Genomic DNA, 288,358 nt, shown 5'->3' with positions numbered 1-288,358 from the left:
CCTGTACAGGCTCTTTATGATTTTATTATTGGATGTTTACTTTATGGCTTTCTAGGAAGTTCAAATCTCTTTTGTCTAAACGAAAAGAGGGGGAAGCAAGCTTGGCTGGCAGAGCTTAGGAGAAGGAAACCAGCCATCTCAGCAGCCAGAGGCCTCCAAACTTTTTGGGGTTTTCTCCCCCCCCCCTCTCTCTCTCTCTCTCTCTCTCTCATACACACACACACATACACACACACACACACTGCAACCAAGCATGGGCATAGCCAGGTTTTTTTGGGGAGGGTAGACCTTTGGTTGGGGGGCAGGCCTTTTGTTAGGGGTGGGGTAGAACCTCACTTTGCTATGTATTTTTATTGATTGGGGGGGGCAGCTGCTGTCAGGAGTTCAGCCTACACTCGAATAGGACCCTGGCAGAGACACATGCCCGACTGGCATGTTCTCTCCCTCCTGGTCGATCGTTCAGGAGCTTCATAAGCTTTCTTCTGCCTGAATATCACAGTGACTGATGTCAACCAACACTGGCACACTTAGGAATCCGCAGAGTCTTCGCAGCTCGTGTGTGACAGACCTCAGCAACTCAACATTTTGGCTGATCTACCTTATTTACATATAAACACACACGGAGCACTGCGACATGGCTCCCTCTCTCTCTAACATCAGACAGCAAAAAGAAAGAAGAACAAAGGACAATAGTCCTACTTCATGGAACACAGTAACACAAACATCCTGTCTCCATCACTTCCCACTCTATGGAGTCAAAACATATACCATCATGTGAAAGACAACAATCCCATGACTGCAATCATAGATCAGGAATTCTAACCGCTGCCTCTCCCTGCTCCCCCTTTGGCTACGCCCATGCAACCAAGCACACATCACAAACTATTTTATTCACTTTCAAGCTTAATTTCAGTGGGGAGAGGATCCTGTAGGTGCCAGAACTGATGTGTGTGTCCCAGCGGATGCACCTTGGTGGCGCTTCAGCAATAGGAAGTTTGTAATAACTGATAACCAGGCCAGTTGAAGGAGCAGCAGACTGTCTGCATCACGTAAGTCTTCACTGAGGAAGTGGAAGAATGCCTCGATTGGGAGTGAGAGATGCTGCTTGTATGAGCATATCTACGTTTGTAAATGCCCACTTTTGGCTGATCCCACTTTCAGAAGAGAAAACATGACTACAGGTAGAAAAAAATTAACAACTAAGTGTGCCCTGTGATGTATGCAGGCAGGCCCCCTAAGCAACAAAGCCTGCCAGCTAGTGTTGTAAAACCTTGGGAATGTCTCCTTGGTCTCTTCACATGTGTTCTCTCTGTGCATTTGTTTTCTCTCACATACACACACTGTGACAAAAGGAGGGGGGAAAGAGAGGGGAGTGGGGGAAAGCAAAAGAGAGAAAAGAGAGAAAAGGAGAAAGACAGAAAATCACAAAGAATGTCAGAAAAACACACAGAGAGAACCAAAGGGGGGGGGGACTAGAGAGAAAAAGAGGAAGGAAGGAAGGAAGGAAGGAAGGAAGGAAGGAAGGAAGGAAGGAAAACCAACACAGGAATGGTGTTTAGGGGGATGGGAGAGAGAAACCCAGCCATGGAAGGGAGGAAGGAAAGGGGAAAAAACAAGGCTCAAGGATGGTGGAGGGAAGGAGAGAGAGAGAAGCTAGGGAGACTGTCTTCTTTGCCTTTGCTCTGTTTCTCTGCACTTCTCTACTCAACACAGGAAGCAGAAGCGAAGAAGTCACTTGTCCTATGCTTTTGCTCCTTTTATTACAGAACTTCCATCCAGTGCCAGTGATGCAGTACAAAAGCAAATCAGAAAACTATAAGAAAGGAGGAGGAATAAAAAAAATAAAAGCCGTGCAAACTTAGGGAGAGAGGACAGGTGGAGACTCTCATGCGGGTGCAGTGAAACACTTCCAAGGTGCCATGGCACCCCTAGGACTACAATGAGGAACAGTGCCCTATGCCAGCCACTAAAGTAGTTCTGAACCTCAGCTTGTATGGTTAGAGCTGTATGACACTTTTACATTACCTTCCACTTCTACTCCCTTACAAAAGGGAAATAACAGAAGGGTCCCTCTCATCCACTTCACCTCTGTGTCAATACAGTGATTTCTTATGTACTTATTCCTGATTTACATGGGCATAAATGGAAGGAGAACTCAGCCAAATATTTCTAATCGAGGTCAGCTTGGAGCAATAGCCTACTGTAGATCAATATGCACTGGATATTCTGAAATGTGGCTAGCTTGCTGTGCGGATAGTATGATAGAGTGACCCTCATTTGGGGGGAAGGGATGGAGGTGTTAGAAGGCAGCTCCAAACAAAGTGTATTTTCCAATCTGTTGATATGCAGATTTCCAACCACATTTATGGCCTTGTGGATATCTTTTCTTGGTATGTGCCGCTCGTAATGAGTCAGGTGAAGTGTTATTAATGGCAAAAGATTACTCTGTAAAGTTTATGGTAGCAGTCCTGCTGATACAAGCAAATACCTTCCATTATATTAATGTCCCATTTAAATAACACATTGCCAACATGTATAATTTCACCATATGTGAGTGGAGGAGCGGGTGGGATTTATAGTTCAGCAGTCAACACACTGTTAATAAAAGGTCATCTGGTGTTTAAGGCTCACAACTCAATGCTGGCTCCCTTTATAAGTGATGTTTATCAATTTCCTTTCAGTGCAGTAATGAAGTCAGAAATTACATGGGCTGAGGCTGAATGCTCTGGGGGATAACGGAGAAGGAAAAATTAAAGTGAATTAAAGTGAGGAAACCTTTCTAGACATCGAGCAGAATGCTGTATGCCAGCGTGACATTTCATCCCGCTCGGGCTGCTGAAATTTATCAGCCAAGCAGATGAGCTGAAAAGCACAGGTGCAGAACTAGTCAAATTCCCTTCCAAGCAGGTCACCTCATCACAATCTGTTTGACAAAATACCTAATCAAGGCTGCTGATTTCCCACGATCCCAGAAAAATGGAAAAAACCACACAGAGAGAAATTGGTTGTCAGGACTTTGCATACTGTGTGGAGGCGCAAAGCAGAAATCACCTGTACTGCAGTCTTTGTTCTGAGATTTCTGTTGAGTGCAGATTTCCTTTCCCATCCCAGCCTTTGTGCTGAGGAGTGAGGGAAGAGCATTTGGGGCTGTTGCGTTTAGAGAAAATCGAGTAAGAGGAGACACGTTTGAAGTATATAAACTCATGCATGGAACGGAGAAAATGAACACAGAAAAGTTTTTCTCCATCTTTCATAACACTCTAACTTGTGGACAACCAATGACACTGAATGCTGGAGGATTCAAGACAAACAAAAGCACTTCTTCACAGAGCATGTAAACTATAGGATTTTGTCCCACAGGAGGCAGTGATAGCCACCAATTTGACTGGCTTTAGATGGTGATTAGATAAATTCATGGCATTAAAGGCTATCAATGGCTACTGGTCATGATGGCTATGTTCTGCCTCCATGGTCGGGGCAGTATGCTGCTGAATACCAGTTGCTGGAAACTACAGGAAAGGAAAGGGCTCTTGTCAAATCCTGCTTTCTGGTTTCCCATAGGAAACTGGTTGACCACTGTGAAAAGAGAATACTGGATTAGATGGGTCATTGCCCTGATCCAGCAGGCTCTTCTTATGTTCTCAAGAGGTGACAGGGAGAAATATCAAGCCAGTGTTTAAATTCCCATAACCAGGATGAATATATAGTAGTTTAAAAAACATAGGCCAATCATTTTCCTGATGTTGTGTGAGAACTCCGGCTTTCCTTGTGATGGAGGGCATTTAAAAAATAATCATTCACCCAACAGATTTATGATCTTCTTTTGACCTCACTCAAATCAGCTCTGAGCAGGAGGATATTCTTCTAATCTAAAGGATCTCTCTTCCTTTCAGTTTGATGAAGAAACTAGATGTCAACCCATTGGCTACAGATGTTTTGTTTCTAGACTATCCAACTCCAGTGGCGGCATTTCTCTTAAGTGACACATTGCCCCACCAACCTCAAGCTGCCCACTTGATGGATTCCAACAGGTTTTTATGCCCTCTCCTATGAAGTGAAAGGCAGCATATTCCCAAATTCTGATGAGTGTTTCCCCCACCCCAAGGCTGGAAAGGGATTTCCAACAATCAAAGAGCACTGATGTTGTTTTGCTTTGTTATAGCAATCAAGATGGCCCAACTAACAATGTCAAGTATTCCCCACAATGCTTCATATGTTAGGTAGATGCTCATAACAGGTGCTGGAAACACCGCTGGCTTTCTAAATACAGCCAATGGTGCATTTCCACTTACAGTTAAAATTAGTTAAAGTAATTCTGGGGGTGGGGCACTTGTTGCAATAGATTGATCATCTATAGAAGGAAATGGCCACTGTGGAAAACTGAATGCTGAACTAGATGGTCCTTTGATCTGATCCAGCAGGTCTCATCTTAGGTTCTGTTGGGAAATTTCCAGTACTGTACAGGAAAATGTTCCACATGGACCACAAGGTTTCAAGTACAGACTGACTGGAAAACAAAATGTCAGCAGGAGCTCAGTTTGCCCAAGGAAGTTACCAACTTACTATAAATGTCTCTGCTCTGGAAAAGAAAGTGTTATTAAAAAAAGAAAAAGAAGAAATGAAATTTGTTGCTAAGCTGCAACAAGAGAACGGCACACTGAAACATACATCTGTCTGGGAGTAAGTCCAGTTGAACACAATTGGATTTGTTTCTGAGAAAACATGTATAGGTTTGCACTGAATATAATCCCAAACCAATTCCAGTATTCTCATCAACACTACTCTGGAAACAAAAGAGCTTAAAAGGCTGTATTTGCTCCAAAAAACACAATCAAAATCACAACAAATGAAGACAATAATGTCAATTTTATTTTTCTCATGCTAATATTCTCCATGTGCAGCAGCCTGATACATAGTATTATTCTAGTTTGGATATCTATTGAGCTGGCCACAAACTAACACATTATTGCCTAAATCCTGACTGGATTCAACTTTGGTTTACCTTCCTCTAAATCCCAGGTATTGCCAGATAATGTCAAATAACTAAAATTGAACATTAAATGTGAAACAAAGTGTTATCCGTGCATAGCTGGCACCCTACTTTAAATCCCTATGCATTCATAGCCCCTAGCCTCATGAACTGATTGGCATATGGAAGAAGACATTTTACAATTCCAGAGAAGTGATGGGCAAGAATAACTATCTTCCTTTCAATTCTGCCTTCTAGAATGAGCAGAACAATGCAAGAACAATAATGTCAATGTCTGTGAGGTCCATTTGTCATGTTGCCAACACTATGCAATCAGAGTATTAAAAGTTACTTGACTAATAAAATCAATGAGGGACAATTTCCTCTGTCAGTGACCAGGTACAGACCATCAAGCAAAGAAAAGAGTCACGTCATTGTATCAAATGTAGGATGGAATAATACACTAAGCAAACACAGTTGTTGTTTTAATTCTCATTTATACTGTTGATGTCTTTCTCTGCCACTTCTTGTATTATTGGAAGAAACAAATAAGAAAACTGTGTTTGACTTTGCTATCTAATCCACTCCTCAAGATACCTTTATTATGTCCCTCTTCATCAGCTTGCCTTCAAACTCTCAATCATTTCAATGTGTCTTCTTTGTGAAAGCCTTGTTTTTAATAACTTGTCCTGCCCATCATGAAGTCTCTATTTTCATGCATTCTTCCCTGTTAGCTGAAGTGGGTCAAACAATCAGCCTGTTGATCAGGCATATCTCAATTATTCCTGTACTAGCTTTCCTCCTGAAGGCATTGTTTCAATTTAACTAAACACAGAGATATGCATACTTTTCCAAATAGGAATTTCTCTGACAGCAAACTGAGTGAAGACTGAACAAAAGGATATTGGTTATTATATGAATTCTACAAGAATAGAAATTTCTGTTCCTGTGGTACAGACGTTACCATAGCCAGCTAACTTCTGTGTATAATGTCTCATGAAAGTTGCTTATTCATGTGAACAGTGTAACACCTAAAAGGGGACTGCATGGAATATAACAACTATTTTTGTGCTTAGAAACTACAAAATATGCTCCCCCGCCCCCCCCCCCCAAAAGACATGGAGTTGTTAAATAGTTATGATCTTCTATGTATCCCCAGTTCAGGCATTAATCTAAATGTGAAAAAAAGAAGTGGAAAGTCTTTTGAAAGGTGATGTGAGCATCAACATTTTCAGCACAAACTTGTTGGACGACTCCCAAGTAGCAAGATGAAAATCTGAAGCCACAGCATTGTCCAGTCTCCACACAAGCACACCCAGTAATGTAATTTTGTTGTGTGTATTTCTTTTAAATTCTGTTGATATTATCCATGCTTTTGAAAAACTGTATTATGTACACTTTTTATTATGATTAAGTGATATGTAAATTTTGTTTTTAAAATAATATGTAATATTGTATTTACATGCAGGGGAAGTCCCTAACTCACCAAGTTGGAGACTCATTGGCTACCCTCACCTGGTTTAGCCAGCCAGTCAAAGCCATTTGTGGAGTGTGGCAGCTGTCACATGCTGAGAGCTTCTAGGAGGCGCAGGTGAAAGCTCCAGCAGTTTGAGCGGATGAGACCAATAGTTGGTCCAATGGTCAAGAAGGCAATTTCTGCACAAGCTGTATAGGGAAATGTGGGGTAGATGGGGCTCATCAATCTGGGAAGCAGGTTCCTTCTCCATCTAGGAGAAGGAAAACTCTGGTCCTAAACCTCCACTGCCTTGTGGGATATCTTTCGGAGAAGAAAAGGCTAAGAAGTAAATTCTACACAAATCCAGAGTGGAGTCCCTGAGATGATGCCTTTTACGCCTCTTTCCAGAAACTCCTGCAGCCAAGCTGGTGTGAAGCATTTTGCTCTGCTTTTCTTTGGACCACATCAGGGAGGTCTTGTCATCTGGGCAGCCCAGGATCTCCATACACACTGCCCAGGCTTGCATCCTGAGAAGATCACTTTGGTGTTGCTAACAGAGCGGTTTGACTTCACCCTCAGAGACACACTACATTGCCTCTTGAGACACACAGATGCCAACAACAACATAATGTTAGAACAGGGCTGCTGGGCATCAACCTGTCTGAGATTTCTCCAAAGAACTACTTCCTATGAGACTTTCAGTTTCCATTTTAAAAAAAGAAGTACTGGTAGTTATATACTTCAAGTTTCTAGAAATGTATTTTTAAAGGAGTCTTGTTTTTGGAGAAAAAATGTTTTTATTTACTCAACTTTGACAAAAACTTATTAAAACCTTCCAGCTGCATGACAGGATGTTTATAGTAGAGGCTAGATGAAGAGGTTCTGGAAGAATTAGACGGGACAGATTGGTAATCCCTTTAAAGACACATAAAGGTAAAGGTAAAGGTACCCCTGCCCGTATGGGCCAGTCTTGACAGACTCTGGGGTTGTGCGCCCATCTCACTTAAGAGGCCAGAGGCCAGCGCTGTCCGGAGACACTTCCGGGTCACGTGGCCAGCGTGACATCGCTGCTCTGGCCAGAGCCAGAGCCAGAGCCGCACACGGAAACGCCGTTTACCTTCCCGCTGGTAAGCGGTCCCTATTTATCTACTTGCACCCGGAGGTGCTTTCGAACTGCTAGGTTGGCAGGCGCTGGGACCGAGCAGCGGGAGCGCACCCCGCTGCAGGGATTCGAACCGCCGACCTTTCGATCGGCAAGCCCTAGGCGCTGAGGCATTAACCCACAGCGCCACCTGCGTCCCTTTAAAGACACATAGCCCTTGCTAAAAGCCTCATTTGAAGGGCATAGAAGGCATGATTTCTCCTCAGCAGATCCTTGGAGGCTATGGAAACACTAAAAACCACAAAGCAGTTAACTATCATTCAGGATTCATAGGATCTGCTTGTAGAGGGCTTGGTGGCAATCACAGGAACATTGGAAGATGATATAGATAGATAGATAGATAGATAAACTTTATTTGTGTTAGCCAACGGCCATAGCAACATAAAACAAGCAATATATACAATTAAAAAGACAACAATGGGTAAAAAGGGCAATCAAATGACCAAGATTATCGTTCCGATAGTTTGGAAGATGCTTTATACCCTGAAATGACTGGCCAGGTGGGGTAGAGCCACAACACTAGTTCCACAACAAATGTCACTATTTCTTACTGGGAGGGAGGGAGACAGAGACAAAGCAGAAAGGCAGTGGGAAGGATGATGAGGTCCCAGGGTGCTTTACAAAAATCTAAAAATCCAGTTTAGAACAGTTAAGAAACTTAGAATTAAAAACACAATCACAAAAAATAGTGTGCGACCTAGAAATATACATCTCAACAATGAATCCAGAAGTTGGTTATGGAAGTTTCCTGCTACAGCACCTGAGAAAGGTAAGATAGAATACCCATGCTATACTACAACCATTTGGAGATAGCATTTGGAGTCTGGGGTATAGCATTAGCATCCATTGTTTGTACCAAGTGTGCCAGAGAACTCAAAATTCATTGGTTATAGTTTTGAATGGCTATAGTTGCAAAGCACCCTGGAATAGCTAGGCTATGCTTTCTTCAGATGATAGAACATATATTGTGTGAAAATTGTAGGCAGTTTCCAGCTATGCAGCTATACAGTTATGTTACTGCAAATATTTCTGGCTGCGCAATGGAATTTCCCCTCCTCTCTTCTTCATGCAGGACCCCTAAATCTGTTCAGGGTCCCACCCCCCCCCCAAAAAAATCTTCTGGAGCAGATTTAAGAAGGCTGTTGGTGGGGGGGATTTTGTTGTGCAAATGAAGATCTTTGAGCTCATGGAACTAATTTGTTGGATACCACCCTGCATTTTCTCAGCTTTAATATTTATTACATTTAACATTTATCCTATTTATTCAAATTAGGGCTTTCTTTAGTAATCAGCCCCTTTGGACAAAGGCCCTGAAGATATTAGCTACTGAAAATAATATTTCAGGAATTTCACTGCAACTTACAAGATTCCATACCGTCATGAATTCTTGGAGAAGAATGGAAGCCCTGCTCCAGGTGTATCCCCCCCCCTGACTCTGCACCTTGAAAATTAAATTGTACAAAGGAAAGAGCAAGGCTTTCTCAGCAGTGGCGTAGCGTGGGGGTGCAGGGGGGGCCGGCCGCACCGGGCGCAACATCTGGGGGTTAGGGTTAGGGATAGGGTTAGGGGGCGCAAATCCAGGGTTAGGGGGCGCAAATTACTTGCCTTGCCCCGGGTGCTGACAATCCACGCTACGCCACTGTTTCTCAGTAATTTGCCCAGTTTTGTAGAATTCTATCCAGTGTTCTTCACTTTGAAGGGAACATTACTGAACTTGGTGCCACAATTGGTTCAGGGTTCCTGGAGGTCCCTGGAGCATTGTTGAATGACAGAGTGTGGAATTGGTTTCAGTTGTTGCAGCCTGAGGGTGTAAACAAGATTCTTGCAGTGGTGAGACTAACTACCTACCCTCCTGATCCCTGTGCATAATAGTTGATAAAGCCTAGTGGGAGGGGGGTTTGACTAGATGGGTCGAGGGAGTGGTGAAGGCATCATAGGGAGAGGGAGTTAAGCCCGCCTTTGTTGGACTTGGGGCTGATGAAAGCTGTAGTTCAACAGCATCTGTAGGGCTACAGGTTTCCCACACTTGTTCTGATGTTTACAGTTTACTTACTTCAGTTTGTTACATTGCATGGAGTTCTTTATAAATGGTCCTTGTGGGATGCCTTGAGCAAGTTTGGTGGGGTATAAATGGGTTCTGTTAAATAAACAAACAAATAAACACAGAAGCTTGTAGTCCTAAGGGGAGAGTAATGGAGCCCATTAGCGTACCCGCCTTGCCTCCATATACTACACCACTTCCTCCTCCTCTTTGAAAGATCAATTTATTACCTCTCTGCTTCTCTGATAGCTCCTTCTCACAGATTATTTCTGATTATCTGTGTGTGTTCTTGATTGTCATCTGTAGCTTCCCTCCCGCAAGCTAAGAAAAAAGACAGTTGCTTTATCCTACCAAAGGTTACATATTCCTGCCTTGTCTCAGAGTATAAAACAACTATCTGTTTTTGGAAGCTTCTCCACAGATTCATCTTCTATCACATCCCACACTTTTCTCTAAAGTTTAAGGTCTATGCTGCTCCCATTCATTTGTTGGCAATGGGATGCCCAACGAGACAGTCCATGGCTTTGCTTCCTGTGATTATTCTCTTAGATTTCTCAGTCACAGAAATACCCATGTTGTCTGCATCATAGAGTCCCATGCTAATTAAAGCTGTGACTTTTAAGCTGCAGGAAAAAGATTTTCTTTTCCAAGCTTGTGTTTGGCACTGTCCATTTCACTCTCAATTACTTAGGTCTGCACATTGCATTACTACTCCTGAATGAGAAAATCAGTGGAAAAGAACGATGAACAAATTTAGTAAAGAATTCCCGTTCAGCAGTGTATGTGTATGTTTGCTGCAAACAGAAGAAGAAGAAGCAGAAGAAGAAGAATCCATTTTCATTTCAAATCCCCTTTCCATTTCGAGATCGAAAAGATGAAATATTGAATACGGCATTTGGATAACCCTGACAGTAATCAATACACCCTCCTTTTCTAAGAAGACCTTTTAAAAGCCACCTTCATGGCACGACAATGTTTATTGCCCCCTACAGAATTTTAGTCAAGAATTTATTTAACTTATTGGCCACAAAAGCAGGACAATGGATAATTGCTGCTTTTCTGGCCCTGAACATACTTATTTAATGAGGCACTTAGAGAGATCCATAAACATTAATCATAAGGATGACATATATTTTGCGTCTGCCTATTGAAGCTGCACTCTTATACCTATTTACTTGGGGGTAAGCCATATGAAACTCAATGGGGTGTACCTCTGAGTAGACATGTACTGTATATATGGTAGGGCTGTCTAGGCAGCTACAGCTTTTAGCCCTATTTGCCTAGTTGCTGGCGAAGGGTGGCTTTCAACAAATGACTGTGCAAAATAGCCTGCATAAGGGTTTCTTTCTCATCTGGCCTCCGCCTTGCATGCCCCAGCAGGTGATTCCACATGTTGCCATCATCTCGCCACTTTTCACTTAATGCTGTCATTCTAGGGTTAAGGTTCAGACGCAAGAAGCAAAGATGCCAGTCCCACTCTCTCATGTCTACTGCCATTAGGCTCCTCCGTGTATGGTATTAGGCAAATCCATTATCTCCTTGTGCTTTTATCTATATAACGACACCCTGCCTACTTAGCTAGCCTTCATTAGCCATTCCTCAGAGGAGGAAGAAATATTGTATGGCTGGTGAGAACAACATACAGCCTGGAGGCTGAATAGTGAATACAGTCTCTGGAATGGATTTCTGCAGCCTGTCTCCCCATCTGGCAGAAGCGACGTAATGTGGAGTGATCACAGTCCATCAATACCACTGCCAGATGGGGTAACAAGTCACGGGGAAACCCCCAGAGGCCAGAAAAATCAATGGATGTTTCCACTCTCAAGAGCGCTTTGCCTTAGTTACAGACCCCCTCCCCAAAAGTTTTATTTCTTGATTTCAGGCATTATTTTTCTCTCTAAGATGACCCTTGTGCCATTTAAGTGTTTGGGGGCTTTGCTCCACAGGCTTTTCCGAAGGGCTCAAAAAGAATAATATCATTTTTGGGGTGTGTATTTTATTCATTTAATTAATTTGCAGCTTGTAGGTAATGCCCAATAACTTTACATTCTCTAGGTGGCAAATGATATAGCAAGGGCAGGTATTTGAACGTGGTCATTTTTGCCCTAGCTTAAATGTAAACTGAAGACACCCTTTATCCCAGTTACCAGACACAGGCTGCACTCCAATGCCCAATGCACTCCATTGACTTCTTATCACATTCACTTTTGAGTACACATGAATAGAATTGTACCGTTAGCCTCTATGCTGTATCAGCTCTTTATATACCATATTGTCTAACCCAGGGCAGGGGTGAGAGTCAAACTAAAGTAGACAGAATAAAGGTGATTTTTTGAAAAATGCCCGTCAATACATACACATAAGCACTCTTCACTGAAATGTGTTTATTTATTTGTTTGCTTCAGTTATGAATTGCTTCCCATAATGCATCCCAAAGTGATTTTAACCATAAATCAATCAACAATACAAACAGATATTAAAAACACAATTTCAAGTCAAATAAAGATAAGACAGACTGGGATAAAAATCTCAGTTGAAAAGACTTGTTGGAAAATGAAGGTTTTCTTTTTTAAAAAAATAACATTTATTACTTTTAAACCTTACAAACAAGAAGAAAAAGAAAAGGAGAAAAAAGAACAAAAGAACAAAAGGGGGAAAAAATACAATACAATATATAAACAATACACCACACATTAACGCATTAAACTAAACAAAACAGAACAAAAACAATTTAAAAACATACATCATACCATTTCAATGCCTTATCTTTCATTCCCTTGTTTCATCGACTTTCTCTCACCTCCCTTTTTGTGTTCCACTTCTATTAATTGTTTCAGCAAATCCTTTCCATCTTTCACTATTTTCTGTCATATAAATATCTTAACTTATTTTAACCTTATTTCCATTAATACTATAATACTTATTTATGCTTAACTCCTTATAACACTTCTACTAAGGCCATATAATTTCATTCTAACATTTTTCTAACACTCATTAATTTTACCCTATTTCTATAAATAAACTTTAAACTTTTTCCAATCTTCTTCCACCGTCTCTTCTCCCTGGTCTCGGATTCTGCCAGTCATTTCCGTCAATTCCATATAGTCCATCAACCTGGTGATCTTCTGTCCAAGGCTCTTAACTCTTTTCCAGGTCCCTTCTGCAAGTCTTCTTCGTATTTATACATACACTTTACTTTGTCTTCTGCTGATCTTGTTCTTAATTTCCTTTCTTTGATGCTGAAGAGTAGGTCTCGGGGGAGCTCCAACCTAACAATGATTTTTAAACGTCTTAATTTGGCACCGAAACGGGGAGATTTCAGACAGGAAGTCTGCCTTCCCCTTTTGTAAATAGATTGAAGCAAAGAATTTGGAAGCTAAAGTCTTGGAAAGTCCTATGTAAAGGATTAAACTTCCATCGGCTAAAATCATTAAATCCCCCTTGGAGGCAGGAGAAGGGGGGGGGGATTTGGATCGTGTAAGCCTGCAGGAGAGAGTGAAGAAAGTTGGATCACCACCACTCTGAACCTGGAAATGGACTGCTAGTAAATCTGACATTTTTGGGAAAGTTCTTTGACTGTGACAGTTAGTTAAATAAGAGAAATACATTGTTTTCATTGTCTCCTTCTGCGTTTAAAAAGGAGTAAAAGTAGCTGAAAATTGAAACTAATTTTACTGCTTGAACTGTGCTTAAAAAGATTGATACAAACAGAAATTGTTTCCCTCTAGAGGGAGCCTTTGAAATTGTTACAAGAGTTGGGCTGGTGGAATCTCCAGCTGCAAGAGAAAACCGTGAGATTGACCTTGGATTGCTTGAGAATGTCGACAGAAGAAGCCTTAGTGATTGCACTATGCAAGATAAGTGAGTCATTGGAACAGCTCCACAAGAAGACGGATGTGATGAATATTAAAATTGATATTTTGGGACAAAAAGTGACTAATTTGGGACAAAAAGTGAACATCTACACAGAAACTATTCAGGAACCGATACAGAAATCTACTTTGACATGCCAAATGGTGGAGAAAGCAAGGGAGAAAGTTGTGTTTGTTGAACCTAAAGTAATACAAGTGGAGAGGGAGAGAGCCCCAGCCTTACAGAGGCAATTTGATGATTACAAGTTGTTGCCCTCTATGATTGAATTCAGAGAAAGTCAGATTGGAACCCTGCTTGGACTGGAGAAGGAAAGTTGGATAGATCACCTCATGCAGGGATTTACTGACCTTTTGGATCTGGATCTGGGTCAGGAGGAAATTGGAGTTGTGGGGACCTGCAGATTTGGAGGGACTTTGAAACATGTCCTGAAATATCTTTTGGATTTTAGTTTTAACCACGGAGATGTGGATAACATGTCGAGAAGGAAAATGAAAGTTTTCAATAGGTTTTGAAAAGATAATACAAGATGCTTGGCTGGTGTGTAACTGGAGTGTTGTTCCAAGGTGGTTCTGCTGGCATCAGTTGGAGTCTTAACTGGAGTTGAAAGAATCATACTTGAGAAAGCTGGATGGAGAGCAACACTTTTTCACATGCATGAATCCAATCATTCCATAAGGACCTAATTACTACAGCTGTGCACTGGAGCTATCCAAAGCCCAGAAGCTGAACCAAATCTGTCAGTTTGGGGCCATCAGGGTTTTGGCCAGATGGGGTTGATGCAGCACTGGATTACCTCAGATCAAAAGGATGGGAACAAGGAGAGGCAGGCTGCAATCTCAGCCAAGAGCAGAACAGGGCTGTTTGCAAAATGGCTTTCAAACAACCCTGCACTGTGCTTTGACTGCACATGCCTGTTCCCAGCAGGGGAACACACAGGCACAGCTACACTGAGCAAGATGGAACCCTCAGTGGAAGATTCCATCTTGCTGACTACAGGGAATGCGCTGGCGGAGCAGCACCCAGCAGGGTGGAACTCTCCACTCCCCTGCTGGTGAGCAGGAAGTTCAGTCCTGCTCTCTGTAGCTGCAAGGAGGAAAGGAGATGCAGTGTCTCCTTCTTCCCCTGCCTCCAGTGGTGGCTGGTACCACTGAAACTGGCGGGGCAAAAGGCCAGCAAAAGGTGGAACCAGAGCCAATGAGTGGCAGAGGCACTCCATGACTGGTCGTAAGTAAGACAGAAATAAGGTAAAGGGACCCCTGACCACTAGGTCCAGTCATGGCCGACTCTGGGGTTGCGGCGCTCATCTCGCTTTATTGGCCGAGGGAGCCAGTGTACAGCTTCTGGGTCATGTGGCCAGCATGACTAAGCCGCTTCTGGCAAACCAGAGCAGCGCACGGAAACGCCATTTACCTTCCCTATTTATCTACCTATTTATCTACTTGCACTTTGACGTGCTTTCAAACTGCTAGGTTGGCAGGAGCAGGGACCGAGCAACAGGAGCTCACCCCGTCATGGGGATTCGAACCGCCGACCTTCTGATTGGCAAGCCCTAGGCTCTGTGGTTTAACCCACAGTGCCACCCGCATCCCAAGACAGAAATATACAACCCTAATTAAACATTAGGTTTAGCTCCCAAATCAATTCAGGGCCCAATCCAGGTCGGAGCTGATCCAAACTGACAGATTGTGCCCAGGATTGGATTGGGGTGTGTGTGTGTGTGTTTGTGTGCAGCCCTTCTATTTACATGTGATCCTCTTTGTCTTGCTTGCAATTGCAATGTTGTTTTTTCTTTCCTTCATTAGAACTGCATGGGTTTTTTTATTGGGACTCCAGCATGTAAGGAGAAGCCATTTCCCCCTGCTACAGTCTTAGTGTAAACCACTGCCTCTCCCTGCCCCCTGGTGTTTAGGAGAAAAGAACCTATTGGCATTCCATATATGCAACCTATTGAGCTGGAACCGTTCTAACTATTCTTTCCCAACAGATTATCAATCTATCACCAAGCAAAATGAGCAATTTAATAAAGCACACGAGTTTATGCCCACCGTTGTCAGAGCTTTTGGATTAGTCCAGTTGATTTGAACTTCTCACATTCCTGAATTGTCTACTGCAGCATTAAACACTGACTGCTTAATGAACTCCTATATTTACTTCTCACCCTATTTGAAAACAGTCTTTAACATTCACCTCTCCTTTGGGCGAGAGAAGCTTGCATTTGCAGGTGAAGAACTGAAGCAAAAATATGAAGCACTAGCTGGGGGATTTCATAGAATCATAGAATCATAGAATCATAGAGTTGGAAGAGACCACAAGGGCCATCGAGTCGAACCCCCTGCCAAGCAGGAAACACCATCAGAGCACTCCTGACATATGGTTGTCAAGCAGCTGCTTAAAGACCTCCAAAGAAGGAGACTCCACCACACTCCTTGGCAGCAAATTCCACTGTTGAACAGCTCTTACTGTCAGGAAGTTCTTCCTAATGTTTAGGTGGAATCTTCTTTCTTGTAGCTTGGAGCCATTGCTCCGTGTCCGCTTCTCTGGAGCAGCAGAAAACAACCTTTCTCCCTCCTCTATGTGACATCCTTTTATATATTTGAACATGGCTATCATATCACCCCTTAACCTCCTCTTCTCCAGGCTAAACATGCCCAGCTCCCTTAGCCGTTCCTCATAAGGCATCGTTTCCAGGCCTTTGACCATTTTGGTTGCCCTCCTCCTTTGCCCTTTAAAAGCCTATACTTGCTTTGGCAAGGAAAGCTCAAGGGGAGCGTGGAATGGAATTTCAATCACCCATGTTCCACATCAGATCATCTGATTGTTTTGACCCACACAATGTTGTCTGAAGTAAAACCAAGATGATCTAAAGTCTACACTAAATATTTTGCATTTTACCTGAATACATCATTTCCTAACTTCAGCTAGCTTCCAACCAATGTCCCGGCCAAACTCATCTCTAGATGTGGCTGTTTTTAATCAATTAATAGATGTTGATCATGTTTCAAAGTTTTCTGGCAAGAACAAAAATGGCTACGAAAGCTTGGTTTGTTTTAGCATAATGAAAAGTGAGATCCATAAGTCACCCAACTGTCCCGCAGATCTGTTTATCACCAGCCCTTTCAAAGAGACACAAACCTGCCAACATAGGTTTTCTTATTGTGTAAATGTGACCTTAGGTTTGTAGATTCCTTTGGCAGCTGCCATTCCTCCATAATGGAACAAAGTTGGCCTGCTCCTCTTCCCTGACATTTAGCCACCTAGAAAAAAGACTTAGAGCACCATTGCATGTTAATAAAAACGAGGATGTAGAGCCTGTCTTCTGTATTAAAGCCTGGTATTAATCAGCAAACAACCATTGCAGACTTTTCTTTTCAGCAGAATACTTCCTTTCCCTGCATCTGAAGGGCTTCTGCTGGAAGTGGGCTGTGAAAAATTCTCAAGTGAAGTCAGAACTGCTTTTTCTTTATGGCCTCTACACAAGCTCCCTTTCCAGGCATATGCGTTCTGAGTTTTTGAATTGTGGATGACCTTTTTGTGTAGGGCCCACAAGTACTTTCCCCTGCTTGTCCCCAGTGCAAAACAAGCAGAGACCTGTATTATATCAGCTCAAGAATTCAATTTCTTGCTGTCAAGTGTAATAGATGCACTAAACTCCGAAGTGAGCTATTCTTCGAACATAGGTACTCTGTTCTGTAAACATAAACATATGTGCTTCCCTTGTGCCTAGAGATTCAATCTACGCAAGTATCTCCTTTCAAAGGAAACAGGGTCATGGCTATCAGGTCTAAAGCTCCATTAACCACTGCACTTCCTGGGTGTCTTATTTAAGTTGGCTTTCACCCCCTGATGTCAGTCAAGTGCCATCAATGATACTCACCTTTGGCTTGGGCCTTTGGCGCTTCTTATTGAGGTCAAGTGGCTTTGGTTCGTACATGTTTTGAATGAAATATATAGATAGATAGATCCAGTTTGTTTGTGAGTGAGTCTGCCTTCTGTTTGTGAATGAGTTTGCCTTCTGCTCCTGCACCGCTTCACTGGGTGGAGGAGGGACTATTGGATAGCTGGCAGAAAGGGAGAAAGCTCTCATGTCGAAGAAAGGCCTCCCATCCTGGAACTGCAGGTTTGAACCCTGTCATTACTTTATCAGACCCTTTATACCAATTCTGTCCCTCTGCTCACACCCGTCTGTGTGACTGAACACCTAGGAATGGGTTCTCTCAAAGTATTATGGATGGAAAGAGAGAAGAAAAGCAGGGCAGGAATACAGAAAATACAGCAGATGGGGAAAGCGAGAATGGAGGGAGCATAAGAAATGAGTTGTGGAGGAAGCAAGTGTCAAGTGAAGGTAATCTAGTATAGGAAAGGAAAAAGGGAAAGAAATCTAAGTAAAGGCTTGAAGGAAGGGCCAGATCAGTCCAGGGGCAAGTGACGGAAGGATGGAGGAGGCAGGACTGGAGGATGATAGAATTGCTATAAATATTTTATTGGGCCAACTGGCTATACCTGGTAAGCAGTATTGGGATCTGAAATGGAAGCAAATCACAGATTTAACTTAGCCTCACCCATAATTTCCTGGATTCTGCCAGGATGGTAACCTAACCTGCCAAATGCTGCTTTAGTCCCACCCCGGTTCTAATCAAGAGTGCCCTGACTTTATCTATGAGCCATCAGGTTCTGAGTTAGGTCTACTAGCCTCCATTTTATGCTTTGAGGTTTCTTCCTGAGATGGGGACATATTTTTGAAATACTCCAGTCCAGGCTGGGGCCAATATGAAGCAAAGCTGGGTGGGAACAGGACAGATATGTTGGGCCAACCACAGGCATGGGGAACCTGTGGCCCACACGCTCACCAGGGGATCAAATTTAGCCCATGACGCCAATCAGTCAGCTGGCATCAGTGGGTTTGGCTGCACTTGCATGGAACCAAAGCAGCAGGATTTAATCCCCCATTCACCATTGTTGAGGAAGCATTGATGAGGAAGCAGCATCCTCCAGAGAGCAAGACTTAAGTCTCTGCTCACCAGAGTTTCATTCTGCTGAGTGCTGCTTTGGCATTGCATTCCCTGTGGGGAACTTACTGGCAAAATAGTACCCCTACAGAGAGTAGGAGGGAACCCTCCACTCATATGATGAACAGAGAGTTTAGGGCTGCTGGGTGCTGCTTCAGCAATGCATTTCCTGCAGGGAATGTGTCGAGGAAGCAGACTTCCACCCATCCATATGGGTCATCTTTGAGACTACCCATCATATGAGAGACAGGTGGATGGACCCAGCCACCTGTCAAAATTGGCTCACATGGTGCAGGGAGAAGGTTCCCCACACCTGGCCTACACTACCACATGTCTTCAGCCCTTGCTTCACTTTATGGCCACATTTCCAAGTATATTCTCATAATTTTTCAGGACACCTCAGTAGCAATAAGAAGAAAAAATCTCTGTCTGCTGCAGCAAGAGATAGCAGTATCTCAGGAAATAAGACTTTACACAGATTTATTGGAACCAATATGCTAAAATATACCTTAAATAAGCAGATAATATCAGTTTCATTGACCATGGTGGGTGATTTGTTTCTTTACTTTTATTACTAAGCACAGCCTCTGTCTCAGCAGTAATTTAGTTTCTACAATTAATACTGTCCTTATAGTTAAAGCATTTTATTTCTTTTTTTCTAGACTCTAAACACTTTATAAATAAAAGTGGAGGGGGAGACACCACTGTTTTATGTCCATCTCTGTGGAAACAAAGAGTGCAAGTCAGATGTTGTGAGAAATAAACCACCCCATTTCCTACCAGTGGATAAGGAACAAAACCAGGGCAAATGTGTGGTGAAAGTAAATCTTAAGATAGCTTCATTAATTTTATTATTTATCCATGGCATTTATATGCCACTGGTCAGGCAGACCTTACAAAGTAGTTTACATGATACGATTGGAACAGTATGCACCAGTAACAATAAAACAAAACAAGATAAAACAGGGGAAATAAAACTTTTTTGAAAGACTTTTGAAAAACTTTTTTGAAAGCTAGATAGCGATAGCACAACAAGATGCTTCTCTTTCTTCTCTCCTTGTCTCCAGGCAGGGTGGTTTTTCAGAAGACCCTGTGGTGGCAGTTAGTAAATGGTTTCTTAAGATTACTACCCTTTGAAAAATGCAGACAGGATGTTGTGACCACTGTGGTCACACACACCCCTGACCCCTGCTCTGTTTTTGTCCCTGCAGTGTTGTTAAAACACCCAGACCAGAGACTCTGGCAGGAAATTTCTGAGGCTGGGCTGAGTTAGTTGCTTTAGCAGTCAGAGATTACGTTACATGCTCTGGCAGAGTTGTCAGTGCACTTGATTTCTGGGCTGCCCAAGCCCCTGTGATCCTTGGCTGACGATGACTTCGCTCTGCTAGGAGACAGATATTTCTTTGCAGGGCAAAGTATTTATCAGCTGGCAATTGTTCCTCAGTTCAGATTGCCATTTGAGCCAGAGAAGAAGTCAGGAGCTTTTCAAGCACCCATCTGCTTTGAATCAGGCTTTTGTGAGTCTCAAATGCTCTCCTCAGAACCATCCTGAGAGGTCTCTAATGACAGGGACTAGGTGAGAAAGCACTGGATTGGAGTGGATAGGGTTAAAGGTTTGAATCTCCTATGCAGGGAACTCAAAATGCAGAGTTATCTTCAAGATTTTAGAACCCCTTAGGAACCCCTTAGGCAAGAGACCACATGTGTCCCCCTGTTGAAGGGTGAGATTCCACAAACTCTGAGATTGTCTCAATAATCACTTTACATCAGACAGAAGCTTTCCTCCAGAATTCACCTGGTCATCTGTCTTCATTCCCCTACAGTGCTTTGCATGCCCTTTATTGACTTCTGGCCCGTGGTCTCACCTTGAATATATTTTTTAAAAAAATCTTCACCATTGGTAAATCTTCTTACCATTGGTATTATTATCATGTCAGCATTCTTATGTCCATTTTTCATAGCTTTTCTACAAAAATGGTTTCACACTAGAAATAACTGCTCATCTTCTCTCCAAGTTAACTACCAAAATAGAAACTGCATGCTACTTCTTATCAGTGAGGTATATATATAGTAATATCCCCCTTAAGTGCTCAGCCCCATCTGTTTCCTTTTTAGCTGCCTGGTTAGAGGGAAAGGTATGAGAGTTAAATACGTTTACATTTTATTTTCTAGCATAGCTCTCACAATGGCAACAGTTCATCTCCTAATCCAGATGGCAGATGGGTTCAGATGGTGATAGCAGAACAACTTGGTTTTCTTTTGATTATTGGACTGCAGGGTGTTTGTCCAAACTCCAGGGGTTAATGTAACCTGACCCTGAAAGTCAGTGAAAGGACTTCCATTGACTTTGACAGGATTTGACTCAACAAGGTCTAATATTTCTGCCAGGGAATATGCTGTGCAAGCAATCAGGTAGGCATAAAACTATGGGTTTATACTTATTGATCTTGAGTCCTGAGATACTGGAAGGCCGGTAATCAATACAAGGCTATGCGCCGGTCACATAATATTTTTCCAATATCTTCCAACGTTCATCTGATTAATTTTGTCACAGGTGTAGCCTTGGCTCATTTATTAAAAGTGTTCTCAAAGCTGATGTAAATTAGCATAATAACAAAGAGAGTGGCTGCCTGAGCGAAGGCAAAATTGTACAACAAATGCAGGCAGTTTATAGATGTCTGAAAAAATGTACATGCCTAATGTATGCAGCAGCCCCTAAACTACAAGGGACAAACTACAAGGGACAAACCAATCTGATAAGTAGTTCCACTAAAACCAATAGGACTCATCTATGCATTCTAGGTCGTGTCTTTGCAAATTTGCCAGAAATGATTTCTACTGTATCTGGTGGGAATTAAGTACCATGCAGAGTTAGATGTGTCTAAACACTGCTCAAAGTATAGGGGGCCAAGGGGGGCATATTATTTTATTCATTAGATTTTTATATTGCCATTTATCACAATATCTCAGGGCGGTTCGTAGGCTAAAATACAAGGTAAAAAGACAAGTAAATATTTGAAACGAAAACAACAATAGAATAGATAGTTAGCTAGTTTTTTAGAAAGCTAGAGACCATGATTTGGCTAAAACTAGAGGGAGCCACAAATTGGAATTTATGGATTGCATAAAGGATCACCCTATTCCCACTATCAACAAATACTTCTCTCTCTCTCTCTCTCTCTCTCTCTCTCTCTCTCTCTCTCTCTCTCTCACACACACACACACACACACACACACACACAATTGAAAAATGGTTGGGGAAATATCACAGTGGATACCCTGAAAGCACCTCTCAGCAAATGAAACTGATCTGTAGAAAATGTAACTTGATAAAAGAGACATTGCACATACCTTTGTAAACCAAGAAATTTTAATAAAAAATACATTTTAAAAGGTGTCCTAGGCTTGATGCAGACATTGGATTTTGCAGCATTAAAACATGTCCTTAAAAAAAAAAAGAAACTATCCCTAACTTTAATTAGGATTGACATACTAGCTGAACCTTAGCTTGCTAAGCAAAGTCAAACAGCCACCACTGCATTTTTGGCCAGGAATCAGGTGCTCATTGCCTGCGCCTGATGCCCAGACATAGCTGCTTGGCTACTTACCCTCATGTCCATCTGTTGAAATGGCAAGGCGCCTTCACAGAAGTCACTTGGACTCACGCCTTCAGGGCAGAGAAACCAGTCATTGACAGACAGCCTGTGTTCCAATGCCTACATCATATCTTCTGGAGGTGCCTCTCCTTTGAGCCTTTCCTATAGATCTGTTAATTGCAGACATCCTAAGGCCTTGTTACAGCTGATGGGAATGGCGAGCCAAGGGAGGAAGATACGTGAACTGTGCAGGAGGGTATTTCTGAGTTGCCAGTGAGACAGGTTGCGTTTGCAATAGGTGCAGGAAAACTCAGTTGTACTACCTGGAGTGGCAAAATAAAAATATGCAATGTACAACCATGGCCTTTTGGTTCGTCAGGAAGAAAATGAGACAGAAAGAGCACATTTACAAAACGGGTAGAAGAATAGACCAACACTGTGTACTACATTTCCTTGCCCCTTGATGCATGAAATTTACATGAAAATAGTGAATCTGTGTAGAACAACTAAATGACTCAGGTGGGTTCCAGGTTGACTTCCGGCAAGGCAGCATGGCGGCTGCAACAGCAGAAAAGAGCTCCTGAAGCCAGCCAGAGTAAAAGGCTCTGTCTGGCCGACTCCCGGACTCCCAGGACTGCTGCCGCCAGCACTGCCAGCAGAGAGGAGTTGGGGGTGCCCGGGGGGTCTATCAAAGGAGCCAAAACACCCCCCCCCCAGGACTGAGATTGAGCCAGAAAGGCACCCGGAAAGGCACCCGACCACCCCCCCCAACAGCTAAGAGGAGCTCCAAAACCAGGAGGACAGTGCAGCCAACGCAGAGAGGGAGAAAAAGAAGAGAAAAGGGGGAAAGAAGGAGAAAAGGAAAGAAAGAAAAAGGAGCCCAAACTTTACCGCTGCTGCCCCCATCTCTGCCGACGGGAAAGAAGAGGAGAGGTAGGTGAGCATGGCTCCGAAAAAACAGGCTCCGAAAAAACACGTGGCTGAGCCGACCGGAGCCTACCCCTCCAGAAAACAGAGGAAAACAGAGGAAAACTACATGACAAAGGAGATTGCAGAAAGGAAGAAACTACCCTCTCCCCCCCTTTTTTAAAAAAATATCCTTTTTTAACTCCTTCCTCCCCCTCTCCCTTTTTTTTGTTTTTAAAAAAAGTCATTTTTTTTATTCCCCCCCATATACCTACTTTTATCATTTTTTTTTAAAAAAGAGGGGCCACTGCTGCAGCAGCCACCCTTACTTTTTTCAAACAGAAAATAATAATAATAATAATTAGGGGAAAATAGGTTTTTTGTTTTTGTTTTTTTAATTAAAAAAAACACCACAATCCCCCCTCTCTATTCTATTTCTACTCTATTTGTTAGCTTGTTCTTGAGGGGGGGATCTTTCACCCCCAGCCACGACCACCACTCTCTTTTTAAACAAAAATTTCCTCCATATCACTGCTATTGCTATTGATACTCCCCCCCCGTTTATTTTTCTCTCCCTTTTTTCTCTCCTCTCTCTCTCCCTTCACCCCCTTTATTTTTTCCTTTTATCCCACCTTTCACTTTCCATCCCCAATTTTGTTCTCTATCCCCTTTATCTTTTAAAATCAACTCCCCCTTTTTAGCCTGTTCGCCAGCTTGTTTTTGAGGGGGGAGCCCTTTCCCCCCACCCCCTCTTTTAAAATAAGACTTTCCCCCCATACCATTGCCACAGCTCACCCTCCCTCCCCCTCCCTTCTCTCCCCCTCTCTTCTCTTCTCCCTCCTTTTCCCACCCTTCCCCCTCCTCATCTCCTTTTCTCTTCCTCCTCCCTCTCTCCATCCCCCCCTTTCCCTAAAGGAAACACATACACACATTCATATCACCATATCATACTTTGCCCCCCTCATACTAAAACTACTGCGGCAATCTAATACCGCCGATATTACTGTACTATCTCTCCTCTCTCTTTCAACTCTCTTTTTGTCTCTCTCTCTCTCTTCTCTTTTACTCCAATCTCCCCTCTCCCCCCGTCTCCCCCCTTCTTCTTTCTTTCTTCTTCTTCCTTTTTCTCCCCCCCACCCTTTACATATAGCCTATTTGTCTGTCTCTGTTTCTGAGCGCACCCCCAACCCCAACCTCCACCTTAACCGGACCCCAATACCCTTTTTGGGTATATACAACCCCCTCCTAAACACATATTTTCCCTGGCCCCATCCCTCTAATCTCTTGCATCTCTACCTGCTAACCCCCCCTTTATATGAACTGTCTGTCCGTTAGTCTACCCATCTCTACTTACCTGCCCCCCCCCCCCCGCTTTGGCGGCAACGCTGAGCCAACCACAGAAACTCTAGAGAAGTTCTTAAAACACAGGCTAGAAGTGACACAAATGACCACCTAATCGAAACACTCTGCACAAGCCACCATCCAGCAACGCCTGATCAGCCCAGCAACCCAACAATACCCAGGAATCACCACTGCCACAACTCCTAACCACCACACGCCCTACTCCAAGAGTACGCCAAGCCAACCTCAAACCAAAACCATTAGGGAGACTGAGATGACACCAACCAGGGAGATGGCAAACAATGCTAATACCATAACTCCCCTTCAAGATGATGACCACCCAGTAACGAAACGAGATCTGAGGGAAATGGAAGCAAGATTAGAAGCACGATTAGAAGAAACACTGAAGGCCACAATGGCTCCCATGCAGGCACTAATCAACAATCTAACCTCCAAAGTGGAAGCTCTAGAGAACAAGAACCAAATGCAAGAAAGAATTATAGAGCAATACCAGGAGGAAAACGCACGTGTGAACAAGAAACTGGACGAACTGGTAAACCAAATGGAAGCAGAACACAGAGAGATGAAAATTAAGCAAGCCGACCTTGAAGATCGCAATAGACGCTGTAACATCCGCTTCCGCAACTTTCCTGAAAAAACAGAGGAGAAAAGCCCAGCAGACCTAATTATACGCTGGCTGAAAAACACAATCCCAGGCCTGAAACCTGAGGCAGATGACTTGGAGAGGGCTCACAGAGCCCTAAAACCTATGCCAAAACCCAGCGCCCCCCCAAGAGACATCATTGTATGCTTCACGCGCTACAAAAAGAAGGAAGAGGTATGGAACAACCTCAGAAACTCAACCAACCTTCGATATGGAGAAACCCCCATTCTGGCCCTACAGGACCTATCTCAGGATACCCTAAACCGGAGGAAAAGCCTGCGCCCATGCACCCAGCGTCTCCGACAAGCAGGGATCAAATACCGATGGGGCTTCCCCTTCCGTCTCATTGTAACAACCAATACAACACAACACATGGTTACCAACATACCTGAGGCCCTGCAACTACTAAAGAACCTTGAACTCGACCTCCCACCGGAATGGCAACCGACAAACCCACCAAGTGACAGCCCCAACCACGAGGAAACAACAGCAAACAACTGGACGACGGTAGAGAAGAAGAAAAGGAAACAACAGAAGCGGCACAACAACGCAAACCAATACAGACAAGCATCATGCTCAGAACCACCCCGCCGGCCATACGACACAAGAAACCAGACCAAGATTAACCAAACCAATTCATCGCAGATGGACAACCCTACAACAACAACAACCGCAGCTGAATGAAGCAACCAGGAAAAAACCACAAACTGAAGGACTGGTGATCCCCCCCCCGTTCCCCCTCTCCCCCCCAAAAAAAACATAGATTTAGTTAACACCATCAACATCCCCCAGCCCCCCAGCCCCACAGAAATCCCCACCCCAACACCAGCCCAGACGACCTCAACCACATTCCCCACCACCCACACCTTCAACATTCCCATACTCCATACTAAGGAAAAACAACTCCTCCAACCTCAATAACACAACCCACAATCAGGCTAAAATCTGATACCCAACCAGCACTATGGTGGCACCAGAGCGTACCAGCACCCACACCCACACCCCAACACACCAACAATGTTGCTCATAACATTGGCAACATTGCTCATGAACCTTATACTTGACAGCGACGTTACAAAGTCACTTCACACTGTCTCACTGATCTCCCCCTCTCGCAAACAACAGGGGGGACGGCCTGTCCTTGAACACGGCCTTCCACACCAGCTGAGACCTAGGACCAACCGGCTAAATGCCAGATGGCCCAAAATACCCCAAACAAACACCTATATGACTACATATAGGAAACTCTCTACAACTTACCCCCTACTCTTTAACCCAAATCTTACTCTAATCCCATTAGCCCCCCACCCACCACACCCTAGGTCAGCGCAACCCCACTGGTTCTTTAAACAACACGAAGAGAGAGACACAAGACAACCCGAACAGGTTGGCAGGGAATCGCCCCGCATAATAGATAAGCAAGATGGCTAACCTAAAAGCAATTACACTAAACGTGAGGGGGCTGGGAAACCCCATCAAAAGAAAACGCATCACCTCATACATAAACACCATGAAACCACACATCACCTTCCTACAAGAAATACACAACCCACCCAAAGGCAGCAAACTCCTGAGCGACCCCCGCTTCAGTCAGCAGTGGGTTGCACGAGGCTCAGGGAAAGCTCGCGGTGTAGCCATAATACTCAGTAGAGACCTGAACTTCACTGCCACAACAGTCCTCAGGGACAAAAAAGGCAGATTCATTTTCGCTAAAGGGACACTAGATGGTAAAATCAAACTGACAATTGGCTCCATATATGCCCCAAACGCGAAACAATTAGAATTCTTCCAGAAGACACTAAACAAATTCCTCTCCTTCTCTGAAGGGGAAGCAATCCTAGGAGGGGACCTCAATCTAAATATGAAAGGTATATCCCTGAAAGATATCCACCCTACAACCCCATGGGCAACCTTCCTCCGAAGGAAACCCCCAACAACTAGGAACTTTTACAAGTTACTAAAAATGCTAAAAAACAGGGGTCTCTACGACATTTGGGGTGAGCAAAACCCGGGAGACATCAGCCATACATTCCAATCGGGACGTCATGATACAGTGTCAAGACTGGACAGCATTCTACTCACACAGGGTCTGATCCCCTCAGTGGAATCAACAAACATCGGTAACATTAAAATCACAGATCACGCCCCAGTAGAAGTCATTGTTAAAATAGGAGAAGGAACACAAACCACCCCATCATGGTCCTTCTGTCCCATCCTAACTACAAACAAACAAATTAGAGAGAGTCTCACAAAAACCCTCCAAAACTACTTCAAGGAAAACGATGTAGACAATATAACAACCCCCCTCCTATGGGACACAATGAAAGCGGTCACCAGAGGAGCTTGCATAAAAGAGAAAACATTCCTTAAAAAACAAACCTCCTCAAAAATTAGCAAAATAGAACAAGACATCACAGCCCTCTCAACACGCTACAAACAAACAGGATCTAAAAAACTCCTCAAACTTATAGAACAAAAAAGGAGAGAACTAGACTCCCTAGAAATTAACAAAACAATGATCAGCATTCTATATTCTAAACAACGTTTCTATGAATATGGAGGGAAAAACTCCAGATTACTAGCAAATAGATGCAGGAAAAAAGCACTCAAAACAAGAATACACTGCATCACCAAAAAAGACGGCAACATAACATTCTCCCCTGAAGAAATAACCTCAGAATTTGCAGAATTCTACTCCAACCTATACACCTCCCATAACCTACCAGAGAAGGAAATCAGAACATTTCTATCAGGACTGACCATGCCTACCCTAACTGATGAGGAACAGGAATTCATGGACAGCCCTATCACCCCAGAGGAAATAGATGTGGTCCTCAAAAACCTGAAACCACACAAAGCCCCAGGCCCAGACGGCTTCACAGCAGAATTCTATAGGAAATTCAAAGAACCCTTGATGCCCTACATGACCCGCCTATTCAACGACATCATAAAAGGGGGCCCCATCCCCAAAACCTGGACCCACTCCAAAATAGTCTCCATCCCAAAACCACTAAAAGACAGCCTCAAAGTAGAATCATACCGCCCAATCTCATTAATAAACCAAGACTACAAGATATTCACATCAATCTTGGCCAACCGCCTAAAAATCCTCCTACACAAGTTAATAGCCCCAGACCAGACTGGCTTTGTCCCTGGCCGCAATATAACAGACCCCATCAGGAAACTACTGAACCTGATCGAACACAGCAAGGCAACGAAACTCCCATTGACAATTATGTCCCTAGACATCCTCAAAGCCTTTGATTGCTTAGAGTGGAAATACATATTAGCAGTACTAACTAACATGAAATTTGGCCCCAACTTCCTACAAATCCTCAAACAAATATACTCCCAAGCCTCAGCAAAATGCAGAATTAACAATATGGATTCTAATACTATAGCTATCCAAAGAGGCACGAAACAAGGATGCCCACTATCTCCCTTCTTATTTATCCTGGCTCTGGAACCCTTAGCAATCCGCATCCGAGCAGCTACAGACATCAAGGGAGTGGAAATAAAAGGCAGAACCTATAAATTAGGGCTCTTTGCAGATGACCTAATGGTGACAACACCAGACCCCATAAGCACAGCAACCTCCCTAATCAGAGAACTCAACAAATTTGCAATGGTGTCGGGCCTACAGGTAAATTTTACAAAGTCAGAAGCTATGTGCTTCAACACCCCTCCTCACACCCAAAAAGAGCTCACGAAGGTCACCAAAATAAAACTCTGCCACACCAAGTTCAGATACCTTGGGGTACAAATAACCAGAAACCTCAACAAATTGTACCTCCACAACTACAAGCCCCTGTGGCGACAAATTAACAAAGACCTAAAGAGATGGAATAACACAAATTTCACTCTCTCAGACAAAATAGCCATGATCAAAATGATCACACTCCCAAAACTAACCTACCTATTCCAAACCTTCCCAATCTGGATCCCCTCAACCCAACTCCGCAGTTGGCAGAGAAAACTACACTCTTTCATCTTCTCACATAAAAAACCAAGAATAAGCCCCAAATACCTGCACCTCCCCACCTCAGAAGGAGGATGGGGAATCCCCAACATAGAAGCATATTACATTGCCAACCAAATACGTCATACAATCCCATACATACTAGAAGATGAGACAAAACAATGGGTACACCTAGAGAGGGACACAATTGAAAATACCTGCACCACAACATACCCACTCCTCCCAAACAAACTAAAGAAAATTCCCACAACACTTAACAGGTACACACAGACCATGCTCAAAGCATGGAAAACACAAATAGGCAAACTATCCCCAACCCCATCCCCACTAATCCCCCTGGCGTACCACCCATTATTCCACCATGCAGCACAAAACCTCCAGATAAAAGCCTGGCGAACCAAAGGCTTATATCGCCTAATAGACTTTTATAAAAATAACAAACCCTTGTCAACACAAGAAACACAAGACAAACTAGAAGACACCCAAATGCCCTGGTTAACACAACACCAACTACATGCCCTCTTAAACAACCCAACAGTAAAATCAGCAGCAACTAGGCCCCTGACAACCTTTGAAAACCTCCTCCTAACAACAAAGGGAAATGGTAAAGGGACGGTATCCGCAATATACAAAATACTACTCCAAAATCCCGCAAATCCCCTAGACGCAATCAAAAAACAATGGGAGAATGACATAGGCTATGAGATTAACCCCACTCAATGGACCAGAATGTGGTCCAAACCCCCCTTTAAATCCATAACAATGAAAAGAAAAGAACTCACACTGAAACTCACCTACAGGTGGTACCTAACACCAAGGAAACTAGCGCTAATACACCCAGGAACCTCACCAAAATGCTGGAGAGGGTGCACCTCCACAGGCACATACCTTCACATGTGGTGGGAGTGTCCCAAAATCCAACTATTCTGGACAACAGCCATACAAGAAATATGTAAAATAACAAAGCAAGTATTAGACTTCACCCCAGAATTGGCCCTACTAAACATCTTCCAAGACAACAATGCCCATTTACACCACAAAGAACTCATAACCCACCTACTTTCAGCAGCCAGAAACACCATAACCAGACACTGGAGAGACCTGTCAGGAGTAAGCATAGACCAATGGTACCAAATAGTATGGGAAACAGCCCTACTAGAAAAATTAACTAATAAACTGAAACTGACACGGGGACAAACAGAAGAAGACACCTTCACCCCAGTATGGCTCCCCTTTATCACATACACAGCCCAACAGGACAATGACAATAATCCACCAACAGCATACAAATCAGTATGGCTAACTTGATCCAAAACACCCACCCACCTCACTCACACACGAAAACAAAGATCACCACAGCCAATCACAAACAAACAATCACATCCTAGGCCAACCCCAACCTCTCTCACCACCAAAGGAACACAAGTGAACAACACAAGCACGCTGACACCAAACTACATACATTAAGCATAATAGAAACACCGCTACCCGACCCCACCCCCATCCATCTCCCCTCCCTCCACCCTCCTTTCTTTTTTCTTTTTTTTCTTTTTTCTTCTCCCCCTAATGCCTCAACAAAAGAAATGGATTTGTAAAAATGTTACACGGGGAAAAAAAATACGAGGCATTACACTTACACTGTAAAACAAGAAAACCCTTAATAAAATATATATTTTTTTTAAAAAAAAAAACAACTAAATGACTCAGGTCTCCAATACCTGAATGACTGCCTTGTTACCTACAGGTACCGTCTCAGGTGCCGTCTCAATCTGCAGAGGGTGCCCTCTTAGTTTTTCCTTTGCCCTCAGAGGCTCAGGGTGATGGCAGCCCAGGAAAGGGCATTCTCTACAACAACCAGCATTCTTGACCTTGTCTTGTCTGCAGACCCTAGAAGAGGGTGTTAAAGCAATGGGTAATGGGATACAGAATGGCAAAGCGTGTTCTCCTTCATGGAAAGCACGTGTTGCAGTGGGGGCCGACAGTGGGGGTGTTTTGTTTTTCGTTTTTGGATCTATGCCAGGGCATTGGAGCACATTTGGTAAATGGGCTATCTACCTTGCACTGTGTCTTCACAAGGAAGAGGGATGAAGAGAAAAGTAGTGAAGCTCCCAAGGAATACCAGAAATCCCACATGTCTCCAATTTCTTTCTCCTTTTTTATTACAGTAAGAAGTGGCTTGCCTTGATTCAGATCACCACGGGAGCACTGGCAGGCCACGTGCATGCTTGCAGAGAAACAGTGCTTAAGGATCTACAATTAGGGCAATTGCATAGTGGTTCCCCAGGGAAGTTCGCCTGGTGCCTTCATTATACACCTTTAGGCGCCAGACAAAACCGTTCCTTTTTAACCAGGCCTTTGGTTGACCAGATCAGCATCCTATACCATTTCAAAATGTGGCTTTTTTTGGGGGGGGGGGTTGTTATTGGGTTATTGTTTTTATTTTTATTTTCTATATTGTGATCTTTTCTGTGAACCGCCCTGAGACCTCTGGGTATAGGGCGGTATATAAATTCAATAAATTAAATAAAATAAAATAAATCTGCGTGCAACAATGGATGAGCTGCTGGGTATATTCTGTGTCTCTTCTTCAGCATTTAACACACTTGGCTGCATATGCTTTGGAGCACATATAGATTGCATTTGCTGACTCTGGTCAGCTAAGTTATTGGATCAGAGTATGAGCTCAGTTTGTTTTAGATTTTGAGATGTAAACATTTGCATGACAGCTATTCATTATGGTCAAGGTTTTCTTTTTTGTCTAGGATCAATAGAATGGGCTGTTTTTCTAATTATCTCCTTGTATTCTCAAAGGATGTTCTATACCCTGTAGTGGCTGTTATATTTTTACTTATATGGTCTTTTCACAAGGGCAGAACCAGTCTAAATGCATTTTAAAGTACAATATAGAAAAGAACTAAAACCGTTCGTTTGCCTCTGTCTATGACAATGGTCTCAGGAAGAAAATTTTGCCCCACACCCAGAATTTATTTTGTGGATTAAAGGGAACAGCCAAAACGTACCATGAACATCTGGTAAGTAATTATGTGGAGCAAAAGTGGTATAATAAAATAAGCAGAAGGGTCATTGCTGCCCTTCAAGTCACTTCTAAATATGACTATCTTTTATGCAGTACAGTATGCAGAATTTAAGAGCAAGAATTAAGCTCTGCATACTGATCCCAAGAAACCTCAGAAAAGTCTTCATTTCAACTAGAGTTTGTTCTGTGATGACCTCTGCTACCATTTGACTACGTAAAATTACCTCGTATTAGAAAAGGAAGTCAAGTTCATCCACTCTCAGATGGCCTTTGTATTTTTATCTCTTAGGCCTTGATCTCTGTTATTGGGACTGAAGCCATTATCAGGCGTGGCTGACTCCAGAGGCCAGACAAAGTTCTCAGCTCAGATTGTTGCCTGCAGAATTTCTCTTCCATTCACCACAGTCCAAAGTAGACTCTGCCTATGTACACATTACCCTTTACTCCAGCTCCATTGCATTCCCCTTGCTGGAGTGCACAAGGTGTTAGCCACAATCCTTACAAATCCTGTACCTTGGTTTTCAAACAGCTTAGTTCCTGAACGTTTTGGCACCCAAACATCGCAACCCCGGAAGTGACTGTTCTGGTTTGCGAACTATTTTTGGAAGCCGGATGTCCGACTGGAGCTTCCTGCAGCCAGTCAGAAGCCGCAATTTGGTTTTTGAATGTTTTGGAAGTCGAAAGGATTTGTGGAACGGATTCCATTTGACTTCCACAGTACAACTGTAGTTTCTTGAGAAATACTGCTGCTAGATGGGTTTCCCCTCAAACCTGCTCCCATCCAATTTGAAAAAGTAGGTGTTAAATTGATGTGCATACATTTTAGACGTCTGTTGTCTATGAGCACATGCAGCAGGGGATATGACCTCATTGCATTTTTAGCCACTAATGTGAATATATCCTCTCTGACACTACTCAACTCTCTCTTTTGACCATTCTGCTTGTTGTGAATGTATTTCTATGTCAGGAACAGTGATTCTAAATGATGTTTGGGATGGTGAAGATAGAATACAACAGTGGTAGTTGCTCCATATCAATTAACAAACATAGGAACCTGCCTTATCAGCACTTTGGTCCATCCCAGTACTGATTGGCAGCTGCTCCCCAGGATCTCTGACAGAGACCTCTCCCAATCCTACTACCCCAAATGCTTTTAACTAGAAACAAATTAACCAGATTGAATTTGGGGGTCTCCTGATGAAAGGCACATTACTTGCATTGAATTGTAGCACTTCTATAATTTTCATGTGTCTAATCCCAGATGTCCTACTCAGCAAAACTAATATCAGAAAGATGCAACTGGTATTGATTAGCTTGCAAATGATTTGGGTTGTGAATGCTGATGTGTTTAAGGTGAGCACAAACTGATTGTAATATTAGCTCACTGACTTTGCAATAGAAAAAGCCACAGTGAATCCTGAATTCTTGCACCTAAAACTAGTCATATAACCAAAACATAAACTTTACATTTTTCGCTGTTGTTTTTTTCTGTTACCTGAGGGACGGGGGCACCAAATCTCCTATCCCAGAAGCTCAGTTCCAGTTCTGAATACCAAGTCTCAGAAATGAAGAAATAAGAAAAAAAAAGGTGATTTGAGCACACAGATAAAAAAAATATTCAAAGACCATGGTTTTCTAGGTGTGATTTGGGTTTTCATGAGTTATCTGTAACTTTCCAGATGTGATGATGATGATTTTATTATTTATATGCTGCCCATCTGACATAATAAAACATCAAACATTTAAAACTTCCCTGAACAGGACTGTTTGGATGTATCATTTACTGTTTTTTCGTTTAAAAGTTCTTCAAGTAAACTTTTGAATTTAACTTATGGGCCTTGGGCATGTTTTTATTCAAAAAGGACTCAGTTTTTATGCATCCAGTCGCTTCAGACTCCACAATATTAATATCTGCAGTGAGCCCCACATAGAGTGCATTGCAAGCGGGAGATAACCAGAGCATGTACCACTTTGGCGAGACAGTGCACAGGCAGGAATCCCATGATTCCTGACCATTGGCCATGCTTGCTGGGGCTGATAGGAGTTTGAGTCCAAGAACATCTGGAAGTTGCAGGTGTCCACCCCCAGCCTAGTGCATTTGATTGTGTGAAATTTTGGAAATAAAGAATTAACAATTAGCCTCCAGGCAGTCTTGGGTCCCTAGCACCTCTTTCCTTTTTTTCTTATGTGAACTATTCACTGCTGAACCATAACTTCGAGGTATTCCACACAATAAGTTTCTGGCATGTAATGTACTAACTGTATATTTATTAAAGTACTGCTTCTGAATGTTTTTAGGTTAAAGAAGCAATGGAATGGCTTTTAAAAGAAAAAAGAAAAATACCCTCCTCACTCCTGCCAAGTAATCTTGAGTTCTCAAACCCTGCTGATGTTATGCTTCTTTCCTTCAGACATTTTTTAATTCCAGTTTTACTGTACAAAACTCTGAGGCATTAATTCTCCAGCTAATCTTTCTCCTTAGAAAATTCCCTGCCATTAAAAAGAATAGCTAATCACCATAAACACTGCTTAGACTCTCTCATGTTTTCCAGACTCTTTCAATAATTAATGAGTTTGCATTAACACTTTTAAAAAATATACGATATCAGAGCAATTTGTTTGGCTGAAGATCTGAACTTCAAAGAGTCTGTCAGTCTTATTATTCACTAGGGACCAAAGCACACATTGGCCCAGTTGCTACAGCTGCCCCAATCTCCTTGGAGAAAGGGTGAGATTCATGTAATAAATAAAATACCAATATTTTTGCATGTCATCGCTCAGCTCATATTGCAGCAGGTTGCAGAGGAATTCAAAATTGATATTTTCTATGGGAAGCAAGTTAGAAGGCCTGTTTGCCACAATTTGGCTGCAAAGAGAAGCGGGGAAAAGCAATTGTCATAAGTAGAATGGCCTTGTACCCTTAGTTGAGCAAAGTGTTCCAGAAGTCATCCTGAGTTGCTCAGGTGTGCATAGTAGAATCTCGAAAGGAAAAGGAAATCTCCACGTGGGGTTGAGAGATGGTTTGTTGACATTTTCCTGATGGGGTCGGAGGGTGGAAAGAAACGTTCAGCTTGAATATTGCAATTCCAGGAATTCAGAAACCTTCTGTGAAAATTCTAGATGCTATTCTGACATGCTTTCAGGGGGTCCACTGCACTTTTTAATATTCTGCTGGGAGCTGCCCAGAGTGGCTGGAGAAACACAGCCAGCCAGATGGGTGGGGTATAAATAAATTTGGTCAGGGTTCAGTCTGACTCATTTTTTCTTTGTATAAGACCAAGCACGAAAGAGGTTTCTCAGCCCACTCACAGGTCTTTATAATATCAGTGGGAACTGTTGGTCCTGGCGAGTATTAAGCACTTTCAGTTTTAACCTGAGGATTGTCATTTGTCCAGTTTTAACTTTAACTTTAATTTATTTGAATTAATTTTGGGATGCATTTTAATTGCTTGCTTGCTTGCTTGCTTTAGCCACTCTGAGCCTGGCTCTGGCTGGGGAGGGTGGGGTACAAATAAAAATTATTATTTATTATTATTCACTCTGTAACCTGCTGTGATTACAGCATGGCAATTTATGTACACTTGTTGCCATTTACATTTTCACAGAGTTTTAACTCTTTCCTCTGAAACCATTTCTGCTCAAAGACATTTTTCACCTCTTTCATACCCTGGATGTTCTGCACATTGCCATGTAGCGCACCTGTGAACAGAAACAGGTTGTGTGTGTTGGATCCAGAACCTTGAATTGAAACAAACCACTCACGCAAAGGGGAGGGAAGTGCAACCAGAATTAAATGAAATGCAAGTCAGCTGATGGATTCTATAAAACATGCTGCCTAGGTTAAGGAAACTGCATAAATTTTGTATATTGCCACCTAATTAATTGTACTTTTATTCTGCTCATTGCTCAGTTTTCTATAAATTATACGGAAAGCTTCTGCTCTAAATTTTTGACCTTGGATATTTGAACAAAACCAGCTGGATGTGTACCAAGGACAATGTATTTTCACTGATTTTGGTAGCCCAGAAAATTGAATGTCCTGATCACGTACGGACAGGGATCCTCTTGCGGACAATAGTGCTGAAAGATAATAGTGCTACCACGGTTGAAGGCAGAAATGCTTCTGAAAACCAGTTGCTGGTAAAGTGCTCTTGTGCTCAGATCCTGCATGTGGGTTTCCCACAGGCATCCGATTGGCCACTGTGAGAACGAGAGGCTGGATGGGCCATCCAGCAGGCTCTTCTTAGGTGCAGAGTTAGGACAGAGCAAACACTTGTGACACAATGTTGGGGGTGGGGAGCACAGGCACATTCCTGAAATGGCAAGTGCTCTACATATAAGTTGTGTGTGATCAGAGCTAGGGTGACAATAAAATATGGTTTTCGAGCTCGAGGAATCCTAGCATCCGGCTTTGAATAAACAAAGGTGCCTGATTTTCAAGAGTGTTACATACCACAAAACCTGGCATGGCTGAAAACCTGGCACTTACAGGGGAAAAAGAAGGGAGGAAGTAGTAATGTGAGTTGTCTCCTGACTTGGCAAAACACAGGTCAGCTGGCTGTTCATATAGGCTCTATCTGAAGACTTTAGCACTGCAATCAATGCAGTATTTTTCATTTTTTTACTTTCTGCTGACACATATTGGGAGAAGTGCAATGCAGTCCATGACAAGCAGGAAGCCTGTCTTTTCAACCCACCCTCTGAGTGCATTTTATGGAACTCTTCCACCATCACAGGGTGCTCTCAGCAAATCATTCTTTGACAGGAAGCACTAGATAGTGAGATACCATCTTAGGTCTTCCGCCTTCTGTGAATTCTTCCTTTCAGATGGCCTTGGAGGTCAGAATCCATAGGATTGTGGCTGTAAAGGGAAATGGCAGAAGGCATTATTGCAACACCAGACTACCCTATGCGTCCTGTCATGATCTTCATGGTCATGAGAAATTGAAATGTTGTGTTTCTTTCAAAATAGTAAGCGACTTGTCACACATGTGAAATATGAACAACACAGAGTTTCGTAGGCCCTGTAGAACCTTAAGCATCTGACTTGAATTCTGCTGAAACCACAACAAGCTTCTAGTCCTGTAGATGACAGCTTAAAACCATTGATAAATAAAGATGACCATCTACCAAGTGATAATTAACTACCGTGTGCATGTAACCACTTGGTAAGCCTTATGGTACTACCATGTGGTCAGGAGAACATTTGCTTATGTTTCTGCACCTGTTCCGAAATACAGGGGAGCAAAGGGAATGTAAAATTCTCATCTGTATTTGTTTGGATGGTGCAGACAACTGGCTTACCAAGTGATCACTCCAAACACTGAGATTAATCTCGGTGTTGGAAAAAGTAGCACAAGAAGCACCTCATAGTGCTTTAAACTTTTGATTGCTTATATGAGCAACAATATATGAATCCATGGCTTTTGGCTGCTGTATTACCCACTGCAGTACTAAACTGCATATAATTTGATCACATTGGAACTTCCTCTTTTAATTTGCACATGGCTAGATTGTTTTCTTCCCCCTCTTTTGCAGCTCCCTTTGAATTTTATATCCCTTTAATGAGGAACTAAAATGGGTGCAGTCTTTGTGAGCTTCTGCCAGATGTTGTTTAATAATTTCATCCCAGTCAATCCTTTTGGAGACTCGATGGTGGGAATTGCACTTGGCTGTCTGCTGTAGCATCTCTTTAAAATCCAACCATTTTCTTAGCTCCTCTTCTTCATGCACTGAAGAAAATCATCCTTAAATAGTCCTGTTTCCTTCTGATCCTGTAGTCTCCAAGTGTGGTCATACAACAATGGTTATGATTCTCATTTCTCTATTGAAAATGGTTGTAATACTCATATAACTTTTTGGTGTTGTGGCTTTATTATAGAAATAATGCCTCTGAGCATGAGCTTCTCTTTCACCACTGCAGGGTACTCAAGGGACATTGGGAGGAATTCAGCATTGCACTAAGGTGATCATTCTGTCAGGGTAAGCATTTCTGCTTGCCCAACAGAATTATCCTCCCTCTTCTATCCCTAGAATTCTCCGGACCCCACAAACCAATTTGGGAGTGGGCACACAGGGGGAGGAGAGGGGAAAGTCACATTACATAAGTGGAAGTCCTTGTGCAGGGCTTTCACTCACGGAACTCATTAGTTGAATCCCTCCTAATGTTTCTCATGCTGTATTCTGGCTCAGGGCAATGTAAACCAGGAGGAGGAAGGGTTACATCATTTGTTTTACCAGACCCACACTTGTGGGTGAGGAGAACCTGAGCTTACAGGGTTAAACAGCTCAGAGTGTACGCACTGCCCACTGTTGGGAGGAGGGAGACCCTGTGTCATTTCCGAGTGTCTCCAGTCTTTGTTCTTTTTCTCTACTTTCGCTTTTGAGGAGAGAGGACGTGTTTTCACGATGCTGTTCGCTGTGGACGATAATGGATAGTCTGCTGTAAATAAAACTGCTTCTAGCTGCTAATATCCTGTGTGGACTTTGTTTGGACACACTGAAGAAAGCATTTGAGCTTACAGCTTTCTCTTGCTGCTGCGTAAACTCTGCGTTTGCTCAGAGCCTTTGGAATGTGGCCTTTGAAGTCCAGCGTAGCTGCGCAGCAGAAGCAGACTGGACGCCAGGATTTATCTGAGCAATAAATCTTATCTTAAGAGGTTGGTTATACTGAGAATGGGTTATTGGCACTAAGTCACCCAGTGAATATTGGAGCAAGGATTCTTCTAACCCAGTTCTATCCAGTCCAAGTCCAACTCTCTAGCCATTACTCTACAACAGTGGTGGGCTCTGGATGTTAACTGAAAATCTAGAGACTCCAGAGAGATGGGAGAAAAATTCAGAAGCAAGCAGGCATGTATTTGTTTTTTTAAGAGGTTGGTCTCAGGAGCTATCAACATGAATGCTATTCAAGCAATCTATTTCTCCATGTGCAAGGCAACAGAAAGCTAGCAACTTTGACAAACTGCTTCTTGCATAACTGAACATGATCACACTCACTCTTTTTCATTCAAAGAAATCTAATAAACACCAGGAGACAAATCCCAGGCCAACAGTTCAGCTGTCCAGTTGATTGACTGGGTTGCATCCTGTCTGCCCACTAAGGGCAACGGCGTGAAGGGAAGGGATTGAAGATCAAAGGCAATTTTGTGAACCTTCCAGGTTCCTGGGGCTGAGAGAGAACCAGGAACAATGAAGCTGCCTGTAAAAGGAAAGAAGTCCTGTCATGTCGTTTCAGCTTGCAATGGAAAAACAAAACAATTGTTAGTGCAGTGAGTGACATAGTACTCTTTAATTGCATTTTCCCTTTGTCGTTAGAGTGAGAGAAAGCCACATAGTTCATAATAGATTATGCTCCCCTGGCCATAGATATGTTGTTGCCGTAATGTAATGCCAGGCCCTTTATAACCTTCTATAACACAAAGAAGGGGTTCTATTTGAGGGACAAGTTACAATAAATCCTGCCTCTGCTTAGCTCCCCAGAAATGTGAAGCTATTGTTCATGGTGCACTAGGCCCAACCAGAATGAACTTATTTCTGTACTTTTGGCATATTTATTACTCTAGTTTGCTTTTTAAACAGGGATCAACATGGAAAAGTTCTGTCCCACAAATGCTTCCTTTTTGGGAACCTGAGTCTCTTCACTTTGTTCTCTCACGCAACCATCCTTCCATTCTAGGAAGTTTTGAATCAAGCTACTGCCTAAGCAGATTAAAATAAACTCAACTTTTGGAAGGGACCCCAAGGGTCATCTAGTCCAACCTCCTCTGATGCAAGAATCATAGCTGTCAACTTTTCCCTTTCCTATTCAGAATAAGGGAATTTCCCTTTAAAAAAGGGAAACGTTGACAGTTATGGCAAGAATTCCAGCTAAAGAATCAGTGACAGATGGCCATTCAATTCATTGTCTTGTTGTGAACCATCCTGAGACCTTCGTGTGTAGGGCAGTATAGAAGTCAAATAAATAAATAAATAAATAAATAAATAAATAAATAAATAAATAAATAATAGCAACAACCACCACCTCCAATGAAGGACATCACCACCTTTCAAGGTAGCACATTCCATTGTCAAACAGTTCCTACTGTCAGAAAGTTTCCCCTAACATATAGTTGGAATCTCTTTTCTTGCAATTTGAATCCATTGGTCTAGGTCCTAACCTCTGGAACAGGAGAAAACAGGCTTGCTCTGTCTTCCACGTGACAGCTCTTCAGATACTTGGAGGGGTTTCCTTTGTCAAGCAACCTTTCCCAACTTCAAGCCCTAAAGACACCCGAAGTAGACCCACTGAAATCAGAAGGATTTAAAGTAGTTTGGATCTAACTTAATCTCCTTCCTTTTACCTTGTTTCCAATAAAAAGAAAGGATGGCTAATATTAAAAGCTGTTGGAAACACTATTGCAGCATCTGTCAAAGTCATTGGTGACAAAGCTGGGTATTGAATTTAGCCACTTGCATTTCTAATTTCAGTCCGGTAGAGGGCAATTGTGCTCAGAACAGCAGTGAAAAAGCATCTCCTCTGCAGCTTTGAATACTGATTAGTGATGCCTGTTGAAAGAATGCAGTCAAAAGTTTGGCCTTGATATTTGATCCTGAATCACTGATCTAGTACACCACACAATGTGTCTATAGTTTAACGACATAATGCATTTTCAGGTGGAAAATAAAGCTGCACTTCTGCCTGGAAATTAGTGCTGCTGCTGCTGCTTCTTTGGCGATCACTCGTAGCCGAGTAAGATTGTCTTCCATAAACACGGTTTTAACAATGAGTCTGTAAGTGACTGTGGAGGCCAATTCTGGACCCATACATCCTTCCACAGTGGGGACATTGGTTCCCGGGTGGGAGTTGATCACAGTGTGGATTTGCCAAGCGTGCCTTCCTCTTAGCACGTTTGAGCATCTAGCACACCTTACAGCCCATGGGTATGCTAAATTAAATGCAGAACGCAACCCAGGCTTCTTCATCACATCTACATAGCACAGATGATATTTTACATTATGTAATTTTTTGTCTCTTTTGAGGACTAAGCAAGAGAATAGTAATGAATAAATACTCTGTTCTTCTTAATCTTAACATTGGTTCTACCATTATGACAGTAGCATCACACACACACACACACACACACACACACACACACACACACAATGTTTCCATGTAATCGGGTCAGACATGGCTGCTATAACTTAAGGAATTGGCATCTGACCTTTATTAGTTGACTTGAACCATTAATCTTCCTGGGCTCCTGGCTCCAGGACTGACACAGAGGCTTACCATGTGATTTATTGTTATTTATTTATCACATTGTCCCCTGCTCTTCCTCCAAGCAGCTGAGAGCAGCATACAAGGTGTTCCCCCAATTTTTATCTTTACCCTGTGGGTCAAGCTGAGAGGTAGTGACTAGCTCAAGGTTACCCAAGATGAACCAGATCAGGGGGGAAAATAGCCTATGCAATCTAGCATTTGCTACAGTGGCCAAACAGGTAGGAATATAGGAAGCTGACTTATAATGAGTCATGCCACTGCCCATCTAGCTCACTGTTATCTATACTGACTGGGGAAGGGTAGTACTTCTGGTGGGGGGACACGGCATGCTTCATCTGGTGTAGTTTGGCCACCTTTGTCCCCACCCTGCACTCAGTTCTTACCTGAGGCTCCTAGAAGCTGTCAAATGTGACAGCTTCCACACCCCAGGAACGGCTTTGACTGGCCAGCTAAACCAGGTGAGAGTAGCTGCATGTGAAGACAGGCTCTGGTGCATTTAGCAGATGAGATCAATAGTGAGCCCAGTGGTCAAGAAGCCATTTTTTGGCTTGTCAGCCTGGGAAGGTAGCCCATCTAGGAGAAGGAAAACTCTGAATCTAAACCTCCTCTGCCTTGAGGGATATCTTTGGGAGAAGAAAACTCTGAGTAGTAAACCCTACACAAATCCAGAGTGGAGTCCCTAAGATGGCACCTTGTACGTCTCCTTCTGGCAACTCCTGCAGCCAAGTTGGTGCCAGATGTAGAGCTCTGCTTTCCTTTGGACCACATCAGCAAGGCCAAGAGGAAGGTCTTGCCGTCTGGCCAGCTCAGGACCTCCATACACACTGCCCAGGTTTGCACCCCCAGGGAGGTTACTTTGCTGCTGCCTAACACAGTGGTTTAGCTTCATCCCTGGAGGCACACTCTATTGTCACTCAAGACAGATGGATGCGAACAACAGCAACAAAACCACTGAGCTATGGCCCTTCCCCATAAGAGGAAAGCCTTGAGAAATCTACATGCAAGACAGGAAGGCTATAGCTCTTTCCTGGTGTGGTTCCCCATCAGCTGGTATTTCTGTGGTGTAGTGCCTTTGATTGAGGGACGTGGGTGGCGCTGTGGGTAAAACCTCAGTGCCTAGGACTTGCCGATCGTATGGTCGATGGTTCGATTCCCCGCGGCGGGGTGAGCTCCCGTCTTTCGGTCCCAGCTCCTGCCCACCTAGCAGTTCGAAAGCACCCCTAAGTGCAAGTAGATAAATAGGGACTGCTTTATAGCGGGAAGGTAAATGGCGTTTCCGTGTGCTGCGTTGGTGCTGGCTCGCCAGAGCAGCTTCGTCACGCTGACCACGCGACCCGGAAGTGTTTCCGGACAGTGCTGGCCCCTGGCCTCTTAAGTGAGATGGGCGCACAACCCTAGAGTCGGACACGACTGGCCTGCACGGGCAGGGGGGTACCTTTAGTGCCTCTGATGCTGGAAGTCGCACATAGCAATAATGGGTAGCATCCATTGATAGAAAAATTCATGCAGGATAAGGCATCCCCTTACAAAGCCACCCAAGTTGGTGGCTACCAGTACATCCTGTGGCAATGAATGCCACAGTTTCCTAGGTACTGTGAGATAAAGTATTTTATTTGTCCTGAATCTCCTACAATTCAGCTTCACTGGGTGACGCCCTGCTTGGGGCTCTGGCTATATTCATTTTTCAGGTTGAGGCTGCAAAGAAAACAAGATAGACAATCCAAACTTTACCCTGGTTTGGCAGTTCTCAACTAAAGGCACCATGTGTTTAAAGTTTCCCAGCACACATTTAAAGCACATTACTCCCCCCCTACTAAAAATCCATCCTGAGAATTCTACTTAGTTAAGGGTGCTGGGAAAACTACAGGATTCTTGGGGGGAAGCCTTGTACTTTATATGTGTGTTGGGAGTGCTTTAAGTGGCCAAAGTAATGAATAGAGAAAACCAAGCTGACCTCCAGGGATGCAGGACAGCACGTCCCTTGTTCTATTTTCATAATCACTTGAAACAGATTAAAATAATTGGGAGTAAACATTAACAAGCTTGTAATGTTTAAATACCCTTTTCTCGCCCTACTTTCATCAAGAAAAGCATCACCTTTTACATCTTCTAAGTTAATCTGAAGCTGCCAGTGTTACCACAAAACTGTAATTGCTTTTACCTGTCAATATATTTGGGGGGTGCGTGTGTTTGTTTTCCTGGAGATCTCAGTTGCTGATTTTGGATTTCCAAAGAAACAAAGCAAGGTACTTATCTACAAATTCTATAAAGGCTGCAGAGGTGACTGCAGGAGTACAAACCTCTCCTTCTGTGTCCAGCATGCCAATACAGTGGTACCTCAGGTTAAGAACTTGATTTGTTCCGGAGGTCTGTACTTAACCTGAAACTGTTCTTAACCTGAAGCACCACTTTAGCTAATGGGGCCTCCTGCTGCTGCCGCACCACCAGAGCACGATTTCTGTTCTCATCCTGAAGCAAAGTTCTTAACCTGAAGCACTGAGTTAGCGGAGGCTGTAACCTGAAGCGTATGTAACCTGAAGTGTATGTAACCCGAGGTACCACTGTATGCTGAAAATCTGTGGAATAGGTTTTTTGGGGTTGTTCCCCCCCCCCCATAAACCCCTAGTAAAATTCCAAAGTTATGCATTCTGGCACTCAAGAGTATCATGCTGCCACTGTACTTAATTACTCAGTCAGCTACTGCAGAGCTCCTGTAAGTGATAGGTCACTTTGCCATTTTAGCAACTGGTAGCCTGCATATAGAGCAGCCAGCAAAAAGGCTCTGGATTTTGTAGACACATTAGAAATCTTTATTTTACCCTCCCAACGACCCTGGGCCATGGTCAGCCAAATAAAACATTGCTGCCTTCAGTGAAATGCAGAAGCAGCTTTGGCTCAATACAATGCACAAGCCACAGTGGAGTGGAGATTCCATTAATACACATACAGATCCCAAAGTCTGTGATCTCTCATATCCGCCCTGTGGAGTGCCCTCACATCAGATGTCAAAGAAATAAACAACTATCTGACATTTAGAAGACATCTGAAAGCAGCCCTGTTTAGGGAAGTTTTTAATGACTGATGTTTTAATGTATTATTTATCTTTTGTTGGAAGCCGCCCAGAGTGGCTGGGGAAACCCAGCCAGATAGGCAGGGTAGAAATAAATCATCATCATCATCATCATCATCATCACAAACATCATCACCATCCCAAACCCCTCTGCACAGCTTTCTTGGATTGTGTACACTCAATGCCATTTTTGTCAATCCAAAATCATTCATTCTCTACCAACTCAACATGCTGCTTTCAGTCTTACTTGATACATTTGAAAAGCCTCCTTCTGATTAGGTTATGCTTCTTCTCTGCACATGCCCCAAGTGAAGGATGAAGGAAGCAGCAATTGCAATGTCATTGGACAGGTGTGTGGATACACCACCGTTGCCAGCACCCCCTGCACCTGTTTTCAAAGGAACACACTACAACGTAATGAAGAATCAGTGTACTCCCTGATTTGTAATCCTAACACACATCTAATACTAGTAGCATGTAGCTAAGACATACATCCAAGATTCCTGGAATTTCACTCCAGATTGGGAGTTATGTTTTTCTCTGATACTAAAATGCCATGTTGTTGGAAGAACCAGGATAATGCAGTAAGCTTTAACTAGAGGGCTGGGGGAGTTAAGGTGGATCAGTGTAGGATTCAGCAATAATTGGGGACACGGGTGGTGCTGTGGTCTAAATTACTGAGCCTCTTGGGCTTGCCGATCAGAAGGTTGGTGGTTCGAATCCCTGCGACGGGGTGCTCTGTCCCAGCTCCTGCCAACCTAGCAGTTCAAAAGAACGCCAATGCAAGTAGATAAATAGGTACCACTGTGGCGGGAAGGTAAACGGTGTTTCTGTGTGCTCTGGTTTCCGTCACTCTCCACTGCACCAGAAGCGGTTTAGTCATGCTAGCCACATGACCCGGAAAGCTGTCTGTGGACAAACAGAGGCTCTCTTGGCTTGAAAGCAAGATGAGCAATGCAATCCCATAATTGCCTTTGACTCTACTTAACCTTCCAGGGGTCCTTTACCTTTTCAGCAATAATTAATAGTTAAAGATTCTGATCTTCGATGTTGTTCTCCTGAGAAAAGTTTAATAGTCAAGTTGCTTACTCATATTCTATTTTATTTTCCTTACAATCACTATTTGCACACATTGTTCCTTATTCCTCCTTTCCCCGGGATTCATTCCTGTATTTCTGCTGCTGATTTCTTTTTGATGCAACCCTGCTTATATCTTTTCTAAACTGAAATGCATTCACTGGTCTTATGCTGGTGTGTTTAAAATATTTGCCCTCTTGAATCCTGTCTGGTAACTACACCCTTGTCCATTGGGACAATTTAAGAACCTCATTTTTCACAAGAAGCCTTCAACAGCAGTGGCAGTAGCAGGGGGCCCAGCCGCTGATTCAGGCTAGATGTCATTTTGCCATTGGCTGGATGTGGCCCATATTCCAAGGATTCATTACCCATGTCCCAGAGTGTCTGTTATTTCCTCAACCCTCTGAGGTATCCTTCCCCCGACCTGGAGTCCTCCAAATGTTCTGGATCACAACTCCCATCAGCTCCTGGGGCTGAAGTGACAAAACCACAGGAGGGCACCAGGTTGGGGAACGATGCTCTGAAGATCAAGAAGGTGTTTCAGATATTTTACAACTTCTGCATGTGCAGATTACAATGGTTCAAAGCCTTAATGATGGAATATAAATGAAATGCATGGGTGTTTAATGGTGCCAAAGTAACATTATAAATAAATATTCAAGTGGCAGCAAAAGAAATAATTGTGAATTAAATAAACGAGAATTATCAAGTTAACCATGAAGGCTATTGACAGACTTAATCTTAATAAAGAGACTAACAGTTCCTGCTAGACTAAAGATTTAGAATAAATTCCTATTCCTTATAAATAAGTTCCGTATACATTTCATATCAACCTGTCCAAGGTTGCTATAGTTACCAGATGTGTAGCTGCTGATGTTTCTCCAGGGTGGTCATTCCATTAATTGGTTCAGAAGTTAATCTTACTTTGAATTTGAAGTTCTCCTAACAAGCCCAAACCAGGCTTGTGGATTTGATTGATTGTCTCCTATAGCTGCTTCGGTAACCATGACAACCTTTATCCAAACTGGAGAGTAAAGGCTGTTTCCCCCAGTCTGTGGATGCCCATCCTTATATTGGCCATTGACGTCTTTAGCATTACTTGTCTTTTCTGCCACATGCCTGCCATTAAAAGGAGGAAGAGGTTTTGCCTTAAGCTCACATAAGATGTGGGGAAATCAGCTGTTGATCTTTAGCCATCAGCGCATCTGAAACTGCTTCACTGTTGCGCGAGAGATCTTCTAAAGCTGGACAAAGAATTATAATGCCACATTAGCTTCACTTTGGCGTCCATTTCGGAAGGCCTGCCTCTACCCCTCGCAGCAAGAGCAAGGCAGTCAGGGAGAATGAATGGCTATTCCATAGGGGATCGAAGTTAGTGTCTCAGTCAACAGTTGCACTGCTGCTCCTTGCTCTGTGGCTGTTCAGCAGCCCATAGAACTGCATGATTTAAGGAGTCTGCCAGACTCTCCTGACTTCCTGCCTTGCTTTGAATTAGATCTCTGCTGAGCAGGCCTGAGCTACACAAGAGGAAGGGGGAAATCACTGGGCCAGGTCCCCAGCACCTGTGCAAAGAGCAGAATTGCCTTAAGGCACCTTTAGATGCCATATATTATTTACTGAATATTTATCCTGATTTGTTTGCACAAAACATAGATGATGTCTGCTGTTCTTTGACTGGGCATTCTGATTTGTTTATACAATTTCCCATCAGCTGATTCTTATTCCACACTTCCGAGTGCATTTCCCCATCACAAAAAATCCAGTTTATTTATTTATTTTTAAAAAGTGGGTTTGTTGTGCCAGAGAACTTTAATGCACTATAATTGTGGAAGCCTACATTTGCTGGTATATAATTAGATCCAATTGTGTATTGGAGGTTAGGGGAGGGGTACTATCCCTGCTGCGGGACACATTTTACTCCTTCTAGGGTAGTTTGTCCACCTCTGGTCCCCAACCTGCACACAGTTCTCACCTGTAGCTCCTAGAAACTGTCAGCATGCAACAGCGGCCACACCCCAGGAATGGCTGCGACTGTCTGGTTAAACCAAGTGAGGATAGACAATGGGTCTCAGACCCTCAGTGAGTTAATGACTTCCCCCTGCATGTGAAGACAGGCTCCAACAGATTGAGTGGAAGAGACCAATAGTGGGTCCAACGTTCAAGAAGGCAGTTTCTACATGTGCTGTAGAGGGCTGTTAGGGGCAGATGGGGCTCGTCAACCTGGGAAGGTAGCCCATCTAGGAAAAGGAAAACTCTGATCCTAAAACTCTGCTGACCTACAGGATATCTTTGGGAGAAGAAAACACTTTGGAGTAAACCCTACACAAATCCAGAGTGGAGTCTCTAAGACAGTTGGATGGTGCCTGTTAGGTTGTGGGTTGACATAGCAGACGACACAGCGATTTCTCCAAGTAGCTCTTTATTTTGTAAGCTGGAATAGAACTGACCGCAAACAGCTCAGCCGGCCTGCTTTTATAGGCAGCCGGCTGTCAACATTGTAGCAACAACAGCCCAGCGTTTCCCGCCTAAAATAACTGACGTGGACCTGAGTGAAAACTATCTACAGACCTGAGTGAAAACTATATACAGTATCCCCCTGCTGGCCCAGGGTGAAACTTCACTACATAACACCCCTCCCCACCGAGATAAGGCATTAGTTACAATCGTAATGGTTTCCTTATATACAGCACTACGCGTAATGGTTCAATTAGGCACAAAAGCGAGACTTCTGGGTTGGCGCCATCGCCGAATGGCGGACTCCCTCCGAGCTCCGGAGGGAGTCTGCTCGGCAGGGGCTGGGTTCTACCGCGCCGGCGATGCGGGGACCCTCAAAAACCATGGGCGCTGAAACCCATGGGCATGGTGACTCAGCGGGCACCGTTTGCGCCCCCCCCGACCATGCGAAGGAGCCTTTTTAAAGGCTGCGGAGCGGGTGACAGGGGTGGTGGTGCTGTGAGTCCTCCGCTTCCCCTGCCGAGCGAAGCCGCATGCCATTTGGCAGAGAGCACTGACTTCTTCCATTGAAAATCTGGACTTAAAAGAATAACCCGTGAGTAATTGGAACTTGGATTAAAAAGGGGAATAAATTTTTTCTTAAATTCGGAGCGAGCGGGGGAGGAATAAAAAGGAAGTCAACCCCCCCCCCCCCCGTTGTAGAGGAGTTAAAGCAAAGGACCTGACAACTAAGATCGAGTGCAACCTTTTTTTTTTGATAAAGTTATTAATTTCACGATGGAAAACTATAAGCTGGGCTGGAGGAGAAGAGTGGAATGTGAATTAAAATATAACACCCCCCCCCCCGGAAACCCCGGGAGCGATCTATGAGAGTGCCTGGAGAGGAGAAATAGAGGTTTTGACAGCTGTCAAAGGAGCTGTCAAAGTGGAAGAACAAAAAGAGAACTTTGTTACGAGGACTTTGCTGGTCACATTTGTTACAAAGTGGATATAAATTGTTTAAAACAAGGAATAATAAGTTACTTTGACTGGTGGGTGAGATCGGGAATGAAACTGAGTTAGTATAATCCCTCTAGAGGAGCTGTGGGTTATTACAAGTATCGCTGGCATGGAATTTGAATCGGACTTTTTATCTCCTGGGAAACTGCAGAAATGGAACACTATTTTGTCTACAGAGGTCTACACACTAAAGGAGACAATAGATTTATCTATTGAAGAATGGAAGGGACTTGACGTAATGTTTTGTTCCTGAATAACAAAGCCTCTGTAGAGGAATTATAAGCTTTTTGGAATGAGAACATTTGTGCAGGAGAGCAGGGGGGGGGAAAAAAAGAGAAGAGAGAACAATAAGAACAACAAGAATAACAAGAATTGGACAAAGTTGGAAGATAGACCCCTTCCAAGATTGGACATTTAAAATTAAAGATGATTAAAAGATGGTAAAGACTATTAAAAAGACGGCAAAGCGGACTGGTGAAGGATTATGGCTTGGATGTGGGAGCTCCAGGAGACAGTAGATATTGATGGACATTGGGAACGCAACCGGGAAAGGGGGGAGGGTAATTTGGAATCCAAAGGGTGTTAAATTATATTTTATTCTTTTTTTAATTTTTTTATGTTAATCTGTATTTTATATTAAAGAGGGGAACTCGTGGAAGGGAACAGGTCGATTTTAGGGGATGGGAAAATATTTTTTTAATTGGGTTAATGATAATAATTTTAAAATTTGGGGTAAGAATTTGCTGAATCTATTTGAAAGAACTGGAATATAAGAGGGGGTGGGGAGGGGGAAGTCCTGGAAAGATGATATTGAAAATAAAGCCTTAAATTTGGATGCTTTTCTTTTTTTGTTATATTTGAAAATCTTTAATAAATATTATTTTTAAAAAAACAAAACAATTAGGCACAAAAGCATATCGGTTACATTTCCCATACTTAGACCAACAGTGATACATGTCCAACAACATAGTCCTTTAAATAAGTTGGGCGCTTGGAAACTCTGCCAGACCGCCGGGGACTGGTAGCCAAGTCCAGAGGGCCACACAGTTCTTGCTGAGGCTGTGGTGCGACCCTAGGTGGCGTTGGAACCAACTCCCCTGGATCCGCTGCTGTGGGTGGAGCCTCCGCAAGTGGAGTGGTCTGAGTCTGTGGTAAGTCTGGCAGACCCTCTGAAGCGGCTTGGTTCGGCTCCACGCTGGCAGTTTGCGAGGGAGGTGTAGGTGGGGCCTCGCCATCTGTACGTGTCTCTTCTTGAGCCGCAAGCGCAGTTGGGGGCACCATGGTAGTGTACAAGTCCCCAACCCTGCGCCTAAGCTGGTCTATGTGCCGTCGCCACAAGCGTCCGTCTTCGAGTGCCACCTGGTACGAGCGAGGTCCAGTGACTCCCACTACTGTGGCTGGCACCCAAGGAATGTCCCCCACATAGTTCTGGGCAAAGACCTGGTTTCCTGGGACAAATGACCGTGGCGCGTTGGCACAGCCTGGGGGTTCAGCCACGGCAAAGTCCGGGTGTAGCCGGTCGAGCGGTGACCTGAGGCGGCGGCCCATAAGCAGTTCAGCAGAACTCCGCCCTGTGGCCGCATGAGGGGTGATGTGTTGCACGAACAAGTATTCGGCGACCTGCTCATGCCAGTCTCCCCGGTCCAGGCGCGCCAGTGCCTCTTCTGCCGAGCGCACCATTCTTTCCGCTTGCCCGTTGCTGGATGGATGAAAGGGTGACGTTAGGGCATGGCGGATGCCCAGTCCCAAAAGATACCGCTCAAACGTGCCTGACGTGAACTGTGGTCCGTTGTCAGAGACAAGGACATCAGGACACCCATGCATTGCAAACAGGCCTCGCAGCACCCGGATGACGGCTTCGGTAGTGGTGGAGGGCATCAGGGCGACATCCAGCCATTTGGAATAGGCGTCCACCACTACCATAAAGATCCGGCCGTGAAAGGGGCCAGCCAGATCGATGTGCACCCTCGACCAGGGTGTCTTTGGCGTCTCCCAGGTGTGTCCCTTAGCTGCCGGTGGTGCAGGCCTCGACTCTTGGCACGCTTGACAGGCGGACACCCAGGCAGTGATGGCATCGTCCATATTAGGCCACCAGACGTAACACCGAGCCAACGCCTTCATTTTGACAATTCCCGGGTGGCCAACGTGCAGAGCCTCCAGGACGCGCTGACGGAGTCCCTGGGGAATCACGACGCGGTCTCCCCACAGCAGACAGCCACGATGAGCTGAGAGTTCATGTTGTCTGGTTGCGAAGGGCTGGAACTCCGATGCAAAAGGCCCTTGTGGCCACCCCCTCCACACCCAGTTGAGCACCCGGCTGATGGTGCGATCCTGGGCAGACGCGGAGGCCACAGTGGCAGCCGATACAGGCGCTGCCGGAAGATCTTCAATCAGAAGGAGCGATGAAGCTGGAGCCGGGTCTTCCACAAATGCTGGAAGAGGGCAACGGCTGAGGGCGTCGGCATGGCCCATCGATTTCCCGGGGCGATGGATGAGCCGGTAGTGGTAGGCAGCCAGGAAAACAGTCCATCGCAGCATGCGTGGCGAGAGGACTGGTGGAGTTGGACGATCACCGGCGAGGAAGCCCAGGAGTGGCTTGTGGTTAGTGATGAGGTCAAAAGTCCTGCCATAGAGGTATTCATGGAACCTCTTCACTCCAGCCATAAGTGCCAGTGCCTCCTTGTCGAGCTGGCTGTAATTCCGTTCTGTCGGAGATAGCGTCCTGGAAAAGTAGGCGAGCGGTGCTTCTCTTCCGTCTGGAAAACAGTGACTAAGGACAGCACCGATGCCAAAAGGTGAGGCGTTGCAGGCAAGGACCAGCGGCCTGGATTCACTGTACTGTACCAGTACACTGTCTGATGAAAGGAGAGCCTTGACCGCGTTGAAGACCGCCGTCTCCCGATGACCCCAGGCCCAAGGCGTCTTTGTGCTAAGGAGTCGGTGAAGAGGCTCAGCCACTGTGGCTTTGTGGGGCAGGAACATGTTATAAAAGTTCAGCAGCGCCAGGAACGCCTGCAACTCCGTCTTGTTCTTTGGGGTGGGGGCCTGCTGGATAGCGCGGATCTTGGATGTGGTCGGGTGAAGGCCGGAGGCATCGATAAGATAGCCCAGGAACTCTACCTGTGGAACGGTGATCTGGCACTTTTCCCTCTTTACCTTGAGCCCAGCCTCTTGGAACCTGGTCAGCACGGCACGGAGGCGCTCGAACAGCTGCTGGTGTGAGTCTGCAGACACCAAGACGTCATCAAAATATGGTACCATGCCCGGAAGCCCTTGCAGGAGACGCTCCATAAGGCTTTGGAAGATGCCAGGAGCCACACTCACCCCGAACTGTAACCGTCGGCAACGGAATGCCCCCCGGTGGGTGACAATCGTCTGGGCTTCAGCAGTGGCATCATCGACGGGCAGTTGTTGATAGGCTTGGGCAAGGTCCAGCTTAGCGAAGACCTTACCCTCACCTAGGGAATGCAGCAGGTGTTGGACAACAGGAACCGGATAAGCGTGCTGCTGAAGTGCCTTGTTGATCGTGCACTTGTAGTCAGCGCAGATTCTCACTGACCCATCTGGCTTGACAGGCGTGACAATGGGGGTTTCCCACTTGGCGTGGTCAACCGGCTCCAAAACTCCTTGGGCGATCAGTTTGTCCAGTTGTTCGTCCACCTTAGCCTTGAGAGCAAAGGGAACCCGGCGTGGCTTTAGCTTGATGGGGGCGACTTGTGGATCAAGGCTAAAGGAGATGGGCGTACCTGTATATTGCCCCAAGGTGCCGTCGAAAACCTCGGCAAAGTCTTTGACCAGACCCTCAGTCTCTGCGTTAGAGATGCAGTTGATGCCGGTGACTTCCAGGCCGAGGGCATCAAACCAGTCTAGCCCTAGGAGGCTTGGCCGCTGACCTTCGACCACCACCAACCGGAGCAGGCCCGAAAAATCCTTGAAGGCAATCCGGAACCGGCCAACGCCTACCACGGGAATGTCGTTTCCCTGGTAGTCTCTCAGGTGTACACGGTGAGAGTCGAGTTGCCTTTTGGACACTCTGGGTACCAGTCTTTTGATGGTGCTCCATGACACGATGGACAGGGCAGACCCGGTGTCGATCTCCATGTCACATGGAGCTCCTTCAATGAGCACCGTGACGTTCAGCTTGCGTCGCGTAGGCGAGTTGGTTTGGCCAATCGTGGTTCCAGACGGGCAGCGGCAGTTGGTGAGAGCGAAACAACTTTCTTTGGCAGACTGGAGTGAAGACTTGGACTTGCAAGTCGATGAAGGGGGGGTATCAGACAGAGCCGATCGGCAGACCTTAGCGATGTGGCCCCTTCTGGAACACTTCCTACAGATGGCGTCTCTGAATCGACACTTGGCACGGGAATGGTTGCCTCCACAGCCGGCACATTCCGGTTGGCCCTTGGACTTCTGTTGGAACTTCCTGCGCTCCCGCTTTGTCTGGTGCACGTCATCGTCTTCACTGGAGGATGCCTCATCACTGCTGGCCTCTTCATGATGCACCGGAACTGGCTCCCTAGCAAGACGCGGGCTGCTGGACTTGCGGATCTCCAGGGCGGAGCGTTCAGCAGCTTCTGAGGCCACAGCCTCCTCAATGGCTTTCTGTAGTGTGAGGTCTGGCTTGGCGAGGAGACGCCGTTGCAGATGGATGTCCCGGACCCCGCAGACGATTCGATCCATCAGGGCATCGTCTAAGTCTCGGAACACGCAGTGCATTGCAGCCTGTCGCAGGGCGGTGGTGTAGTTGTTGATTGACTCCCCCTCTGCCTGGTTCCGGTGGTAGAACGCATGGCGGGCAGCAATCTTGGACGGCTTTGGTGCGTAGTGGTTGCGGAGCTTCTCTTGGATCGTGTCCCATGGTGTTGCCTGGACTGCTTCAGGCGCAACCAATGCTCGGGCCGTCTCAAACACCTCAGGCCCACAGAGGCTGAGGAATAGGCCCCGCTTCCGATCCTTTGATACTTCTGTCAGCTCGTTGGCTTGGAGGTAGCAGTCGAACCGAGCGAGGTAGGAGTCCCATGATTCAGAGGCTGGCGCAAACGGCGGTAGAGGCACAAGTGAAGCCATGATTCCGATGCCGGCGTGAAGGGCGATGGATGGAACACAGTGTTCTTAGCCAGAACAGTCAGCTCTGAATTGGTTCTGTCCAGTGATTTCGCTCAGTGATTTCGCTCTGTGATTCAGCTCAGTGATTCAGCTCAGTTCAGAGGCTGGCCGCATCTGGCTGTGCTCTGATGTCCATCGATCCCACCTTCATCGCCAGTGTTAAGTTGTGGGCTGACATAGCAGACGACACAGCGATTTCTCCAAGTAGCTCTTTATTTTGTAAGCTGGAATAGAACTGACCGCAAACAGCTCAGCCGGCCTGCTTTTATAGGCAGCCGGCTGTCAACATTGTAGCAACAACAGCCCAGCGTTTCCCGCCTAAAATAACTGACGTGGACCTGAGTGAAAACTATCTACAGACCTGAGTGAAAACTATATACAGTATCCCCCTGCTGGCCCAGGGTGAAACTTCACTACATAACAGTGCCAACTATATTGTTCTGCTTTCCTTTGGACCACATCAGCAAGGCCAAGAGGGAGGTCTTGTCATTTAGGCAGGCCAGGACTTCCATACACACTGCTTGTGCCCCAGAGAGGTCACTTGGGTGCAAGGATTTGCCTTCACTCCCAGAGCTGCACTCCATTGTCTCTAGAGACAGATGAATGCCAGCAACTGAATCCTTCCTACAAATTAGTGACAGTCTCTTCTGTGTAATTCACACCAGCCTCAGTACACCAGCTCATGTAATAGGAATGTTAGTGGCACATGGGGAAACCGAAGATGAAGTGAGGGAGCTCAGCTAGACTTTGTTTCATTCTAGTATCCAATTTCCCTTTCTGACATTTAACAACCTGACAGAGCTCACCCAATGTCATAAACACAGTTTCCTACAGGAGCCTTGAGATGCTCTCATAGTTTGGCACCTTAGCAGCTATTAGCAAGGCACTTAAAAAGTCAATATGTCTGTACACAAGGAAAACAAGCTCTGCTTCTTACATTTCACACTCGTGTCTAAAAATCTGGATGCTCTGTAATGTGAAAATGGCCATGCAGGTGTTTTTTATACAGTGCAACTGGAAGCAAGTTGTGGCATCCAGACATCTGGCAAAACAAAGTTGCTTGTTTAACCCTTCACATGTTGCATGCACAAGTGTGGCTCCGTATCTGAGAAGCAGCCCTTGGGTGATTGGCACTCTGTCACAGTTGCAGCCATGCACTCCATTTGACCTGCATTACAGACGCAAGCAGAAAGGATCCATTGTTGTATGAAAAATAGCACAGATGGACAGAGACCCTTTAAGCCCATTTTCTCAGGCATTTGAAGCTTCTCCATTTGATTCCTCCTCCCTAGCCATCACTCAAGCTCCATGTTTCTATTACAGATGCCTTAAAAGAAACCTCCTTTTTCACTTTCTCGTTTGCGCCCCTGCATCACGTCAATCTCCACACAGTTCAAAGATTAGTATTTATTAGCAAACTGCTGCTTTTGTGTCAGCGGGGAACGTGTACACAAGTTCTCCGGTAATTGTGACTTTATGTATGCCTTTGGTGACATAGTAAAGTGAATTAAACAAGGATAAAAAGGACAGGATGTTTACACAGGATACACAATAAAGCAGTTTCTATATTAGCCTCTTTTTGGAAGCCAGCCTTCCCAGAAACCCCTTGTGAATCAGAATTAGGACAGAGCAACTCGCATTTATATTGCAACTCTCATTCATTCCAATCTATAGGCTATTTGGTTTTCAAGTGTGTGTGTGTGTGTGTGTGTTTGCATTCCCAGTGCCACCCTCCCCTAGGCAGTGGCCAAGTGAGATGTGATAGAACAAACTCAAGCAGACAGCAATCAGGATTGAAAACGGCCACAACTTTATAGATTGCAGATGTAGGTGGAATTTTGGCTCAGCCATTGCATGTATATCCTCCTGCCAGACTGGAACTGCTTCAGGGTCTTGCCAAGGATTATGGCCTCCCCAAGAAGGCCAATCTACAATGCTCTCTGACTGGGCAAAGCAGCAACCAATGCCTAGCCAGCCAGCAAGGCACTGCCCAACAGGTGAGGCCTCTGATTGGGCCATTTGAAGCTAGCTTTCTGGCAAGGAGTCTTGCCCTCTGATCCTGCTGGTTGAGGGAATTCCCCAAAGGTTGGCAAACACATGTGATCTGGCTGCTAGGGATGGTGGTGGAGAGTGAGAGGCTGCAATCGCTTCCCACCTGGAAAAGTCATGAGTGGCTATAATCATCCTGGTTCTTTCCTAGTTGTGATTAGAATAGGTATAAAAGGTAAAGGTAAAGGACCTCTTGACGGTTAAGTCCAGTCAAAGGTAACTATGGGGTTGCAGCGCTCATCTCACTTTCAGGCCAAGGGAGCAGGCGTTTGTCCACAGACAGCTTTCTGGGTCATGTGGCCAGCATGACTAAACCACTACTGGTGCAACGGAACACTGTAATGGAAGCCAGAGTGCATGAAAATGCTGTTTACCTTCCCACCACAGCGATACCTATTTATCTACGTGCACTGGTGTGTTTTTGAACTGCTAGGTTGGCAGGAGCTGGGACAGAGCAACGGGAGGTCACACCTTCGCGAGGATTCTGATCAGCAAGCCCAAGAGGCTCAGTGGTTTAGACCACAGCGCCACCCGCGTCCGAAATGAATGCAATAGTAGTTCGCCATGGCAGGATACCTTGAACCCGCACAGGGATTTTCAGGTTCATGCTGGTGCAGCTGGATCTTTGCCCTTTGGTTTGTTATTTCAAGGGCTGCTTGTGTGCAAAGCCATGGCCTCAAGCCCGGTGTGCTGAGGCAATCATGTGACTTAACTTTCTTGAGTTTTCCCCATTGTAGTAGCAGTTCACATGTGGCCCGAGGAGTTCAGTGACCATCGGATCTGCTTTTGGCCTGATAACCAGGTAGTGGTGAGCGTCTTGGCAAAACAGTCCTCAAGCTCCAGCAGAGTCTCCGCCCCTCCGCTCACACTTTCGAGCTGCGCCGCTTAAGGTTTAATATTGTGCTTTCTGCTCCTGATTACGGGATCCTCTAATGATGTCGCTGACACTCTATCCCATTTTCAGATGGAGCGCTTCAGATCCTGGGCTCCAAACACTCAGCTACTGCCAAATTTTCCAGACCACCTGTGGCATTTTGACAACAATTAGTAATTACAGAGAGCAGCAGCTTCCATTTCCCCTTCTGCTTTTAGCACTTATGGGAAGGCCTGGATGGATTTCTTAGCCTTAAGCTGGCAGTCCTCGGCCATTCAGATGAACTGGCCCCCATCCTCTGAGCAGATCCTGCAGTATTTGGTCCACCGGCTGCAGATTGGGCGTGCTGTTATAACTATCAGAATTCAGTCCGCTGCAATGTCTGTTATACTGAAGCTTTATTTTTCAGAGACCCTTGTATAAAGTTTGTAGTGTGCAGGGCCTTGGAAGGTTGGAATAGGCTCCAACCTCATATGACAGTGGGTCAGTTTTTACCTATGCAGTATCTGCAACAAGTTAGAACTTGTCTGCTGGTTAAAGCTCAAGGCGAGACTCCTTTCAGTATTCCATTGCATTTTGGTGCACTGAGGGTTGGGGAAATGGTTGTTGGAGCCAGCACGGGGCTGAGAGTCTGGAGGCTTATTGCTTCAGGACTTTTCCTTATCTGCTTTGAAGGTTGTCATTAGAGTTGGGAACTCTAAAACAGACTTAGTGGGCAGGAGTGCCACAATCTGGCTTCCCGTCACAGGTGAGGAGGGCCCTTGCCCGGGTATGGATAACAGAATATTTGGCTTTTCATTCCCCTGGGGGCTGGCCCGCTCCTAGTGCATGAAAATGGGTTCCCGTTAGCCAAGCATTAAAGTGCTTACCTCGTGCACCAGTTATTACGACCTGCGGCTTGCTTACCGCTGAACACGCCTCATTCCTTCCGAATAGGTGCTGCTGCAAAGACTGCACACTGGGGGCCTGTTAGTAGACAGGATTTTGAATACGGGTTATTGGAAGTCTGACGCTGACAAGGGTTATATCAGGAAGTGTCACAATGATGTCTGTGCTGATGCTTGTCTGTTACAGTGGTGCCTTGCAAGACAAAATTAATCTGTTCCACGAGTCTCTTCGTCTAGCGGTTTTTTCATCTTGCGAAGCAAGCCCATTGACGACTTAGCGGATTAGCGCTATTAGCGGCTTTTAGTGGCTTAGTGGATAAGCAGATAAGCGGCTTAGCGGCTTAGAAAAAGGGGGGGAAGGGGGGGAAAAACGCAGGAACTCGCAAGACATTTTCATCTTGCGAAGCAAGCCCATAGGAAATTCGTTTTGCGAAGCACCTCCAAAACGGAAAACCCTTTCGTCTAGCGGGTTTTCCGTCTTGCGAGGCATTCGTCTTGCGGGGCACCACTGTATTTCCTTTTTTCATAGGAGCAGCTGTGCACATTTGGGCCACAGCATTGTACACTGTGCTGGCAAACGCGCTGACGAGTGTGGACTGGGGCGCCATCTCAGTCTTCCTGCCCATGTGAACATATACTGGATGTCCAGATGGGGAATGCTTTGGGAAGAGATCCTATCTTTGGTGCGGTCGAGTGTGACCTGTGCAGGTCTTCCCGCAGTGCTGGTGGTACAGCTGGGCGAGAATGATTTGCTGTCTTCCTCCAGCATAAGTTTGCATTCCTGCATGCAAGAGGGCTTGGATTGAGTTGATGGCAGCTCTCCCTGGACTCAGAATAATTTAAGGCATTGGTTAGAGGTGGTCTGGGGGGGGGGGTTGGAGCACCTGTCCCCTCCAATGCGCAAAGATATTCCATTAAAGGAATGCAAGGATTCGCCATGCTTTTGTCAACCCCTTTCGAGGGGTAGGGCCATGCATGAGTCCCTGGGAGCATTTGGGGTGAGCTTGAGTCTGATCCTGGTTCATTGCTCCCCCACGCTGTTTACTGGAACTGACGATATGGTGGGGCCCAGTCATCAGTGCTGCCCTGCTGAGGTCAGGTGCAGCTAGTCGGGAACCAATGCCTAGACAAACTACCACCGAGGAGGCCAGAAAGCATGTTAATAAGGCGGTGGGAAAAAAAATAAAAAAATAATAAAGTAAAATAAATAGGTGCTTGCTTCAGGTGGTTCCGTGATTTTGCACCCTGTGATTACCTTCAAGGCTGCTGCCCCTTTTAGGGTGCATCTTTCCCCTATAGGGAAAGACACCTGGTTGGCTACGGTTGCTTTGGGATTGAAGGAAGGGTTGCATTTGTGAGTGGTTTGGCGGTGAGCTAAGGCTCTGTGGCGGTTAGGCATTGGTTTAAATTGGTTGGTGGAGGGGTATGGATTGGCTGTGCCTGCCCCTCCAATGCTGCTGCACGGGAATTCCGTTAAAGGAATTCAGGGGCTTACCATCCTCTTGTCCAAACCCCCGGAATCGGGTGCGGGCTGCGTAAGCTCCTGGGAGCATGCGGGGAGAAGCTGAGGGTCTGTGTCGCAGCTCCAGTTATCCCTGATCTTGTTCCTCCACACTGGCTCTCGCTGGAATCCGGGAGTCAGTGCTGTTCCCCAAGGCAGGGGGGACAGCTAGTCATAACCAATGCCTAAGCAACCACTCACAATTTGTATTTTAATAAAGTTGTGGCCAAAATTATGCCAAAAACCTTAAACAAAAATTATGTGTGATGTGTGAGTTATTGGGGTAGGGGTGTTTTGGGGACCTCAGCACGCAACTATTGAGAATGGAGGGCATTAGAGACATGAAGATAATATTCTCACATTGCCCTGCTACACCCAGCCTCATGGCCCTTAATTCTTGAAGATGTAAAATGCATATAATACAAGGTGCAAAATGAAGAAGGACTTTGCTTGTAGGTAGCTGTGGAGGTAGGTGCTTATAGTAAACATCTGTGGGTCCTGACCGCTTTAATATTTGAGAACACAACACAGTTTTGCACCAGCTCTGCTGATGATTAAGAACCTTTGAAAGGGATTGACGTATCAGCCTACCAGAGCAGCAGAGCAGTGCAAAAATCATTTTGTAATTATAGAACTTTCCTGTAACTTTGAAGTTTGATTATCTGCACAGTTTGTTGGTTTGCACCATTTGCTTATTTGCACAGTCTGCTTATTTGTGCAATTTGCTTATTCATATTGATTTGCATGTCATAATTTTAACCTGTTGAGTATGTGCGGTTCTTGTGGAGATGTGCTGGTTCCAGCTTTCCAGCAGTTCTGTGACACCGATGGCCCGAGTCTGAGATTGGATGAAGATTATCACGCCATCCCAGAGAAATTTGAGTGTGTCACATGGGGTAGGCCTTTTAAAAACCACCACCAATTTCATTACAGTCCAAAGAAGATAATGGCATCATGGAATCCACAGAATTCGGTTCCAGAGAGCATTCCAGGTGATCTTATCACTTGTCACTTGAACTGAGTTTATTTGAACCCATTTATCATTTCCATTAGAATCATTGTAATGAGAAAGGAACACTGTTCCATTTTTTAATCTTGCCAGCATGTAATATACAGCCTGGATGTACAAAAGCAGCAACAGACACTATCAAACTCATTTTCATTTTGCTTTGCTTGCAGCAATCTTCAAATAAAGGGGACATAGAGGGTAAATGAAGATGCAGAAGGGGGACTGTGTCAGAACACTTCCGGGTGGAAATGTAAGCATCTTTCTGAACTGTAATGTGTTTCAGGAATCCCAAGGAGATCATGTTCAAAACCCCAAGGCTGATGGTCTTGCAATATGTTCCTATCTGTATGTAAGTTTGAGTGTGTGTGTGTGTGTGTGTGTGTGTGTGTGTGTGTGTGTGTGTGTTGATCAAGCTAAAAATCTGCAACTGCTTTGAGGTCTTCTTGGCTCATTACACTTTCTCACAGTGTGGTTCTGGTTGAATGTGCCAGAGATACTAGTGAATGCAATTCCCTCTTTGTGCGCACACAGAGAAGTTCTATTACCAAAAAGGGATTGTAAGCTTCTGGATTTTGATCAATGTACTTACAAAACTGAGTTAGAAGAGAATAGCAAGAGATAAGACATAAAACTCTTACTGTCGTTTCCCTCATCTTTTACTTGTGATTTCAAGTCCTCATCTCCAGCACCATTTTTTTCAAGGAGAAAGTTGACAGTATGTAGTGTGAAGCTTCATATACCACCAAGAATCATTTTCCTCTTGCCCTTTTGCCCCTTCTCTTTTACTTTCTCTGTGCATTATCCCAGACTCTGACTATGCTCAGGGTTCTCTTTCCTTCATTTCCAATTCCACAACCTGACATCAACATGAAGTTGCCTTGTACTGAGTCAAACCACTGCTACACCTCACCCTGCTGCTGCTGTCTCAAGCTGACTGGCTGCATCTTTAATATATCCTCTAATTCAAGGATGGGGGCCTGACAGCTTGCAGGCTGGATTCAGCGCACCAGGCCCTTTAGATCAGCCTGTGGGCCTCCTCAGCAACTGTCCAAATGGGACACCATCTTCTGGGAGCGCCGCTTCAAGTTGTAACTGAAGGGGAAGGTGGGTGAAGCACCACAATGATAATAAGAGCCATACTGAATCAGGCCAAAGGCCTATCTAGTGCAGCATCCTGTTCTAGAGTGGCCAACCAGAAGCCCATAAACAGAACCTGAGTGCTCTGGCCCTGTCTCACCCTGTAATTCCCAGCAACTGGTATTCTGAGTCATACTGCTTCCGACAATTGCTCCCCTCAGGGCTTGCAATGTTATGCTAACGTTCCCTTCCAGCTGCCACTCAGAGTGGTGGTTCTCACCTCTCCCATTGGGAAAGGTTAGAGGGGAGGGGAGCCAGCTATATCAAGACTCCGCATTTCACGGCCCCTAGAATTAAAAATAGCTCTCTTTCCCCCTCACTTTTCCCATGTGGAAATGCAGAAAGCTGCCAAAATATTCTTAAAGGAAACCATATAATTGCATTGTACGAACAGGAGTATTTTCCTGTACTCCTATCAGAAATGCCATGCCAACAAAAATGTCTTAGATTTGCACTTTCCTTTAAGTGGCTATATTTGTGGCTTATAGGCATCTTGCGATCAACCGGGATCGACAGTTCCCTTTCTTTTTCTGTGATTCCCTACTGATAAGTCCAAGCAGCTACTGAAGTGCTCATTATTGATTCCCAAGTGTATGACCTTATAGTCACAACTATTGAACGGAATCCCATTTCTGTAACTCATGTGGTTCATCCTATAATTTTTTGATGCTTATCTCTTCTGACAAAGCTTCCCAATCTGTAGTCATCAGCAAATTTAATCAGCAGACACGTTTTTACCACCCAAGTACAGCTGCTAACAAACACAGAAGAAAATGGGTCTCAGAATGACCTCTAAGGAACTCTTAAGTTTTGCTTCTCTGACTTGGTTTTTCAGCCCTTTTTGTTTTCTTATATGATTGTTTTCTTATTAGTAATTCCTTTTTTAGACCACTTTCTACCAATGTTCTCAGAGCAGTATACAAAGAATACAGTAAAATGCAACATGAAATATTCAATAAAATTATCCAGGCATCACAATGAATAGGAACAGGACAGTCTCCAGGTGGTGCCTCTAATGAAGGGGTTGCCAACATGGTGCCCGTGAGTTCCATTGTGCCCTCAAGCACATCCACTCAAAAATCTACAATGCGTAAGGTAGTGATTGTTCTCCCTGCTCAGTTCCATGGAAGTGAATGAGAAAGTATGGACACACTGAAACTTCATTAGCATATGGCTGTCTCTGTGCTCACAAGGGATTGTTTGAAGAAATCAGTCTAAAGCAGACTTTCCTTCCATAATTTAACAGTAGCAAGCACTACAAGGCTGTAGCAACCACATCACGAATTTTAAGAGGGTCCTTGAAACAAAACAAAATAAAAAAACAGTTAAAAGCATAATGGTGAAAAGTTTTGACCATTTTGCATGTATGTTTTGCTGTGGTTACTGTCTCAGGAAATGTTCACATATGTGTTTGTGTCCACAAGCCAGAAATTCTCTTGGTGCCATGGTAACAATCTTTTCTCCATACTGTATATAAGCATGAAAGTCTTGGTAACACTCCCTCCCCCCACCTTGTGAAATAATTTTATCTCTTTCATAGCTACCCATCTTTAGGTGGTCCCCCACACCTCCCTCCCCGTTTCTTGACATCTCTGTTTTCTTTATGTGTCACATAGGCCCACATAGCTGGTAAGTGTTAGTGTTGGTGGAGTGGGAGAAGAAACAAACGCATGAAGACTCTGTGGAATGTAGGATTTGTTTGTACAGAAGGCTCACAGGCAAAATAACTTAATGCTTCTTCAGATAATCACTGTCAGTATTTGAAAAGGCATTTGCACAAAGCTTCAACGGGGGATAAAAAATCTGATTAGAATGTAGACTAAAACCTAGATAGGTGCTATCTGATACCAACATTATATTGCTCATCGGGTGTAAATTATGCTTTGTGCGTATTTCTCCATCGATAGAAAACTGCTACATAAAGGGCAATTCTAAAACGGAGAAAATAAGGAATTACCAGTTGCCAAAACTGAAGCTCTATTTAGATGGGTCCCCTACTTCCCTCCATTATCAATTTCCCCATATTGGGTAGGTCTGAAGTGGGACTGTAAACTCATTTTGCTGAATCTCTGCAATCTGCGCCCCTGATCATGCAATGTTCCTGATAATAGGAAGGACTTGACATGCATTCAGCTGAACATGTTTACAACCCCCCTTCAAATCAGTGTGCTCAATGTGAGGATGTCAAGGGTGGAGGCAGCAGAGCCAATGCTCACCTCCCCCACCCACCACCCTTCCAAAAATAGAATTAGGAATGAATAGGTATTGTGCGCTCCCAACAGATGCAACTGGAAATGCCCTGGGTGCCACCAGCCTGCTTAGTGATTTTGCCACTGAAGTGAATATTTTCACTTCTTTTATGATTGATCAGGTCACACACATTTCCATTTGTTCAAAGTCAAACAGTAGGTTGCACACATGAAAAATCTGGTGGCATTTAATTTGTTTCCATGCTTCTGCTCCCCTTTCTTTAAAGGTTCCAGACTACATTGACATGGTAGTCTCAGAAATTTAGTGGAGATATAACAATTTATCATGCAGAGTCTGAAGGGCTCAGAGAACTAGACCTTTTGAATGAGCCTTTTAATGTTTCCATGGCTGCACCTCACTTCTGCTTCTGAACCTATCCATCATTTTTATTTTAGACTATAAAGTTTGAAGGCAAAGACTTTTGTTAATTAGCACTCATCATCTCTTTACAGAAGACACTTGAGTAGTGATGGGAGAAATCTCCCATTTCAGTTTGGAATGGGCTGGTTCTTTCCAAACTTTTTTGGAGAATTCATGGACAGAACTCAGCTTCTTCCCCCCACTCCTAAATATTTCAATGCTTGGAAAGACCGGCTTCAAGAGCTCCTTCACTGGCAATCATCCTTTTGTCTGCCAGTTATTTTCTCTGTTAAATTTCCACACTATAAACACTATAAATTTCCCGCAATAAACACTGGTCTAGTCTCACAATTCCCTGTGAAGAAGGATTGATTGCTAAACCATTTTCGGGGGGAATGGGGTCTTCTAAAAACTCTCAGCAAACTCAAGAAGCTATAGCTCTCATAATTATTTGAGGGAAGCCACAATGGTTTGAAGTGACACCAGAGAACTTTAAATGTATGGTGTGAATGTGGTCATAGTGTGGAATTTTTGGATGTAATGGCAGGCAGGGTGAGAGGTACGTAAAACGTTTGTTACTTTAATAAGGACATGCTTGCTATATTGATGGATACACTCAATTTGTATCCCACTTTACCACCAAATGGTGCTCAACTATGAGAATGAAATTATTTACGATCTTCATTTTTGAGGACAATGGGTCGTCACAAACATTAAGTTAAAGAAACAAGAGCAAATGAGTGTATGTTAATCCGTCTCACTCAAGGAGCTGGTCTGCAAGGCAAACTAGAGGAGTCATATATTCTCAAGGGACCCTTCAGCAGCAAAAGGAGTGCTAGATAAAGGATAATATTTCTTCAAATCCTTCACATTCCTGCCAGCTCTTTTGAAGGCACATAATGCAGAGATTAGCCTACATATAGAGACAATGCCAGTGGGAACTAGCACAAGAAAGAACTTGGGTACTGAAAACTAAGTCTGAATAATGAAGGCCACATTGCTTTCTTTTGCTGTGGAGCCCAGTGAGGTGCCTCTTTTGATGAATTAATCTGTTTCAGAAGGACACTTTCTTGGCATGTCTTCAGCACAGTTTTCCTTTTTTAGTGAACGCTTGAGCTATACAGCGTGCCTAAACTCAGAAATAGGGCATCACTGCAGACCCTCTGTGTGGGAGTAAGATAGGTCAGAGAGACTGGTCAGAAAATAGCGGAGTTAAAAAATCGGTGAAATATTGATGATTTGTATAAAATAAATCTGTTCCATATTCTGTTCCATAAGTGTTGGGTGCTTAGTGTAAAGTCCAGTCCCTCATTAAAGCAGAACACTGTTAGATTAAAATGTTTTTGTTCTGTTGGGGGGGGTTGCACATAGACAAAGTCCAGCATTGCACTTTGGGAGACCTACAAATCAATCAAATATCAGAGAGTGGGAAGAATGACTGTCGTTTAGAAAAAAGAAAATTAATCACAGGTCCCTGTTTTTAAGCACAGTCTTCCATTGATAAGATAGCAGGGTGAAATCCAATTGTGTCAGCCCCCACCAGAACATGCACTGTTTGCAGAATGGACTCATCTCTCCCTGCAATCCCCTACATACCCTCAAAATCTGCTTTAGGGGTTTGCCAGGGTGAGGACTGTGGAGGCAGAAGGGGAAGTCCTGCTTGCATGAAGGTGTTATCTTATTTTTCCTCATAACAATCATGGGAGACTGATGAGGTTGATAGCAACTCACTGGTGCTAGTATATTATTATTAATTATTCTTATTCTTATTTATGATTCACTTTTCACCAGGCATTCTATATCCAGTATGCTTCATGGCTGAGCAAAGACTTGAGCAGAGAATTCCTCAGCTTCCAACTTTCTGCCTGCCACATCACATTTGCTGTGTGGACAATTGCAGTGTACGAATGGAGAGCAAAACGTGCACCAACCGCAAGACAGAAGTTCCCTGCTGTATTCAACTTCTTCTGGTAAAGCTCTGCAATATATAAATCTATGGAAAGCTATGGAAGAGTAGAGATTTGCCACCATGCTGTGAAGATTTTGTGCGATAATCCCACCTGCCGATCTCTGGCAACATTTAGCATGGCCCACCTGTGTGGACACCAAAGATAAACATTTTTGAAAACGTTTATAAAATGCAGATGTCTTGAGGCATGAGGGAGCTGGATATTGGTAAATCTGACTCCCTGTCTTACTCATGCATTTAAATTAACCTTTATTAGCCTACTGCATGGAACTTGAGCATATTTGCTGCCTAAACACCTGGCTGATTTGTGAGCAACCATCAGACCTAGAAAAGCAAACCTCAACGGAAAACCTGCAGTTTAAGTGACAGAAGCATGTACAAAATAAGTAGAAGTTTTCTTGAGAAGCACTGCATGGATATAAAGCCATGGACAATTCTCTTTATCCTATAGACCTGATCATAAAGTAGCTTAGGGCCAGTTCACACAAAACTTTATCTTCTGCATGCCATCAGTCATGGCTATGTCCCCAAATGGACCCTGGAGGCTTCAGGGATGTTGGGCTAGATGGCCATTGGTCTGATCCAACAGGCTGTTCCTGTGTTCGTATGACCTGAGTGCAATGGTATGGCTGCTACATGCTTCCCTCTTCTTTAAAGGAAAAGAATCATCCAAAGTGGACAGCCATTATCTGAATGGTAGAGTAGACCTTTCCTTCCACAACTGACCAGTGATTTTCATTATCATATAGGAAAACCACTGCCACAACAATAGACATCAGTGCTGGCTCTGAATTAACTGAGCACAATTCACATATCTATTTTTCCAAGGATTCATGGGTGCATGAATCGTAGAAGCAGGGCCAGATGGGTCACATGGAGAATGAAGAAGAGAATATAATGTGTGCAATCTGCCCAACATAAAATGACAAAATCTCAAGCACAAGAAAGACTCGGAGTGGAATGAAATGCATCCCTTGTTTTGTTCATCAGGTAACTTCTAGAAAGGACTATCCTTACCATAGGTGATGACTTTTGCACAACCTGCAGTAGGGTTGCGATTCGGGTTGTCAGAGAACACCTGCAAATTCACATTTATGGATTCTTATTATTTATTACATTTGTTAGTTGCTTTTTACAACAAAACCCAACAAGATAAAATACAAGTGATAAAAACACTTAAAGCTAGATCCTTTAGAACAATGTGTAATAAAAAATGGCCAGCCATGTTTTCTGCAAAGCTAAAAATACTCTATTATGCCTTACAGGAAAAGTTTGATAGAATTTATTATGTTTGCTCTCTAGTACCATTCTCAATGCAGAACATTCAAAAATGCATTTCCTGGTTTGTTCTTGACCTCATGAGTGAGTCAAATGCATTGAAATTTAGCAAACACTGCAGGCTCAATCATAGAAATGGCAGTGGGTCCATTGAAAATAGTCTGAGCCTGATGCTCCTTTGAACTTAGCATGATTTCAGTAAAATAACTCAATCTGCATTATCCAGTGTATCCAAGGTACCTCTTTGGCCTGAAAGCATGTGCATGATGATTTATAGGAAGGTTCAATAAAAGCTATTACATTATCAACATTGTGCATGCTTTTTCTCCTGGGAAATGCATAATGACATTTATTGCCATGAGACATTTAAAGTGCTTCAGTGTATGATCTATTGTGCTAAGATGCAACATTTTTATTACTTAAATGCAGAAAACCTTGTAATAATAGTTGAGAACTTAACTATTTCTTTGACATTGTATTTTACCAAATACTCCTGCCAGTTCAGTAGCTGTTATACAACATGTAACACAAGAATATGTTAGTTATGAAATAATTTGAAGCAGCAGTGATGGCAGCAATATGGAGCAAAGGCAAGAAAATGACACAGATAAGTGTGACTAAACTTCAAGGAGGGGGGAGAATTCAACAGAGCAGCATTTTCAGTGTTAGCATCAGATTCCATGGCAGTGTTTTGTTTGATAACACTTCCTTCTAGAGATGGCGGGGGAATTCAGCTTGCATTTTCATGTGAACTTACATAATTCACACTTCCCAAAACATTACGTGGGCTAAACGCAGCTATCCTTCAAAATTCCCACTTTTCCAAATGTCATGACTCAGTTCTCCATCCAAAATATGTGTATGAAAATGTGTTGGTTAGGGGAAAGTGTGAATAAAAAGACAAACTGAACTGAATATTGGTGAAAATAACATTTAAAAAAGCATTGCAATCGGAGAAATTACTTGCCAACCAGTATATTGGGCAAAACCTATTTATTAAAAGAAATGTGCACTAAAATGCTGATGAATTTTTCAGAGAAATGTTTGCAAACTGAACTGAATTTAAGATTGGAAAGTGAGAAACTGAGAAATCCATCTCCATTTATGATGCCGAAATCTGTCCCCGGAAAAAAAGTGAACCAGGAGTTGGGAATCTCCTGCCTGGGAGTCAGTTTGTGATTCAAGTTGGCCCATGAGGCCATTTCCCTCAAACCATGCCCACCTGTTACTGGGCCACATCATCTGATGGGTGGGTTTGGCTCCTGAATGTTGCTTTGACTGCATGCTCCCTGTGAGGAATGTGCTGGCAAAGCAGACCACTTCAGAAGCTGTGGTTGTGCCTCCCCCCACCAGCTGGTGAGCAGAGGGCTCAGTCCTGCTGAGTACAATTTTGTCATCATGTTTCCTGGTGGAGCAAAGCCTGGCAGCCAGCAGGATTGATAAGGAGAGAGTGCAATCCTGCTGGGGTCTGCTTCACTAGTATGTTCCTCTCCCCACTCATGGGGGGAAGGTGGGCAGGATAACCCAGCCACTTGACATCAGCATCAAAGTTGGCTCAGGGGTTGGGGGAAGATAAAGATTTGGCACACTAGGCCAAAAGCAGCCAGCCCACCAGTAACATAGACTGAGGTGGTTGCTGCAGGCAGAACGGAGGAGGAAGAGGAAGAGGAAGTCACTGCTGCTTTCCATAGCAGGGTCTCCATAGCTGCTGTGTAAAGTGGCAGCAGGGCAGTGGCTTCTCTTCCTTCTCTTCTCCTGCTCCAAGTGCCACCTCTCTTTGGGCAGCCTCAGCGAATAGGCTTTCTTCTCTCATTGCTTAAATAATAATAATAATAATAATAATAATAATAATAATAATAATAATAGATTTTATTTATACCCCACCCTCCCCGGCCAGGGCCGGGCTCAGGGTGGCTAACACCAAATATAAATTACAATAAAACTTAATAGAGAAAAACAACAACAAACGAATAGTTAATTAAAATACGGCTTTAAAATACAGCCTCATTCTAGTAGTAGCCCATAAATCAAGACCATAAAGGGAGGAAACATCAGATATTCACCCAAGCCAGCTATCCATGCTGGTCCTATATGGGCCAGCAAAAAAGCCAAGGAAAAATTTATATACCAAATCCCATATAAGAGCAGGAAACCTATTCACCGAGTGCCCGGAGAGCAGCAAGCCTATAGGAGAGCAGTAAGCTACTGCCCCATTGCTGCTGCTGCTACTTTACACAGCAGCAATGGCAATGCAACCCCGCTGTGTAAAGGATTGAATAATAAAATCATAAAATCAGCAGTGGGGCAGCAGCTTCCTCTTACGCCTTGCCACCTCCTCCTCCTCCCTTGCTCAACCATTCCCTCACTCACTTGTCTTCCCTCTGCGTCCACCCACCCACCCATTCCACTTCATGTTTCAAATGCAAGGAATATTAAAAGGCCTTCTATCCTGAGAAGATTTTGCGTGTGTAGGTCCCCAGGCCACCCCTTAAATAATTTCACACATCACACGTAATTTTAGTTTTGGTTTTGGGGCACTATTTTGGCCACAACTTTATTAAAATACAAAATCTGTGAGTGGTTGTTTAGACATTGGTTATGACTATCTGTCCCCCCGCCAGGGACAGAACTGACATTCCGAGCTCCGATCGGAAGCCAGTAGAAGGGAAAGTCAATGTTGGGGATCAGTTGAGCTGAGCGTCAGTCCCACGCCGCTCCCCCAACCGGCTCCCCAAGGCTTGCCGGCCCTGGTCCCATGAGAGGGATTGGACGAAATCGTGGCAAGCCCCAGGATTCCTTTAATGGAATTCCCTTCAGCACAATTGGAGGGGCAGGCACAGCCTATCCTGACCCCTCCACCACCAGCTATTTATAACCAATGCCTAACCGCAACCTTACAAGTTGTGACGAATTGCTAAGTAGTAGGCAAAAACCAAATGGCAGCAGCCAATCAGCCAAATGGCAAAATTCCTACTAGGCCCCTGCTCCAAGGCAGACGACCCCATGACAGGCAAAGCAAGGTCAACCGGAAAACGGGGCGGGCGGGCGGGTGATCCGATGCACTCTGCAAAAGAGAAAGGAAAACCAGAGAGCCCCAATATTTAAAGGCTAATGGTCCCACCCACCAATTTGCAACATGCAGTTTGCCCCAGCAACCTGGTCATCCAATCAATGCACCGGGCAATAGCCATTAACCTGCCCGGTAACACAGGGCTGGCCTGGTGGCCCACACCGCAACACTCACTCTCATTTAATTGGAGAATGTGTTTTATCAGATTTCATCCTGAGTAGAATATTTCCAGTTTGGTGTAAACTCAGGCCCACAACTTCCGATTCAGCTCAGACGCATTACACTGCAGCAGCTGGACTTTTGGAGTTTTGCTTTGTTACAGTTTCCACTGGCATTTGCTAGAATTGTTCCTATGCTAAGGCTTTATTTGGCCCAATATATTTTTATACTTCCCATTGTTGAGCTTTCATTTGCATTTTAACTTATCCTCTGTCCTGTGCCAAGGGTATTTAGTGTGGTATCCAACTCTGCCGCCAGATCCTACTCCTGCTCAATGCTTTGAAGCATATGGCCATTAAAGATATATTTCCTAGTCTTGCTCTAATCCCGAGGCTCATTACCTTGCACTTCTCTGCGCTGAATTGCTTCATCTGCCCATGCTCCAAGTCAATGCAAGTCATTCCAAATTTGATTGCCTTCCTGCTTTGTATTGACTGCTCCTACCATATTCTCAGCAGTCAATTTAATCTCCTTTATTTCCATTTGTAAAGCTAACCATTTTGAGGCAAACACTGTTTTCCTAAGCTCCTCAATAGCCATCTTCGCTCCATTCATTCCCAGCCACTAGACCTTTTCAGGTGGTTGTCCCACTTTATTAGTGTTGGTGGCAAGGAAAGATACACGTAAAAAGAGAATTTCTTGGATGCCAAGGTCCAGGTTTGGAGCAAGTACTCTTTAGTGAGAGAATGCTAGCAGGGATTTAAAATCACAAAACATGCAGCAAAGTAAAGCACGGAAATATAGGCCGTTAGACCTTTAAAATACAGTATGTGTCCTTCTAAATTCCTTCCAAAATAGTTCCCTCTTCCCTCAGCACAGGAACAGATTACACATTTGGTAAGTTAAAAATGGTTTACATACAAACTCTCCCAAGGTCAGGTTCATGTGCTTTTCCAGACAGCAGTCGGAAAACACAGGCAGTGCTACTTGGCTTCGTTACAGGGGTGAAAGTTCTTAAATTGTTGATAGGAACACAAGAATGGCTTGTAAAAGTCATGCGGTCTGAGCTTGGAGGAACCAGCTCAGAATCTCTTCACTCATTGAGCTTCTCTGGTCGTCTAAAGGGGAACTATAGGCTCAATTACCTTCCTCCTAAGGTGAGGGAGAGTGACCTAAGCCTGGCAGGACATCTTACTCTATGGCATTAAGCTCTTTATGCATTAGACTTAAGCATGCTGGTTATATGAGGTGGTTATCCCACAATTAGCTCACGTCCAATCAGTCTCTTGTTTATCTCTTGTTACTATGGTTAGTCTATGTGTTCTCCTCTCTTACTGCTCTGTGGATTTCATTTCAGTCATGCTATATTAGCTTTTGTTCAGCAGAATCTTATCATTTGCCCCATGCAGCTTTTACTTAATTAAATCATATTTTTCTTAAGTGTTCACTGAATGCAATCACACTTAATGTCCTCAAAATGATCACTGCAGAAAATGAAGTGCACATGCTGGATATGTATTTGATCTCCTAAATAAACTCGTCAATGAAATGAGTTAGAGAGAAACAGTAAGTGAAGATTCAATACATGCAGTCTTCTTATGTGATCCATTAGCAGAGGCCTTCTCCTTATAATTTATTTAAGAAGTTTAGGGTGTGACATGAAGCAATTAAAAACATGATCTAATCCATACAAATCTAAGTAAAGTGCTATGTTCTGTAAGATCCCTGACAAGCATTTAATTTTGACATACACTTCAGTCAGCCCTCTTTCTATTGATATTCTCACAGACGTCAAGGGAATAAGAACTGCACCACGAGTGACCCTCATAAATCCTATATAACAGGGTGGGGTACCTCCATCCTACATGCAAAATGCAGCCCCCCCAGACTTCCTTATCTGACCCTCTAGACTCTCCCCAGATCACACCAATCTGTATCACACATTTGTAACCACAACAGTCCTGATGATATCTCAGTTGTTCAGTTGGGGAATTGAAACAGAAAGTGTAACTTACACTGCATGGAGCCAACTGGGTAGTTTATGGCACAGTAGTGACTTAAATACCTATGTCTCAAGGTCAGACTGAACTTTCTGCCTGCATAACTACAATGGAGCTCTGGCTAACAACCATCAAGAAGAGACCTTTTCCTCAGTTCTTTTGAACACAGCCAGCTTTCAGGCAGCTACCTTATACATGCTGGCATAGCAAACTGTTTGGTAATGGAACAGAAATTGCTGCATTTCATGCTAACCCCAACAGGATTTTACCATGTACAGTCATACCTCAGGTTACAGACGTTTTGGGTTGTGTGATTTCAGGATGCGCACTGCGCCGAACCTGGAAGTACCGGAACTGGTTACTTCCGGGTTTCGGCGCTTGCACATGCGCAGAAGCGCCGAATCGCGACTTGAGCATGCGCACGCATGGTGCTGAGGGTTGCGAACATGCCTCCTGAATGGATCACATTCACAACCCGAGCATCCACTGTAGTATCATTGTGTGTTTTCTGAACTAAAACACACACCTGTGCCGAAGTCAAATTAGCATCCCGATCCTCAGCCTCTGGCATGGAAGTCAGCTCCATGGGAATGAATGGGACTGAACAGTGCAATCTGACCTATGTCTGCTCGGAAGGAAGACCCACTGAGATTAATGGGTCTTCCTCCCAGGTAAGTGTGCAGGTTTTTGTAGGATCAGGAGGGTACAAAAATCTACTTTGTGAAGCTGAGAGATTGTGCGTTGTGAGATTACAAAGTGTGTCCCCCCCCTTGAACATTTACTCCTCAGATTCAATGGCCAAGCAAGCTGAGACATAGGAGACCTGAGGTTGAATCACCCAAGAGTTATTTCAGTGTTTAAAAGCAGCTGCAGCCTTGTATTGGGTTGGGCCTTCACCAGTGAGGGAAAGAGGAGTTAAACCTTTTCCCTTGCATGCTTTTCCAGTAATAATTCCTCGTCTCTCCTGTGATACAAACACTCCTTGTAGGGGAAGAGAAAACAAGTGCAGTGCAGACACCTGTCCCCCCTCCCCCCAAAAGCAGGACTATTAGTCACCCTCCATGGGCTGCTTTTATGTTTTGAAAAAGACACCAGGAGATCTGATCAGGACACTCAGCAACTATGCTTTTGCAGTGAAACTTATAAAAATTTGGTGCAGCACGTTAAATCTGTCAGATGGAAATCCCAAGGTACTTCTCACGCTGCCATCCCTCTGGATAGAGGAAGGTGAGACACAGGAACCCATTTTCTTTCAACAGCCATGAGTAAGCTATGATAGGGGCAATGACACCATGCATTTAAAAAAATAAATGCCAGTGACATCTTGGCCGCAATATTGAGAGGAAACATGTATGATATCACTTGCATTTAGAAATACAAAAGATAAATAAATTTATTCATGAGAGTCCACTCGTGACTGTTTATCCCTGTAAATAGCATTTTCTGGAAGTAGCAGTAAGTTCACTATTCATTTAGAGTCAGCAATTGCTTTCATAGCTATACACATAACTGGAGTGCACTCAGCATAATGCAATACATATTAAATGCACTTTTAAAGGATTGGCCTGATGATAAGTTGCATAATATTAAAATAGGCTCCCTCAAAACACTTTACATTGCACTTGGCTAAAACGAGGTACCATGCAGAATGTATAACAAGGACTGTGAATGGTTTTTAATGTAGAATGAGACACAACAACTGGAGACCCCAGAGTCAAATCCAGATGGCAATCCATGGTGAGGTATATGAGCACACAGAGAAGCAGCCTTCCACATGTACAGCCTATGCAGATGCACATCTGGAGATACACTCCATTTGTCTTATGAAGGTTGTCTGCACCCAGACTAGTGATTGGCCCAGAAGTAGCCCTGTTATGATGTCAAGGCAGAAAGACTGCTCCTGGCAACTTGGATGCAGTGGCATTTGGCATACTTGAAGAGTATGAGGCTACCCAGCACAGAAGAACTGCCAGCTCCAGGGTCAAAGCCATAACACTGGTATTTCTGTCTGTCTGGTTTGGACTGAATTTCAGTTTTGTTTTCTTTCATCCAGTTGCTGTTTAGTCAAAAGCTTCTACCATGCTCCCTGATCAGGAGAAATGGAAGTGGTTGTGGTTGTTGTTGTTGTTGTTAGCATAATTTAGCCCTAAACATTTCCCCCCTCCTCAATTCAAATGTTGAAAAGGCATGTGGGATGTAGCCCAGGGATGAGGACAACTGTCCCACCAGTACTAATCAAGAACTTTCTTCACAGGTAGAAGCAGAACCACTGAAAAGTAGTGCCTCCAGCTACCCAGGTGATTAAGAAAAATGTCATGGTTAATGGCATCAAAAGCCACTCAGAGATCAAGAAGAATCAGCAGGGTCACAGTCCCTCCACCATTTCTCAGTGTAGGCCATCCACAACAGTCCAACAGACATGGGACTGTTGTTTGGGATGCAGTGGAGAGAGATTATGCTTCCCAGCAGTTTCTCCACTATACAAGCGGCACCTTAAGAGAAGACAACTGGATTTAGATCCCACATGGCAAATGAATTGCTATATATTTATCACATCAAATATATGTCTACCTAAGTAAGCAACAGCCATCTGACACACTCCTATTCCACCATGGACAGTGGGCTAATCGAGAAGTACGACAGATCCAGATTAGTCCCTCAAGCATTTTGTGAACACAAGCCTCACTGAAATGAACGGGGGTTGTGCCAGCAAACCTGTTTTGAGAACGAGACAATCTTTTTGGCTTAGCTCTTTAGGAAAGCTTGGGTTTTTCTTGGCAGATTTATGCCTGTTTGTTCCATCCTGAGGCCACTGCATCCAGGCCAAGATTATCCCATGGCCTGGGAACTGGCGAATAGCCGTTCCTGCTTTGGAACATGATCAAAGGCCTTCCAAGCTTCCCTTCATTTTCTTTCTTCCCTCACTAAAAAACAAAACTTAGATCAAAACTTAGCAAGCAGTAGCCTTTTCGCTTAAGACATACAGATGCCAGCTTCCTATACACAGTCTAGGCAGGTAGGGTCCGTTCCCCCTGTGGCCAGGAAGCCATATAGTTTCTGTCAGCTACATGGACCAACATCAAACAAGTCTAGTCTGAAGTGATATGTGGGGAATCGGCTCTCTCCATTCCCCAAATGAGAACAGTTTGGACATGCCCTTATCAAATCATATCAGCAATCATTTGTGAAGAGGGAAAAATGGTTCCAGGTAAAATGCAACTCCAAAGATTGCTCTAAGGATGGCAAGAAAGAAAACTTAAGTACACGGTGACTTTCATTGGTGCCAAGGGAATGCAGAGACATGGATATATTTCTTTTCCTTTAACAGCTTTTTTTAAAAAGCCAGATGCCTAGTGGCAGCGACCAGCTGACAGAGCTTATCAGCTTGCAGACCAGAGATAGGACAAGCAGTAACAATATCCACAACGATACATCTGCAGAATCTGTCAAACGCTGTTTCTTGATTTGGAGAGACTATCTGTAAATGGCTCTTTGTACGACCAATATTTTTTAAAATCCTGGCATGCTAATATCCTGCTCCTTTTCTCAGATGCACTTAAAACTAACCTTGGTTCACATTCAGCCCCCAGCCTACCGACTGACTGCAAGAAAGTTTCCTCCAATATGACTCATGGTTTGAATTTTTGCTTGATATTTGTGGCTGAATGCATTCTAAAGCTGGCCAGTTATGCTGTGTAGGGATCACCAACCCTTTTGGGCTTGTGGGTACATTTGCAAACCAGATAAACTGTTGTGGGCACTACACACTCCCCTGAAGCCAAACACACATCACAGCCTATTCTGTTATCTACAGCAGTATGATTCTTTCAAGCAGAACTTTCAAGCAGTGAGGAGAGGGTGAAGGAACCTTGTGGGCACCAGGGAAGTCCTCTGTGGATGCATGTGATCCATGGGTACCATGTTGCCAACCTCAATATATATATATGAAAGCTCCTTTTTAGCAGTGCACTTAATGTTTAACAAGGAAATTCTTAAACTGAGGTCCCCCTTGAGCAACCCCTGATGACACTGCCCCTCATCTGATCTAAGTCTGAAACTTAACACCCCCAAGTGACGTGAAGAAGGCAGACATTTTTCAGAATCTCCAGGCAAAAGTAGCTTGTCATGCAGGGTTGAGAAAATCTGGTTCTGCTTTGATTCCTTCTTCTGCCCACGAGCCCTGTCCTCATGTTCAACTGTGCAGCTAGCTAACATAAGCCTCAACAAAGCAGGGTAAAATAAATCATGACTGTCTCCTGACTGGTGCTGAAGTTTGGAATATTTCCTTCCTAAAAGCTGCTTAACATTCTAGTGTGTGAATGGATCTAGCACGTTGGAAAAGCTTTAATTAGCTGCACCTGGTTCCTTTTCTGAGCTGTTGTCTGTTCTGTCCCTGTGAGCCTCCACCTGTTTATTTTCGGGACCTTTATCCCTTCACCTGTTTGCTTCAGCATATGTTCTGTCTTGAAGGTTGCCTTTTGATGGCTTGCCATGGACTGTTTCCCTTGTAAACCAGAGTTCTTCTTTTCTCTTACACCCGTGAGTCTCATCCTGATCCTGCCAAGGACTGCTGGGTCTGGACCAGGCTCACAGCCGAGTTGACTAACTTCTTACAATGTAATCCCATGGCAGGAGGCCCGATTCTACTGACTTCTGAAGATACACAGAGTGTTCCCATTTCATTTATGAATCACTTCCCATGAAACATCTAGAAGTGGTTGAAAACATCAACAATAAAAACATAAAAAACACACCAAAAACTGTTTCAGATCCAATACAGAGGCAAGGATAAAAACAGCAAGGTGGAGTCTAATGTCCATTAATTCCAGAGGTGGTCAACCTGCAGCTTTTGAGGTTCACATGAGGTCAGCATTCTGGCAAGTATGAAGTGTCCCTCCTATGAGAAAGAAAGAGAGGGAGGGAGGTATGGTCTAACCTACCTTCTGCTCTGGCTCTGCCCATTGTTGGCTTCCATTTCCCCCTTCCTGTCACCACCACATGCTCCCCCTGAGAGATAAGCCTCAGGGGACTGCAGCTCTCAACAGAACAAAGGTTCCCACTCTGGCTTTATTCAACTGTGTGATCAGCTCACACACCCTTTGATAAAGTGAATAGCATTGCTCGTATTTTAGGAGGGAAGGAGCCATTGAGTTCAATAGCTGCTGAGCTCTTAATACTTCAGAGGTCCTTTGCTACCTTCTTTTTTTTATTCCACCTGCTGTTTTTTCTTTTTAATTCAGAAAACCCATCATTTTCCAGTTCTGTGAATCTGTATTTAAGTCAGCACTCCATCATTGTCAATTTTCTTTTACAAGATCCTGCTTCACAAAGCACTGCAGCAGAAGCACTATGATTTCCAGAAAGCAAAGGTTGATGTGCGTTACTGAACAAAAGTAAGCTGCCCTGTGTGCTTTGAACTATACGGAATATAAAAAGGCAGTTAAGGAACAACTGATTTCGTGTTAAGCCTTGAGGATGTAACTGATTCACCAGGCGAATCTCCTGTGGTGTATCCTGGCGACTCATTAGATGACATTGTTGAGGACTGGAATAACCGGCTCTTGGCAGCCATTGATAAGATTGCGCCTAAGCGCCCTCTGTGACCCCGTCGAAACCAGGCCCCTTGGTTTACTGAGGAGCTCCGGAAAATGAAGCGGGATCTCAGACGGCTAGAGCGAGTATGGCGACGGACTCGTGACGGAGCCTCAAGAACATCTTATAGGACGCTTATGAAAGCCTATGAGATGGCTTTGAAAGCTGCTAAGAAATCTTGCTTTGCAGCTTCCATTGCATCCGCTAGCTCTCGCCCAGCACAACTTTTTAGAATAATTAGGTCAATACCGTCCTTAGGAGGACAACCAAATTTAAGCACAAATTCGACCCACAGCTGTGAGGCATTCGCGAGCTTTTTTGCGGAGAAAGTCCTGTTGCTCCGCCGTGACCTCCCTGCCAATTTAGATACAGTTACTGAACTGGAGGCCCCTCGACTGACTTCAGGTCCAGTGTTAGACCATTTCAATCGGATACTCCCTGCTGATGTGGATAGATTCCTCCAAGCTGGTAGGCCCACCACCTGCCTCTTTGATCCGTGCCCATCTTGGCTGATTAGGGAGTGTCCAGATGTTGCGCGGACCCCCCTGGTTGAAATTATCAATTTGTCCCTTGACACGGGGACATTCCCAGGGGAACTGAAGGAAGCAGTAGTGTGTCCACTCTTAAAGAAAACTTTATTAGATCCCTTAGACCTATCCAATTACCGCCCAGTTTCAAATCTTCCATATCTGGGTAAGGTAATTGAGAGAACGGTTGCTGAACAGCTTGGTAGGTTTCTGGAGGAAACATCGGCTTTAGAGATCCATTTCAGTCCGGTTTCCGTCCTGGTTTTGGGACTGAGACGGCTCTGGTTGCCCTAACAGATGATCTCCGTAGACAACTGGATCAAGGCGGGTCAGGACTGCTGATCCTTTTAGATTTGTCAGTGGCCTTTGACATGGTCGATCATGATCTTCTGGACCACCACCTCGCAGACGTGGGGATACAGGGCATAGCCCGTAACTGGCTGTGCTCTTTTATCTCTGGTCGGGGACAGAGGGTGGCACTAGGGAGGGAAATGTAGCGTTGAGGCTACATTTTATTTTAATATTGTAATATTTTAATGTTGTATTTTAATTTTGTTTTTAAGTTGTAATCATTCAACTTGTTTTTATTATTGCTTGTAAGCCTTGGCTGGGGAGGGCGGGGTATAAATAAAAATATATTATTATTATTATTATTATTATTATTATTATTATTATTATTTCCTAGGGCATTTCCTCTAGGAAAGTTGACCTTGCTGCTTACTCTTCCCCTAATGCTAGGAAGGGGCATTGTAAAATTCAGCTTTCCACTAGGTGGCAAAGACAGGCAATGATTTGGTTATACTTCCCTAGGGATACACAAATCTGTCAGTTTTTATTTCTTTCAGTTTCTCATTTTCCCCATTTTAAGCATGGTTTTCCACGTTTCCTCATCGGTTTGTATTTTTAAAAAGGCCTCATGAAAATTTACCAGCATTTTAATGCATATTTCTCTGAATACATACATTTTTGTGTGCAATTTTTCTAATATACACAGTTTTAACCAGCATCCCCCCTAACACATTGCAGTTTTTTATGATGTTTTCATTAAATTTTCATTTTTTATGCACACTTTCCATAATACGTACATTTTTGGCTGGAGAACAGCACTGCAAAATTTGGAGAGGCATGAAGTTTGAAAGATAGTTGTATTTCTGTAAAGATAGCAGACTGCTTTGGGAAGTGTGAATTAGGTTTTCATTAACATGCGAACCAAACCAAATTTCTTTCTCATCTCCCTACCACCACTCAGCAAGTGTGGAAGCTCAAAGCTATAGAATGCACTCTACAAAATTCAGTGCTATTCTGCAGGAACAAATATAACTTTTTACTTTAGATCGCAACAGAGTTGAAAGTCTTGAGATCACAGAATAACGGAGAGAAAGACAGAGCAACACAGATTATGAAAATTCAAAGCAATGCTTCACAGATAACCAGAAGTCTACTAGTTAAATATCAGCAACCCTGATTGTGCCAATAATGTCATACTGTCAGGCATGGCCATTAGAGAGGAGGGTGGTGATGCTTTATGATGATGATTTAAATTTGCATACAGCCCTATACCTGCAGGTCACAGGGCAGTTCACAACATAAAAACACAAAATACATAATAAAAACAAGAACAATTCGATTCCACCCTGAGCCTCTTCCTGCCCCCCCAAACTTCCTTCCAAACTCAAAACCCCCTCTCACCACATGGGCTCCCCACCAATGCCCCCCATTTGCTAAGAGGCAAGCTACCCCCACCCCATTTGCTAAGAGGCAAGTCACCCCCACCCCAAAATGGGGGCCTCTACTTATGCCACACCCCCTACCCAGCTTCCCCCTCTCAGGCAAGCTGACCCAGTCTCTCCCCGGCCAGGACCTCCCGCTCTCTCCTGGGCCATGTCAAGGGCTCAACACCACCTTTCCATCAGGGGAGGGATTTAGGTGGGAACTCAGCCACAAACCTGTGCCACGTCACACACACCCCTCATGCACATCTGGCTTCCCACCAGCCACATCACTGTGCTTACCATGAGAGAGAGGGTTGACGTGGCATTCTGAAGGTGCAGCAGTGAAGCCAATCTGCACCATGCCTCACTCTTTGCCACCTCACTCTTCCCCCTCTCCCTCCCAGTTAGCACAGTTAGGGTTGCCATGCGTATGGAAAATCCCAGACCTGCCCTATTTTGGGGGTCCTACATCCCCATCCTCTTCCCCTTCTTGCTTGGAGCCCAAAGTTTGTGAGTAGCGGTGGGGCTGAGAGCGCTAGAGGTGGCAGCAGCAGGGTCTCCTGATGAGAGACCCAGGTGGCATTTGGGAGCCATAGTGCCACTGTAGCTGCCAGAGCCTGTCAAGCGCCTGAAGCTGCCCCTCTGCTGCAGCTGCCTCTTCTCTTTTCTGGCGATTTCCCCCCAAAGGCCCAATGATTTTTGTTGAGCCGCCAATCATCCGGATTTTAACTTCATGAAATATGGCCACCCTAGATGACTGACAGGAAAACATGTGCATGGTGTCCCCCTACCACTCTGGCCCTGTGTACTGATGATTAAAGTTACAGGCATTTTAGGGAGATGTGTTGTGTTCTCATGCATTGCAGTCAACATTAAAAGCCCTTTTGTATTATTGAGTTTAAATGACTAATCATGTTGTACTCCACCCAAAGTAACTAACTGATTGAGTACCATCCAGAAATACTTCTAGGACCCCAATAACTCACTCTTTCATCTAGAATTCTATAAAACTCTTGTGGCCTTGAAGGTTCTATCTAAAATACAAACATATTGGCTCTGCCAGTATGGATGGCTCAAATAATTACAAGTCACACAGCGTGCAAGAATAAAGCAAAAGAAAGTTCATCAGAATGCAAAGTGTGTTGCTGGATGGTGTCATGGCTACCCCTGTCCACCTTGGAAAGCAATGGCGGTGGCTGGAAGATAGGGTTAACTGCTACAGTGGAGCTGGCCTTTGCATACCAGCAAAAACTTATACACTTGTTGAAGCCCCTTTCCACAAACAGAGAGCTGTCACTGCACGAGACAGGTGATATACTTGGAAGTAAGTTGCACTGCTTTCAGTGGAATGGTCTTCAAATTAGTTATGCTTCGGTTTGCATCCTTCATCTGACAGAAAGGAATTGTGGAGCATGCCACAGCATGCCACTATTTTATCCAAAAGTCAAGAAATGCCTCGGTTTCTTTGAAGAGCAGTGTTATTTTCCCACCCTAGGATCATTTGATACCAGAGGAGAAAGCTCTGCTATCTTTACTCATGAGTAACAGGAAGCAGTCCTTTAAATGGCCTCGGAACAAATTGCAGAGCAAGATAACTTAGAAAGAAATAGTTTAACAACAAGCTTTGTAAGTTAAGTGACTTTGTACTTGATATGCCCATACACATATATAAATCTGTCAGTTTGATAGCAGTGTAATTAATTTAATTTGAATAGCAATATTTTCATGGCACAGAAATCTGATTTAAACCAAAGCTTTCAAAGACAAGAGAGAGGCTAGTTTTTAATTAAACCAACAGTTTATCGGCATACCCACTGCTCCTAGTGAAGGAGACGGGAAATATTTTTTCATACTGAAGAAATACAGGAGATAACTATGATTCTCTTCAGAAAAGTAACTATATTTTTAATGAATTTTGCTGGACTTAGATAAAATGTGCACACACCAGTGTCTAATTTCTGAAATGAATGTTCCACTGCAAGGTCTGCAGGGCTATCTGGCCCACCAAATCCTTACCCCATGTAACTCACATCTGGCAAAGAAGTAGTTGCATATTGCTCAGTCCATCTGTTCAGGACTGTTCCACATTACGGCACAACAACTCACCTCCTAGAGTTTGCTGTTGACTCTACTTTCAACAGAGAACTGCAGCCAATTCAGGGGCCCAAAGAAGCATGCCTGTATGAGGCACATCTGTCCAAAGACCTGTCCATTTAAATTACATATTCAGGCACTGAATAATGTGCACATTTTCAAACAGTTATACCTTCCATTCTTTTCCATTCTGAACCTCACACTAAAAACTAATCCCAGGAAAAAGTCATGGTGAGCCCTAGCAAAATAAACACACAATCACACTTGAATTTTACAGTATACAGTATTTCATTCTCGTGTTATATATGTACATGTTTCTGTGGGCAATGGCATAAAAAAAGGAAAAAAGAAGCACAGCTTGTCTCTTATATTCTGCAGGCAGATATGTCAGATTAAGCAAAGTATGGCATTTAAGAAAACATTATACCTGTATATTTGTCCTCTCAATGCAGCCAGTTTGAGCTATACGCACTGAGGGAGAATCAGTATGGAAGCCTATATTACCTTTCATGAAAATATCATTTTTCTGAGTATAAACACACTTTAAGAATGACATTTTATACCCCGCTAGACCTGCAGTGATGAAGCATAACTGCATTACACATGATACCAAGCTGTTTCAGAATTCTTATACCAACGACTGGCATGCAACAATAGTTACGAATCTTCAGAACTGTCACTGCTATCTAACACTGAACAACAAAGGGTAGGGTGAATGTTCCCTTTGGAAAGTAAATCCTAAACTCCTTGCTCTTTAATATTTCTAGAGCAGGAAAGCCTCCCCAGCAGTTGGACAGCCTAGAGGTTTATTCAGGCTGCGGTGGCAGCCTATGAAAGCACTTTTTTTTTGTTATATAGAAAGTGAGTTTCCAGTACAGAAAACCCCACTCTCCCCCAATCCACAATACTTTCATGAGTGAATAGCAGCATCTGGGGGTGAGAAGATTTTCACCAGGATCGTGACTTAGGAGGAACAGATTAAGAACTTCTCCCTGTGTGCTATAGTCAGAATTCTGATATGCTTCTTGAAAACTCCTTTTTAAAGAGGAAAACACACACACACACACACACACACACACACACACACACACAGAGGCAAGGTATGCATTTAACATAGTGTGCAGTTGGGTCCTAGGTGTCAGTGCTATCAATTCTGCAGCTTTTTATCAGCAGGGGGACTTTAACTTCAAGATTTTCCATTTCCTGGTGGTTTTCTTTTTCAACACAACAATATAATCTGAAATGCCCAATGACAGGGCCGGCCCGCCCATGAGACAGGCTGAAGCAGCTACTTTGAATGCAGCAAGGCAGTGAATCCAGCAAGGCAGTGTTCCTGCAGGCACTCCACCTAGCTGAATCCAGCAAGGCAGTGTTCCTGCAGGCACTCCACCAACCCCTGCCGCTGGGCAGCAGCTTCTTCCAGCAACAAGAATTCCACAAGATCTTGCTAGATGTCACCAGAAGGCACAGATGCTCAACCCTGGTAAGCAGGGTTTTGGTGAGGAGCGCGGAGAGGGGGGAATGGCACCTACCTCTTTCACCTCAGGAAGTAAGTCACCTCTAGTGCTAAACAATGTGTGCATGGTTTCTCCCTTGGATTCTAACTTGGTTTCAATGTGTACATCAGAAGGAATAAATTTGCTTTCTGAAATGATGCAACAGCTGTGTCATGCCCTTCTGCAGGGAATAAGGTTCATACCATCACTGTTTAAATGTTGACCTCAGGCCAAGCTCCACCTGTTTGCCTAGGCTTTTATCAATTCTACTGCATTTCTGGGCTTCTGTTATATATGATGCTTCATAGCTGAACTTAAAATGAGGTGAATTATAGATTGTTGTGATATTTTACTGGTTTTAAGTTTGCACTGTTGTTTAACTTTGAAATAACACAATGAGGGGCGGGATAGAAGGAATAAATAATAAATTGCTCCTTTCAATCACCATAAAGAAGTCAAAGGGGAAGTTGTGATGCTGCAATATTCAGCCAACCTACAATTCACTGTGCAGGGAGAGATTTACTGGCTGTGATTACTATATGTAGGACCTCATCTATTGGTTTGTCAAGAATTCTGCTCATATTGATCCAGAGCACATTCCAACGTATAGTTAGCAGAGTAGAAAAAGACTCAGCACATTGCAGGATTCCCCCAAAATAGACCAGAGGCAATTAATATTTCATCCAGCAAAGTTTTACTGCTACTGAAGGAAAATGAGCATAAAAGTTGCAAATCCAATACATTCAGGACTGGCACTTTCCATAAGAAAATCCAGTTGCAGCAGACTTAACTTAAACTTACAGTAACTTACAATAGGACTAAAACCTTAACACTAAGCATACTATGTACAGAACACCACACCAGGAGGAAAAAGAGACAGAAAATGAAACTCAGGCTCCTTCTGGCCTATTATTATAGTCAGCATGACCTTGAGTGAAAGAGATAACAGAACCAGTTTAAACCAGCTGTTCAGTTTCTCTGAAGGAATAACCCAAACATCAGAAATTTTATGCCTGTTTCTAGGCAGAATTGAAACTTATGCGTCAGCTAGAAACTTCCAGCTTGCACCAACTTGTATCAGAGAAGCTTCCAGAACCCTCTTGAATCAATTAGGATAGGAAAGATCTTTGCACATCAGACCAATATTTCCTGTACTAAGAAAATGCAAAATTACATTGTTGACCAGATACAGGGGTGGTTTATGTACTGAACTTAGAAATGCCTCAATATGGGAGAGGAGTATATTTGTTGAGTTTAGTTTTATTTCACTCTGTTTCATCAAAGTATGCCTCATCCAGGAAACATCCAACCTGCAACATTATTAACATTATGCTGCTAAAATAATAGGGAAGGTCAATGCCCAGTGAAGGCTGATCCATTAGGGTGAATAGGGCAACGCCCCATCAAGTCTGAGTCTATTGTCAGCCAGGCCCTTCCTGCTTCTCATTGGCTCTGGCATCAGCTACTAGTGGTCTCCCTGCCTTCTGCTCCAATGGCCCAATGGTCACCCACCACCACTGACTCAGCGGAAGTGTACTCAGCGGAAGTTTACATTCTTCCCATGCGGAAGATCACAGCTGCTGTCACCTGTTGAAAGGATAAGGTAGCAGATGATGGGGAAGTCTTCAACCTGGAAAACCACATTCAGTCAGTGTACAGGCAATACCGGGCTAGATGGAGAAATAATCTGCTCTGCTCTAAAGCAGCTTATTCTGTTCCTAGTCCTGGCTCATTCTGGCTGATATCAATGGCAATTTCCTCATATCTAGCTCTGATGGAGTCTGTTAATGCTGTGAAAAGCATACGATTTCTTATCAGTGTTGTTCCTTTATTATCTCCTTCCATTGGACAAAAGGTTATATTGCAACCACCATCTTAATGGAGAGATTCTGAACTGAGATGGAGCTGGATAAAACTGCAGGAAACCAGTTTGGTAAATCGCTTTCCTTCTCTCCACCTTTGTTTCCCCTCCAACTTTCACCTCCATTCTCTAATTAGATTGCTGGGTGGGTTTGGGTTTGTTTTTTGTAAATACTTTATCAGCTGTGTTTGCCTAGCTCTTCCTCTAGCAAAGTCTTGATTACTAGAGTTGGCAATAGACTTCAGTTTTACAGCTCTGGCTCTCAAAGGTTCAGATTCCCCAATGAGGCACAGAGAAATGAAGGCAGGCAGAGGCAGAAAATAAATGCAGGAAGTAGAGGGAGGCTACATCTGGCTTTGCAAACATAGTGCCTACAGGTGCCATGGCGCCCACCAAGCTCCCCTGCACCGTTCAAGATTCAAAGTCTAAGTTGCTCCAGTTTATTATACCTGACACCTTCACTGATGCATTTTTGGCATCAGGTGTAAACTTTATCACTCCCCCCTGCAACTTTTGATGGACTATGATGATGTTTTTGCTGCTAATGGGCTGCCCAAGCTTTCTGTAGCTGTATGACGATGGAGACATTGTATCGTGTATTTATTAATTGAATGTGCTTTGTATGTGTTAATTTTATAACATATTTTAATTTTTCTCAAGTTTTAAGATATGATGTAAGAAGCAAATAATAAGTCAAATATATAGTAGTAGTGGTGGTAACAGGAATAAAAATGAAATAAAAATTTAAAAGTAGTCACATTTTTTTGCCCACTTTTGCCTCTGGTTTTGCCTTTGGCTCCACCCACCACTAGCAGACAGCCCCCAGAAAGCTGCCCAAAGGCTTAAAAGGCTCTTCACCACTGGCTTAGATTACATCATCATCATTACTGATTTAAGAAGAAGAAGAAGAAGAAGAAGAAGAATATGAAAAAATGAAAGAAAAATGAAAGAAAAATGGAAAAGAGAAAGTATGTGTGTGTGTATTTGTCTTCATATATATATATATATATATATATATATATATATATATATTAATAATAACAGATCACCATCAGTTCACATTGCAGATACATTGACCACCAATGAATAGACTTTTAATTAAGCATATGTGTTAATATAGACCTTGGCTGAGCATTCGATCTGATTGAGGCCAATATATTGAGGAGGAAGTGGGATTGTTCCCAGTGGGTTTTCCCTGACCCCAATACATTGCTCAGGACTGGCTTTGTAGAAGAGCACACCAGTGCATGGAGATCAGGCTGGGATCTGTCACTACAAAGCCACTTCCAACATCAGGAGGAGGTGGTGTTGCAGGCTTCCTTGAGGAAAAAAATGGTTGCAAAAGGACCTGATAACCTATATAGTATATAGGGTTCTATTTTTTTATAATTGCTTTCCAGTCGCTAAGTGCACTGCAATTTGAGCAGACAAGAAGCAACTCGTAAAAGCTCTCATTTAAAAATCTACCACATCATAATGAGCATTACAAGATCCTCTGCAGCCACTTGGTATAATGGAAAGGACCATAACATTAGCATATAAAACATAGCTGCACAGCATAAAAACATTTAAGATGAATTTGTGTTCTGAATGAGGCTGGTATTATTATAGATTACTAAATAAATAGCCTACTATTAATTACTTAGAGGGTGACTAATTTATTTAGTCTGAAATGCTGTGATTGTTACCAAGCAATGGATGAATGCCAGCTTGTAGGGTTATTATTACTTACAGTCCTTGAAAACTCAATACCTAGAGGAGAACGAGTCCTTATGTAAATCGACTCCTTTCGTGGTGTCATATAACAACAATGGCATTAGATGGATGTTAACATGCTACCTCATAATGGCTCTACAGGAAGTTAATTCAAACGGAAAATTCTTTATCATTATTGTTCTCCTGCTTCTAGGAGATCCATGCCTGATGGGAGAGCAAAATTAAATCCATCAGGCACACAATGGCAAAATTCACTTCACTACATTGTTCTCATAATGACTTTTCACATGAAAAAAAACCATAGCGTGGGCAGAGTGTTTTTATCTAGTGAACTCCGCAGACCCCAGAGCAGAGGGGTCCAGCCATTAGCCTTAAACATAATTGCTCCCATCCAAAAAGGATGATTAGCATTTGAAAAGCAGACAGATACATCTAAGAAATCAGAGAAACATTTGACACACACAGTCTGTAAGTAGCTGGCACTGATCAGGGAGTGGGAGAGCCAAGACATTAGATGGACTCAGCCCTACATCCCCTTTGATTACTGTCCTATTCAAGGAGTTCCTTGAGCTCGGGAGAAGTATCTGCTCTGTGGATCCAAGCACTCTGAAACAATGTTATGAAAGTATTTTAATTATTTTTTTTATTGCTACTTCTCATCTGTATCCCACCCTTTCTTCAAGGAGCCCAGAGTAACATACATAGGGTTGTCTTAACTGCATCTTCACATCAGTCCTGTCACTTCTGGTTGGCTCAGGGTGACCCTTTGAATGCCATGCCTGCGCAGGGACATGAAACCAAGGGCAGATCCACGCAATGCATTTAAAGCCCATCCAAGTACATGACATCTCCCAAGAATGAGGAAACCCTGACAAAAGAACAGTGGCAAGAGAAATTGATGAACTATGCAGAACTGTGTAAACTGGCATCCAACTGCGAGATAAGGAGAAGCTGTGACTTCAAAGAAGAATGGGAACTTTTTACAAATTACTTAAAAAGACAACAAAATGAACTGGATTCCTTGACAGGTTTTGAATAAACATACACAAATTTATTGATGGTTAATATACTAGACAGAATTTATATAATTTATACAATTGTATAAGAATTTATACAATTTTACAGTATGCAGAGAATAATATGTGTTGAGAAATCAGAGAGATGAGCTGAGGGAAGTCTCGGGGGGGAGGGTTCGATGCAGAGGTGGGGGGAAAGGGGGAAAATAGTGAATATGATATGATTTGATATTTTGTTATGTTGAAATTGTTAATAAAAAAAACTTTTTAAAAAAGAAAGAAAGAAAGAAAGAAAGAAAGAAAGAAAGAAAGAAAGAAAGAAAGAAAGAACATGACTTCCCTCAAAGAATTATGGGAACTATAGTTTAAGAGAGCTAGGGACTGTAGCTGTAGGAAGGGAAACTGCATGATTCTTTGGGGGACGTCATGTGCTTTAAATGTTCACTGGATATACTTTGAATATATGTTGTGGAGCTGCCCCAAGTGTATCTACCGACCCCATGCACACAATAGTGAACACACCCATCTTTCTTGGGCATGCATAGTTCTATGCCGGGCTCCCACAAAGTCCATCTTGTTGTTAGTAAGGGCTGCAACTCTCTCTAAAAGGTCTTTGGAGGAAATTCATTCTAATGTACACTGCGTCTGAAAAAGCGTGTTCTCCTTCATGGAGAGCACGTGTTGCGGTGGGGGCTGCCAGGACACTCCAAAGTTGTGAGGTGGGCTAATTGATCGTTGGCCACTGATGCTATTGGGCTTCCCTTATTGTTGGGAAGAAGTTAATGTTGCCATTTGTTGATTGACAGCCAGAAACATGCTAAAAACTCCTTGCATGCTAAAACTTCTTGCACGAGGCTAGGGCTTCCTCTTTTCGCCCGTGCATCGGATTGCCCCTCCCCTCCCTATATTTAGGGTTGTTCGCTTTGACCTTGCTATGCCTGTCATGGGGTTGTCTGCTCTTGGGGCAGGGGCCCGGTAGGAATTTTGTCCATCTGGCTGATTGGCTGGGGCCATTTGGTTTTTGCCTACTGCGTAGAAAATCATCACAACTTGTAAGGTTGTGGTTAGGCATTGGTTTATGGTTTGGTTGGTTGAGGGGCATGGATTGGCTGTGCCTGCCCCTCTAATGCTGCTGCTGCAAGGGATTCCGTTAAAGGAATCCAGGGGCTAAATATTGCTTGTCCACCCTGTCAAGGGGGCTCGGGCCACTGCAAGAGCTCCTGGCTGCATTTGGGGAGGGCTGAGGGCAGGTTCCCTGCTCCGTCGCTACCCCCAAATGTATTCCCCTTTTCTGACTTTTGTAGGCGTGCGGAATGTCAGTCTGTCCCCCAAGGTGGGGGCAGATAGTCGCAACCAATGCATAAGCAACCACTCACATGTTTGTATTTTAATAAAGTTGTGGCCAAAATTATGCCAAAAACCTTAAACAAAAAAATTGGTGTGATGTGTGAGTTATTGGGGTGGCCCTGGGGACCTCGACACGCAAAAGCATTAACCTCCCAGATGCTGGAGCGAATTCACAGGCAGGGAATGCAATCCATTATCTTCCTATAAGTTTTATCAAGCATGTCCATCTGGCCACTGCTGTTGTTGGATCTGCCCCAGTCCTGATAGTCTTATCATTGGATCACCTTTCTCAGCACTGCTGACTTCTTGTGCTGAGCACACGCACCCAAGGAGGACAAATGGACAAAACCATACACCTACAGAAGTTCCTAAGGTGGACAGAATACACACACACATGTGCTTCTGGTAACTACATAGGTGTCATTAACTTTCCCAGGCTTGTTCCCTGGCTGAATAATTGGAGCAACAGTGGGAACAAGATCCTGCGCTGCTGACTTAAGTTTCCTCATTGGATTGAGCGAGCACAAGCAACTGGCAACTTTTCCTACACTGAAGTGGCCACTGTGCTTGCCTCTTCAAGACCCTCCTGGTCATAGGAGATAGTTGGGCAAGAGATTGTGGAGATTTGCCCGGCCCATCCCTCACTGGAATAGCCTCTTTCTCTGCTTCCAACACATCCTGCACCCACTCCCCTGTCTCTAACTGCTTGGAGCATTTACATGAAATTTACGTTTACATGAAATTTAGTCATTACCATAGTTCATTTTTAACCAGCATTCAGCGTTCAGCCAGTCAAAAGTACAGTCTTTGCTGGGTCTTGAACTGTCAGCAATCAATACTTTATCCAAAATTCACATATCTGATTCTGGGCCTGGTTACATGTTAAATTGCTTTCATTTCAACAAAACTCAAACTCGTAAAATCAGATTTTCAGTAAGCTGGGGCTTGTGCCTAATTTGGAGGGGGGGGGAGGGAATGTTTCTGAGAAATGGAAACATCTGTGCTTTCTGAAACACCACAAAAAAAAAATCTGACAAAAGAACAGCTTGCTTCAGGCCATGTTGAGCTAAAGTGATCAGAAATGATAAAGAATTCTTAAATCTCTAACAACGAAACCTTCTACATGTTGACTCAAATAAATTCTCATTGATTTCAGCGGGCCTTAGTCCAGATAAATGGGGCTGCAATTTAAAACTCTGAATTCATAAAGAAAATACTCACATATATTTGAGTACAGCAGGGCAGACAGAAAGCATTTTGCTATCTTGGGGTTACATCAGGTCTTATCAAACCTTAATCGAGAGAGAAGTGTCAGCTTTAATACATTCATACAGATGAAAAGTCAGCATGTGCATCATTTGGGTCTTCTTAATTTTTCAAAGCAATCATGTTAATATTAATTTTTGAGCAATTACTGTCTTTTTGACAATGTTATTTATCCTTTATAAACTGATGTCAGAGTGCATCTTTTGTATATTAATGGATGACAAGCAATGAACTATTTCCAGGATATTTAGCAGGATATTAAACCTAAATGAAGAAGAACAACTTAATCATCAAAGAATCACTTCATGCTTTTAATTCTTTGGCTTTTGCCTTCTTTGTCAGAAATACTAACAATGTATGAATCTGATATTCCATGAAGGGGGCGGGGTTATTGCATGCTATTGATCTGTATGACACTTGTAAATGATAAATAATCAGGTGTTGTTGTTTTTAAAAGAAATGCTAACACAATCAGTATGAATTTGATTAATATTTTAGGATATATTGCCTTTGAAACATGCCATACAAAGCTTGCAAGAGTTTGGATTACACATGCAAATGGAGGATGGAAATGAAAACATCACAGTAGCCCACAGTAGAGTCACTTGGAGTGTTTTTATCTTGACAAGTTGGACAATGGATTGTCCAAGATGGAACTGGCCATTTTATTTAAATGCTGTTTATGGTAGTGTAGTCCCTTAACACTGATTGGCTGAATTAGTTATTGGTGGCATGGGATGTTGCTCAAAGAACTAAATTGTTTGTAGTCTAGTTGCCAGTTGACAACAGAATTAAAACCTTACACAGGGAGAGGTTGATGACCGAGAAACAGTCTCACAAAAAAAGGAAGAAATGTCTGAAGAAGTGTGCTTGCACACTGAAGCTTACACCCAGAACCTACTTAGTTGGTTTCTAAGGTGCTTCTGGACAATTTTTTAATTTTATTTTGATGGCCTCAGACCAACATGGCTACCTACCTGAAACAAAAAAAAGGAAGTTAAGGAACAGGGAGGCTTCTCTTCATCCTTGGTTTCAGGCACAGAGTGCACCAGAGTAATCTTTGAGATTAAACTTGTCAATACATTTACACTGCAGGGAAAATTCTTGTATAAAACCATGTATAAGCAAGATAATTTGTACAATTGATTATTTACACAGATCCCTCTTAAGGAACGGAATATGCATGAGTTCTGCAGGGTTGCCAACTGATAATTTTCTGCCCCTCCCAAATGGTTTTTCATCCTTTTCCAAGGAAGTGGGTATGATGGCAATATCCATTGCTCTGCAATCACCATTTCCTCTTGATGTGGCGGATTCTTTCTGTTGAGCAGAGCTTCCGAGGGAAGCCACAAAGGTACTATAGACGGCTCAGCACTACATGGAGCAGTGAGCAAAATGGAACCACCTGGTGCCATATAACATATACAAGGGCTACACAACTTAAGCATGCTGAGAGTAGAAATGCTGTGGGTACTTTTTGTACCATAAGTTTCAAGCTTTAATTATGAAACAACAAGAGACTCCTTTGCTCCCTTATGAAGGGACTTTGGAATGAAATCTGGAATATATTTTGGCTGATACAATAAGTTAATAACAGAGTAGTGCCCAGCTACCTCTTCTCAAACATCTCACAATATACTCTGCTGCACTGCCCCACCACACTGGCTACTCCTGGTGGTTTAGTAGGCAAACCCTAGTTTAATAGCAATGTTTAATAGCAATGCCATATGACTGACCAAAACAGAAAAGCTCCAACCTTGGCAAAATAGTGAATTCATGCATTATTACTGCCATTAGAGTAGTTTTTACGACATCAGGCTATGTGTGGAAAACACACAGAATGTATGTTTCCCATTTCTTGGATCCCTGTTGTAGTTTGCTCAAGAGGGTAGCCACATTGCAGCAAAAATGATAAAGAATCCATTGGCACTATAAAGACGAACAGATTTATTGTGGCATAAGCTTTAGCGAGCCAAAAGACACTACGTCAGGCACATGAAATGTTATCCTCAGTTGGCAGATATTGCACACGCACAGTTGCCTGGGTGCCCCAGGACTCTTGTATTTTGAAGTCTGTATCATCATTTGTCCAACTGTAATGCTTATTAATATAGCTGGTTAAGAGAAATGTGACAAAAAGGAAACATTATTTGTAACAAAAGAGGTTTCAAAGATACTAAAAAGTTTAGGACTTTGCGAGAGCAAGTTGACAGTTCTCAAGATGGTGCTGCAAATTCTTGCCCAGAGTTGGTGAAATTATTGTTTACTTGCATCTTCACCGCTATTTCTTGCTCTGTTAATTTAAGATTGGGGAAATAATTGCTAGGGGGGAAATTATAAACAATTTTAAGCCAGAAATAGGACTGAAAGGTCCATCTGTAAATTCTTGTAACATATTTTTGGTTAACAATTATTCTTGGTCTATCAAGAACCAGAGGTCAATAATTATATATTTCAATTGTTTTAACCAGACTAATTACCTCTAGTTTGCAAAGTTGGCCTATATAAAATCGTCTAACACTGGGCAACACTGACTTAATGAACCCTGTCAGCAGAATCCTTGAACAAAGGCTTCCACTTACACAATGGGGCTTTCCCCCCTTCTCCCACAGCACACCTTCTGAAATTTACTTAGGGTGGAGGTCTGGAGAACTCCCTAACAGTGTCCAGAGGGAAGGGATTTGTTTCAACTGACAAGGCAGTATATGCTTGGGCAGACAGAACATCTGTACTGGTGTGATGTTGAATCCCATGCATTGTTTCTGGAGGATGCTCAGATCAGATTAATCTCCTATTGTGACGCTGTGGGGGATCCATGAAGAGAAAATACATATTTACATGCTCTTCTAGTACAAACTTGGACTACAAAGAGTAAGGTGCATTCATGGCTGGTCTTCTAGATTGTAGTAAGATATTAATACAAGGGGTCATAGGGTTTCTTACTTCAGATTTCAATAATGCTGCCCCTTGGGTGGGCTAACTCATGAGCAGTGATGGTCAAGGTCAGCAGGAAGCAAATCCAGGTAGACAAGTAAGAGATGTAGGATAGAACCTTGCTTTCAGTAAAGGAGTCTGATGTAAATAATGGGTAGAGCCTGATAGTGCATATAGGGCCAACAGCAGGCCAGCCATGAGGTTTTACCAGGTTTTTTTTTTACTATCCCAAACCAAGTGTTTTTGCCAGAAAGTAGATTTTAGTGTTTGGACCAATAAAATCATGGATGTTTGGAAACCCAGGGAGAAGTTGGAGGAAGCAATTTCTTAGTTGCATTGGACCTGAGTTAGGATATGATATGAATGACTACTTTTCATAGAATGAGGCATGAAATTGGTTCTTCATGGAAGTGTAGACTGCAAGGGACCTGAAAATTACCTAGATTGGCTTCCTACAGTTAAACATGTGTTCACATACCTTACAGAGACATCCTGATGACAGAAGAAGACGTACGATTTTTATCCATTATGTGCTTAATTATAATGGAGTGCTACAACAAGTCATGATTAGGGAGGCTGATTAACTTTCTATGGGCTTTTAAATGTGTTTTTAGGAGGGGGTTATTGGTTGGTTTTTGTTTTTATATGTATTTTGTGTTCTTGTTTCGTATTTTTATGTTGTGACCTGCCATGTGATCTTCAGATTATGGGTGACTTGCCAATTAAAAAAATAAAAATAACAACCCACTTTTCGAGGTTGAAAGCATTCACAAACTGACTTACAAAACTGCAAAGCATATCATTTAAACAAGTCAATAGAAAACAACACTCTGAGTCTTTCTAAGTTCTTTCTAAGATTTTAGTACATGAACCAAAATATCAGTAAAGTGTAGGAGATGGGGGATCCTGACCAAACCAAAACAAATTGGATGAATTATCTCTGAGATTTCTTGAAGGAATTTGCCACAGTCTTGTCTGAATGGAGAATGTGGTCTCCGTAGATAATACCACAGTTCTTATCTTTCATGATGATGTAACCATTGGGTGGTATTCCACTGAATAGTCCCATCAGCACAAGGATTTCTGCTAATGCAAAGGGACTTTCCTCCTCTTCTCCCCCTGTGCATGCCCCCCCCATGTGCTCTGGCAGGTTGGGGAAAACGCCAGAACGGATTTAGGGGGCACATGGGGGAGGAGAGGAGAGTAACATTCCACAGAACCAATGTAGCAACAATGCTGCATTGAATACAGCCAATAGTTATCCAGTATGTGGATCAGGAGTTCAGTGAAGTTCTCTGTGGAGAGTACCACAACACAGAGTCAGAACTTGGTGGTCCTCTTTTGGCCATACTTGGACTCAAAGCAGATGCAGCCAGAGTTGGAGGGAAAGGTTCTGTGAAAGGCATGAATGCTGATGGACATGGCTTAAACTTTTATGTGTTCGAAAATGTATTATGTAGTGTCAAAGATACACCTTAGCTTTTGATGCATGTTACAGCAAAAAGCTCATATTTTAGCCTCTCAAAACACAGGGCTAATCTGAGTAGGAAAGGGTGTAATATTCTTTATTAGGAGCAGTAAACCTCAACTGGTTCTATCAGTAATTATGATTGCTCACTGCCAAGTGATACTGACATGGGATGGCCAGGAGGGCTATGTGTCATGTTAAATAATTCAATGCTTTACATGTTTAATCTTTTATTTGCCCAGAAGCATGTAGACATATACATAACAATGCAACGATGTAAGGGTCACACAACCTTAAGGAAGTAGACAAAAAACATCAGTCCAGCAAAGAAACCTCAAACAATTCCTCCCCAGTCTCCCAAACTGCCCTCCTTCCCTTCCCCTGTGGAACAACGTAGGCATGCTGTCACACCCAATTTTGTATCAAAGATGCAGAAATCTAAGGGATGCCAACTGAAGCTTAGATGCTGAGGAAGAATGGCAGGAGTTGTTCATGTCCTGCTTATGGATTTGCCAGGGACATCTGTTTGGCCAATGTAAGGAATATCTACAAACAGTTAAACACTGTTTACTGTGTTTACTGATACCCCAATTTCCCAATCGATACTGTGAAAGGGTTAGAAAAAGGGCAGGTAGAACTGTAACTCTTTCTTTAAATATGAAGAATCAACTGCATTCACTTGTTCCATATTCACTGGGGTTTCAATTTTTTTTAAAAAAAATCAGCATATTTTGTGGTCTTCCATTAGCATATATGTATCTGGTTGCTGAAATTGGGGTGAAATTGGGGTCAATGCACATTTTAAAGCATAAACTCCTTTAATATAATTTTGGTGAGACTGAATAGAATAAAAGCAGGAGGAAAGAAGTCCTTCTCATTGTTACAAGGATAATATGAGATAATGAAGAGTTTAATAGCATATGTATTTTAACACTCTTTTATAACACTTGGGTGCCCTTTAGACTTACTTGGAGATACGTGAGAGCTGCTTATTCACGAGCTGCTTCTGCATGGGTTGGATGCAGGACTCAACCATGCAGGTGGCCATATGTATCGTTCTTATAATATTGACAATAGGCTGATTCCATGGGAAAGACCTACCAGCATGATTTGCCATTTAAGCAAATATCCATGGGTGAATAGAATCATAGAACTGAATAGCTCACACATGGCTCATAATGCTTTTGTTTGTGTGTAAAATGAAATTATTATTTGATAATGACTTATATATAGGAAAAAATACTGAACAAAAGAAGAGTCAGAATTGCTTAGTGACTCCCCCAGCTGGAACCATAATGCAGCTATGCTGCTCATATCCTACTAAATTCCTGACAAGGTGTTGTAAGATCACAAAAGACTCACATCCAGTTGTGATTTCATTTCCCTTTGTTGGTATTTTGGATGGGAAGAAAATAGAAGGGTCCAGTATTTTTAAGAAGCAGAAATAGTCAGATGTGAAGCAACAAGGGGCTTCAGTTATATCTGCATATCTGACTCACGCCTGATCACATATTATAAAGAATCACATCTCACCTCTCCATACCTCAGGCATGTTCTTGCTGGATGCATGGAGAAATAAGGATATGAAGGTCATTGTTTGCTTCATATGTTGTCTTGGCCAATTGTCCAGTTCTTCAGCAATTCTTGGAGAGCTTCCAATAATTCTTGGAGATCCAGTCGCCTAATGGCAAATTCAGGTTGCACAATTATAGTTGATTGGGAGGTCTTGCATAATAAACCCTCTTTCCCGTAGGATCAGAATTTTTGCAATATCGAAAGTGATGGGAAAATGCACTAGAAAGTGGAGGATAAAACTTGCTTTGGGTCAATGTCATCTAACCTCCCTCCAAACAAATCAGAACAAATGCTCATTAAATCCCCAACATCATCTATTCTCCCTGCAAACAAATCAGGATGAATGCTCAGTAAACAGGTCATCTGGAAGTGCCCTTAGTATCAGTGTCTCTGCAGAGTAGGAGACACTGACTCAATGATTCTCTCAGTGGTCATGAGCCCAGGCATAAAGTGGTCCAAGCAATGCAGATAGCTTCCTATAACTTCATGAAAGTCAAATCACACAGTTTGTTGCCATAGATCCTGCCAAATAATTCTGCACCATATTTAGAGAGGATAGAAATGTCCCTCTGAAGTCATTACAGTTGTAGTACTGTAGTATGCACACTATTGGAGAGGTGCCTATTATAACTTAGAGTCGCAGTAAAGTTACATAATATTATTGTCGCCAAATTAATGCAGGTTGCATGGTGAAGGTGGGAGGGTAATGGGTGCACAGTCCTTCCTCTGCTTTTCCCATTGGTGGTATTCTTGTTCCCGTCTTATCAAATCACCAGGATGGGATGCATAGAAAGGATTAGCCAAAGCAACAGATGAGAGCATGATGACGTTAGTTCTGGACCAAGCTGTAGGCATGCCAATCTGGAATGGTTTATATGCTGCAGATGTGCCAAATCTCGTTGGTACACGTCTACAGAAAAAAAATTCATACTAGTTTTAAAACACACACACACACACACACATTCATGAAGTTTCTGAGCTGCCACAGAAAGTAGACTCCACCAACAAAGGTTGTACCATAAACATATATTCCTTTCTCTATTATCTAATGTCAGAGCCAAATAATGTTCTGCACTCTCTTTCTGAGATTATCTAAAAATGTGTATGCCATCCCAATACACAATCCCTGCTGGAGAGAAAAAAATGCATAGATGCCCCACATTTAGTTTTGGCTCCTGTCCTGGACAGCATTTAGGCTTTCCAAGAGTGTGTTGTGCTATGTGTATTTTATGAGGCTGGCTGCATGTCAAATTGTAAGACTACAGCTGCATAACTAAAAAGCAGATAATGACGCTGAATCTCCAGCCTTCACCTAAGCAAATCCTCTTTATATGTCCCATTGAAAACTAACATTAAACTAGGCATTGTGAAGTGCTCTGCTCATAAGGAATGCTTTTGACGAGCTTAACAGTGAATGCAGATTATCTCCTCGCGCAGCTTCAATGTCCTATTGCCTTCTTCACCTGCTTCATGTGAGTAAGCCCAGCATTCCTCCCACCTTCCTAACAGAGTGCATAATTTATGCTTTTGACTTAACTCATGTTGCACTTTCTATTCCTTCTAGTGTGTCACTACTACTAGTAGAGAGAGCCAGTGATGTGTAGTGGACAGCATGTTGGGACAAAAACTCTGCTAAGCCATTATGCTCACCTGGTATTCTCTCTTGGCCCAGCCTATATCACAGCAATATTGTGGAGATAAAAAGAAAAATCCCTGAGTATTTTGGAAGAAATGTGGGCAATATTTTTCCAAAAAGAAAACAGATGATATATAGATAGATAGATGATAGAGATAGATAGATAGATGATAGATAGATAGATAGATAGATAGATAGATAGATAGATATAGATAGATGATAGATATATAAGATAGGACTGTAATGTTTGTCTATCAAAATCCTTTCTATTCAAAAATCAAAACATGGGTTTTCTGCATAGTAATCATGACTACGATCAAAGAACTTGAAGACTTGTTAAGCTGTACTTTTCCATTACAGTGCAGGCCCAGAAAAGTAGTTAGCAAAATAAGTATGTGGATGTATAAGATAAGCACAGGCATATATCACTTTATTGGCTCATCCAGCTGAATATTCATACTGCCCAGATTCTAATCTTAAAGTGTACCGGTATATGTGTGATTGTATCATGCTGATTATCGTTGTTATGCTTTTGTGAGCAAAAATTACCACCATTGGCATAATCTTCACTTGTTTTATTAGTCTGAAGATGGTGAAGAAGCCCAAATCTTCTACAAATTGGATAGATAAAAGTGGAAGTATTAAATCGCTCAGATCTTTCATGAATATATATTTCCTTTGCTGGCACATGCAAACAGTTGAAATGGTTCCAGCATCGATTACTTGCCTTGCTAATTTCTAATTTTGTGCCTGTTGTTCCCAGTGCTGAACTGCGTTATGCTTGCTGCTGCTTCATATCTTTAATAGTGTCTTCTGTACCAATTCTGTTTCAGAGTCAAATGTTCTGGCATGACCAGGGCAATTGAGTGTTCACAACTGTGGCTCCCACGCTTGGCAACTTGGTCTTAGTGTAAACACTGATAATGAGAATTCCCCCCTGCCATTTAATAATCATTCATTTTCTCAAGCTGCCCAGTTGAAAGTAGCTCAATTTCTTAACATGCCAATTGTGTTCTCCTAACTTGACAGGAAAGAATAAAGAAAGTCAGTGTCACAACTTTAATATTTTCCAAAGAAAGGTATCTCCTCATCTCTTTGGAACAAGGGAAGCTGCCTTATTTTGTCCATCTAGCCCCATACCGCTTATTTTCTCTGGCATATGTCTTCCCCATCCCTGCCTACCTGATTGTTAAACGGGATATGTCAGAGGTATATCCTGGGACCTTCTTCATGCAAATTATGTGTTATACAACTGATCTATAGCTTTTCATGTTGAGATGCTATTGAAGCCTGCAAAACCTGCACTAGATTTGTTTGGTTAATTTGGGTTTTCATTATTGACTGATATATGAGTTTGTGTATTTATCTACCATTGAAAGAAGCTGGTTTCAGAAGAACATCTAAGGAAGACAAATCTTTCTGCACCTGGTTGTTATGAGACCTGTTGTTTTGTCATGCTAATGATTTGATCCAAATATGTACATGTTGCTGTTAAGAGTGAACTATAATTATATGTTCTCTTGAAAGTTAAATATAATTGCCTGCAAATAAGAGTTTGTGAACACATTTATTTCTATTTAATCATTATTCCCACATCAATAACTGTCCAGTCCTAGCGAGGCTGAGTCCATGCCTAGGTTGGGAGAAAAATAAGAAATGTCATCTGGGTGATGGGGAGAAAAGGAAACAAACAGTCAGACAGAGACCAAACCAAACTCGAGACCCAAGAGAACAAGCACAGTCCAATATTAGATGTTCAGAACCTTGGACAAGTCAAAAGGAGCTGAAACATTATTCTAACAACTGTGACCTTATATATGCTAAGGCTAGACTGGCCCTCACAATCTGTGCCCTCTTGCAGAAGAGGGGTGAGCCAGCCTCTGGTCTACAGCCTAGCACTCCTGGACATCTCTGTTTCTTACTAGACACACTACCTACATTGGTGAGCAGGTCTTTGAGTGCATGAGGCTCTAAATGATAAACAATGGACACTTTGACTGCTGCCTTCTCTAGGGGTTCTCTGGCTTGGGAGTGAGATTGATGATTGTTGTTGTCCTCAGACTTGGTGTCAGAGCCCAGCTATGATGTCTGTTATGCAACTGGCTCATAATATGGTCATTGCAGCATTTGAAAAAAAAAAGGAAAAAAGCATTCAGAAGCATAACAGAAAACAAATATCATTGCTTAGATTTCCCACACAAAGTTTGCCAAAATTGAAATCTTAAGTGAATGTAGGAATTGTATCCCAGGAATTTCAAAAGAAAATAAAAAAGCTTCAAACAGGACTCACAATTTTTTCAAAGATAACTGTGATGGTAGCAGTTTTTACATAGTTGCGCTGACTAACTCCAAAAGTCACATGGAGGTCTTTTAAAACATCCTCTTCCCTCAGCCCACTGTAGCTCACTGTAGCCCTCAGCCCATCAAGCAGTTGCGTTACCACAGAACTAAATTGTTTGGGCAGCCAACTCAAGCAAAACATTTCCAAGGGCCATTTCTATGGACAGTCTCAGAAGCGTCTGAGAGATCAACAAACAACATGCCAATATTACTGTTCTGTTCTCTGTGCTTCTTTTGTAATTCACTGTGCTAATTTTTTTTAAAAAACCAATCCCAAACCCTCACCCGTGATTCCTCCCTAAAAACATATGTAAAACTTTCTTAGCAACATTGTCAAACAGTGGCCAAGCATAATTCTGTCACGAGTTTTTCTAGATATAGCTGCTATGCAGATCTTTCTGCAATCATCCCAGCTAATACAATCCTGTTTTGTACATAATAGTGATATTTTTATTCTCTGGAGGTATCTTTTTAAAGCCCACATATATTGGAAAAGTCCAGACAAAAAACACTATCCTTTCCTGTGAGTAATGTTACAGGTAGTCTTAAGCTACCATAAGGCAGAATACTCCAACAGAACACACCATTTTCTATTATTCATTACTAACTTCTCTCAGATCAAGATTCATGAATGCCCAAAGTATCATGGTGCATGTACAAATAGAAGGGAAGATGCCTGCCCTGAGTGATTTAAGGATTAAAATTAGCATTTTCCAGAACTGTTCGGTCACACACACACATTATGTTTTCCCCCAGGCCCAAACTTGGAAAAATGTTGGAAACCACCTTCAAAAGATGCTTTCGCATTTCGTGGCTGCAGCATGTAGCTGATAGATTTAAAACTACAGCTGCTGTGGGCTGGCATGATCATATGCACTCGTTGTCTCTTAGGGCTTCTTCCTAGCATACATGATATAAGCAGTATGGTTGATCCAGTATGGTGGTTGATTCCATATGGCGAGGGCTTCAACCAGAGCCAATAATATTCATAAATGGATCAACACAGGGATGTTCTGCTCTCATGAAAAGTCCCTAGACAAGTGCTATATCTTCCTGGGCAATACTAGAACTGGTGTGGATACTCACTTTCCATACAATTCAGTTATTACTATGGAGAGCTGCTTAAAATGGATTGTGGCCACATACGAAGCAGCTTTGGGCAGCAACCACTATGTTGCCAAAGACCGTTGGTGCTACTGAATGTTACCTGGTCACATCCAGGTGTCTGAATTCTTCTATATGATAGACAGGGAAGGATACTAATAATGTATCTAGTGTAAAGAAAGTGATAGCTGCTGAAGAATGGCACTGCTGTGAATGCCGCAGCAAATGGTCTAACACTGCAATCCTATGCCCATCTGCTCAGAAGAAAGTCCCATTGGGTTCCCAGGCAAGTGGGCTTAGGATTGCAGGATAAGCGATTCAGCTGAAAACTGGAATTGCTCGTGCTAAAATTATTTTTATTTAGATCAGAGCCTCCCTCCTGCCTGCTGGCTCTCTTTCACACATTCTGTGTGCTTCCTGCTAGCGCATCCAAGGGGATGTTAATGTATCTTTAATATGCCAGATGTATGGTTGCCAGATAGATGTAGCATATTGAAGCCACAGGAGAAGAACTGCAAGCTTTGTTAATAAGAGAAAACACTCTCCCTGTGATCTGCTGCATGTCTAGGCTTCATGGAAGTAGGTTATGAAATCTTCCCCCTGACACATTGACAAAGCAATATTGCAGCATGTGCCTTTCCTTTCCAAGCATTCCACTGCTTCCAAGGCTCCTGAGTTCAGCTTGAATGTCATTTCCTACCATGGCAGCAATATTGCTCTCTGTGGTGACTTCAGATTCATTTTTGCCACATAGTGAACAAATGGCAGCGGAAGGATCATCCTCATATTATCGCTGTCGCTTTCAAGTTGCCGTTTCAAATGGAGGAACTAAACTGACAATCCAGTTCTAGTGAGTAGCAAGAAGCAGCAACATCTGCCTTTTTGATCTGCCACTCGCCAATGTGCTGCACCATGTATGAGTTCTTGCTGTTGTTGTTTGCCATAAAAACTCTGAACCGTGTAGAACGTGGAGATCCAATGTACTGTTTCAGCTGATGTTTTAAATTCAAAGCTCGAGTATTTTCCTCTCTCTTTTAGGATTCATTGCAGCAGTGTTTTTCATAAACACTTTTTCTTTAGCAACCTACAGCGCATGTATATTGAACCGAGCAGTATTGAACAATTTCTAATAGCATTTATGTCATAAAATATATGTGGCATAGGGCATTATTGTGTGCAGTGCAGGCTGAACTGAACAATTTGCTGGCAAATGCACAGATAGATATGGTCAGATACGGCTCCTGTGACTCCCGCTGTGTCCTTAACACCCTCATTTTTATTTTTATTTTTGTATGGGATTTGAGAGACAGAAAAACTTGGAAAGAGGAAATGGAAGTGACTAAGGTAGTAAATGAACTCATGCTGGGCACAGTTTGACCAGTTTGATGTGCTTTCTGTCATTTCATATAGTACTCCCAGTCTAATCCACAGAAGGGTTAAGCTTCTAGCTGATTTCTTACCCCTTTGACTTGAAGTGAACTTGAATCTAAGCACTCAAGTGGTTTGTGAATGGACTGATGATCCAGTAACCTCTCTCTGTCTCTCCCTCTCCCTGACCTGCTCTGATGTGGGGGAGGTTTTTTGTTTGTTTTTGTGTATGTTCACATTTGTTGTTGTTGTTTAGTCATTTAGTCATGTCCAACTCTTCGTGACCCAATGGACCACAGCATGCCAGGCACTCCTGTCTTCCACTGCCTCCTGCAGCTTAGTTAAACTCATGCTGGTAGCTTCGAGAACACTGTACTGTCCAACCATCTCGTCCTCTGTCGTCCCCTTCTCCTTGTGCCCTCCGTCTTTCCCAGCATCAGGGTCTTTTTCAGGGAGTCTTCTCTTCTCATGCGGTGGCCAAAGTATTGGAGTCTCAGCTTCAGGATCTGCCCTTCCAGTGAGCACTCAGGGCTGATTTCCTTAAGAATGGATAGGTTTGATCTTCTTGCAGTCCATGGGACTCTCAAGAGTCTCCTCCAGCACCATAATTCAAAAGCATCAATTCTTCGGCAATCAGCCTTCTTTATGGTCCAGCTCTCACTTCCATATATCACTACTGGGAAAACCATATTAACCACATTACTTATTGTTAATTTATTTTCTTCACCAGATCACTTCCACCGGTGTGAGTTCATTGCAAGAAATGTAGAACTGCAACCAAAAGGAAGGTGGAAAGCTCAAAATGTATTGTACATAAGGAAGGCTTAAGGGGATGAGGAAGACTGAGGAAGCTAAGAGATTCACCTGATTCACACAGGATTCAGTAGTGGTGCATGTGGTGAGGAAGAGCCCCCCACCTGGCACTAGTGTCATTCCTATTTACCTGCACAACACTGCAGTGACAAGGTCAGTGAAACTCACTGCCCCCCCTCCCCAGTCCTGTCCAGGAAAGCAGAAGCAACATTCATGCTTGGGTGGTGGCTTCACTCCTCCTCACAGACCCCTGCTGCTAGGATTTTGTCCTGGGTATAAAAAACCAGGAATCCAGTGTAAATACATAAACGTCATACTCAGTGCTATTTTTCTAGAAAAAGAGGTACCAGAACTCACCATGAATGCCTACCTTATTCTCTTAGAAGGGCTATGGCACCCACCTGAGAGGTGTCAGAACTGAGTTCCGGCGAGATCCAGCTGAAAAATGTCCTGGTCATACCTTCCTTCTCCCATTATAGGAAAACTCTTGGAAAGTTGATCAAATGGAAAAAAAAACTTGTACAGGCTGAAACTTTGATCTTCCCCTGTAGGAGAACTGTGCAGTTAATGAAAAAAAACTGCAGTTTTCTAGGGAAGTCAACAGCAAAGTAGTCAAGTGTAGCCAGAGTGCCTTGTGTTTGTATTTGCATGTCATTAAAGCAGAACACTGTACATTAGTCTAGATCAGGGGTTCTCAAGCTATGTTTTGTAATCTTTCTTCAGGTGGTCTGTGGATTTGTGATTGAAGACAAGAGATGACATATCCTTCACTTTAAATATTCATATCGATTTTTTAATTGTATTTTTATTGCTTCTTTTATTGTATAAGAAATAAACAAAGCAATAAAAATACAATTAAAAACTATTCAGCATTTAGTGCAGTGCAGTGCAATTGCTACAGCAGAGAGAAAAATCATTATGTGGTCTGCTATGACCCTCAGCAATTTTCAGGTGGTCAATGGAGGGGAAATGTTGGGAACTACATTGATGACAGATGATAGATAGATAGATGATAGATATAGATAGATAGATAGATGATAGATAGATAGACAGATAGATGACAGATAGATAGATAGATAGATAGATAGATAGATAGATGATAGATAGATAGATGATAGATAGATATAGATAGATAGATGATAGATGATAGATGATAGATAGATGATAGATAGATAGATAGATTAGATAGATAGATAGATGATAGATAGATAGATAGATAGATGATAGATAGATAGATAGATAGATAGATAGATGATAGATGATAGATAGATGATAGATAGATAGATATAGATCTGATATTTATTTAGCAATCATAAGCCCATTTTGTGAAACCAATTCTTCACTTGCCATATGGGTCTTGAAATAGGGAGCATGTGCATCCCTTCTCCTTCCAGGAGCCTAGGCCTAGACTTGTAGCTATGACCGGGTTCCTCATTAAGCCTGACTGATTTTACAGTGTGGCTTTCTCTCTTATTTAGCATGCCCCACGAGGCAGCACCCAAAGAGCATTTCATCATGGTTCACCTCTTTCGATATGTGCACGCATGCAGATTAGTTCTTTCCCCCTGGGTACATCCCTGGAATATTATGGTTCAGTTACATCTGGAAGTAGGCTAAACAGCCTGAATGTGCCTGCTGGCTCACCACCTGTCTACATTGTATATTTGTAAAGAAACAGCTACTGCAACAGACGCCCTAAATCTCCAGCGCTTTCTTGTGTCAAAGGAAATTGGCTCTGCTAAAGGATGCACCGGAATGTCCCACCATTCTGGAAAGCGGGCGAAGTGAAACTGTATGATGCTCATCAGTGATAGACGGAGGAGAAGATTTGCTTTTTCAGTGGTCTTCCATCAAAAATATATTCAGATTTCGTCATACATGACTTTGCCGTGCATTAACTGTACTTAGGTAACAAACATAACAAACATACAAATATAACATTTTATTTAATGATGTTGACAGAGTAACTAACAATGGCACACATACAGTGAGCAACATACATGAGTATTTCTACCTTGTTTCAAGTCATGCTTTGTTGCTTGGTAAAAAATAATTTGGGGAAATGTTAAAAATTAAACAGCAATATAGGCAGATGGCTAAAGGCAGAGGAATTGCTACTATCATCAAAGTTACTTGTGTGTTATGATATGAGTAAGGGGCTATATCAGATAATATTGTCCTTAGTGGTAATACAGAGAGACATTGCAATCATGGAGAAAACATCATTGCATTCTTGGGAGAAACAGTTAACCAAAGTTCCTGTCAAGAAGTCAAAGATGTAAAAATCTACTTAGAACATTCTTTTGTCTAAAGGCAAATTAACTTTCTCTCCTGCACATAACAGTCAATCACTTCATGACCTTTCTTTACAGATTCATAATGCCCTGAGACTGCAGTAGTCAGAATCAGCAATTAACTTTAAATGATAAATAATTGCATTAGTGAGGAAAAGATGATGAGTTATGAGATATATTTAGTAAACCATACAGAACTGCACATTGCATATATTTATGATTTAACCCACTCTTCTACTGCTAAACAATGTCATCCAGCTTTTCTGAAATTTGGGACACTAATTTCATTCTGTGGTCCCCATAACACCCTCTTGTGGTTTTTGTTTTCCACCCTCATCCCACAGCACATATACCAACAGGTCTACTTAGGAGTTTTGTGTGCTTTATAGAATATCAAATGTAGCTGTCCAGGAGAGAGATCCTAAAACTGGAGGAAGATGACCTTCTACCACCTGAAATCTGTGTTTTCGGTTTTTAATAGCTTTAGCAGAGCAATCCAAAATCCCCTTGCACTGAGTCTGCTCAGTTTTGCAGGCTGAACCCACCACCCAAAAAACATGCATTGAAAACCCTAAAATGGAGTAGAGCTAAGCAAGCCTAGGATCCACTCAGGAACAGCATCCAGCCCAATCTGAAATCAATTATTGTGACATTCTAAAACTGGCACAAGGCTCAAGGCCAATCTTCTTACCCACCCAGCCCACATACATAGCTGCCATGAGTGAGCCACCTAAAGAATTTACATTATATGGCAGCAATATAAATTCAGTACATACATAAATGAAATAATAAACATGGGATTCAGCATGAAGGAGCTACATGCCTTCCAATCACTTCTTCTTCACTGGTGATCACTCAAAGCTGAGTAAGATTATCTTCCATGAACACAGTCTTAGCAGTAAGTCCGTAAGTGACTGTGGAGGCCAATTCTGGATCCACACATCCTTCCACAGTGGGGACATAGGTTTCCACGCAGGAGTTGATCACAGTGAGTTTGACAAACGTGCATGCTTCTCCCTTTTGTCCTGAGTTTGAGCATCTTCAAGGGCCAATTCCTACACAATTCTACCCAATTAACTTGTTATGACACTCTGCTTAGTGCAGCACCATAAATTAATCTCCAGTTTGGAGAATATAATGCCTACCACATTTCTCTTTACTTCCACTCTCTGTCTCACGCAGAACATATGGGGGTCCTGATTAGCACTGAAAACAGAGTGGCATAACTACAAGTTTTTATATCCCCCCAAAAAAGAGGGACACAGCAATTGTTGAGTTGTTGTTTGTTGTAGTCTTGGGGGCACCTAGGTTTTATTCCAGGCCTTCTCTGCTATGACACCCCAGATATAGAATTCCCTCTCTACAGGAATTTGGTTATGCCCTACCTGAATTACTTTTACCTGTCAGCTCAAAATAAACCTGCTTTTTCAGACCAATGGTATTTGAGGCAGAGCAGAGGTGCATGCTCAGCAACAGCTAATGAGTCACAGCAGCCTTTACATTCAGGTGACAGGAAAGGCAAGACTAGCTGGGGAAGGGAGTTCAGAACTGTGTGGAAGCAATGGAGTTGTCCCAATGGGCTGACCTGACCACCCACCAAGTTTTCAAGGCGAGGCGGGGCAAGCTTCCCCCCCAGGACTCCTGTGTCTTGGGAGACTGCTGAAGGGGAGATGGGTCTATTTCCAGGGACAGGAGTGTCCTCAGGTCCCAAGTAACCAGGCTGTGCTCTCCCTTTCTGACTTTGGTTCCTTCACTCCAGCAGTTGGTTGAGGCACTCCTCAGATTCTACTGCTGTGCTCTTCCACCAGGAGCAAAGAGGTGAAGTAGGAATCCTGCTTCCTCATCCAGAGCAGTCATGTTCTGGGAGAAGAAAGTACCCCTCTCCTTCAGCCTCTGTCCCCCTGGCTCAACTCCCATGTCATTCTCCTGTTCCCCCTCTTCATCTGTCTCAGCCTGCTACTCCACGCATGAGCCTGGTGATGGCCTCAGGATTCATGACTACCTTTGGCTGAAGGGTGAAATATAAGTATAATGAATCATCACTATAACTTACTTAAATGTTCAGTACATCTCTTGGACACTGTCTTTACATTTACAAACAGCAGACTTTGTGGCTTCTTCATCATACCCAGCTTTTTCTGTTCCCTACACGCACCCCTTCTCTGAAGAAGGGTTCTGGGGGAGTGAAAAGCTTGCTCACTACTTTGTGACATTTTAGTTTGTGTTATTACTCAGCTGTGGCTTCTGAATATTTTCTAATGGACCACAGCTAACTATGGTTGGGTTGGGGTTATTTTTTGGTAATCCATGGATTATATTGCTTCTTGTGACCTAGAGTTGTTGCAAAGCTACCATGCAAGATCTGATTGTATATTGGCTGAGGGAATATGTACAGAACAGCCGTCCAGAAACATACTGTAAGTCTTCTTTTAGCATTAGGATGACCTTCACAGTTATGCAGATTGCTTCACAGTTATGTAGACTCTAAAAGTGCATGACAGAAATTACCGCAAAACCCCTTTTTTCACTGTCGGGGAGGGGGCTTTCTGTGTCCTTCTCCTTTCACCCCAACTCAAAGTGTGTTGCTGTCCTAACTGCAGTTTAGACTGTCTAATTTTAATATACAACACTGGAAGAAAAAGTTATTTTTATATTGCTTAGTTTGTGATTTATCTTGTCTTTTTGTATTGATTTATGTGGCTGCTCTTGTGCCAATGGTCCCTATTTTTTGCCCTTCTCATTCTCTAGGTGCTCCATTAGGAGACCAACTCTATATGTGCAGTGATTCATCTACATATTGAAATGCTCAAACAGGAATGCTGTGATGTTGTTGAAAGATGGTACCTGGAAGGGTCTTGTCAGTCATGATGTCCAGCTGGCAATCACAAAGCATAAGCTTAGTGAGCACAAACCTTGTGAGGAATGCCCGTCCATGGGAGATTTTGGGGAGTGGTGGCTTTCCAGGGTGCAGTGTATACTGGACAGCACATTACCCACTTCTGTCAAAATGCAGCTGCGACTGCTCCAATTCTGGACCACCCTTGTTCAGTCCATTGCTTCTTTGTAGACTAATTTTCCTCCTGATCAAGGCAGGTAGGTTTTGTTTGAGATGTCTTGTGGCAGTACCTTCTGCCTCCTAGAAAGAGCAAGAGAGTGCTTCTCTTTTTCAGAACATAGTTAAGACAACTTACATAAAATTGTGATTTTTTAATTTTTTGTCTCTGGAGAAAAAGGCATGGAGAGAGCAAGTGGCAATAATTAGATGGTAGCAGTAATTACCTATTGGTGTTTGTTGATGAATGAAGGGGAGGGACTGAACTGCTGAACTTGTTCTTTAAGTGCGATCAGGGTTGCAGGATGAAAACTATCTGGGTCTTGTCCCAATAGAATAGTGCATGCCCTAACTCTAATTTCCAAGGGCTCCCAATGAAGTTTGCCATTTATGAGGCTTATTTGAAATAGTATGTGGCTGCTATCCTTCTGAATATGAAAATCCAAGTGATGGAAATAAAAGCCAACACATTCAGAGGTGTTCAATGACAGTCTGTTTCACACATGGTGTAATTAACCTATTGATCTCATTGCTACAGGGTAAGGCTAAAGTCAAACCTAATTATGTTTTTACTATTTTAAGTTTTTAGTTTTTTCAAAGGATTGTGCTGAATATGTAAGGTCAGTTGTAGTCACCCAAAATTATCCAGAACATTATCACATCTACAGTGCCCTCCCCCTGACTTCCGGGTCGGCGCCATCGCCGAATGGCGGACTCCCTCCGAGCTCCGGAGGGAGTCGGCTGGGTAGGGGTCGGGTCCTGCCGTGCCGGCGATGCGGGGACCCTCAAAAACCATGGGCGGAGATGCCCATGGACTTGGTGACTCAGGGGGCACCGTTTGCGCCCCCCCGACCCGCGAAGGAGCCTTTTTAAAGGGGGGGGGGTGCTGTGACTCCAATGCTTCCCCTGCCCAGCGAAGCCGCATGCCATTTGGCGGAGAGCAACGACTTCTTCTTTGAAAATTTCGGATTTGGACTAAAAGGAACAACCCGTGAGTAAATTGATTGGACTTAAAAGGGAAATTTGATCTTTGAATTTGGAGCGAGCGGGGGGAGTGCAAAAAGGAAGTCCCCCCCCCCTGTTGTAGATGGCTCAACGCAAGGATTTGACAACTAAGATCGAGAGATGAACTTGTTTACCTGAAACTTGTTTAGCTTCACGAAGGGAAATTACAATAATTGTGCTGGAGGAGAAGACTGATTTGTGGGAACTAAAATGCAACCCCCCCGGGAACCGGGAACGATCCGCTATGAGAGACTGGTGAAGAGACACAGAAACTTTGACAGCTGTCAAAGTAGCTGTCAAAGCAGGAAAATAAAAGAGAACTTTGTTACGATGGCTTTGCTGGTTAGATTTGTTACAATTTGGACATAAATTATTGGAAATAAAGGCAACAAGTTATTTGACTTTTGGGTCTGATTTTGAAAGAAATTAAGTTACCATATTCCCTCTAGAGGGAGGCTGGGACATTGCAACAGTAGCAGCAAGTGGAAAAATACTATGAATTTGAGCAGGATTTGTTATCTCTTGGGAAAGCTGCAAAAACGAAGCATTATTTTGTCTACAGAGGTTTCTATACTAAAGGAGACAATGCATTTATCTATTGAAGAAAGGAAGGGACTTGACGCAAGTTATGTTCCTGAATAACAAAAGCCTCTGTGGAGAACAAGAAGTTTCTGAATTAGAAGGTTTCTGCAGCAGAACAGGAAAAAGCAACCTGAGGAATAAGAGCTGGACCAAATTTGAAGCCGGAGTATTTGGAACATCCAGACTTTAAAAGGACCAAGAAATAGAATTTAAGTTAGACTCTTAAACATAGAGGTCTGGATGGAAGAACAATGACTTTTTCTGAGAGTTTTTTCGAGATTGGACTTTCTGAAATTAAAAGCTATCAAAAGACGGCAAAGTGGAGTTGAGATATAGACGTGGATACACCAGGCCGGCAGTAGACAATGGATGAATTTTGGGGATTGGAACCGGGGAATGGGGGGGGGGGGAGATTTGGAATCCAAAGGCTGTAAAATTATATATTATTTCTTTCTTTTCTTTTTTCATGTTTGTTGTTTGAAAATAGGGGAATTCGTGGAAGGGAAATGGGGTCGATCTTAGGGAATTATATAAAATATAAGGAGAAATGGTTCATTAAGATAAATAAGATAAATTAATTTGGAATAAATGGGTTATTTAAAATTACAAATAAGGTTTTAAAATTTGGGGTAAGAATCTGTGGAATCAATTTAAGGGAAATGGAATACAAGAGGGGGAGGGGGGGAGTCCGGGAAAGATGCCACTGAAACCAAGTGTAAATCATATTTGTTTTTTCTTTCTTGCTTGCTATCTTTCCTTTTTATTCTGGAAAATTTTTAATAAATATTATTAAAAAAAAATACAGTGCCCTCCCCCTTAACGCTAAGCTCCTAGGTGTTTGCAATGGGGCTCTGTCTTAGATAGGTTATGGATTTGATCCAATATAGCAACTCTATTTTGTCTTTTTTCCCTCTTCCAAGCCGAGTACTAATTTTGCTTTCATATCATCTGCTGATGTGGTAGAGAACTATTAATTTTACATCCTGAGAACCAAATTACATAAATGATCGACCTTAAATAAAGAACCTGGAATTAGTCAAGTGCAGTAACTGTGAAATGCAAAGCTTTTGTTTTTAAATTAAATTACAGTTCTGTTAGCTTGATATCTACCCATACATTAGTTTATACTTCTTCTTTTTTTCCGGAAAAAAAATCGATGGCTAATTTTACCTACCAGTACAACCTTTAGTCTTATATTTTCAAATGGCACAAATCACTGGTGGGTGGTGGGTCGGATCCTCAACTCTACCATTTCCAATGCACCTGTTTGGCAAATGGGTGGACCTAACCATGCAGCGTGCATGAAGCCCTGACAATCAGCCAGCAATTGGGACTTCAAAGTTCATGCACAGCTCTCTGCAGGAACCAACAATCAGCTGGTTGTTAGGGCTTGCAAAGAGCCACACAGGATGCACAGGACTTTGGTGATGCAGCTACTGGCAGTGCATGCAACCCTATTTTTGGCCCAGCTGTGTCTTTGCCTGCCCACTCTTGATGTCATATATTATGCCAAGTACATGTTGGGGGGAATGGCTTAGCCAAAACAGCCTTGTAGGCCAGCTGGGGAGGCCTGGCAGGCCAAATTAGGCTTTTGGACTGGAGGTTCCCCAACAGTGCATTATTTGGACAGCAAGGCATTGAAAGGCAATCATTCCTTTAACACCTGTATTTCAGCTATGCTGTTGAAGATATTGCCTCTTCCATGAGTAATAACCAAAGTGATATATTGGGCCCATTTGGAAATTTCAGATGTAGACAAAAATTAGTAAATGATAAGCTTTGTTTTCTAGTCAAATTCTACTGTAGTTGATTCTGATCTGGAGCCACCACTGAAAAAATTTGAAGCAGTACTTTAAATTGAGCCTGAAAACAACTAGGCAGCCGGTTAAGTTTCTGTAAGAATGCAGTGATGTGGTTAGAATTCTGGCCAGCATCCTGGAGCTACTTTATGAATCATTTTTCAAGGCAGCGCTACCCAGAGAAGTGCAGGTATATCAAAGATAATGTCGATGTAGCTCATGGTCCAGGATGGCTGTTGCTCATTTCGAAGTACCTAAAGATAAAATAAGGTATTGTTCAAGCAGCAGCTTCTTTTGCTCTTATTTTTTGATTGTGCAGGTCACAAATAGATGTGAGGGAAGTATACTGGGAGAAAAGCAAGAGCTTCCCTTCATAGGGAACCCCCAAGGTCCAATGATTCTTCATTCCTGAGATAAACATTATTCTAACACCCACCACTATACGGCTAACACTGTGTCCTGTCATTCTCTCAAATAGCTTCCGAATTGTTCTGTGTGTCTCACAGTCTTTGTTAACAACACTAAGTGGAGACCTTGCTTCAGCTCGGCCATCAGCCCCATGCTTCTGAAGTAGGAATATCTGTTCCCTAGTTTCAGAAGTGCTTTTAAAGTTCTGACCGACCATTGCTTGCACCATCATGCAATCTTGCTGAGCATGGCTTTCTTGTAATATTCTCTCTCAGTCAATGATTGAAACATTGCAGCAGATGATAGGAAACATATTGCTCAGCAGTTAAATTCCCTTTATAGGTAGCTGTGATAAGAACACAATAGCAAAATAGTATTGTCTCCTGTGCTGAATGTGGCTTTCTATAACTTTCTTTGCTTTTAAGAGAGGAGAATACTTGTAGGTTGAAATTCTGTGATTTGGCTGTTGAGTGTTTTAAGTTTGATTGGAGTCATGGATTATATGATATGATTATGATTATGTTGTTGTACTTGTTGATGTTGATGATATGATCACAGTCCATCCATTCCTGGGCACTCATAGAAAGGGATTCTTAGACAGGACATAGTGGAGTCCTTCCCCATTGTGCCAAACTTGAATTGTGCCAAATGCACCATGATGTGTTCTTCTCACATAACTATGTTGCGTACACACAATATATCCCCCAAAGAATCCTAGGAACTGTAGTTTACCCCCTCACAGAGCTAGTGTCCCAAGCATGCTTAGCAAACTACAATTCCCAGAATTTATTGTGGGGAAGTTGTGTGCTTTTAACATATGATGTGTTACACAACTATGGATTTCACATGTGCCAGATACAGGTCGGCAGGGAAGGAGGAAGGGGAGCAAAGGTCTCCATCATGTCCAATGATAATCCTTACCCAGCTCTTTGGGATGCATAAATGGGAAATTATAGGTTGCATTGTACACATAACCAGCCTCCCATATTTGCTTTTAGTTTCAAAGACAATCCTGAAATATGCCAGAAGCAATGCATTCTGTGAGCATATTGCACATTTCTTTGGGGCTGAACCCCTGAAGAAATATTTTCAGCAAATCACAGGTTTTATGCTGTCCTTGGGTCTGTTGCAATCTCAACTGCCGAAGCTGCATAATGCACATTGATTTCTGTTTGATATTCCAAGAGGGGGAAAGCTGTTTAATCATTTGCCTTCTGACTTGTTAATAAAGAATCTGTCTCATTTAATAAGTTTATCTGAGATAAAACTACAGTCTTTGCCACAATATGACATCCCCTTTTCTGTGTTTCTCTAAGGTAATAAATGATGCTGGGAATGAAACAATGCCATTGCAATTTCATATCCATACAGCCTCTCAAAAGCCTCTGTAGTTTGCAGAGCTGTTTAACGGCTAGCAGAGAGCTACTTAATTCACTTGCTGTATGAATTTAAACTGAAACAAGAAAGGTATACAATGGCTCCACATGTCAGAATGGCAGGCAGCACTACTCCCCAAAAGAAAACCTTTTGCTACCGTGCAGAATGACACGCCCGCACATAAAAGGCAAACATCTTTTCCATCACCAGTAATTTTCCACCCCATCCCACCTCATTAGTATTCTGTACCTCCAAAACCATAGAGCAGAACAGCTATTTGTAAGCAAAGGGCCTTTTGCATTGTGCTGGGAACAACAACAAAATTAAATAGATAGTATGATGTTTATATAACAGAAAGCCTCTAATTTCATTAGATAATTCTGAAAACATAAATAAATAGAAAAACTGCCTAGGAAAGTCTGTGATGCAAGGTAATCTGGTGGGTCAAGTTAGTTACGGGGGGGTGGAGGGGGGTTGAAAGCAAAGATTACTTTCTTTGGGTCAAATTAGATGGGTACATAAATAGGTAAAAGGTAAAAAAGGTAAAGAACCCCTGGATGGTTAACCCTGACACAACCAGTTGAGCCAAACCTGGTAGCTCTTCAGCCAACATGAGCTCAGAAAAAGGGGCATTCTAGAGGAGTGGTGAGGGGGCAGGGCCGGATCTTAAGCCATATCCTAAACCCATTCAGCTCATTCACTTGACTTTCCAATCACGGTGTAAGTTCTGCTGCCAAAAAGGGTGTGTGTGTAATTCAGTTCCTAAGATTAGCTAGTGAGTTAGTGCCTGAGGCGAAATATGAATCCTGGACTTCCTAGTTCAGTTCAATTAAGATGATTTGCAGCTAAAACAAATACCTGGTGCTGAATTGAAGCTATTCTCAGATACAAAGCATCTGAAAAGGACATAGATCACAGAGTTATGTTTTATTTGCTCACAAGGGAATTAGTGGCTCATTCAGTAGAGCATGAGACTCTTAACCTCAGGGTTGTGCGTTCAAGCCCCACATTGGGCAAAAGTTTCCGGTATTGCATGCCGTTGGACTAGGTGACCCTCTTGGTCCTTTCCAACTCTATGATTCTATGCTTTGGAATAGGTACAAATTAGGATGTTGTTCAGTCAGGAGATGACAGCTGCCTACAACTTCTAATCTTGCCATTTCCTTGACTGCTGAGCATTCTCTGGTGTACAACAATAATCTGAAATCCTAGCAACTCACAGCATGCCTTCTGATAACTCCCTGAAGGTCCCGTATGCTCTGCTGCTTTGCACATGGCATGAATGTATAACTGGTGTGATCGAAACTTTTTTCTTTCTTTTTTGATGTCTCATGGGGAGTAAATTTTGACTGCAAATTTCCTGCCAGAGACAAAGTGTTTGCTCAGAAATGTCCATGCACATTTCATATTTATGGCTTAGGTAAGATGCTATCTGACGTCCAGGAAACGTATTTGTGTTTCTCAGCAGGATATTTATAACACAGTATGCCTGATGTTGAAGAAAATTGTCAGATATATGTGTAGAAGTTTATGAAGGAGACCAATTAAAGGAGCATGAGGCTCCAAAGTATGTCTGAGCAGCAGATCACAAAGATGGGAATTAGCAGGAGAATAGAAGACAAAACCAAAGGTCAGAATAACATAGCTAGACAAGAAATATGGGAGAGCTTTAAAAGACCAGATAAGCAAAATTCTCCATTTGATGAGAACTTCAACTTACAACTTGCTGTCACCACAGCAGATGAAGAGCAACTGCACCAAGATCAATGGCATTTCATCTTAAGTCAGACAGGTCAGAGTCAGAGTCATACTGCTTTGCAATTTGTGGAGTCTGAAAATCAGGAAAACAAAGTGAAGCCTCCAAAGCTATAGTCATTGGGAAAATTTTCAGAAATGTAGACTGAACAAACTTCTGGGGAGGATCATGGTGGACTGACCATCTTCTAACGGAGATAATCACATGATGATTGATGTTAGCCAAGGCAATCTTGGTGATCAAAATTCACTCTAGAGATAAGAGTGAATGGAGGATTAACCTCTAACACTCTGAAAAAGACACTACCTAAGTTGAAGGACTGAGAAGCTGCCAGCTCCTGGGAACCCAGACGAGGGTGGGTGACTTAAGAGCAAGGAACCAACATTTTGCCTAACAACCATGTTAGAGCCCTAATTGGAAAACAGGGTCTGCAAGCTTCCCTTTCTCTAATTACCTCTAACTATCCCTGAAACATATAATTTATGACTTCAAGAGGTTTCTCTGTCTGCCGGTGGAAATTTACAACTGGTGTGTGAGCTACTTTCTGATTTTTGAGAAGAGTTCATTGTAAAAGGCTAAAGGCAATTTCTTTTCTCTTTATGTTTTTGTTTTCATCTTGATTAGTTTCTTTTATCTTACTGTATTACAAAAAACCCCATTTAATAAAATCTTATTTTAAAAAAATGTAAACTGAACATGTAATTAATAGCTCCTTCTCCATCTGTATTATTCTGCACCTTCTTTGGGTTTCACTTAGTGTGCTGAAATCCTCTGTTTTGGAGTGATTTCTGGATGTGTACAGTTTATGTGCTATGGGGAAACAGGATCATAATTTCGATTAACTTCTCTGTGTACGGAGGCTATGTACCCTGGCTTGTTTCTCCAAAGTGGTTTGTTTACCAGCTGTCCATGCCTTTGTAATTTTAAGACCTGCTGGGATGGGGTGGTCAAACAAGCCATGGTAAAAGAAGGGTTCTGGCTTCACATGTAACACCAAGCCAAAGTCTGTAAGCCAGAAACAAACAATGGCTTCAGATCCCAGTGTGCTGGCAGCAAATAAACCATAGTTGCGCTGCTAGTCAGGATTCACAAATCTCTAAACCATGGCTTAATAAACCATAGTTTAGCATTATGCAGAAACCAAGACAAAATCAGAGCTGTATAAAGAAAAAGAAATCACAATTTTTATTTTTATCTCAATGAGTCACTGGGCAAAATGGTGTATTCAGGGACATCTCTCTTTTTATATTCTAAAAAGTATAATTATTTTTATTGCCATTATTATTATTACTTACCGGGTATTTGCATTCTTGCACTGAAGTGCCTCTAAGTGATTTAAGCAGTAAAAATAAAATAACAAAGACATTAAAATAAGAGAAAACCAGTAACAACCCCCCCCATAAAATATTCATCCAACTATATATTTAAAAGGTACAAGGCCCCACTTAAAGGATGAGCACCATAAAGGCCACTGGGTAAATAAAAGAACACCAGCCTGGGTAAACAAGTAAGTTTTTGCCTGGCACCCCAAAGCAGACAGTGGAACCTTGGTTTTCAATCATCTCGGAAGTTGAATATTTCAGCTTTCGAATACTGAAAACCCAGAAGTAACTGCTTCGATTCTCGAACGATTTTTGGAAGCTGAACATGCCATGTGGCTTCTGTTTTGAGTTTCCCTATTGTATTGAGGCTTCCATATTGAGTTTTTGGTTTTCAAACATTTCGGAAGTCGAATGGTCTTCCAGAATGGATTACGTTCAAAAACCAAGGTTCCACTGTACTAGTTTACGGCCACTACTGAAAAGCCTTCACACTCCCAGATTTTCAATTCTTTAAGGGAAGCACCAAAACAAGGGACAGACATCCCAAAAATGTAGGGTGTGTGTGTTTGTTGGAGGTTGTTGTCTGGTGTGGCTGTGTGTGGTGTTTGATTTAAAGCAAAGCAACACAAAAATATCATTCGCAGTTGACCAATAATATAGGTTGCAATCTTAATGCCATTTACTCAGGACAAATCCCTACTGAATTAAATAGGTTTTACTTCTGAGTAGACCTGGTTAGGATTATGCTGTAAATCTGTGCTGCACTTCTGAGTAAAAATGCTTAGGATTGCAATGTAAAATTGTTGTCTCTGGAATTATTAGATGTTTGAAAAACCTGACATGAGCTGATACCCATTAAACATCTGTCTGCTCCTGGATCATGCTGTTGGCTATCCAAAGCTGTTCACGGGCAGAGCAGTTTTCCATTGCTATTCTTTCCATGCCGTCCTCTTGACACTAGCCACGCAGGAATGCTGTAGATTTGCAAAAATCCAAATAATGAAAAGCTTTTCCTTAAACTGATTCTGACCCTGCTGTGTCAAGACTTGATTTCAGTTAAGTGATTCTTCAGGCTTCCTGAGCACAACTCAGGCGTAACAGGCATGCAAACAAAAACAAAGACTAAAAAGCGGCATTTCTCCTGCCATTTGGGCACTTCATCTCTCAGGTTCAGTTCCATGGAAAACAACTTGACACGGTTGTTATCAGCAGACCTTCTGCAATAAAACAATTTGTATTTTGAAGGTTATAGCTCACAGATTCCTGCTGTCAGTTCTGTAGATTGATGATGAAAGTGTTCCAGAAAAGCTATCAATGTATTAAATCTTGAACCAAAAATAAGTTTGTGTGGCGGAACAGAGGCACCCTTCAGGTGAGTTTTCTCTGCATAGGAACCTCCTTCAGTGTTAATAAGGCTCTGTTGCAAGTGGTACTAATTAGGTGTCATCCTCATTTCATAATGACTTGCCACCTTCCTTGTCCTTTGCTGTTGCCTTCAGGCAACTGCTACTCAAAGGTTGGATACCAGAAGACTAAGCCCTAAGGAATGGCTGGGTTTGGCAGGGAAAACCTAAAGGCTCTCTGTGTGGGCCTAGAGCTAGGAAGGACTAACTGGAATGTGTCCTTATCTGAGAAGGGAAATAATGTTATGAGTTTGTGGGTGTCATACCACTATGATCTCTAGATCAGGCTAATGTTAGAATTTAGTTAAAGCTTGGGTGTTAAAACTGGGTGCCAAACCAGGAGGCATGAAGTTATGTGCTAGACACTTCAAATCCCCTGGAATCAGCAAGTTTTAAAAGCTAATTAAGCTAGGCTAGCCTCCTGTGTTATGGTAATAGGCCACTAAGACTCGGTGTGAGATGGCAGATGGTTGGGACCACTCTCCCTCAATACATAAAGCCAGAGTTTAGAATAGGAAAGTTTGGGGTTATGTGACAGAGCAACAAAATGGCAGAGCAGGAAGGCTGATGGTTGTTTGAATCCAAGGCTGCAGCTGTGGTAAAAGCAAGACCCTCTAGTGGTGATTATACTGTGAACTCCTCCATAGGCTCAGGTTGTATATATGTGTAAATGAACCATATAGCATGAAGACCCCACAGTCTCCACTGTGCCTCATTCTCAAAAGGAGACAATGGTTAAGCTGTCTGGAACCCCTGAAATCTCGCACCACTCGGATATCGGGGTGACATGCAACAGTACATATGCAACCCAGGGCTTCCACTATCAGGGGACAGGAAAATACTGGATACAATACATGCATTATACAGTGGTACCTCGGGTTACATACGCGTCAGGTTACATACACTTCAGGTTACAGACCGCACTAACCCAGAAATAGTACCTCAGGTTAAGAACTTTGCTTCAGGATGAGAACAGAAATTGTGCTCCGGCAGCACAGCGGCAGCCGGAGGCCCCATTAGCTAAAGTGGTGCTTCAGGTTAAGAACAGTTTCAGGTTAAGAACGGACCTCCGGAACGAATTAAGTACTTAACCCGAGGTACCACTGTATACATGAAGAGGCATCATGCAAATAAAGGGTGTGTGGTTCTCAAAAAAGGGGCAAAGCCTAGAAGAGCGGAATGGAGGCAAAGACTCAAAAGGCCTCAGTCCACTTTTAACCTTGTCAGAGCAAGTGTATGCCCCTCACTGCTGCCCCCCTCAGCTTACTGGAAGGAAATGCATTTTTCACATACAGTGTACAGCTGAATCATAAACTGGGAATTAAAATAAGACTGCAATCCCTGCTTCAAAATTTAATCTATATGCTCTTACCTGCAAGTGAACACAATTAAACTCAGTAGGGCTTACTAGACATGCCCTTGATTGCACTATTAGGCAGCCAGGAATGAACCGTGTCAGTTTAGCTCAGTGCATGCACTGCATTACAGAAAGCTGGATGACGAAGAGGCTCAGGGCGGCTGTAATTTCAGCTAGTCCACAAAAGCTTATGCCATAACAAATGTGTTTCTCTTTAGCTATAAAGTAGTTAACATCTGCTTTCTAAGCTGCATTAACAACACTCTGACATAGGACAAATAGCATGAGCAAACCTCCAGTGTGGTCTTTGTCTTAAATATGACTCACTTTTCAATTCACAAATTAATTCTGCTTATATCAATTCTTCTTCTTCGCTGCTGTAACCTGGTCAGATCAAGTGATACCATATTGCAATTTACCAGAAACAAAGACAAGACAAAATGAAAAAGCCAATTCAAGGCCAGCTTTTCAAGTTCTTTTAGAATCCCAATTATTTTAAAGGGTACTAAAAAACAACAGAGTTTACTAGTCTTTTTGTTTTTTAAAAAATTCAAATTCTTGCTGTTCTTACCCAAACAAAGTACAGTGGGCATGACTTCATCACATGCAATCATTGCACGAATTTCATTTACTGGGGTTTAAGGCAAAACAATATTATTCTATGAATAATATCCGTTGTATTTGACCAGCTTTACAGCTGAACAATATTAGCTGAATAATTTATTCATTGAGTGGTGCTGTATATTTCTTAACAGCAAGCCATTGCTTATTCATCATAAAAATGTACATTCTTAATAACTCAATGCCCCCAAAATATATATCATGATTAAACATAAAATATGTATTAGTGTCAGACAATAGATTTCAGACATTGGGTGGATTTTCTAGAAGCCCAGGGTGACTATGGGGGAATATTTAGCATTAAAATGAATAATGAGTAATTCCTGTAAATAATCTCTGTATTTAAATACCTAAACAACAATCATGCTGTATATAATGTTTTACAATGCGGATCCTGTTGCTTCTGTTGAGGTCTTTACCCATTTACACCAGTAGCATAATAACACAATGGGCCACAGAGAAGCATGTGCATTTCTATCACACAAAGGGTGAATAAAACAGAAGAAAATGGTGCCAGTCAGACAACAAAAAATAGGCCAGTGAGGAAATGTTCAAAAAGTTTGGGAGAAAATGTTTCCCCTCATCCATTGTCCTTTCTGGTGGGTGGATTTGCTGATGAATTTAACTCTTGGCAAAACAACCATGGCTTAGCTTATAAGAACCTAAGAAGAGCCTGCTGGATCAGACCAGTATCCTGTTCTCACAGTGGCCAACCAGATGCCTGTGAAAAACTCACAAGCAGGACCCAAGCACGAGGACACTTTCCCCTCCTGTGGTTTCCAGCAAAGGGCAGTCAGAAACATTGCCGCCTCTGACCATGGAGGCGGAGCACAGCCATCATAGCTAGTAGCCATTGCTAGCCTTCTCCTCTGTGAATTTGTCTAATCCAAGTTGCTGGCTATCACTGTCTCTTGTGGGAGCAAGTGCCACAGTTTAACTATGCTCTGGGTGAAGACTTGCTTTCATTTAACAAACAAGCTCAGGCACTTACCTGGGCAGTAATTCATGGGATTCTTCCCCTTCAAATCAAAGGGGGAGCGCAAAGGTATATGGGACTCCATGTAGTGTGTTCACCTGAAGTGATACTGCATGTTCAAGGTGGAGAGGGGAGTGCCCACTACTCATCTGCCAGATAAGTCTAACTGCTGTCTAAGTATATGAACTGAATTTGTGTCTTGTATGTGTAAGTATGTGTGAGTCTTGTATGTGTAAGTATGTAAAAGCTATGGTTTTCCAGTAGTGATGTATGGAAGCGAGAGCTGGACCATAAAGAAGGCAGATCGCCGAAGAATTGATTCCTTTGAATTATGGTGCTGGAGGAGACTCTTGAGAGTCCCATGGACTGCAAGAAGAACAAACCGATCCATTCTTAAGGAAATCAGCCCTGAGTGCTCACTGGAAGGACAGATTGTGAAGCTGAGGCTCCAATACTTTGGCCACCTCATGAGAAGAGAAGACTCCCTGGAAAAGACCCTGATGTTGGGAAAGATGGAGGGCACAAGGAGAAGGGGACGACAGAGGACGAGATGGTTGGATAGTGTCTTCAAAGCTACAAACATGAGTCTGACCAAACTGCGGGAGGCAGTGGAAGACAGGAGGGCCTGGCGTGCTCTGGTCCATGGGGTCACGAAGAGTCGGACACGACTAAACGACTAAACAACAACAACAATGTGTAAGTATATATTGAGCCATGCTCACTTAAAAGCTAGTCATACAGGAGAACTTGCAATGATGCAGGTCATACTTTGAATGCTTGTGTCAGGCTGCTGCCGGAGACTCCTGGCTGGTTGCCCAGGAACGTAAAAAGACAAGGAAATGTTTCTTACCGTCCACTTTCTATTCAGTATTTACAGAGAGAGGCTATAGAACCCTGCCTCTTGGATAATAATAATAATAATAATAATAATAATAATAATAATAAATTTTATTTATATCCCGCCCTCCCCAGCCGAAGCCGGGCTCAAGGTGGCCAACAACAACAAAACAGTACAAAAGTACAGCACAAACAACACTCTAAAATCATTCATTATAAAATTAATTAAATTTAAGCCACTGGCCACCACTGGGCCAGAGCTCCGCGAAGATTGCCGAGGGAGGGAGTCAGGCTGTGCTCTGGCCAAAGGCCTGGCGGAACAGCTCTGTCTTGCAGGCCCTGCGGAAAGATGTCAAGTCCCGCAGGGCCCTGGTCTCTTGTGACAGAGTGTTCCACCAGGTCGGAGCCACAGCCAAAAAAGCCCTGGCTCTACTTGAGGCCAGCCTAACTTCTCTGTGGCCTGGGACCTTCAAGATGTTTTTATTTGAAGACCGTAAGTTTCTCTGTGGGGCATACCAGGAGAGGCGGTCCCGTAGGTACGAGGGTCCTAGGCCGTATAGGGCTTTAAAGGTTAAAACCAGCACCTTAAACCTGATCCTGTACTCCACCGGGAGCCAGTGCAGCTGATATAGCACCGGGTGAATGTGATCTCGCAGCGAAGACCCCATAAGGAGTCTCGCTGCAGCATTCTGCACCCGCTGGAGTTTCTGGGTCAGTCTCAAGGGCAGCCCCACGTAGAGCGAGTTAATCCAGTCTGGAGGTGACCGTCACGTGGATCACAGTGGCTAGGTCAGGGCGAGAGAGGTAAGGAGCCAACTGCTTAGCTTGGCGGAGATGGAAAAATGCCGCCTTTGTTATAGCTGCAATCTGCGCCTCCATGGAAAGGGAGGAGTCGAAGATTACACCCAAACTCTTAACGGACAGTGCTGGCACTAATTGTGCCCCTGCAAGAGATGGGAGTTGCCCCCCCAATCCCATATCGTCCAGTCCCAGCCACAGGACCTCTGTCTTCGAAGGATTTAGCTTCAATCGACTCCCACGTAACCATCCAGCCACAGCTTCCAAACATCTGGTCAGTGTGTCTGGGGCCGAGTCAGGATGGCCATCCATCAACAGATAGAGTTGGGTGTCATCGGCATACTGATGGCAACCCAGCCCAAAACTCCAAACAAGCTGGGCGAGGGGGCGCATAAAGATGCTGAAAAGCATCGGGGAGAGTATCGCACCCTGAGGTACTCCACACACCAAGGAGTGGCGCGATGACAATTCCCCCCCCAAGCGCCACCCTCTGTCCCCGACCAGAGAGAAACAAGCGCAGCCATTGAAGGACTGTGCCCTGGATCCCCACGTCGGCAAGGCGGTGGTCCAGAAGTTCGTGATCGACCATGTCAAAAGCTGCTGACAGATCGAGAAGAATCAGCAGCCCCGACCCGCCTCGATCCAGCTGTCTATGAAGATCATCTGTTAGGGCAACCAGAGCCGTCTTGGTCCCATGACCAGCACGGAAGCCGGACTGGAATGGATCCAGAGCCAATGTTTCATCCAGAAACTCACCAAGCTGTTCAGCAACCGCTCTCTCAATCACCTTACCCAGGAACGGAAGATTCGAAACCGGGTGGTAATTGGATAGATCTAAAGGATCTAATGATGTTTTCTTTAAGAGCGGGCGCACCACTGCCTCCTTCAGTTCCCCTGGGAATGTCCCTGTGCCAAGGGACAAATTGATGATATCCCTAGGAGGGCGCGCACCTCGTCTGGACACGCTCTAATCAGCCAGAACGGGCACGGGTCGAGAGGACAGGTGGTGGGCTTTCCAGCTCGGAGGGGTCTGTCCACATCGGCTGGGGATATCCGGTCGAAGTGGTCCAATACTGGACCCGAGGACAGTTGAGGGGCCTCCAGTTCCTTTATTGTATCCAAATTGGCAGGGAGGTCATGGCGGAGCAACAAGACCTTCTCCGCAAAAAAGCTCGCAAATGCCTCACAGCTGTGTGTCAAATTGTTATTTAAATTTGGCTGTCCCTCAAGAGACGTTAAAGACCTAATTATACTAAATAATTGCGCCGGGTGAGAGCTAGCGGATGCAATGGAGGCCGAGAAGTAGGACTTCTTAGCAGCCTTCACCGCCATCTCGTAGGTTTTCATAAAAGCCCTATAAGATGTTCTTGAGGCTCCGTCACGGGAACCCCGCCATACTCGCTCTAGCCGTCTGAGGTCCGGCTTCATTTTCCGGAGCTCCTCGGTAAACCAGGGAGCCTGGTTTCTGCGGGGTCGCAGAGGGCGCTTCGGTGCGTTCGCATCGATGGCTGCCAGGAGCTGGATATTCCAGCCCTCAACAAGCTTAGTCAATGAGTCGCCAGGAGGAGCAAAGTCCCGCAAGGCTTGGCGGAATCTATCAGGGTCCATCAGCCTCTGCGAGCGAGCCCAAATCGGCTCGCCACCTAAGCAGGGTGGGGGTGGAAAGTCAATCCTGGCTTTCAGAGCGTAGTGATCAGACCATGGCACCTTCATCGAAGGAGACATGATCACATCTATACCTATGCCAAAGATCAAATCCAGCGTGTGGCCTGCTTGATGTGTGGGGCCCGAAACAAACTGGGAGAGCCCTAGTGTCGCCATGGAAGACACCAGGTCCAGAGCCTGTGAGGAGGGAGTGGCATCAGCATGGATGTTGAAATCCCCCAATGGCATTGTCCCGAGTGAATCTCTCCCACTTCCTCATTGCTCATTCACATCGTCTCTCCTATGGGTGCTGCTACATGCCCTCTGTCTTTGAGCAATTTGCTCTCCTACTTTCAAGGCTTGCCGGGTTCTGGGAGAGGGTGGGTGTAATGGCTTGGCTCTCCCACAGAAGTGAGACACCGGTAGTAATTATCTCAGGTTTATTGCTCAAACACATAAATCACTCCGGAGCTCCTTCACTCTGAGTCTGACTCCAAGTTTGCAGTTGCTGAGTCTAAACTCTGCCCCTTCCTCTTCCTCCAACAGAGGAAAAAGCCCATTTGCTTTCACTCTTTCCCCCTCCTCTCACTGACCTTTTCGCGCCTTCAAGTTTTTGGGCCGACTATTCCCAGCCTCCCTACCTCTGTTTCTGAGCTCAGACTGCTATTTTGTGTATCTCTGCTCTGGCTCCCCTTTCCTTGCTCACTATGCTCAGGGATCAGGTTACCATTGCTATCTGCTGCCTGCTCTCTGTTCTCTGAAGCCATGCCACTAGGCTGTCCCTCCTCCCTCTCACATTCCAGCTCACATTCCTGTGTCCTTATCTCTCTTTGTCTGTTCTCATTCCCAGCCTCTGTCAGCTCCGGAATGAAGCTGACAGGGTGTCTGGAATGCTTTCTAAAGACACTGTGTCCATCTGCTGTCGCCCCCCTGGTGCTTCCTCTTCCTCCTCATCTCCCATTATTTCCCAACTTTCCCCCTCATCTGATTCTGAGCTGTGACCTCCCTCAAAGGCCTGTTGTAAATCTAAACTGTCTTCCTCTACCTCCTCCCTGGAAGGGTCAAGCTGGGGAGGGAGCCTCCTCCATTCCTCTTCTGCCCAGTTTCTGACAATAAGGACGCCTGTTTGATCTCTGGCATCTCCAGTTAAAAGAGCTCAATAGAAAAGACTGTGCAGTGTAGTGCTTAATGTGCAGGGAGACTAATAGATCTGGATCAAATACCTGCCCATCCATGAAGCTCTCTGGGAAACCTTGGGCCAATTACCATTGCTGAGTCTAATCTACCTCACAGGGTTCTTGTGAAGATAAAAGGTTGGTGAAGAGTGCTGCATGCTGCCTTGAGCTCATGTGGAGATATAAATGTAATAAAGAAAGGAGATTGGGACTTCCGGTCGGCGCCAGCGCTTAATGGCGGCTCTCTCCCCGATCTCCGGAGAGAGGGCTGCTTCACGAGTTTGGGTCTGACCGCTACGGCGAAGCGGGGACCCCTAGAATCACAGGCGCGGAAGCCTGTGAACAAGGAGACTCGGTGGGACCTTTTGCGCCCCCCTTTACTGCAAAAGAGCCTTTTTAAAGGCTCCGGAGGAGCATCGGGGGATCGTGCGGTGCTGAGAGTCGCTACCCAGCCCGTGAAGTGAAGCCGCGTTGCCATAAGCGGAGAGCGCCGATTCCTTCCTGAAATCTGGACTGAAATTGAAATACCCGTAAGTAGGATTGGGAAACCTACTGGGATTATAAAAAAAGTTTGAAATTTGGCTGAAAACGGGGATGGTAAATAAAGGAAGTCTGCCTCCCCCGGTTTGCATGGCTTTTAAAGCAATGGAACTGGAAAGCTGCAATTGAAGGAAAAGTAACTTTGAACTTTTGAATTACTTAACTTTGGCATTGAACTTTAACTACCCCTCCAGTAAGCAGGAGCAGGGTGGGAAGAAAAGGAACTTGGCTTAACCTGCGTGAGAGGAAATTTAAGTGATCAATTTCTGCTGTCTCTGACTCTGGGAACAGACTACCTGGGTGAAGCGCTTTGACAGGAACTGTCTGATAGAACCTGCTGCAAAGCAGAGAGCTTAAATAGATACAATTTTTGGGACTTTACAGATACAATTTTTGGGACTTTACAGAAATAAATACTGTTGCAATTGGAAGACTGAAAGTTTCTTTCTCTAAGAGGGCTTTTGGTCTCTTTGTTTCTTCTGCTTATTGGACACAATGTACTGCTCCCTCTAGAGGGTTGAAAGGTTACAGTTTGTAACATAGACTGTCAAATAAAAACAAGTCACTGGATTTTTTCACTTAAGAGCTGTTCCTGTGGGAACGACCTTGGGACATGAGTGGTTCCGCAGAAGACATAACAACAAGATCTAAGGCTAAAGCTGCACAAAAGAAAAGAGGCTCAATATCAGGTCTACTACCAACAGGCACAGCTGGACAGGAGAAAGGAATAAACGTATTCATGGATTCAGTGACTCAAGCATTACTCAAAATAAATGAATCTTTAGAAAATTTGACTAAGCAGAGCACGGAGAATACTAAACAACCGACAGAACTTACAACAAAATTGGACTTAAATACAAAAAGTATTACATCTAACACAGAAACCATAAATAAATTGGTTCAAGAAAACGCCACAATTCGAAAAATTGCAGAAGAGGCTAAAGTTACTGCAGAAACCACACAGGAAAGTTTAATACCAGTCTGTAAGAAGTTGGACCAGCATGAGGCGGCCTTGTCTTTGTGGGAGATGCAGAGGAAAGAGAAGAATTTGAGACTTAGGCTGGTCCCTGAAAGTGAAGTGGACAACCTAGTGGACTTTCTCACTAAAGAATTATCAGAATTTTGGCAGGTAAACTCAGAGGAAGAAGATTTTAAGATAACAACCGCCTTCAGATTGGGCAGAAGGCAAGGCAGGAAGATTCCAAGGGATTGTCTGATAACTCTGAGATCCAAAGAGGAAAGAGATAAAATTTTAAATTTACATTACCAGAGAACCCTTCAGATTGGAAATGCTTCTGTTCAAATTTACAAGGACATCCCAAAATACTTTAAGAACCTGGTTGACCTGCTGAAGAAGAATAACATACCTTTTAGGTGGGAATTTCCGCAGGGTTTGTCTTTTAACTTCAAAGGAAAAAAAGTCAAAATAAGAACAGTACAAGATAAAGAACAATTCCTAGACAGAAACGAGGAGGACCTTGTGAAAGGAGTGCTAGACTTGACCTCTGACACAGACCTTGGAAACTTGACATTTGGACTGAAGTCACCAATGGAAGGAGAACAGCTGCAGGGAGCAGCTGGAGGTAACTAATTAATAATGTCTCTGCAATTTTTAACCTGGAACTGTAATGGACTCAACCTTCCCAGAAAAAGGCGTGAGGTCTTTCACATTTTGAAAAGAGAACAACTGGATTTGATATGTCTACAAGAAACCCACGTAACAAGGGCACACAGAAGATTGCTTATAAATAAAAGATTAGGACAGGAATTTATTTCATCAGATAAAGTTAAGAAAAGAGGAGTGGTGATTTATGCAAAGGAAAAACTAGCTCCAAAACTGATCTTTAAAGATGAACATGGAAGAATTTTGGTAATTGAGATACAAATCCAAGGAGAAAAATTCCTGATAGTTGGCATCTATGCACCAAATGAAGGGAAGGCAGAATTTTACAAGAAATTGCATGAGACATTAACGGATTATTTGGATTATAAGGTGATTTTACTAGAAGATATGAATGGCGTGGTCTCTATAAATATGGATAAAGCACAAAGACAGGTGGTCTCTAAGGATGGGAGACTACCTAAGACTTTCTTTGAAATGACTGAAAACATAGACCTGATTGACATCTGGAGAACAAGAAACCCTCTTGAGAGAGAGGGAACATTCTTTTCAGAGGCACAAATGACATGGACAAGAATAGATCAAATATGGATTACTAGTGGAATGGCTCCAAGGATAAAAAAGGTGGAAATCTGCCCAAAGACATGCTCCGACCATAACGCAGTGAAGATGGAAATGAAACTAACAACAGCTGGATCCTTCAGATGGAGAATGAATGACACCCTATTCAGAGAGGTGGAGATTTACAAAAAGGCCCAAAAAACCTTTAAGGACTACTTTGAGATAAATCTGAGGACAGAGGTTGAGAAAAGAGTGATTTGGGACGCAAGCAAGGCCGTGATGCGAGGTTTTCTGATACAACAGAACTCTTTAAAGAGAAAGAAACAAAATGAAAGGAAGGATAAGATTCTGGAAAAAATAAAAGAAGGAGAAAAGAAACTGAGGTCTAAACCAAAGTCTCATGAAATTCTGAGAGAAATTAAGTTCTATCAAATGCAATATATGGAATTGATGAACCAGGAGATAGAATGGAAAATCAAGCAAATGAGACAGAGGACATTTGAATCAGCGGACAAATGTGGGAAACTTCTAGCATGGCAATTGAAGAAGAGACAGAAATTAAATACAGTCACAAGCTTGGAGGTGGATGGAAAGAACATCTTTAAACCAAATGAGATTAGTAACTGCTTTCAGAGTTATTTCAGGAGATTATATGCACAAGGGCCGGAAAACGAAGGAGATATAGAAGACTTCCTCAAGAAATATGGATTGCAAAAAATTTCGCAACAAAGTATGTTGATTTTAAATGAGAAAATAACAGATCAAGAAGTGGAGGGTGCCATTCAAAACATGCAACTAGGGAAATCTCCAGGACCAGATGGACTAACCTCCAGATATTATAAAGCATTGAAAGAATGGTTAATACAGCCGCTTAAGGAGGTTTGTAATGAAATATTAGAGGGGGAAAAGGCACCTGAATCGTGGAAAGAAGCATTTATTACACTTATACCAAAGACTGAAACTGAAAAAAATCAGATCAAGAACTACCGCCCTATATCATTACTTAATGTGGATTACAAAATATTTGCTGACATTTTAGCAAAAAGATTGAAAAGGGTGTTAATGGAGGAGATTCATAAGGACCAGGCAGGCTTTCTCCCAGGAAGACACCTATCAGATAATGTAAGGAACATAATTGACATTATGGAACTGCTAACTGTAAATATTAATACGAAGGCAGTTCTAATCTTTGTGGACGCGGAGAAAGCCTTTGATAATATCTCTTGGAAGTTTATGAAGAAGAATCTCCATGGGATGGGGGTAGGTCAAAGGTTTGAAAATGGTATAAGTGCAATATATTCTGAACAAAAGGCTAAGTTAATTGTAAATAACGTGGTTACTGATGAACTTTCCATAGAAAAAGGGACACGGCAGGGGTGCCCGATATCCCCATTGCTTTTTATATCAGTCCTGGAGGTTTTGTTGAACATGATTAGGGGGGACCAGCTGGTAAAAGGAGTTCAGGTCGGAGCTAAACACTATAAATTGAAGGCATTTGCAGATGACCTAGTATTGACTTTACAAGAGCCAGACACTAGTACAAAAAGAGTTTTAGAGTTAATTCAATTCTTTGGTCAGGTGGCAGGATTCAAGTTGAACAAACAAAAAACTAAAGTTCTGGAAAAAAATTTAACAAATGTTGAAAGAGAGAGATTCCAAAATGAAACTGGGTTAATGGTGGCAAAAAAGTAAAATATTTGGGGATTAACATGACATCTAAAAACGTGAATTTATTTAAAGACAATTATGATAAATGCTGGACAGAGGTAAAGAAAGATTTAGAAATATGGTCGAATCTGAAGCTTTCCTTGTTAGGCCGAATTGCTGTGATTAAAATGAATGTATTGCCCAGAATGTTATTTTTGTTTCAGACATTACAAATTGTGGATAAACTAGATTGTTTCAAGAAGTGGCAGAAAGATATATCTAAATTTATCTGGCAGGGCAAAAAGCCCAGAATAAAATTTAAGATACTTACTGATGTAAAAGAAAGAGGGGGGTTTGCCCTGCCGGATTTGAGACTGTACTATGAATCGGCAGCTTTCTGCTGGTTGAAAGATTGGCTACTTCTTGAGAATGCAGATATTTTGGATTTGGAAGGATTTGACAATAGGTTTGGCTGGCATGCATATTTATGGTATGACAAGGTTAAAGTTCATAAGGGTTTTAAAAACCATATTATTAGGAAAGCACTATATAATGTTTGGACTCGATATAAGGATTTGTTGGAAAATAAAACTCCTAGGTGGTTATCACCTATGGAGGCTAAGGAGGTGAAGAAACTTAACATGGAATCCAAATGGCCAAAATATTTTGAAATTTTAGAACAAGAAAGCGGTGAATTTAAACTACAGAGCTTTGAGAAGTTAAAGCCCAAGGTGCGAGATTGGCTCCATTATTACCAAATAATGGAAACCTTTAAACAAGACAGGAAAATTGGCTTCCAGGTGGAGAAATCGAAATTGGAAACAGAACTGTTAGAACCCAATACTAAGAAAGTATCAAGAATGTACAATTTGTTGCTGAAGTGGAATACAATAGATGAGACAGTTAAATCAGCCATGATTAAATGGGCACAGGACATTGGTCATGATATTATGTTTGCTGACTGGGAACAGTTATGGACCACCGGTATTAAATTCACGGCATGTAATGCCCTAAGAGAAAATATTATGAAAATGATTTACAGGTGGTACATGACCCCAGTCAAACTTGCGAAGATTTATCATCTGCCCAATAATAAATGTTGGAAATGTAATGAGACTGAAGGCACCTTCTTTCACCTTTGGTGGACCTGCCCAAAGATTAAAGCCTTTTGGGAAATGATTTATAATGAAATTAAGAAGGTACTTAAATGTACTTTTCATAAGAAACCAGAGGCATTTCTCTTGGGCATGGTCGGCCAAGTGGTGTCAAGGAGGGACAAGATTTTTTTTATGTACGCCACTACAGCAGCAAGGATTCTTCTAGCAAAGTATTGGAAGACACAAGAATTACCCACACTGGAAGAATGGCAGACGAAAGTGATCGACTTTATGGGACTGGCAGAAATGACTGGCAGAATCCGTGACCAAGAGAAAGAGACGGTGGAGGAAGATTGGAAGAAGTTTAAAGTATATCTTAAGAACTGTTATAAAATTGAGGAGTGCTAAAATGTCAAGGGGAAGGAAGATGCAGAATTACAGCTGAAATTGTTTGATGATTTAAGGTGAAACTGAGAAAGATAATAAATCTAAATTTAATTGGTAAAAAGGGTTGCTGAAAAATTGTAAAATAAGGATGCAAAAAGGGTGAGGTATGGGGAAGTCCAAGAAAGGAGGTTTATGAAAATGAGGTTAAGAATTTATATTTGTGTGTTTGTCTGTATTTGTTGATGTTTTTATGTTGTTGTTGTTGCTTTGTTCTAAAATTGGAAAATTAATAAAAATTATTATAAAAAAAATAAAGAAAGAAAGAAGATTGGGGGGGAGGGAATAAAGAAGGCTGTGAAGAACACCTGTGTTGTTGAGAGAGCATGTTCCTCCACCATTTTGGTGGTTTCCCCATTAAACTGGGCTCTAAATTTCTCAATTTTGCTTTGAAAAGTGGGCTTTTGCTCATGAAGGGCAGAAAGGCTTCAAGCCTCTGGTAGCCTCTCTTGTATTTCATGGACAAGGTGATTCCTACCATGGCAGAGCAGGGGGGCAACATTTGCCTGACCTTCTGGATAGTGGGTCACTGCTGCCTACTGGGTAGAACAGTGGAAGGGGCAAGGCAGCAGGGAGGTCAGTGCTGTGAAGACGAATTGGTGGAACAAGAACTGTGTTCCTACTCCTGCATTTACACAGTATATGCATATGAGCCAGCCTTTAGATATATACCAGTTTAGCCCCACTGAAACAATCCACTCTGATCCAGTAATTCCTTCTGCATCCAAGAACTTACATGGATCTCTATCTCTAAATTGGAACAAATGAGGCTATGTTGTCTTGAATGGAAGTTTTGGGGTTAGCTGAGTTCTGGATCAGGTTGATAAGGTCATTAACAGAAAGAAGAGCATTCTTATAAAGGCACCTGATAAAATAATAAAGATATTGTTTGCTTGTCAACTGCATGCTTCATTATGCGAAATCATTATTCTGCTCTCACTTGGTTAAACCTGACAGCTGTGAATGTTATACTCTATAAGAGTAAATCAATTTACAACATTTGGACCAAATTCACTTCTCAGTTGTAAATTCTGCTATTGACTGCCTTAAACTTTTGGTGAATTTACTTCAAATTCTGAACATGTGCACACTTGGAAAACACTGAGTGCACTCGTTTTTTTCTGGCATAATGAAAGCAACATAGAAATATTAGCTAAAAGCCCTCTTGAGTAATATGTTGGCTTGTTGCACTGGCAATGGTAGACAATCATTCTTCACCTCAAGGCCAACAGTTCAAAATCCATCGTAGCATGATCGGAAATGAACACTGATACCATCTGTTGACTGTAATATTTTGAATATGAGTATATATCACAGTCCAATTCCCAGTGTGCAGGTGGCTGTAATACAGAAAGCAATTACAGCTTCAATGGGTTAATTGTTACCTCCATTACTCCCTAATTAAGGAAAGCTACCTAAGAATCTATGGGATAAAAAAGTCATGTGTTCATGCAGGTGGGCTTCTGGTGATTCCATATATTGGCAAGAGTGACAGTGTTCTATACTTGAAATAATGGATTGTAACAATGCTGTACTTTGACCATGAGAAAACTCCTGAGAAGATTTGGCAATACTACGTAATTGGGATTTAGGAAAGTGTTGTTATGGTTTGTTTTTCAATTGTCGACATCCTTTGAAGCTGAATGTTTTGAGATTTGGGACAGATGAAAGAAAGTATGTTCTTAAAGCACCTGCTGAATCTCTATTGGCAGAGATTTCCCAAATACTGGGCTGATGACTGTTAAAATCTGGCCTGAAGGTGCTATTCACCAGCTGCAGGACTGTTTTGAGAGAACCAATTGGGATATTTTCGATCGTTCAGACCTGGAGGAGCACACGGCGGCAGTTCTGTGCTATATCAATCACTGCACAGACACTGTCACAGTAAATAAATCCATCCGGTTTTACCCCAATCAGAAACCCTGGATGAATAGAGAGGTCCAATGCCTGTTGCGGGAAAGAAACAGGGCTTTCAGGTCGGGCGAGGTGCAGCTTTACAGTGTGGCAAGAGCAAACTTGAAGAGGGGTATTCGACGGGCGAAACTGGATTATAGACAGAGGATTGAGGATAATTTAAGGAGCAACAACACAAGACAGATGTGGCAGGGGATTCAGCATATTACCAACTATAAACCTAACCTTGGTGCTGTCGACGGTGACCCTTTGCTGGCGGAGGAGCTTAACCTCTTCTTTGCTCGCTTCGAGAGGGAGCCACCTGAGACGTCGGTATTACAGCCACCAGCCCATAGGGGCCCCTCATTCACTGTAGAGGAGCACGAGGTGAGACAGGTATTGAGGATGGTGAATCCGAGGAAGGCTGCTGGACCTGATGGCATCACTGGAAAGGTGTTGAAGGGCTGTGCGGATCAGCTGGCGAGGGTCTTTACTAAGATCTTCAACAAGTCCTTACACCAGTCTATTGTCCCACCCTGCCTGAAGTCGTCAACTATTGTTCCTCTGCCTAAAAAACCCACAATCAGTAGTTTGAATGACTACAGACCAGTTGCACTGACTCCAATCATCATGAAGTGCTTTGAGAAACTGGTGCGCCGTCACATTATTTCCTGTCTTCCACCAATTTTTGACAACTACCAGTTTGCATACAGGGCAAATAGATCCACAGAAGACGCTATCACCACCACTCTCCATGCTGCTCTGTCCCATCTGGAGCAGCCGGGGAGTTATGTGAGGCTGCTGTTTGTGGATTTTAGCTCTGCTTTTAACACTATCCTCCCCCATAGACTGGTGTCCAAGCTAGAGGCGATTGGACTCTCCAACTCCACCTGTCTCTGGGTTTTGGATTTTTTGTCAGAACGTTCTCAGAGGGTTAGAGTAGGGTCACATATGTCCAAAGCCCTTAGCCTTAACACCGGCTCACCACAGGGTTGTGTGTTGAGTCCCCTGCTCTTTACTCTCTATACGTATGACTGTACAGCCATCTATTCCAGCAACAAAATCATCAAGTTTGCTGATGACACTACGGTGGTGGGGCTCATTTCAGGAGGGGATGAGTCCGCCTATCGGGACGAGGTGGAGCGGCTCTGTGTTTGGTGTGGAGAGAACAATCTGGCTCTTAATACAGCTAAGACCAAGGAATTGGTGATGGATTACAGGACAAAAAAGGCGGTCATTCAGCCCTTGTATATCAACGGGGAACGGGTGGAGAGGGTGGCGGAATTCAGGTTTTTGGGAGTGACTATCGATCAGGGCATGACTTGGAGCGCAAATACCACTGCTCTGGTGAAGAAGGCTCAGCAGAGAATTTATTTCCTCAGACTTTTAAAGAAGAACAATCTGAGTGAGAAACTGCTGGTGTCCTTCTACCGAGGCTCCATAGAGAGCATTCTCACATACTGTATTTGTGCTTGGTTCTCCAGTTGTACAGCTAGGGAGAAGAAGGTGCTCCAGAAGGTCATAACCACAGCCCAAAGGATTATTGGTCATCCTCTCCCATCTTTGGAAGAACTGTACGGTTCCCGTTGTCTTAGGAAAGCAAACAACATCCTGCAGGATGCATCTCACCCGGGATACAGTCTGTTTGCACTACTGCCTTCTGGCAGGAGATATAGAAACATCAAGTCAAGGACAAATAGACTGAAAAATAGTTTCTATCCAAGAGCTGTGGCCTTTTTGAATGCTGTAACTCGATAGTGTGACCTGGGAGTTTGATGGGTGTGGGTGTGGGTGTGGCTGGAATGTGGTTTGTTTGGTTGTTGTTGCTGTTTTGCTTTTGTTGTTTTTTTAAGGGATGACATCCAATTTCGTTGCACTGTGCAATGTTGCACTTGTGTAATGACAATAAAGAATCTATCTATCTATCTATCTGATGACGCAAAAGGCTTGGTTTCTTGTTGTTGTCCAATGAGCCTCAGCAACGCAAGGAACAATGATAGTCTCAGTGATCAAGCTGGCATATAAGGGTTCATCCTGGACCTAAGAGGCACCTAAGTTGTTTAGGGCTTTGTAAGTTAGGACATCTGTCTCCTGAGAAATCTCTATGTGGGACAAAAAGCTACAGTTAGAACTGGATATGGAACAACTGATTGGTTCAAAATTGGGAAAGGAGTACAACAAGGCTGTATATTGTCTCCCTGCTTATTTAACTTATATGCAGAATCCATCATGCGAAAGGCTGGACTGGATGAATCCCAAGACGGAATTAAGATTGCCGGAAGAAATATCAACAACCTCAGATATGCAGATGACACAACCTTGATGGCAGAATGTGAGGAGGAATTAAAGAACCTTTTAATGAGGGTGAAAGAGGAGAGCACAAAATACGGTCTGAAGCTCAACATCAAAAAAACTAAGATCATGGCCACTGGTCCCATCACCTCCTGGCAAATAGAAGGGGGAGGAAATGGAGGCAGTGAGAAATTTTACTTTCTTGTGATCCATGATCACTGCAGATGGTGACAGCAGTCATGAAATTAAAAGACGCCTGCTTCTTGGTAGAAAAGCAATGACAAACCTAGACAGCATCTTAAAAAGCAGAGACATCACCTTGCCGACAAAGGTCCGTATAGTTAAAGCTATGCTTTTCCCAGTAGTGATGTATGGAAGTGAGAGCTGGACCATAAAGAAGGCTGATTGCTGAAGAATTGATGCTTTTGAATTATGGTGCTGGAAGAGACTCCTGAGAGTCTCACTGACTGTAAGAAGATCAAACCTAACCATTCTTAAGGAAATCTGCCCTGAGTGCTCACTGGAAGGACAGATCCTGAAGCTGAGGCTCCAATACTTTGGCCACCTCACGAGAAGAGAAGACTCCCTGGAAAAGACCCTGATGTTGGGAAAGATGGAGGGCACAAGAAGAAGGGGACGACAGAGGACGAGATGGTTGGACAGCGTTCTTGAAGCTACCAACATGAGTTTAACCAAGCTGCGGGAGGCAGTGGAAGACAGGAGTGCCTGGCGTGCTCTGGTCCATGGGGTCACAAGGAGTTGGACATGACTAAACAACAAAATTAGGAGAAGGACCTTGAACAGGACTTGGTACCACATTGAAGGAACTAAAACTCACCAGTATGAACCAAATCTGCTCCAAAGCCTGTAGCCTTTGGAATCCAGGATCCAAGGCTGTGAAAAATACACAATCTCGCATTCAGATAAAGAGAACTGCAGAGTGGGGTGGCTTATACTTATATCCCATGCTGGAACCTAGTTCAGATGCACATCCAAAAGTAGATATTGTCCATCAATGATTCTGCTTTCAAATGCATGTGCATTCCAATGTATTGAGAAGCCAATCCACATTCTAGCACAATTAGTCATATGTAACTGTGTAACTAGAGCTGAACTGGGGCAGTTATCTGGTCCACAATCCCATTCAGAATCATAGACTTATTTCCTCACTATGCTTCAGTCTTTATTTATTATATCTTCCTTATCTTGCATTCTCACAGAATTCACACTGCTAACAAACTGTGTTTATTACAATTAAACTTGGCCCTGTTATCCACAGGGGCGAAACGGATTCTGTGATTTCCTCCCCTTTTTGATTTTTACATTCCTGCAGGAAATTTTAGAAATAACTGCTGAACAATAAAGACCAGTGTTAAGGCGCACCGAATGCAAAACAGTAATTGCATAGGTGATGTATCCACAGAGACAGCAATGATATATTGTATTGTCTGCTTTGACATAAAACACACACTATAAAGGGCTTGCAAAATGGCCTGGAATATGCAAGTTCATGAGCGGGAGGAAATGAAGCATAACTATAGACGCGAAAGAGGATATCAAAAATATCTCTAGCAAAAAACAGCAACAACAAACAGTAATTGCATATATTAGTTATACCTAAAAGTCAGGAGCATGATAAATAGTACTTGTGGAGCATTTACTCCAGAGTGCTATTCTAAATGAATGTCTGAACTTAGTATATTGCTTTTAAGGGCGAAGGGGGAAAGATAATATTGATGCAGTGCGCCTGCCTCTAAGGACAAATATGCAAAGTCAATGTGGCAGTTCTACTAATATTGGCCGATCTTCCTTTAAGACTAAAGAAAATCATTTTTCTAGTTAGCAAGATCAGTTTCCATGTCCCACCAGGACATGGTGATCTGGTTAGAATCATTCCATGGCTAGAACATTCTCCTCTTCTGTTAATTGGGTCACCTAGCAAAATAACAGGTGGCACAGGGACGCAGGTGGCGCTGTGGGTAAAAGCCTCAGCGCCTAGGGCTTGCCGATCGAAAGGTCGGCAGTTCGAATCCCTGCGGCGGGGTGCGCTCCCGTCGTTCGGTCCCAGCGCCTGCCAACCTAGCAGTTCGAAAGCACCCCCGGGTGCAAGTAGATAAATAGGGACCGCTTACCAGCGGGAAGGTAAACAGCGTTTCCGTGTGCGGCTCTGGCTCTGGCCAGAGCAGCGATGTCACGCTGGCCACGTGACCCGGAAGTGTCTCCGGACAGCGCTGGCCCCTGGCCTCTTGAGTGAGATGGGCGCACCAACCCCAGAGTCTGGCAAGACTGGCCTGTACGGGCAGGGGTACCTTTACCTTTACCTAGCAAAATAATAGCCTAGGTTCCTTAAGGGTAGGTTTACACCAGGGCTAGGATTCTGTGGCCCTGCAGATCCCAAACTACAGTTCCCACCTTCCCAGACCATGGGCAATGCTGCTGGCAGGGGCTGCTGGGAGATCAATGGCATCCATTTTCTAACATTAATTGCTGGAGACATGTACTGTTTTTTCGATGGCAACTGGAGCCCCCTGTGCCCCAGACGTGCAGCAAGCCACACAATTAATGTAATGTGTCATATGTCCTTAGAGTAGGAGAAGGTGTAGATATGCCAGAAATACCACCTGCATTTTTCAGCTTTCTTCATTTCTTTCTCTTAATATCTTATATCTGCAACTGCACCCTGAAGGGGACACGGTTCGCAGCTACCGGTAAAAGCAGGATGGGTCCAGGCATAACAGGATAAATAGCTTTCTCTCTATGAATTTCAACACATGTGCAGTTGAGAGACTCCACAGTGCCTGCAGTTAGCAGTATTGATTTCTAGAGCATTTGTAATTTCCAAGTTTTTCTTTTTTCTGGCAGTGCCTAATTGCTCCGAAGCCAGAGGAGAATCTCATTGGAGTTGGGGTTTTGACTTACCTGTCAAACTCAACTGCTAAAGTTACGTAAATGAGATACTGGTCCCCCCCCCCCCAAAAAAAAACCTGTCCATCAAACATGAAAACTAGTGAACATGACAATCATTCCTTCCCTTGTATCTGTGTCAGCCATTGGTACTGAACCCACCTTGAGGAGGTTTGTAGTGACATATAAGATGGACATTCTTCTGTTCAAAGTGACTAAAGGTACAGTTCTGTCCATGCTTATCTTCTGTACCTATGGAATATAATGACACTTGGCATATAAAAGATTGCAGGCTGAGTCAAACACCCATGGTTTGTTTCATCAGCAGTAAGTCTGGTTCTTGGGTGGGGGAGGGGTAGTGCTATGAGTTTTTGGGTGCCAGACCCCTATAATTTCTTTATCAAGCTAGTGTTAGAATTTAATTAAGGCTTGGGGTGTTAAAATTGGGCCAGATCTCTGTGCATTAAGTTGTGTGCTAGACACTTCTAATCTCCTAGAATCAGCAAGTTTTTAAAAGCTAATTAAGCTAGGCTAGCCTCCTGTGTTGAGGTGATAGCCTCGGTGATGGGCCATTTAGAGAACAAAGCATTCAACCATGGAGACGGGGCATAGCCATCTAGCGATTGTGCTCTGGCAAAGCCACGGCTTCCAGATCCTAATTTCTTCATTCTTGGGATGTTTCTAATTATCGAGGGATCCTGCTGTGCACTATGAAAGGAAGGCCACTTTGGTGTGCGAGTTTTAATGTGACATGATGCGTCATCGCTTTGCATGTTTACTCACTCCAGATACTGACAGCACAGCTTGGCTCCCATTTCTCCCTGCTGCTAAAGTTGCAGAGGTCCACTCTCTGCACAGAATCGGAGAATTAGATCCTTTCTGCAGTCCTTGCAGTGGCTTCTGCTGTGTTATCCGTGGTGGGTTGGAGAAGCTGTGACTTTGGAAGGGCATGAGATGTGGTCTTCCAGCCCTTCAGTAAGCATACAGAAGACTGAGTGTACAATTTAGCAAAGTTATCTCCATTTAGTGTGGGAGCTCAAACAACTTCCAATCACAGGAAGAACATCCAGGAAGTGTTAATGAGGTTTTTTGCTGGGTGGGGGCAGATAAAATTCCGCTAGAATGTTCATGAAAATACTTGCCAGGTTGAGGCAAGCAAATGTTTTAAAAACCCTGCACATAGCGGTTTGTGTCAGTGCTGACATATAAAATTGATCTATTTATTTTTTTGCATATGCTACATCCTTCTCCTGGGAAAGCTGATCTTATGTTAACATGACATTTCAAACAACACAAAACAAACAAGCATCTATAGGGGAGTGCAATACAAAAATTTACACATGGGCTGACCTGCTGTTCAGGTAAGCTTTCCAAAACAAATCACTCTAGTACCATAAGATGCAGATCTTTTGATATGCATCAAAATCTGCAAACTCCTTCAAAATGATACAGTCTACACTTTTCAGGCAGGAGATATTGCAGATAAGAGGCAGAAGTTCATTGCGGTACATGAAATCTGTATTAATCACTCCCCCAGAGTAAAAAGCATACTTCTCTCCAGGTTCTGTGGCACTCCAGATGTTGTTGAACTACAAGGCCTATAATTCCCAGTCACTGGCTGAAGCTGATGAGAGCTGGAGTCCAGCAACATCTGGACGGCCACAGATTCCCCCAATGCAACTCTAAGATGTAAATCACCAGTTTTCATTTACAAGCAAGATACATGCCCCTGTTGCCATTTAGAGATGTCACATGAGAACTGCAACAAAATGTTGCAGTACGCCATGATGTTGTTCAAGATTTAAGTAATTTCTATACCCACCTGAAGCAGTTGGCATTTTGGGCTACTAAACACACACGTCCCACACTGGATTGTTTGGGGGGGGTCCCCCTTAGGTCCCCCTAAATATTTAATATTTTGTAAACATAGCAGTCCCCCTCCAAGTCAGCTGCGTGGTACTTCTTTTGGCACTCACAAAATGAGCACTGGAAATGAGGTATGATAGGAAGTCAGGGTAGATTGTACTAGTGGATGACTATAAGTGTCTGCTTAGAGCTGTGCTACAGATTCTGTGCAACAGACAACCATTTTATTTTATTTTATTTTGCAAAATATTCAACAGAAAATACTTCATAAAACACTTCTCCTGTTCTAAAATATTTACAAGTAGCAACTAAAATGTTTCTATGAAGAGGTGGAGAGGGTTTGAATGTATAAAGTTTCCATTAATAGTGTATCTATACACAGATCAAGGGACGCAGGTGGCGCTGTGGGTTAAAGCCTCAGCGCCTAGGGCTTGCCGATCGAAAGGTCGGCGGTTCGAATCCCTGCGGCGGGGTGCGCTCCCGCTGCTCGGTCCCAGCGCCTGCCAACCTAGCAGTTCGAAAGCACCTCCGGGTGCAAGTAGATAAATAGGGACCGCTTACCAGCGGGAAGGTAAACGGCGTTTCCGTGTGCGGCTCTGGCTCGCCAGAGCAGCGATGTCACGCTGGCCACGTGACCCGGAAGTGTCTCCGGACAGCGCTGGCCCCTGGCCTCTTAAGTGAGATGGGCGCACAACCCCAGAGTCTGTCAAGACTGGCCCGTACGGGCAGGGGTACCTTTACCTTTACCTTTACACAGATCAAGTCCTCCCTAGTCCTGGCATATTTATTTTATTTTAAGAACAAACTGACACTGTGTGTAGTAATTCAGAGAGAGCAAACACCTCTTGATGACTCCCCAGGTCCTGCTTATCAGCTTTTTCAACACGATACACCAACCATTGCTACCTTAAGCAGCAGGGGAGTTCCTGCTATGTGACTGTTTCCCACACCTCTCAGTCACAACCTGAGGTCATGCGGGATCATTCAGGTCCTCTGGTTGGGTCAAGACGACATGGGGTTGGGGGGTAAACTCCCATCCCTTGCGGGGGCACAATTAGTGCCAGCACCTTCTGTCAAGAGTCTGGGTGTAACCCTCGACGCTTCCCTATCTATGGAGGTGCAGGTTACAGCTACAGCAAAGGCGGCATTTTCCCATCTCCGCCGTGTTAAGCAGTTGGTTCCTTATCTTTCTCGCCCTGATCTAGCCACTGTGATCCATGTGATGGTCACCTCCAGGCTTGATTACTGTAATTCGCTCTACGCGGGGCTGCCCATGAAGCTGACCCAGAAACTCCAGCAGGTGCAGAATGCTGCGGCGAGGCTACTTATGGGGGTTTTCGCCATGGGACCACATCCAACCAGTGCTATATCAGTTGCACTGGCTCCTAGTAGAATGCAGGGTCAGGTTTAAGGTGCTGGTTCTAACCTTTAAAGCCCTATTCAATCTGGGACCCTTGTACCTACGGGACCGTCTCTTCTGGTATGCCCCACGGAGGACCTTACGGTCCGCAAACAATAACATCTTGGAGGTACCAGGCCTCAAGAAGGTTAGACTGGCCTCAAGCAAAGCCAGGGCTTTTTTGGCCTGGCCCCAGTCTGGTGGAACGCTCTGTTGCAAGAGACCAGGGCCCTGTAGGATTTGACATCTTTTTGCAGGGCCTGCAAGATGGCGCTGTTCCGCCAGGCCTTTGGTCCGGGCTCAGTCTGACCCCTCTCCTTTTACAAGATGCTGCATATAAGTGGGCTCTCTAACTCTTCTCACCGGCTCATACAAATAACTGAGCCTGGTGAGTACTTAAGTTTCCCAACCCCTTTAGTTATAGTTATAATTTGCGGGTAGCCATCTGATCTTATTGTGATTTTAATCCAATTTTAAGCTGTTTTTCAGTTGTTTGCTGAATTTTATGTCTTAATGTATTATTTATATTTTTGATGTTAGCCGCCCCGAGCCCAGTTCTGGCCGGGGAGGACGGGATATAAATAAATATTGTTGTTGTTGTTGTTGTTTCACACTGTTAAGAATTTGAGCATTCCTGCTGTGGGCAGCATTCATGGCAAGGCCTGATTTAACACTCAAATAACTGCTTTGCATGTTCCATACACAGAGAAAGAGCTTTCCAGCCTACCAACTTCCCCTATACCAATAGTTCTCAACCTTTTGGGGGAGGAGTCATGGACCACTTTAAGAATCTGATGGGAGCTATGGACACCTCCCCAGAAAAATACACATAAACACATACACACAAAATCTTGCATACTATTTATTTCATTTCATTGCGGGGGGAGGACATTTTTTGTGCCCAGTTCACAGACTTCCATGGACCCCATGACCAGTAGACTGCAACCCTGTGATAGCTTTCTCCACAACGGCACTGACCCTCTGGAATACCCTCTCCTGTATCACCCAGGGAGCACCAACTGTGGCATGTTTGAAACACTCTTTTAAAACTTACTTGTTTATTCAAGCTTTCCTTGATTATTTGAAAGGGTTTTTATTTTCCCTGATTGCACTGCTGAATGTTATAATTTAGTATTTTACTGCATTTTGATACTGTGTATCTCTCATGTGGGTTTTTGTTTTAGCTTTCTGCTTTTATGATTGTATTCCTTCTTGTAAACCAATTAGATACTTTTATGTTAAACCATAGAGAAGGTGTATAAATAGAGATCGATCGATGGGTAGTGGTTCTCCAGGATCTCATGCCCTGGTCCTTTTAACTTAGGATTCCAAGGATCAAACCAGAGAGCTTCTGCATTCAAAGACTGTGCCCAGCTGATGAGCTATGCCCCTCCCATGACATCAATAGAGCACAGATTCACACAACCATTTCCCATCCAGTTCTGAAGACCTCTACAGTTCAGAAAAACCACTCTCTACTTAAACAGCCCACCATCCAAGTAAAGGGCTTAAAAAACCTGGGCAAATGCCCTGACAAGAAGTGTGCCACCCAAAGCCCCATTAATGCCCTAGACAGTGAAAGTCTCTCTCTCTCTCTCTCTCTCTCTCTCTCTCTCTCTCTCTCTCTCACACACACACACACACATATATGTAATTACATTCAGAGCTTTTTTTTCAGCCAGAACTCACCAGAACTCAGTTCTGACACCTCTTAGGTGAGCAACATTGCATTTATAAGATGACAAGGGAGGTGTTCATGGTGAGTTCCAGCACCTCTTTTTCTAGAAAATTAATGTATTTTAATATTTTGTTGGAAGCCGCCCAGAGTGGCTGGGGAAGCCCAGTCAGATGGGCGGAGTATAAATAGTAAATAAATAAATAAATAATAACAACAACAACAACCACAACACTGCTTATATCACTATAATACAATATATCAGGAGAAGACAATGTGGTCCCTTCTAAATGCTGGGTGGATTCTAACTCCCACCAGTCTCAGAGAACATGGCCAGAGGTCACTTATGTGAATGGTACTCCATTCTGTTTTGTGTCCAGTCCTTTGGAGTCCTGTATCTGCTGCAGGTGTGCCTACACAAATTGTACTTTAACCCCTATGGCCTCACTTAATCACAGATACAGAGAGTGGCTTTTCAAAGTAGAAGCTGTTTTTAAAAAGAAGCCTGTGCAGATCGAATCTTTCCTCTGGTTTCTCCCTATGAAATATTGATGGTTCACATCTCACAATGACTTTACAGTGATGAGGTTTAGTAACACTAAATAGTGTTATTCCAAATGGTTGTCGATATTATGGAAAGCAGAATTTGGCCTGTCGAATTTACTTTCCTGGGCAGATGTAAGTAAGACACCAATGTGGATCTATAGCGGCTAACTATTTTCAGCACGTCCAATGAATCAATGCAGGGTGAATTCATTCATATAGTACATGTCTTCTTGCCCCAAGCTTCCTTTTCTTACAATAGCTGAGCCTGCTAGAATGTTTTGGCAATTTGGATTTTTAAAATTTATTTTACATTTGCTAATCTTGTCCAACAGGCCCAGCCCACTGATGAGGCAGGGTGAGGCAGCCGCCTCAAGCAGTGGAAGCCCAGGAGGCAGAACCTGCCTCACCACTGCAAGCAGTGGAGAAGAAGGAGCAGCAGCGGTTTCTAGTGTGATCCTGCAAAAACCTCGCAAGATCTCACTGAGTTGCATGAGATCTACATGTCATGTGACAAAGACACATGGGAGCAGAAGCAGCAAAGCAGGCTGGGAAGTGCTGGGACTTCACAATCATTTGGGCCTACTAAAGTTATTCAGGCCTAACTGCTAACTGTTGAGTCACTCTGACATGTGACTTAGTAGCCACTTTCACTTTGTGCTCTCTGTAAGTTTTTCAGCAGAGTCAGTCTGCTTCAGTTGTGAACAGAGTCAGTATGTAATCTCAGTCAAACTGTTTGGAATCATGTTGTTTATGAAGAAGTTTATTTTAACTCAGTAAAGCTTTTATTCTTTAAAACTCTGCATTATTAATTTACGCCGCGTGTCACTACATTCTTGATACTGCCTCCATTCCTCTTTAAGTAAGAGTTTTTTAAAAAAGTTTTGAAAAAGTTTTTTTTAAAAAACTTTACAAAACAAGAACCTGGTTGTGTACACATCATACATTTAAAACATGTCCCCAAGGATCCTTGGAACTGTATTTTGTTAAGGGTGCTTGGAATTGTAGCTCTGTGAGGGGTAACTACTGTTCTCAGAATCTTTTGGAGTGAGGATGTGCTTTACCTGTATGATGTACACAGCACCTGTCCACCAAGGGTAACTGCATGTTTTTTCTGTTGCTATATATGCATTTGCCACCTCCAGCATTATCCCTCTAACATCCAAAGAAGCTGAGACAAGCCTTGAAGTGGAAGGATAGCTTCTGCACAGAGAGAGTGAGAACCTTTTACAAAGTTTGTTTACAGAGTCATGCAGTCTACTGTTGGAAAGGACAAACATAATTTCTTAAAGAGGAAGGAGGAAATAAAGACAGAACAAAGGTATATCACTAGTAAGCTCTAAGAAAAACAGAGGTAATAATGCAACCAACAGATGCCACAGGAATCTCACTTTAACATCTTTGCAACAAGGGGATGAAATGGCCACACTTTGGGGGGATTGTGATGTATTTACCAGTATCCTAGATTAGCACCATGAAATAAAGAGCTACTGTGAACCATAACAGGAGTCCTTCTGGGGCAATATCATCCAGCTAGTTCTATTACGATAGCCTTCAGGCAGCACTTCTTCACTTCTTAAGTTTTAGCTGACTCCATCTAACTCTACATTCTCCCACATCCACTACTAAATTTTATCACTCCAATCCCTCAGTACCATCCTGACAAGTGTAGTAGCCAGCCTTGCCCACAGTGGCTGAACTGACCTGTGCTATGAGCAGCCGCAGCTGCCAAAACTCAACAGCATAAACTGAGCTGACTACAGAGGAGGATCGGGGAGGACTTTTTCCACCTAGCCCAGGGTACAACCTTTCCCAAGACACAGGAAGAAGGTATGGTGTGAAGAGCTCTATCTTGGGTGCTGGCCAGCCAGAGCCAAGCAGCAGCACCAGTAATCAACCACAACAGCTGCCACTCTTGCCCATATGAGACCTGAAGCTGGGAAGTCAGGAAGAAGGAATGGTGGTCCTTCCCTCCCTGTTGTGAAAGGGATGGTGGATTGACCTGAAGTCTCCTCCATTTGAGATAGGACTTTCGTCACTGAAGTGGCAGAGGATTTGCTCAATGCTTAAAGCCAGCAAGTCTTCACCACTAAGGCTTTCTGATGGAACCCCAATAAGTTCCTGCTTCCTTACACCACCCAGGGGGCATGGTTCTTCCAGATGCAGTCCTATTCCGTGGATCACACCTTCAGTCCCTGGCACACTGCTGTGTTGACCAGTCAAAGACAGATAGTGAACCTCCTAGTACCGACCAATTCATATGCTTGATGCTGTCTGTCCTTGAAGAAGAATGTGAAGCCTGAATATAAGCAGTCTATAGTAGTTCTCTAGAGGAGGTCAAATCCTAAGACCGTAAAGCTTTTAGTCCTATGTGAGTGATAAGCAAAAGATCGTCAAAGACTTCCTTGTATAATTTGGTGGAGCCTCTTTCATCAACAGGGACGCAGGTGGCGCTGTGGGTTAAAGCCTCAGCGCCTAGGGCTTGCCGATCGAAAGGTCGGCGGTTCGAATCCCTGCGGCGGGGTGCGCTCCCGCTGCTCGGTCCCAGCGCCTGCCAACCTAGCAGTTCGAAAGCACCTCCGGGTGCAAGTAGATAAATAGGGACCGCTTACCAGCGGGAAGGTAAACGGCGTTTCCGTGTGCGGCTCTGGCTCTGGCTCTGGCCAGAGCAGCGATGTCACGCTGGCCACGTAACCCGGAAGTGTCTCCGGACAGCGCTGGCCCCTGGCCTCTTAAGTGAGATGGGCGCACAACCCCAGAGTCTGTCAAGACTGGCCCGTACGGGCAGGGGTACCTTTACCTTTACCTTTACCTTTCATCAACAGTATTCAACTTTGAAAGAGCTTCTTTTTTTTATAGCACAAGAGAAATACATAACTTATGGCCTGGTATGCACAAACTTGAACTAACAGCATACTGGTGCTCAATCATGCCCACTTCATTTTCTCCCTTTCGAGAGCCGAGAAACAAATCATGGTTTTGTATTATAAGCAAATAAACAGTCAGTTTGTTTCTCTCTTTCTCAAAAAAGAAAAAAGCCAGGAGTGCAAGCCAAGGTTTGTTTTTGGCCTACTGAGGCATCTGATCAAGGCCTGTATTTTAAAATTAGCTTAAAGATATATTTGCAAATGTTTGTATGTTTCATGCCAGGCAGAAACCAGCTGGCTAAGTACTTTGGCAGTTGTTTATCTTCCTGCTCTCCTGAACAAGGGCCCCCCTGATTTATAGCAGTAGCAGGAGACAAGTTTCTCAAAGTTGTAAAAGGGAATTACAGGCTGGGAGCAAATGTTACACTGACCCTACATATTACAGAATACAATCAAGCTGCAAAAACACTAATTAAGAGTTGGTAAATAGTAAGATTTATTGTTTAACAGAAAATAATACCATGTGCCTCCCATCAGACTCTAGCCATATTTTCCTAAGGTTTAAGGTATACTGAGAGAGTTAAAGGGCAATAAATTTTGGGAAGAGCTAATGGGAAAAGCAGCTGGCTGGGAAAGGGGGGGTGTAAACTGAAGAGGCTTCTTTTGAAGCTGTTTTTTACTGAGTTCCTTTTTTACTTTGCAAAGGCCTTTTCTTCTAAAAAGCTATCTATGTTATGTATGAGATTTGTTGGCTTAATGTAATTAGGCAAAGGATTTAGAAAGTAAGAAATGTTAGATTCTTATGTTAGATTCTTATTTCATTGATGGTGTGTGAGAATGTGAACCCAAGATCTCTGTTTAGATAGAATTTAATACCACGAGGCATTTGTTTTAGCCATTTGTTTTGGAATGCAGGGGCAACAGGGGCAAAAGGTGATCTGGTAATTAAGGTGCCTTGTCGAGGCAAATGTAAGATATATGGCTACTTGTCTGCCATTTATGGATAGAAGGAAATATAGCTCTTTGTCTCCCATAAAAGATAATAGGAAATGGGTGTATCTTTTATGATTGGTTCTAGCAAACAGCCAATAGGAATTTCAACCAGGCTGATTGGACAGAGGCAGCCAAAGGAGGAGCAAGGGGGCTGGGCTGAGGAAATATAAGTGCTGTCCATCAGGGCTGGAAGGGGCAGAGCTTTGGTAACCATATACCACTGTGCCTATCATTTATTTGTCTGACAAATAAATTATTATTTTAATTTCTCTATTGCTGCGTTGAATATTTCATTCCAGCTAAGCGTTAACCACAAGCAGGGTGCTACACTACCAGCCATGGTTTGTTTGAGACAAACCAGAAGTCCTGGGCTACATGTAACATTAAGCCAGAGGGTAAGGCAGAGTAGGCAAGGCTGAAAAGTCTGTGCCACATTCCTGGTGAATTATGGAATATTTTCAGCTGTGACTTAACATTACATGTGAAAGCAGCCACCTTACACTCTTTTGCCTAATAATAATAATAATTAATAATAATAAAAAATTTTATTTATACCCCACCCTCCCTGGCCAGAGCTGGGCTCAGGGCAGCTAACACCAGTAAAATTACAGTAAAAACATAATAGGGAGGGGGGGGGGGAAAACCAATTTAAAATACAGGTTAAAATGCAATTTAAAATGCAGCCTCATTTTAAAAGTAGCCCATAGATCAAAACCATAAGGGGAGGGAAACATAACAGACCATTTTCTGTTTTTATGGGTCACTAGAAACTGCAGCAAATATAGCTTTTAAGAAACAATTCAAACGGGAACAAATCGGGTTAGCACAGCAACTGGCCAATGTGGGGAAGCTTAAAGTTACCCACCACAAACATTTTGCTAGATTTCCAGCAGTGACCTAGCAACTTTCTTCCATACTTTCTTTTAAATACTCTTTTACTGTGCGCCCTAAGAGTTTGCCAGTTGAACTACATGAGCACTGTATTCACAGAGCTCCGCAGATGGATCAGCTATTAGGAAAGTTCAGTGGTTGCATTTTATCATGAGACCTAGCAATGGCTTCTTTGTGGTAGTTAGCTTAAGAAGATGCTCACCAGGGGATCCTTATGCTCTTGCTCACAGACTTTAGAGGAAAGCTATCTGCTATCTGTGCCCAAAAAATCCAGCAGCTTTGCTAAGTGTGAGTAGAATATTGAAGCAGCTCAGGTTATTTTCCATAGTTATATTTCCACATTGCTGTGTACTATTGCCAGGATGCATACCCATTATTGAGATTATTTTCAATTTTTGGGTCACTAGCTTTGTTCCCTTGATCCTGCCAATTTGCTAAAAATATTATATTTTATCTTGCTTTTGTAAACCATCCTGGAGGTATTGCTGAATGAATAAACAAGGCTGCAATCCTATACCCTCTTACTTGGAGGTGAGCATCACTGAACTTGCATATATATCTACTCTGAATTATTTCTGGACAGACTTGTTTTATATATATTTTTTATTAAAGTTTTACAATTTCAAATACTCATTTTACATTGCTAAAATATCAATGACTTCCCTTCTTCTCTTTCCATGGTTCATTTTACATATCTTGAATCCCTCCATATTTTGCAAACATTATAACAATCAGTATTCCATTAGTGCCTCCATCAAAACTTATTTACACTGTTGAATTTATCTTAATGCTGCCAGCGTTTTCAGCTATACAGAATTATTTCCCATATATTCAATAAATGTTTTCCAATCTTCTTTAAACATATCTTCTTCTTGTTCTGATATTCTATATGTTAAGTCTAGGACCTGGGAGACCAGGGTTGAAATCCCTGCTCAGTCATGAAACTCAGTTGGATGAGTCTGTTTCTCAACCTAATAGGGTTGTTGTGGGGAATAAAAGGGGGCAGAAGAGAGCCATGTACACCACCTTGGAGAAAAAGTGTGCTATGACTGCAATAAATAAATCAAAGCAACAAAACCTAAAATAGCAGTCAGTTCAACAGGACTCACTCCTTGTAACTGTGTTCAGGATTTGCAGTCTGCACTTTGCTATATAGAAGAAGTATCTGGCTTGTCGCACAAATGTCACCTGCATTTCAGGAATGTCTCGTGTGTTGCGCTTCACCTTGGATGGAATATTTTTACTCCATTGGCTGCTGAAAACAGATGGTGGTTGTGGAAAATGACAAAGCTGTTTCCTTCAGCACACAGCAGAAGAAGAAACTCAGGGCAGAGCTTTCTGGAGTAGTTGGAAAGGGAGGTCAAAGCTTAGGATATTCTAAGCAAAACTGAGAGTGGGAAAACAAATTCTGCAGAAAGTAGAAGAAAAAACTTGAGATGTATGTAAAAGACATCATCTGTTGTTGTACTGCCACCAGACCTTTAACACCTCTCGTTTCCTTTTGGATAAAATCATAAAAAGAGTGTGCAGGCAGCAATGCTTTACTGCCAACTAAGATAACAAAAGCCAATCAGAAAGAAGTGATAGGGAAACATTTAATCTTGCCTGCTGAAAAATAACACCCTGCTCTTAACAGAAAAACAAATTGGCATAAAAATAATTCATGTCAACGTTACCTGCTCTTGAGGCACTCAGACAAGTAAAGATTCACAAGCCTGTTTTCAAACTTTTCTCCATAATAGAAATTTCCTTGGTTTTTTTTAAAAAAAAAAAAAATCTGCCACCCTAACGATTTTTATCTTAAGCTCTGAATGCTTTTCAAAACTCCTCAAACTACATGACTTGTGAAATGTGACATTTTAAAACTCAGACCCTCTATGCTCCTTCCAACGTGTGGGTAGTTAAGAAATCAGACAATGTGCTATGTCTCTCAGCCTGTTGTGAAGCTGTCAAAAACAAAACAAAACAGGCTACTTCACATAGAAGAGGGCTGGGATGCAATCCTGATCTCTGTTTGCAGGAAAGGTTTTGGGGCTTTGCATGCGGAAAAGCAAGGGCAGTAGATGTTATGCTGGTTTGCCCTTCTTCCTACTGTGACATAGGGTAAAAATCTTAGGGACATAGGTACAAGTATCTAAGAAAATGGAATGTGTGGAAGCAGGAACACTCATAGCAACAGGTGCTAGGGAACAGTTGCTAGGGAGGAGAATTCAGTTAGGGAAAAGATGGTTGGAAGAGGAGATGGGGGGGGGACGCAAGTACCTGACAAAAAGGAAGAGTTTTGTCTCTCTGAAGTGGGTGTCCAACCAGCCTTGCAACTGATAGTACTGGCTCTGAAAACCCCCTAATCATAGAAGATTTTAAGGTTTTAGCGCAAGAGAATTCTATAGTTGTGAGAGAATGCTTAACACATCTCCCCATGGCTTTTTATTGTCTAAGCATGTTGAAGATGGATTAATGTAATTAAGAGGGTATTCTCCATAAATCAAAGAGGACACAGCAGGATATGGATAAGGAGGTGGTCTTCTAAGCACTGATGATACTGTAAATGGGACAAAACAGAAAATAAATGTGTATATATATTTACCTCCAGCAGGATCCAAGCATTAGAAAATGGTGACTTTCTCCCTGAATTGAGTCATTTTCCAATTTTTTAATGAGTATTTTCACATTGGTTTCATAAGAAATACTATTAAAACCATATTATCAATGGTGCATCCTTATCATTTCTCCTCAAATTGAACACAGCTTCACATAAATATTCATGGGGGGAAAGGCTTTCATTTGCACATTCTAAATCCTTGCTGGATGGTCTAGCGCTCAGCTTCTAGCACTGTTCAATGTCAAGGGCAATGCATCTTTCTCTGAGCAAAACCTCCACGTTCAGCTAAAAATATGTAGCTGTCACCTTTTCATTTTTCAAATAAATAAAATGAAGTTTTGGGTGTGTGTTGTGTGTGTTTCTACTCTCTCTCTCTCTCTCTCTCTCTCTCACACACACACACACACACACACACTAGCAGAAGCCACTACCTCTTTCTCAAATTTTTGAGATGTAGTTCTCAGACATTCTAGTTTTTAAATCAGCCTTGCAAATTTATCCGCCATAGTTTCTAGCCCATGATATTTTTAACTAGTCTACTTGCCCATATACATTAATTTAAGGCACACTGATAGCCTGAAAACAATATTTTATTATTTAACTCAGTCTAAACGTTAGTGCTTCCATTTACATACTTTATGGTCTGAGAAATTTCTTCCATAAAACCATTCTATCCCATGCCTCCCAAGGGCTTCCTAATAAACCATGGAATTCCCTCTGCACAAAAGCACACATGACACATTTGAAGCACATTTGAAGCACATTTCCTCCTTCAGAGAATTCTGGGATGTGTAGTTTACCTTTCACAGAATTACAATTCTCAGCAACCCCTATCAAGCCACGGTGCCCAGAATTCTTTGAGGGGGAAGAATGGGCTTTAAATGGGCTTTAGGGGTACAGTGTGTATTTACTCTATGCTTTAATATAGATCTCTGGATCACTGCTTCCCTAAATGTCAATCAAAGTGGTGACTATTTTCATTACAGTGGTACCTCGGGTTACATACGCTTCAGGTTACAGACTCCGCTGACCCAGAAATAGTACCTCAGGTTAAGAACTTTGCTTCAGGATGAGAACAGAAATTGTGCTCTGGTGGCGCGGCGGCAGCAGGAGGCCCCATTAACTAAAGTGGCGCTTCAGGTTAAGAACAGTTTCAGGTTAAGTACGGACCTCCGGAACAAATTAAGTACTTAACCTGAGGTACCACTGTAACTGAAAACACTGAAAGGTGTGGCTGGGCTTGTTTATCGCAAAACAAATGGGCAGGAGAGTGCCTACACAGTTTGTCTCCTATCTTTGAATCTACAAGGACTAGAGATTAGTTGTTTCTTAAAAGGAAGATTGAGGATTTGGGCCAGCAGCAGGGACCCTACCCAGCGAGCGCCCTGGATCAATGGCTCCAACCATTATAATCTGGCTTTCAGCAAGAGCTCTTTAAACAATGGAGAATGGCGTAGGAGAAAAGATCACCTACAGGAGTGTACCAAGATCTACGAGTAGAGAAAGAATCATTCTCTGTTTGTATGTCTGTTATAAACATTTTTGTATAATTCTCTGCTTCTGCCCCAGATGCAGCACCCATTACTTCTGGTCTGATTAAGCGGAACTGCTTAATTGGGGAGGAGGGTGGCAGAATGGACTGTTACAGCACTGAGGTACTCCTTGTATATGGAACGTGTTGTTGCCTTGTGTATATTTTGTTCACATTTATTAACGTCTATGAAATTAAGCACTACCCTCCATATCCTTGAACAGATTTGCTAGATCTCAAGTTATCTGCACTTCCACACAATGTAGAACTATAAATAAGAAAGGCAAAGCAGTTTCAGAAGCTAAAATATATTAGGCAAAGTGACACATCTGTTATGCTGATTGACACTTCATTATCTAAATGCCTAACATCCTTTTTGCTTTTCAATAATGAGTTGTCAGTGTGCTAAGCCAATTACATTTTAAATGTTGCCATAGTTATTGAAAGGACAAGGAAAACTTTCTTTGCCTTTTCTCGCAGCTGAATTGGTGTTCACATCTCAGCAAAATATATTGCACTCCGAGGGATATGCACTGGCAAACAAGAGCAATGCCTAGAAACCGTTCACGTCTCTTGGACAAAGCAAAGATAAATAACGTTTTCAGAATCAAGTTAGCACATGCTACCATGCTGAGTACAAAGTAATTCTTCAAACGGAATTACTTTGCCTAACCTTGTACTATAGAAGCAGACCATTTGTTTATCTTAGGTGCCTGGCCTTGTATGCAGGCTGTGTCTGGTTCAAGCCCAGTTCATTGGGGCTAATAATTGATTTGAAAGCTCACAGGAAAGGTGGAGGGAATTACAATTTGGATTATATTCAACAGCAAAAGAACAAGAAATCAAAAAGTCTCTAATGGCTGTGCTAAGAAGTAAGATTTAGACCATTTAAATGCCAAAAAATCTAGCAAAGGCAAACTTGTACTTGACATTGCATTTCTATCCTAACCTATCGCTTCACTTGGTGATTAAGTAAGGTTGGGTTTTTTTGTTCCACTGAACTGCTTTGTGTTTTTGAAGGGTCAGTTACTAATGACACAAGTGCACACTGGAAGAAAATATTGCCAGGAGATGCAAGCTATTAAGTGAAGGATATTATCCTGAGCAGGAGCTGTCAATCAAGAAGACATTTCCCTCCTTTCTTTTGATATTTGCATCTCTTCCCAGTGCCAGATTTAGGGTGGCATGAACAGTTCCTCTGCACAGGGTGCCGAGTCGAGGGGGTACAAAATTGAGAATATCCATAACTGAGAAGATCCATTTGGGAGGTGCCAAATTTTGGCCTCGCACAAGGTGCTGTATTGTGAAAGATGACCAAAGTCTGCCACTGCTTGTCACACCATAAACTAAAGGCTGGCCCACTTTCTTTAGCCTTCCATCTAGCTCAATAGGGGCCTTCATCACATATTAGTGATGTGAAGGGGACACCATGTAATGGAGGAGGGTCTATGCTTCTTTCCCTAGTGTTGGGCATGCTGTTGGCCTATGGTTGCTGACAGCGAGCTCATCTGCAGGAAGGAGCCTTTGCATGAGAAGGTGAAGGTTCCATGGAATTAGAACATTCAATCACTCCTAGTAACCCCATGATGCCTCATTCACAAGAATAACATGTGAAGCAATGGGAAAGTTGCTCCTTTATTGACAGAACCAGCCTATTTGAATCAAAGTTTGTCTTCTTAGCTCAGTTGGTTAGAACGTGGTGCTGATAACACCAAGGTTGCAGGTTTGATCCCCATATGGGACAACTTGCATATATCTGCATTGCAGGAGGTTGGGCTCGATGATCATCAGGGTCCCTTTCAACTACAATTATTTTATTCCTTTTTTAAAAAAAAACAACAAACTCCAAAGCAACAATGTCATTGAAAGAAATGGGAACTGTTTTTGCAGTGCAATTTACAAGCGCAGGAGGGGGTAGATTTAGATTGGAATCACAGCAGGGGACAAAGGGCTAAAGCCCATCTAAAGCCCTATGCTGGCATTGTGTGGGTTGTGGGGAAAACCACACTCAAAGATAGAACCACATCATTAAGGTCTTGTGTAATTTGTCTCTCATTCAGTCTTACATCAGGTTCTCCTATTCCGTGAAAAGATCTGGAGAGGGGAGTTACAGTACCTAACCAGAAAAAAATGGCCCCAGAAATGATACAGATCTAACAGCCCTACTGATCAAAATTAGCCTCAGTTAATCTGCCAGTTAAAGCTAGCAAATTTAAGGACACTACTCATTGACCAAGGTCCGTATAGTTAAAGCCATGGTTTTCCCGGTAGTGATGTATGGAAGTGAGAGCTGGACCGTAAAGAAGGCTGATGGCCAAAGAATTGATGCTTTTGAATTATGGTGCTGGAGGAGACTCTTGAGTGTCCCATGGACTGCAAGAAGATCAAATGCATCCATTCTTAAGGAAATTAGCCCTGAGTGCTCACTGGAAGGACAGATCCTGAAGCTGAGGCTCCAATACTTTGGCCACCTCATGAGAAGAGAAGACTCCCTGGAAAAGACCCTGGTGTTGGGAAAGATTGAGGGCACAAGGAGAAGGGGACGACAGAGGATGAGATGGTTGGACAGTGTTCTCGAAGCTACAAACATGAGTCTGACCAAACTGTGAGAGGCAGTGGAAGACAGGAGTGCCTGGCGTGCTCTGGTCCATGGGTCACGAAGAGTCGGACATGAGTAAACGACTAAACAACAACACTCATTGACCAGAAACAAGAGCCTTTTGTTGCCTTTGTAGGAGAAAAGAAGATGGGCTAACAATTCATACCAAATAACTAAGGTTTGCTGAGGACCCAATACAGAATCATTGGTTCAAGCAGTTAGTCACAGAAGCAGATGTGAATATTAACCTGGAAAAGGGTGGGCAAGAATAGAAACAGAAAGTCAAACAATTTGACAAAGTGTAAGAGGAACCTTTGCTTAGCTTGTTCAAAGCAGGCAGTGAACCCAGTTAAAGACTGTCACCAGAGGGGAGATAAAATTGAGAGACTCAGTAGGATAGAGACACCCCAAATTTGATTGCAGATAGAAAAGGGGATATAAACTATGATCTGAGTCATGAAGAAAGAACTATAGGGTAAATAAGTAAGTGCAGGAGGAAGATCTGGACCTCTGAGTCAGATGAGTTGTTGAGGCAAGCGAAGGGCACCTCTGCTTGCAAGTTAAGAGAACATTGGGCAAAAGAACTTAGTGTGTAGCTTCACAGGCCCAATCACAAGCAGCACACTGCCCAGCGGTGGGGGCCAACCAAGCCCCCACATCAGTATTGGGATGAGAAAGGCCACAACTTGATTGATTACAGATGTAAACCAGTTTTGGCGAAGGCATTGGACATGTATCCATTATTAACCAGCCCACCTGCTGGTTAATAATGGATGGGTTGGCCCTGAGACAAGGAGGCCACCCCCCTGACGTACATCAAGTGTGGAGCTCTCTCTAGGGCTGCCTTTCAAAGGCATGCTCTGGCCAGTTGGCCCATGTGTAGGTTTGTGGGCAGCCTTACCCCTTCACAGAGCCTAAATGTTAAAGATCCAGACACAATGCCTTAACCACCACCCAAGCTGGCCTTCCTTTGATGGTTCACCACCCAATTGATCACATCTGCAACCAATCCTTAAGGCCCTTTGCCACATCCTGGAGCCAAAATTTGTTAGCCAGATCGCTGTGGGGAAACAACTCTCTCTCTCTCTCTCTCTCTCTCTCTCTCTCTCTCTCTCTGTGTGTGTGTGTGTGTGTGTGTTGTAGCTATAGCTTTAAAAAAAACCTTCAAAAACATTCGAACTTTTCCAATCTATCATTGCTCAGTTCAGAGGGTGGGAAGACTTCAATGGACAATAGGTAGCTATGGAAAAAAATATCAGTTTTGGTTTTTCTCTAGGAAAGCATAGGCATAATATTACATTTTAATTTCTAATCATTTTCCTAAATCAACTCTCAAAAACTCAGTCTGGCTTTAAGTATTCAGAAGATGTTGCTGCACAGTCATTTGGGGTTGCAGGATAACATTCAGAGCGTGTTATTGTGATGAAGGGTTGCAACCTGCTCAGCTTTCAATTGACCCGACTGGTTCCCAGTGTTAAGACAACTGGCAGATGCACATATGCAAATGAACCACCACAGGCAAATATGCCCTGACCTTTTCCTTCCCTCTAGAATATGTGAAAACATTGCAATAATTTTATTTCTACATAGAATCATAGAATCACAGAATTGTAGAGTTGGAAGGGTCCCCAAGAGTAATCTAGTCCAATGCCATGTAATACAGCAATCTCAGCTAAAGCATCCATGACAGATACCCACCCAGTCCACCCTCTGCTTAAAAACCTGCAATGAAGGGGAGTCCACCACCTTCTGAGGGAGTTGCAGTAGCTCTCAATGATCTAAGTCTGATTTCTATGAAAATAAGAGCTGGTATGCTTCACTGAGAAGGTCAGAAGCTTATTACATAAAGATGTTTCTTTGGTGTGCTTTTCTTTGAGGGGGTTGTTTGTTCAGTTCACAAAGGGTTTGGTAGGCATGGTTTGCTCATAGCATGTGGTCTTAAATCAACACACAGTCTAGATATGGGCCAAGTTATAATTGTGTCCATGCTCCGGAGAAATTTCTCATAATGGCAGTTGAAAGGACAGAAAGATGAATTGGCGCTGCAGGTTTTGGTATTCAAATGCATCCTTTCTGTGCGGAAGTAACTAAATCACCACAGCTCCCTAAGGAGCGTTCAGTCCACTGACAGACTCTGCTAATAAAGGAGAATGCAAGGCTCAAATGTGCAAAGTTTCTCTATTGCAGAAAAGCTGCCACATCTCCTGCTATAGGAAAGCAGTCACATCAAACATGACACAGCTTACTTTCACAAATGCCACCTGAAATTGCAGGATCTGAAAAACACAGACCGCTTTTCATCTAAGCTTCTCACAATATCACAGAGCTCTGCACTTAAGGTTTATTCTGTGCCTGTTAAACAGCCTCTCTCCCTCTCGCCCCCACCCTCACCTCCTTTTACAAAATAAACTCACGTTACTTATTCATTGCATAGAAGCCCCTTGATGAAGTCTCTGAAGATAAAACTCCTGTGGTGAGTTTGCTTTATTGTCGCAATGCTCAGATTGTACTAGAGATACGTGCATTCATTTTGGGACAAATGGAAAAACAAACCAGATGTGCTCCATTTGGTTTAATCTCTGTTTGTCCTGCGCTGATTGCTGAGGGGGGATGAATGTCCATTTTGTCAGGTGTGGGGAGCTTCTCTAGCAGTGGAAGTACAGTGGTGCCTCGGGTTAAGAACTTAATTCGTTCCGGAGGTCTGTTCTTAACCTGAAACTGTTCTTAACCTGAGGTACCACTTTAGCTAATGGGGCCTCCCGCTGCCGCCGCACAATTTCTGTTCTCATTCTGAAGCAAAGTTCTTAACCCGAGGTACTGGAGGTACTACGGAGAGCCAGTGTGGTGTAGTGGTTAAGAGCGGTGGACTCGTAATCTGGGGAACCGGGTTCACGTCTCCGCTCCTCCACATGCAGCTGCTGGGTGACCTTGGGCCAGTCACACTTCTCTGAAGTCTCTCAGCCCCACTCACCTCACAGAGTGTTTGTTGTGGGGGAGGAAGGGAAAGGAGAATGTTAGCCGTTTTGAGACTCCTTAAAGGGAGTGAAAGGCGGGATATCAAATCCAAACTTTTCTTCTTCTTCTTCTACTATTTCTGGGTTAGTGGAGTCTGTAACCTGAAGCGCCTGTAACCCGAGGTACCACTGTAGCTATATTTGGCTTCTTTTTACTTCTCTCTTTGCTTTACTATGCTTTGTTGCTTTATCTGACAGCACAGTGGAGGCTCATTCTACAGGTTCTCCTGGCAGCCACCATTTTGTTTTTCCTACAATGCCTGAGATCAGGCATGACTAAACTTGACCCTCCAGCTGTTTTGGGATTACAACTCCCATCATCCCTAGCTAACAGGACCAGTGGTCAGGGGTGATGGGACTTGTAGTCCCAAAACAGCTGGAGCGCCAAGTTTGGCCATGCCTGCTTCAGATGATGCATTGTTTCATGGTCTGCCAGGAAAAAGATAATGCCCACTAGTGGAGGAGCTATCATTTCAGTAGCAGCCGCCATATTGTTTTTCCCACAATACCATGGAATGAAGAGACCTGCAGGACCTTGTCGGAAAAAGTAAATATGGGCTGCCTGGATTGCTTAGAAAAGCCAACTCCTCCCACTTCTACTACCACGGCCAGCTGCAAAAAAAAAAAAACAGCGAAAGGTGGGGAGTATGCTAGCGAATGCCTGCCAAAATTAATTGAATGTTGCCTAATGAGATTAGAATTTCAGTAACCTAAATTTAACAGTAACCCCCTCACTTCAGTTCTCACACATTCCTAAACTGTAACATTTTGACAGTGGAAAAACAGTTCTCCCAAGCTACAGCAACTATTTTCAATGCCTTATCATACACAGCTCAGATCACAAGCGCCATTATACCCCATTCATTAATCACCTGCGATTTATTTATTTACTTGAAATATTCATATACAGCCTTTCTGCCTGACAACAGGGCTCCAAGACAGCTGACAGTAAGTGAAAATGAATTCCTAGGAACACATAATACGATTATTTTACAAGGCTGTGGTGTCTTATGAGGGCTCTGAGGGGATGGTAATGGAAAATGTCCACTCCTCAGGCCTTAGATATTGCTGCTGCTCTGTCTGTTTGCCCCACATTCTTATACAAGTCATTGATTAATTATATGATTAAATCTAAATAATGTATATGCTGCCAACTTTGCAATAGAGGGGTCTTTCTAAGATAGTGAGCTTACAATTTACAAGCGCTCGTTGTACAAGGCCGTCTGTAATATTATCTTCCATTGCTTCCACAGACAGGGAAAACCTTTTTATTTAAACAGGCATTTGGACTAGTGGCTGTTTTCTTTTGTTCTGCAGCTCTATAGTTCTAATTTGATTATGTTTTTTTCAACTGGCTGTCTTTTCTTTTTTATCTGCTTTTATCACTATGTGTGTGATATTAATTACTTGTTTGTGGATTGCTTGGTTTTATAATTGAGTTCATTGTTGTTTGCCACCTTCATAATATTTAATGGAAAGATGGGGTATTAATGTTTGTACTTTTTATTTTAGAAATATATTATTGGGATACATTTTATTGTGTAGTTCATATTTTTATGGTCATGATCACTCCAGGCTCCCATGAAAGGAAGGGTAATATAGAAATAAAATGAAATAATAAAACAATTATATTCCTACAACCAAAATAACTGTAAAAAAAAAATTAGGCAAGTGTGCTTCTAATTCAGTAGGGTCCATCAGTAAAGACTAATTAACAAAATGTTAACTTGATTAATCTACTGGCTAAAAGTTGCAGGCTTTCTCACTTTTCTTAATCATTCTCCCTGCCTTGCACCCCACACATAACTGCTGTTCTCTCCCAACTGATAGATCACTTCAGATACTTTTACTAGATACAGTGGTACCTTGGATCACATACACTTCAAGTTACATATGCTTCAGGTTACAGACTCCGCTAACCCAGAAATAGTACCTCGGGTTAAGAACTTTGCTTCAGGATGAGAACAGAAATCGTGCTCCGGCGGCGCGGCAGCAGCGGGAGGCCCCATTAGCTAAAGTGGTGCTTCAGGTTAAGAACAGTTTCAGGTTAAGAACGGACCTCCGGAACGAATTAAGTACTTAACCCGAGGTACCACTGTATTTTTAATCTTCTTCTCAGAGTACCTGTCCTTCCCTTTGACTAACAGAACAGACTAAGGGGCAGATCCACACTGTACATTTAAAAAATATTCAAAACTATTGAAGCAAATTACTTCATTCAAAGATTCATATTCTATAGTTTTCCTCTCAAAGAGCTAGCCTTTCTAGCACCTTTAACAAACTAGAATTCCCAGGATTTGGGGAAGGGAGTCATGTGCGTTAAATGTGCTTTAAATGTATACTGTAGATCTGCCCTAATAGACACTTACCGTATATGCTGAATAGAAGGCTTATCTTCCATTATGTAAACATGAGATACTACACCATCAACACTGGAGAGATCCACTGAGGTGGGTGGGGCAGACTTCTTTGTCATTATATGTCAGATGCCATTTTGAATCAAGATGACAGATCAAAACATGACTTCAATGTCACTTCACCCATTTTTGGGCATAGGTTTGGTCTCCTCTTGAGAGATCCCCAAACTTGGCAAGAAGGTTCCTATTGTGGATCAGGAAACTTCATTGTCATTTGGACACTGGGATCCATTTTAAATCAAGATGGTGGTCCGAAATATCACTTGAGCATGAATTCACCCATTTTTTACATAGCCATCTCTCACAATACCATTGCCAAACTCTGCATGAGCATCCCTGAGGTGGGGTTGGCAGTCTCTGTCAATGTTTAGCTGCCAGTCACTGTATATTGTCTCCCTGCTTATTTAACTTATATGCAGAATTCATCAGGCGAAAGGCTGGGCTGGATGAATCCCTAGCAGGAATTAAGATTGCTGGAAGAAATATCAACAACCTCAGAGATGCAGATGACACAACCTTGATGGCAGAAAGTGAGGAGGAATTAAAGAATCTTTTAATGAGGGTGAAAGAGGAGAGCGCAAAATATGGTCTGAAGCTCAACATCAAAAAAACGAAGATCATGGCCACTGGTCCCATCACCTCCTGGCAAATAGAAGGGGAAGAGATGGAGGCAGTGAGAGAGTTTACTTTCTTGGGCTCCATGATCACTGCAGATGGTGACAGCAGCCACGAAATTAAAAGACGCCTGCTTCTTGGGAGAAAAGCAATGACAAACCTAGACAGCATCTTAAAAAGTAGAGAAATCACCTTGCCGGCAAAGGTCCATATAGATAAAGCCATGGCTTTCCCAGTAGTGATGTATGGAAGTGAGAGCTGGACCATAAAGAAGGCTGATCGCCGAAGAATTGATGCTTTTGAATTATGGTGCTGGAGGAGACTCTTGAGAGTCCCATGGACTGCAAGAAGATCAAATGCATCCATTCTTAAGGAAATCAGCCCTGAGTGCTCACTGGAAGGACAGATTCTGAAGCTGAGGCTCCAATACTTTGGCCACCTCATGAGAAGAGAAGACTCCCTGGAAAAGACCGTGATGTTGGAAAAGATGGAGGGCACAAGGAGAAGGGGACGACAGAGGATGAGATGGTGGGATAGTGTTCTCAAAGCTACCAGCATGAGTCTGACCAAACTGCGGGAGGCAGTGGAAGACAGAAGTGCCTGGCGTGCTCTGGTCCATGGGGTCACGAAGAGTTGGACACGACTAAACGAATAAACAACAACACCACTATTTTGAATCAAGATGGTGGACTAAAATGTGATTTTGGCATGATTTTACCTGATTTTTGGCATGACAGGTCTCAACTCACAAATTGCACTATCCATTTAAAAATCACATTTCCGTGTGTCAGACACTCCATGTTGGTTGTTCACAGAGTATAGAAGCTGTGCATTAGCCGAAAAACATCAGAGTAGGAAGCAAAATGGTTAAGAACACCACTCTCCTTTCCCTCATTTTCTCTGGTCTATTTAGCAACTAGTTAGCTATAAGTTGCTAAAATTACACAGAGTGCATCTTATTCACCAAATTAACACAATTAATTTGCATAATATGCAAATTTTCTTGGCCTGAGCTGGGAGTTTTACATATGGCAACCTGCTTAGGAATCATTCATAACTGTGTGGGATTATGCATGCATGTTCTTAGCTAATGAAAATATCAGATGGCGTGCCCCAGGAAACAACAGCAACCCTATACATCAAAACCTGTTCGTTTTCATACGGTTCATGGTGTTAAGTGTAAATTCTTGGAATAAATGTACCAGCAATGTATACACCAATGAAATTTTTGTTTTTTAAAAAGGAGAAATCAGTCTTAATACCCTACTGCATCCTACTGCAAGTAATGAATCCTTATGTATATGCATATACAGTGGTACCTTGGGTTACAGATGCTTCAGGTTACAGACGCTTCAGGTTACAGACGCTTCAGGTTACAGACTCTGCTAACCCAGAAATAGTACCTTGCGTTAAGAACTTTGCTTCAGGATGAGAACAGAAATCAGGTGGTGGTAGCGTGGCAGCAGTGGGAGGCCCCATTAGCTAAAGTGGTACCTTGGGTTAAGAACAGTTTCAGGTTAAGAACAGACCTCCAGAACGAATTAAGTTCTTAACCTGAGGTACCACTGTACTGTAGAATACCATACCCAAATACCAGGACACAGTGTGTGCCTCACAGATTAGGTTTCTGAACTGCGGTCTCAAGACAGCAAAACTTACTCAGCAGATCCTTACATAGCTTGTGTTATATCTGCATAGGAGTCAATTGGAGCAGCAAGGTTAAGCTTCAGTATAATTATTGCACAAGTGCAGCCATTATTCAAATGAAAGAATGAAAAACAAAGTCACAGCAAGGGGGAAACTAGCAAATAAGTGCTGCATCAGACATCTTCTCTTTTTTACCTGCATAGAGATAATCCTGTGTATCATGTCTTGTGAGTATAATGTGTACAATATCTTGTGTGTGTAGCTGTGCATGTTACATATCCTGCAACTGCTCTGTTTAGTCAACTGCACGGCTCGTAAAAAAGTGTGAGATCACAGTGCTAAAAAATGCACATGTATAAATTTTATGGGATAAATAAGAAATATGTAAGAAGGGGGGGTGCGACAACCGAGAAGGCCTTCTCCCTGGTTCCCTGTGACCTCTAAGGGAAGGAAGGAACGATGCTGTTTGTAGTTTCCTGGGAATTGTACCCCACCCCCACCCAGTCCACTGCAGTACCACAAAGCCAGGTAAGGGAACTTGTGTAACACCACTAAGAATAAAGCTGTACAAGATATGGAGAGCTAATTTCAAAACCTGCTGGAAGTGAGGTTGTCCTTGGTTTAACTCAATAGAAATTGGCGAGGAGTGGAGCAGCACAGCTTTACCTCTTGATAACCTGTGTTGTTTTGCAGTGGTCTGTCCTTTGAGTATGATTCCATTAACTTTGAAGTGACTTTGATAGCAAGACTCTTTAATGCAAAGGGAATCCAACTTGCTCAGTTTATGAGAACTGATGAGCAACGAGCCAGAGGTGATATGAAAGTAGGCAAACATTTAGCTGCTCTTAATTACTATTTATAGTTCTTCTTGCAGTAGCTATCTTCTCACTTTATAAATGACTTGCATAATTACATTAAGCAGGGTTGCACATAACACTTGTTGGTCAATTACTTCTTAAATTATGTATGTTTACTAGATTAGAAAACATTATTTTTTCCTTTCACATGTAAGCCTCCAGTTCTAAATATACACTTAATGTATCCACAATAGTGTTGGCCATTTGTACTTAGAGACAGTATGTGGATGGGTGTTTTGCTAGCAGGGTAAGCTCTCGTATATAAACACCTGCCTTTATTTCTCCAGGTATGAAAGAGGTTTTAACTCAAATACGGACAAATCGATGGGTGCCTCATTTCAGTCTCCAAATTGTCTGTGAGACAAATGTGTTCGCTCCACCAGGGCAAGAAATCTGCATATTAATTAAAAGAGTAACAATACCAAATGATGCTGCAAAGTTAATGTTGTCCTGGGGCTTAATTGTCAGAAAGTTTAGAAGTTAACTCTAATAAAGTCAAATCATTTGTGATGTTATTAGAATTAACTTTTGAACTTCCTTACAAGAATGTTGAATCATTTCGGTTATGTGTAATTCGCAAATCACATGCACACACACGTTGTAGCTCAGTGACTGAGCTGGTTAAACAGGAAGCAATGGAGTCCAAGGATTGGTGATGTAGCCAGTGGAGATGAGTCCATTAGGGCTAATGGGTCACTGCTGTAGCAACCTCACCCTGTCCCCAGCCAGCCCCCACTTGCTTGGCCTTTCTTTTACAACTTATCCAGACATTGGCATAGGCTGTTATCTTCCTGCTCCTCCTTAGTCTCAATGTTGCGCTTGTACAAATCAGCAGCGAGGACAATGCAAACAAAACTAGAATTGGCTTTGTCTGTCATTGGCTCTGGCTCCACCTACTTTTGATCTCCACCTGCCTTATGTTCTACTGGTCTCCCTCCACCCCTAGGGAAGAAATGGCAGGAGCTGCCCTTTGGGATCTCCTGGGCTCTGTAATTCAGAGCACCCTCCCCCTACAACAGCCTTTGATTCCCACTTCAACCACCCAGCTAGCTTGATTTGACCCCCCTGCCCTGTTCCTGATGTAAACCTTCACTCCCCCCTTCTTTCCTGGCTGGGGTGTGTGTGCCACTTTGTGGTTCACCTCAGGAGCCAAAATATATTGGGTCAGCCCTGCCTGTTGGGCAGAAGCTACAAATTTTTTTTTGCACATCTGACAACATTCAAATGTGTGAACTAGTGTGTTAACTGAGTGGATGCTCTCTGCATACCTGGTTATACATGACTGCTATCAGAGGCACCATCTTCACAAGTTGATTGAAGGGGTCCATCCTGACGTTGCACATGCCACTTCATGCAGCATTGTGAGGAGCCAGGGGGCAGAGCTGAACACCCTCTGAATGCCCAGTCCCTTAAAAAAAAGGGGGGGTGGCAAAACTGCCTTGGCCCCTAGGAGTGTATGCTATAATTTCCAAAATTGTGATAGATCTTTGAAGGATAAACTCAGCAATCACTTGTAGACTAATGTCACTATGGCAGAGTGCACAAACACAAAAAGAGAGTTGCTAAATTGTACAAAACCCACATGGTACATAAAAACACATGAGAAGTAGACAAATATTATACAATTTGTTACAAATCGCTAAATAGATTGAAAATACAAATGTCCTTGTGAAGAAGTATCTAAGAATGGATTGCAGATACATTGTTGTATTGCAGATTGCAGATACACTGTTGGACTCCCAACTTCTGGACTCCCATCATCTCTAACCATTGGCCACTCTGAGTGGGACAGGTGGGAATTGGAGTCTAATGCGCCTGGCGGGCACCAATTGGCTATCCCTGAACTAGATCAAGGTGGGCGGAATGTTCTATCTCTTCCCCACCAATCCTACCATTTTATCTATTGTAGCTTGTTCTAAACTTGGGGCTTGCCCCTTTTCACCGCAAACCAATCTCAGCCTCTAAGCACTTCCAAGAAGGGAAGAATACTGAGAGAAATTGCCTTCCTTCCTGCTTGGACATCATTCCTGAGATTTTTTGGGGACTGGGGGAATACCGTTGTCTCCCTCACAAACCGGCAGTTATTTTCAGTTAGGGATGAAGCACACTGCTCCAAGGGAGGTCCATTAGCTCGAACAATTTATTCTTTTAGACATCTGGCAAAGCCACAACTGTTGCAGAAGGCTTTTAATTGATTGTTCTCTTGACGTTTGCCTCCATGATTGATGTTTTATTTGATGTTGTTTGATGTTGTTGTACTTTTATATTGTATTTTTACTTATTGCATGATGTGTTCTTATGTAAGATCCCTTTATTGCACTCTGGGAAAGAAAAATAGGATATAAGCACCTAGAAAACAGCTTCCTACCAATGTGATACAGGCAGTGGCTTTCTCTCTGTCTCTCTCCCTCTCTCCCTCCACACACACTGATTTATATCATACACTTGCATGCACACACAGAAAGACTTGTGTATTTCCATTGTGTTGTTGTGGAGGTGGGGGATGACTAACAAAATCAATCTTCCTGGCAAACTAGGAATATCCCCTCATGGACTCAAGTTTAGGATATTCCACCATTCTTCGGCAGAGTTTCTTTTTATTTGAGAAAAATAAGTGGCTCACGTAAATGTGAACTAAGCTTCAATAATGAAGAAAACGGTAACAAAATAACACGAGGAGAGAAACTAAATACAACAACTTGAGGCAAGTCTGAGGCAAGAAAACAAGGAGAGGCAGGGGAGGGGCTGATTCCGGAGCAAAACACACAAGCCCCGCCCAGCAGATAACAAGCACTCTACTATTCAAATTAGGCCCCAGTGTTTTTCTTACATGTGTGATATAAATTGGTATTACTGTTGGGGGTGTGGTGTGTCTGTGAAAAGACATTCAAGAAGGCTGGAACACCATAAACCAAGAGTGAAGGGCAAATTTTGCCACCACAGCAGGAGTGTCTCCCAGGACACCTTATTCAGTCTTGTGGGAAAAGATACTGGGCACACTGTTCTTTCTCCTTTATTTCTTTGAGGCGCTATTGCTCTTGCCATTGGTGACCCTAACTGAGAAACAAGCCCATCCCTTCATTTGTATAGCACCATCCTATGTTCTGTTTCTTGATCACACCCATATGTGATGAATAGTCACAGATTAAGACAGACTGTTGAGAGGTGGGAGAAAAAAAGAGACATCCTAAACTCCAGGGAATGCAGCAAAGCTTCAGAAATGCATTGTGGAACTGTAGCTATGGATACAGGGACAGATCTGTGGCAAAAAGTGGCGAAAATTAATTTTACATATCATACAATGTTTTTAAAGAGAGTTATGATTTTATATCACACTTACAATAAATGGATAGAAAAGGCTTGGAATAAAACTGGAAACAGATTAGGCTGTTTTCATCCTCCCGGCAAAGGGAGGCCTGCCATATCAATTGTCTACTTTAGTTCCCTAATCCTGTCTCAAACACCTTCTTTGCAGCCCTTCAATCACTTCTCAGACACACATGGACTTTTTGCCACCTAATTCATTCGCCAATCTATCAACATTCGGGCTACTATATGATTCCTCTGAGCATCATCCAGCACCACCTGTTCTCTCTCACAACGTTGGGCACACTGGATGCATCAGCACAGATTCTGACAACTGGTCAAAGCTATATTCACAGTAAGCTATATTTGAAATCTTCTACATTGTATTTCTTTCTCTTCTTTTGTATTCTGTCTCCTTTATTCCACCGGGAGAACAGAGTCCATTAATTCAGAGATCATAGACAAGAGAATGCTGCTTCTTTTCATATTCATTCTAATGTTAATACACAGGAGGCTGTATAATTCCATAGGAAAAAATTCTACAGTATCTTATAATTTATCCTTTGTCTGTTTCACTTGTCTTAATGTTCTTTGACAACAAGAGCCCAAATATTTTTAATTAGCAGTATCAGCCTTTCTATATTTTTATTATTTTTGCTTAACTTTATTTAAATTCTTAAAGCTCTATTATAATTCTCCAGCCAATTTCATTCCACAGTAATTGCAAAAGTTTGATGTGCAGCCAAGAGGTGTGGACACTGGTGACATTACTGAGAGCTGTGGATTAGAATTTTACATTGTGTCGCACAAATATGGTGGCCTTAAACACAGAAAACTACAGATATTCAATGTGGAATCTGGACCAGAGGCAGAATTTGACTTCCCAATGAATCCAGCTACCATTATGAACCAAACACATCACTACACCTCATGTCTATCTTGTCTGAGGATCTGCGTCAGTTGACAACCAGATGAAATCAGTGAGGTTGATTTCAACAGCCCTAGTATCACAGGTCAGCAGTGTCTGGGATCCATACCCTAACAGAGGAGTAAGTAGCAACACTAACTATAACCCCTGATATATGTGATATATTTGTGCTGTAATTCAGACATCAAAGCTGTTTATAACATGTTAGGTGAGCAAATTGTAGCTATCTCTTTGAATAATGTTGCTCTTCATACTTTGTGTTGCTGATTTTTTTATTTCCATCATGTTGTTTTTCAAGGGTGGGAAAAAATTACAGCCTGAGGGCTACATTCCATTCTGGGAAAACTTTTGGGTGGGAGGGTGGGATTAAACTACTGTACTTTACTGTACTTAGTAATGGAAGCATTAGAATTGCAACAGCAGGGACCATTTAAGGGGTTGGTTTTGTTATTGGTCTGAATGACAGCAGTCTCTACTTAGCTGGAGGTTTTAGTCAGTGGGGGATATCAGCCATTTAGGAAAATGGTTGAGATTTAACAGCAGAGTTGGGTGGGGGGAGTCTGAAGGAGTTTTTCTACTGTGCAGGCTTATATATGTCTACTCAACATATTGTTCTTGTTCAGGTTACCTCAGTAAAGTAGGATCAGATCCTTTTTTCTTCTGAACTCCATCTGCTTTATCCCAGTCATTCTACTAATGCAAAGGATACCATTTTCCCTTGGGAACAAATTAGCATGACTGTGTTTTTGACTTGACAGTCCTCTATTTGAAGGGAACCTCTATTTGAAGGGCTGCTCGGTCCAAGCCTGGATGAAAAATAAGTAATCTTAAGAGGGGGAAGCAGGAGCCTTCAAGTTGTCCATCAGCAGCTTGGTCCTCAACGTCAGCCTGAACAGAGATATTCAGGTCAGCTGGTCACAATCTTCCCCACTGTCGTAAGCGGTGCTGTATTTCTATTGAATATAGCAATTATTTCTAAATTTGCACCTATACAAATAAATTAGCACATGCAATTTTCTGCAAATCTGTATTTTGTGATGCATTTCTTCTTCTTTTGCAATGTGTAAGTGCTTACCCTGGAACAAATCAGTTTTGTGAGTTTACCAGCTCAAGTGACCAGTAGGTCTTGAGGCTAAGCTGATCTGCATACTGTCTTACTCCTTAATGGTTGCCACAACAGATGTTCCAGGTTAGGTCTCTATTTGCCCTCTTCCAGCGTAAAAATCACACAGAGCACTTTCTATGAATCAAGATGAACAGCCTAGAAAGAAAGACAGGTCTTTAAGGCATTTCCGCTTACGCCAGAGCAGAGACAGGAATACCAGACCCAGACAAGCTATTTCCAAAAGGAAGAAGAGAACAGAGGCTGGAGGTCTTGCAGTGAGGAGTGTTCTGAGGTGAGGCGAGAGTGGGGAGGTTACAAATGACAGCCAGCAGGAATTGGAGTGCCGTCATTCCATCTCCTAAAAAGCCTTAGTGGACAATGATACCTGTCTCTGTGGAGATGAGACATGCATTTCAAAGAATGAGAGCATAAGAAAGCAAGCCAAGAGATCTCTTGTCTTGTCTGAGGTGCAAAGGGCATCTTTCCCCTGAAAGTGCTTGGCAAGAGGTGAGTGTGGAGGCCAATGTCATTCTCTTTCAGGTGAGTGCCTTTGTGTAAGGACACGTTGGCCATTTTTGCTCTCTTCTTTAGGTGGACAGCATCAGTGTGAGGGTGCATAGGCCAAATGTTCTTCTGGCAAGCAGCATCAGAAAGAAGGTGTGAAGCAGTGATCCTTTTCTAACCCCGCCCCCACCCCCACTTTACAACCCCAATTTAACCCATGGAACCTCCACAAATAGCAAAGTCTCCCCTGCTTCACAAGTTTACTCTCTACAACAGAGCTTTCCAAACTTTTCATGTTGGTGACACACTTTTTAGACATGCATCATTTTGCGACACAGTGATTCAGTTTTACTAGCAAACCAGAGGTAAAACTAACCCATTTCCAGCCCCAGGAGGAGCGCAGGGAGCATTCATATGACACACATACAAACTGCAGCTGACACACTAACAAGTCACGATACATAGTTCGGAAAGCTCTGCTTGAAGAGTGACAGGAGTAGCAGTGGAGGGTGGAACTAGTGTGTATCCCTGCTGCTCCTTCCCTCATGTATCAGTGAGCTCTTTTAATAATGCTTGAAAAGGGATAAGATTAATTGACAATGTCTCAATTTGGAAAACAAATCTGAAAGCTAAGATTTAATTCCCTCCTGGAAACTTAATTATATCTGTCGGAATGGCAAAGTCAGGTAGAGAAGACTGGTTATTTCACTAAATGTGGCTAAAACTTATACCCATAGCTACATGTAGTTGAGTCCAGCTTGTATTCAACAGTTCACATTTCTTGCACATTCCAGAAGCAAGAAAATGTTGATGTAGCAAAATGATGTAGCCACAGATCATCTCTTATTATTCCCTAGATTCTGGTATATGACGTTTCATAATCGTGGCAGTATCATGCCAGCAAATATACTGAACCTAACAATTCATTAGTAGGGTATGAATCACTGCCAAAATAGTGCCTGGTTATTGACCCAAATATGAAAGCAAGGTCTCCTTGGTGAAACAGATTGTAAGATGCAAATATAGCATCAGGCTTGTGAATAGTTTTGTGAGGTGTTTTTTTTTTCTGGGGGTGGGGTAGGCTGTATGCTTGAGCCCCTTCTAATTTCTGGATCCAGCAAGGATTCAATGGTCAGAACAGCCACGCCAGCTTCTTGGTGAATTAATGCCCCCTAAGTAACAAAGGAAGTAGCTTTGTGCCAGAGAGAAAATAGGTGGAACCCCTCCTTCACCTGGCTGTTGGTAAGAAGGACAAGGGTAAAGGTGTGAGAGAGAGCTGAGCTATAAGCAGCCTGTAAGCAGAAGCTGGAGAGGGAGAGACATGCTTGATTTCTGCTTGAACCCAAGGCTGTGACTATGGCAGAAGCAAGACCTTCTTGAGGTGTTACTGTTGCAAGTCCCTCTGTCATAGGCTCATGTTGTATATATGTGTAAATAAACTATATATAATAAAGATACCATAGTCTCTACTGTCCAAGGAAACTGAACCTTGGGTAAACACTTCAAAAAGATAAACATTATTTAAATTCACATGCCCTATTTAAATTTACTTGTCCACGAGGTCGCTAAATATCTTACCTGCTTTCACAGGGGGACAGGATGGTCAGCACACCTTTATTAAAAGTCTTGAAATAAGTCCATAACAGCAACTCAGCTATTCATGTTAGCCATATGTGACCCAAAAGAAGATGAGAACCAGCTTTGGTAAAACGTAGTAACCTAAGAGGCAGTTTTTACACAACACAGTATACCAAGAAAATGCCTATTTTTGCATGCAACCGCAATCTCTGAGTGTGAGATTTATCTCTATTTTAACATCCCTACCCCCTGCAAATCCTAAAACATTCTGGACAGTGACTTGGTTACTCTTGACTGCACTGTGTTTCTTGAACAGAATACCTCTCCAAATTATTTTGCATTATGATGTAATATTGTTTGGGGGTAGGGACACCATCCTCATTGCCAAGGATAAATTTAAATTGATTATAGATTTAAAAAAAAATCATTTGTTTTAAAATTTACTAATAAAAGCTATTAAGAAGTTTCAAAGAAAAGGAGAAAACCTAAACAGTGGAGGGAAGCAAACAATCACTACAGTATCATCCCATACAGGTGTGTGTCATATTAAATGAACTATAACAATTAACATATAAATTATATCTACTCTTCATATCATCTATAAAAGGATGACATAAATCATGAAAGGTTTGGTTACACTTACTGCACACAAATTAATATATTTGGACATTTCTGCTGTAAGCCATATTTTAGCTAACCAATTTTAATAATGAGACACTACTCTTCTCCCCGTTAGTGGGGACATGTATAACGATCTCTGGCAACGAGCCGACTGACCAGCAGTAGGAAGACTCCCGTCAGTTTTATTTACAGAAGCAAACAACCAGAGTGGAGCTTCGCACTCCCTGTCAGCCATGATAGATGCTCTAGTCTGAATCCTCTAGTCTGACCCTGCCCCCAACAGGAACTATGGAAGAACCTCGTCTTTCTACCCCAATCTCCCACTCTTCTTTGAGCCTTTCCCATTGCCGGAACTGAGGGCCGAGAGCCTGGACTGGCCCTTCCCCACTGTCAGTGGACAGAGTTTCTGAGGCTATCTTACCTGTTTGCAGCCGGGCTTCACCTTGGCCGCCTTCCAACTCTCCCTCTTCATCCCAGCTAGCAGTGTCTGGCCTGGAAAGGAGGGGTTGTGGGCTGTCAGCTCTGAAACATAACACTTCTCCCTCATCTGCAGAGGCAGCCTCTTGCTCACTTACCGAGGTTGCCTCCTCTGCCAGGTCCTGGGGGCCCACGTTCCTGACAACATGTTTAGCTAATGGTAATAAATTCCAGCCTAGCCCGTGATGTTCCCTATGCACAGTCCCCTCGTCCCATCACAACAGTATAATGAATGGGTTCAGAAGTTCTTCAAACTGTCACTATGTCGTCACTATTCAATCGCATAGCAGCCACTTAGGTTTGTGCAATTAACGTGGATTTTAAAATGTGCAACAGATCCACTTTTTTTTTTTAAAAAAGGATACTTTTGTGGCTAGATAATTGATGGGGGAAATGTACTAAAAGGTGTAAGATGGATGGAGATGCATACAACTGCACAAACAAATAAAGATGGATGCTCATTGTAGCATGACCTCCCCACAAACCAAACAGAATGAGTACTTAGTAAAAAGTGGGCATTGTATAACCTCTGCATAAGCTTTATGCAAGCAAATTAGAATTAATATTCAATCAACAGGTCATGTGGAAGAGCCCTGAGTGCCCACTAATAATAATAATAATAATAATAATAATAATAATAACTATTATTATTATTATTATTATTATTATTATTATTATTATTATTTAAAGACCTACGGGTCTTAGGATAGTTCACACAAAAAACCCGACCTTTTGCCAAAAACAAAGTTATTTGGGGACACCTTGTCCATTAAACTACTTCACCAGTATTTCTTGTGTCTCCTGGTCTGTGTGCCAAAAAAGCCCAGGGACTTGCCTATCAGAAGGTTGGCGGTTCGAATCCCCGCGATGGGGTGAGCTCCCGTTGCTCGGTCCCTGCTCCTGCCAACCTAGCAGTTCGAAAGCATGTCAAAGTGCAAGTAGATAAATAGGTACCACTCCGGCGGGAAGGTAAACAGCATTTCCATGTGCTGCTCTGGTTTGCCAGAAGCAGCTTAGTCATGCTGGCCACATGACCCGGAAGCTGTACGCCAGCTCCCTCGGCCAATAAAGCGAGATGAGCGCCACAACCCCAAAGTCGGCCACGACTGGACCTAACGGTCAGGGGTCCCTTTACTGTCCATTAACCTGCTTCACCAGTATTTCTTGTGTCTCCTGTTCTCGGTGTGCTAAAGAAGCCCAGGGGTACACTGTGGCTCTCCTAGATTCACCCTCAATTTTTTTTTACCAGAGTTGAATAATGTTTCAAGTCATTAATGAATTCTAGAGGCGATGAAAGAGCCAATGATCTCTTCTGCTATTTCACACAGAGGAATAAAAAATAGATTAACTGTCTACATAGCACTGCCTGCTGATAATAGCTAGACAGGTGGAAAGCTGGGAGAACTGCAGGAGATAGGCTTATTTGTCTCCATTAAGAAATATAAAATACTCTTTTTAGATACTGTGCACACAGGTGCTGATGAGGAAATATGCTGCTGTCAACTGCTGCAGTTCCATCATCCATATTCCCTCCCATGTAACAGTAGTTTCAGCCGTGTGTTATGCCTTCCATGAAGGTTTCACAGTCATCCATGATAAGGACTGGGCTATGATATGATCAGTGATGGCACTGAAATATATAATGACCTGCTCTATGAGTTTGTGAAGGGACAAAACATGTAACTGATGTAATGTGTTTGGCCCACATATATTAGGTTTTGTGGATAAGTGAAAGAAAGTGCAATGCCAGGGGGTGGAAGAAAGCCAAAAACAACAAGTCACCTATGACAATGAAGGACATGATTTACAAATCTCTGACATCAGCACAAATTATCTGAAAATATGGTTATGCCAGGAGAATGAAATAAATGCCATCCCTCATGTAAATGGTCCTTTCCCATACAGAAGAAAGAGGCTCCTATTTTTGCAATCTATGATCCCCCTGAATATGGACAACCCTGGACTCTACCTCCTCACCCTGTTATGACTATTCACTTAAGAAAAGAGAAGGCCTTGCAGCCACTTATAGTAAGTACATTTATACTTAGCCAGTCTTTTATCAGCCCATGCCTGAGGTCTTGGGTTGCCTCTGTCATGTTAAAATCTTATATTTCAAGCAATGTAAAACAGATTCATGCAAGGATGAAACCTGAGAAAACCTATTCCAATAAAAACTCCTAGCTGGATATAAGTTATTGAAATGCAAACAGTTAATCAAATAAATTCTTTCCCATGAATTATTTGTTCAGCTGTGTTCATTACAGAGACAAATCCACAGCAGAATGAAAGTTATCTGCTGTATTTTTTATTTCATTTCTTTCTTTCATCTCCTGGTTTATTCGCAGGCCACAGGCATTATTCCTGTTTATCAGCATCTCATCTCTCTAGCTTCTTTTCATTTTCCTTTAAAAAAAGAAGAAGAAATATCTCCATTAGCTATAGAATTATCTTCTTGTTAAAGGCAGATGCTTACAAAACTGGGAAGAACAGCTGGCTTCCCAGTCTAGTTTTGCTTCCCAAGCTTTCATGTGACTCTCAAAATAACACAGTAGCTGAAACGATGTCTAATGTTGTACTTAGAATAATAAAACTATAGAGTTAGGAAGGACATCAAGTGTCATCCAGTCTAACACTGTGCAATGCAGGAATCTCAACTAAAGCATCCATTACAGAGGGCCACCCAACCTCTGCTTAAAAATCCCCAAGGAAAGAGAGTCCACCACCTCCTGAGGGAGTCTGTTGAACACTGTTGAATAGCTCTTACCAGCAGAAATTTATTCCTGATGTTTAGTTGGAATTTCCTTTCTTGCAACTTGAAGCCATTGGTTCGGGTCCTAGCCTCTGGAAGAGGAGAAAACAAGCTTGTTACATCTTCCAAGTGACAGTCCTTTAGATATTTGAAGATGGCTATCATAGCTCTTCTCAGTTTCCCCTTTCCCAGGCTAAACATACCCAATCATTCCTCATAAGTCTTTGTTTCCACACCCTTGATCATCTTGGTTGCCCTTTTCTGCCCATGTTCCATCTTGTCAGTACTCCAGGTGTAGACTGACCAAGGCAGAACAGAGTGGTACTATTACTCCCCTTGATCAGGACACTATACTTCTGTTGATACATCCTAGAATGGCAGTTGCTTTTTTTGCTGCTGCATCACATTGTTGACTCATGTTAAGCTTTTGATCAATGAAGACCCCCTAGATGCTTGACACATGTACTACTGACAAATCAGCTAGTTATCCCTGCCTAAGTTTGGAATCTTTTGTCCCTATTGAAAATCATTTTGTTAGTCCAGTTCTCCAATCTGTTACGGTGATCTTTAACCCTGGTTCTGTCTTCTGTGGCATTAGCTACCCCTCCCAGTTTGGTGTTATCTGCAAATTTGATGAGCATCCCCTGAATTTGTTCATCCAAGTTGTTTATAGAGATGATGAACAACTGGTCCAAGAGAGAACCCTGTAGCAACCCACTTGTCACTTTTTCCCAGGATGTTGAGGAACCATTACTGAGCCCTCTTTGGGTTCAGTTAGTCAACCAGCTACAAATCCACCTAACAGTTGCCTTGTTCAGGCTTCCTGTTTCCAGTCCATGTGATGGCGGAGGCTCTCTACATTGGAGAGAGGTGCAGGCGGCAGAGAGGTGAGTGAATGGGGCTAAAATTGGTCTCTGAAACCTCCTGGCAGTACGGGAGGACTAAGGGGCCCACAGATGCCTTGATGCTCCCTTCCTGAGCAGATTGCAGTGGGGGGGGAGGGAAGTGCTGGGTGCTAAGTCCACTGCCATGACGCAAGCCCCCCAGGTCTCCCATCGAGAGCAGGGGATGACCCTTTTAATTTTTGAACTCAATTGGCATTAAGGGCCATTGCCAGAGAAGATGCTTGACATCGGAACTGTGGACTAAACAGATGTAAAGGATTGATGTTTGAGATTGGAAAGGATTCCAAAAGTGTTGGGAAGTGGAAAATGGAGAGGGGAGATTCTTTGTCATATTTTGTATTTTGAAGTCTCTTGGGTTATTTGTCAGCTGTCTCCTGAAATAATGATTATTGAAATAATGATTAATGACTACAAGTGAGAATCTGAATCTGTGTATGGAATGCTTAAAGAATAGAAGAGGGGGTGAGCCATTCCGTTTTGATTGGAGGATGTTTGAGAACTTGGGTCTATCCCCCTGAAAAGACTGTGGAAATTTGGATCTGGAAAATTTGAGATACACTCTTGTTATTCTCGATAAGGCCATTGGCTAAAGTAAAATCTTGGTGTGGTGGCACAAAGAGAATAGACTGTGAACAACATGGAGAGATTCGGCAACTCTCAAGTGAGAGGCGGTCCCTTGAGGAGGTTGCTGGAAGAAAGCAGGAAGGGAAGGTGGTCCCAAACTGTGGGATGGTACTAAGAGAAATACCTTCCCCCCTCTGCACTGATGAGATTTAAAGGAGATGAGAATGGAGAGATCTTGGAACTTGTTGAGAACAAAGGCAAGGACTATCATTTTTAGACAACCATGGACTTCTTGGAATATTGTGGGATGGAAGTGCCCAGCTGAGCAGGAGGAACAACAGAGTTAACCTTGAGATACCAGCTATGCCCTGAACAACAACCATAATAGCACTGCAGGCACTCCGAAGGAATGCTGCTCAAGGTCATCTTTGGAAATGGAGACATTTGATATAAATGGCAGAGGATAAGGCCAATGAAGATTATATATGAAGGTTATATATCAAAACTGTCATACACAGAATGAAAGGAAAAGAAGTATTATATTATCATTTGAAGTTTTACAAAAGTATGTAAATGCTTTAAATAATGTTTCAACACTAATGGAAATGGCTAAAAATACAACTGACAATTAGGGAATAATTTTGGGTAATGGATTGTAACTGGAGACCATGTAAAATACTTAACGTGGTAATATTAGAAAGTAAGGTCACGTCAACAATGGTGAGTGGGAAGTCATTTAATTAAAATTGTATTAATTTGGTATTGATTTGTAATAATCTGTGAAGATTGGGCTGAAATTTGGAAAATCAATTTAAAAAAAATTGGCAAAAAAAAGTTACCTTGTCCAGCCCACATTTTACCAGCTTCTCTGCAAGAATGTCATGGGCGACTTTGTCAAAAGCCTTACTGAAATCAAGATGCAGTACATCCACAGTATTTCCGATCCACCAAAAGAAAGAAATGAGATTCTTCTGGTATGACTTGTTTTTGTGACACCCATGCTGGGTCTTAGTAATCACAGCATTCTTTTCTAAGTGCTCAAAGACCAAGACCAACCATTTAATTCTTTGTTCTAAGAACTTTCACGGTATCAGTGTCAAGCTCACCAGTCAGTAGTTACCTGGGTCTTCGTTTTCTCCCCTTCTGAAGATGGGAACAACATTTGCCCGCCTCCAGTCTGCAGGGACTTCACCTGTTCTCCAAGAATTATCAAAGATTATAGACAGAGGTTCTGAGATTACATCCACAACTGCTTTAGCACCCATAAGTGCAGCTCATCAGGAGCTGGAGATTTGAATTCAAATAAGTGTTCCCTTACCACCTCTTTTCCTATCTTGGGCTGCAGCTGCCTCCTTACACCATTTATTGTGTTATCATCAGGTTGGGCACTGCTTTTCTTTTGAGAGAAGATAGAAGCAAAGTAGGTGTTAAGCGGCTACACCTTCTCTCTGTCACCTAATAGCATTAACCATCTTCTCCATGTAGAAGACCTACCACTTGCTTGTTCTTATTCTTGCTTCAAACCTAGCCAAAGAAACCTTATATTATTATTTTTAACGTCTCTTGCAAGCCTGAGCTCATTCTGAGCTTTAGTCCACTTGACATTCACCCTGCAATTGTTGCCTACTCATGTATACACCTCCTTTACTATTCCCCCTTTCTTCCATTTCTTATACATGTACTACATAAATCTCAGCTCGTCTGCAAGCTCCTTATGCAGCCACACTGGTTTCCTTAGATGCCTCCCCCCTTTTTTTTCTTGTTGGAATTGTTTGCATTTGTGTCCCCAATACAACACAGAGCAAGTTTACTCAGCAACCCACACCCTGTTGCTTGTTGCTATATGCACAATCACTGAGACTTATTTCTTATGATGAAAAGATTGAGAGACACAAATTAGTGCTGGATCTCCCTAGCCTAAAGTAAGATTAGTTGGATCAACATCTCCCTACCTGCCAAATCCTAGATGAACACAGCTATCCATAATTCCATTTGCCGGCATTAAAGCGTCAGCTCCCCATGGAGGGCTCAAGTCAACACACAACTTTCTTCTTATAAATAAAAGCAAATATTCAGTCACTAGAGAATTAGAGAATAACTCACAGGGAGACAAATATCCCATTCGGTTCCTTTGAATAGGCAATAAAAAAGAAAGCATAATATTTTGTTGAGTCCTTAGTCTAGTAATATTGTCCCTTATCTACCACTTTTGCAACAAGGTAAGGAGTGCGTATAATAAGAAAATGGCCACCAATATTGCAGTGACTCCATTCTAGACATATGTGCATGCAAACACACAAGACCAATGCAAATATATTGAAATATGATGAAATAGATTTTTAAAATGGTTGTCTTGGAATCTAAAAGAAGAAGCCGGGGGGGTAGGGTGGGGGGAATGGGAAGGAACAGAAGCGTTGTGCACCAAGATGAAATGACATGGTCATGTTCAGACATAATCTGGACAGTGGTTCAAAATGGCCATGTGACACATTTACAGAGTTTATTCCTGTTGCGGAGATTTTAATTGTACTTGTGGATATTAAAATAGTACTTTTGACAGAAGAGATTCTGGCATGTACTGTGTGGAGTGGGCAGCAGTTTCTTTTTTTCAAGATTACAACTTCTGTGCTGACTCATTACTGGTGAGTAGCCTAGTGAGTAGTCGATAGTCATAGTTAGAAGTTAGCATGTTGAACTAGGAGTAGAGAGATGTGGGTTCACATACCCACTCAGTCATGAAACTTGCTAGATGACCTTGGGCCAGTCACAATCTCTCAGTCTAACCCACTTTACTGAGTTCTGGGAGGAAGAAGAGCCATGGACATCTCTCCTTCAGGGAAGGGTGGGATATACATATCGTTGCACGCCACCCCAATCTCTGAGCAGTGTGAAATTCCAGGGGTTCCAGGCACTTACTCAGGGTTCGGTTTCCTTGGAATGAGGGCCAGCAGAGACTGTGCTGCCTTTATAATAAATGGTTTATTTACACATATATACAATCTGAGCCTCCGATGGAAGGGTTCACAGCATTAACACACCAAGAGGGTCTTGTTTCTTCCATAGTCACAGCCTTGGATTGCAGTAGAAATGACCCTAACTATGTGGCTTCAGCCTGCTTCTTGACCAGCTCTCACACACTCAACTGTCCAGGCCTTTGTATTTCTTACTACCAGGCAGGTGAGGGAGGGGGCCCACCCCTTTGCCCTCTGGCACAGAGCAGCTTCCTTTGTTGGACTAACAACCAAATTTAGGGCCCTCAACTCACCAATAATCTTGCCTGGCTAGTTCAGCAATAGAATCCTCCATGCATCTAGAACACTTGCTGGATCCAGGACCCGAGGAATTAGAAGGGACTCAGGCATCATACAGGCTAACCCCTCCCTTCAACCTCACAACAATGTGGACCACTTTGTGATCTTTTCTGATGAAAAGCAGTATATAACTACTAGAAATAAAAAAGAAATAAAAATTGTAATAGTTAGTGAACAATAGAAGTAAAAAAAAAAATTATACTCAATAAAGATGGGGGTGGCCTTACCCAAGAATAAATCACATGGAACAGAGGCTAGTGTTTTTTGTCCATTTTCCTTGAAGTTCATGAAAATCATTCCAGTTAGTCCTTGAAATCAAATTAAGTTCAGTGCCACATCCAGACGCTGCTGGGAATTGGATGCTTTCATCTTAAACCCTTTCCTAATACTTCTACCTCCTGCCTGAGTTAGGAAGATTGTTGACACCAATCCAAATTTCACCTGCAGTAGAATTCTGGTGGTTTTCTCTGTTGTTCGAGCAACATATAGGCAGCTGATATTTTCCTTCCATGTTATTCCCACCCTTAGGGAATGTAAGTGTTCACAAGGCTGACAAGTATACTACAACTGAGATAGCCAAAGTGTCTTTTTTATTTATTTCCTCCCCTTCATTCAATTCCTCTCCTTGCCTGTGGAAAAAAAGAGTTAGAAAGCCAGCAGAATTTAGTGAACACTGTTAAGTCAAGGACTGTCAAGAGCATCTTGATAGACAGATGAGCTGTCGCTTGCATTGGGAGTTCAACTCAGAGCAAAAGATATCAGTATTTGGCCATAACAGAACCTTGAGAGATCTCCTTGGAACTTGTATAGTAAGTTATTCCCCTCAAATGTGCTTCTTCACATATATTGTGCAAACTTGTGGGATCTTCCCTGATATCTTACTGACACTTTTCAGAATGTACACGTCTGTAAAACTACATCACACTATCACCCCTTTCTCCCCTGAATAACCTTTTCTAATCTATTGGAGAAACTTTCAGTGAATTTCCTTCTTAAGACACCGATGATTCCATACATATAGGAGTTTGGCTGATAAATCTTTCTGATATCAGTGGAAGAATATTAGCAGTCTGTGTGCTACATAAGGGAAGAAGCAATATTTCTTCACATACTAAAGAATTTTATAGCAGTTGAATGGGCAATATTGTATTTTAAAAAGCTCAACCCATTTCCTGTTAAGAATTATCTTATTCTTTTCTGGGGGAGTATTGATGAAATGGAAATAAATAAAGAATAAATAAAATAATAAATCTGCCAAAAATAATGTTCCCTTTCGGCCAATCTTTCCCACTACATTTACATATTAAAGCATGCCCTGGACAGATATTAATATTAATCACCGTAATGGGTTTGACAAATATACCTCCTACAGCCACATATTGTTGAATACCCAACACTACCGAAGTGTAGCACAGCTATGCTGAAGTAGATTTTCTTCAGAATACCAAAAATTGGGCTGCTGTGAATCTTTTTCATTGCTATCATTATTTAAGCATCTATATTGGTTGAGAAGAATTGACGAAATAAACAAAAAGCAAGCCAGGTTGTTTCCAAGATAGCCAGGCAGGGTCTCCAGGTTCCAGGAAGGACAGAGCTTGAAGTGAACTTCCAGTCTGTTTACAGCTAATCTCATGGTCTATTAAGACAAGAGCCTAATCGTTTTGCTGCCCTGGGAGAAATATTAAGATGCCATGTCCACACTGAAATCCACAGCTCTTGATTTTAGCAATGAATTATTGACTTTTGTTGGTTTCCTTTCCTGCTTCATTCTCCCAGCCTGCTTGTCTGTGGACTGTGGCTTGCCATCTCTGTCCAGTTTCCCAGTGAGTTGTAGTGCTAAGGTTGGATGGGGCTATTTACACACTCAGGACCATGTAAACAGTGCAAAAGATATAGGTGTCATGTGCAAAAATGTTATGTCTAGCTTTACACCTGCAGAGTGCCTGTTTCGCAGAGAACTATAGCAGATGCAAAGGGTTCTTGTCCAGCTACAGCTGCGAAAAGCAGATGGAGTCTTTGTTTCAGTGTTGTTAATTGACTTGTCCCTAGGAGTCTGGGTCTAACTTATACAGTGGTACCTCGGGATGCGAACAGGATCCGTTCCGGAGCCCTGTTCGCTGTTAGGATATTTCCGTTCCACCTTAAAAGGGAGCAGGCTTTGTGAGTCACAGAGTCTGCGTACTTCCGGCTCACAGGAAGTTTCTCTTTTGTATATTGCTTTTGTTCTCTCTCTGTGCCTGGACATCACAGACAGGCAGTCATGTTTTTTCTTTGTTCTGACCAACGCTGAATAAAGTTGTAAATAATGCTCTCCTGGGTGCATCTTTCGTTGTACGAACTTTGCTGAAAGAGTGTGCACAAGCCCTGGAATGTGGCAAGCTATTTCTGAGGCTTGTGTCGCTAATTGACTGATACTGCGTTTCTACGGGAGGTTGATGGATCATCCGGCATCGGCGTGGGGGCAGGATGGCCTTTGTCTCCCTGGCAGTATCCCAATATTCGCATCCCGAATGGAACGCAAGACGCGATAGCGCGTCTGCGCGTGTGCAGGTTGCGTTTCGCTGCTTTTGCGCATGATGTCATTTTGAGCATCTGCGCATGTGCGAGTGGCGAAACTCGGAAGTAATGCACTCCGTTACTTCCGGGTTGCCGCGGAGCGCAACCTGAACACGCTCAACCTGAAGCACATTCAACCCGAGGTATGACTGTACTGAAGAAGCAACTTGCTTATCTGAGTCTCTCTGGGACCAGAAAGAGAATACAGTGGTACCTCGGGTTAAGTACTTAATTCGGTCTGGAGGTCCATACTTAACCTGAAACTGTTCTTAACCTGAAGCACCACTTTAGCTAATGGGGCCTCCTGCTGCCGCCGTGCCGCCGCAGCACAATTTCTGTTCTCATCCTGAAGCAAAGTTCTTAACCTGAAGCACTATTTCTGGGTTAGCGGAGTCTGTAACCTGAAGCGTATGTAACCTGAGGTACCGCTGTAGTTCTTTGAAAACTGGACTGCATTGCTAGCTGTTTAAGAGCAATGTGTAGATTTGTATTTTCAGTGCTTTTGTAACAAGTTTAAAGACAATATGCAGTGAAACTTTGGAACTCTTTCTTGTGGTGGAGAGCTTACCAATTCATACTCTGCACAAGGTCGTCCCCCCACCCTTTCAGGTTCGGTGGCCTGAAATCCCAAGAGGGATGAGCTCAGGCCTGAGTGAGGAAGAGGAGATAGTCTCCCCCTTCACCACCGCCACCCAGTCTCAAGCCAGATCTCTTGCCTCAGCTACATGTGAAATGTGATTGTGCCCTTGTACTTGCTGGTTATGAGAAGCAGTGTTTGTGTGTGTGTGGTAGCTCCCCTTGTCCCCCCAGCCTGCTTCAGCCAGAGCCCCTACCTTCTGGGACTTCAGGCTACTGGTATTGAAGTGAGGGGAAGGGAGATGTTTAAAGCAGCTGACAGAGCTGAAGTGGCTGATAATCTGGTTTGTGATGGGGAGAATGCTGCATTCTGTTAACTATAACTCTGTCAAACAGAGGCTGCATGAGGATCCCTAACAGCAGGTAGGCAGTGGAAGGTAGGAAGTGCTGACATCTGAGATTGAATTCTTGGATCAATTTTGCAAAGGCATAGCAACCTATTCTTAGTGAATGCTGAGATGGTGGCTCTTAGTGAGCTTGTGGGACTCACTGAGGACAGCAGAGGACAAATTACACACCTGTGTTTCCTTCCTAGTCGCTATACCAAAACTTTTATAAACACTGCACTGGCAAAACACACCCGCGCCACAACCCTCTCCTTTTCTCAGCCAAAGCTCTCCATTGAAACATTTTGAACTGAAACAATTATAGTTCATTTTCTTGATTATGGATGTTATTTAAAAGTGAATAGGCACCAATTAGAAACCACATGCACATGCATCAATCTGCCAGCCACCACCACCAAAGGAAACATTTTTGGGGATTTCTTAAGAAAAAAAATAGTTTGGATTTAAAACGAACCCCATAATCACATAAGAGGGGCCCTGGTAGGCGGACCAAGAGACCATCTAATCCAGGATTCTGCTTCTGAGAAGCTTACATGCAGGATATAATGTTTTAGACATTCACTCCGTATTTTCCTAGAAGTTCTAATATAGTATCATAAATTTTATAAAGGACTCAAGCTCTCTCTCTTACAAACCTGAACTGGTTGGGTAGCCAATTTAAGAGGTTGCTTGCTTGGTTCAGCATGATGAACTTTAACTAGTGTTGTTCTCTCCTCATTGGACTACAGCTCTCTTCACCTCTGACCATTAGCCATGCTGGCTGTGTCTGAAGGAAGTTAGAACACAGCAGTATCTGGAGGGCACCATGTTTGTGACCCTACTTAAACAGTTATTGTAATAAAGCCATACTCCGGTTATATCACTTTTCTGCATTTTCCTACATCCCTGAAGAATCTTTCAAAGGGCATAGACAATATCTCAGCTGTGTTCCCAAGCCACAGAGAGGTTAGGCTGGCCTCAACTAGAGCCAGGGCCTTCTCGGCCGCGGCTCCAATCTGGTGGAACGCTCTGTCACAAGAGACTAGGGCCCTGCGGGACTTGACATCTTTCCACAGGGCCTGCAGGACAGAGCTGTTCCACCAGGCCTTTGGTCAGGGCGCAGCCTGACCCCCCTCCTCTGGCAATCTGCACAGAATTTTGCTTAATGGTTGCCATCAATTTGATTTTAATTAACTTTTATAATGAAATGTTTTTAGAATCGTTGGATTATTTTGATTGTTGTTAGCCACCCTGAGCCCAGCTTCGGCTGGAGAGGGTGGGATATAAATAAAATTTATTATTATTATTATTATTATTATTATTATTATTATTAGTGTTGCTTTCCCTCAGCATCTGACAGCTGGAGGTGTACTGCATCCCAGTATGGGGGTTCCATTTAGCTATTATGGTTAAAACTCAATGATAGGCCTACCCTCCATGAATAAATTATGGAGGACCTATTCTCCTTAATCTTCCATGAAAATGAACTTTGCACAGATTTTTTTCCCCAGACTTGCTTCCTGATTGAATTTTGCTGTACCTGGTTTATTAGATTTTGACCTAGAGAGAACAGCAATACTCTACTCAGTAAGCAAATTTCCAGATAATTCTGTCTGATAAATATTCTAATAGGCTGGACAGTGGCATAACAAAATGAAAAATACAACAGTGTTGCTTGCTGGTGCGCGAGCTATTTTGCTGGCTATGCAAGGTTGGAAGCAAGAATAAATAAAATGCACATAATTACTGACAGGCAAATCTAAGAGAAATAGGATTTGTTTCTGAGATCACTGTGCATAGGTTACAACTAAACTGCTGGCCTTTGCAGGAAAAAAATTGCCTGCAGATGAAAATATTAATTTGGGGAGCTCTTAATATGCTATAAGAGCCCATGCAGCAATCTTCTAGGTCAATTGTGTATTAGAATTCACTGGCTGATGCTCCAGAGTAATGTACCAACATTTCCCAGTAAAGCAAACAAGATTTCTTCATCAAGATGGTAGTGAAGCTGAAGTCTTGCTAGTTTGTCTGCAGCCAGCATTAATACACTTTGCTCTCTTTGTGGACTGCTGATGAATAAATCAACAAATATAAGCCAACCTCAATTTACTCTGAATGTCATCGTGTTTTTAGGTTCGATCGTAAAGGACAGTGCATCAAGACACCGCCCTCTTTCAAACAGGAAAATTAATTGCATCGTACATTAATATAACTGCAGTACGGAACATTACAACTAACCATAATAAGCTGAGTTTTGCATAGCTTTGTGCAGAAAGGTGGTTAGCTCATAACATAAGCGTACTGTCAAGAAAATAAATTGCTTTTCTCACTTTTGGTTGCGGAGTGAAGCTACTGCAACAATTTAGCCAAAACGAGGCCCTTAATTATAGCACCTGTGCAGTGTAAAGGGACTAATGTTGACAAAAGCCTTGGCAGATTGCAACAGAAATTCAATAGAACGAACAGTTTAATCACCAGTGAAATGTGAATGAAATAGATTCCACACATGATGGACCTGTCACAGGCAAAAGGTTATTAACGATTGTTAGAGCGGGCGCTTGTCCTTGTGTTCTTACTATACCAATGACAAATAGATCTGAGGGAAACACCCACGAACCCCAGAGAATACAAAGCAAGTGTGACTGAATAGCTTAGTCCTGCTCCCGACACCAGCAGAAGTAGCAGTCCAAAATCTGTAGGAAACAGATGATATCTCATTAGCATACAATGCAGCAAGTAACTTTTATGTTGGCCCCTTTGTACTGAAGCACAATAAACAAGCAGTTTTCTTCCCCTTTGATTTGCCCTGTTGACAAGAGAAGACCATAAGGCTGCTTCCAATCCAGTGACCACATAATGCTTGCCCATCACGTTGGTTAAAGCTGAGCATCCACAGTCCCTTCAGTGCCTGAATTTGGATTTGGAGTCTGTGTGAGTTTTCTAAGTAAAGTGGTCCTAGTCTCCATCACGAGGCTCCTAATTCAAGACTACAGAACAGGCTCTTTCAACATTTGCCATACTCTGCTCATCCAGGAGAAACTTAGACAAGCTGTTTTATTATGGAATGTATTCCTCGGGGGCAGTTTTGCACTTCCATTTAACTTACCTTCTTCCTTGCTTTCTGTATCCTTTTATCCTAACTTAGGTGTACATGGCCCCAGTATTATCAGACTGCTGGCCAATGTTTCCTTCCAGAGCACAAAGCCCAATGTGGAGATCGTCTTTTTTTCTAAGGATACATGAAGAATGTGTTCAATTTTTCATTCACCCCCACAAAAGAAAAAAATCCCCGCAGCCAGATAATAAGATTGGAAAGTTACATGGCAAAACAGTAAATCTTAGTAGCATTTTGAACCTTTGAGCTAAAGTTTCAACCAGTGTTATAAATTCCCAGCATATTACAGCGTTAAAAGGATTGGAGTATTGTTAAAACACTATAGCTGAGGGTTTGGACTGGGGCTTCAGAGTTATAATTCAAGTTTTATGCCATTAATTACAATCACTGGCAGCACAGTCCATGAACCAGTTAAGCCAGAATGATTATATCTAAGCTGCCTGCCTTCATATCATCTTACTTTTAATTGACTTCCATAGGGCTAAATTGGATTAGATCCAAGTACTCTAGATTAACTGGTCTGTAGAATAGACTGGCACTGACCTTAATTAATGGTGAAGAGCCCAAGTTGTATTTCAGTAGTTTCTGGAGTCCTGTTTCAAATTCACAGACCTACATCCGAAGCTGATGGAATTCTACTAGTTTTAAGGGACTGAAGATCAGGGTGTCAGTTACCCTGCTCATTGAGGTGGCATCAGAATGAATTGGTCGAGCAGCTAGTAGAATAGACACATGCTACCTGCCATAGGGCCCACACTCTTTCTGGGAGTGTAATAAGTTTCAAACTGTTTTTAACATTGTGTTTAAATTGTTGCAACCCACCCTGGGATCTTAGAGTGACGGGTGGGTAATAAATTGTTTGGTTGTAAGCAGGGCCGTCTTTAGCATATGCACTGCCAGGGTGCAACGATCCACCCAGCGCCTCCAAATTTAGTTTAGCCATCCCCAGATTTGGGAGGGGGCGAACTCAAAGTTGTTGAGCTTCCCTTGGGTAAGATAAAGTGACTGACAAATTTAATGAAGAGTTGCATGTTCAGACCCAGAAACTTCCCCCCTAAATAAATTCACACTTGACTCAAATTTTGGTTTTGGTTTTTGGCAGAATTTAGGCCAGAATTTATTGATTACAGAAAGTGAGTGGTTGCATAGGCTCTGGTTCGACTAGCTCCCTGCCATGCAGGTAGCGCTTACCCAGGGCACCAGCATAGGTCAGCCAAGGGTGAACACTTGGATAAGCGGAAAGCCGGGAACAGGCTATCTCTGCACCCAAATGTCCCCCTGGACTCAGGTATGGGCACAGCCCCTTCTCAGGGCTAGAGCGTTCTCCCATCCCTATCACCTGAACCAGAGCCTATCCGCAACCTTACCAGTTGTGACGATTTGCTACCCAAATGGCACCAGCCAATCAGCCAAGTGGGGAAATTCCTGCCATGCCCCTGTCCCAATGTCAGATGACACACGATGGCATAGCAAGGTCTAGTGCACAAGCCCTAAAAGTAGGGAGAGGTGGGCGGGTGTTCCGAATGCACGTGCCGAAAGAGGAAGCTCTGGGTCACATGCATGGGCATAAATAGGTTTGAACTGCATCCCACTGGCCAGATTGCACCCAGCTATGAGGGACCTACCAATTGGGTGTTGTGGCTGACCAATCGTACCCACCCACAACACAGGGTGTCGGTTTCCAGGTCTCACCGCAATACATGCCCTCTTTAAGGGAGGACCCGATTAACAATAAATTATTATGATAATATTTAAGAATACAACATGACTAATAATAACTGTGATATAATATCAACCACATAATAGTTATAATCAGTTTTCTTGGGGGATACACAAATGTGTTTTTCAAATGTTAAAAGTGTGGCACTTACTGTAACAGCTTCATGGTTTTTCCTTAAAAAGTACTGCTTATAATAAAGCCAATTTCCATTTGCTTGGCTCAAACACTAATATTAGAAGCATCAACTTGTTCAGCAAGCCACATTATAGTTAAAGAGCACCTGAAACTTGAACCTGAATGGTCTCTAACATTTTACACAGAGAGAGCTGACCTTTGAACTTTGCAGAGTAGCCTCGCATTTGGGAGGAGGAAATTACATTGGAAAGGTCCACAGGACTCCTGCTTTTGTTGCTGATTTAGGACTGCTTTGCTTTCCTGCCAATGGAGGCCTTTCCATCTTCACAACTTTGGGCTGGGCGAACCAGCACTCAGCCAAAGGTCGCAAACCAAAAGCAGGAACAAATGAAACAAAGTGCAAGTAATAAGTTTAACTGGAACATGTTTAGGACTCCTAGGACTCTTTATGCAGTTAGAGCTAACTGGGATACTGTTCACTGTGGATGAGATAATATCAGCACTGCAGCAAATAAGCCAATCACTGAATCCGTATAATTATATTTACACAATCATTCCACTCATTCCATTTTTTAAAAAAGAGATGTTCTTTTCTACATAATGTGCATTCATATTACAGTTGTTTGTGGGTAATTATAACTGATCTCACAGCTTTCCTGGCGCTTTTCTCTGGCCTATCCTTTCATCTTTTTGTTGTTCTTTAGTCTTTTTGTTGTGTGTCCACCCCCAGCCCCAAATTAAGTAGAGCTGGCTGTGTGGAAAGTGATAAAATTATCACCACAGCTTTTCTTTAATGGTTGGTATCTGTTCCATGGACCTCATTCCAAAGACTCACCTTTTCTGAACTCCACAATAGATCACAACTGTTTTACACTGGCAGTTTCTTATTAACATCCAATTTAAGAAAGATCCACACATGGAGAACTCATCTTTTCCTTTATGGCATAATTAGACATAAACTGCTTAGTGCTGAGAAGAGCCTACATCTTCCCCATCCAGATTGGACTGCTTTTTTCTCTTTCTCATACTGAAGGGAAAAGCTGAATCTCCAAATGTTGTCACTACCTAGTAAAGGGAAGAGGAGGAAATGGGATCTGGCAGATGATGATGTGTTGACAGCAATACTACAAAGTTAGTCTGGATATAAAGCTTTATCCTATCAATTGAAGCTTTCTCTCTATCAGTAGAATTTCATTTTCCAACTCCTTACTGTTCTGATGGTAAAGAGAGAAGAAACGATTAGTAGTAGTAGACTATAGGGGAACAAATTTGCAATAAAACACACACACAGAGAGAGGTTGATCCCACAATGATAGTAATGACTAGATGGGTATGTGATGCATTCTTCAAATGCCTTCTAAACAGGGTTCCATGGCAATGAGAGTTCTCATTGCTTCATGTCGATTCATTGGGAAGGAGTATATTGCATCAGAACCATTCACACAACACAGCTGCACATGTATCCTGTTGCTGGAACCATCACAGATATCCTGTGTCTGAAAAAGCAAAGTAAATGTAGTGCAAAAATATGAAACAGAGGGGGGGGGGCAATCTGTGAAAGAAAGGGGTTTGTACTCAAAGGAGTTAATTGTGTGTGCTTCTGTATTTAATTATTTAAAGTTAACTCTGCCCTTGAACAACAACAACAAAAAGCTCCCAGAGTGGCTTGCACAGGTAAGCAGTAACACAATCCGCACCCTTAAGCTTGCAATCTAAAATGCATAATGCAAGAAGAAGCGGGAAGATGGGGAAGGAGGAGGCACAAAGCAAGCTCAGGTATCAGTTCTGACAAGTCCACTCACCCTCTCAATGCGGTGGCTTCGCAGGATGGTGGCACCTCCTCCAGAGGCCCCTAGACGAGAGCTCAGGGTTGGAATCCAACCTGGATAGGCGGTGGGGGCGTAAGCCTCTGCTGCCTATCAGGAGCTGGATCCAAGCTTGCTTGCTGGATTGGCCAAATGGGGGCAGTTTTGGATACGGGGCTGAGCCAGGGGGTGGAGCTTATTGAGCAGGATGACTTCCCTCAGGTCTGCTCCCGGGCCTTTAAACAGCCCGTACCTGGAGCCTTCGCCTGGGTTTTCCCCTCATCAAATCCCCCCATGCACCCACGGAACAGGTTTTGCTGTCCCTTGACCTTGCTATGGCTTGCTATAATTGCTATGGCTTGCTATGATTGGCAGGAATTTGTCCACAAGGCAAATTGACTCTGGCCTGGTGGTTTTGCCATGGCAATAATCAAAAGTGGCTTTGGGGATTGGGGCAATCCTAGTTCTGGATGGAGGGGAGCCTGTAATTACTGTCTGCTCCTCCAAATGCTGAGGTATCCTGTTAAAGGGATCCGTGGGAGGGGGAGCTGCCAGGGGGCCAGGGCCAATGGGGCACCCCCAGACGGCGATCCCTGCTAGGGTCTGTTGATTTGCAGCGTCCCGTGCACAGCGGAATGATGAGGAATACGTGCACATACTCTAAATTGCTTTATTTACATCTCAAAGCTGGTAGATTACAGAAAAACATCTTGCCTCTGCCGGAGCAGAAAAGGCATCCTCTCTCCTCTGAAGCACGGAGAGAAAAAAACATTGAGAGAACAGTGAAAAACAGGAAACCAGTGTACGTCACATCCAGTCTCCCTTTCCCGTGGGAAAACCCAACAGTACAGACTGTGGAATGTAAACATTGCCTCGTGACAAGCACTTCGCTGCACAGTGAAGAGAGCAGAAACCAACATCCTCCCCCTTTCTGTGAACATCACTGGGCAGCGTGTTCGTACAGTATCAGTACAAACCCAACTTCTGCACATAGGTACAGTGTTGATCCCTTGATACAATCTTGGACAATACATCAGCAGGAATTTCATTACCTGGCATATAGGACACCGTTACGAGTCCCTTCTGAATACGTTCCCTAGCATGTTGCAACTTCAATTGCAAGTGCTTCGTGCTTTGCTTACAACCTTCAGAATTCAGCAAAGCCAAACATGCTTTGTTGTCCTGGTAAACCTGGATTGGACATTTGACAGGAATTTTCATGTCTTTACACAATTGTAACAACCATTCACAATCCTTAAGTGAATAAGACAATGCATTCAGTTCAGCTTCACAAGTACTTAAGCTAACTGTTGTTTGCTTCTTGCATGACCAATCAAATAGACCCTGATTGTACATATAGCAAACTCCAGACGTGCTTTTCCTGTCTGTAGTGTCACTTCCAAAACTTGCCTCTGCAAATATCTCAAGACCACCAGACTTCTGATTGTTAAATCTCAGTCTGTAATGCATAGTGCCTTTCAAATAGCGCACTATACGTTTCAGAGCTTTCCAATCCTTAACAGTAGGATTGTTGACTTGTCTGCTTAGCAAATTACAGCTAACAGCAATGTCAGGTCTTGAACATCTGGCAATGAAGTTTAGCTTGCCTAGCACACTTCTGTACAGTGTAGTGTCAGAAAATGCTTCTTCAGTGTCATCTACCTGATAACCTGTTTTCATCGGTGTGTCTACAGGGTTAGCATCCATCAGGTTTAGTTTGCTTAACACATCAGCAATTTTCCGTGACTGGTGTACTAGAATGTTACCATCTTGATCTCTCTCTATTTCCAGAGATAGGTAGTTGTTTACCTCACCAAGATCTTTCATGTCAAAGTGTTCTTTCAGTTGAGCTAGGGCGTTATTGTACATTGTGACATCCTTCCAAAAGAATAAAAGATCATCAACATAAAACAAACAATACAGTTTCTTTTGCCCCTCCTCTTTGACAAATAAACATGGATCAGCTTTCCCTTGCTGAAAACCTAGAGAAAACAATACTTCAGTGAGTTTTGTGTGCCAACACCGTGCACTTTGTTTGAGACCATAAAGGGACTTTTTCAGAGCACAAACATATCCCTGTTTTACTTGTACGCCATTAGGTGGAAGCATATAAAGAGATTCATCTAGAGATCCGTACAGAAAAGCTGTATTCACATCGTGGTGACTAATGTGTAGATTCTCCTCTGCAGCTAGCTTGAGCATAAGCCTAATGCTCTCATACCTCACTGTGGGTGAGTAGGTCTCGTGATAGTCTTCACTTGGTACCTGTGCAAAACCTCTGGCTACCAATCTGGCTTTGTGTCTGACTACCTTGCCATTTTGATCAGTCTTCGCTTAGAAGACCCATTTGCTTCCAAGCAGTTTCATTCCTGGAACTACTGGAACAAGTTCCCACGTTTTGTTCCTTTCCAAGGAATCAAGCTCAGCCTTCATGGCATTTAACCATGGCTCAGCTTCCTTTGAATCCAAATCCTGGATTTCTTGGAAACTTGAAGGTTCAAATACCTTCTTGGAGCTTTTAACAGCTGTTACTGCTATCTTGGCAAACTCATCAGCAAATCTCTTTGGAGGTCTGCCTTTTGTGGCTCTTTGTGACCTGCGAATTAGCCTTAGGTCTTCAACACTCTCCTCTTCTTTCTTGGGAGAAAAGTGACCTATTGTGAACAATGGTTCTTCCAATTCTTGATCAGAACTTTCAGAGGGTCGCATAGAGGCTTTCGCACTCTTGAAATCCTCTGAATCACCCGATTCAGTTTCAGACTCAGAATCAGAACTTTCATCAGTGGGTGTGGGTTGCTGTGGTTGCTTTTGACTATCCTCAGTCTCATCACTGTCATCAGGGTAACATTGGAAAATTCCCACATTCTCCCCCCACTTGGCATTGTACTCAACACTTCTTGTGAGCTTAATAGTCTTTGAGTCAGTCGTCCTTATTCTGTAAGAACCTTTCTCATAACCTAGAAAGATACCATGCAAACCACGCTTGTCTAACTTGGAGTTTTGTGGTGAGTGAACCCACATGTCAGAACCAAAAATTTTCATGTGTTTGATGTATGGCTTTTTGCCAAACATCTTCTCATAGGGGGTACAACCAATCGCTGAAGATAACCTGCGATTATAACTGTAAGTGAAACATGAGAGAGCTTCGGCCCAATAACTCTCTGGAAGATTTGCATCATGTAGCAAGGTTTTTAACCCTTGAAGCAATGTCTGATTTGCTCGTTCCGCAAGTCCATTCTGCCATGGCGAGCGAGGACTAGACAAATCGTGTTGAATTCCTTTCTCAGTCAGAAAAGCTTCAAACTGCTGAGAAGTGAATTCTCCTCCGCGATCACTGAAAAGAGTCTTTACCTTCTTACCATGCACATTTTCCAACCAAGCACAGAATTCCTTGAACCTAGGAAAAGCCTCTGATTTCTGCTTGAGATTGTACACATAAATATACCTGGAAAATGCATCAGTGAGAACCATGAAGTACCCATTTCCACCCAAAGAGGGCGCTAGTGGTCCAACCAAATCAGCATGAACAATTTGGTATGGTTCTGTAGCTTGCCTACTAGACACCTTACCTTTCGCAGCCATTTTCACCTTGTTTGCTGCGCATGCCTTGCACTTCATGTGGTACCTGCAGGGTTTAATAGTCATACCTTCAACCAAGGCAGGCATTTTAGATACTGCCTCAAAATGCAAATGACCAAATTTTCGGGGAAAATCATGAATACATCCTGCATGCAAACTTTCATTAGTACCTGCAATGCAACAAGTGTCATCCTGCACAACATCATCATAATACAAAACATATAAACGATCAACATATTCAGCATACAATACATAATCATTTTTCTTTGTGATGATGCACCTTTTGTTCTTAAAGGAAACGTCAATGTTCCGCTCATTCATCTGTCCAACGCTGAGCAGATTATGTTTGGCATCTGGCACATAAAGTACATTCTGTATCGATAAGTCCAAACTGTGAAGAACAACAGTTCCATAGCCTTTACTGGGGATTGTGTGGTCATCCGCCTGGTGAATCGCACCTTCCTGCGGTGTAAAAGACACGAACAGTCACTTATCGTTGCACATGTGGTGCGTAGCTGCTGAATCAACAACGAAGAAAGATCTAGACGTCTTCTGGACCTCTGCAACTTTTGGAGTGAAGCGTGAGACCATTGCCTTGTGCTGCGTTGTCCTGGACACTGGACCTTTGCCTTTGCTCTGGCCTTTTCCACGCGGTGAGCTTCCGCTGCGCTGCTCTGTCTTGGCCCTGGGATATTTGCATTCCCTCTTCATATGGCCTAGACGTCCACACGAGTAGCATTTCACTGCCTTCAAAGCTTTGGCGCCATCTGGTGGTTCCACTGCACTCTGGGATGATGTCTGTGAAGACTTCCCCTTTCCCATGCAGCCAGCACCCCGGCGATCTGCTTCATTCTGAATCACGGCAGTAGCATAATCCACTGTCAGCTGAGCGGTAGGCCGTACAGCAATCTGAGTCGCAACAGACTCCCAACCTGAACCCAAAGATTGTAGTATCATGAAGGAATACACAGCCTCTGGAAAGTTGAGTCCTCTCTGTTGCAGCTCATGTCTCAGATTCTGCATCTCCATCAGATGTGTACGCACATCTCTACCTTCAGCAAGAGCCATATTATGCAGCTTGTTAAAGTAAAACATAGTAGATCCAGCTTCTGTCCTCAAGTGAGCCTCTCTCAAAGCGTCCCAAATTTCTCTGGCTGAGGTCTTATCACGCAATAGACAGAGCTCTTCTGGGGATACTATCAATGTAAGAGTTCCCCTTGCTTTGGAATCTTTAGCTTTCCATTCATCTGTAATTGGAGCTGGGGGGGTGTCTGTAATAACTTCAAACAGACCCTCTTTCCGCAGAATAGCCTCTGCATAGAGAACCCAGTCCGCATAGTTCTTCTTATTGAGCTTGGGAATCCCACAAGCATCCTGAAGGGCCATCATGACTCTGGCATTAGCCTTCTGCATCATCTCTGCTGCTTTAAATCAAGCTGCTTTAAATCAAGCTGCTTTATACAAGCTGCGTCTCTGCTGCTTCAAGCCTCATTCCAAAGGCAAGTTCAAAAGTGCTTTCTCTCTGCTGCCTTAAATAGTGCTGCGTCACTATTCTCTGCAGCTGTTTTACTCCAAGAGCACTGTTAAAAGTTACTTTCGATTTCCCCAGCATAGGAACTTGACCCTTTGCCTGAGCCCGGCAAACTGCTTTAAGAGTTCAAAATCCAGCCATAAAGCCATTAATTAGATGCTGGCAGGCTGCCCGGAGCAGTAGCACATACCTCATCAATCATCTTGACGCGCAGAGATAGCGTCCGATCCGTCCCTTTGCATTCCGATCCTTTTGCCGGCATTCAGATGACTGCGTCTTTCTGGGCCCATAACCTAAAACGTTGATTTGCAGCGTCCCATGCACAGCGGAATGATGAGGAATACGTGCACATACTCTAAATTGCTTTATTTACATTTCAAAGCTGGTAGATTACAGAAAAACATCTTGCCTCTGCCGGAGCAGAAAGGACATCCTCTCTCCTCTGAAGCACGGAGAGAAAAAAACACTGAGAGAACAGTGAAAAACAGGAAACCAGTGTACGTCACATCCAGTCTCCCTTTCCCGTGGGAAAACCCAACAGTACAGACTGTGGAATGTAAACATTGCCTCGTGACAAGCACTTCGCTGCACAGTGAAGAGAGCAGAAACCAACAGGGTCACCCTATATGAAGAAAGTCTTAGGAACCCAAATCAACTGACTCACCTATGGCATCACTTTTGGCAGGCGAGCCGGAAGTATTTGATTGTCCCATGCCCAAGACAAACCTCTTTCATTTGTATTCAATAAAGTTGTGGCCTGTTTTGATCCAAACCAATATATGTTGTCCTTCAATTATTCTGGGGGGTTGGGGATGGAGGTGCGCGATGCCTGGGCCTTCAGTGACCACCTGAGTTAGAAAGCAATGATGTAAGGGCTACCATCAGCTGACAGTAGCTGGTATCTCAGCAGAGTCAATAGAATATCCCTGCTAGTCTCTGTAGCTGGAATGGCTGGTGTTAGGTTAGAGTTGGGAAGACTGCATCCATGCATGGAAACATATCCTGGTGACCAAATTTCCTTTTAGGCAACCTGCCAGGGGTCCATGTTAGTGGTGGTTGGGGCCAGAGGCAAATGTGAGTGAATCAATAAATGTGAATTTCACCTTTGTACAGTAGGCTAGTTTCTTAACATTCACATGGCCCTCTCTGTACTCTACCCTGATAAGCAAGAAGCAATGACACATTCCACCCAGGTAAAAGCATTCAGAGATTATGCTAAGCAGGGCTGGCAAAGGGTGTGGCTCATGTGTGTGTGTGACTTGGAGAATCCTGAGGATCAGACAGAGGATTGGAGGGCGGCCTGTGTCCCTGGGGCCTGTGGGTCCCCACCCATTAATTAGTGCAACAACACTCATCTCTGCCCCGCATTTTGATCATTGAGGGCCTGGGCTTCAGCTGAAGGGGTTGTGGATTTCTCTGATCTGGAGAAAGAAGCAACCATGCAGTTTTAAATGTCTTGTACTAGCAATTGAATGTCTTGTTTCACCACATCTTACTCCAGCACTGGTTCAAACTCTGCATTGCTGTTGGTCTGGGTAAAGTCGAGAGTATTAGAGAACTGAGGTTGAATGAAATTAGAGAAATGGGTTGAATGTTTGCAGATTCCTAGGATAAGATTCCAGCACTTTTCTCTAGGAGATGGGGCAGAACTTCACTCTTTTAATCAGCAGGTTCTATAGCTTGCATTAGCCAAAGGACTTGCAGGAGATATTCAGCAGTTTTCTCATTAAATAACAGACATCCAAATCTTTGTCTACAGTAGACCCAGTATCTTTCTTCCTCATTTATCAGATCTCTTGGATCAATGCACTGTGTTTCAGAGCCTTTGTCGGGGAAGACAGAGTCTGATACTCAGCAAAGTGCAAAGACACGCAAGCCTTGTGTCATGCCAGGATCCAACAAAGGATTCTGCTCCAATTCATACAAGGACTATTATTCTCCAATTGTCCTCTTCTACAAGAGGAGAGATCTTCAAATGAATACTGAAAGCATCATTACACTGTTCACTGTCATGATCTGAGCTGTATAAGGTGGTTAGAGAAGTGGCCTTGTACCAGCACAAATGTGATCTTTTCCATGCACTAGGGAAGACAGAACCACCCCCTGAAGTAGACCAAGTAACTTGAGAATCAATCAAACTGGGCATTGCATGAATTTAAAGTAGGAAGATAAGGGGCACTGCAAGGCATAGGAAAAAAGGTGGCAGTACTGTGTGCAAGATCTAGACTATCAAGGGTTTTAAAGCATAGGAAGCAGCAGGACAAGGGTAGGGGAACGGAAACAACACCCTTTGCATGCTCTCCGCAGGCAGAGCACCCTTCAGAGGCAGCCTTGTCACTAGTTATGCGCTCTACATGTGCTCAGGAGTGCTGCCGCCTTGAGGCGGTCACAAAAAAACCTGGCACCTTCCCTTGGTGGGCTTCTCACCCCCATGCCGATGGCCAAGGACCAGCACTGGCTCCTAGCACAGATCTCCACAAGGGGCCAGGCACATTCCCACAGCAGAATATCTTGGAAGAGAATTATGGCAGGCTATCTGGAATCCTCCACACTGAAACATTTTGACACAGGTCTCACTTGCCCCTATGATTGCCCATCCTCTCTTTAATGGAAACATCTTGAAGAGCAATGTGTCTGTCAGTCTTTTTCTTCATTGCTGTTAATACTGTCCTGCAGGCACAAACTTGTACAAGAAGGCGCTTAACTGTGTTAATTAAAGATGCCAACCAAGCACGATGCTTAAAAATGATGCTGCCAATGGGATGCTCTCCTTTAAAGAGAGAGATTGATTTAAGGCCCTCAGCCAACTGCTCTTTAAATCTCATTGCCACTAGCTATTGAGTTACAAAAAAACCAGAAGAATCAAGTCTCCTTTGACATATCTGGACTGTAGCCATGCAGTGGAACCAGATGGAGACACTGACAGTTACTCTTCATTTTGGGGGAAGGAAATGAATTGTTTCAATTAGGCTTGTTGTTTTTCTTTTGTTAATGTGCTCCAACACCCTTCTACCTTCCCATCTGTCTTTAGATGCCAAGTCAAAATGTTATTATTTCAATGTGCTTTTGACTTGGGTGAACCTGGCTATCGTGGTTGTTTGTGTGGGGGCGGTTTTGCTCCTGCTGAATTGTGCAAAAATTTTCCGATTGGAGTTTAGTTCATAAATGCTGATCAACCTTGTTTTTTTAAAAGCACATTTATGTCTGACTAATTACCGTGACGATCCTATACAAAGCAGAGCAAATATCTTTTAATTACTATACTATATAAATAAAATCTTAATAATGATCAGTATGCCTTTTCCTATCCCCATGTTTTGCCCATACGTGAAAACTGAAAGACTCACAAAGTTCAACTGGCAGGAATGCCACTGTTCCCTCTGCTTTATTCACATTGTACTCCTGCTCTTCAGTGCTATCCTGGCCATGTTTTCTGAGAAGTAAACCCCACTGCACTCAGTGGGGCTTACTCACTAGTAAGTGCACTTAGAATTGCAGCCTGAAAATATTATCATCATCTCAAGCGGACCTAGAGCATCTGATTCCCTACTGATACCAATGAAGTTGTATTAATAGGATTCCGTGGGAGGACATTTAAGGCGTCCCTTACTTGCACTGGGGAAGCTGATTTATTGAATTTATTGCAGTTGTGTATTTGGTTGATTTTTCCAAACCATTCAGAGGAGTTTGATCAATGGGTAGTCTAGAAATGGCAGTGATGATGTTGATTGTAGGAGAAAAGGCCTAAAGTAGGCAATCTCTTCCCTGAGCACATGCCTTTGAATTCAGGATTCTTACAGCACCACATTAGACTGTCAAGATTTAGCTACTTAATCTAAAGGGGCTGACATTCACTGGGATTGTTAACATGGCAGCCTTATCTTGAGACAGCACTTGGCTTCTCTAAGGTTATACCAGGGCATTCTCATTCTCCTGCACACAGCCTATTCCAGCCTGTGCTTTAAAATAAAAAAACCCCAGCATTTAAAGTATACGAAAAGTAGCTATTACTCAAGTCAAACATTCTTAACTCCAAATGGGGCAGAAAAGGAAATGATTCCCTTAGAGGAGGCATATGCAAATGAAATGCACGAACAGCTGCTGGGATTTCTCTTTGCACATCAAGGGATGTCAGTGCTGTGCCATTAATGGGAATGAAACTGGTATGCCCCCTACCTCCACAAGGATGCCTAATAATAGAGATTCACCGCGTTAAAACAAAGAGTACTGTAGTTCGTTTGGGATGGACTGGACTGTTCCTTCCGATTCAGAGGCTTTCCAGAGCTCGTTTCTGTGGCAACAGAAAGCCAACGCCACAGCAAGATTAAAAATACACTCATGCATGAAACATCAGTTCTAGTCATCTCTAATTCTGTTATGTAGTCGTGCAGGCTGATAATACAGCGGCAAGAAGTCGAGTGTCCCCACTCTTATGAATCCTTCAGCAAAGGGCATATCTAGAGCACAGCTTTAGAAAGGTTTAATGGCCTTTTCATAAACCCTGGGAATTGTAGTTCTGTTAAGGCTAACAATGTAATTCTGTTATTCTAACCATGAATTCTCCTAGCCAAACTGCCGCATTCTTTTTTCAAAGCCATGTCAGTTAAGCTGGTGGAAAACCGGAATGTATGTATATATTTGATTTATATCCACATCTATCCTATGGCTCAGAGTGGCTTACATCAGTTCCACTTCTCCCCCCACGAATAGCTCTGTCCCCCACAGGCTCACAATCTAAGGCAATCAAAATATTTGAGAGACAAGAGACAAATGAAATAAAAACGACAGTGTAGACATAAAATCTATTCTTCAAAAAAGCAAAGCAAAAACAGTTACCGATCCAAATAATAAGTAACCAATCCAAAAAATGCTTTTCCTCTTTTTTTTTTTTTTTTTTTTTTTTTTTTTGAGGCAGCCACCTGTCAGATGTTTTGCTTGTACAAGAGGAGCTACAAAGTTGGGAGAGTGTAATGGCTATGGTCTGCCTTTACAGTTGGAGGCAGTGCTGCTTTTCAATACCAGTTGCAGGTAGCCATAGGAGAGCAGGATGCTCTGGTGCTTGAAACTTGCTTGCGGGTTTCTTAGAGGCATCTAGTTGGCCACTGTGGGAACAGGGTGCTGGACTAGAAGGGTCATTAGGCTGAGCCAGCAGGCTCTTCTTAACATTCTTACAGGTTTGCTGTCTCTGAAGCAATGCACAGGAAGTACGTAGATTTTCACTTCCGGAAGAGAAAGAAGAGTCCTGCTGGATCAGGGCAAAGGCCTATCTGCTGCTTGTTAAAGAGATAGGTTTATTGCACATAACCTGTTATGCTTGAATATACAGTGGTACCTCGGGTTACATACGCTTCAGGTTACATGCACTTCAGGTTACAGACTCCGCTAACCCAGAAATAGTGCTTCAGGTTAAGAACTTTGCTTCAGGATAAGAACAGAAAGTGTGCAGTGGCAGTGCGGCGGCAGCGGGAGGCCCCATTAGCTAAAGTGGTGCTTCAGGTTAAGAAGAGTTTCAGGTTAAGAACAGACCTCCGGAACGAATTAAGTACGTAACCAGAGGTACCACTGTATTGTGTTTAAAACGCTATAATGGGAAGCCTACTGCAAAAAACCTGGCTTTTCCATTAAGGGTGGGGTAAGCAACCTCATGACTAGTCTCATGACTTGTCACAGGTTAATCATAAGACTCAAGATGTAACCTGGGAATCTGTGTATTTACCTGTAGGCTGCTTGCAACGAACAGAAGCCGAGGAAGGCAAGCAGGCAGGTGCAGTTTGTGTTAATTGTGCTTTGGTGAAGATGCTCACTTTGGGAGCAGAGTGAAGAGTTTACAGGACTGAGACATGCCACTGACACATTAATGGTGATTTCGAGGCAGACTTATACTGGACCACCTGTTCTCTGTGCCGCTGCATGATTTGTTTCATGGTGCTTCCTCAGTGTGATGCTTCCCTTTTCACTGTCAGCATGCCAAGAATCACTCACATCATAGCTGCCTACTGTCCCCAACTTCTTTTCAACCCCATCAAAAGCACAAATCACCCTGAATGCACGTTAAAAATCCCATCTGGAGAGGCCCATGGGGCCAACGTGCTTACGGGAGGCCTGCAAGTAGATTCCAAGCAACTGTTGCTCAGAGGCATGCTGCCTCCAACAGGGGACGTAGTCCAGGTCCTGAATGGTTCTTTTCCAGTAGCAGCAGTGGTTGTGTAAATTAAAGAAGGAATATACATGATAAAAGTCTACCATGTAGATGTGTCCTATTTTGTTTGGACTCCTGCTTTAATCTTCCTTGAGCTTTGAAATACCACATTATGCCTTTAAATACGCATTCACATGGTTTTTTTATTACCAGCCGGGAGGCATACAAGCCAGAAGACATGATGCTCTTTAAAGGACAACAAAATGCATACACGAGGAGACGGGGGTGGGGAGTGAAAAATCAGTAATTTGCTCAATGGTGCTGCAAATGAAGCATTTCTTCTTCACTCTGCCAACTTCCATTTGTTTACCAGAATCTAATTTGTAGAGTTATCGACAGTACCAAATAATAGTGGTGTTGTTCTATTAAGCGGAGGAGACTATAGTCCATTTCAGTGCCGCTGTATGATTTGTATGTAGTGCTGTTGGCTGTTGCACAGTCTATTATGAACAGTAACGGGCATTAACACCAATTGCCATACAGACATATACTATTAACTTTTAAATAATAAAGCAGTGGTGTTAAGCAAGCAGCTTGGGTGTATTTGTCCCCACAATGAAACAGATAGATTGTTCGTCTTTGGCTCGCAGAGGCAGTGAAAAGTATTTCATTACAGAGACAAGGCACCTTCCATATTAAACACATCCCTTCCTCCCAAGCTGCATTGGGTTAGGCTACCTGTTCAGGTTAGGCTACTGTATCTAATCACTCTACATGGGCAGTCCTTGAAGAATCTTCAGAAACTAAAGGTGATGCAGATTGCCACTGCCTATCTGTTATTAGTTATTGGTAAGGACACATTAAACCCGTTCTTATAAACCTCATTGGTTACCGCTTTGTTTCTGAGCCCATGTTGTTTGCTCAGAGATAAGTGCAAACACTTTAATTCCACTGGATATTTGATCAGTAGTGGTTTTCACAATTAGATGTATCTTTAAGGTTTCATGGTACAGCCAGAAGCCCTTGGGTCAATGAAACCACTTCGCTGGATACCTCCCATGTCATTTTTACTTGTGTTTTTAAAATTTCTTTCTAACTGCCTTGTGTAGTTTTATGTTGGCAGATGGCCTATAAATAGTGTAAGTAATTCTAAATATTTTTCAGAACAGCTAAAAATATCATCTTATACAAATCCTTAAACCCAACTAAAAAAACCACCCCAAAACTATGTAATGACTTTTAACCAGCAGAACAGCAGATAGCCTTAAAAGCAGAGCCAAGCAAGATTAAAACAATATCTAAAGGGATTGGGTTTGGCTGGCAGAAGCAGGATAAAAATAGGCAAACCCCTCTAGAGAAGGAATACCAAGAGACAGAGCAACTCCGCTGAAAGGCCCTTTGTCAGTTTACCACTTGTCCCACTTCCAATTCAGAAGGCCTGTAGAAGGACACCTGAAGGTTTCAACATCCAAGCAGGATTGTCATTGGGGTCTTACACCCTAAAGGGCTTTAAAGACGATGCACCACTGAAACCCCATGCACATGTTCCCTTCATGCATGATCTGGGAGCAGAAAGCAGGATCATGCTCACAGACCCACCTCACAACTAATGTCCACGCATTATCAGGATGCCTGAAATGGTGTATGCAGTGGGAGTGCAGCCCTGCTTCTCCCTCCATGTGTAGATTTAGAGGAAAAACCCTGAAAAGGACTTGAGTGTTAACCTTATGTAATTCTCTCACATTCATAGTTCAGTAATAGATAAGGCTGCAAAGCAACAATGAGCAAGCAAGCTTATGCTTTATTCTCTCTTTTTAGTTCTGGGACTTCTGCCCTTGATGGCCCCTGATCCAGCAGTTGTCAAGGTAGTGGAAACAAGAAACCCCCTCCCTCCATTGGCTAAGCACAGCCAACTCATAGGTCTTTCAAGAGTTGGCAACTGGTATGGAAGCAGGGCTCACTGGAAGGACAGATCCTGAAGCTGAGGCTCCAATACTTTGGCCACCTCATGAGAAGAGAAGACTCCCTGGAAAAGACCCTGATGTTGGGAAAGATTGAGGGCAGAAGGAGAAGGGGACGACAGAGGACGAGATGGTTGGACAGTGTTCTCAAAGCTACCAGCATGAGTTTGACCAAACTGCAGGAGGCAGTGGAAGACAGGAATGCCTGGCGTGCTCTGGTCCATGGGGTCACGAAGAGTTGGACATGACTAAACGACTAAACAACAACAACAACATGGAAGGAGGGTGACATCCTCTGTGGTGGAGTGGAACCAGAGTGGGCCTACGGCCCAAACTATGAGGCAGATGATGGTCTCTATGCCCTAGATTCAGAGTTGGCAGGTATCAAAAAGAGCAAGCGGTAGGCACCAAATACAGGGAAAGAAGGGGCAGTCTCCAGGTGCACAGCAATATGTTTTTTGATCCCAACAATTTTCAGATATCCCTTTTTAGAGACACTGTTGGGTGCACCAAGTTTAGACTTGGCCTGCAAAAACTACTGCAAATGGGTCTTGCAACAGAGTTGTAGGCCCAAGCCTCAAGTTGATTGTACCTAAATGTGCCTCAGAAGACAATAATTCAAATGCACTGGGCTCAGTATTTCCATACCCTGAAAGAGAAGACCCTAACTGAATTGAGTCTGACAGATTCAGATGGCCAGTACCAAAACAACAGTTTGGATTTGGATTTGATATCCCGCCTTTCACTCCCTTTAAGGAGTCTCAAAGCGGCTAACATTCTCCTTTCCCTTCCTCCCCCACAACAAACACTCTGTGAGGTGAGTGGGGCTGAGAGACTTCAGAGAAGTGTGACTGGCCCAAGGTCACCCAGCAGCTGCATGTGGAGGAGCGGAGACTCGAACCCGGTTCCCCAGATTACGAGACTACCGCTCTTAACCACTACACCACAGTGATTTGCTATCTTTAAATATGAAGTCTTCAGACAAAAATCTGGCTGCTTAAGTATGATTTTTAATTACATAAGAACTTGTTCATAGAAAATCCCCTTATTTACACATTTGTATGCAACACACATCTCCTTGCTGCTTTTCCAATTAATGTTAAGCATTCAGAACTGGACTGTTTGACCAGTCTGTATCTTCCAATTAAGATTAAGCATTCAGAACTGGACTATTTCATTAACATGTATTACTGTTTCCATGTGTTGGTTGGGGTGATTTCTGGACCATTAGTGGCTCTATGGATGAGAGCAATGGTATTACAAGAATAGAGTCCTGGGTCATTTCACTGCAGCCACTGCTTTAAATAATCCACTGAGCTCCTTCGAGAAATGCCTCTGCATGTGATTTAAGGAAGATAGGGGTTTTTTGCTATTAGCCTTTTAAATTCTCTCAGCGCCTTGAGGTTACTACTGTTAAGATTATACGAGAAACCAAAATAATGTGAAACCTGGTAACAACACTCACACATACACACACTTTGGGGAAATGCTGAGGAGATAGGACAGGGGGAAGGGTAGAAAGCATCTGCAGGAGAAAGCAAACTCAGAGGAAATATGGGTCACCCAAGAGGAAGGGCAGAGCAAGCTTGTACATCTGTCACTTTAGTAGCCGGGTTCCCCATGAACTTTTATTGAGATCCGATTAGCTCCACAGGGAGCATCCAAATGGAGCATTAGAAGTGACTGAACTTGTGATAAATCCTTTTCTCACCCAAGCATTAGTCAGTTTATTCAACACCCCTTGAAGTATATTAGGATATATACTGATCTAATAAAAAAAGTGATGATGAGGTTTTTAATACTGAGTGCTACTTTCAGAATTATAGATAAAATGGATCATTTAGCGTTGACTTTTATAATTCCCAGGGGTAACTAACAGAAATTTTCAATTTGAGGCTGGCATTATATGAACTGAATGGTTTTTAAGAGACTATCGATACTACAAAACAGAACAAGACGGGAGTCATAGCAGGCCAAATTAAATGGTAGCAGGTTTAGAAAACTGCTTAGAATAATAAAGCCTCTATCGCTTCACAGGGATTTTAAACTTTGTGTTTATGGCATCAAAGAGACGGCTGCTTTGATTTGTCTGGATTTATAAAGTTTGGTTCAGTTTCCTTTTTAGGATCTAAACGCTATGCTGACATTTATGCAGCCTAAAATTTCGTTTGCTTTTTTAAACAGCCGCGTCACACTGCAGGCTTGACTTTAGCCTGTGATAAATTAAGACACTGGAATCCTTTTTACATATACCATATCTCACTTATCCTATACCTGCAGCCTTGTCCCTAAATGCAGAACTTTACATCTTGCTGACTTCCTCTGCCATATACATTGCCACATTGCTCCATGGGGATCATAGTTCAGCCACTGCATACGTGTGGTAGCCCAGTCTATCTGTCGCAATGAATGCCACTATGAGTTTCTTTGTGATCGGCTAAATGTTTGCTTCATGGCAGCTGTTCCAATCAATTCAAGCGAACTGAGGAAGATAGCTCAGTCAGTAGAGCATGAGGCTCTTAATCTCGGGTGGGGGGGTTGTTGAGCCCAAAATTGGTCACATTGCATCACAGGGGTTGGGCTAGATGACCCTCATGGTCCCTTCTAGCTCTACATTTCTAAGATTAAAAAGTTGTAGCAATTAATTATATTCAGTCCTCAGCTTGTGGCTGAATACTCAAGCCCATGTCCTTTCCCTTAAAATGAGAAGCATTCCGTCCCTATGAAATGAAACCTTGCTTTCTCTTTGCCGTGGCTGGTCATTCAGCCACAGTAGGGCTGTGCACTTCTCAAGGCTGCAGGCCACAAGCTGCTTATGCTTCTTTTCAGTAGAGGTTTCACCACATAGGTGGTGACTGGGAGATTCACATTTTTCACACTTGATCACAGGACATGCACATTTCCTCCTGAAGAACTCAAGTAGCCCAAAGGGTGGACTCCCCTACCCACCTCTCTTGGAGTAACTGATCAAACAACCAGCAGGATGAGATCAGCCTTCTCCAACCCAGTGCCAGATGTTGTTGCACTCCAACTCTCATCAGCTTCAGCGATTATGGGAGCTGTAATCCAACAATATCTTGAGAGCCCCACATTGGGGCAGACTGGGGCGGGTTTCTGTAGTTGCAGAAACCCTTGGATGCAACCAATGGGAGGATAATAATAGCAACATATCCCCATCTCATTGTTAAATAGGGTTTTGTTTGATTGTGAAGTAATTTTATTAAGAGCCACTTTAAGGCAGCAGTGCACCCAAATGGGGCTTCAGACAAGGACATCTAATGAAACAGAGCATCTTGAAGGGACCTGAGTAAAGTGCTACCCAGAGCAGTAGAACTTTCCAGGGTCTCAAAATGCTACCCAGATGCTAAAGTGATACCCAAAATGCTAAAGTGCTACCCGGAGCAGTAGAACTTTCCAGAGTCTCAAAATGTGCAGGACCCTCCATGAGTACAGAAGCCTCCATTGCTGCCGTTTATCACTCAGGAACACATGGAGGGTGATGGGAATAGAGGAAGAGCTTGTGCACTCATGCACACTGTCCCATCCTCACTTGTTCAGAATGCCCAAACAAAGCTCTATAGTGCCATTTATTTACACCAGATAGATGCATATACAGAACCTAACAGGTAGCACAGTAGGTTTGGCGTAGGTTGCTATTCCCAGACTTACTGTTTACAGAGTTTATATCTTGTAGGAGGAGAGCTGGCTTCACAGCAACACATTGTAATGCTATAAGCTTGACAGCGCAGTCTTTTCATTTGTATAAGGCTTTGAAAATATAATTTAGCTTCTATTTGGGAAGCACATCAGTGTGGAGTTATCTAAATCCTGTTGATGGCTGTGAGATGGCTGCAGAGTAAACTGTTTGAGGATACAGCCCAGCTGTTTAAACCAAACAGCAATGTAATTGAAATCCTAACCATTGTGTACATTTTCATGCATCTCCCATTCATCTGACTCCTTTAGTTTTCTCCTTTTCCTTTTTATTTTGCTTCCCTGCTTTATGGTACATCTGCTCCCATTCACTTTGCTTGTTTACTTATCACCTCACCTTCCAGGATACAATCTAGCCTGATTTCATAGACTCAGAGACTTGCAGAATTATAGATTTGAATGTATTTCTATCAATTTGTCACCTGGATGTACTACATTGCCCTGACATCCTCCTTTTATTTGGGCCCATTACAGCGATATTAACTTCAGGACGGTGCATGGATTGCTCACATACCCTGCTAATATTTTTGTGAGTATGACTAGCAGAGGCAGCTTTTCTGTTGCTTGTTCATATTCCTGCTATTTAACTTGATTCTTATCAAAGGTTTTATTCCAAAATTCACTGCATGGCCTAAACATAGACCAGGTTATGGGAGAAGGTAGATGGATGAATTTAAAGACATTGCTAGGGGAGAGAGTGATAAGCGGTCACCGACTTTTGGTCACCACTGTTACATGGAGTGTACCTTCCCTCCTCATTCCAACAGCGTATTTAAATGCATCCTTCTACTTTATCCCATGTGAATGTATGGCTAACATATCAACAACTGAATTCTTGCCAAGGTAGATTGGAGATGTGGTTTAGCCTAAATACATGACCATTCCCCCTTAGACAGCTGACAGCCTAGATCTCTCTTTTTAATGCCACCCATCAGGAAATCAAGATTATAGATTTTCAGCTTTTTTGACTTGGGGATGGGTGGGTGGGTTCCTATGTTTGACAATAGCAAAAAAAATAATAATAATCTACACCATCCTTTTATACCCCTTCTCAAAACGGTTGTAGGATCTACTCCTTTTCCCTACTTCAATCCTGTTAATGACACGTCAACAACACAACTTTGATATAAAGAATACAAATGGAATCTGCTGCAAAATGTTGCAGCACATTCTCTCCTCCTAGCAAGAGTGCTCTTAGCAGGGCTTACTGCTGGCCAGCTTATCTCTGCTCTCCTCGAGAATACTGAATGTAGTGTGGAGCTCAACAGGCTATTCCAGCTCCCCACCACCATTTTCTATCTTCCTTTTCCGAATGACACTCAGTGGGCACCACTATGTGGCTACTGAGTATGCTCAATCTTCATTGGGGTATAAGGTAAAGATAAAGGACCCCTGGATGTTAAGTCCAGCCAAAGGTGACTATGGGGTGCGGCACTCATAATGCTTTTAGGCTGAAGGAGACGACGTTTGTCCACAGACAGCTTTCTGGGTCATGTGGCCAGCATGACTAAACTGCTTCTGGCTCAACAGAACACTGCTTCTGGCTCAACAGAACACTGTGACGCAAACCAGAGTGCACGGAAATGCTGTTTACCTTTCCACAGCGGTACCTATTTATCTACTTGCACTGGCATGCTTTCGAACTGCTAGGTTGGCAGGAACTGGGACAGAGCAACGGGAGCTCACCCCATCAAGGGGATTTGAACCGCTGACCTTCCAATTGGCAAGCCCAAGAGGCTCAGTGGTTTAGACCACAGTGCCACTCACGTCCCACTCATTGGGGTATATTGGGGAGGGGGACGTTGCCCCCTGAGATTTGGATAACCCTTGGGTTCTGCCAAGCATGCCAATACTCCATTTTGTTTCTCGGTTGCTTTATTTTGGCACTCATTGCTCAAATTTGCTATGGGAGAGAGGGAAGAGTAACCTTTAATTTTAAAAAAGAAAATAGGCATGTCTGGTTGTTAATGGCAGGTCAGAGACTAAGAATTATGCTAATTTGAAAACACAATTAGATATTCTTAATTGGTTCTTTACTTATATTTGATTATGCAAAACACTTCTACACACACACACACACACACAAGCATTCAATTGAGCATTTGCCTTATATCTGTACCTCTGTACCAAAGCAGAGGGAGCTTAGCTAAATCAGTCTGTTCTCGTCAATCTCTTAGTTTGGCACTTTTTGTGCAACAACAGCTTTGACAGTAGCTATAGATGCACATACATACACCCCATTAAAAATGCAGTGCGAAATAGTCTAAAATATTATTACACCTTTAAATAATCCTTCAGAAAATTAACAAAAAGGTGTGTGAAAATATATGCAATCACATTAATGAGGTGAATATTGCATTCTGTTTAAATAACTTTGACAAGCACAGTTCCTAAACCAATGGATTGTTGTGGATTCATAAGAGTCCCAAGATGTCAGGATGCTGTCAGCTGCTCCTGGCTGGTTGCCCAGGAAAGTATAAAGACAAGGAAAAGTTTATTACAGTCCTTTTTTATTTCAAACTTTACAGAGAGATGCTATAGAACACAGCCTTTTGAATACAGTGGTACCTCTGGATGCTAACGGGATCCATTCCGGAGCCCCGTTCACATCATGAGCAGAACGCAATCCGCGGGTCATGATTCACCACGTCTTCGTATGCACGTGACATCATTCTGAGCATCTGCGCATTCAAGACCCGGAAGTAACCTGTTCTGTTACTTCCGAGTCGCCACAGGACGCAACCCGAAAAAATTCAACCTGAAGCACACGTAACAAGAGGTGTGACTGTAATGGCATTGTCCTGAGTGAATCTCCACCCCACCCCCCAGTCTCTCCCACTGCTTTATTCTCCATCATCATCACCTCCTCTAAGGGGGCCGCTAAGTGCCCTCTGTCTTTGAGCTCTTTGCTCCCCTACTTTTAAGGCTCGCTGGGTTCTGGGAGATAGAGGGTCTGGAAAGCTTTCTAGTGACAACGTGTCAGCTGGGTGCTGTTCTGGCTCTCCCATAATTTCCCAGCTTTTCCCCTCATCTGCCTCTGAGGTGCTACCTCCTGCAAACCCCTGTTGTAAATCTATACTGTCTTCCTTTCCCTCCTACCTGGAAAGGTCAGGATGGGGAGGCAGTTTCCACCATTCCTCCTCCTTTGCCCAGTCCCTGACACAAGAAATCAAAATATCCCAAAGTGTCAAGGAATTACTTGTTTCCTACTCCCCCTTTTCAAAGTGGCTCTCCCCCTCCAAGACTACATTTAAGGTTTTAAGGACTAAGTTCCCAGCTAGTTACCTATTTAGTTCATTTGACATCCTATGAGAAATGTTGGAGTATATTGTATTATTTCTTTTAAGAAAGAAAAACAACAATCTAGGAGTACCTTAAAAATAAATATATTATTGCATAAGCGTTCATGGAACATGCTGACATTTAAAATCTGATAACATGTGTACTTTGTAGTTCTGTTCCTGAAAGAGTTCTATTATACTAAAAAAAGATCGAGTAGGTAGTATATTAGAATTCCATATAGTGTTGTTAGCCACTATTGATTAACCTCATCCTCTATCTAAAACGTGGAACTCACAGAATGGCTGTAATGTCCACTCTACTCTTTAATATGGGAATGGTAACAATATTCTACAATACAGGGCTTTTGTAATCCACCCTCTCTCAATCTCACGCACACCAACAATGTATGGATACTGCTTTACAAGTTTCTAATATTTTCATTAGAAATGACACAATTATTCATGTGCAAATTTACACAAATATAACCCACCAGAAAGGGACATTGAGCCTCTTGGGCTTGCCAATCAGAAGGTCAGCGATTCGAATCCTTGCGACTGGGTGAGCTCCCGTTGCTCGATCCCAGCTCCTGCCAACCTAGCAGTTTGAAAGCACACCCAAAAGTGTAAGTGGATAAATAGGGACCAGTCCAGCGGGAAGGTAAATGGCGTTTGCGTGCGCTGCTCTGGTTTCGCCAGAAGCGGCTTAGTCATGCTGGCCATGTGACCCAGAAAAACTGTCTGCGGACAAAGACCGGCTCCCTCGGCCAGTAAAGCGAGATGAGCACCACAACCCGAGTTGTCCGTGACTGGACTTAACTGCCAGGGGTCCTCTACCTTTTTTTAACCCACCAGAGTAATCAACTAAAACTTTCTGAGTAATTGTAGACTTTTTTCCCATAAACCAGCGACTAATGTAAAATGTGAATTCATTAGGGAGAGAATATGAGAGAGCTTTCTTCTTTCCTGAAAACATGTTCAAAATTTTATGACATGAGCAGCTACAACATTCATTTTAATGATGTCACTGAGACTTGTAGTGCCAGGTTGAGGAATATGAGTCTCAGGTCTTGTAATGCTCACCTCAAATGCGATGCAAGTATTACGACCTCTGGATTCTTTTCCAGATTTGATACACATCTGAACCAGAGAAGAATCCCCCTTCTGACCTATCCATTTCCCAAATCCACTTCTGTCCTTCTACCCACTGATTTTTCAATCCCACTTTCCATGTTTACAAGGCTAGAGCTCTTATAAGCAAGGGGGAGGGAAATAATGGAAGTTTTCTCCAGAGTCCAAGCATGATGGAGGGCAAAGTAACACTTTTCCTGAGCCTTTAGATACATGGGGCCTCAGCACGGGTTGAAAAGCCATCACCATGAGGAAAAAGTTGAGACTAAACTTCACATTATTTTTCTGTATTTATATGTCTATATATCTTGTAAGATTTTATTAGATTTGCTGGAGCCAAATGGAAGCAACGTTAGACTAGAGACTGATCTTGTGATGAAATCTGGGACTTGTAATTTGAAAGTCAGAGGGACATGATCCTCTTTGGGTCATCACCCCTCAAGATACGCCTATCTATAAATGCAAATCAGGCATCCTTAAATGCAAGGAGCTAAAACAAAGAGATCTACAGATGCTAAAGGGCACCAATCAGTTTTCCAGTTTTTCAAAACAGACAAGACTGTGTGGAGAGGGGAAGTGAGTGTATGTTACAAGTGTATAGCAGGCCCAGAGAAATTATGCTTGGAAAGGTTTTTTTGTTTTGGTTTTTAAGGAAATATCTTGACACTTGTCTGTCATGGATTACTGTAGGGAAAGACATATCCAATATCTGATACCAACTGTCTCATTAGAAGCAAATGAAGTGTCTTCAACTCATATGTTCAAAATCATTATCATCTGAAAGGCAGTTGTTTGGCTGCTAAATTCCTTCTCTTGCTATGAAAATCCAGCTCATTAAAAATTAAGCACATTGCTATTTCTGTTTGGGAGAAAGTGTTTTTATTACATTCCCAAGCCTACTGCAATAGTCACTTAAATGTAATCACCTTTTACTTTGTAAGTTTGGGGAAATCACAGCTTTCCCCCCTGTATTATCCATGCAAGTTAACCTGAATGACTTATATAGTTTTAATTGTGCACAAGAGATACTTAACCAAGCACTTATGCTTTTGAGTTTTATTCTTATAGGGCTCTCTAAAGTGATAGCCTCATCTTTTAGGGAGGAAAAGTAGCGAAACTGCACACTGAGGATTTAAACATTGACTTTTCACCTAATTTGTCCTTGTTAAGCAGCCCAAATTCTAAATGCAAATCAACTCTCCTTTAATAATGGTGACACTCCTGACAAACTTGGGCTTTGCCCCTAGCCTAGTGGGAGAGGATGACTTGTGCATGAAGATGCAGAAGGTCCACTCCTGGAGATTTTAAGTGATGTGAGAAAGCTCTGCCACAGACCCTGGAGAGCCACTACCATTCAGTATAGACAATGATGGGTTAGATGGACAGATCACCTGACCTCGTATATGGCAACTTCCTAAGCATTCATTCATAAGAAGATGAGAAGAGCCTACTGGAGCAGCCCAATGGTCCATCATCTTCTTCTGCTAGTGGCCACCCAGATGCCTTTGAGGAGGCCACAAGCAAGACCTGAATCCATACTGCTTTTGACAGTGGAGATAGAAGATAGCCATTGTGGCCAGAAGCCATTAAGTCCTGTGGCATCTCTGCTCCATTTATTTTTGGGAAGATCAAAATAATTTCATTTTATATATGGACCTGGATCTGGTACCGGGTAAACTTTGTGTTCCTCGGTGGGGGGGGGGGCGGACATTTTTAGACCACTAGGTATTGCAGCTGCCTTCAGGTACAAAGCCCTGAAACAGAAGATCCATTCTCCTTATTTCATCACCATTTTGAGTATGTTGGTATGCCATTTTTTTTTAGTCTTCTCACTCTGCAGTGTCAAAAAACATCTATGTGAAGGTGATTATAAACAGAAAGAATCTAACAACGCCTGAGCAGAAGGAACTCCCACTGAATTGAATGAAGCTGACTCCCAGATAAGTGTGTTTAGAGGAGGTCATTACTTTGTGGCCCTCCAGATGTTGTTGCACTCTAACTCTCATGAGCCCCAGCTAGTATGACAAATGGTTAGGAATTATGGGAGATAAACAACATCTGGAAGGTCACAGGTTAGCCATCCCTGGTGTTTAGAATGCCAGTCTGCAGGAACAGCTCTCCTATATAGGATTCTTTGGATGAATCCCCCTTAGGAGGACCACTAATTGATGTATCCTCTGCATTTACCTGAATCCTTGTTATCGATCACAAATCTTATTTCCCTCCCAAAGCATTTTGATTTCCCAAATTGAGAACTATGTTGATCAGGTTTCCAAATGTCAAAGTGAGTTGCGTGCTGAAATACTTTTCTCGGGAATGCATTGCATTAAATCACAAGAGTAGCCATAAAGAGCTTTTCTGAGTTTAATGCAATGTAGGAAGTCAATGATTAAAGTCATATATTGTTTCTGTTATTAATATCAAGTCAAACCCTCCAAAACGATTCCACATGATACAGCACAGGTGAGGGTAGTTTACTATACAGTAGGCCTGAAACTTTGTCCAATTTACTTCTGCGATCACAGTCTTGCATGCTTTGCCAAATGAATGAATGAATGAATCAAAAGAAGACAGGAGAGCCAGAGAGGGAACATTGGAAGGGGCTTTGCAAGATCTCAAAAGAGTTTCCAGAGCATAGCTGTCAACTTTTCCCTTTTCTTGCAAGGAATCCTATTCGGAATAAGGGAATTTCCCTTAAAAAAAGGAAAACTTTGACAGCTATGTTCCAGAGCCTTGGGAAGCAAGGTGGAGGGCTTTAAAAGTTATTTCAGTGACAGGAAAACCCAATGCAGAAATAATTTTTAACCCTCCGCCTCACTTACCAGCCTCTAGGAAGGTTGCAGTGGGGCTCTGGAAGGCCCTGTGAGGCTTCAAAGATCTCTCCTGCTAAGTGCATCTGGTTGCGCAGGGGGTGGAGGGTGGTTTCAGGGCTCTTCCTGATTTTTCACGATTTTGCCTTTGCACACAGACCCCTGGAACATAACCCCGACTTAAGTTTTGGGTCTCCTGTAATTTAAATTGCATTTCTTGGTCTGGAGTAGTCCCATTCACATTAATAGCAGTTTTACAAGAAATTGTATAGTTTATGGACAGCAGCATACACTATACAGACTAGACTTCAGACATCATAACTCATGATTACACTTGAAAGAGAAATTCAATATAGCTGTACTTTCCAGTACATATACAAATGTGGGTAATCCCACAAAATTTAATTGGATTTCCTGCAGGTTTAAACCAACCCCATTTGTATATTTCTTAATGGATCTTGTCCTATAAAACCATGTATTGCTTTGAATGTTTTAGAAATGCTTGCATCTTGGCATTTGTCCCCTTTATTAACTCTCTAGTAAGGGAGAGATAGGAAAAAGAAAGAGGGGATAAAATTAATTAAACACAGTAATTTGTTTCGGAAAGCACTGAAGTGATTGAAGAAAGTTAAAATTGTTTTTAGAAGCAAAAGGGAGGAAACCCATTTTAGAAGCGGGTGGAGGGACATATTATCACATAATTGGTTTTACTAAAATAAATCACATAATTGATTTCCCTAAACTAAATCAAAGTATGAGAAATCTTAAAATGGGATTATTTTAAAGAATTGGGTTGTGGTTTTTTTTTAAGGCTTATGAAGAAACACTGAAGAAAGAAACACAAGCTTTTCTGCCTAGTTCTCTTTTTAAAAAAAGAAAAGTACATTCAGCTTCTCTGAGCACCTGACTTGAAACATTCCAACTACATCTGATAAAATCAAAGCGGTAAAAATGATTTGCTGGAGCTTATATGGAGATGTTAGGCTCTTCTCATTTACAAACTCTTCTCAGATGTGGTACTTCAAACTAAACTTTCCACATTTGATTTGGTGTGCTGACATCAAATGTAGAAACAGAAGGCTTCTGGTTTATGTATAAGGTCCTATTATACCTCTTAGGCCACTGTCAGTAAACAAGAGGAATGAATGATCTATCGCTGCACAACAGACTAAAAATGTAAAAAGGTAAAGGACCCCGGTGCTCATCTCACTTTCAGGCCAAGGAAGCCGGTGTTTGTCAATAGACAGCTTTCTGGGTCATGTGGCCAGCATGACTAAACCACTATTGGCACAATGGAACACTGTGACAGAAGCCAGAGAGCACAGAAACACTGTTTACCTTCCCGCCACCTATTTATCTACTTGCACTAGTGTGCTTTTGAACCGCTAGGTTGCCAGGAGCTGGGACAGAGCAGCAGGAGCTTACCCTGTAGCATGGATTTGAACCACCAACCTTCTGATCAGCAAGCCCAAGAAGCTCAGTGGTTTAGACCACAGCACCACCCACATATACCATGATTGGTATATACAGACCATATAAGGGAGCAGGAGAGGGAGCTAGAGTCCTCTATAAGATTGGCTGTGGGGTCACACACACACACACACACACACATGATGACAAATCCAAAATGCCATTGCTGAAGTTGAGAATAATTGGTAAAGAAAGGAGGAGGTGTGCAGTGCTTTTCCCAGGACCCAGTAGCCAACTGCACTTCACCTTTTGCTATGCCTTGGCTGGGGAACACAGCTTTGCTGTGAAGGGAGGAGACAAGCCGAACTGAGGTGAGTTTGGTGGAGAAAGAGAGGGAGGGGGATAGAGTTGTTGTTTTTGTTAAAATTTGTATACCACCATTCATCCTAAGATCTCAGGGCACTTCACTGCAAAATACAAAAGTATTACCTGGAGAGAGAGAGAGAGAGAGAGAGAGAGAGAGAGAGAGAGAGAGAGTCACCTACTCAGATATCCAATCCTTAAACAGAAAAGCTGAGCTAATTTCCATTCTGCCATCCTCCTGACAAAACTTCAGACAGGAAACTAGTCAGAGAGAAGAGGCTAAGCCCTAAGAAGCCCAATCTCAAGCCCAGAGTTGTTTTTAAATCCAGCCTCCTAAACTTGGCCTCTCACCTGTTAAAATATTCAGTAGTCATTAAGTGCCTTCAATCTTTACCCAAATTTTTGTTCAGATTTTAGAGTTTCAAATAACCCAGTTATTTGTTTCTGAAGTGGAACTGGTGCTTCATAAGTCCCCCACTGTTCCTTTAAAAAAAATAAAAATAATGATAATCTGAATCTTGCACACAGTGGTGTGCACACACAGTTTGTTGGCTCTTTTAGTTCTGGACTACATAAGCAATCGGTCTTGATGTGCTTGCATGTTTGGCAGCTTCAGTCTTATTTTTGCCTGCTGTTTTACTAATGCTCAGGACTATTAGTGAACATCAATAAAATGCAGCACAAAAAAGAACCTTGATGCAACCACCCATACATAAAATCACATCAAAGTGGATTTTTGGCAGCATTTTTATTGGCCAGTTATGCACTGCTAAACAGAGAGCACACATTACCCAAAAAGAGGACACAGGTGGTAATCTATATGTATGCATGAATTTTGAGAAATATTTTTTATAATTCAAATAGAAATACAATACAACTCTCCATAGCAGGAAGCAAGTTTATGAGCAGGTGGACTTGTGTGCCTGCCTGCTCAGTCTGCTATCTAGGTGCTCACTGTGGGTAGGCAGCTTAAAGATTCCTGCTCTCCCTTTTTCATGATTCTTTAAAGTAGCCTTGGAATGGACAAGGCTTCAGATAGAAGATGCCTGAAAATAGAGGACTGTACTCAGCTCTGGCAGTGCTTCAAATAAAGGACTATCATTTGTATTTGGGACATGTGCCAACTTTATACATGTGTCTCAATAACAAGAAAGGCGGTGAGCCTGCTCTACATGCATAGGCTCCCCACAGGATCTTGAATCCTGATCATGCCAGGGTTTTAAAATTGGCCTCCACCAACTCTCCCTTTTCTCTCCCTCACCTAATTCTAACAAGGCAGTGCTACTATGCTGCCTGCATGCTCCTTTTCATAATGAAAAGCTTCCTGAGTGGTGAGTTTCAGCTGCAGAAATGCTTTCCAAGCCCAGTTAATAATAGCCCTATGAAGGCAGTCTTTAGCATGGAAATAAAGAGACTTTAAAAAAAACACCTCGCTAGGTATTGGCAAGAACCACCCAAGAGGCGGCAAGAAATGTTGGAAGTATACTTAAAATACTAGCATGCTACCAGTCGTTTAATCACAGGTTTGCTTCTTCAATGGCCCTCAAAATGCCTCAAACCTCCTAATTACCATAAATATTTACTAACTGGATAATCATCTGTAAATTAATATCCTCTTTACATAGTGTAATTAAAAATCCGAATCAATAAAAATGCAATTGTGGGTGGTTATTTTATTGCTTTAAAAGGCAGCTTAATTGCAAATGAATGAAAGCAGTAATTTTAATGCATTTAATATCATTGCAAACCTCCCATTAATTTCTGTGGAACACTGAAAAAGCCTGATCAAACAGCTATATCTATAGAATTTTTCCCCATAAGAGTTCAAGGCATTGGTATTAACTTGGTGGCAACAATAGTGGTGAACATTAACAGACCTCACTGTGTAGCTATATAATCTGAGGTTTCTATAAAAGCAGTGGTACATTAGCAGACCTCACTGTGTAGCTGTTTAATCCAAGGTTTATATAAAAGTAAATAAAATTATTTTCATTTGGCTCAGTTTTTAAAAGGAGAAAATAGGGCTTATAAAAAAGAATAGAAAAAGAAATTTGTTCGTGTTAGACAGATCCCTTTGTATTGCTGTGCTCTCTTACCCAAATTCAGTTTCCTTTGAAGGAGGTCACTGGTTTTATAAGATAGTGTTTTGTAGCATTTGAGTTTATTTACAAATATCCAAGTTGAGCACAGGTGGAGCCTCAGCTTAGCTCCAAATGACAGGAAGAACTTCCTGACAGTAAGAGTTGTTCGGCAGTGGAATTTGCTGCCAAGGAGTGTGGTGGAGTCTCCTTCTTTGGAGGTCTTTAAGCAGAGGCTTGACAACCATATGTCAGGAGTGCTCTGATGGTGTTTCCTGCTTGGCAGGGGGTTGGACTCAATGGCCCTTGTGGTCTCTTCCAACTCTATGATTCTATGACAACCAAATCTACTGTACCACTTCAGATTTTAGGAAACAGGCAACCAACATTCCAAAACACTATTGGTTTACAGAGCTCCAAAACTGAGCGGAGGTGGATCTAAGGCAGTGTGAGTGGTGTGGCCGCACAGGACACCAAGCAAAAAGGGGACACACTGAAGGGAAAAGAGGGGGCACTGCCAAAGGGAGGAGAGAGGAGCGGTGAGCAGACAGCCCTCCTGCTTGCCCCTGGGCTCTCCTGTGGACCCCCCTCCTTTGGAAAATCTCATTTCTTTGGGACCTTCGAATAGCAGATTGCACAGAGTGAGGCTGAGCATTCCGTACCCCCACACAATGACTTCTGGGCTGAGAGGTTCCTGCCTCAGCTTGCTAGTCATTGGGGCTTCCAGCCTTCACCCAGTAGGGCAGTGCCTCAGTTCCTTGCTCTAGACTGTCACCCCCCGATTAGGGGGAAAGGCACTTCAGATCAGAGGCTGGTTAAGGCTCCCCAGATATTCCCTGTGTGGAAAAAAGACCTCACAAATAAAATCTAAAGGGCCAATGAACCACTGCCTTCTCTAGACAAAGCCTGACTTGGTTAATTCCTAGGAGTGTTTCACATACAACATGAACATGTGTCTCTCTGTGTGTGATCTTGCTCCCCATAAAACAACCCCCCAAACTAAAGCTATGCAATTTGGTTTACAAAGCCAGCACCCTCATCCCTTTGACTAGATGTATTTTTATTTTAATAAATTATCTTCTTAGATGTAATGCATGAGAGCAGTAAGGCAGGTTTGGAGACTGGAAGCCAAAGGTTTGTGCTCGGAATTTTTTTTTTAAGCGAATGGTGGTTTGTTTTTGTTTTGTTGTTTGAGAAAAGGGGAAAGGAAAAAAAGGGGGGAGTTCTGAAGCTTTGCCTATTGCTTTCTGCTTGAGAAGTATAGAAAGGAAGGAAGGAGGGAATCCTTCCTGATTGACTTCAAGGCAGAAGAAGGCAGGGAGAGCAAGACAATGCAGCTCTGTCTTCCTCAGCCAAGCTCGCTCTTTCACAGTCTTAAAGTAGCAAACCTGCTCTTTACATGCTTGTTCCACCATCGCCGGGGGGTGGGATTTTGTCCTCACACAGGATGCCATATTGCCTAAGTTCATCCCTGAACTCAACTATGAGTCTCTCCCAAAAACAGTCTGCTCCCCTTTCCAGCCACTCACACAGTCCCAGGTTACACCAACAGTCAGAGGTGCCAGCATGAATAAAATATTGGGAAGAGGCAAGTAAGCCCCGCTCTGCAAAATCAATCACAAGATGTGGCACACTCACTCTGTTTGAATGGCAATGCTCATCAACTTTGGCAGGGGACCCAGGCCGCTAAACACTGGGCTCCAAAGAGCCCTGAGAGTTTCTTTTCCCCTCTATATCCTACCCCTTTACCCACTCATGTCATCCTTCAACTTGTCTCATCACTTTTATGCAGCCAGTCTGTAACCATATCTTCCTGTCATTCTTTTTCTGAATTGATACCATTCATTTTCCATTTTCTTTTTCTCCTTACACACCCTCCCATTTTTTTTCAGATTTCACCAAAATATGTAATTGCTTGTTGCTGTTTCTCTCCATGACAGTCTCTCTCTCAATCTGTTTCTCTGAACTGTGCTGATCTCACTATCCATCCTTCTGCCCTGGCACATTCTTGGGATGAATTTGCGACTCCTTTGTTCCCCAGATCCAATCTGTTTCCAAAATCTGTTATTTATTTTCTCTTTCATAGTACATCTTCTTTGTCTATTGATATTTTTTCTTATTTCCCCCCTTCTTGTTATTCGTCATCTCAGTTACTACAATATTCCTTTTCGTGATTCATCTACCTCTCCCTTTCAGCCATTTATCTCTTGTTCTGAATGCTTTCACTCAGCTTGTTATTTCTGCTGGCCACCTTTCCTTCCCTTTTTTCTTTACCTGGGTACAGGCAACCATTTCTGTAAGCTACTGGTTTCCCTATAAGTGCTACCATGATACACATTCTGATCCAGCAGTAGTAGCCTAAAGAAACCTCAGCAGAAATGGCATAACTTTGCATAATATGGCATCCAAATCTGTATCCAGTGCTAACCTGCCAGAAACTGCACTGAGTCTGCTCCGCCACAAAAATGGAGGGGGCTGACAGAAACCCAGCACTGACTTCCAAAAATTTCATTTTCCCCTTAGAAATTTCATAGCATAACTATTTGGTTTTGTGTTATGTAGTGAAGTTTTACCCTGGGCCAGCAGGGGGATACTGTATATAGTTTTCACTCAGGTCTGTAGATAGTTTTCACTCAGGTCCACGTCAGTTATTTTAGGCGGGAAACGCTGGGCTGTTGTTGCTACAATTTTGACAGCCGGCTGCCTATAAAAGCAGGCCGGCTGAGCTGTTTGCAGTCAGTTCTATTCCAGCTTACAAAATAAAGAGCTACTTGGAGAAATCGCTGTGTCGTCTGCTATGTCAACCCACAACTTAACACTGGCGACGAGGATGGGATCGATGGACATCAGAGCACAGCCAGATGCGGCCAGCCTCTGAACTGAGCTGAATCACTGAGCTGAATCACAGAGCGAAATCACTGAGCGAAATCACTGGACAGAACCAATTCAGAGCTGACTGTTTTGGCTAAGAGCACTGTGTTCCATCCATCGCCCTTCACGCCGGCATCGGAATCATGGCTTCACTTGTGCCTCTACCGCCGTTTGCGCCAGCCTCTGAATCATGGGACTCCTACCTCGCTCGGTTCGACTGCTACCTCCAAGCCAACGAGCTGACAGCAGTATCAAAGGATCGGAAGCGGGGCCTATTCCTCAGCCTCTGTGGGCCTGAGGTGTTTGAGACGGCCCGAGCATTGGTTGCGCCTGAAGCAGTCCAGGCAACACCATGGGACACGATCCAAGAGAAGCTCCGCAACCACTACGCACCAAAGCCGTCCAAGATTGCTGCCCGCCATGCGTTCTACCACCGGAACCAGGCAGAGGGGGAGTCAATCAACAACTACACCACCGCCCTGCGACAGGCTGCAATGCACTGTGAGTTCCGAGACTTAGACGATGCCCTTATGGATCGAATCGTCTGCGGGGTCTGGGACATCCATCTGCAACAGCGTCTCCTCGCCAAGCCAGACCTCACGCTACAGAAAGCCATTGAGGAGGCTGTGGCCTCAGAAGCTGTTGAACACTCCGCCCTGGAGATCCGCAAGTCCAGCAGCCCGCGTCTTGCTAGGGAGCCAGTTCCGGTGCATCATGAAGAGGCCAGCAGTGATGAGGCATCCTCCAGTGAAGACGATGACATGCACCAGACAAAGCGGGAGCGCAGGAAGTTCCAACAGAAGTCCAAGGGCCAACCGGAATGTGCCGGCTGCGGAGGCAACCATTCCCGTGCCAAGTGTCGATTCAGAGACGCCATCTGTAGGAAGTGTTCCAGAAGGGGCCACATCGCTAAGGTCTGCCGATCGGCTCCGTCTGACACCCCCCCTTCATCGACTCGCAAGTCCAAGTCTTCACTCCAGTCTGCCAAGGAAAGTTGTTTCGCTCTCACAAACTGCCGCTGCCCGTCTGGAACCACGATTGGCCAAACCGACTCGCCTACGCAACGCAAGCTGAACGTCACGGTGCTCATTGAAGGAGCTCCATGTGACATGGAGATCGACACCGGGTCTGCCCTGTCCATCGTGTCATGGAGCACCATCAAAAGACTGGTACCCAGAGTGTCCAAAAGGCAACTTGACTCTCACCGCGTACACCTGAGAGACTACCAGGGAAACGACATTCCCGTGGTAGGCGTTGGCTGGTTCTGGATTGCCTTCAAGGATTTTTCGGGCCTGCTCCGGTTGGTGGTGGTCGAAGGTCAGCGGCCAAGCCTCCTAGGGCTAGACTGGTTTGATGCCCTCGGCCTGGAAGTCACCGGCATCAACTGCATCTCTAACGCAGAGACTGAGGGTCTGGTCAAAGACTTTGCCGAGGTTTTCGACGGCACCTTGGGGCAATATACAGGTAGGCCCATCTCCTTCAGCCTTGATCCACAAGTCGCCCCCATCAAGCTAAAGCCAGGCCGGGTTCCCTTTGCTCTCAAGGCTAAGGTGGACGAACAACTGGACAAACTGATCGCCCAAGGAGTTTTGGAGCCGGTTGACCATGCCAAGTGGGAAACCCCCATCGTCACGCCTGTCAAGCCAGATGGGTCGGTGAGAATCTGCGCTGACTACAAGTGCACGATCAACAAGGCACTTCAGCAGCACGCTTATCTGGTTCCTGTTGTCCAACACCTGCTGCATTCCCTGGGTGAGGGTAAGGTCTTCGCTAAGCTGGACCTTGCCCAAGCCTATCAACAACTGCCCGTCGATGATGCCACTGCTGAAGCCCAGACAATCGTCACCCACCGGGGGGCATTCCATTGCCGCCGGTTGCAGTTCGGGGTGAGTGTGGCTCCTGGCATCTTCCAAAGCCTTATGGAGCGTCTCCTGCAAGGGCTTCTGGGCGTGGTACCATATTTTGATGACGTCTTGGTGTCTGCAGACTCACACCAGCAGCTGTTCGAGCGCCTCCGTGCCGTGCTGACCAGGTTCCAAGAGGCTGGGCTCAAGGTAAAGAGGGAAAAGTGCCAGATCGCCGTTCCACAGGTAGAGTTCCTGGGCTATCTTATCGATGCCTCCGGCCTTCACCCGACCACATCCAAGATCCGCGCTATCCAGCAGGCCCCCACCCCAAAGAACAAGACGGAGTTGCAGGCGTTCCTGGGGCTGCTGAAATTTTATAACATGTTCCTGCCCCACAAAGCCACAGTGGCTGAGCCTCTTCACCGACTCCTTAGCACAAAGACGCCTTGGGCCTGGGGTCATCGGGAGACGGCGGCCTTCAACGCGGTCAAGGCTCTCCTTTCATCAGACAGTGTGCTGGTACAGTACAGTGAATCCAGGCCGCTGGTCCTTGCCTGCGACGCCTCACCTTTTGGCATCGGTGCTGTCCTTAGTCACCGTTTTCCAGACGGAAGAGAAGCACCGCTCGCCTACTTTTCCAGGACGCTATCTCCGACGGAACGGAATTACAGCCAGCTCGACAAGGAGGCACTGGCACTTGTGGCTGGAGTGAAGAGGTTCCATGAATACCTCTATGGCAGGACTTTTTTTTAAAAAAAAATAATATTTATTAAAGATTTTCAAATATAACAAAAAAAGAAAAACATCCAAATTTAAAACCTAATTTTCATTGGCATCCTTCCAGGACTTCCCCTCCCCTCCCCCTCTTGTATTCCAATTCTTTCAAATAGATTCAACAAATTCTTACCCCAAATTTTAAAATTATTTATCATTGACCCAATTTAAAAAATATTTTCCCATCCCCTAAAATCGACCTGTTCCCTTCCACGAGTTCCCCTCTTTAATATGCAATACAGATTAAAATAAACAGAAAAATAGAAAAAAGAATAAAATGTAATTTAACACCCTTTGGATTCCAAATTTCCCTCCCCCCTTTCCCGGTTGCGTTCCCAATGTCCGTCAATATCTACTGTCATCCTGGAGCTCCCACATCTAAACCACAGTCCTTCACCAGTCCGCTTTGCCGTCTTTTTATTAGTCTTTGCCGTCTTTTGGTCATCTTTGATTTCACATGTCCAATCTTGGAAGGAGTCTATCTTCCAACTTTGTCCAGTTCTTGTTATTCTTGTTGTTCTTGTTGTTCTCTCTCCTCCTCTTTTTTTTTCCTGCTCTCCTGCACAAATGTTCTAATTCCAAAAAGCTTCTAATTCCTCTGCAGAGGCTTTGTTATTCAGGAACAAAACATTACGTCAAGTCCCTTCCATTCTTCAATAGATAAATCTATTGTCTCCTTTAGTGTGTAGACCTCTGTAGACAAAATAGTGTTCCATTTCTGCAGTTTCCCAGGAGATAAAAAGTCCTATTCAAATTCGATGCCAACAATACTTGTAGTGTCCCACAGCTCCTCTAGAGGGATTATAGTAACTCAGTTTCCTTCCCGATCACACCCAACAGTCAAAGTAACTTATTATTCCTTGTTTTAAACAATTTATATCCAATTTGTAACAAATGTGACCAGCAAAGTCCTCGTAACAAAGTTCTCTTTTTGTTCTTCCACTTTGACAGCTCCTTTGACAGCTGTCAAAACCTCTATTTCTCCTCTCCCGGCGCTCTTACGGATCGCTCCCGGGGTTTCCGGGGGGGGGGGTTGCCTTTTAATTCACATTCAACTTTTCTCCTCCAGCCCAGTCTTATAATTTTCCATCGCGAAGTTAATAATTTTATCAAAAAAAAGGTTGCACTCGATCTTAGTTGTCAAGTCCTTTGCTTTAGCTCCTCTACAACAGGGGGGAGGCTGACTTCCTTTTTGCACCTCCCCCGCTCGCTCCGAATTTAAAAAGAATTTTCCCCCTTTTTTAATCCAAGTTCCAATTACTCACGGGTTATTCTTTTAAAGTCCAAATTTTCAATGGAAGAAGTCAGCGCTCTCCGTCGAATGGCATGCGGCTTCGCTCGGCAGGGGAAGCGGAGGACTCATAGCACCACCCCCCCCCGTCACCCGCTCCGCAGCCTTTAAAAAGGCTCCTTCCCGGGTCGGGGGGACGCAAACGGTGCCCGCCGAGTCACCATGCCCATGGGTTTCAGTGCCCATGGTTTTTGAGGGTCCCCGCGTCGCCGGCGCGGTAGAACCCAGCCCCTGCCGAGCAGGCTCCCTCCGGAGCTCGGAGGGAGTCCGCCATTCGGCGATGGCGCCAACCCGGAAGTCTTTATGGCAGGACTTTTGACCTCATCACTGACCACAAGCCACTCCTGGGCCTCCAACTCCACCGGTCCTCTCGCCACGCATGCTGCGATGGACTGTTTTCCTAGCTGCCTACCACTACCGGCTCATCCATCACCCCGGGAAATCGATGGGCCATGCCGACGCCCTCAGCCGTTGCCCTCTTCCAGCATTTGTGGAAGACCAGGCTCCAGCTTCATCGCTCCTTCTGATTGAGGATCTTCCGGCAGCGCCTGTATCGGCTGCCACTGTGGCCTCCGCGTCTGCCCAGGATCGCACCATCAGCCGGGTGCTCAACTGGGTGTGGAGGGGGTGGCCACAAGGGCCTTTTGCATCGGAGTTCCAGTCCTTCGCAACCAGACAACATGAACTCTCAGCTCATCGCGGCTGTCTGCTGTGGGGAGACCGCGTCGTGATTCCCCAGGGACTCCGTCAGCGCGTCCTGGAGGCTCTGCACGTTGGCCACCCGGGAATTGTCAAAATGAAGGCGTTGGCTCGGTGTTACGTCTGGTGGCCTAATATGGACGATGCCATCACTGCCTGGGTGTCCGCCTGTCAAGCGTGCCAAGAGTCGAGGCCTGCACCACCGGCAGCTAAGGGACACACCTGGGAGACGCCAAAGACACCCTGGTCGAGGGTGCACATCGATCTGGCTGGCCCCTTTCATGGCCGGACCTTTATGGTAGTGGTGGACGCCTATTCCAAATGGCTGGAGGTCGCCCTGATGCCCTCCACCACTACCGAAGCCGTCATCCGGGTGCTGCGAGGCCTGTTTGCAACGCATGGGTGTCCTGATGTCCTTGTCTCTGACAACGGACCGCAGTTCACGTCAGGCACGTTTGAGCGGTATCTTTTGGGACTGGGCATCCGCCATGCCCTAACGGCACCCTTTCATCCATCCAGCAACGGGCAAGCGGAAAGAATGGTGCGCTCGGCAAAAGAGGCACTGGCGCGCCTGGACCGGGGAGACTGGCATGAGCGGGTCGCCGAATACTTGTTCGTGCAACACATCACCCCTCATGCGGCCACAGGGCGGAGTCCTGCTGAACTGCTTATGGGCCGCCACCTCAGGTCACCGCTCGACCGGCTGCACCCGGACTTTGCCGTGGCTGAACCCCCAGGCTGTGCCAACGCGCCACGGTCATTTGTCCCAGGAAACCAGGTCTTTGCCCGGAACTATGTGGGGGACATTCCTTGGGTGCCAGCCACAGTAGTGGGAGTCACTGGACCTCGCTCGTACCAGGTGGCACTCGAAGACGGACGCTTGTGGCGACGGCACATAGACCAGCTTAGGCGCAGGGTTGGAGACTTGGACACTACCGTGGTGCCCCCAACTGCGCTTGCGGCTCAAGAAGAGACACGTACAGATGGCGAGGCCCCACCTACACCTCCCTCGCAAACTGCCAGCGTGGAGCCGAACCAAGCCGCTTCAGAGGCCAGACTTACCACAGACTCAGACCACTCCACTTGCGGAGGCTCCACCCACAGCAGCGGATCCAGGGGAGTTGGTTCCAACGCCACCTAGGGTCGCACCACAGCCTCAGCAAGAACTGTGTGGCCCTCTGGACTTGGCTACCAGTCCCCGGCGGTCTGGCAGAGTTTCCAAGCGCCCAACTTATTTAAAGGACTATGTTGTTGGACATGTATCACTGTTGGTCTAAGTATGGGAAATGTAACCGATATGCTTTTGTGCCTAATTGAACCATTACGCGTAGTGCTGTATATAAGGGAACCATTACGATTGTAACTAACGCCTTATCTCGGTGGGGAGGGGTGTTATGTAGTGAAGTTTCACCCTGGGCCAGCAGGGGGATACTGTATATAGTTTTCACTCAGGTCTGTAGATAGTTTTCACTCAGGTCCACGCTGGGCTGTTGTTGCTACAATGTTGACAGCTGGCTGCCTATAAAAGCAGGCCGGCTGAGCTGTTTGCAGTCAGTTCTATTCCAGCTTACAAAATAAAGAGCTACTTGGAGAAATCGCTCTGTCGTCTGCTATGTCAACCCACAACTTAACACTTTGGGGGGCAGGTGGGCAAAGGGCTTTCACCGTTGCCACGGTGCTGATTTCCCTCTCATGTGTTGGAAGCTGCTGAGCATTAGGGCTGCTTTAACTGCAGCAGGGCACCTGAAGATGTTCTCCTCACCTAGCTGTGGGCATCGTCACCCATGATCACATTCTGACATAGAATTTATGGATGGCCAATGGCCTTTGATGGTAAACAATTCAATCAAAGCCAAGGATATTAATAGCCTTTAAAGTATTCGGAGCATGCATTTTCATGTGCCAAAGTGCATGATCTAGCCCACGTTAAGCCTTTTTAATAGGGAAGTTTTGAACGTGTCTTAACTCTCCTATTGAAATCAAGGGGACTGAAGAACGCTTGGCTTTGGCTGAATCATGCCCAGTTTGTTTCTGGGTACTTTAGACAGTTGGAGGCTTCAAATCAATAATAAGAAATGAAGTGCTGTGTTTATGTGGGTGGGCTATAAAATGCTTTTGCTGAAGCACATGGAACTAACTTCTTATTAAAGGCTGAAATTCTAAGAGAACTTACTTGGAAGTGAGTGCCACTGCTAGCAATATGACATACCTTCAGTTAAACAAATGGATAGAAATGGAGCCAAGCCTGCTGTGGTATTTTTTTAAATTTTTTTTTATTTGATATCCCGCTTTATCACTACCCTAAGGAGTCTCAAAGCGGCTAACATTCTCCTTCCCCTTCCTCTCCCACAACAAACACTCTGTGAGGTGATTGAGGCTGAGAGACTTCAGAGAAGTGTGACTAGCCCAAGGTCACCCAGCAGCTGCATGTGGAGGAACGGGGAAGCGAACCCCGTTCACCAGATAACGAGTCCACCGCTCTTAACCACTACACCACACTGGCTCCCAGTATGGGTGTGCTTTCAGGATGCAGCACACCCCTTTTACCCTGTGCTTCTTTTCTTGCAAGAGAGAAACTGATACTTGAATGGATGTTACTTTCTTCCCATTATTCCCTGTACAGACAGTGGGAAGTGAAATTGTGCTTTCCCACTAGAAACATGGGCATAACATTTCATGAAAAGTCCAAGACGCATCAGCCTAGTGGCACTGTTGATTTCACAAATATATGAATCATGCCCATTGGATAATGGGCGCATCAACCCTGCTCATATGTTATGTTATGCCCATGCATGGCTGGTATGCAGGATGGCATGGAGAAAGTACATCCTGGCCAAGTGGTTTGTTTTGATCTCAGTGCTAGAAACAGTCTTCATTCTTATGGGTCATGAGTGCTTCTTCTTCCTTTCGTGGTTCTAATAATAGCTTTATATAACTATAATGTTATATATCATTACAGTTGCATAACAATGAAAGGTTTAAATGTCTTGCACAACAATTAATTTGAGTATATGTAATATCTCTCCACACTGACTCAACATATGCTATGAAGATCTGGTTACACTTGCATAAGCTTTTTTTGGTTACATAAGCTTACATAAGTCATCTCAGCTCAGAAATAGAACTTGATGGGAAGGTGGAGGGAGAGAAGCAGATGCTGGAACTAATTTTGTGGTGGTCAAGGGGTAGGCAGAGGCATGCTTCTGGAATGTTTTCTGTCAAATGCACTATCCAGTGCAAAGGGGCACCCAGGGAGATTCTTGTTATGTTGTTCGTGGAGCCCATGAAGAAGGAGGAGAAGGATTGACAGAAACCCACTCCTTTCTTGGGAAATGGGATAAAGATGCACAACCCTGAAGATATTGTTCAATCAATAGATACCCTCACTCCACACTTGACTTTCTTATGGAGATACAGTTGGGAGTTAAGGGCTTTGGAGGACATTGGTGGGAAGCACTCTTTGCCAGTTGCACCTTGATAGTACAGGGTAAACTTCTGACTATTTTACAAGGGCTTAACACCAAATGAGACCATCTAATTGTTTGAAATGCTGTGTGCTTACAAAGGCTGTAAAATGTGTGTGTGAGCTGTTGCTACGCATCACCGATAACAGCGGCGACGCGTAGCAACAGCTCTCACACTAATATGGTCAGAACCACAACCATTTCCATTGTGCAGAATTAAATAATGCATAGTTGATGTTCATGTCACACCTGCAGCAAATTTTGTTACTCCAATTATTGAGCTTCTTGAAAACTAGCTTAGGTTTAGACAGAGTTAGGATAAGGCAGGCTCGTTGGGATAATGAGAATGTGTCAAAAAGGTCAGGCTCTGAAGGAAATAAATATCATAAGCAGTCATGGTGTGATAGGGTACTATTAGGAAACTTACCTATTCATTTCTCATTGCTACTGGAAAACAAAGTGATGAGAGGAGAGGCAGGCAAAGACACTGCAAGCAGCACCTCCGGCTTTGAGAAATCTCAATAGATTAAGAAAGTATATGCCTTACATAAGACATATAAACTCTCAACATGTGGACAGGGGCAAAAGTGTGCACACAGCATCCTCAGATGCCTCACGTCCCATATCCCTGACCATCCTCATGCTGCAAGGGCTGCAAAAGGTTTCCACCTGCATTCATTTGAATTCTTTGTCAGGCTCCTCAGCTGCAAGGAGCGCTCTACTTGCACTCAAGCAAACCCAAGTAGAATGCCTCTGCAGATTTTCCTCACCACTCAGTGCGGGGATGGTTGGGGACCGAGCACATTGAGGAATGTGCACAGAGACATTGGGGATGAGGCTTGCCTGTATGCCTCTCCCCATACCACCACCATTATTCATAAATGCAGAGTTCACCTGTTCAGGCAAATGCATCAACATGCCTATAGGAGATGGTGATAAAAAAAAAGTTGTATGACTTCTTCAGAGAAGCTCTGCAGACATGTTAATATTTTTTGTTGCCAATGAAGTCACAACAGTCAGCAATCAAGCATCCTGATGCTGAGACTAGAGTTATCATCTCACCTTCTACTGGAAGTGTGTGACAGCACCATCAGTTTCTTTCAAGGCAGCACGGTGGCTCAAAGAGGAGTTTATGAACCTTTATCAATCAACATCTGCCACTCAGCCAACTGCATTGTGACCACTTTGTTTCAGTAGTTCTGACGTTGGAACCTCGTTAGGAACAGGTGTGTTCCTAATGCATATCCTGCTGAAACAAGCACATTTCTGTGGATGGCTGGCAGGGGACAAACAGCAAGTGGGTCTTCAAGGCTGAGTCTCTCCTTGCCTTCACCCTTTTGATGCCTCTTTCAATGTACTGTTGAAAGCAATTAGAATATCATTGATTTCAATTGTCACAATTACATTAGGGTTTTGCAAGGGTTTGTCAAAGTGCTAGCAAAATCTCTCAAGCTATTGTAAGCATTCAAAGGACACACTTCAAACCCCTATTCATTTTGGAGCCTGTAATTGAGATATTAATCCATTCCTCATACCATAGCATTAGAGAGGAACATGTATCTGAAGCTATGGGTGCTTTTGTTGAGCATCCCGCAATGAAGAAGGAAGACATTTGTTTAATTAAGGAGATACACAAGAAATGCATGGTGTGGTTGTCTAGAATCTATAAATGCAGTTTTGAAGGTACAATGTACACATATAATTTAGCTTTTGTAACATTTTGGTGATAGACTGATGAAGAATGGAAGCAACCAAAGAAGAGGTAACATTATTTTGAAGAAATTGGAAACAGCTGTACAGGAAATGTCCAATGGAAAGAACATTGTTGTGATGCAGCATTTGTTCTATATAACGAAATTCTAAAAGTTTCCAAGTTAACTTTAACATAAAACCCTAAAAAAGAAAATATATCAGTAAAAGAGGAGAAAGTGCTTCTGAACTTGCTGGACACACTTATGTAAATATTAGGGGTGTGCATCAGATTCAGATGAGTCCAGAATCAAAACGGGATGTTGGACAGATCCTTGTTTGAGCCAAAGCAGGCTCTTTCCAAAACACCCCAAACTGCATCAAAAACCCCAAAGTACTTTAAGGCACTTTGGAGAGTTGAATTAAAAATAACCCTGAAAACATAAAACATTCCTCTCCTTGTCTTCCATATAAATAAAACACCAAGGTGGGGAGAGAAAGGATAGTTCTCTTGTGACAGACAGGTCTGGCTTCCAATGAGAGGGAATAATTACAAGAGCTCCACTCACAATGTTCTCAGGAAGGGATAATAAAGCAATGCATTACCTTGTTCCTGTCTGTTCTGCATTCTTGGCCAGTTCTGCTAGTGGTAGTTGTTTCATTCAAGCCCTACTGCCTCTGGGACACATGCCTACACATCCACTCAAGTCAAATCATCATTGCACTTACTTTCTGTGACTTTGGTGTCAATTGAACAGAGCACAAGCCTGAAGGTATTTTTTTCATTCATCATAATTCCATGGCTCCTGACCTCATCCTTCTGAATTTTTCCAGACTACTTGCAAAATTTGAAGCCTAGGGGGACCTCTATGATGTATATTCTATGCCATTTTCATAATAAAACCATTGCCCAAAAACCACAGGAAGGAAAGGACATTTTAATGCTTCCCCAAAACCCTTTAAAGGTTCCTAGCACACACACAAAAACTCCTGTGTCTATTTGTCTGCAATTTGACTATTTTCTTACCTAAGGGTATACCACTTTGGTGTATGCAGTTTTCATACAATTTGCCCTTAAACCATAGACGAGATTAAGCGAATCTTTTGTAACTAACTCAAAACTTTAAAGCATGTCATTTCAGGAAAACCACTGCAGCTGTCCTTCTGAAATTTGGTAGAATTGTTTGTATTTGGACGTATTATCCATGCAGGACTTCAGTGACTGCAATGTCTACCCAATTCTGTCAAAAAGAAAAGAAGTTGTATCTGATTCTTTAAAAAAATGTTACTCTATTTCCCTGTGATATTGAAAGGGGAATGTATGAAGTTTTGTTTTTCTGAATGAGTATCCAGATTTGGACCCGAAGCCCTCAAAGTGCTTCCGACATAATTGTGCTTTTTCCCCTGAAGCTCCAAATCAGAGTCTAAACTGAATCTTGCATTGCTGGTGCAAGACATTTTGCTGCTTGAAGCAGAGAAGCAAATGTTCCCCCTTTCCATTCACAATAGGCAGCAACTGAGGCTAACAAAGTTACGATAGTAATTAACATCGCAATCCAAACTATAGGAAGCCAGCCCAATTTAGGCTAACGTGGCGCTGTGGTCTAAACCACAGAGCCTAGGGCTTGCCGATCGGAAGGTCAGCAGTTCGAATCCCTGCGACAGGGTGACCTCCCGTTGCTCGGTCCCAGCTCCTGCCTACCTAGCAGTTCGAAAGCACATCAAGTGCAAGTAGATAAATAGGTACCGCTCCAGCGGAAAGGTAAACAGCATTTCCATGTGCTGCTCTGATTTGCCAGAAGTGGCTTCGTCATGCTGGCCACATGACCCGGAAGCTGTCTGCGGACAAACACTGGCTCCCTCAGCCTATAGAGAGAGATGAGCGCCACAACCCCAGAGTCATCCGCGACTGGACCTAATGGTCAGGGGTACCTTTACCTTTTTAATTTACACTAGCATAAATTATCCCTATTCCAAACTCTGTTCAGGAGCCTCTGGAAGGAGCTACTACCAGCTGAGTATGGGCCTGAGTTTTGAGGATTGGTCCCTAGGTGATCTTCTTCTTCTCTGGAGATCACTCGTAGCCGAGTAAGATTGGCTTCCATAAACACAGTTTTAACAATGAGTCCGTAAGTGACTGTGGAGGCCAATTCTGGACCCACACATCCTTTCACAGTGGGGGCATTGGTTTCTGGGCAGGAGTTGATCACGGTGTGGATTTGCCAAGCGTGCCTTCCTCCTAGCACATTTCTCCCTTGCATCCTGAGTTTGAGTGTCCTCAAAGCCCATGACACCTTTGGTAAAGGCTGTTCTCCAACTGGAGTGCTTGCAGGCCAGTGTTTCCCAGTTGTCAGTGTTCATACTATGTATTTTTAGCTTTGCCTTGAGACAGTCTTTAAACCTCTTTTGTTGACCACCAGCATTACGCTTTCCATTTTTAAGTTTGGAATAGAGTAGTTGCTTTGGAAGACGATCATCAGGCATCCGCACAACATGACCAGTCCAACGAAGTTGATGTTGAAGAATCATTGCTTCAACACTGGTGATCTTACTGCCAGCTGAGTATGGGCCTGAGTTTTGAGGGTTGGTACCTAGGTGATTTAACAAGTTGAACAGGGGTTGGAGTCCTTACCCTGCCATGCTTCTTTTAGGGATTTACATCAGATGAGTGGGAGTGGGAGATTTATGCTAGCATATCTCCAGTTTGGCTAGGGTGAGGGACTTAGTCAGTGTGAAAACTCAACATCTGCTAAATCCAAACTGTCTCATCCCAGTGGATATTGGCTTTGGATTGCACTTTTAATAAGCAGATAACAATTTGCTGCCCTTTCACGACACCAAAAATTAGCTTTCTGAGGCAGCTGCCACACTTTGCATAATGATAGGGCCAGCCCTATTCGTGTGAGTAATGTGGCAATGCCTGAATGGGGCCTTCTGTTTCTATCACATTGAATTGTCTCCTCTTTCCCCCACTCCCAGTAATATATATTACAGTGTTTTCCATGGTGAACATCCATCTGAAATCTGATTGTGAACACTTCTGAAAATTGACATAGCTCTTCAATGAAATGAGTTCTTTATTCAAACAATGAGTGAGTCTTTGGGAATCAGTCTGAAAAGTCCAGCTATATATTCTCCTGACAATATCTTTTAGCAATTCTCTATGAAGTGAAAATGAAAGATGGTTAGTTGATCATATCTATTCAAATTCAGTTAGTAAATGGTATGTGCTAGAAGTACATCCTGTCAAAAATATATCGTGTATAGGCAGCTCTGAATATGAATATGGAAGGCAAAGATGTGTGTGCCTGCTGCAAGACAAAACATGTATAAAGTCATCTCCAATGCTTCTAGCAAAGGTTTAGAGTTCACCATCATGCTACTGAAAGTGGGGCTGTGGGCTTTAGATGTTGAAAATGCACTATAAAACTTAATTCTGTTACCAAAAAAACGAATATCCCATTTTCATAATATTAGTAATATAGTAGCTTTATCATAATGGGAGGTTTAACTTCTCCTGGACTTACAGAAAATCTGACGGGATCCTCCTCCCACATAGTCTTCAAATTGTATTGTAATGGCCTTGGGGATTATTGCCGTTCTCCTGAGGGATTGTGCATGATGTACAGCTTCAATAGGATCAATGAGATGAAGTTCTCCATAAAAAGCAAGCACTGCCATTCTAAGGGGTTAGACATTACTCTGAGTTTTAAAGAGAGAAGCAACAGGTAGGGGGATCACAACTCCAAATCGCCCCTCCCAAGGCTGCTTTTCCTACACAGCCATTAGGGCTTCATTACAAATGTTTATATGTAATGTGTGGTTCCAGCATCTCCTTCCCCTTTGGGCATACAGACTTAAAGTGGTTTAACTATCATCTCTTTCTTGAGAACCCAGGGGGGTGTAGCTTTAAGAGAGAGATTAGGGATCTGCAGAGTAAATATACTCTTAAATTAATAATGTTACACAAGTCAACAATATATGTTATATAACAGCTTTTTACAGAATTCCCTGTGCCAAACATTACTTGGGAAAATATTTACTTGGATATTTTTAAAATCAATTAGCACCCAAAGATGATTTATCCTCAGAATTTAGTTGAAGGGTAATATATTAAAGCCCATAATTAAGTATATGAAGCATAGTTATTTCTGAGAGTTGTAGAAAGTTTTCTGCAGGATTAGCTGTTTCATGCACCTAGATCACAAATATTTGGGTTTGGTGAAATATATGTCTAGGAAGGTGCAATTTAATCCCTCAGAAATAAGCCCCACTATGTTCAATACAACTTGTTCCAAGGGTAACTCTGTATAAAAAGGTAAAGGACCCCTGACAGTTAAGTCCAGTCGCGGACGACTCTGGGGTTGCAGCACTCATCTCGCTTTACAGGCTGAGGGAGTTGGTGTTTGTCCGCAGACAGTTTTTCCGGGTCATGTGGCCAGCATGACTAAGCCTCTTCTGGCGTAACCAGAGCGGCGCACGGAAATGTCGTTTACCTTCCCGCCGGAGCGGCACGTATTTATCTACTTGCACTTTTTGGCGTGCTTTCAAACTGCTATAGAAGTCCTAAAATACAAAATTTAACAGCAGGGACTATCCTGATAAAGTGACCTGCATGTTCTTAACACATATAAACTTCAGGAGAATCGTGCATTTTTTATGCTCAGCCCAAATAAGATCAATGAGGAAATGTTCCTCAGAGGTAAGTGCCATGGATCTTTCACAGAAGGATGTGCATGACTCTGAAGCAAAATCAGGAATGAAAAATGTAACAATTAATTATGACCCTACTTTTAACAAGTGGGAAGGAGACCTGAGTGCAGAAATAATCTGGTAAAGCTGCTGCTTGAAAGACTATAGAAATTTAAGGTTTATTACTCCTGGCAAATAAAGCCTACTCGAGTACAGGCTTACTTCATGTAAGCCTCTGATCAGTTAGTGTTAGGGTAGAAAATGTTGCCTTTCTGTCTATTGCTTCCCCCATTGTAACTCATTGCAAATGTTGTTGCTTTACTCCCGAATGTATGAATAGCTGGAAACTTTGCTGTTGACAAGGTTGGAATCCCCTGAAAGCCTTTCAAGCATTTACCAAGCATTTCACATGGAATTAATTAGGCTTTTCTTACATTCCCTTTCCAGTGATCATGGCTGGTTTGGCTCCACATTTGAATTGGTTCCTCACACCCTCAATGGCACTGACTTGCTTACTACTGGCAAATGTAAATCTCCCAAGAAAGCTTAACTGCCTCTAATGAGTATCAAGGGATACATTGGATTGGTTGGTGATATCTCCTTTGACAAGTTCCTTCACAGATGTCTGGGTTAACTTGAAAAACATTTGATATGTGGCAACTCTGTTGACTGCTTCAGTCTCTCTCAATTCCCAAACTTCTACAAAGCCTTTTGAAATTACTTGCTATCTCTCAGAAGCAATATGTGCTACAGATTTGGAGGTTACCATTCTAATTGAGGACAGGGGGTGGGCAGGTGTGGAGGACTCCCTGGTCCTGGTCTTGAATGGGGCAACTGTGCCCCTGAAGGACCAGGTGTGCAGCCTGGGAGTCATTTTGGACTCACAGCAATCCATGGAGGTGCAGGTCAATTCTGTGTCCAGGGCAGCTGTCTACCAGCTCTATCTGGTACTCAGGCTGAGACCCTACCTGCCTGCAGACTGTCTTTCCAGAGTGGTGCATGCTCTAGTTATCTCCCGCTTGGACTACTGCAATGCACTCTATGTGGGGCTACCTTTGAAGGTGACCTGGAAACTACAATTAACCCAGAATGCGGCAGCTAGACTTGTGACTGGGAGCAGCCGCCAAGACCACATAACACTGGGACTGAAAGACCTACATTGGCTCCCAGTACATTTCTGAGCACAATTCAAAGTGTTGGTGCTGACCTTTAAGGCCCTAAATGGCCTCAGCCCAGTATACCTGAAGCCTGGATACTGAGGTCCACCTTCTGGAGGTTCCCTCACTGCTAGAAGTGAGGTTACAGGGAACCAGGCAGAGGGCCTTCTTGGTAGTGGCGGCTGCCCTGTAGAACACCCTCCCATCAGATGTCAAGGAAATAAGCAACTATCTGACATTTAGAAGACATCTGAGGGCGACTGCTTAGGGAAGTTTTTAATGTTTGATTTTTATAGTGTTTTTAATATTCTATTGGGAACAGCCCAGAGTGGCTGGGGAAACCCAGCCAGACAGGCGGGGTATAAATAATAAATTGTTGTTGTTGTTTGTTAGTTCTATAGGGCACATACCTGTTGCTATTAAATAAATAGATAAGATGCTGTTGGTAACACTATAGCACTCTAGATACTGGGAAAGGGAAAGGGAAACCACCAGTTGTCAAGGCTGAGTCATGGGAAGCAATCTGAGGTGAGGCAGGACAGAAAGTCAGGAATCGACACCAAAGAGAAAATCGGGACCAAAGGACAAATCAGGAGGCAGATGTGAAGAACAAATAAGAAGCCAGGCCTGGCAGTTAACCAAAAGATACAGGGAAAAGATACAGGGTTCCATTAGGCCTGGGATGAGAACCATCCTGAGGACCACATTATCTCATAATGGGGCCTTATGCCAGCGGTGGGTGGGATCAGTGGTAACAAGTGGATGGAACAACAGAAGTGACTATTAATCTTTGTCCAGTAAGCTATAATCCAGCCACACAAATATAGATGTTTCCTTCTATACATACATGCCCCACTTCACCCCACCCTCTCTCTGACTCAAATGGCAATGGTGCCCACCTGAGAAGTGCTAGAGCTGATGCAAATAAGACTACAGACCAATTCAGGTATTTGCCTGAATTTGCATGGATTCAAAGTAGGGATGGGCCAGGTGAGTGCTTTCAAGTCCCATGCCCAGCTTACCCAAGCATTGGGGCCTCTTTCAACCTTGCTGGGTTTAGTGAGAATGTCTGCATAGTTTCTAAGTGTATTCCCTCTGGGTTAAACATGCAAAGGTCTAAAAAAGGAGTCTACACACCTGGGGATATTGGGACAGAGTTTGTGGATGCTCTTCTGCATTGTACCCACTTTAAGCCTATGCACAGTGTTTTTTTCTGGGGGGACACATACCCCTAAACATTTTGTGAATTTTAAGTTTGGCCTCCTTGAGGGGCAGTATTTCAATATGAGTAGGAAAATGAGAATACCCCTAAACATTATCTTAGGGAAAAAAGCACTGCCTGTGCATATTCAAACCCCAGAATGGGGCTTATGACATGCATCAAACATTGATTAATACAACATGGTCATTGGTCCAATCCAGTTAGTTGTGGGTGACTTTGTGGATTGGAACCATTGCATAAGAGTGGAAATAATTATTGCATCAAGTGCTGCCATCATATGCCTGCTTGATTGGGGATAAATTCAATTCAGCTTAGTAGGACTTTCTTCTGAGCATGCATAAAATTAGGGTGAAGTTACTTATTGTAAATCTTTTTTCATCTAGCCACATTTAACAGCATACAATCCTTTAAAGAGAGGCTGTTTATTCCAAAATGGACCGGGGTTTTGATTACTCAGTTAGATTAATACATTTTCTGTGAACCTTAGAGTCTCTTTTGCACCATAATACCTGTAGGTCAACAGAGTAAATAATGCTGGCTTGAGGTTATAAGAAGCTAATAAATTTGCAACTGATGCTCAGTTCATTATGCTCTTACCCTGTCTGTCATTATCAGGTCAAAAATTTTGAACATGGAGGTAGAGGAGAAATTAAAGACATTCCACCAAAATGAACCTCTATTCTAGAGTTTTTCCCATTAATAAATCTGTCAGTCTTTCCCAACTAAGAGCAAAACAGATGGCAAAAAGTGACGCTGTTGCTAAATTAAACAAGTTGCTTTCTGGTTAAAATGTCCTGAACATCTCTAAACCAAACTTTTCCAAATGCTAAAATAATAAGTATCTGGGTCAGGTTTTTTGCATATCCAGGAGAGTGTCAGTACTTTCATCTGAATAATTCAGTTGCCTTGTAGCAGTGGTTCTTGGTGGGTTTTTTGTGCTTTTTTAAAGTTACAGCATAACAAAATGGAAGTTCTTGAAGTTCTAAACAGCCTAAAATCCCTTTAACTTTAACTGATAATTGTGGTTTCCCATAAATCTCTTGAAATTCCACATAATGTTGATATATTAGCTCACTTAAGAAAGCATTTTTAGCAGCTGATTGCTTATATAATCTTTCTGGCAATTTTCTACATTTTACTTGCCCTGATTTTGTGGCAAGGAAAGATTTTTTACTTTAATTTGGGCCATTAATTTCCCTAAGTCATTTGGACAGTGAGGTACTTAGCCAGCCTCCTACACACTTGGAATGAGATACTATTTCTAAAGCACTTCAGCTGAGTGCTTATTCTAAGGTTTAAGACTTTCATTAGGAATAGACTAGACTATCCGTGAAAGATTTATACTCTATGAATAGGGGTGTAATGTAACCAGAAATAGAGGCTCTATCTTCATATAAAAGATTGGGCTTTCCAAAAACCATGCTTGAAAGGATTAAAGCTTTCTACACCATCCACCTTCTCTTATTTTTTTAATATCACCATTAGCGATGAATTAAAAGTAATTATCTGCTAATCACCATACGAGTCAGGTCAGATGTTCCATTCCAAATCTATGATTGCTATAAAAGCCAATGTGAGCAAAGGGAATATTCTTTGACCATGCATGGAGTGGAAGATGTGATTGGCGACCTCTCAGAATGCTGTGGCTTTTAGATTTTTGCTTGCCTTTGGGGCTTTGCCGCTGATGAGCAAAGTGGGAAGATTTATACTGCTTTTTTCCTCCCTGAGCTCAAGCCGTTTGCTTCAGAAACTGTGTTTTAGCAATTTGTTGATACAGACAGAATCTTAACTAGACTCCTTGAGGTACTGATTAAGCAAAGCCCATCTCTCTGCATTACTGTGCAGTTAATAAATAGGTGAACAAGGACACTCTTATCTGTGCCACTTTCTTGTCAATGCTCACTAATGTTAGGCATGGAAATAGAAATGCAATCAAAACAGCAAAGGGCAAAACAAAAAAAATATAAAACCTGGATCACAGATCATTGCAATGGGCAGAGGTGGGGATTCTTCCAAAAGAGTTTAATTCAAAATAATAGCTGTGCACTTTTGGTAGGAACCCTCTTCCATGTAAATGATTGCATATATATCTCTATATCTGTACAGATATGTGAAATAATTTAGTATCACTTTCATATTCTGATCATTGATACTATGTTGCCAAGTAATATAAGTAGCTCAGATCATATCAAATTGTGCCAGTTATTCTAAAATCCACAGCATCCTCCAATCAATTAATTCTCTGTGTTAGCCAACATATCTTGATGAAACTATGTGCAGAAAACCCAGCTCTCCAATTTATTTGAACATGGGGTGGTCTTTTAATTTACAGCTATCCCCTTGAGCTATTAGGATAGGCAAGGTGGAACTGTAATGAAAGTTTCTTTATTGAGTGCTCTAGGTACATATGAATACACAAAAGTTTGGTCACATGGTTTATGGCTGGGAAGCAGAGGAGAAATCCACAGTCTCTACTGCAACTAATTATTTCTTACTCTTTCAAAATGACACAGAAACTGACTTCTCTTTGAGGTCTGCTGGGGATGCACAAATTCCGTGTCCCATCAGAGTCTACCAGTGTGTTGGTACATGGGCAATCTTGCCCCTTTCCCTTTATCTCCTGATAAGAAGTGGCACATGATTGACCAGAGCTCAGGTGAGTACCACTGCCCCGCCTTGCCATCCACAACTGTAGGATGTGAACCTGGTTCTTCAGGGAGAACACAACCCATCCAAATCAAGTTTCAGTTGTTTCATCCATCTGTCTAATTGGGGTGTTTTAATTTTTGGAACCTAGTGAAGCCCATATTGTTTAGATAGGCTTTTGATTTGAGGCTAATTTTCCTGCTTCCCTGGGTAGTTGGTTTTAATATGGTTCTCTTATGGGTTGTGCCAAGATGAGATATCTGTGCTATTATGTTTGTTTATCTTTTATATTGAATTTTTAATTTAATTGTGCAGTGCTTTGGGGGCCTTGTTGGCTGAAAAGCGGTCTGTAAATTTGTGTGTGTGTGTGTGTGTGTGTTTGTACAGACACACATACACACACAGCCTGCTGGAAGATAATTTCTATCTCGCCTTTTTCTTTTCCTCAAAAGAAAACATCTCTTGCACATGCCACCCTCTGAATGACACTATTCAGAGTTCTAGTTACAGGTAGGTAGCCGTGTTGGTCTGCTGTAGTCAAAACAAAATTAAAAAATTCCTTCCAGTAGGACCTTAGAGACCAACTAAGTTTGTTATTTGTATGAGCTTTCATGTGCATGCTGCTATCTGAAGAAGTGTGCATGCACACGAAAGCTCATACCAATAACAAACTTGGTCTCTAACGTCCTACTGGAAGGATTTTTTTTTTATTTTGTTTCGACTATTCAGAGTGTTCTTAAAATTGAATCTCACAGTTTCACCTATCTCTCTATCTCTCTGTGGCTGTGTCACCATTCACTTATTTTTCTCTGCTGAATTATGGTCATAATGCTTCAGCCTGACTGAACTTGCAACATAGGAAGCTGCCTTCAAGCAAGTCAAGACCATTGCACCATCAAACTCAGTATTCTCTACCTGGAGAAGGCAGGGCTTGAACATGGCACCTTTTGCATGCAGAATGTGTGCTCTACTACTGAGTTATGGCTCTTTTCCTCAGATGTATAGTTGCATTAGCTGAATGCTTAGTTATTGTTTTTTCTTATTAGGCACTAGATCTTATTGAATCCATATAAGAATTATGAAAAGGAAGTCAGTGCAAGCACCAGGCTCACTCCACGAGAACTTTGGTTTTGTAAAGCAAAATAGAAATAGGCAATATACAAAGAAATATAAAATGGGCTAAATGGGCTTTTGAAGCATTCCAGTAAAATGCATAAACATCCCCAAATATGCACCCCATCATCCCTGTCCTACCCGTTTTCTCCAAGCAAAACCTGACTTTCTGTGAGGAAGTACAAGGCACAGGAAAGGGCTTTACTTAGGGAGAAATGTTGCTCTGTACAGATTGTCATCTCCTAATGGAACATGCATAGGAACATAGTCTTAAACTAAGTCATACCACTGGCCCATCTTCCCCAATATGCTCAATGCCAATTGGTAGCAGCTCTTTAGGGATTCAGACAGAAGTCTCCCCAACCCAATATGGAGTCACCAGGGACTGAACCTGGGCCTTTTTGCATGCAATGCAATGCACATGCTCTAGCACTGAGCTATTGCCCTTCTCCTAATGGAGAGTATGGGACTTGTAGTTCTTTCCAGGTGGGAAATGACATTCCATTGTTTCTTGCAACTCAAGATTGCTTTGTCTTAGAAATTGCATGAAGGTGGGGGTATGTAGCTGCAAAGTTGAATAGCACCAGGGGCAGGCTGAAAATCCCATTTTCAAGGTCTGTCTTGAAAGGCTCTGCACTTGACTCAAAATAGAGTCAGATATGCATTTCAAGTCCCCACCCCCCATGAAGTATCATGCAATGTCTAGTCAGTGTTATCATCCCCATATTGAGTAAATGGTTTTAAGGTGAGTCTTGTCCTGATAACGAAGAGCTAAAGCAGCATATTCAGTTCATGGCAGAAACAAGTGTTGAACTGAGGCCTTCCTCCTTCATAGCTCAGCTTCCCAGTCACTATCCTAGATCACCAATTTTTTGCTTGATGACACTCAGACAGATGTGTGACACAAAAATATATTGTGTTTGAATTACAACTTGGTGGGTGAAAAGTTTAGTCTGCAGTGATTAATCTATGGCGGCTGCTTCAGTCATGATTGTATACTAGATCAGCAGGCTGGATCCAAAGAACCATGAACAGAAGGGAAATAGCTGCTGGCACCATCCTACAAATTGTTTCACATGTGTAATTATTGCCAGTGCTATAATACATAGATTCTGTGGCAGTGCTGCTTGAACAAAGGGTTGTGCATGCTCTTGTCCAATCATTTAAAAAAGCAGTAGAACTTTCCTGGATTTGTTTTCCCTTTTTTGTGCTCTTCTGCTCTACTGTACACAATTTACTCTACTGAGAACCAGTGTAGTGTAGTGGTTTAGAGTGGCAGAATTGTAATCTGGTGATCTGGTAAACCGGGTTCACGTCTCCGCTCCTCCACATGCAGCTGCTGGGTGACCTTGGGCTAGTCACACTTCTCTGAAGTCTCTCAGCCCCACTCACCTCACAGAGTGTTTGTTGTGGGGGAGGAAGGGAAAGGAGAATGTTAGGCGCTTTGAGACTCCTTCGGGTAGTGATAAAGTGGGATATCAAATCCAAACTCTTCTTCTCTTCTACTGTGAGTTTTCAATGTAGTTGTTTTGTGATCTTGTGCATATAGAAAGACGCCTGCAGATGATGCTCAGTGAGTGCCCATTTGAACCAGTGAGGATGAGTGGCCTGGTGAGCTGCTGTTGGGAAAAGAAGAAGAAGATGATCTCAGGAGGCCACTGAGAGGTGGCATAAACTAGATTTTTTATCACCCAAAGCCACCCTCTCTCAAGGAGATAGTAACTTATAGCCAAGTCATTTCCTCACCCAATTGTACCAAATGAAGCTTAACACGAGACCAGAGAGTTGCCCAGAATATTGGCCTCCTTTTTAAAATGCCTGTATAATGCTGTATTCAGCCTCGGCAACACTTCATTAACTTTTATTTCCTTATTGATCTATAAAATATGGAGGTTTGTGTTTGGCTTTAAACCTTTAATGTACAATTTCAGGGACAGTGACTCCTAACTTGGTAGCAAAACTATCTGTAACAATGCAGATAGATATACAGAAACTGAAAGGGGTTAATAAAATTTATATGTTTATGCTCTGAAGAGCATAACTCCTTGTGTCCATGAATATTTACTAGATAGATAAAGGAACTTTGATCTAAATCAGCCTTCCCATTTTCTTAATGTGTTTTGCTGAGACCACAGTGTTTTACCATCCCCAAAATTGGATTTTGCTGACCAGGAAACCAATGGTACACATAAAGTATTTCCCAGCACTGGAATAATATCACATAACTTTGACAAATAAGGCTTGTGGAGAAAGTTCTAACAGAAAGTACAGAAGGCCATGCCAAGTGGCAATATCATAAAAAAAAAAAAGAAAAATGGGGGGAAAACCAAACCCTTCTCCTTTGTAATTTCCTTACATGATGGCCACTTGTGTTTGGAAACACATCAGTTTTGCCTTGTTGGCCACATTTGAATCTTTTATTAGAAGGATTTGAAACTCAGGTAATTATGCAATTAATACAATTATCCATCCCACAAGGTGCGCCAAATGTCCCTGTTCCGTGGTTATTGCACTTGTCGAGAGAGGGGTCTTTGTCTCTGAAATAGCAAACAGTATTTATAATAAAGACACTTGATTTACTGAATCAAAACTTATAATAATTCCCAATTCTGCAATCCCTAGTCAGGTGATTTGTTAACACAACAGTATTACAAGAAATCTCCATAATATCCTTGCAAGCCCCAGTATGTAAAAGACAAAATTTGAAACAGATATGGCAGACATTTAGAGTAGAAAGGCAATAGAGAATAAAGAAATCTACAAGAACAAATGAAAGATTCTAGTTTTGAGTGTCAGGACTATAAATGCAATGACAATAAATATAAATGACTAAGAAATCCATTTTCTTCTTGGTTGGTTTTCTCCCAGAGCACAGCAGAGGCACAAAGGTACTCAGTACCAATCACATTCACTCAGAGACGCGGTGAGGGTTCATGGCTTGTGAATACAGCATGGAGTTTATAAATCAGGCTTCTAGTCTGATCCCCATCTATTCATGCTTTACAAACAAATTCTGAAATCAAATGCCTGCTCTAAATTGCATCTTTAGGACTGCCGCCCTTTGAAATGACATGAGTTTTGTCAACAGAAATAAAATGGCTGATCTGTTGGATTGATATGCCTGTTCATGCTTAACTTCAAAGAGCCATCGTCTTTTTGGCTCATCTTTATGAAAATTATCAGCCCAGCTTTTGTATGAGATGGCCTTTGAGTGAAGGGCAGCATATAAATTCTCTGTGTGTGAGAGAGAGAGAATGTAAAGATTCTGCATGTGTAAACCATTTCAAGTAGAAGACTAGCTCTCTGCCAGTAATGTAAATTTATACACCAACACATCCAAACCTTGAGGAGATCACGTAACATTTTACACTCACTTGAAGTATCAGACATACCTATAAATATGTATTTATTTACTTATTTATTAAAATGATTTTAATTCCACCTTTCATTTCAAAGACATACCACAGCTGGCAGGGGTCAGAAAACTTTTTCAGCAGGGGGCCGGTCCACCATCCGTCAGACCTTGTGGGGGGGCGGACTATATTTTGAAGGGGGGAAAAAAAGAACGAATTCCTATGCCCCACAAATAACCCAGAGATGCATTTTAAATAAAAGCACACATTCTACTCATGTAAAAACTGTCAGTAGTGCAGCCTACACTCGAATAGGACCCTGGCAGAGACACATGCCCGACTGGCATGTTCTCTCCCCCCTGGTCTTTCTTTCAGGAGCTTCAAAAGCTTTCTTCAGCTCGAACATCATAGTGACCGATGCCAACTGACATCGGCACACTTAGGGATCCACAGAGTCTTTGCAACTTGCGTGACAAACCTCAGCAACTCAGCATTTTGGCTAATCTATTTTTATTTACATATAAACACACATGGAGCACTGCAACATGGCTCCCTCTCTCTCTAGCATCAGACAGCAAAGAGAAAAATGAAACAAAGGACAATAGTCCCACTTCAGGAAACATAGTAACACAAACATCCTGTTTCCGTCACTTCCCACTCCGTGGAGTCAAAACATATAAAGTCATGTGATAGCCAAAAATCCCATGACTGCAATCATGGAGCAGGAATTCTAACAAAAACACCAGGCAGGCCCCACAAATAACCCAGAGATGCATTTTAAATAAAAGGGCACGTTCTACTCATGTAAAAACATACTGAATCTCGGACCACCCGCGGGCCAGATTTAGAAGGCGATTGGGCCGGATCCAGCCCCCAGGCCTTAGTTTGCCTACCCATGCCATAGCGGTTTACAGAACAGTAGAACAGCAGCATATAAGAATAAAGTTGAACTAAAACATCAGTGTCAATTACAGGAGCCAGAGTTGCAAGGAGGAGCTTGGGTAATGTTTTTAATTACTGGCAGAAACTTAAAGCTTTACTTTTAGTGTTCTGCAGCAGGATGAAACTTTCAGTTGTTTTCAAATACAATCCCATGGAAAGATCCTCAATTATACTTACAATTTGAGCTCTATAGGATATATGTTTTAAGAATTGCATACAGCTGGGAATTTCAAGTGGTGCTTTCACTCATCTCAGAGATGGGAGAAGAAACCACAACTGGCCCAACACACACACCCTGCAATAAATCCATTTTGGGGATTTAAATCTAGTGATCTTTAAAAATATAAATTAATTACATTATCAGTATTAAAATTAAAATGCATCAAGAACAGTTGGAATCATATGCCTGATTTCTGGGGAACTCGTGGAACTTTTTCCTTAGTCAATATGTAAAAAAAAAAAAAGAGCTGCACAATTATTTAATAACATTAAAGCTGAAATCCTATAAGAATCATCGACAGCAGCAGGGCTTATTTCTGATTAGAAATTCATTGGATTGCATTGTAAATGTTATAAAAAGCTTGTATTGACTTCTTGGCTCTTTCACATTATTTGAGATCCTGCCACCCACTAGAAGCACAAAATATCTTGCTTTAAGTGTGTTTTCACAAGCCTGGGATCAAAAATACTGCATGGGGTCAAGCTTTCCTATTTGTGAAGAAATGGGTAATAAAATTGTTGGAAAAGGAAAGGATAAAGTCAAAGCGGGCTGAGGTTTGTGTTGTGGGAGGTTGAAGAAGAGTGAGATTAGAAAGGGCACAAAAAGAAAAGGAGGCTTAAAATAATGGAGACTTTCACCCTGATCCAACCGTGCCAAAGCTGCTCATGTAGCCCTTTAAATGAAAATTATATGGATCAAGGGTTTGGTGGAGAATCAGAAAGACACAATAAGGTCTCCTCTTTCCCCTTATGAACAGCTGAGCTGTAGGACTGTACAGTAGTTTCCTTTAAAGAGCTATAACCCTAGCTGTTGAATCAGGTTAGAAAATCAAATGTAGGACACAGCCACTCATTTAGGCGGAGCTCAAGGTGTGCATAGATAAAAAGCTGCTCTTACATTATTATGACCTTAATCAAGGTGGCTGTTAATGTCTTTATTTCTGGATGTGTGCAGTTCCAAGAACCATGACTTTGTTGATTCATCTATCAAATTTTGCTCAGTTATTTATGTGATCCAGGTTAACAAAAGTGAGGGTCAACAAAACTGAAATCGCCACGAGACTTAGGCTGGCAAAAAAGGAAAAAATAATGTGAAAGAACTATTACAATATTTTAAATACTGCTGTATTCATTAAGTATCCGTGCATCTTTTTAGCGTGCACCTAACAAAGCATGTGGGACGCAGGTGGCGCTGTGGGTTAAAGCCTCAGCGCCTAGGACTTGCTGATCGAAAGGTCGGCGGTTAGAATCCCTGCGGCGGGGTGCGCTCCCGCTGCTCGGTCCCAGCACCTGCCAACCGAGCAGTTCGAAAGCACCTCCGGGTGCAGGTAGATAAATAGGGACCGCTTACCAGCGGGAAGGTAAACGGCGTTTCCGTGTGCGGCTCTGGCTCGCCAGAGCAGCAATGTCACGCTGGCCACGTGACCCGGAAGTGTCTCCGGACAGCGCTGGCCCCTGGCCTCTTAAGTGAGATGGGCGCACAACCCCAGAGTCTGTCAAGACTGGCCCGTATGGGCAGGGGTACCTTTACCTTTACCTTTAACAAAGCATGCACAGCTGCACACACAAGAAAATTAGCAGGCATTTTCAATTTTTGAATGGTCCCATTAAATATTTTGCAAGAGTTGTACATTAAAAAGAAGAAGATATTATTGAACAGCAAGTAAGGCATCTCACTCTTTTACCACCTCGGAGAACGTGTAATTAAAGTTTAATCGTTTTTCCCATGTGTTATTCGTGAGCTAATTGAATTTTTACTAATCGTAACTTTTATTCAAATAAACATTAAGTGAACCATTTCATTTCTAAATCTTAAGAGAACTCGGAAACTTGGGGCACAATCTGTCTCCTAGATTGCTTTATGAGAGGGTCAGGCATGCCAAAAGTATTTCTCGTGGTGGAGAAGCAAAGGGAAGAGTTACAGAGCTCTCTGAAGCCATTCTTCTAAGTGTGTGGAAGAACACTTTGACTTGATTATTTGACTTGATTAGCTAAAGGAATTCTTAGTGCAAAAACAACAACCCCTAGCGCTGTGCTGCAAATTTATTCTGTGCTCCCCACCCCACTGCAACCATTCTCCATCAATTAATGAAAAACGGAATTGGGTTCAAAAATTATCAAAGTGGACAGAACATTTCCATGAATTTTTTATGGGTTGAGATGCTGGGATTTCGTCATTCCAAGGAGTGTCTCTGAGTGGCCTTTCTTTCATTTGACAAATCATCACACCAAGTGGTCTGCATTCTGCAGCATTCCTGGCTATCCACACTTCAATTAGAGCCCAAGGAAAGGCAACAGAAATGACCCGGAAGAGCGTCTTTAAAATGCACGTTTAGCCATGCTTTCCTCGACTCATACTCTCAATTTTTAATTCTCTGTTTTGCACTCTGCTCGGTTTTAGTTATGAGATGTAGTTTTGTTCTATTTGCATCTTGTTTTTCCAGAAAAGTGTATGGGGTGTTAGGGGAGGGCTAGTACTTCTGCTGGGGGACATGTCAAACCCTCAGTGAGTTAGAGAGTCCCCCTGCATGCAAGGACAGACTCCGGCGGATTGAGCAGACAAGACCAATAGTGGATCCAATGGTCAAGAAGGCGGTTTCTGCTCATGCTGTGGAGGGAAATGAGGGGCAGCTGGGGCTCATCAACCTGCGAGGGCAGCTCATCTAGGAGATGCCTCCTTCTGGCAAGTCCTGCATCCAAGCTGGTGCCAAATGAATTGCTCTGCCTTCCTTTGGACCACACCAGCAGGGCCAAGAGGGTGGTTTTGTCATCTGGGCAGCCCATGACCCCCATACACACTGCCCAAGCTTTCACTCCAGAGAGGTCACTTCAGTGCTGATAATGCAGTAGTGTGGCTTTGCCCCCAGGAGGCGCACTCCATTGTCTCTTGAGACAGATGGAGGCCAACATTATATTATTAAGATTTAATTTCTAATAATATCTAATTTAATACTTGCATTGAAATTCACACACAAAATCAGCATGCCAAACATTGTCACTGTTCAAAGCCCTTTTGCTCCTCTAACTTGGGGATAGCCAGCATGGACCTCTCCAAATATTGTTGGACTCCAACTCCCATCAGCCCCAATGGCCAGGGATAACAGGAATATGGGTTGAAGGACATATGGACAGCAATATGCTGGCTGCCCCTGCTCTAGCTACTGACTCTTCTTTGTGCTATTTCTCCTTCTTTGCTCTCACTTTGCTCAGACCAGTTATTTGACCAACCCAGCTGTTCAGTTTGATTGGCCATCGTGACCCACATGGTTTTGTTTATGAACATCTGCAGGATTGTGCCATGAGTTGTAGTGACATGACATCACCGGCATGAGCAGCTAGTTGCCAGCATCATTAGGATTAAACAGCAGTGTGAGCAAATGTTGTGAGGACAAAGGTAGAGAAAGGGAATGTGGTATACAGAAGAACAGTCTTGACAGAGCAGGAATGGAACAAGTACTGTATTCGAACAAATACTGAAAACTGCCAACGTTGAGGGGTGAAAAAGACTACAAAATGAAGTATGTTGCTTTGCTGTAATTCTGCTTTAAAGTCTCACATATTTAACTAGGAGTTAAGCAATTTTGAAGTGCTCCCACTGAACTCAATGGGACACAAGTGCTTAATTTTGGCTGTATCCTGTCGGTGTTCTAGAATCAATCCCCCATTCTCTGTTTTCAAACAATTAAATTGCTAATTGCACTGATTATTAGCACCATGGTGGCTAATGCTCTTCAACACCTTTCTGCTTTTTCATTATCATCCCCTCAACAAACACCTGATAACAGAATCACTGCACTTCTAGACATAAAAAAGTGAATGGATGGAAAACTCTTGACTTCTGTAGCTTGCTTATTTCCACGGCACTTTCCAAAATTACCCACTTTGAATCCATTACAAGTATGGCATCAACAGAATCTGAATGCAAGCAACCGTTATTCCTTGGCAGTAGGGATGCCTCAACAATCTTAAGTGGACAGTTATTGACTTCCTGTCTAAATAGGTTGTTTCATACAGTAGTTACCAGGCTCATCTCTTTATTCTCCCCATAGGAATAACAGAAGGCACCTGCTCGACTTGATAAGAACCAAATTATGCAGAAGAGGGAACTATTTTTTTAATAGGAACACTAGTATAAAAGGGGGGAAGTATAAAATATTTAAAATGTGCTCTTTTGTGTGTGCCTGTATATATAATACCTCTTCTATATTTAATCAAAGTGTTTTTCCATTTCCCTGGGCTATAAACCAGGAAATCATCAAATCTTACAGGAATCCACGTTAGCTCATGATAGCTCGTGAGTTTTTATGTACCTCAGCTCCCAAGATGTACATGAAAGTCTGCAAGTATGAAGCCTAATTTGCCCAGATTTTCCTTACCTACAATAGATTCATACACAGATACATACACAGTACCTTCGTCATATCTGTCTGCTAAGGTGGCTGGTAACTGGACAGTAGCTACTAATGGTATTAATGGTATTATTGTTGTTGTTGTTTCTTTCATTCATTCAATTTATATACTGCCCTTTATCCAAAGTTCCCAGGATGGTGTACAACATTGGAAACATAATTTACATAGCATAATAATAAAAGACAATAAAGTAATAACCGGGGGGGGGGGATCTTATTAAATGCAGGTGGAACACTGTGGCCCACCAAATGTTCCTGGACTACAATTCCCATCATCCCTGGCCTTTGTGATCTTTTTGACTAGCACAAACTATTATGACCTCCACATGGAGCTGCTGTCAGTTGGAAGGATGTTGGCAGGTTACTCTGAAGGGAACTTAAATACAGACCCATCTTCCAGGATTTGTTTTCCAAGTCTCCCCCCACAGTCTCATGGCCGACTTCACAGAGATCTTGATTACAGTAGATTAGAGTATGTTTTTGTAGGCTATATTTATGGGGGTGACAACATATTTCATCTCCTTCATGGTAGCATGTATGCTCTTATGGGTGAATAATGCAAAGATGGTCAAGATGTTTGTAACAGTCTTGTCCATTATATATTGAAAAATGAAATAAAAATAGTTGAAGAAAAAGATATCTAATACACAGGAAGTGCACTGAATAACTGCATTGCAGAATTCAGATATGTGCAATTTCCCAAGAAAATCTGTTTTGTTTCAGAAGTACAAATTTGATAGATTCACTTTTAAATGGGAACTGATTTGGATTTCTCCCCCATCCCTATATCAGGCAGATGGGTTTCAACACTAAGAACCTTAAACTTTAATAGGACACCTACAACTTTGGTTCCCGCCCCCCTGCAGAACTGGATAACATTTTACAGATATTTTTGTTTCTTCTGAGGGGATGAATATTGTCAAATTTAAAACCGATAGTCTAAAATGTTGAGGTGAAATGGATTCACTTACTCTGTAATGCTTTTTAGGGAAGGCACTTCGTAAGAAAATGGAATACATCATAGAGGAGCCCTTAGGTAAGTAACCTGCAAAATATTAGAGGGGTAGGCAGAAGAAATATGGACTTGTGATGAATGAAAGATAATCTGAGGCTTTTCTTCTTGTTTTCTACTCAATTGAAGCATTGTGATTGGAAGTAAAAAGTACAGCTGTCACTCAAAATGCTACCTGCTCCATAATTAAAAGGTTATAGAGATGGAAAGTCCAAGACTGTCTCTGTGGGATTTCTCAGCTTCAAAGTTGCCTTCCACACTATATTCTGTTCTGCTCTTTGTTTCTCTGAATTTCTCTGTGCTATTTTAGTCTGATCACAGTTGTAGTCTGCCTCAGAAGAGAAAAGCTATCTTCTGTCTGATGTGGATGACCCATCAAGTTTTCCTCTGAGATGGCACTGGAGCTTTGGGAGCAACACAGTTCAGTTCAGGTTGCCACAGAGGACATCTGCTTTGCCTCAGAAGACCCCTGAATAACTCTGAAGCTGCCCATTATCAATATGATTACTGTATCAAGAGATATCTTGATGCAAAACCTAATTGAGCTGTATTCAAAGTGGCACTAAACAGCTCTTTGCATGTGTGAAACAGTTTCTGTTGGATTTGGGGACAGATTTGGGGATAGCGCTGGTCATACATTGGGAAAGCAAGGGGAAGTCCCATTGCTTTCCTGAGGAAAGCGGAAGTCCTTTTGCTCACTCAGTTGAAAACCACCCACAGTGCCTAAACAGATCTAACCCTATAGCAGAGAACTTCATGAGAGAGGATATGTTGAAACTATAATGGAAAAGAAATGAGAAGGAAGTTAAGGTTACCTTTTTTCAAATGTTTCAAAATCTAACTTCCAGTTTTATGTTTGCTCAATACAGGTGCCACATATATAGGCACACTATTTTAAAAAGGGATGATTATGATTAATAATAATAATTTATGAATCACCTTTTGCATATGTGTCACAGAGCAATTTACAGCCATATCATAAAAACAGTGAAAATAGTTTAAAAACAGTACTAAAACAACGGAACATAGGCTAAAAATACTACAAAATGAATACCTAAGGTGCAGACCTTTTCATCCAGCTGGGAATGCTTTCCAAAACAAAATTCACTGCAAGTGAATGTGGAGCAGGCTTCTGTTGTGTTGGGGATTTTAAGGATAAAATCGACAACAGAACACAGTGACCTACTGGATATATAATAGATAAGGCAGTCTCTCTGGTCCTGAAATAGAATCATAGAATCATAGAGTTGGAAGAGACCACAAGGGCCATCGAGTCCAACCCCCTGCCAAGCAGGAAACACCATCAGAGCACTCCTGACATATGGTTGTCAAGCCTCTGCTTAAAGACCTCCAAAGAAGGAGACTCCACCACACTCCTTGGCAGCAAATTCCACTGTCGAACAGCTCTTACTGTTAGGAAGTTCTTCCTAATGTTTAGGTGGAATCTTTTTTCTTGTAGTTTGGAACCATTGCTCCGTGTCCGCTTCTCTGGAGCAGCAGAAAACAACCTTTCTCCCTCCTCTATGTGACATCCTTTTATATATTTGAACATGGCTATCATATCACCCCTTAACCTCCTCTTCTCCAGGCTAAACATGCCCAGCTCCCTTAGCCGTTCTTCATAAGGCATCGTTTCCAGGCCTTTGACCATTTTGGTTGCCCTCCTTTGGACACGTTCCAGTTTGTCAGTGTCCTTCTTGAACTGTGGTGCCCAGAACTGGACACAGTACTCCAGGTGAGGTCTTACCAGAGCAGAATACAGTGGCACTATTACTTCCCTTGATCTAGATGCTATACTCCTATTGATGCAGCCCAGAATTGCATTGGCTTTTTTAGCTGCCGCGTCACACTGTTGGCTCATGTCAAGTTTGTGGTCAACCAAGACTCCTAGATCCTTTTCACATGTACTGCTCTCCAGCCAGGTGTCACCCATCTTGTATTTGTGCCTCTCATTTTTTTTGCCCAAGTGCAATACTTTACATTTCTCCCTATTAAAATTCATCTTGTTTGTTTTGGCCCAGTTCTCTAATCTGTCAAGGTCATTTTGAAGTGTGATCCTGTCCTCTGGGGTGTTAGCCACCCCTCCCAGTTTGGTGTCATCTGCAAATTTGATCAGGATGCCCTTGAGTCCATCATCCAAGTCATTGATAAAGATGTTGAATAAGACCGGGCCCAAGACAGAACCCTGTGGCACCCCACTAGTCACTCTTCTCCAGGATGAAGAGGAACCATTGATGAGCACCCTTTGGGTTCGGTCAGTCAGCCAGTTACAAATCCACTGAGTGGTAGCATAGTCAAGACCGCATTTTACCAGCTTCTTTACAAGAATATCATGGGGCACCTTGTCAAATGCCTTGCTGAAATCAAGGTAGGCTACATCCACTGCGTTCCCTTCATCTACCAGGCTTGTAATTCTGTCAAAAAACGAGATCAGGTTAGTCTGACACGACTTATTTTTCAGAAATCCATGCTGACTATTGGTGATCACAGTATTCCTTTCTAGGTGCTCACAAACTGTTTGCTTAATGATCTGCTCCAGAATCTTCCCTGGTCTTGATGTCAGACTGACTGGGCGGTAATTATTTGGGTCCTCTCTTTTCCCCTTTTTGAAAATAGGGACAACATTTGCCCTCCTCCAGTCTGCCGGGACTTCGCCTGTTCTCCAGGAATTCTCAAAGATGACTGCCAGTGGTTCTGAGATCACATCTGCCAGTTCTTTTAATACTCTTGGATGCAGTTCATCTGGCCCTGGAGACTTGAATACATCTAAACTAGCCAAGTATTCTTGTACTATCTCCTTAGTTATTCTGGGCTGTGTTTCCTCTGCTGAATCATTTGCTCCAAATTCTTCAGGTCGGGCATTGTTTTCTTTATCGGAGAAGACTGAGGCAAAGAAGGCATTGAGGAGTTCAGCCCTTTCTGTGTCCCCTGTTTGCATTTCACCATCTTCTCCTCTGAGTGACCCCACTGTTTCTTTGTTCTTCCTTTTGCTACGAACACACCCATAAAAGCCTTTTTTGTTGCTTTTAACCTCTCTAGCAAGCCTGAGTTCATTCTGTGCTTTAGCTTTTCTGACTTTGTGTCTACACGTGCTGGCTATTTGTTTGAATTCCTCTTTGGTGGTTTCCCCCCTTTTCCATTTTTTGTACACATCCTTTTTTAATCTTAACTCAGTTAAAAGTTCTTTAGATAGCCACCCTGGCTTCTTTAGGCACCTTCCATGTTTCCGTCTCATTGGTATTGCCTGAAGTTGTGCTTTTACTATCTCCCTCTTAACAAACTCCCAGCCATCATGAACTCCCTTTCCTTTTAGTATTACTGTCCATGGGATCTCACCCAGCACTTCCCTAAGTTTTATGAAGTCGGCTTTCTTAAAGTCAAGAAATTGAGTCCTAGTATGCTTGGCTGCTCCTTTCCGCTGTATAGTAAACGCAGGTGGCGCTAAAGGTTAAAGCCTCAGCGCCTAGGACTTGCCGATCGAAAGGTCGGCGGTTCGAATCCCTGCGGCGGGGTGCGCTCCCGCTGCTCGGTCCCAGCGCCTGCCAACCTAGCAGTTCGAAAGCACCTCCGGGTGCAAGTAGATAAATAGGGACCGCTTACCGGCGGGAAGGTAACGGCGTTTCCGTGTGCGGCTCTGGCTCACCAGAGCAGCGATGTCACGCTGGCCACGTGACCCGGAAGTGTCTCCGGACAGCGCTGGCCCCTGGCCTCTTAAGTGAGATGGGCGCACAACCCCAGAGTCTGTCAAGACTGGCCCGTACGGGCAGGGGTACCTTTACCTTTACCTTTTTATGCTTGGCTGCTCCTTTCCGCTGTATAGTAAACTTCAGAAGAGCATGATCACTTGCGCCTAATGATCCTTCCACTTCTACCCCACTAACCAGGTCATCAACATTGGTTAGGACCAGATCTAAAATGGCTGTTCCTCTTGTTGCTTCTCCCACTTTCTGGACAACGAAGTTGTCTGCAAGGCCAGTGAGGAATCTGTTTGACCTTATGCTCTTGGCTGAGTTTGACATCCAGCAAATATCTGGGTAATTGAAGTCCCCCATTACTACTATCTCCCTTCCTTTTGCATGCTTGGCCATCTGTTCCAGGAAGGCATCATCTATGTCCTCCGTTTGGCTTGGGGATCTATAGTAAACTCCCACAATGAGGTCCCTGTTATTCATCTCTCCCTTAATTTTGACCCAAATGCTCTCACTTTGGCTTTGAGGTTCTAAATCTTGGATCTCTTCACAGGTATACACATCCCTGACATATAACGCCACTCCTCCTCCTTTCTTGTCTGGTCTGTTTCTCTGAAATAGATTGTAACCCTCCATTATTACATTCCAGTCGTGGGACTTATCCCACCAGGTTTCAGTGATGCCTATTATATCATATTTAGTTTGCTGTACCAAGAGCTCAAGCTCATCCTGTTTATTACCCATGCTTTGCGCATTAGTGTACAGACATTGAAGTCCATTAATCATTCCCCCGTGTCTCTTATTTAAGGATTTTTTCCTCCCACCACTAGGTCTGCATGCTGTTTGCTCCATTTGGTCTATGACATTTGTTTTTTTGTTTTTTTTATAAATATTTTATTAAATTTTCAAAATACATAGTAAAAAAGAAAAAAAGAGAAAAATATAACCAACCATTCAATAAAGTTTTTCTTATATAACTAACTGGACTTCCTCGCGTCTCCTTACCCTGCATTATTTATAAACAGAATGTCAGCAAATTATTACCTTATTTCATACCTTATTTTATACTTTCCAAATATTATACTTCTAAATTTAAAGTAATTTTTATCAATTACTCATACCTTAAACAAAATATTGCCTTAAATTTTGACCTTTTCTTACTTATAACTTAATTTTCTATTTTACAAAGCCTATTTGCTGGAGCTGGTATTTTCTAAATCGTGCAAATACTTAACATTCATACAACTTATAATATTTTTGTAGATAGTCCTTAAACTTCTTCCATTCCTCTTCCATTGTTTCTTCTCCCAAGTATCGGATTCTGCCAGTCATTTCAGCCAATTCCATATAGTCTATCAATTGCGTCTGCCACTCTTCCAGTGTGGGCAAGTCTTGTGTCTTCCAGTACTTTGCAATAAGTATTCTTGCTGCTGTTGTCGCGTACATAAAGAAGCTTCTGTCCCTCTTTAACACTTTCTGGCCGACAATGCCCAAGAGGAAGGCCTCCGGTTTCTTAACAAAGGTATATTTAAATACCTTTTTTAGTTCATTATAGATCATTTCCCAGAAGGCCTTCACTTTAGGGCATGTCCACCAGAGGTGAAAGAATGTCCCCTCAGCCTCTCTACATTTCCATTTGGTCTATGACATTTGGATGATCATGTTCATCAATTGATAGACTCCTACCTTCAGGAGCACTGTCTTCCTCCCCCACGTTAGTCAGTTTAAAGCCCTCCTGATGAGGTTTCTGAGATTTTTGGCAAAAACATTCCTCCCAACCATTGTGAGGTGCAGCCCATCGCTTGCCAGAAGTCCCTCTTCAAGAAACTGCAGTCCGTGATCTAAGAATCCAAACCGTTCCTGTTTACACCATTTGCGAAGCCAGCTGTTCACTTCCACTATTTTTCTCTCTCTCCCTGGGCCACGTCGTTCAACTGGGAGGACAGATGAGATGACAATTTGTGCATTTAATTGCTTCAATTTCCTGCCCAGAGCCTCATAGTCTCTTTTGATCTTCTGGAGGCTATTGCTTGCAGTGTCATTGGTTCCCACATGAACCAAGAGGAAGGGGTATTTGTCAGTGGGTTTTATGATTCCTTGCAGTCGTTCAGTTACATCTTGGATCTTAGCCCCGGGGAGACAGCACACTTCCCAAGACATCTTGTCAGGCCCACAGATCACTGCTTCTGTTCCCCTCAGTAGGGAATCCCCTATCACCACTACACGCCTCCTCTTAGGTCTGGTCGGGGTTCTTCCGTGATCTGTCCGTTCCAAGGTCTCCTGCACATTCCCTGAGGACTGACTTTGCTGCTCGTCTTCATATACCTGATCGACTGTAACGAGGGAGAGATCCTCAAATGGAGTCTGCTCTTCGTCTTCCATTTTAGGGGAGAGGACCTCAAAGCGATTGTGTATTTCTAAACAATCAGAGCGAACCCTGGGCCTCCTACTTCTTTGAGTCACATTTCTCCATATATCTGGCTCCTGTGTTGGTGAACTAGCCTCCTTCTCAGGGGAGTCCCCTGTCTCCTCCTTGGTGGAGACGGTGTGCTCTGTTGCTTCCAAGAAGAGCTCCAGCTCTCTAATTCTTTGGAGCGTAGCCACACGTTCCTCCAGTTGCTGGACTTTGTCTTTTAAGAGGGCAATCAACATGCAATTGCTGCAGGTAAAGCTGCCTGCAACCTTTGGCAAGATGGCAAACATTGTGCAGGAACCGCAGGCGACTGCAGCTGTTCCCTCACTCTCCATCTTGAGAATGTGTCGTTGGGGCTGGCTACAGTGGTACTCCATCATAAGAAGCGTGCAGACAGGACAACTAACTCCCCCTCCAAAAAAACCCTAGGTCTCCCCCAACAAACGTTTGAGACTTGCTCCCCTAAATCTAAAGATAGATTAAATTGCGCACGCCGCCAGGCACGCGCTGCTGCCCTACAAGCTCTGATAAGCTCCTCCCACAGCTAATCACCTACCTCAACAGAAACCCTGCCCCCTCTGACCTTTGCACAGGGAGAACAGCTAATCAGCCACAAGAAACACACACAGGAGAAAACCCTTTTTGCTCCTTCTTCAGCCGCTGCCCTACAAGCTCTGATAAGCTCCTCCCACAGCTAATCACCTACCTCAACAGAAACCCTGCCCCCTCTGACCTTTGCACAGGGAGAACAGCTAATCAGCCACAAGAAACACACACAGGAGAAAACCCTTTTTGCTCCTTTTTCAGCCGCTGCCCTACAATAGTGCCTTCTGTCTCGCACATATATGCCAACATTAATATGTTTCAATTAATAGAGATAATGATATTTTAAAGTACCAGTAGATTTTTTGCTGTAGTTGATGATATAGGACTTCATACTTTAGATTTGAAAACCGGGTGAAATCTACGCAGGGGGATTCCTGACCTGTATATGGTGTCCGCGAGGACTGCAATACCAAAATGCCTTAATTTGTGGGCTAGGGATTTAAACAGGGGTCTGAATAGCGCACAAAAAAACAAAACAAAAAAACAACTGTCAATTATCCTATTAATGTTAGAGCTAGCCTTAATATTCAAAGTTCAGAAGGCAGATGAGTGAATTTCACAGACTGTAGAAACATCTCTTGCAAGCCCGGCAATGAAAATCAGGCTCTTTCATATCAATCTGTTCTCCTAGAAATGGAACTAATTTGATTGTTATTTTTATTTACTTTTGTTGAAAGGAGATGAAGGCTTTTAATCATATATGGTAAAAACTCATTAGTGCTGATGCTGTCTGCCTTTATCCTTTATGCTGGAAAGAAGGCTCTACTCACTGGCTCTCACACCTGTAAGAGTATTTTCTAACTCGTCATTTTCTTCTCTAATTACTTCTTGATTGTGGGGTAAACTCTGAGCTGCTGGTGGAAAGGAAATCATTGTCTTTTTATCCTCTCTGTGGGGAATTGATTCCACTTGTTTACTGATGTGTATGGCAGACTGAATGAAATGATTCCTAATTAGCATATATGAAATAATCATTGGTCTATCTGGAGTCATAATTAATGCATTAGAAGAAATTTACCGAATGTCAAGGAGAAAGACATTAGCATAAATGAGCTTATTTTAGATAGGCTGTGATGGAGAGAATACTTTTCAGCAAGAATGTTTACTAAAATTAAGCAATAACAACATATCAATTTACTAAGAGCCATTACCACGCATGATTGGAAACATTAACTTTTGAAGCTGATCTCCATTTCCTCCTCTTCGCCACTGTGCTTCGTCTAAGCGTCTTCATGACATTTGAAAACAGTTAATATACATCCATCACAGTGTGGGGGCAGGGGAGGGCTAAGGGAGGGAGTACCTTGTCAGTGTAACTATTTCTTTAAACCTTTTTATTTCACATATTCACAGATGCGTAGAAAAGGGTTGGGGGAGCGCAGAGCTCTGCGAGATAAATCTGAGCTTCAATTGTTTAAACTACTTCCTCCTGCTAGAAGTATGACACACCGAAGAGCAAAATAGTGTAATTATCCACCCACAAATTAATGTGAGTAAATCATGTTAATTTCAGCGATGTTGCTGTTTGTTAGGTAAAGTGACAAGCCGTGATTACACATTCTGAATGTTATCTCTTTCCAATGAGTCACTTATCTGCAGATCTGAACTTCGGTCTGAAAATGAGCTGATATCATGAAACTAGATGCTCATTTTGAGATAAAGTTTCGAAACTAGCTTTTGTGTTCTACGACTAATAAATCAGAATCCCAAGTGACTATACAGCGCTGAAATAGACCACACTTCAAGCATGATATCTATCTCGCTATCGACATATGCACATGCGCGCACACACAGGGTTGGATCAAAAGGTTCCATTTTCTCCTGTTAAAAGAGCTTCTTCTGAGGGAAGGAATGTTCTCTTCCTTGGAAGACGATGCCTTCCTTTGGAGCTTCTGGATTCAACCTGATAACAATTTGATGAGCAAATTAGGTGGCTGTTAGGTGGCTTTGTAGCTGGTTGACTGACTGAACTGCAAGAGTGCTCACTAATGGTCTTCATCATCCTGGGAAAAAGGGACAAGTGGAGTGTCTCTTGCTCAAAATCTTTATAAATGTCTTGAATGAAGGAATTGAGGGGATGCTAATCAAACTTGAAGATGACATAAAACTGAGAGCGGTAGCTAATGCCGCAGAAGACAGAATCGAGATTCAAGATGACCTTAACAGATTGAAGAACTGGGATAAAACTAACAAAATGAATTTCAGTAGGGACAAATGTAAGGTTCTGCACTTGGGCAGGAAAAACCAGCTGCACACATATAAGATGGGGGACACTTGGCTTGTCAGTTGTAGATGTGAAAATGATCTAGGGGTTGTAGTAGACCCCCAGCTTAACATGAGTCAACAGTGTGATGCAGCAGCAAAAAAAAGCTAATGCTACCCTCCAGAGATACTATAGCCAAATATTTAAAGGTCTGTCACATGGAAGATGTAGCAAGCTTGTTTTTTCCTGCTCTGGAGGGTAGGACCCAAACCAATTGATTCAAGTTACAAGAAAGGAGATTTTGACTAATCAGGAAGAACTTTCTGATGGTAAGAGCTGTTCAACAGTAGAATGGGCTCCCTTGGGAGGTTGTGGACACACCTTCCTTGGAGATCTTCAAGCAGGGGTTGGATAGCCATCTATCATGGATGCTTTAGTTGAGAATCCTGCATTGAAGGGGGTTGTACTAAATTACCTTAGAAGTCCCTTCCAATTCTATGATTCTATAGTCTAATTTTTTTCTGTCTTACTTTGGCTCAAAAACATTCAAGTTTTGCTTCAGCAAATAGAAGCTATCTACATTTCCCTCCAAGGTCTTCAGGAGAAATATGTTCAGTCCAGGACACAGCAGATGACATCTGCTTCACCTTGAAAGAGCACTGAATCTATACAAAACTGCCCAGGATTGATACATAATTAATCTGGTGTTTAAAGTGGAGAGATCTCTTGATACACAAACTAATTAAGCTGAACTAATATTGTTTAAATAATCTAACCATATAATAAAGTTCCTCATAACAGTGATTATGTTGAAACTATATTGGAAAAATATTTGGGCAGGAGTAGAGGATGCCTATTTTCAACTGTTTGTATACCTAAGTTCCAGTTTGATGTGTGCTCATTTTAACCACATACTTTTTTTAAAGCTAGGGAAAAACTTTCCCTAGAAAGCTGCAACATCCATTGTGTGAAAGCAATAAAAGCATAATCATCCTCATCTTAATCTTCATCATGTTTCCTACCTTAACTTGTACACCATGTAAGAATATAAGGTAAAGGTAAAGGGACCCCTGACCATTAGGTCCCGTCGTGACCGACTCTGGGGTTGCGGAGCTCATCTCGCTTTATTGGCTGAGGGAGCCGGCGTACAGCTTCTGGGTCATGTGGCCAGCATGACTAAGCCGCTTCTGGCAAACCAGAGCAGCACACAGAAATGCCGTTTACCTTCCCGCTGGAGCGGTACCTATTTATCTACTTGCACTTTTGAACTGCTAGGTTGGCAGGAGCAGGGACCGAGCAACGGGAGCTCACCCCATCACGGGGATTCGAACCGCTGACCTTCTGATCAGCAAGTCCTAGGCTCTGTGGTTTAAGCCACAGTGCCACCAGCGTCCCTGTAAGAACATAAGAATAGCCTATTGAATCAGGCCAGTGGCCCACCTAGACCAGCATCCTATTTTCACAGTGTACAACCATATGTCTGTGGGAAGCCCATAACAGGACATGGTTGCAATAGCACTTTCTGAACTTGTGACCCCTTTGGCACTATACATTTAAAGCCTACTTTATACAGTTAGATCTTCCCCCACAAGAATCCTACTTTATACAGTTAGATCTTCCCCCACAAGAATCCTGTATACTGTCATTTGTTAAATGTGCTGAGCATTGTTAGGAGACCCCTCCTCTTCTCCCAGAGTTACAATTCCCAGAGTTCCCTGGAAAAAGGATTGATTATTAAACCAAACAAACAAAAATTCCAGTTTAGGTGCCCAACAAACAGCTGCTGACACTTCCTTGGTGCAGAGCTATACCACTACTGCCATATAAGATATAATTCGTAATAGGCGTCATGAAAGAATATTTTAAATGGTCTCAGATATGCGCAACACAATTTCCTTTTGGAAGATAAAACTGCAAAATAGGAAATGACAAGAAATACAGTGCACATGGGGGGATTTTATAGTACTATTTTTATTTTATTTCTGTGTTAGATGTTATTCTGGAGAGTCTTTCTCCTGCTTCATTTTAAACTGTTAAATTAGGGTAGTTTATTCATATTGTTTCATACGGTGCTTCGTGGATTGATCTTTTTAAACGATTCTTTTACTTATTGACATTATGATGATTTGTAATGATTCTTATTATTTTTAGAAATCATTATTGCGCTTCATTTGATGTTTTACAAGCTGCTTTGGGTGGAAAGTGGTATAGAACTTATGATGACCATGCAGTATCATCTGTTGTAAGCTATCCTGGAGGATCTTCAGATCAAAAGGCAGGCTATAAATATTTAAAGCAAAATAGACAAATACTAATAAAATGACATCTGAAGCTGGGTAGACATTTCAGTTCAGCCATATTTTTCATGTTATTTCTGTAATGCATCCCCATTAAGGGTGGATAAATACATGTACTAAAATGCTGCTGCTATTGTTCCTGCTATTAAACAGTACTAGTTATTACTGCACAAGCCTCATCTATAGCCCAGTAGTCACATAAATGTCTCCCATACATTTTTATAGGGTTTGGATCAAGTTTATCATTGTGCTCTTTGTAATAAGCTGTGCAGATCACATTTTGCAGTATATGAAGCATAGCATTTTACTAGCTAAGTTTGAACTAATAATTGTTTAGTCAGTCAAAACGCCATTTGTGATTATTCCATAACTGTACAGGATCAATGGTAGCATAAAATGAAAAGATATATTGATTTACATGTTCTCTTATTTTATGGCTCTTTATAGCTTTAAAAAAACCTTTTTTAAAAAAAAGCTAAAATATGGCATTTTATGTTGACTGAGTGTGATTTATATACTGTTATGTCCTATTTGCTGTTTTATCTTCCAAAATGGCATTGTGTTGTGTATATTTGAGACCATTAATGTAAGCTTTCATTACACCTACTACTACTGCCATATGAAATATAATTTGTAATATAGTTCTGAACCAAGGGAGTGTCAGAAACTGCTGGTCTGTGACACAAAACTGGGAATTTTTGTTGTTTGGGTGTTGCTGCTCCATATGGTTTCAGTCTCTGTATAGGCCAGGAGTCGTCAACTTTCTCGAGTCTGCTAGGGACAAAATGGCTACCACCTCTAAAAGAGCAAGAAAAGAGAGAGGTTCATAAAATGATGTGAGCATGTCTTCCATCGACTCCCATCAGTGGGGAAAATGTACCTACATCAGCCACCACTGCACTCAAAAAAACAAGCTATTTTTACCTCCCCTGTCATGAATGAGCCAGCTCCCAGGGAAGGGTTGCTGCCAACTGAAGAAAGCAGCCAAGAACAAAGAGGGTTAACTGCCATTCAGAATGAGCATCAACTAGTGCCAACTCCACCGCCCCTTGGAATGCCGGCTGATAAGGGAATGGCGGGGAGCAAGCTAGAACGCAGTCAAAGCTTGACGGAAGCACAAACAGGTGGGAAAGAGTTAAGAGACAGCTTCTCAGAGAATGGGGAAGAGGCGAGAGCTGACCCACTCAGTCCGAGGTCTCGACGAATGGGAGGGCTGCAAGCTAGGAAGCAAAACAAAAGGCGTGTGAAGCAAAAGTTCAGTTGCTCCTGGTCATGCCAGAAGCAGTCTTCAGAAAGGACATCTTGATTGATGAGAGTGGAGGCTGTCTGAAAGCCGTCCAGAGCTACCTCTTTGTTTGACAATAAATCATCCTTTTTAATTAACTACGCTCACTGTGTTATCAAGCCGGGGACTGGACTCCTGTAATCCCCTCTGTTGAGAATAGAACTGAATGTAGGCATGTTTAAGGGGCCATGTTCAACGTAACACCAAGAGAGCCAGTACAAACTGGAACTGAGCAAGAAGAGGAGATACCCATAACTGCTCACAGTATTCCAAGTGTGGCTGCACCACATATTTATATGAAGGTTCTCTAATGAATGTCAGAGACTTCAGCATTTTAACCAACTCTGTTATTGTCTAATGATGACAACAGAACAGTCCTAATAAACTCACTAACACATATCGTCTTTGCATTTCAGTCATCTGTTCTAGTTTCACTTTCCATTCCACACACTCTATAAAACCTTGCCTATACGGTGGTACCTCGGGTTAAGAACTTAATTCGTTTCGGAGGTCCATTCTTAACCTGAAACTGTTCTTAACCTGAGGTACCACTTTAGCTAATGGGGCCTCCTGCTGCCGCTGTGCCGCTGCCGCACAATTTCTGTTATCCTGAAGCAAAGTTCTTAACCGAGGTACTATTTCTGGGTTAGTGGAGTCTGTAACCTGAAGCGTCTGTAACCCGAGGTACCACTGTACTGCATAAACCACTGTGGTCTGTTCAGGATCACATTTCACTACAGGCATTTTATTTTCGATCCATTTCTTAATGATCCCCAACATGGAGTTCCGCTTTTTCACAGCTGCTAAAAATGTAATACAATAAAATGTGATACAAATGTAAAAAAAAAAAAAAGCAAGTGAAGCTTTTCCTGCTATTTTATTGGAAAGAACTTCATTGCCAAGTTAATCTGAAGATTTCTGCACATTCAGCTGCTGTTATAGGCAGAAGCGGGGCCATTAAAAATATGGGAACTTGGGCAGTTTCTGTGGGTCCAAACCCAAGATTTGTTATATTTTATTGACCCCCAAATGTGTGTGCTGTGGCTATATTTTCTTTGGAATGAGCTGCTGTATAAACAAAGTGTCCCTGTCTACAAGTCACCTATTCTGGGCTTCTGTCCTCCTGTGTCTGGATGTAATTTTCATGGAGCGTGAAGTAAATTCTAAGTAAATGTGTTTAGAATTGAGTACCCATTTGTGGAAAGTGCCCTGAATGCCAAGGGTGCTATTTTAGATGAAAACAATTAAGCATTTATCCAAGTGTTTATAATTGTTTGACTGGCTCAGTTCATTGGCAGTACAGGAACAAACAGCAAAGAAACTTTGCACCTTTTTAAGAGTCATTTGCATTTGCTTGAATAAAGAGCTTATTTTAGCCTTTCCCGCTACTTTCTTATTGCCTTTATAGCTAATATATTTTGCAATAGTTTCCCCCCTGACATTTTCTAATCAGGTTGCCTGCCTTTATACAGAGGAAACAATGGCTAAGAAATCAGCTCCTAGCCTATTTCTATTTGTTCCTGTCCGAGGAGATCTTTATGGGGGCATCAGCAAAGGTGATATTTCCAGAAATATATGCAAACTGCTGTAAGTGCTGCTACCCTGTTCTTCACTGACATTTTGGCCCAGTGATAAATGTTGTAGCAAAATAAGGCCATTCCGAAAAGGTCAACAGCAGAGAACCGATTAACGTGGCAGCTGCTTATGGAGGCATGTTAGTGTGATGGAATATACTATTTGCTTCATTTTTCTTTGGGGCTTCCATGCCATTAAATAAGTAGAAGGGGAGGGGAAAGAGAGGAAGCCACTGTAGTTGTCTGCTTGAATATGTAACTTGGCAACAGCAGAAAAAGGAAAGATCTAGCAAGGTTGATGGAAGCTCAAGTGGCCTTCACAACAGGTCGTTCCTTTCACTAGCTTAGGCTGATATGCCTTCTAGCCTTTCTTGGATAGGGATTGCTTGGCTACAGTGATCCATTAATTTATTTTGTTATTATTAAATTTATATCTCACTTTTCCTCCCAAAGGAGCCGATGTCATGGCTGCCTCAAGACTGAATTATTGCAGTGCTATTTACCTGTGGCTGTTCTTCTAATTGGTTCAGAAGCTGCCTAGTTCCAGTGCATCCATTTCAATGCACACTATTGCAATGTATTCTATTTGTACCAGGATCTGAAAACCACATACACTCTAGATTCTGCAAGGCTGGGTCAAGGGCAGGAAGAGCCACAGCTCAATGGTGCTACTCCTGGTTTGCATGGAAAAGGGCTCAGGCACAACCCCCAACATTTCCCCAATGGGATTGAGAAAGACTTCTCTGAAACCCTGGGGATTTGCTGTCATTAAGAGCAGAAAGTTCTGTGCTAGCTGAACCAATGGTAGGACGTAGTATGAGAAATCTCCCTATGGAGAAGGGGTGTCACCTACAGGCATCACAGGGGCACTTCCATCAATCACATTTTAAACCAGCCCTCAGGCTCAGAGAGTAAGATGAATACCGTATTTTTCGCTCTATAGGATGCACCCGACCATAAGGCGCACCTAGTTTTAGAGGGGGAGAACAAGAAAAAAAAACCCTCTCCCTCTCTGCGCAGCGCCCCTTCAGTGAAGCGGCAAGAGAAACAGAGACCCTTCCATTTCTCCTCCCGCTTTGCTGAAGGGGAACTGCGCAGAGAGGGAAAGCTGCACAGTGCCTCTCCAGTGAAGCGAAGCCAGGAGAGTAAGAGAGATCGGTGTGCTCCGTAGGCTTCGCGTTGCTTTCACTGAAGCCATGGAGCCTGCATTCGCTCTATAAGATGCACACACATTTCCCCTTAATTTTTGGAGGGGAAAAAAGTGTGTCTTATAGAGCGAAAAATACAGTAAGTACATGAGTCGTATTGTGGATCAGATGGTATGGTGTTTGTTTGTTTGTTTGTTTGTTAATGAAATAGCACAACTCCTTTTCAGTTTTTGGTAAGCACACCCCAGAAACTTTTATATACTTCTATTGGAGCATCTTGGTTTTAGAGGGGGGGAATCATTTAACTTAATGGCTGTGGAACATGCAAATAACTTAATAACTAGAGGTTTATATAGCAGTGCTATTTACACAGGCTAATTAGATGGGAGACACATGGTAGATTCAGATAATCAGCCATTTCTGAGATGCGAGGTTCACATAATGTAGGTAATATTTTATAACATTTACATTTTTCAAATACATCATTTAGCATTTAGACTTGTTCATTTTCCTAACACATGGCTTTCATGCACGGATGGCTCTGGGAAATTTTTTTACATATTCATACTGTTTTAATTTTCCCCCTTTGCTGACTTAGGAAGACCAGGTGTGCAGAAGTATCTTTGGAAGAAGAAAATTCTCATCTTTTAAAAAGCATTTCCATTTCAAAGTCAATGTTAAATATGCAAATTTAGGCAATAATGACATTAACAAACATCTTAACATCTCTTTAGAAGGCTGAAGTTTGACATGTAAAGATCTTCCAATCAGAGAGAAGAATGACAGAAAATATTTTCAACTCTACAGCCGGGGTTCTCAGTCTCTACTTTTGTATTTGAGTATTGATAGTTGGTTACAAAATACCTGCAGGCCCACTGGGGTTCTGTCCATCCACATATGGAAGAATCTTTGACTCAGCAGAAGCTTCCATAAGGGAGGTGCTCTTTATAAATTCTCCCTTCCTTCTGCACTCCTCTGTGCTACCTGCCACACTCTTCCAAATCTTTAGAGCAAATCTAGGGGGCTGCATGGGAAAGGGAGAACCAGTGAAAATTGGTTCCACCCTTTCCCACCAACTGCTGCTTCCACTAATTCAAAGAGCTTCGGTGGTGGGTGCAATGGGACCCAACCCATTGGGCCAAGCCATGTAGAGTTACATAACTCCTCAAGGATTTCACATAGCTCTTCTGTTACTGTTCATGCAGGGCCATCCTACCATTAAGCAGAGTCAAGCAGCCATCTCAGGTGGCCGATGCTGGGGGGTGGGAATGGCAGCAGCATCAGTCTCCTGGCCATTCCTTCCGAGCCCCCTGAACATTCCCTCTGTTGGAGGACAGAGCAGTGCGGCCAGCAATGTGCTCCTTAATAGCCAACTGCCCTCAGGTGTGACAGAGGATGCTGACCCACTGCTGTTGAAACTGGGTGCTGCTGAAATAAGATCCAGCTTCCAGTCTGGTTGACTTCTTTATATGGAATGGAGTCAAGATGCCATTTTTTCCTTTGCCTCAGGCATCAAAATGTCTTGTGCTGGCCCTGCATGCAACCAAAGAGCTAAAACCTAAAATGGCTTCTTATGTTTTTCTGGCAAAGAAAGAACAATTATGTTGTTTCGTGGGCCATTTTGTTGTCATTTATATGCTGCAAGAAATAAGGAAGCCACTTGTCTTTTCTATGCGGACAGCAAGTATAGCATATTTTTTATGTTGGAGCCCCCTATAACCCATAATAAAGACCCAAATCTCGATAAAGCCTTACAAACCTAGACAGAACCTGGCACTATTAAATGCTTAGGAAGCTGGTTCATCCAACCCTGGAAACAGCAGGTATCTATGTACATTTGTGATCATTTGAGACAATTAAATATTGATTGTGTCCTTGTACAGTATATACACATGTTGATATTTCTTCTGGCCTCCCTTTGAACCTCATTTTCCTTATAAGATTTTTCATTTGCTGTATAATTGCAACTGAGGAATTATTATGCCTTTTTGCAATGTAATTCATAAAGTCTCTTACGGCCTTGCATAATTAAAATGGTCATATTGCACAGCTCACTGCACTTTGAAATGCATACTTTTGCTAAGAAAGTGTGTTTCATACAAGGCCCCAACAATGTGTGAAATGCTAGATACTTTGACAAACAAAATTATTCCAACATAAACTTTTACAATAATACTCTGAAGGTGGATGCAGAGTTAGCTAAAGATGTTTTGCTGGATGATGCAGAAAATTCAAATACCTGTTACAGGAGAAGATAAATGAATGAAATAGCTGGTAGTTTGCCGCCTTTGCATGATACCATGCAAAATATGCCACCTGAATCAGGTCTCACTGCTGTACCCTGCCTAATAGTAGGGCTCGGCCTGAAAACATCATTTCCATTCCAGGAATGGAACAATGTAGATAGATTAGGGATCTTGGCTTGGTGTAACATGCCTCTGGTAGGCCAAACCTTTACAGTGCTTAATAAATATTTGCCTGCAGAATAACTAATCAACTCTTTTGTTTTTAGAAGCTACACTGCTTTTGATTTTGAGTAAGCCAGTAAATCTACAGCATAAGGATCAAAAAAACAAACTTTCAACTCTTGTAACAACTGCTTTCACCTCTGTAAGGAGGCCTGCCTAACAGATCCATCACTGCCAAAGCACTTCTTCATTTGATTAATGATATGAAAAAAAGAATCTATAGTCAATTTAGTTTTCCCCAAGCCAGTGAGATGCCTTGTGCAGTCTAATCTTAGCCATGCTTACCTGGAAGCAAGTCCCAATGGATTTACGTTAATGGGGTTTACTCCCAGAAAGGTATTCACCGGATTGCAGCCTAACAGAGCACTCGGAGAAGGGAAGAAGAGATATACTGGCAAAGCAACAGCTGCGCCTTGTGTCCTGCCATTTTGTTGTGGGCAGGGTGGGAGGGCAGCTTTCTCTTTTGCCTTCCATTGACTACATTCAGATAGAGAACTATGATGCACAACCTATGCTTGCTCGTTTGTCAGAGAAAGTCATACCACGCCCTTTAATAAAATCCCCCATGCAGTTTATGTGATTTTAAAAGACACTAAAACTGATTGAGGAAAAAGACTTAAAGAGTAAAATCACTAAGAGATGAGAACCAGAATATATTCTGTTTAGAATGGAATTTTTGTTGTGTGACTATGCACCTAGTTCCACTACCGGAAACCAGCAGAAGGACTGCCACTCATGCAATGGGGCTTTCATCTCCCCACACCCATATTTGCCCTTCCCAACATCCACTCTGAAGGGGTCAGGAGAACCCCCAGAACAGCATATGGGTGGTGGAAAGGGCCGCTATTCCACAATACAGCCAGAAATCCTTGCACCAACAGAACAATCTCCTTAGTACTACATTGAATTCCATCCTAAGTCTACGAGCATTCAAAAGAAACAATGGCATTGTAATGCATGAAGAATTAATATTCTTGCTAGTTCTGTTTGAAAACAGAACCTTTGAGAAGCGAAACACGCAATGGTGTTAGTGTGCTGACTTTGACAAAGTTTTACTCTCTTTCAGATCTCCTGCTCTTTGCCATTTCCTTTAATTGAGGAAGACTCCAACGTTCCAAATGAGGCTGTTGTAATCCTCATTTCCCAGGTGAGCCAATGGAAACTCAAGAAGATCAAGCTGTATTTCAGCGAGCTGGTGTGATATTTATTCCCATTTCTCACTCCTCGCTCTTAATGCACACACACCAGCTCTATTCCTCGCTGCCATTCCCACAAAGATGCTGTCCTGCCGCTTCATAATTCATTATGAGGAGTGTGTGTAAAATGCACGCTGACACATAACAGTTCTCCATAGTCTAATACCACCGCAGGGCTGCTTGTGAGCCAACCCACCCAGGACCGATCTACAGTGAGCTCCAGATTGAGAAATCAAATCCCAGGCTGATGTCTGTGTTGCCTTTCTAGCGTTTGCAACCAGCTGCATTAGCATTTCCTAAAATACAGAGAGCTACTTCTCTCCTGTTTCTCAGTTTCCCAATAATATCTTAAGAAAACATTTATTGATTTATATATTTTTGTAAAAAATAGGTAGCAATTCTTGTCAGAAAATAAAACAAGGATGGGTTACCTATGGCCCTCCAGATGTTTCCACTACAATTCCAATCAGCCCCAGGTAGTGGGAACGGATGATGGGAATTGTAATCCGAAACACCAGGAGGCCACAAGGCTGGGGAAAGCATCTGATATCTATTGCATCTGATAGTGTGATGCCGAGTTTACAGACAAAACAGCGCAGCCAGCCCAAGACAGTTTGCTGCCCGAGGAGAAGGGCAAGATTACATTTTTCCTCCCATTCTATGTACTGAAACTGATAGAACTAGTGGTTACTGCTAGTTCATGGGTACAAGACAAGCTGCATGCAGAGGCGAAGGAAGGGGAACCGGCACTCGGTGTGGGGTGTTGGGGGGCGGGACATGCGTGCACGCCGTACGTAGGGTGCATGCGCAGCAAAGTAAGTAGCACTGCTGTGCATGCGCTGCCAGGCAGTTTGCTGACAGTTCCGCTTGAGCACCGCATGGATGGCAGCGGAGGATTCTCCGTACGCGGCTGCAGCGGAGCGATGGCGGTGGCTCATGCCAACGCGCCCAAGGGTGGTGGGGTGACCCCCCGGCAGGGTGCCTTCTTGTCACCCCCCTCAGAGATGGCACCCGGGGCGGACTGCCCCCCGCCCCCTTCCTCTGCCACCGGCTGCACGGCCCACACAGCTCAGTGCTTCCAAACCTCATCACAACCCACCAGTATCTACTAATGGTAGGGCCAGCACTGCCTTTTCCAGATATGTGCCTTTTCTAAATATCCTGTTTCTAAATTATTCACATTGATTCAGTAAACTAGAAATAGAAAACTGGGAGGAAGTGGCGTCAATAAAAATGCCACCATTGTTCACAAGGAATTCAACCCATCCTCTTTTGTTCACAATAATTTGTGGCTCAAAGGTTTTTTTTTATTATCTTGACTGTATTTTCTTTTCATATTCATGAACACCTCCTAGCTGTAAGCCATAGCGAATGAGTCTACTGCTTAAAAATATATATCTTGCTTTGCTTTTCAATTTCTATTTTTATTTATTTCACCCACCCACCCATTTATTTCTGTAAGTCTTTCCCTATGAGGAAAGCTACCTTCTTATCAAGAGCAATCTGAAATCTTGTTCTGTAAATGGGCAAAATATTTTGTTGGCAATTCCCCAGAAAAACTTATCCATCTCTTTCTCTTTCTCTCCCTCTCCATCCACCCTTTTCAATATTTTGCTAGGTGAAGCCAGCTCACAGCAATGTTCTCTGCAAGGACCCCTACTGTGAGGCACCCTAAAAGAAACATGTCAATTGTATAGTGAAAGGGACGTTAGTCTGGAACAACGTTGTTGACATGAAGTATTGCATTAAACATGAAACAAAAGTAAGTATCCTGAAATTCTGTCCAATATGAAAGCACTCTTGGGGGGAAATGAATAGCCAGACAGGGGTTCTTTCACAGAGGTTAATGCCTTGCAGAATTCACAGCTTTGGGTGTGCACTTGATCATTCCAAATATTAGATTTTTCGAAAAGAATTCCTTGAATATACTATTAATATATGGGGAAGTACTTTAATCTATAGGAAAGTAACTTCAGGGGCTAGAGGCTCAAAGTCTGGGAACAGAATGCTGCATTGTTGTACATTGCTTTGGCTACTTTAAGGGACTGAATGGGCAAGTGGTCTTACCAGCAGGATACATTTTCATGTATTATGTGATCACTGGCAATGGATTGCTCTTCACAGGGGAAACATATCTTTTGGAGGCACTATTCACTCTTAATCCTGATTAAAGACAGCTGGAGTTTCAGCAGTTTAGTATCTGTGAACATCAGCCCCATACTGTACAGCCTCATTTTGGAGATAAATTAAGATGAGCAAAAATAGAGAAAAAATATATATTCAAATTAGGATTACTGCAGATGACAATGGATAATGCCCTGGGGTACAGGCTCAATATCATTTGTATCTCGGGCTCATTTAAATGTATGCAAAATTTATGTCGTATGAATGTCCGTATTAAGATTTTATAGCATACATTTTGTATGTCATTATTTCTTGGCATATTAAAAAGACTTATGGCTGATAATGTTGCTTTTGCTTGTAACATAAAGCTGGTGAGAGCACTGAAGTGCATGGATACCAGTATCATAGCCATCTCTTTGTGGCATGTGTAAGACTTTTAAAGGCATCATGATGAAATGAACTTTTAAAAGTTTTTTATTATGTTAATTCTCTCTGTCCCACCACCTACTCTGTCTAACCACTGCCTGCCCTATAACTCCTTTGGTCACTTTCAGCAAAGTCTGGGCTCATTATTAGCATCATTCATCATCAGTTCATCATCAGTTTATTTGTATGCTGCTAATTTTTAACACACACACACACACACACAGAGAGAGAGAGAGAGAGAGAGAGAGAGAGAGAGAGAGATACCCTGCTTTGTGCAACTCCAAATCTTGTCTACCATGTTGCAGACTTTTAATAAGTTTCTTGGGGTTGTATCCAACTAAGTCCTATTCAGAGCTGACCCATTCAAATTACTGGATCTAAGTTAGCAATTTCTATTAATTTCAATAGGCCTTCTCTGAAGAAATTAAACACTGGATACAACGCTTAGTATGTAAAGGTGAAATTAAGCATTGTGCTCTTCCAGTTCTTCCATCTGCACAAACTTGCTAGATGGAACAAGTCCCCTGCTTCCCCTGTGTGCTGTTCTGGGGGCTTGGCTACCCCCCACACACACACATTTGGAGGGGTATAAAAGGAGGAGTCAAGGAAAAGCCCGATTGCACAAGCAGAAGTTCTTGTGCATGGCATCTACTGACAGGGCTCATTAGGTGAATCCAGCCCCCAACCCCCCATTATTTTCATTCTTCGGGCAAATTTTCTTGCAATGAAGGCTAATTTGCCATTTTTCCATCCAGGAAGGAGTTGGCAAGGAAGTTGCAGCATTATTATACTATGAATAGCAAGGGATGGTGGCATGATGCACGGGGTTCTTCTCTGACACCATGGGCAAGCTAGCAGTCAGAGGAAAAGATGGGGCAGTTTGGTTCAGTATTTGTGAGTAACCCCACACATTGTGTGATGCAGGAGCGCAGGGCAGCATAAACCTTCATATCCTTGGTGTTATGTACTGAAGTTCTCACCATGGACCAGCAGGGGGATACTGTAGATAGTTATGCAAATAAGGGATCAAAAGTGACGTTCAGTGATTGGATAGTTTTAGAAAATTGTTACAATTACATTGTACTGGAGCTCTATATAAGCAGGCTGACTGAACCTTTCAGTTCAGTTCAGTTCTGTTCTGGCCTGTGAATAAACAAGAGCTGTTTGAAGAATCGCTGTGTTGTCTGATATGTTCACCCACAACTTAACACTTGCATCAGCCCTTTATCAATGCAGGGGGAGAGCCTACCAAATGTGCATTTGTCGTTCATGTGGAGAGCAAATGCATGTTCAAGAAGCAGCCCCACTATAGGCATACCATCAACACATGGATAGAATTGCGGAGGGGCCAGCAGGGGACGAATGGTGGTAGAGTTGAACAGCCTCACAATGACAGTTATGTGTAACTGAATTATTATTATTATTATTATTATTATTATTATTTATTTATTATTATTTATACCCCTGAATAGGGCTTTTTAGAGTTAGGCGGAAGTGCAGCATGGCGCCCATGTCAGCAAGATGTGAGAAAGAGTTGTTACTGTTCTTTTTACTCAATGTAGGCACTGCAGAGAGCGGCATAGGAACACTGACAAATATTTAGAGATAAGAAAGTACACAAAATGAGAAATGCTAGCCGATGGCGGCTCCGATGCAGGAATAAATAAGAATTTCCACAAGCTGCTGAGTCTAAGATGATGTCTAGGTCTGGTGTATCTGTTAAAGTAGAAAAGGCCTCTCCCTTTCCTACACTAAAGATAAGAGCAATGATCTCCCCTTCCTCCTGTTTCTTCCATTTGTCCATAACTTAGATGAAAAGAAGTTTGGGGAAAGAATAGCAACCATTAATTCCGGGATGCTACCAAATAGCACCTATTTGGTTTATTTTAATGCATTTCTGAAATATATAGACATCATCGGCACTTTATACCAGATCACATCATTGTAAGAATGAGTTACCTGGTCCCCATGACACTGTAAGTCAAACTATCACTTGCCAAGCCCACACTGTGCTGCACTGAGCTAAACCAAGGTTCGGCTTAGTGTGTCATCCCAACCTGGGCTCTTGGTTAAGCTCTCTGCTAGCTAACCATGACCAATCTAGGAGCTGCTAGCTTTGCATGGCCCAGGCGGCTTGGTTGGTTTGGCATGCAAACTAGGTCAATGGAAAATATAACATGATAATTTAATTTGGAAACAAAGAATGAGATCCAACTTTGAGGGCCACTGCCTTTTGTTTTAGTGAGAAGGTTGCAGGCAACAACTTATGTTTGTGCAACAGGACTTCTCCCCCCCCCCTTCTCCATTCTATGCACCCCTAAACCTGTTCTAGGGAATTGCCCCAACACCCTGGAACAGATGTGGGGGTGGTGTGGGGCACCCATGAGAGACGGGAGAAGCCCGCTGCACAGTTATCCCACTGGGGCAATTATTCTGCCCCATCCAGAATACCACCCAGAATACCACCCAAAGTTTTTAAAGGCATAGGTGTAGTTTAATAAGAGGCCCATAACAAGATATGCATTTAAATGATAATGACACAAATGTGCAGCTGTTGAGGATATAAAGCACATTTTCAAAGCTTTTATTTTGGAGTCAATATTTCCAGAACATTTCCAGATCTATTTTGAGTCTCATTTTTGTATCTTCTACAACTGACTGTCAATACACATCCTATAGATGTCTGCTCAAAAGTAAGCCCAACTGAGTTTGATGGGATTCATTTCCCAGAAAGTGGGCATAAAATTGAAGTCTAAATCTCTCTTGCACTGTATGTTTTCCTTTGAGAATGTAAACCGCTCACCACATTTCATCACAGCTGGTAAAAACTAGGTCATTAATATTTCTAATCGGAGCTGAATCCTGGAAGGGAAATACTTTTAAAACGCAGAGTCCATCTTGCTTAGCAGTATTATTTTAAACATCCCTAAACTGTATTGACAACATGTTGCAATACAGAACATTGCACCCACAGTTATTCCTTCATTCTGGTGCTGCTTGCATTAAAGTGTAAATTGCACTGTTTGTTCTTTCCCCAAAAGAATGAGTGATCAACACTGTAAATGACATGCAGTAATTATCTTTGATTAGCAACTATGCTAACTTTAAGGAAATAAAGTAGATGTTGATTACCAATCACTAATGTAGTGCTTTCATGAACATCCATAATTCCACTCATGAATATACATTAATCTTATGCATGAGCTGTTATCTTTATCTGCAAATGAAAGGCACTAACAATTTCATTTTATTTTTCAACAGGAACATATTTTTTTTTTTAAATGGGGAGGCGAGTAAAAATGGGTATTACCTAAAATTTCAATGGCTCTTTGCTCATACTTCACCTGAAACTGTACCTGTGCTCTTTATCTACTAAAAAAATGCAGCACTTTATTAAGCTGGCTGATAAGCATGAATAATTGCTCACACGTGAGCTGTGTAGCGTCAAAGAAGGTTGGAGAAAAAAGGAATTTCTGCTTTCCATCATGCCCTTTTCGCAGAAGAAGCTGCTGCACTTTTTCTTCAACATTACTCATGCGAGGAGCCCTCTACGCTTATCAGCCAGCTCTTACGAGAACAAGTTCTAAAGCAGGAAAAGGCAACAAAGCAAAAACCCATAGGTATTTTTTCATTTAAAACTTTCCTCCCTCACTTTTCTTTATAGATTAATTTTAGGCAGCTTATGGAATGAGTAATACACATCCCAAAAATAAAAACAAGAACAACATCCAAAAATTGCTTTAAAATAGTATTGTAAGATCAGAGCAGATTAAAATGAGTTGGGAGCTTGAGAACCATCTTCAGATGAACAGTGCAGTCCTATGCATATTTACCGTATTTTTCGCCCTATAGGACGCACTTTTTCCCCTCCAAAAATGAAGGGGAAATGTGTGTGTGTCCTATGGGGTGAATGCAGGCTTTCACTGAAGCCTGGAGAGTGAGAGGGGTCGGTGCGCAGCTTCCCGCCCCAGCCCCGCGCCTGGGGGGGGGGGAATAAATTTTTTTTTCTTTATTCCCCCCCATAAAACTAGCTGCGTCCTATGGGCTGGTGCGCCTTATGGGGCAAAAGAATACGGTACTTGAAGATAAGTATTGTGTTCAATGGAGCTTACTCCCAGGTAAATGTGTATAGGTTTGCAGCCTAACCACATTAAAAGTTTGATGGAATAAAAAAATCGTAGCTTAAAAGGGAGCAAATCAACTGCAACTCTCTACAGAGAGAGTTCTATAACCTGAGCACCAGAACAGAAAAGATATTGTGTCACATTCAAACTAACCATGCTTCTGAATGTGGTAGAACATATTGCAGGGCTCCAACATGGTGGGTAGAAACAATCATATGGCAGAAGAAAGTGCTTCAGGCAGGATCAATGAGGATGCTTACCAAATGGGGAATCCCATAATAAAAATGGTTTCCTATCAGAAGTACTTTAATTACTAGACCAACAAAGGTCATTGCCAAAAGTCTTCAGCACAGATACACAAGCACACATGCCAATATTGCTTCAGTAAATCCACACTTCCAAGGCAAAGGCTCTCTACAAAGCAAGTATCTAAATAAAAGAAAAAGCATATCCAGGAGAGGGATGGTCAACAACTCATCTCTTGAGAGTTTAGGTTCTAGGGTGTAATGCTTTTTCATAGTTCCTTCATTTTTGGAGTCATCTTTCAAGCAACTTTAGTTAGGCGACACCTGTGCATTGAAACTCCCATTGCATAGCAGACAAGCACTATCTTATTTCCTTTTTGGTACTTATAGAAGACCTCTCTCCTCCAACAAATATTTTAAGTGGAATGTTTTGTCCCATTCCTTATCTGTGTTGCCTGGAAATTGTATTTCTCTGTGTTTTTATTGCTGGTGTTTTTATTGTGAAATTGCTTTGGGATGTTTCATGGGAAGTGATTCATAAATGAAATGAATTAAAATAAATAAATCTTCATGGTCTATTCCCTTTATTCTCATTTGATTGTCATTTATCCCCTCTGGGAAAAGACTTATGTATTGATGTGTTCATACCCTTTGCACAGAATTTTACCAAGGCAAAAGGCACGTGCACTGAAAAAAACAACAACAGCTTAAATGCAAACTTGATGTGATTAAACAAACAGTTGTAGCATTATTATTTTTTGTGGTGTTTTGCCAGTGTGCCGGAGTGTGGTAGCACAATACTGCTACATCTGTGGTCACATCATTATTGTTGCAAAGGAAATGAAAGCTTAGACAAACCAAACACGCTCCAATTGTGGAATTAATTTTAATTGTTTCAGTTAAACAGAAATTTAGAAGAACAGGAGGAACAAGGGTGGAGCAAACCAGAGGAACACTAAAAGAATGAATGGAAGGAAACCCTTTCATGTGCACCTTGTTCTTATTAGGCCAGCCTATGCTGTTTATTTGTTGCATCACCAGTCATGGATCTGGCAATGCTGCCAGTAGACAAATGATATTTCAGTCAGACACATAATACCAGGCTTCACCTCATTCAGCCTGTCGGTCATACTCCAGTATGGAAGGAGGTAGAGAATTCTGAGAGAGAACTCAAGAAACTGAAACCCAAAATATGGCTATGAAAATAAAAGGCCACTCAAAATAAGCTGAGCTGTCAGTATAACAGTGCTGTGTAAGTGTTTGAAAGCTGAAAGGAGACGACTGATTGCTCCCGAACTAACTTCACCTTAGCGAGCCAGTGGAAGTCTGTACTTTTACAGTGCATGTACAACTGCTTACCTTCAGAAGTGACTGGCAGGATGGGGTGGCATTGCCTCCCTGGGATCACAAGCAGAGGTTGCTGCCAGTAACTGAGAGGGTGAGAAAGAGGTAGTGGAGCAGTTGGCATGGTGCCAACAGAGCAGCAGAGACAATATTTTGTTCCCAATGCTGTACCTGTACCCTACTTCTTTACCTCTGCTTCCCTTCCACTCAGTTATCAGCAGCAATCTTTGTCCCACCCCATGACTGCTTACATTTTGTGCTGGTACCCCTACATTTTGTACTGGCCAGTACTGCTTGCTTACATTTTGTACTGACACCTCATTTGTGGAACACCCTCCCTTTACGGGTAAGACAACACCGCCATTATTTCAGCACCAATGGAGCCTGCTTAGCCAATCTTTTTTCAGTTTTCAATGTGAGACTTGTAGCCTTCTCCTCCGTTAAGCCATTCTTGAGAATTTTTCATTTGGTTTTACTGATGGTTGCTTCTACCCACACCCCAGCTTTAGGGGTGGTGGGCTCACCGTGTCTGGGCTTGCAACAACTTGGATATTCTAAAACTCTTCTATGAAAAGCATTTTCCTAATGCTCTTGAAATTTGTCTCTGGAAACAAATAAATTCAGAAATAATAGAAGTAGCCTTCCAGTGAACCAGAAATCTGAGACTTGCAGTTACAGGAGAAAACAGAAATTGGAGCATGTTGATTATGGAGATATGATGGATTCAATTTTATATGCAGCAACATATTAAAAATATTCAAATTACACAAGAGTGAAGCATACTATAAACCCAGCCAAGGAGATGAAATATTCTGGTTGCTGCAGCAGCATTTTGTAGACAGTAGTATTGTATCCATTTATTGCATTTTTATGTCCCTATCTGAAGACCTATATCCCACAATGGGATGGATCTCATACTGTGAGATCTAATGCAAATCTCAACCAGAGGTGTACAGGTCATACATATATTACATGGCTCAGCCTAAGTTTTACAATGTCATTAAATCAATGTATTGTCCATCCTGGTGTGTTTGAAAGAATGTACAGAACCAGCTGTGATGCCATCTCCAGTTATTCTAGGGGATGTGGCATGTTTCTATCCTACCCCATTCCAGAAGATATGTGTTGATATTCATGGACAAGAAAGCAAATGTGGCATCAGTAGCAAATACAAAATACTTATTCTTTGCTTGCTGGTCATTTAGAAAAAGCTATAACAGCTGGGTCCCCCAAAGCTCTATGAAAGCATAATTTATGACCCTCAAAGTGGCAAGAAGCTGTTGGAACAGTCTCAGCCATGAGTAATATCCACATACTGCAAGGACCATGAATTACTGCGAAGGGGAAGCAGGAGTTGGCCTATAAATTGTAGATTTTGATAGAAAACCAAACTTGTTCAAACACAGTCCAGAGAATATGGCTGTGGAGGGTAACTGGAATGACTATGGAGATCTCATGGACAGTGATGCTCTGGAGCATCTTGGAGTCACAGGGATGGAGAGAAATTCATTTGGTTTGCATTTTACTGAGAACCTAATATGCACTTTCTGAACTAGTAAGGCCAACTGAAATATAGCTATGCCTTTAAAATTTCTTCAAATACTTCTTCAAATTTTGCAATGCAGTGCTCCAACCAAAAATGTATACCAAATTCCATAATACAGGAGAAAGTGCACACTAAAATTCATGTATTAATGAAAAATGCATATATTGGGCAAAGTGCATACAAAAGCACTTGCATTTGTAGTGTATCTGAATCCCAGATTTGGGAATGGGTTGAAACAAATACTCATTACTGAATTTATGTACTGTAGCTTATTGCCCCTAGGTCTGAGTCTGAACAGATGTGTTTCCTGTATTGAGAAAAAATACTACAAAAATGTTTATATAAGGAAAAATTAGCAGTAAAATACTGATGGATTTCCATGAGTACTTAAAAATAAATCAGAAACTGATGTGGAGAACTGAATTTAAGATTGGAAAAAATAAGAAACAGAGAAAAACCAAAACTGACAAATTTGCCCATCCCAACATGGAAATATGATGGCTTACCTGTAAATAAGTCAGTGGGAATTACTTCTGTGTAAACAGGCATAGGATTGGGCTGCAAATCATGTAACTAACAGTGTGTGAAGCTGCTGTTCAAAGAATTCAGCCATGAGAAGGCTTGGATTATTTCCCCTCCTTGATTGAAGAAAGCTCAGTAATGACAAATTCTGTACTCTGCAGTATTACAGTTCAACCATTATTGCTAGTCTCTGTTGTCCATAAGAACTGTTGAGAATGCAGCTTGCCCCTACTTCAGAGCTATTCAATTTGTGCCATTCCCAGCTCCCCCTGAATTGTATAATAGTGTAAGATTAAAGCAAGACTTCACTGCTCTCACTTGGTTCCACAGCCTCTCCTTGGCCTTTTGTATTCCTCCCAGATTCCCTCTTGGGCTACCATTCCATGCCAGGGACTGAAGCAAGTAAAATGTCAATTTCATTGAGTTCAGCTAATTTTCACTATAAATTACCACACACCACATACGCTGTCAAACTTTCATTAGGCGCACAGCCAGCCTGAACAAAGCCCTTAACCTTTTGAAGATTTTTTTGGAGCCTAGCAAAGACTACTTCCAATTCCTTCTTTTCACATAGATATTGATATCCTAATCTTGGCACATATCCTGAGAACAGCCAGTAAAATGTAGCTGAATCTTTGCAAGGGAGAAAAATAGCAACTGTGGTCTGCATCTGAAGATGTGTCCACTATCTGTAATATCAGTTTATTTAAATTTCTACAGTTTTAACAATAAGCTGTGATTGTGGCATGGACCCTAAGTTTGGGGCTGTTAACCATTTTCAGAGAAGAGCAACTTGACCCCCATTAGAAAGAATTAACCACTTTTCTTCTTTTGGCAGCATGCATACTAATACCACAGAGCTGGAAATGCAGATGGCTTTATTGAAATTTGAAATCCACTTATAAAATATTCCATTGATAATCTTAAAGAATTGCATCCACCGGACTCACAAACTGGACTTCAGCAAAACTTTATAGGCTGATCTGTCCTGGAGAAGGGAGGGGATATGGCAGGGGACTGTTTGTAATTGTGCCACACATTGCATGTATCACACACATGTGGTAGACAGCAGAAGAGCCAGTAATGTTTTAGCATGAAACAAAGCTAGATTTGTTTTGTTTTGTTTTGTTTTGTTTTGTTTTGTTTTGTTTTGTTTTGTTTTGTTTTGTTTTGTTTTGTTATTGACAGCCACCCAATAACACTGTTCTCCAGGTGACCTGCAGCACAAAATGATAAAATACAATTAAAACCATAATATCATAAAATAACAATTTCCAATATAAACACAGCAATAACACCTTACAGCACAGGGAAGAATAAAAGCCAATAAATAAAAATGAAAAGCAAAACCCACTTGTCACTGCTCTGACACCACTCGATTGTTTTTTGTTGGTTTAAAGCCTGGATAAATGAGCATTTAAAGCCTGGATAAATAGTCCTACTTATTTAGCACATTTGGTATGCCACTATTCCTTTAGGAATCTTGGGGCAGATGATCCTATTTTATTTTCACACCCACCTTTTCAGGTGGTTTAGGCCAGTGTTTCCCAACATTGTGCCTCCAGCTGTTTTTGAACTACAACTCCCATCATCCCTGACTAGCAAGACCAGTGGCAAGGGATGATGGGAATTGTAGTCCAAAAACAGCTGGAGGCACAAGGTTGGGAAACACTGGTTTAGGCTGAGAGATCATGCCTGGCCAATGGCCACCCACTGAACTTCATTGCCAAGTTAATCAATATCCAAGTAAGTTATGCTACCCATTCAGCTACACTGGGTTCTGTGGCTGCTCTGATCCATTGATAAAGATCCCACACCAGTGGAATTCCCCATTAAACTGAGTGGAGGGGGTGATCCAGACATGGTTGGGTGGAAGATTTCAGTGCTATATTGCTGTTAGATATGTATGCACTTTGAATAATACGAAAAAAGCTTCATTGCTGCATTTGATCAAAAGCACACTTACTGTATCTGACTGGCAGAATTCAATACACTAACATGACATTTATGAATCAATCTCATGCACCAAACAAACAAAAGCGTAATTCATTAATGGAAAATCAATTTGCATGGCTGCTTAGAAAACGAATTCCTATATTAATTCTGTCGGGTAATCGTATGCAAAAAGAGCATCTGCCTCAAGGAGATGCCTCTATTCTGTATGTTGTAGAAAGGGGTAGCCTAACAGAATCCAACCCCCTAGGTGAATGTCACAGAAGATCACTGGCCTGAAAGCAGGTCATGATTGAGGGAGGCCTGGAAAGATGATCTGCTGTGGCTGGCAGAAAAAAAGGCTCCTAGAGGTCTCAGTATAGCTTCATACCCAGCTACCTTATTCTGGCTGCCACATACCTGTCAAACCCCACCCTCCTTTCAGTGAATTAAATTTGTGTGTGTGTTCACGAGTGTTACTATGGACCAAAGTCTGCTGCAACTTGGTTGGGAAAGCAAAGTTTTTCCCCCGCCCCCAGAGCACACAACTGGACTTGGTGGCCTGGTTTTCCCCTTCCTCATTCAGATTTCTGAATTTTACTGCTCTGTCTGTGCCATCATAGTTGGAAAGTCTGTCACCAGACAGGGAACATAAGACGGGGTTAGACTAGAGAAAGTTGAGAGAGGCACAGAACAAATTCTTTGAGGGACCACCTTGAGAAGTCTCCAGGCTTCCAGCCCATAAATCAAACCCAATGCATTATGCATTATTGTATGTTTCCCTCCATTCAGCTTCCCTTGGTTTTTATGCCTGGATATGGTTTACTGAGGCGTATAGACTGGCTAGCACCAGTCTAGGAAATTGTTGAAGTAGCTTATTCAATAAAGTTGTGGCCTGTTTTCATCCCAGATTAGTGTGTTGCTCTCTGCTACCCTGACTTACATCACACAGTAGGCACTGAAAGAAAATGATCTATATATTAAAAAAGATATATTAACATCAGATCCTTGAAATGTGAAAGTACATTTTTCTTTTAAGGCTAGATGGGGAATTTTCACCAGACTACAAAGGAAGAAAAATAGGCAGCTGACTAGGTACACAACCCTGCTAAATTATTTAAGTAATAGAATTTAAGCTAATTTCAGTGGAAATTCAGTAGGACTTACTTCTTCATAATTAACTAGCATAGGTGCCTTTTCATGTTTCCAGATATGTGAGAGCCATTCTTTCATGAGCTGATCCTATGTGGCTGGAATTTGAATCTGAATGAGGGATTGTGTGGGCAACGGCTGGTCACAACCAGCATCTTCCTCCTCCTAGGCGGGTGCTGATACATAGGATCTACCCCAGCAGCTGGCACTATCCATATGGTTGCATCATTCAGACACCACCCCTAACCACAGCCAAGCCACTCACAGAACAGCAGCTCCTTTGCAACTGGAGAACATCTAAAGTGAATCTCAGGGAAAGGAGAAAGAACCAGAAGTCATCACAACAATCCCTTTATTGCTCTGAGGTAAGTATGAGGAAACAGGAATTCTGCCTCAAAGTAAAAGCAGAATAGCCAGTATTACACATGAGTGGCTGGGGAAACCCAGCCAGTTGGGTGGGGTATAAACAGTAAATTATTATTACTATTATTATTATTATCATTGTGTAAGTACTGAACTACAGTCTTGTTGCTTAGGGAGGTCTCTGGTGGAATAAATATCTCAGATGGGTGGAGGGATATACTAGTTTGTGGAATTTCTTTATCAGGGTAGCATACGGGTGTTTGGTCTGCCTTCTTTGAAATACTTAGTTGATGAACTCTAGATGACTCTGTGTTAAAACACATAAATAAATAAGCAGCGTTCTTCTCCACACATTTCTCTGCACTTCTGCTTTAACCGGTTAGCACTGCAGCTACACAAGTGATCTATGTTATAGTCATAGTTTTCTTATTTTCCCGTGAATAACCTTAACCAACGTTTCAAAATGCATCTGCATTTCATAACTGTAAGCCAAAATATGCACACACAAACATAACTTTGATAGGATAAGATAAAGCAAAATATGAATGCAATTTTAAAAAATTGGCTTCTGTTTGGGGGGTTTTTAGGCCTTAAAATAGCATTCTTTTTTGCTAAGAGGCTTTCATTTTAGCACATAATGTATTTTCGTCTATAATTTACAAAATGCAATTAGTACATAACGGACTTAAAAATTGGAGGGAGAGAAGAAATAGCTGGCAAGAGTATGAAACTGCAGTAAATCTGATTTATATATAAAATGTACCACAAAGATTGGGTAATAGAATGGCCAAAAGAATAAGTGGGAAACTTTAATGATAATCTGTGATTCAGTTCACAAAGAAAAGTGCTCTAGATTCACTACTGTCTCTCATCTAACAGTACAAACCTATATGCAATTCAGTGGAATTTATTCCTATTTGTTACAAATTCACAGCCTAAAAGTGCAACCCTATGCCTGCTTACTCAGAAGTAAGTTCAATTATTTCTAATGGAGCTTACTGTCTTGTAAAGTTGCGGCCTAAATGTATTTATTTTGTGCTATCATTAGCTCTCCATGGCAAATTGTAGATTCACTGAATGACACCCTCATGCCTTAACCCAGCACTCTAGAATTAGAGATGAAGAAGAAATCCAAATCAGCTCACATTTAAAGGGAAACGTATCTAATTCACACTTTCCCAAACAAGATGTGCACTGAAATGTAGCCATCCTTTGAAATTCACATTTTGCAGTGCCATTCTCCAGTAATGTATACAAAAGTACATATATCAAGTGTGAATAAAAATGCATGTATTGGGGAAAATAATATACAGAATTACATTCTGTTTCTAAAATGTAATTTGTTTTAAACTGCTTTTAATGTTGTATTTTACATTGGCTAGACTAAGGCACTCTGGTTTCTGCTAGTTTGAGGAACCTTTGGCTCTCCAGGTGTTGGCTAAAAGTTCATCACACCTACAGAAAGGGCTAGGACTGTTCTAGTCTAGTCATAGACTCTAGCCAATAAATTTATATCCTACTCTGATACTGTTAACAAATACAGTGGTACCTCGGGTTAAGAACTTAATTTGTTCTGGAGATCCGTTCTTAACCTGAAACTGTTCTTAACCTGAGGTACCACTTAAGCTAATGGGGCCTCCCGCTGCCGCCACGTGATTTCTGTTCTCATCCTGAAGCAAAGTTCTTAACCCGAGATACTATTTCTGGGTTACCGGAGTCTGTAACCTGAAGCGTCTGTAACCCGAGGTACCACTGTATGTTCTCTTTTCTAATTCAGATGCCAAAAGAGCATAAACACAGCCTGCACTTAGCATGCAAGGATACTTACTTCTGTGCCTGGCATCAGCATACAGTGGTACCATGGTTCTCAAACTTAATCCATTTCTGGAGTCCGTTCAACTCCCAAAACAGTTCTAAAACCAAGGTGTGGCTTCCGATTGGCTGCAGGAGCTTCCTGCACTCAACTGTAAGCCGCGGAAGCCGTGATACATCTGCATAGCCAGCCATTGTCTTCCTATTCTATTGTCCAAGTCTATCACCTTTATACCTGAGGACCAGAAAGAAGATTTCGTAACATTGTCCAAAAGCCCAGGTTGCAGAAAGCACTTAGACAAGCAGAAATGTGCTAAAAGCATTCCTCTGCTGATGCCCTTTATGGGTCATAGTCTTTGATCCCACTGTGTTATAACTTTCAATAAATAGTGACTTTTTAATTATCACTATCCATTGTGGAAAGCAGGAAGACAAATGAGCGTATAGTTGTGGAGGTCATCTTATCCATTTCTGAATGGTATTCTCCTCCTGAGAAAGTGTCAGCAGCTTAACAAAGGCATATACATTTCATCAGGTTAAGAAATGTATCCACTGGCAATTGAAGAGTGCATTGCAGAAGACTAAAAGCTATACACGGGATTAAGATGAAGGTTCAGTTTATACCAGGGCTGTGCATGCCCCCCACCTATCCAATTTGGGGCCTGTTTTGGCTATCCTGAATGGACCTGATCTGCGTCAGGATTATCCAGGGCTAACCTGCATCTAGACCCCAAATCACTGGCCTTACATGGTGTTTAATTTGGGTTTTTTTAATGTTTTTCTAATTAAACCTAATTAAATGTTTAACAGATTTTATCAGGGTTTTT

General features: G+C 42.8%; 3 long non-coding RNA genes across 6 annotated transcripts; all 3 read left to right on the top strand.

Moving 5' to 3' along the window:
* The first annotated feature begins 20,641 nt into the window (after positions 1–20,641).
* Positions 20,642–66,433, top strand: LOC307216962. The gene is made up of 3 exons (XR_013839374.1): positions 20,642–20,919; positions 60,489–60,568; positions 65,857–66,433. It is a non-coding gene; the product is annotated as an uncharacterized lncRNA (long non-coding RNA).
* Positions 66,434–74,468: 8,035 nt separating this feature from the next.
* On the top strand, positions 74,469–88,562 carry LOC307216478. Of its 3 annotated transcripts, none has more exons than XR_013839112.1 (5): positions 74,469–74,539; positions 77,857–77,934; positions 85,818–85,895; positions 86,639–86,791; positions 88,223–88,562. It is a non-coding gene; the product is annotated as an uncharacterized lncRNA (long non-coding RNA). The 3 variants fall into 3 exon arrangements; XR_013839113.1 differs by having other exon boundaries at positions 86,636–86,791; XR_013839114.1 differs by lacking the exon at positions 77,857–77,934 and having other exon boundaries at positions 74,482–74,539; positions 86,636–86,791.
* Positions 88,563–160,585: 72,023 nt separating this feature from the next.
* Positions 160,586–278,318, top strand: LOC307216801. Of its 2 annotated transcripts, XR_013839323.1 has the most exons (5): positions 160,586–160,739; positions 168,803–168,988; positions 271,812–271,892; positions 273,560–273,703; positions 277,878–278,318. It is a non-coding gene; the product is annotated as an uncharacterized lncRNA (long non-coding RNA). The 2 variants fall into 2 exon arrangements; XR_013839324.1 differs by lacking the exon at positions 277,878–278,318 and having other exon boundaries at positions 273,560–274,292.
* Positions 278,319–288,358: the final 10,040 nt, after the last annotated feature.

Source organism: Podarcis cretensis, assembly GCF_951804945.1.
Source record: "Podarcis cretensis genome assembly, chromosome: 1".
Taxonomy (NCBI): Eukaryota; Metazoa; Chordata; class Lepidosauria; order Squamata; family Lacertidae; genus Podarcis; species Podarcis cretensis.
Note: the sequence above shows the minus strand (reverse complement) of the source record. Positions and strands in the feature narration are given on the sequence as shown.